This window comes from Alosa pseudoharengus, unplaced genomic scaffold (assembly GCF_046254945.1).
Source record: "Alosa pseudoharengus isolate Yale_2024_CS ecotype anadromous, Long Island Sound unplaced genomic scaffold, YU_APseudo_1.1 YU_APseudo_1.1_scf_11, whole genome shotgun sequence".
In the NCBI taxonomy this organism is placed as follows: domain Eukaryota; kingdom Metazoa; phylum Chordata; class Actinopteri; order Clupeiformes; family Clupeidae; genus Alosa; species Alosa pseudoharengus.
The window spans coordinates 26,262,343-26,535,064 of NW_027468576.1; the positions used below are offsets into that span (position 1 = coordinate 26,262,343).

At 42.4% G+C, this 272,722-nt stretch overlaps 7 protein-coding genes across 12 annotated transcripts in view; 2 read left to right on the forward strand and 5 right to left on the reverse strand.

Annotated features, from left to right (window-relative positions):
* The window catches only part of ddr2a (discoidin domain receptor tyrosine kinase 2a), a 47,596-nt gene extending 29,824 nt beyond the window's left edge, over positions 1 to 17,772 (reverse strand). For 2 of the 4 annotated variants that reach the window (XM_076278620.1, XM_076278618.1), the window contains exon 1: positions 9,051 to 10,940. The gene's annotated coding sequence lies outside the window, so the exon portion shown is untranslated. Of the gene's footprint in view, positions 1 to 9,050; positions 10,943 to 17,654 lie in introns of those variants that run through there. The other 2 variants (XM_076278619.1, XM_076278621.1) reach the window with 2 other exon arrangements.
* Positions 17,773 to 21,040: 3,268 nt separating this feature from the next.
* uap1 (UDP-N-acetylglucosamine pyrophosphorylase 1) lies at positions 21,041 to 36,089 on the reverse strand. 2 transcript variants are annotated; one of them, XM_076278622.1, is made up of 11 exons: positions 35,939 to 36,089; positions 34,918 to 35,220; positions 33,352 to 33,556; positions 32,186 to 32,361; positions 30,547 to 30,719; positions 27,252 to 27,445; positions 26,281 to 26,421; positions 25,134 to 25,322; positions 23,155 to 23,196; positions 22,253 to 22,319; positions 21,041 to 22,159 (listed from the first exon to the last, which is right to left on the reverse strand). In XM_076278622.1, exons 2-11 carry the CDS (start codon positions 35,186 to 35,188, stop codon positions 22,067 to 22,069), a joined length of 1,551 nt encoding a protein of 516 aa, XP_076134737.1. In that variant the 5' UTR covers positions 35,189 to 35,220; positions 35,939 to 36,089; the 3' UTR covers positions 21,041 to 22,066. The 2 variants fall into 2 exon arrangements, with proteins under 2 accessions (XP_076134737.1, XP_076134738.1); XM_076278623.1 differs by lacking the exon at positions 23,155 to 23,196.
* A 343-nt stretch (positions 36,090 to 36,432) lies between these two features.
* uhmk1 (U2AF homology motif (UHM) kinase 1) lies at positions 36,433 to 50,824 on the forward strand. The gene is made up of 8 exons (XM_076278624.1): positions 36,433 to 37,321; positions 38,124 to 38,416; positions 38,701 to 38,892; positions 39,437 to 39,531; positions 39,703 to 39,779; positions 42,501 to 42,599; positions 44,146 to 44,234; positions 44,336 to 50,824. The coding sequence occupies exons 1-8, from the start codon at positions 37,018 to 37,020 to the stop codon at positions 44,480 to 44,482; spliced, it is 1,296 nt and encodes a 431-aa protein (XP_076134739.1). The 5' UTR covers positions 36,433 to 37,017; the 3' UTR covers positions 44,483 to 50,824.
* Positions 50,825 to 56,842: 6,018 nt separating this feature from the next.
* nos1apa (nitric oxide synthase 1 (neuronal) adaptor protein a) lies at positions 56,843 to 160,965 on the reverse strand. Of its 2 annotated transcripts, XM_076278625.1 has the most exons (13): positions 160,453 to 160,965; positions 160,081 to 160,152; positions 127,500 to 127,592; positions 126,960 to 126,983; positions 125,866 to 125,924; positions 109,354 to 109,462; positions 103,539 to 103,680; positions 101,858 to 102,015; positions 88,114 to 88,275; positions 79,023 to 79,188; positions 77,718 to 77,867; positions 65,533 to 65,842; positions 56,843 to 62,745 (listed from the first exon to the last, which is right to left on the reverse strand). In XM_076278625.1, the coding sequence occupies exons 1-13, from the start codon at positions 160,555 to 160,557 to the stop codon at positions 62,094 to 62,096; spliced, it is 2,202 nt and encodes a 733-aa protein (XP_076134740.1). In that variant the 5' UTR covers positions 160,558 to 160,965; the 3' UTR covers positions 56,843 to 62,093. The 2 variants fall into 2 exon arrangements, with proteins under 2 accessions (XP_076134740.1, XP_076134741.1); XM_076278626.1 differs by lacking the exon at positions 126,960 to 126,983.
* A 55,197-nt stretch (positions 160,966 to 216,162) lies between these two features.
* rgs4 (regulator of G protein signaling 4) lies at positions 216,163 to 220,204 on the forward strand. Its single transcript, XM_076278627.1, has 5 exons — positions 216,163 to 216,278; positions 216,735 to 216,833; positions 217,317 to 217,378; positions 218,393 to 218,556; positions 218,736 to 220,204. The coding sequence occupies exons 1-5, from the start codon at positions 216,235 to 216,237 to the stop codon at positions 218,982 to 218,984; spliced, it is 618 nt and encodes a 205-aa protein (XP_076134742.1). The 5' UTR covers positions 216,163 to 216,234; the 3' UTR covers positions 218,985 to 220,204.
* A 3,512-nt stretch (positions 220,205 to 223,716) lies between these two features.
* On the reverse strand, positions 223,717 to 230,583 carry rgs5a (regulator of G protein signaling 5a). The gene is made up of 5 exons (XM_076278628.1): positions 230,446 to 230,583; positions 228,836 to 228,949; positions 227,976 to 228,037; positions 226,454 to 226,620; positions 223,717 to 225,804 (listed from the first exon to the last, which is right to left on the reverse strand). The coding sequence occupies exons 1-5, from the start codon at positions 230,487 to 230,489 to the stop codon at positions 225,643 to 225,645; spliced, it is 549 nt and encodes a 182-aa protein (XP_076134743.1). The 5' UTR covers positions 230,490 to 230,583; the 3' UTR covers positions 223,717 to 225,642.
* Positions 230,584 to 264,825: 34,242 nt separating this feature from the next.
* On the reverse strand, positions 264,826 to 266,803 carry rgs16 (regulator of G protein signaling 16). Its single transcript, XM_076278630.1, has 5 exons — positions 266,715 to 266,803; positions 266,393 to 266,482; positions 266,213 to 266,274; positions 265,772 to 265,938; positions 264,826 to 265,616 (listed from the first exon to the last, which is right to left on the reverse strand). Exons 1-5 carry the CDS (start codon positions 266,756 to 266,758, stop codon positions 265,410 to 265,412), a joined length of 570 nt encoding a protein of 189 aa, XP_076134745.1. The 5' UTR covers positions 266,759 to 266,803; the 3' UTR covers positions 264,826 to 265,409.
* Positions 266,804 to 272,722: the final 5,919 nt, after the last annotated feature.

Here is a 272,722-nt window from a genome sequence, read left to right on the forward strand (position 1 = left end):
CCACATGAGGTTCGGTTCGCCAGGCAAAATGTAAAAAAAAAAGTTTATTTTGGTGCCCTGATGACAGTCAGGATAATATCTAACTAGCTAGCTAGTATTGTCCAATTCATGTCTGGCTTTACTGATGAATGGATAAATGTCACCGAAAATTATTAAGGTAAGATATCATAAACTTGGGTTGCAGACTACGGCATAACTTTAGCAAGCTAGTTACAACTATGTCCGTTGAACGTAGCCTACCAGTTGAGTTATTCATTGCTAACATTAGCTATTGATAGGCCTACAGTAGGTGCATTAATAACTATAGCTAACATCGTTAAATTAATTGTCACTGCCGTGTTTCATCCGTCAAACTTGTCAAAGTTAGTTATAGGCCTACTCAGATTTGTAATGCGTCATTCACTATCTGATTTTATCAACAATATGTGCACACAGCTTGCTATTATTTTGGACAGTCCCGTATTGACCAACATCTGCATCCTCAGAAAAGCAAGCACAAATTAGCAAACAAACAATCTCCGTGGTTGATACTAAAGGGACAAAACTTAAGGTGCTTTGTGCAAACGGCCCTAAGGAGATAGCAATAAATGAAATGCATAGTAGCCTAGGCTAGCCTACTATAGCCTAATGTGTAAATGAACCTCATCCTGCCATTGAGTGGTTATTTTAGTGACTGTTGCTGTTTGACTTACAATCTGTTAGATGGTATTTCCCTGCTATCTAAATAAAAAGGCTATGATCGGGTTTTTGTTGCTCGGATCGGATACAGATGTAAGAAGTGGCTACTCCGCCACCAGGCAGTCTTGCCATCTCTGTAGCATTACTTTTGACGACGTCCACTAGCATTAAACTTCACCCACAGGTTCCGCTGGATTTTTTTTTCTTTCTGAAGGACATCGATAAAAACCCTACACTTTTTGCTGTATATCTGGCGGCACAACCCCAAACACAACACGTTTTCGTTATTGTTTCAACTTTGATCAACAACAATGTTTTAACTATGTAAGGTCAGTGGAAGCCGCTTGCGTTCTGCCACCCGGAAGGATCTTGGAGCCTATTGTTTACAAACATTCTGAAATGCCGTATAATGCTAACATCTACGTGAAATAGTAGTGGAATGTCACTTACCTGAAAAACTGGAGCGAAGTCTTCTTAAAGTGTCGGTTAGTAGGCTTCAGTTAATAGCAACCCATTTTATGTCTGATATTTGAATAAACATTTTCAGAAAGGATGTGGTGTGTAGGATCACAGCCAAGACATAATTTCGGAGTTTCCTCCACTCAGCTAGTGACGTCGTCTGCTGCCTCGACACCAGCCGTCAATCAAGTTGACCACGCCCTTAATTATTCATACATTTAATATCTAAATGCGATCTAAACTAACGAGTTAGGAAAAAATTCACCCCCCTCACAGTTGTCAGGCACTCGGGAACTACCAACAAATACAATAAAAGTCCATGGGACCAACCTGTAAAAGCATGAATTTATGCTGTGAAAACGGACATTTTAACATGGGGGTCTATGGACATTTGCTCCCTTTTGGGACCTGCCCCTAGCGGATTTTCGATGTATTGCAATTTTTCGCATTTCCGGGTAGGCTTCATTGTTCAAATTAGAATGTTGCCGCTTGGTAATACCCCACTCCCTAGAAATTCTCTGCCGCAGCCTATGTTGACATTTTTCTAATTTAAACCAAAAGTGATTAATGCTGGCATTGTTATTGCCATCAGCAAAAACCTAAACCAATTGCAAGCATATAAAACAGTTTACTTAAAGGTGCTCTAAGCGATGCCACACGTTTTTTAGACTAAAACATTTTTTGTCACTTACAGCAAACATCACCTAACCAACCGCTAGCTGTCTGGGTCCTGAATACACTGTAAAAAATTGTGATCTCTGTGGACAGCCCAGGCTCCAAAAACTGCAACAAAAACAACCTGGGCAAACCTAGTCCATAAAAACATAACAAACTGTTCCAGCAAATCACAGATGAGATGCTGGAGGGGGAGGAAGTAGCGAGCTAGCTCTCTGTTTTGTTTGAATGTCAACAGAAGCGACTTACCCATCATCGCTTAGAGCACCTTTAAGCCGACTAATATGTGTCATTATTTGTGTTAAATATCTATGTTAAAAAATATATAGCCTGTACGAATTTCAGGGTATTGCAGGTTTTATTGTCTGTCTCGTGGCTTAACGGCAGTGTTTGGAATAACGCCGTTTAAAAGAACGGCGTTAGGTAACAACGTTATTTTTTCAGTAACGGGGTAATCTAACTAATTACTTTTCCCGTTGTTACAACGCCGTTAACGTTACTGGACGTTAAAGGAAAATTCCGTTTTTTAGCACTTTGAGTCCCTTTTCTGGTTTGTTTTGGATGAACTAGAGTGGTGGACACCGAAATTTTGACGATTGGTCCTGTCTCGACCTTTCTGACTCGTTTTGAATCGCCTTTGACTACTCTGAGTGGTTGCCAACAGGCGTACTGTAGTAGGCTACTCAAACATTTCTTAAAACAACCCTTAACGTCCGTTTTCAAAACTGTGCAACTCACCGAGTGGTTAATGGTGTTTGTTGATGTTCCAAAACAAGTAGCGTAGCGAAATACAGTTTCTGTCGTGTTTTATTTGGCATTTTGTAAAATCCCATTGATTTCTGTTGGAAGACTCATTGCACGTTGATATTACTGCGCCACCATATATGCTTCAGGTTCAAATATTGAGCGGAAGTTTATATGCGGTTGTGAGGTGTCTGAATAAATAGTTCCACAATAGGCCTAGCAAATAAGACGGCTGGAAATCATACATTACGCCGATATTTTGCTTTTAATAATCAAGGAACACCAATAACCACTCAGTGAGTTGCACAGTTTTGAAAATGAACATTAAGAGTTGTTTTAGGACATGTTTGAGTAGCCTACTACAGTATGCCTGTTGGCAACCAGAGTAGTGAAAGGCGATTCAAAACGAGTCAGAAAGGTCGAGACATGACCAATCGTCAAAATGTCGGTGTCCACCACTCTAGTTCATCCAAAACAAACCAGAAAAGGGACTCAAAGTGCTAAAAACCGGAATTGTCCTTTAAATGCGGTGCGTTACTATGCATTGATTGAATAAACTGTGTGATCCGAACGCACCCCTAGCTCACAGCTAGTGAGGAGGTGGGTTAATAACGACGTAAGCGATTATGATTGGCTAAGGCAGAGTCATGTTTCATGGTAGCCAATCAGAGCCAATGTTTTTACACACTTGCCAGCACACGCGCCACAAACACAACAGCTAAAGTAGAGATTCGACGAAACAGCAGAGGTCTGGAGCAATCCGATGAAAAGTTGGCATTTTCAAGGTGGCGTGTCATCAGATCTGGACATCGCCATATTGGAGATACTCGCCTTATTAGAAAGCATTAGGCACTGAAGTAAATCCCTAACATCGTCAAGGAAAATGGTTAATTATTGCCGTGTTTTAGGTTGTACCAATAGGTTAGACTGAGAAAAACATCTGGTGTAGGTGTCGACTTCCAAAAGTTATTAAAAAAAACAGGGAGAAGGGACAATAATGCCAGAAGTTATCAGAGGAAGGGGGGCGCTTGTGGTTGAACTTGGTACTTCGTCTCGCTCACCCAACTCATATGGATCTGCGCTGCCAATAATCTGTAATTTTTCGAAATATCGCACCTTTTCTTGTGGTCCAAGTCCTGCCCTATATGCCTTTGCATCTTAGACGCATTTTGATGAGCTTTTCTGTTGTTTAGACACGGCTACAATCACGTAAGATATCCAAAGTGCATAATACTCCATTGTACTTCATTCAATGAGTACCGCCAATATGGCATGCTGGGTTACCATAGTTACCGGCCAGAACGTGACGTTGGTGCAAACCCCTAATAAGCACTAGTAGGAATTTCACGGCGGCCATGGCCGTTGCCCCTTGCGTTGGCCGTGATGCCCCTTTGAAAATCAGAGGTTTACAGCGGTGGCCTTGGTGCCCCCTTCCTTCTTTCAATATTCTGCTTTGTGTCCTACTAATAGCGATTTTTATTTAGCTTATGGCCTGTCAAAATAATCCATCTCCCTATTCATCTCGTGGAATACTTCACGAACATTTCGTTTAACACATGACAAACCATATATCAGAATAAACAGCAGACCCTACCGAACACAAAGGTGTAAAACAGTCCCCTGTACAGTTAGCCGTTCCAGAGTAATCCAGTTTTGAATTTGCAGTAAATGTCGACATGCATGCATGGGTGTCTCCAAATTTGGGCTTTAAGTTTTCCAATGTGTTTAAATTGTTCCACATGATTTCATAACGGGCCAAATACAAAATAAATGTTACAAATATCGCCTAGATATCGGTAAATCAGAGGTCAGTTGACTAAGAGTTTGTGAAAGTAGCCTTAATGATCACAAAATGCTAAGCATGCATCTACGCTATTTGAGTTTCTTAAAGCAACACCAAAGAGTTTTTTGCACCTTAAAATAATGTTTCCAAAATCGTTTCAGTGGTTCATCAACCCGTAACAGGGTGAACGGCACTTCTGCATTCGCTTCGCGGCCCTCTATCGGCTATAACCGCACTATGTAAGTTTGCCAGATCGGGTAGCGGATCTGTAGTTCGATGGAATGAGACATAACAAACTACAAATTTGACTTGCATCTGAAGTCGCAATACATCGTACTTTCATAAAAGCAACATATTCTACCTTGTCTGTGGACATTGTTATTTGCAAAGCCGCTGCTGGATAAACAAATAGTGCGTTTGAGAGAGGAAAATTTCTTTGGTGTTGCTGAGCTGTGCTTAAATTGTTCAATACATGATTTTATAACAGGCCAAATATAAAACAAATGTTAAATATAGCCTAGATATCTATAAATATTAGATGATCAGATGATTTACAGTTATGTATATGTCATGTTTCATGTTTTTGTAATGTTTCATACAGTGATGCAGGTCTACTGCAGTGAATAGGCTAAATACAACTTTGATCATTTTTATAGCCTACTACTGTATAGTTAACTTTGGCCCTTGTGCCCACCAAATATGCCCAACTGAAGGCCAAGTGGCCTTGCCCCCAGAATGGTGAAATTCCGAGCCTGAGCACTACTTCAAATTCATTGTGGTCAAAGGCAAGAACGTGCATGTAATGTGTACATTATCCAGGAGCGAAGACTTTGTCGACATCCGTTGTAAGCAACTCTAATTTAATGAAGCATCTCACACACGCATCTAAAGCTAGTGGCCAAAAACACCGATACCTCCACCACAGATGATAGCTCGCCATCCACTAGCAAAGAAGGACTTGGAGCAAAGTCCTCTCCAAGCAGCAAAAGCTAGATCTTTCTGCCTCACAACAAAAATCTATGACACAGGCTGAAGTCAACCGTAGGTCTGTCGATGTGCAATATCTTAAATTTCCCCTTGGGGATCAATAAATCTATCTATCTATCTATGTAATAAATATTGAAAGTTATGTAGCCTACAAACACCTTTCTGTTCTACTCATTTCAACTGGCTGCTCAAAACTGCTCAAAAAATCCAAATTCTTTGACATATAGCAACTTTTTTTTTTTAACAGTAACGCAAATAGTTACTTTCCCTGGTAACGAGTTACTCTGATCATAGAGTAATTCAGTTAACTCAGTCACTTTTTGGAACAAGTAGTGAGTAACTATAACTAATTACTTTTTTAAAGTAACGTTCCCAACACTGCTTAACGGCAGCGCGTCGGTACTCTGCACGCTCAACAGAGTTTGCATCCTCTCTCTCCTATTCACTTCTGAGTAAGAATAGCCTAGGGCTACGAGACACAACAATAGGTTTTGGCCCTTAATATGTATGCATTTAGTTACTCTACTTGAGAGACCATTAGGAACATGACATCAGTCAAAAACAATTGTTTCAAATATAATTGCATTATTTTATTTGGTTTTTCCGTCATGTCACTAGTTCACCTGCACGTATGAAGCAAGAGGACAACTCACTTCATAAGAGAATCAAACCTACAACGTTCGGACAACAAGTCACCTGCTTTGGCCACTGCACCATTAATCACTGTACTGTCCTAAATAGTCTGTGAGTGCTAGTGAGATTATAACACTAGCATATCAAAAGGCAAGTCAATATTTGAAACATAAATGGCAAGAATAAGCCCAGTAGGGGAGTCAGTATCTTAATGAAAATTAAGCTACAGCATAGATCAATCATTGAGTCACGAGATAAACAACCACCTCGTAATTTTTGGTTAGGCGGTTGTGATTTTTGGTTAGGCACTCCGGACACCAACTGGAACTACCAAGGAACAACACAAGTGCGACTGCCCAGGGGCAGTAGTTCAAACCACCAAACTTTTGCGATTGAGAGTTCGAGCTACCCTTTCTAGAAACACCAAATCCAACAAATCCACGAGTTCAAATAATAGGCGAGTGCAGATGCATGTAGGTAGGCTATACTATGCTAGTCACAAACATGTTTTAGTTAGGCAAGGTTTTCTTTAAATACGCCGCTGACTGTCAAATTACCGATGCTGTTTGAAGTTGCGCTGCTTGCTGTTAAAGGGAATGGCAGATGTCACTCTCATTAGTTTAAAGGATGTTACACCCAAAAATACACCCATGATGAAGAGTCAGAAGAACAACCCTTTTGAAAAATGCGTCTGATCACAAAATCATGCTGGGACAGGACATGCCCTAAATGTTTTTAAGCTTTGCACCTCTGACCATCCGTTTCTGATCGCCAAAATAGGGCCCTTAAAGGCAAGTGTGGGATTGCATGCTTTTAAATGACACTTTACAGTGTAACAAATGGTGAGACACAGGAGTAGAGGCTCTGAATTATCCAGTGGAAAAGTGAGACTTGAGTTTACATGGACACTTCTATTCTGATTAGAATCGGAAAATAATGGCTCAATTGGAATAGAAATTACACATATAAACACCTTGATACGAATAAAACTGCCGATCTGTTCAGAATTTTAATCGGAATGAAAGAGGTGGTGTATTCCATTCCTATTCCGATTGAACAGCCATATATAGGGTCAATCAGATGGCCTGCTGTGCCTATCTTCATATTGTTTTTCAATTGTTTAATCGGAATGACAAAAAAACTATCCATATAAACCCACCTAGTGTGGATCAATATAAAGTCTATGAATATTTTTGTATTTATTGTTCAATTTACAATATTTCAACTTCAGATGTGTTTCAGTAATGTGTCTGGTGAAATGTGATGTCAAAACTTACCTGTTCTTCCCCCTGTCTCACAGACCACATTGTGAATTGCCTGGGAGCTAATGTTAGCAGCAGGTGTGTTATCTTTCCTTCACTTGTGCATGTGCCAGAATTACCATGTAACAAAATATCTATCGATCTATCTATCTATCTATCTATCTATGGGCAACATGTAGTGCACACACCATTTTTTTCTGTTCATGAGTCATTATTTTATCATTGTGAAAATGTTACGACATTGTCTAACATGACAAGACACAACAAAGCTTACATTGCAGTGCCTACGAGCTGTCAGACACAAGAATAACATGAGCGATGAATTAATAATGCTCACTTACTGTAAATGCATTTAGCAAGATTACTTTAGTCTTTCAGGGCTAAAATATGACAGGAACTATTCCATTGATACCAAGCCAAGTGGTCAAAGATGGAGTCTGCAATTCTACTCCAATACACCTTTTGTCAAATTCAGTGGTCCTCGTGGTCCTCTGGCTGTGTGTTCAGTGTGTGCATAAAAAAAACCCTCAGTGTACAGTACTGGCACTGTATATCAAAGTGGCTCAGACCACACAATAAACAATTCCACCATGGAAGGGAAGAGGTGCCATCTGATTGGCTCTTGAGTTCAAATGTCAACAGCCTTAGAATCAGTTAACCTGATAGAATGAAGCCTTTGCCTGCCTTTTGCTCTGAAGATCAAATGGACAGTGGGCTCATACACCACTCAGGGTACAGCCAATATGCTACCGATTGATGGATCATGATGTGAATGGACATCTGTCTATGTTTAACTTCAGCAATGAATGTGGCTTTGTACCTTATTCCAGTCCTTATTTGTTATTAATAAGTCTATATCACAATGACAGAGATAGTAATGAATGTGAGAGAAGCAGCCCCATGCAGGCAGTGTGTCAGGTATTCCTGGTCTGAACTACTGATACACGGTACAGGTAGACCTGCTTCTGTCGACCCTGCATGGTAAACACATTCCAGACCAAGTGTGAAAAGGAATAAAGTATCTAGGTCAATCTGCCAGAGACATAGGAGGCCTCAGAACATGGGGATATTGGACCAGAGGCCTATTCCTGCCTTTGTTATATACTGTACACACAAACCATTGCATCTCAAAATCTCTGCATACAAGTGAGAAAGCAACTGTGGATTATGGAACTGGTTCCAGCCAGTGTCAGATGTGCTCAAATCTTCCCCTGATTGGCAGAAATCTGAGTGATTTAAGAGGAAAAAGACAAGTGTGCGCGCGCGTGTATGTGTGTGTGTGTGTGTGTGTGTAACTAACTGGAAAACACGTCATCACATTATGACTATGCCATATTTCACAGTTTCAGAACAAGGGACTTTCATAAAATCTTGGTTGGTTGTTTGGTGTCACAGGTTTACTTAGAGAACGGAATTGATGAGCACAGCCAAACTTGATGCAAAATGAAACTGGTAAGTTAGTTGGAAACACAAATGTAATGTTTGACATCGTAAAATGGTCTTTTGCTCCCAGAGTCTCATCAGCTGCTGATTTGGCTTTATGTGGAAAGGCTTAGTTCACAGTTTGATGCACAAATTGCACGAACAAAAAAGCACAATGTCACGTTACATTTCACTTCGGTGTACAGGCAATTTACAGTGTCATATTAGAGTTTAAATAGTTACCACAACAGCAACAAATAATCAGTTAACCAAAGCACCATCTGGTAATTTTGAAACAAAGCTTATCACTGCTGATGAGGCATTGTAATCTCAAACACTCCACATTTGAATGCAATGACAGTTAATTCCATAAAGCACCATGGCAGATAACAAAGCCCAGCTGTTACCTTCACGCAACTGGCTGATGTCCCCTCTCTGTTTATTGACGTTCCTCAAAAGCAGAGAAAAAGCAACAATCTGCCCCTCCAGTGGCCCCTCTGGGCGGCCCCTCCTCAAGAGAGCATCCAAAGTCAACAGACTTCGCGCGGGTCCGAGGAGCCTCTCTCTGCGTCCCCTCAGGTGTGAGAGACAGCAGCACCAGGGTTCTGGCCACTCTGGCCAGGGAGAGAGAGGGAGAGAGGGAGAGAGAGAGAGAGAGAGAGAGAGAGAGAGAGAGAGAGAGAGAGAACTGGGGCTTGTGTGCTCAAAACACACACTGCAGCACACACGGAGCCCTCCAAGCCTCGGCACGGCTACCTCCAGAAGCACTGCTTATAAGCGTGAGAAGGCAGGGGCGTGTTGCCATTTCAGCTGTGGCCTTTTCAAATATATCTCATGCCCAGATCTGTTTTCTCTTGGCTCAATGGAGGGCATATCGACACAGTGTCCAAGTGTGTATTATTTCAGTAATGTTTTTTTGTTACTCCCAGAGGGATGAAACCAACAGTATTTCACTGAAGCAACAAATCATAGAGTTAGTTGGTCTGAATAGATTGTATAATTGTAACTTTAATTTAAATCTGACACAAATTATACTCTGTACCCATCAAACTTGCACCAAATGTTATGTCAACAGAACCTTCTCTCAACATGAACTTTTAACCCCAGTTATTCATGGTCACATTATAGAAATGAGGTATAATTCAATAGCTATAATGTTTAATGTTTCACAAGCCAGGTGAAATTAATGGAGGTCGACTGTTATTCCTATCGGTTCTGGGCAAAACAAGCAGACATCATAAGGAGGATAGTTTCCACTGCATCACAAAAAAGATGGAAAAGAATGTCATGAGACATACAGAGCAGAAGAAAATCAAACAATGATCACACAAGTAACATGTTTGACGTTTTGAGTTTAAATAATGTGGGTCATTTCTTTATATTCTTACAAGAACACATCAGATTACGTTGTACCAACAATACTACAGAAGGCAGACAAAATAAAAGTATTAGGTTTTAGTAATGTCTGGACCGGAGAAAGATCTATGAAACTGTATTCAGTGGAATGGGTTGAGGACATTTTTGAAACTGAAAGAAAACACTGTGCTTTTCTAAGCAAAGAAAAATACACAGTGCAGTGAGCAATATATCAGAACAACATTTTTCTGGTTCTATAGGCAGCTACCTAACAGCTGGTATACAAAAAGCAAAGAGTAAACCTAATTAATGCAGATAATTAGTAACTGGTAATTGATAACTGGTGTCCAGGTACACTTTATGGAGAGTAAATAGTTGATGAGTTAATCCATACACACCATAATAACTGCCGGAACAGCAAATATCGTACCACATGTGTCACATTCAATCGCAGAATGAACTAGTCTGACCTTGTTGACTCTTTGGTTGTAAAATCTTGCCTTCTGTCTGAAAAGCCAGGATGGCTATTGACAGGGTGCTTAAATTCAGGAATGAACTTTTCAAAGAAATCATGTTTCTGTACAGCCAGAGACAGGAAAGAGTGGAGACCAGATACTTCCATAGCAAAACCACAGTGTGGGGGCACAATTTCAGCACTTTCAGTTAGGCAGATAACACTGGCCATATACACCATCCTGCCTCGGATTGCATTGTTGACTCTACTGTACTTCCTCCCCACGAATAAGGGTCATCAAAGCCATCGTGTTGTTTACTTTTCTCCCCACAAATGGTAATACAAAAGGTTTTCAGTGGGTTGGTTTGGCCAGCATTTACCACTCACAAATGCTCAATGGCAATCTCTTAACAGATATTATGAATTATTCAATCTGCATTACAGATTATGTGGGGATCCGCAGTATCCCTTTCTTGTGGCGAAGCTCTCGTCCAACCCAAACGCTGAGAGCACAATCAGACATCAACAAAGATTTCAGGACATCCTCTCATTTATCGAAACCTTGGTCCGCTTGGACACCCCAACCAACGTCGTCTCAATTTTTCCCTTTGGCAACACAGCAGCCTTTAAGGTGTGGTTCACCGGAGGTACATTTCCTCCTCCTCTCCTTCTCTTGGTTTTCACACCTAATGATGGCTTGATTGATCCAGCTGTGCTGCAGCTGTTTCCTCAGTTTCAGTTTAGGTGCAAAAACAATGATTTTCACACATTCCATTCATTCCAATAAAATTACACTAAACCAGGTGGTACCGGTGTCCACCCTCTTTGCACCCACTCAATCAAGACTCAAGAGACATAAAAAAGTAGCTGTGAGGTTAGGTGTGTTTGTTTTTGACTCACCCAACATCATCATTAAGAAGAAAAGTCACAGCTATGAATAAGTAATTTTTGATTGTCATTAATTGTGAATCAATGTTAGCCTGGAAACTAAACAAAGCTTAGAGAGCAAATGGCGTTGCTCTGGCAGATCCATCTGGCCACCTTCCCATTTATGCCGATTTCTGATTTCACCGAAAACCCAAGAATCAATCACAACTGCTCAACAGGCATGGGTCGGGCTTTATACGATGACAGACACTAGGAGAACATTTGGCACCGCTTTATACACAACCAGTGGCTGTGCTGATGATGGTATAATCTCAGCAGGGCTTGCTTCAAACACAGACCTTCTGTTATGAATCCCAAACACTCTCGTGTTAAAAAAGCAAATAGGAAGCCTTTTATTTTTGTGTTTTCAAAAAATGTTTTGCTCCAACAATGATCTTCTCTTAGACAGGATTCCTTTCCAAAACTGACCACACAGAGGGTCCATAGTACATGGCCTGCCTCTGCTGCAGGAGAAAAGATAATATCAATAGAGCACAACTGAGCTGAGTTTATGCCACCCTAATGCCACATCAGTGTGGCCCAAAGGTCTGTGCAAGCAGACACTTCACTCTTTTACGGCTCCCTCTTAATGCACAATATTTCTTTCGTGCAAAGGAGGATGAATATTTGAAGCTCTGTGTTAAGTCAACACTACTTCTCACAATGATATTAATGTCTTGGCCGATACTGTACAATGACATACATTGAAAAGTACCCAAAATGTTTCTGAAACGTGCAGATCTAGTGAAAAGAGGAAGTCAGTTTTAAATTAAATGCTGTTAATACTGTACTGCCTTATGTTAAAACAATGGACCACTTTATTTTTTAATGCATTTTTAAAACTGTTGTGCTGCTTCCCTGAAACTAAAGATATATGTGTGACTAGAGAGCGTTTGACTTAATATTATCAAGAAAGGACTCACTGACTTATAGTTTCTACTCAACATAAAAGCGGTTCTTTGTTCAACCCCAATGTACTTTTTGAACTCAAGCCATAGCCTCTTTTACATGGCCATGTGTGATGTAAGATATGATAAAGGAATTGATATCATATTGATATCATGAACTCCTCTTTCATTGATCTGTAATGAAATACGCCGCACAGAGGGGCTCTACAGAGGCATCACAAATGCAATATTATTCTCTGTTCAAACAGTCTGATTGGACCCCAAAAAAGATTATAGGTGCATTTTAACTAGTTTGGACAGAACACGAGGGAGACATTATATGAAGGTGGCAATTATGTCTCCCGGCAATGCTCAGCGTCAGAATCTGTTAGCAATTAGTGGCCCTGAGGCTGAATGGTTTCCTTGCACTGTGATGGTAATAATTGACCTGAAAATGACAGTGATGGGGCTCCGCAGTGTCCACAAGCTGCCCTCAGACTCCATGTGCTGAGCGACTGCCGTTTAATCATGGCTGCTACAGATGACTTAAGACTCATTCATCAAACACTCGCAGGGCTTTAAAGTTGGAGAGGTAGCGGCATGTCAGAGATATATGGCTGCTGTTTTCTGTGAGGTGAAGATGTGCTGTGGGCTTACAGGCCTAAGACGTGCATCTCGCAATATAAATTCAAGAAGAGAGGCAGACATATATAAATGCGAAGACATTTAGAGACAATGAAGTATGAGGAGAAAGTTCCTGGCAGCCGGGGAAGCAAGGGCTAATGTTGATGAAAAATATTATTGTCATAAAACTTTGAGGATTAAAAATTCCCTTTACTCTGTTGTGTGACCAAATTTCAGTCAAAATTTCCCTTTCACCACTGAGACAAAGGCGGCAGAATGGGCACAGTTTGTGAGAGTGTGTGTATGTGTGTGCACGCGCACATGTGTGTGTGTGTGCATATGTTGGGGTGGGGGGGATCTACGAGAGAACAATGTGCCTTGAGATAATAGCCCATTAAAATGGCTGCTTGAATTAGTGCAGTGCTAAACAATGCAGTGTTACGTTTTATAGGGCGTGTGTCTCTGAGTTTGATACCCACACACACACACACACGCTTTGCTGTGAGGGCACACATGCTTCTCGTTTCAGTCTCCTTCACAACCACCCCCGCCCCCCCCCCCCCCCCCCCCCCCCCCACCCCCCCACCCGGCACTGATATGGCATCGCAAGTATTTCATTATTTTCATGGGAACGCCTTTCATGGGAACAGATCCAGGTGATGTGCATGTAAATTATTGCCAATAAAAGTATCAGGCACAAATTACAAATTAATGATGACCCATTACCATCTGAGTTTATGTGCACGTACCAAGCGATGAGGGGTGAGAGAATGCCTGAAAACAAGCCCCCATTATTCTGGGCACTGAGACACACCTGGTGTGTTTCATAATGGAAAGCGGACATTTGCGGTTGCAGGTGTCACATGTTGCAGGGATATTACAGGCCTACCACAGGGGCACGGCCCTGCACAGTACAGGACAGTAGCACTGGCTGCACTTTTACTAGCCATTGTCCCACAGGCATGAGATTTTCACTTGTAGTGTATTTTGCATTGATATTACCACACGCCAATATGATAAAAAGGATTCAATGCATTTTATCAACAAATGTATTTTTTATATTTTTAAATGTTCTTATTTATCTTAGAAAATGTGTATTTAGGTTTAGTTTATTTATATCCAGCTATATGTTTGGATTATGTGATCTACATGTATATGGATATTGTATATACATTATTATTCATGTTAATAACATTTATTTGCTTTAGAAGTTTTTTTTTTTTGGACAAAAAATGAAGCTGTCCCCTGATCACTCCATTGGGCTACAGTCAGACCTGAGACCAATGGGAATGCCGTCTGGTCAAAGGTTGGGGTAAAACTATTTGTACCGCATTGTGCCCAAATGAGTCCCAGATGCCCCCAAAGCCGTGAAGACGCAGTGAAAGCTGCGGTTCTGCCTCTGCACCTGTGTAGACCAGGGCCTTAGTTCGACGGCCTCTCCCTGGAGCTTTTGGAGTTAAATTAAGCCCAGCAACTTTGCCCCTTGGAAAAAATGTCTCTTGCCAAGAAATCCTTTTCCATTTCCTTCCTTAAAAGCAGCACTCAGTTCACACCCTGGTGCTTAAATCATGTGCGACTGAGACCTGCTGAAATCTGTCAATGACTTCTAATTCCAGCTTCACTCAAGACTAGTTTCAGATCTCACACGTGTGTTATGGACACTGAGTGCTTTATTAACCTGCTGGCACTTTATAGAACATATGAAGTGACACACAGCATTCTCATGTATATTTCAATTGTATTTCCCTCCTAATAAATATCAAAATGAAAAAAAATGTGATTACATTTTTTTAGATAAAAGCTGATCAAATTTACATTAATAGCAGTTAATAACAGAGTTGGTATTGGCTTGTATTGATTCACGTTTTTTTATTATTATTTTGCCATTAGGATGTCGGTCTGAAAGTTTTATTGACCCTTGCTTTAATTTTCCTCTTATTTTATCCCCCCCCCCTCTTTCTCTCACATTGACATGTAAAGATAGTCACATGTACACAGTGCTAGAGAGAAGAAAGAAATCCTTTGCAGCCACTATCCAGGATCTCGATGACCTTATTAAAGACAATGAATACGTCTGTATGCAATAGATGTGCAACTTCGTGGAAGTACAGTCAGTTGAGCCACTACAACACACTACAACCAGTTTCTTGTCATGTTAATCAATAAGACCTGTAAATCTGATCAATGTCAAAAAGTATTTCATACAGTGTTTTTACTTTAGTGTCATACAATTATACATTCCACGACCCCTGTCTAAAACGAGTAGCCGTTGATTCAATGCTATATAATCTCTGATCTTCTAGTAAAACCAGACACCAACAATTTATTTACTGATACAATAAATTATATAATAACTTCAGTAAAATTGAACAAATAATCTAGACTTTAAGCGACATGTACCTAATAACCTCAAAAGCATAGGTAAAAAAAAAAAAATCAATGTTGGCTACAGTATCACTTGCATCAGTTCAATCTCACTGGCTACTGGGCATGTGAGTCAGTACAATAAAGGATTGTCTTGCTCATAAATATACACCATCCAAAGTACACATTTCACAAGCCAAGGTAGTCAACACAAACATATCTTTTCTGGATATATTGGTATTGACAGTTTTGGTGAAAGGAAACAGCAGCAGTTTCAGAAATTACTGCGATCTGCGATATAATATGTTGCACACAACGGCTTTTGTAGGGAGTCAGATACAGTATGACGAGGTCCATAGGCTGTGTGGTAGAAACAAACCTTACTGGCATTCACTGCCATTTTACAAAGGACTATCTACCATCTGTCATTTATTTTCCGGTGTATTTCAGATCAAGGCATTGTGTGCAAATAGAAATCCCAACGATGAAATATACAAGAATGTATCATTCTATTTTAGCCAGAGGGGGATGACAGTGGCTACCAATATGGCAAAAATCGCGAAACACCATCATCTGGCCCTAAATGCGTTAAAGATGGCAGGCGAGACAGAATAAGCACAAGTTGCCAAGCATAAGTAACAACTTTGATGCAGAATTTATTTACCTTGACATTATCGGAAACCCAGTCTCTCTGCTTGGTGTTTTTAAAAGAGAGGCGTTTCGGTTTGGGCTGGGTTGGAGTTCAAGAACATGTGTGGGATGTAAAACCTGGTATTTTGTGTGATGTCTTTGGGACAGTACTATTTATACCTCAATGCATACGGCTGCTAAGTAAAGAGCCATCCCACTGCTCTCCCGATCCAGCAGGATTGATCTAAAAAGCAGTGGAATGTCATAAAATGGAGAGTAATGGCACAGCATTGGGGGAGAGGCAACGTCTGCTGTTTTTGAAGCACAAGTCAAAATTACACACCACTATTACAGTGTATCATTATGGCCGTTATCTGTGAATGGCTGTCAATCCTGCACTAGTCTAAAGGGTTGGATAGCTAATTCAAGTGACATGTGTCTAAGATGTGGTGATAACATAGCTCACTGCATTTCCCCTGTCCCTTGCCCCAGTACCTAAAAATGCACCATTATGATATTATAAACACAGTCTAATATTTACTGCTGCTAAATGTCCATCAGAAGAGTCATCTGTCACATCCAATCATCCTACGCAACTACATAATTATGCAGATGAGAAACCAGGACAAAAAGGTAGGCTGTTATATTCAATCCAGAGGTCATCTTTTCTAAGTTAGTCAGGGTCTATAGGGTGGTGGTGGTGGTGGGGTTGGTGTGCAATAGAACCTGCTGCACATATTTCTGATAACTTGAAGCACATGTTGAGGCCTTGGAGAGTTCATCCCTGAATATTCCCAGCAGTGAGGTCATGAACCATGTCCAATACAAACGAGGCTGCTCGGAATAGGATGCAGGTCACATAACGGAGCACCTTGACCTTGCAGCATTTAGGTTGTCACTCAATGCCCTGTCGCCACAAACACCTTTGAGCACAGCATGTTAACTGAGTGCTGCCAAGGCAACTTCAGTCACAAGTGGCTGCAATACATTTATGAAGAAATGTGCACCGACTGTTCCTAGACAAATTCCAGTTACTATAAAATTGGCACAGTAACTGTTGAGTGACCATGGAGCATACTACACACAGGCACATTGAAATAATTAACATGTAACATTTAGAAGTGCCGTATGTCATTTGCTTTTGATGGTCAGTATGGAGTCCACATTCAACACTTTTTGAACAATTTGAGCAGTGTCATACTTCAGGCAAGAAATAAGTAAACATTATTTTTGGAATATAATATGGATTGTGACCTATGTGTTTTATCAAAATTTTTGATCTGATATAAAATCCACATAGTAACAACTCAACAAACACTTCAATAACCTTAGTTTAAAAGGAAAGGCAATAAGTGAGGAGGGAAAATATTCCCACAGCTTATACAAAATTAAGTTGTAAATGGCAAGTTTCTGAACACTAGAGTTGCACATAGCCACCACACGAGCCTTTCTCCAAAACAGCTGGTTTGCACCAGTTCTTCTTTCACAGTGGAGCGCGGAGTGCTAGCTACTCTGCAATCTGCTATTTTGGTCTGCCATGCAAACAGCAACTAATACAGAGAAAGTGGACCAAAAATCACTAAAACCAGTCACCAAAACCCTTGAAGATTGACTTTCTGAACTTAATTTAGTTCAGAATAAACATCTAGTCCGACTGCCAACGATGAACTTTAAGTCAGAACTGTATAATTGTTGCAATATGAAAAGAATAACAAACTTGTGCCTCCATCAAAAAAAGGAGCTGTTTTGTAGACACTATTAAGACTTACTTCTGAAGATCTTCTCTCAACCTCTCTCAAACCATTTGTCCCAAGAAGTTCGTAATCCAGTTGAGCCAGTGTAGGAGAGTGGGTGCTAGAATCCTTTCTCTCAAGCTTCTCTCTCAGGGCGAACTCTCAGGACTGTGAGCTGATGTAAGACACCCCTGGAAAAAAAGAAAAAAAAGAGGAGGAGGGGGGAGACACAGCAAGAGCTAGACCTAGAGGGAGAGAGGGAGACCAGGAGAGAAGGAGAGAGGGAAAGAAACTTTACATTCTGAGGATTCTTGGGAGCATGCCAAAGTCCCAGAATTCCACATGCCATACATAAGGTTTCAATTAAGTCTGACTCTGGTGACCAATCAGCAGAGTTTTTTTTCTCCATCTTTTTGTTTTGACAATTTAAGGCAATAGTGAAAAAGATCCCAACTCACAGCAGTGACAGTTCATGGAAAAAAAAATCTGTTTTTTTTTTGTTTGATGTGAATCTCACATTGCACATGAACACTGCAGAGTCCAACATCATTGTCATCATGGATGACTTCCACATTTTATTTGAATTTCTTTGATTTGTATGGAGGCTTTAAATACAGAACAAAGCATTCCAGCAATTTTGAGAGTGCATTAAAGAATGACAATGTATACATTCTTTCTGACTTGAAGAATCAAAAATGTCAAAAGAAAAAAAACAAAAAAACAAACAATAACATCGGCAAGATATCTATTGCAGCTATAGCAGTATCGCTCTATAGCTCTTCTTTAAAAGTACACTTTTAATGTGCAGTCAGCCACTCCATCGCTACACAAACCTTTTCTTTTCTTTTTTTGGACAAATATTTAGTTTTATGGGGATGACATCATCTCCTTTAGCAGTCTGAGGAGCAGGAACATCTCTTTAAAGGGTTGATTTCTCCCCCCTCTGCACTGAGCAGGAGCAGGAGGAGGAGGAGGAGAACACTGCACTATAATGAGGAAAGCAGGACTATTTCTCCATACCTCTGGTTCTGAAACACACTCAGAGCTTTATCCAAGAAGAATGTGTAATTTTCAGTATGGTCTGGAAAGTAGATAAGAGCTGTTTTAGGAAATGGTGACCTCTTTTCACCAGGGGCTGCATGAAGATGCTTCAGGTCAGATTACCATGAAGCAATCATTTGGAGTCAATTTAATATCAGCTGATCTAGAAGAATGCCTTCAGCTACTGTTGAGACAAATATGTGTAAGAACTTTGAATGTGTATCTTTAAGATAAATAAAAAGTAGTTCATGAATATGACTATGATACAAGAAGATAGTTGATGAGTCGATATAGTTATATAAATATAGTTATAGTTAAACTTTGGTCTTCATGTATTCAGACACAAATATGTGCACTCCAGAGGAAAAGGATCCGGCAGAACACATAATTCACAAATAGATGCATCATTGCAACAAGTTTCATATTCTGAATCTCAACAGCCTTTAAAATAAATATCATGCCAAAGATTTAACCTTTAACAAAGTCGGCCTATTCTGTGACAGCTTCCATTCTCTTGCTCTAAAGCTAAGCAATTACAAAAGCAGCTGCTTCCACCAGACACATCTGTTTCAAAATGATTAGCTTGCACTGCCTACAGCTCTTCCTTGTACAGTATCTAAGGATGTGAGTGAGTCATGCAACAACACATTGCATAGTGCTTTATCAAGGTACCGTTGATAAAGAGGACACCCTTGATATTTGGGGAACCACAGACCAACATAGCAACCACCTGGGTAGACCTACAGGTCTAGATGGTCTACTGTGTCATTAACGGTGGGCAGATCACTGATTTTGCATATGATTGCTATACTATTTCTATATGTGTCTACCGTAATTACCCAACTATTAGCCACGGCTTATACATTCATTTTGCTAAATTTCTTCAGCTATGAGGTTAATACACTGGGGCAGTTAATATGGTATTAATATGGTTTTGTTTCTTTTAACTTGCATAAAACACTGTCCTGCGGCTTATACACATAATGCACAAGAAATTACTGTACAGACCATTGGCTCCTGTCCCAGAGTTGCCAGCTAAATTATTCAGCACATTTCTCATAAACTACCCAATGTGTAGGAAGGCCAACAGTCATCATATGCAATCATATGTCGCTAACCAGCTTTAACTGATCTGACCTTTCAACTATTATTCCCATTCCCACATATGGTGACTGCTCCCCGAGCGCCACTGTAGCAAGGCAGCTCACTGCTCCAGGTTAGTAGTGTGTGCTTCACCTCACTGTGTGTTCACTGTGTGCTCTGTGTGTTCACTAATTCAATGACGGGATAAATGCAGAGACCAAATTCCTTGTATACGCAAGTATACTTGGCCTATAAACCTCATGTGTGTGAAGGCATTCAGAATTCTGAAACCAACCCAAGCTTGAGTGTGAAAATCTTTGCCTACGTGTGCATGGAAATGTTAGATTATGGTAAAAGCATTGTTATAGCATGTCAACAAAGACAACTTGGTTACTGATGAGTTGACACATCCAAGCCTCCCATGAAAGTAGCAGATATCAGTAGCATGTATTGCACACTATTTCACATATGCTGCACAGGGTCGACTTCTAGTGATAGCAAGGCTGTAATCATAACATACTTTGAGGGGGACATGCCCCCCTCCCCCCAATATCAAGACAAAACCGGTAGGCTACAGTATATCACTCATTGTTGTACAAAATAAGCACTTGTTACAAACTAGGAAATTATATGCTAAATGGTTAAACATCTGACAGAGAAAAACACATTATTGTGAAACTCTGCCAGGAAAAACATATTATTGTGCAACTCTGACTCGACTTGCACAATAATCCTCTCTTGACCCATTGCTTACTGTATGTTAAAGTTGCATAATACCATGGAATTATCAAATACAAATTGAAAAAAAAAGCGGATGTACAAATTGGTCATTATTTCTGATGACCTGTTGACCCCATGGCTACAGCCTTGAATGGAAGTGTTTGAGTACTGTTAAGACCTCATCCGGAATAGCCCTGCTGATTGAAAAGCCCTCTCTGAGGAGCACAGGTTTTTCCTCTCATGGAACATCACCACTTTTTCAACTGACAGGGAGGATTCAAATTTGTAATCAGGTTTGTCTGATAGCTACACTAATCTTATTTCTTGAGGGTATCCCACGAGTGGGGATAAGTAACAAGCCTATCTAAATCAACCCAAGTGGTAAACGTCCTAATGGCACAGTCCCATAGCTTCATTCTCTCTGCAAAACAAAGCTAATTATTAGCAGGTTTATCATTTACTCTGGGTTAATTTATCCAGGCTTTTCACTAATCCATGTTCTTGTATTACCCAGGTATTGACATGTTTTAGGACACCGTCTTTGCACGGCGGGTGAGACACATACAAATGACAAGAAGTTACTTTTGTATCGGTTTATTTAGAGTGAAGACAGACAAAATCCTTCAAGTATACCATCTGAATATTTTGGTATGCCAACTGTGGTGACAATGTAAACAGAAAGAGAGAAAAAAAGGTTCTTCCCATTAGGTCTGTAGAATTCAAGAGAAACGAGGGGAAAATGAGAGGGGAGTGGGGGGGTGAGAGAGCAGACAGAACTGCAGAGGTGCATCATGGGCAACAGTGAAAGAGAGACAACGGCAGAGACGAGGAACCCGAAGAGGAGAGGAAGGAACGTGAGCAGCAGGAGAGGACAAACAGAGATGGAGAGGGAGGGAGAGAGAGAGAGAGAGATGGGGGAGTTGGCCGCGAGGAGCCACAGAGCACATTTCCTGAATGGCTGCGGCGGTCTAGCAGGCTCCGGCCCATCTGAAACCTCCCTCATAAACCATGCGCTGGAAATTCTGATTCAACGAGCCTGGATCTCTAATGCAAAAAACACACCCATCAAAACACACACACACACACACTCTCGCCAGGGGGAACTCAACCGTGCGTTTAATCAAAGTCCTGTCAGTCTTACCTCGAATGGGAGACACTCACAGACACTCTCGTCGAAAAAGAAAAGTTTTCATCAGAGTACAGTAGAGCAGACAGACATTGAGCCACTTTGGCAGGAGACAAACAGTTTGACAAATGTCACATGTGGGATATTTCATAAACCCTCCCTACGTACCTTTTGTACAACAATAATCGTAATAACATTTGATCTTATTTATTGTTCTGTGCTGGAAATCTACTGTATGTACAATTTAAGGGATAAATGCAATTATTATTGGCCATACCCGGTGACAAGGTGCAAATAAAAAAATAAGTCTTCGCAAAATAAATATAGCTCAATCTTTTAAAACGGTTTTCGTGCAGTTGGCTGCAAGACGCTTCCTTCCTTCATTTTATTGCACAATAACTTCACAGTTTCCCCAGTTCGAGAGGCAAACAGATGAAGGAATTTCCATTTGGTTCTTCGACTGCCGCCATCTTGTTCCTCACAGTCCGTTCTTCACCAGTTCATGGAGTCCGTGTTTGTCAATGACCAGTGTGGGACGGAACTCACGGCCCTTCACCAATCCTTCCAATCCCTGTAACGACAGAATTAGTTAAGGACTCTGATGCTAATGCTTAACTTGGCAACAGTTTGAACGCATAAGAAACTGCAGAGGCTGGCTTCATACCTCTCCCCCATAGGAGACAAGTGGTGAGATCTCACATTTGATTGGTAGGTCTGTGCCATCCTTCAAGCTGTGGATATGGATTACACAGACAAACTGAGTTAACCACTCTGTAGATGCAAACACGGCTAGAGAAGAGGTCACATTAACATGTAGCAGGTGCTTGTAGCAGTCCTTTAACTAAGATCCTGGCCATACAAATACTGAAGGGTTTGTTTATGTGACAATGGCCAGTGTACTAACGTAACAATGCAAATCAACTATCTTCTTCTGTGAACGTCTATCCAACTATACAAACCCAGGACTATTTTACAACTTATTTCATAATCTATAAGAAACTTTTGTCTTAAACAAGGCCTGCAGTAAAGCTATCTACACTTGTGCTAAAAAACAGCTACATAATTACAGAAATCATTTCATAATTTATACTTAGATAGACAGTACAGTACGTTTAAAACTATCCTCTATTTTTCAAAGAATGATTATTTTATTGCAAGGTTTTAAAATAATACATTCTTCCCTTGGACGTTAATCACAGGTTTAAGAGAAGAGGAGAGAGGAACACAGAAATGGAGAAAACGGACGTTTGATTCAGAGGCGCACCATAACCATGAATTTGCGTAAATGAGCATCATCTCCCTGATTGTTTGGCATGCCTAATAACCCCACATGCAGAGCAGTCTGTCTGTTAGTTAGCGACAGGGGACCAGTCCCAGCGAGAACCAGCTGGCATTCGGGCCATGGATACCTCCCACCACCACCCTGGCCAGGTCAAGGGACCTTTCCCATGGCCTCTGGGCCTTGTTCTGTGATGGCTAGGTTAGCTGCAGGGTCTGTGAGGGGGGGGAAAGCGGAAGCCCCACCACCATGCACTATATAAAAAAATAAACACTGGGAATAGTTACTTCTGGGTGACACCGGGTGAAACACTCCCTGCAGGTCCGTGTCTAGAAATATTACACAGGAGATAACATGAGTACAAAAAAAGATGGTGTACAGAATGTGGCCTAACAAACCTCTTTGGTGTTTTACATGACACTGGTTGTGGAAGTGACATCAAAATCAAAACAAAACATAAACAGCATTGGGATGCTCTTAATTCTGGGCAACCCAACTTGGGTGACTGAGTGCCCAAACAGAGTACCTTGATTCACAACACCACAGTTGATTCATTTAATACATGGCAAGTTCAAGAAAATGTATACTTGGGAGGTTGGCCTAAATAAAAAGGTGCAATATCTGCATACAGTGTGCGTGAGCATGTTTGAATACTTCATCCTGTCCAATACTTTGATTCAATAGCGGAGTGGTAATTGGGAGAGTTGGGAGAATTCAGTAGAAATGTTTTGAGGTCGGGCTGATTACTGTGAGCTTAAAAATAGGCACGATATCGTTCTTGATAAAGCTGATAAAGTACTTTGCTGCGCCCTCCAGCAGCCTTGGCTGTGCAATCTCACTCCCCATGGCCCTGGTAACCACGTAGTAACAGCTATGATGAACTGTCGTGCAAGTTCCAGACTCTTACTAAATATTTTAGATGGCCGCTGCAGTATGGTTTTAGTAGCCCCGGATTTCCCCCCTAAAATAGAAGTAGGCTTTAGCACTGTAAAATAGTGTTTTATTTTAAAAATAAAATAAGAATAAAAAGCTTCATATGTTAAACTTCATTCTAATAATGCATTAAAGCCTCCAAAAGCAAAGGGGAATATCCAATGAATGTGCAAAGCCTACTTGGGAAAATACACACACTGATGCTGGCTTGTCATTGTTGGCATTTGGTAGCAGGCAGCTAGCTACAAGACACTTTTAAAAGGGATCATGAAGGCAACAAAGGGTATGAGGCACTAGAGGAGGTGAGTCTTCAAGCCATCATTTGTGTCTCCTGAAGCTTATGTAGCATATGATGAATCCTATTTGCAGATTAGGGCTATTTCAGAGTCTACCTAGATGGATAGCTAGCTAGGTAGCTACCAGGCTACCGTAGTTCACGTTTAACAGTAAAGAAAAAACATCAAGCTAGCCAATAGGTACATGCTTCCATTGCCAGCAACAGGTTGATTATTACTATATCTATTGTTTTACCCTATTATAATATCATTGTAGCGGTGGGGAGGCTAGAGTAACATCCTGCAAAGGATTTGGTTAAGAGCAAAGTGGGAGTGGTGAGAACTGTTAAGACTCATTACACTCATATGTTACCCATGTGTATTTTGGGGACACTTTTATCTAAGTTAACTTGCCATACGTTGGGTCACACCCACTCTCCCCCTCTTTAGGAGGAGGCCATTTGTGCTTGAAATCTCATGGTGATATTTTGTGTCCGACTCATCCCCTGACTTGATAAGCGCACAAGACATAAAATATATGTGCTGTATGAGTGTTTCCCTTCATGGGAATTTAGTATGCATTCACATTCACTCACACGTCTTTGTATGTATGTGTATGTCTGTGTGTGTGTGTGTATGTATATGTGTGTGTGTGTGTGTGTGTGTATATGTGTGTGTGTGTGTGTGTGTGTATGTGTGTGTGTGTGGGTGTGTGTGTGTATGTATATGTGTGTATGTATGTATGTATGTATGTATGTATGTATGTATGTATGTATGTGTGTGTGTGTGTGTGTGTGTGTGTATGTATATGTGTGTGTGTGTGTGTATGTATATGTGTGTGTGTGTATGTGTATGTATATGTGTGTGTGTGTGTGTATGTATATGTGTGTGTGTGTATGTATGTATGTATGTGTGTGTGTGTGTATGTATGTATGTATGTATGTATGTATGTATGTATGTATGTATGTATGTGTATGTATGTATGTATGTATGTATGTATGTATGTGTGTGTGTGTGTGTGTGTGTGTGTGTGTGTGTGTGTGTGTGTGTGTCTGCACCTGGGGATTGCGGGGACTCGCGTGCCATTCTCGTCGATGAAATGCCCGCCGGCGTTGAGCACCCATCGGTGATGGAGCGACATGAGGGCGTGGCGCGCCGTGGTGGGGTTGTCCTTCCCGTCCTGGCTGTCGGCGTTCTTCAGGGGCGAGAACTCGTCCTCTCGCAAGACCTCGTACACCACAAACGTCCTGTGAAGGCATACCAGACGGTCAGTGAAGAAGTATTCGAACAGTCCACTTCCTACAAAATACCACTGCTAGCATGTGGCCGGTCACTCTCGGCAGTAACTCACAGCAGGCCCAGACTTAATGGTCAAAATGTTCCTGAACCAAATGTGCAAAGCCTACAGTTACGGCCCTAAATGAAAGGCCCTACATTTCAGACAAATCTGTCTGCTCTCATGTTTACTACACAAGTCTAGAGACACCATGTGTTCTGTGGTCAGTGCTTTTGTGCTTCATTGTAAGCATGCAAGACCTCCAGCATGCTCGATCAGTCTAACTCTACAGTTAACGGAACATCTGAGTGGCTGATGTTGGTCTGCTCTTTGAACTTGAAATGCCGTTGAGTTTCAATACTGATTGATCAATATCTGATTGCGCTTTGAATGAAATGGCTACAAAAAAATAATTGAATTCTTGACGTCAGTGTGGAGCAACTGGAGGAGGAATCTGTCTGCAAGACGCCTTTGAGTTCTATGAAGGCTTCCCAATAGCGGCATGACTCCAGCCTGACGTAATGGCTCCCAGTGGTAACGGAATTTCTATGAGCCCCTTAAGTAGAGCCAGGGCACTGAAGGGCAGTGAGCCGCAATGGCTGTTACGCTGAACTCTTTTGGGCTCAGCCTCACCATACGACAGGAGAAGAGGGCTGGTTGGGCCCGTCAGAAAGGAAGTGTGTGTGTGTGTGTGCGTGTGTGCGTGTGTGTGGACATGAGCGGTCTCCATGAACAGTGAGTACATGTGCTTCAGTATGTTTGTATATGACAGTGTAAGGGTGTATAGAGGGTTGGGACTAGCATTGTGGACCTGCTGTTTTGACAGTTTTGTGTGTTCTGTGGTGTTGTGTGTGTGTGTGTGTGTGTGTGTGTGTAAGCAGCACATATGTTAAAAACAGGGCTGGAAAAAAAATCATTGCTTCACTCACTTGGCAAACTGGAAGATGTCAAAGACAAATTTTTCCATTTTAATCCCGTTGGGTTTGTCGGGTTTGATTAGCTGCCCTTGTGTATCCACATAGGGGATTTTCTTCTGGGCCACATGGTGCTGAAGCTGAGGCTCATGGATACTGGGGAAGATGGACAGAAGAAAAGGGAGAAGAAGGAACCAGACAGACAGGAGGAGGCAGACAGACAGACAGATACAGGAAAAGACAGGATATAAAAATGGAACATGTACTTTTTCATGTTGCTGTCATAAAACTTAGAATGAGAAAGGAGAGAGAGAGAGAGGCAAAGGAGAGACTGGCAAAGCCATCACACATTTTAAATACCAATGTCCAGACATACACAAAATACAGATATTCTTTTTTTTTTTTTTACTTCACCTTATATTCTGGGTAAGTCATTTCTACCTTTCTGACAATTCCCAACATAGCATGGCTCCTTAGATATGGAAATCTCCACTGTTTGGAGGTACAGTGCCTAGCAACCATTTACCAAATACCTGTTCCAGGATTCAATCTGGATTCAATGTACTGTACCCAGAAGGCCATCTTTGGGGGGTGGGCGATAAAATCATACTAAGAATAGCCCACATGGAGCTGTCATAAGAATAAAGCCTTGTTTCAGTCCTGACTGACTGATCTTTTTTACATGGCATTATACAGTACAGGGGCCATTTCTGTCCATTACAAGTTTGCAATTGTGCTTTCCTGGCTCTCTCTTTTAGAGACATTTTTGGGCTCTTACGATGCATTAAATTTTCCAGCATGCATTTTGAAATACTAATATTAGACAGCAGTTATGACAGCATTCACTTTGAATCACTTTGAATTACTGCTCATTTATTTGACCCTTCAGTTTATGAGCGGGTGAGCGAGTGAGTAAGGGTGAGACGGCCCTGACTGATGTCGTGCATGAGTCAGTCTCTGTCTCTCGGAGGGGGGGTCTGACTCACTTGACGATGTCTCTCAGGAACGTCAGGCTGAAGAAGTGATTGGCCACGTTGCCGGCGTTGAACATCAGCCGCCCGTCGGCGCTCCGCCGTTCCGCTGTTGCCAGGGTGATCTCGCTGTATTCCACCACCTGGTAGCGGCCGTCCACTTTGCAGACCACGCCCACGGCCTCTGTTGGATTGGTCTTCTCCACAACCTGCGAGTGATGTCACAAGACGAGAGGCCATTGGGGTCTCGTAAAAATAAATAGAAGTCCGTCTACATCGGGTTATTTATAAACAGGCCACAACTCCAGCCGGGGCCTTGATGTCAATGTCAGAGATGGTTTTGGCAAAATCTGGATGTCATTCCATTTCATGAGCACTGCAACATTTTCGTTCTCAAAATTCCACAATTGGTTAAGATGTGGGACACAGCTTATTTGCACCAATCAGTAATGGTCATGCCATGTAAAAGGAAAACATGGTGCCCCACGCTCCATCTCCCATGTTAATTTAAAACAGGAACAGGCATTACACGGACAGAGAGGGGGAAAAGGGCCCAGCATCCATCTGTGAGTTACAAATTACAAAGTTCACTGTTGATGGTGGGTTTGTGTAGGGGAGGAGGCTTCGCGCTGGAAGCCACATTAGCTGTATACTTTACAATTTACAATGGGGAGGGTGGGTCTGGCCTTTCATCCTGTTAGCCTCTCTCTACCACAGATTCCCCAGAGTCACGAAGGAATTGTTTCCCTACCATTTTGCGCCAAACTCAATGGCAGAGTCTGACTGAGAAGTGTCCAGACATGATTTTGGAAAGGTATTTCTCTTGATTGCACAGACCAAAGCCTGAGTGTCTTGAACGCTGGACTGACTTGGTGCATACGGGAGCAGGGCTGCCGTTATTTCCTGGGTATTTGTGGATTAGTCATTGGTTGGGCGCCATACGGGAATGACGAATGCTTTCAAGGCCACATCACAAGATTCTTGGGAAAGTGCCCAAACACTTTTTAAAATAAATTTATTCCCCCTGTCAGGTCTTTCCCTCAGCACTGTACTTTTAAGAAAAAGGGAGTTCTATATAGCATATCTATATATAAACTAAATCATAACACTCATACATATACATATATAACCTAAATATAACATACCTATATTCTTGGCAGGCGATTCTGTGGCATTTCCTTAACATCTGACAGGGCAAAGCCTATTGCCAAGAAAATAAATGACTTTGACAGCTTTAAATCAGGGGAGAAGTTTTCCTGGTCTTATTTTACATTTGCTATAAAGTTGATGGGCAAAAATGACCAAAAAATACTTGGCACCAATCAGGTGGAACCAGAACACTAAAATATGTGTTTCATAGGCCAAAGTAGTGCTGCTGAACATCTTTGTCTCGTTTTGGAGCTCTTGAGCGCGCAGTTGCAAACCTGCTCTGCGGACCGGGGTTCGGGGGAAAGGCGAGTAATTACCAACTGGGACGGACGGCGCGTGAAGGAATGTCCACAGATGTGAAGAACATGTAGACTAATGACATCTAATTGAAGCTTATACCCCAAGCCTCATCGCAGCCACTGGACTGAATCACACGCGTCCCAGAGACGGGGGCGAGCAGTTCCGCTGTCTCCATGGAGCCCGGAGAAGGTCTTCTAGCGGACATAACAGTTGTGTGTACTGGGCTGCATGACTAGAGGCTTACTAAGGCTATACTTGTAGGCCATACTTGTAGGACATATCGGTTCGCAAGGCCCTGATATGAAACCGTGTGCATTCTAAGAAATTTAAAGGAAGCTGATCGAATGGAGGACAGTTTTATCAGTTTGTTTGGCATGCACTTCTATACTTCAAAGTTCTCTCTCTCCCCACTTTCTCAAAACTGTAAGGACAAAGTAACCCTGCTGATTTGATGCCAAAGGGATATTAAGGCCTTGACCACTAATAAGTGCATGGTGACATGGAAAATACTGCATGTTTTTACTCTCTGCAGTATGTTGCAACCCTAAAAAAATAAACATACTACAACTTTGTTAGTATGGAATTATTCACAAATCTGAGAAAAGCACTTGTGTACTCTGCAGTCTGATAGCATTACAGGTTCATGTTGAACCACTCCCAGTAAAACCTATATGGTCACCCTTTGAACCTTGAACCCTTTCTCCTGGTGAAGTCTATTATGGTCACCCTTTTCAGAATAATGCTCCATAAAGAAAACTCATTGTGTTCAAATGGAAGCAAACGTTTCCCACATTGCACGTCATACTGTACTGTGCTGCTTGCTGATAAATGACATTGGTTAGAAAACCCTGGCATGTTTTTACAATTAAATGGGCAATAGAACTACTGTACACTCTGTCAAATGTGTCCACTTTCATGCCCAAAAACCTAAGATGCAGTGTTATTATTAGAAAAGATGGTGGAATATGCTGTAAAGAACATAATGTTCACCTTCTTCTCTTCCTAACTCTGCCTGGACTACCCATTAGTTACCCATTCAAAAGCCATAGCACCACCAAGTGGTGAGCTATAGTAAGTGCAGGTTTAACAATGGTGTTGAGGTTCACTCTGTTCTGTTAATCAGCTCCCTAAAAGCACTTTATACGAGAACGATTGCGAAGGAAGACGACAAAATATTTTATCATAAGTGCCTTTCGTTTACACACAATATTGATAATTTAAAAGTAAAAATCACATAGGCCTATTATTTAGGAGGACTGCCCTCGCAAAAAAGGGGTGAGGGCCTGTTTGTTTGAAATGAGTAGCCCTCCATATGATTTCGGGTCTTCGGGTAGCCCTCATTCCCAAAAAGGTTGGAGACCCCTGATCTAAACTGTCAAATTAGAATGTCTGCGAGTGACGTACCGGGGTTCTATCACTCCACCACCCAGCGGTCTGGAATGCATATCCAATCGAATATCACATACTCTTGCGTCTTCATATAAACAAAGATTTCCCCCTGAGAATGCTCGTCTAAACGCGAATAAAAAAATGAAGACGAGACGCCACTTCTGCGTCTTCTCTTTTCATTGTCACCGTATAAACGTAGCCTTAACCTAGAATTAGCCTTCACATAAAAACCACATCAGAAGGTAATCAATAATGAACTTTGTACTGCTTTATGGTTAAATAAGAAGACCGTATAATTTACTCTGGATGGTTAACAATTAAATTTACACATCTGAATGGATGGTGTCAAAAACTGACATGAAGTATGACATAATAATGGTATAGTATACCCTATCCATTCCTTCTCTTAAACTCAAAGTCAAAAAGCGTGTTAAAACCCAGAAGCCCGCAGTAAAAGGTAACCCACACTAACCTTTGCTCCACAGTCAGCTCCCTTTAGTGCACAAAAGCCAACAAAGGCTGGGTCAGCCACCTTCACCAAGATGTTGTCTACGCAGTATACGTGGATACAGCTGATACCTCTCCTCTCCATGTCCACTATGATCTTCTGTGTGCCCAGGGCCCTGTACAGACCTCCGTTGCCATCTAGAAACAGAGAGAAATATTTTATTCCAGGGAAACTATAGACCTGAAATACAAGGGATACAGTGCCCTGATTACAAGGACACACCCAAGGAGCAGGCTTCCTCTATGTCTGATTGAGTGCAGACGTGAAGAAGATTAAGGTAGTAAAAAAATGACAGACCTACCATAAAGCTACTAAAAAATGCAGGGCTCCCTGCCCTTGTCATGTTATCATTGCCAAGGCAATGTGTAAAAAAACAACCACCAGTTCATATATTTTCAATTAACTGAGACAATCTAAGAAGCCAATAATGTATTCTTTGATGCAAACTGGGCCAGTCCCTTTTAGTGCCTTCTACCCCAAAGACTTGGAAAGAGACACGCTAATTGGGTGCGTTCCAAACACGCTCTAAGGCTTGGATGTGGGCCGGTGGTAGCTTGTGGGACGGTGGTAGCGTAGTGGCTTAGGAGCTGGGCTAGCATGCAGTAGCCTGAAAAGTTGTGTGTTCAAGTCCCAGCTTCCACCATTGTGCCCTTGAGGAAGGCACTTAACCCAGAGTTGCTCTAATATAGCTTTGGATAAAAGCGTCTGTTGAATGAATAAATGTACATTTCTAAAACGGATTGCTCCGCTCCTTAATTATGATTGGCTGAATCACGTTCGATGCAGTTGTATAATCCAACTCAACCCCACACGTTGACCGAATTTCGTTACGAATTTTCGAACTTGATACAAAAGTTGGCAACCATTCTGATAGAGGAAATATATATTTCTTGGTGGAAGAATTATTATATATAAATAAATTGTTACATTTCTTGTTGCTGTGCCTTTATTATATGAAATCTTGCCAAATATATGTAGTAACATTTTAGATCATATTTAATTGAGATATAGTAAGATTAATCTGACAATGTAAAGCACTATACAGATTGTACATGAAAAATGTTGTCATATATGGATTCCCAAGAGTTCAAGCTTTTAAATGGTGTATAATATTATACTATAATACTACATAGCAATATGGTGCATACAATTGATTTAGAATGTTGGGGAGAGGTGGGGGGCACTGCAATTGTCCCGCCTGTGGGACACCCGTAGTGTAAACAGATAAGCCACTTGAGTCCGTAGGTTATACTGATTATTAGGCAGTTGTTAGGCATGGCACGCAAGCGTATGCCGTCGTGCAGTACAACACCCTTAAGGAGCGTTGTTAGGCACGATGCGCATCATACATGCCATAGGTTACACTGATTATAGAACAGCTAAGAGGCGCATCTTGCCAAACAACGGCCCTTAGCTGTTCTAAATGGATTTCTATGCAAGATCACAAAAAACATGTGTGTGCAACTATGGGGCAGAAAGCACCATAAAACAGCATGGAACAATGCTCTCCACGTAAATATCTAGTTTTGTTGGTTAACGGGAAACGTGTCTATAATCAGTGCAACCTACGGCCTTTCGGGGTAGTAAAGGATGCCATGTTTACCTGGAGCCATGGAGAGTTTCCCCTTACTCTCCAGGATAATTTTCCCGCTGTAATCCATAGCGGGAAGCATGCCTTGCTGGAAGAATACAACATCATCTTGGCTTAGGCCAAAGTAGTTGTGTTTTGAGAAGTACTCTTTGGTTGACTCCATTGTTCTCCCACTGGTCATAATGTACCTAAAGTGTAATTATTGATTAATAATGTGTAATTTATTGATTAGCATTGTATGACCATAATAGTCTTACAAGTTATAACTGTTAAAGCCTGTCTTCAACATGTTGTTGTTCAAACTGAATAGATCCTATACAGGTCCGACATTAATTAAAAAGACAGCATTTAAAGGCATGTTGTCAAATGTTCCTGACCTACAAAGCAATGCTTATATACTAGCTACTCAGTTACATATTCTACCTTTTGTGTACATTTCATTCAAGCATCTTGGTCAACATCCCACAAACAAAGAATGGTTTGGCCCAAGGTACATAAGTAAAAAAGGGTTTGTCATTCATTTTCTGCTTCTGCAAAGAGCAGCTAATGACATGGTAATGAAACCTTGAACATCATCCAGCAATAGGACCAGCAATTGACCAAGAGAAAATTGACTGAAATGAGTAAACTAAATGAGGTTAATCGCCAACCTGGCACAGAAAACATGGTTTAGTATTTATGCCAGTGTTCCCTGTGCAGCTCTCTCAAGGAGAAAATGCATGTTGATTATGCAAGTATGCAAATAATTAATTTCCGAGAAACTATGGCACGAAATTTCCTTGTGAGCTGTTGTCATGCAAAGGAATGAGTGTAGGCAACAGAGGCATGTGGCCTTGATGCTCTCTCTGAGATAAAGGCCTTAGTCAAGTTGATTTAATGACATGCAATTCCTTTGTAATGTTATGGAAGAATACTTTGAACTCTGAGAAAATAAAAACAAAACTTCCTGGATGGGACTAGGCTTCAACAGGGACAACCTAATGGCCCAATAGAACAAGATGAGCCATCATAAAAAATATCATTCAGCAATTACACAGTTAGTTTATACAGGCACAGCTATTAAGTGCAACAGTGTCTGGCAAGGGTTATCTAAGCTTATACAACCTTGCTTGGACACTACTTTATGGACTGGGTAAGAGGGCTCACTGGGCCAGACAGTCAGTGTAGCGGCAGCTTACCAGGGGATGCAGCACTTAGCGTTGTGCTGCTGCTCAGCAAGCTGCTGGAGCTTCAGGATGCGCTCGGCCTGGATCTGAAAGAGGGTTTTGTGTGAGGGCAGGCCGACATCGTACATGCCTTTGGGGTATGAGACGCCCAGCCGGGTCCCCTGCCCGCCAGCCAGCAGAAGAACAGCAACTTTGTTCTGGGCAATGCAGCGGAGTCCTGGAGAGAGAGAGAGAGAGAGAGAGAGAGAGAGAGAGAGAGAGAGAGAGAGAGAGAGACCGAGAGAGAGACCGAGAGAGAGAGAAGGGGGAGGGGATAGATATATAGATGGAGAGAAAGAGAGAGCCAGAGCAGGAACAAGCAGAAATACATTAAAAGAGAGAAAAAAACAGAATCACACATAGAAAACAAATGGAGATAAACAAATTGTCAGCAGAGAGTGTGAAAGTAATTCCAAATATAGCCGCAAGCAGCGATGACGGGTCTGACGGGCCGTGCATGACCCCCCTCATAATAGAATCACGACACCTATGAGTTCATCTACACCAAACCTCTAGGAAATGTAAGACCAAGACCAGTGAATAGGTACAGCCTGCAAATCCAGTGCTCGGGCCCTAACTTCACAGGTCAGCGCCTTTAGCCACTTAACAGTAAATGAAAGCAGAGGGTTCATTATCCCAATTATCTCTACTTTGACAGAGCTGCCCTGTTGGAGGCCAAAAACAGGATACTTTTTAAATGTATTTTATTTTTAAATTGGTGTGAACATCAATGAGACATGGGCCATGTGTGAAGCATGTCACAAAACCTCAGATAATCTCATGAACATGGATCAAACCTAGTCCTAGACTCAAAGAAAACTACACTGAAAAAAAGACCTTTTAGTCTAGAACTCTGTTTACTCGGAACCCGGCCAAAAATGTCCAGTGCTACTTCACATACTGTCAACATATTAAACTAAAAAAACAAAGCTTCCACACTTCCATAATTAAAACCACTACTGAACATTACAACAGCAAAACTGTAGCTAGGCGTTGCCTTTCACTGTCTGTATATGAAAACTGAAACAGGCATGACACAATGCTGTATGACCTCATAACCAAGGGTGTAATAGACCAGTTTTGCGTCAAGGGGCTAGTTAAAACCAGATGGTTCTACACCCCCCCCCCCCCCCCCCCCAAAAAAAAAAAAAGTCCTTCTCTGCTTTGGCCTTCTAACTGGACCTCCAGGGCTTCAAGCCAATAAGAGGACCCCACAAACTGGTTTTAACATAGCAAAGCCCTCATACTGTATTACTTGCTCAAGGCAGGATCTGATATAATGCTGGTTTTCATTCTGTTTTTATGGAAGCCAGCGACAACTAAGCTGTGTTATCTGTGTCACACTGGCAACTTTGCTAAGTATGAGGACGGAGGATATTGCAGTAACACTACCTTGCAAGTGTGTTGCATAACATTTAGAGAAAGTTTATGTCCTTATGAGTGGGTAGAAAAAGAGGGTCATAACTACTTCCTGAACACTTGCTTTCCTCATTGCCAGTAAAGAAGCAATAAAATTTGATTTCTTGATTTGACGCTTACCCTCTTTCTCCCAATCTTTGAGAGATTCTCGATCACGAGTCACGCTCCCAAGGACTTCCCTGGGCACTGGTTCCATTCGACTGTCAACTTTCTCTTGTTTTGTTTGGCAGGACGTCTCCATGGCACTCTTAAAGAAGCCATTGATCTCCTTGAAGTTCATGCCGTCCAGATCCTTGCTCATCTCAGCCTGGTCCTCAGGACTGAGCTCATTCCAGAACTGCAAGAGGTGGGACTGCCCAGCCTCAGTCAGTCGTTCTCTCAATCTGTCCATTCTTATTATGTTCAGACAAACACTCTCAAATGCTGGAGGGAGAAAAGAAACAGGTGAAAGTAGGTTACCCCATGAACACCTGGTTTACTGCTGGCTTAGGCTAAACCATTACATTCTACCCTGTCATTACAGCTAATTCGGGGTTGTCTTTGTCCATATTATATCTAAAACAACATCAGCTCTTTCCCTAGGACATGATCACTGGACTGACCAGCAATCCTACATTACAAGACAATTACTCACAACTTCACTACTATTTCTGCAATGACGTGTGTTAGATCTAGAATGCATAAGCACGTCTGTAGCTTTCGGATTTAAAAATGTTTGTTATTGCTGTTAATTGTGAACCTCTCTGATCACCATCTCTGTTATGAATGACTGGAAATGAGTATGGAGCTGGCTGGCACGGATACAACAGGGTTTGTTAGTCTAACTACAAGCTAAACCACTGTACATTTATGAATGACAGCCTGTCCATGCAGCCAAATATTTCCACTAGAAATACATTACATGTTGACTGTCTACTGAACAGCAGCATTTCCACCACAAATACAGTACAGCATGTTTCCAGTAAACGTGAGTGTGAAGTTATGAGCTTAGCAAAGACGCAAGCAGTTCAATACAGCATGTTTTGCATTAACAAGAAACCGGACGGTCATCTAGCTAGCCCGTTAGCAAGCAACGACATGCTCTTTCAAACGAGTACTTTGTCTGGAGTTGTATGTTAATATGATTCTGACATATTCTTACCTTACAAGTCTTGATGCCTCTGTTGCTCTGCCACTCTGGCCGGACACATTCGTAGTGATAAGTGCACCGCCCATAGGTCCACCTCTTACCTCCGTCACTTTGACGTGGCACTAAAGTAATTTAAACCGGGAACACCCTTCAAGAAAACTACACCCCAACATATAACTATAGGCCTAATCAAAACATTACAGATACAGACTGATGACGACTTACGTTAAAATGATAACACAATGCAAACACAGGATAACCAGCTAACCGACCTGATAATCGTTTAGTAAAATCAACTAATTTGCAGCACATACATGGCCCCCCCCCCCCCTTCGCGCTCCTTCAGCCTGACAGACACACACAACCTTCTAAAATGCTCTCATAAATGACAGCGTTTGACATGACACAACTGTCTCACTGCATGCGTCCAGAGCCCGTCTACCCTTATTATACATTCTCTGATGCGTATTATAATTTATTGGGGAAATAACCATAGACAGTAAAAGAAACTCGAGCAGGACCCGGAAGTAGTTATTAGTTCACGCTATTTTGATGCGTTACTTCCGGTAAAATGGTGGGCTAAACAAATGCTAAATGCACTCGATCTCTAATCGAGTAGTTTTTTAAAAAGTATTATGTACAAGAAAACACAATGGCAGAAAGCGCACTGTCATCGTTAAAGATCTGTGATCGGTCGGGGGCGGAACATACCGCATTAAGCTCCAATATGCTTTATATCTTGAGGTGGAATTCCTCAATCTAAATTACTAAATTTAGCCGGCGAACAGGCTAACAGAGCTGATTTACGTAGCAAGATTGTGTAGCCAAGCGCAAAGTGTTTTTAAACTATCTTGTTTGTAGTTGTGAGGTTAGGCAGGTATAACAGAAGGGTAACCATGGCGCTATCAATGGTTATTTGGCATCGGATGTCAGAAATATCAGAAGCTGCTGAAAGGAACTCCAGTGTGTAAAAAACTTTACGTCGCTCGTTAACTGGATAGTATTAGTGGTGACATTAGCTAGCAAGCAGGTGTACTCGTCTCGTCTAGGCAGTTTATATATCTTGCTACCAGGCAAAGGTATTTGACCTCATGGCTTGCAGTTCTGAGTCGAGTGGGAAACAGTCCTCGGATGTCGGTACGGCAGCAATAATGGCACCTTCACCGGCAGCGGTGGAGCAGACCATGACGCCGGTGTTGTTCGAAATATTTGGAGAGATGTGGAATGTGCAGGCTCTGCTAGGTCAGGGTGTGTCAGCCTCTGTTTACCGCGTGAGCTCTGGTCGATCGAGCACAGCTGCTGTCAAGGAGTTCCAGGCGGACGCACAGGGTGGGGATTACGGGTACCACAAAGAAAGATCCGTGCTTGAAGACATTCAGGGACATAAGAATATAGGTACGATATGCCTTTGCCATAATGGTAATTGCGATGACGTGATATGCTAACACATAACCATAGTGTCTATAACTATGGATCATGCTAATACACTTGGATTCTTGGTCAACGTTGCAGTATCTATACGTTCAAGCAAAATCGCTGATCAAATTGGAAGTACAGAGTAGGCCTACACACTGAAATACTATATCAACCAGTTACGCCCTATGACGGGAGCATAACTGTAGTGATCACGTCTTGAGACAGTCAAGAGCCAGTATGTTTGACTCAGCACATACTGGGCATGCAATACATTTAGTTTGTACATGTGTCTCGAATAGGGACACGTCCATCTACACTGGATTTCGCTAGGACCCATGAATAGGTTAACCAGGTCCTTTGGTGCAGAGATTATGTGTTTTCCATGATAGATAGATAGATGGATAGATAGATAGATGGTTAGATAGATAGGGCAATAGAGACATTGATAGATAGATACTTTATTTATCCCAAGGGAATTTTAGGTAGAACAGGGTCAATATCTGAGGAAATAAATCAAGTAGAAATGCATGAATTGATTGAACCATTATTTCATTATATACAGGGGTTTCCCTTGCATTGCCATAACTTTTCACATTCAACTTTTCAATTTCATACATGTTTTGCATGCATAGATGACAGTGCTACAAGCCCTTTTAAAACACTTTAAAGGTGTGGTCAATTGAGCTCAGCTCATTATATTATATCTTATTCTCTTAAGTGTTTATACCTGTTGATATTTGCACAATTTAAACAATTTAAACCAACGGTTTCTCCTCTACAGTGACCCTGTATGGGGTGTTCACCAATCACAGCGCGGTGGGCGTGCCCACACGCTGCCTGCTGCTGGAGCTGCTGGACGTGAGCGTGTCTGAGCTGCTACTGCGTGCCTCCAACCAGGGTCACTCCATGTGGCTCATCCAGCACTGCGCCCGCAACATGCTCGAGGCCCTGGCGTTCCTGCACCGCGAGGGCTATGTGCATGCCGATCTCAAGCCCCGCAACGTGCTCTGGAGTGCCGAGGATGAGTGCTTCAAGCTCATCGACTTTGGGCTCAGCTACAAAGAGGGACATCAGGTGAGCTTAAGTGTGTGGGTTTTAATGCCGGTTTGATGATGCTCAAGTGCCTAATGCCAAATGTGTTAAGATGTTTTTAAAATGGTATTTTACTGGAGGTTTTTACATATTTCCCTTTACTGCACATTTGGCCCTGATTAGCTCAATATGGTGCTTTACTCCTTTTCCCCAAGATGATGAATGAGTTTGTATTCTGCTGGGAAATTAATTACAATAACTGATTTGGAACTTCTTATCAGTCTTCCAGCTTTTATCTTACACTGCTCTCTGTACTCACCACACAGGATGTGAAGTACGTCCAGACGGATGGTTACCGGGCCCCTGAGGCGGAGCAGCAGAACTCTCTGGCCCAGGCCGGGCTGGAGGGTGACAGTGGGTGCACGGCCGCCATCGACCTGTGGAGCCTGGGGATCATCCTCCTGGAGCTGTACTCTGGCATCAAGCTGAAGGAGACGGTCCGATCTCAGGAATGGAAGGTCAGTAGGAGGACTGGCGACAGCCATCGATTTTGAGTTAGATAGATGGATAGATAGATACTTTATTGATCCCCAAGGGGAAATTCAGTTTCAGTAGCTTACAGATATCACACACAACATGCACTTACAGCAGAAAAAGTAATATACATATAAAAAAAACTCCACTGTACAATAGAGACAGTAGAAGATAAACATGATACTAAAATACTAAATATACTATATAAACTAAATCAAATATCAACATAGTGTGCTTAAAAGGATTGAGCTTAAGAGTTTGGTCTCAAGGATTGGTCTAAGGATTGAGTTTAAGAGTTTGGTCTCAAGGATTGGTCTAAGGATTAAGCTTAAGAGTTTGGTCTCAAGGATTGGTCTAAGGATTAAGCTTAAGAGTTTGGTCTCAAGACACACCCAGTGAGTTATACAAGGAGGGCTGCACCAGCATGTATGGTTATAAGTTATATCTTGCTGGTTCAGATAAGTTCAACATTCATTGATTCTAATTTTATAGTTCACTTATGAGTCAAATTATCTGTTGTCTTTTTAGGATAACAACGCTGCAATAGTCGATCATATCTTCACCAGTAATAGTACGGTCTACCCTGCCATCCCAGTATATCATCTCAGAGATCTTATTAAGAGGTATGTTATCAAAGTGGAAACATGAGATGCTTTATGTGATAATATATTATATGTATAGTATTGTGTTCTCAAGATTTGACATGTTGACATTTTCTTGTGCATGTATTTTGGAGACAGATACAGCTCTTGTATTTTTTTCTAAATCATGATGTTTCACCTGGTCTTTCCCAGCATGCTCCACACTGACCCAAAACTCCGAAGCACAGCTGAGGCTGCCCTCACCAGCCCCTTCTTCAGCATTCCCTTTGGTTTGTATGAAACAGTACATGCTCTAGTGTATATGCATGCTACATGTGTAAGACTTGTACATAACTTTTCTAGCTGTTTTAAATTATCTGTTTTTCCCATTTGAATTTGCGCTGCATGCTGTTAAAGGGAATAACAGATGTCATTTTCGTTGGTTAAAGGATGTTGTGCCCAAAACACACCCATGACTGATTAGTATAGTATAGTATATAAGTATATATACTCTTTTGATCCCGTGAGGGAAATTTGGTCTCTGCATTTATCCCAATCTGTGAATTAGTGAAACACACTCAGCACACAGTGAACATAGTGAGGTGAAGCACATACTAATCCTGGCGCAGTGAGCTGCCTGCAACAACAGCGGCGCTCGGGGAGCAGTGAGGGGTTAGGTGCCTTGTTCAAGGGCCTTTCAGATAGATAGGTAGATAGGTAGATAGATACTTTATTGATCCCCAGGGGAAATTCAAGGTCTCAGTAGCATACAGACAACACACACACACACACAGCAGAAAAAGTAATTAAAAGTATATAATATAAAAAACACAACTAAGCAATAAGGACAGTAGAAGATAAAGAATATACTAAATATAGTAAAATACAAATTATACTAACTAACACTTAATCTAAATCAATTCTAAAAACAGTATCCACATAGTGGGTGATTAATCAATCAAGAGGCGCTTGCAATGACTGAGGCAGGGACTGAGCCTGTGATTCTCTGTGCATAAGGTAAGGTGCTCTGTGTGAGTGAGTGTCATGGTGATAGTGCAAATGAGATGAGTAAGTCCAACAGTGCAGCAGTGCAAGAATAAAGTCTATATATCTATATATATATAACTATATTAAGAAAAGGTATAAGTGTGGCCACAGTTCGGCTGTGGCATGGAGGGAGGTGTTATGCATATGTGCTAATATAGCACGCAAACAGTGAGGCAGAAAGACAGTGGTAAAAAGTGGCTAGTGGACAGACAGTATCCAAACATGGAGGGGGTGAAGAGGCAGACAGACTATGCAGAGAAGTCTATCTCTCCTCTTCCCTTAAGTGAAGCATTGAACAGTTCAATGGCCCTGGGGACAAATGACTTCCTCAGTCTGACTGCAATGCAGTGCGAAGTCTCCAGCTGATCAGGCTTTTCTGCTTAACAATAGTGCTGTGGAGTGGGTGACACTCATTGTCCAAGATGTTGATCAGTTTGTTCAGGGTCCTTTTGTCAGATATTTAAGTGATGCACTCCAGTTCAGCTCCCACTACAGAGCCAGCTTTCCTTACCAGCCTGTCAATTCGCCTCGCATCTTTCTTCTTTGTGCTTCCTTCCCATACCACTGCATAGAAGAGGACGCTGGCAACAACAGACTGGTAGAACATCCTGAGGAGCTTGCTGCACACATTGAAGGACCGCAGCCTCCTCAGGAAGTACAGCCTGCTCTGCTCTTTCTTGTAGAGTGCGTCATTGTTGGCTGACCAGTCCAGTTTATTGTCCAGGTGGAGACCCAGATACTTGTAGGTGCTTACCACCTCCACATTGACCCCATCAATGGGGACTGGTAGCAGAGTGCGCTTAGACCTGCGGAAATCCACCACCATCTCCTTGGTCTTTGAAGTGTTGAGTTGAAGATGATTGAGTTTGCACCATTGCACAAAGTCCTCCACCAGGCTCCTGTACTCCTCCTCCTGCTCGTTTCTGATACACCCCACAATTGCAGTAGCGTCATGTGCCATGACTCGGTAGCAGAAGTCAGATGTGTACAGGGTAAACAGAGCACAGTTCCCTGTGGCGCTCCGGTGCTGCTGATCACAGTGTCAGAGAGACAGATCTTCAGTCTGACGAACTGTGGTCGCTCGGTCAGCTAATCTGTAATCCAGGTTACCAGGTGAGCGTCCACACAAGAGCTTGTCTCCCAGTCTGAGGGGTCAAAGAACATGATTCTCACAGCACTTTTCCCCTTGTCTAGGTGAGAATGTGTCCTGTGTAGAAGATAAGTGATGGCATCGTCCACACCCACTTTCTCCTGGTATGCAAACTGTAACAGGTCTAGTGCATGGCGTACCTGGGGTCTGAGCATACCTAAGACCAGTCGCTCCATTGTCTTCATCACATATGATGAAAGAGCGACAGGTCTGTAGTCATTAAGCTCACTAGGGTGTGAGACATGATGTCTTCCACAGTGTTGGAACTTGTCCAAGGCGTAGACTCAAATTGAAGCACAGGCCTTGAGTAGCCTTGGACACAGTCAGGCCCCGCTGCCTTATTGGTGTGCAGTTTCTTTAGTTGAGCTTTCACTTGTTGTGATGACTGTTGTGATGATGGGGGGTGTAAGGGGAGGGGAGGGGGAGGGGTGCATCTGGGATCTGTGTGATGGGATCTGATGACTGTTGACTGAGGTCGTTGTCACGTCATTGTTCGTGATCGCCATGTGGGGGAGGGGTGCAATATCCAGTGATGATGGGGGTACGATAGCCTGTGATGATGGAGGTGAGTGTTGCACTCCGAAGCGCTAACCAGTAAGGCCACGGCTGAACCATAAGAACCGCCTTTTTACGCCACGTGCCTGACGTTTGATAACGCTTGATAACAAAACCATCCCTAATGTGGACTGGACAAACCCCTAAGCTATTTGCCAGTGACCATGCGTTTTAGATCGCCAAGATAGGGGTCAAAATATTGAATTTTGCATACTTTGGGGCAGATGAGTTAGTTAATGCCCATGTGCTCTCCCTGCAGCTCCTCACATAGAGGATTTGGTTCTGCTGCCCACTCCTGTCCTGAGGCTTCTCAATGTGATTGATGACAGTCACCTGTACAACGAGGACGAGTATGAAGGTGAGGGCGTATTTTCCTTCTGAGTAATTTCAAAGGGTAACAATCACGGTAAACACTTGAGATTACACACATTTGAGGTCTGTGTGTACCTCAGAATTGTTGTATTTTTATTAATGACTAGAATTAGAAGCACCTATACAATTGGGGGAAAAAGTGTAAAAATGTCACACGTGTCACACATTTTTCAGACTTTGCTACACCAGTTCAACATGGCGTATTTGCAAAACTTTACCACATTTACCACATCTGGACATTATGTAATATATTTCAAATGCGATGAGAGATATTACAGCATAATTAGAATGGAATTCATAATTCGATCGGAAATAGCATGTATTGGAATTATAGGCCAAATATCAAACATACATTTATGAAGATAGCTGAACTGGTTGGTCCTATTTAGCAGAGGAAATACCCAGATATGCATCAAACTTGGCCTAAGCCTACCAAAAGAATTACTGTATACAAGGGTTTTTGCATTCCAAGGTCTTGTTTTGCTGAATTTATTTTATTTTCATTTGTGCAACAGAAGTTACAACAAATGTTTAAGCCACATGGCTTTTCTCAGTGTCTACTGTCTCTCAACATCCTAATAACTAATAGTATAAATAGGAATAACCACTAATGTTTTCGGTCAAATAGTCTTTGTACACACACAACATAAATATTCCAACAATGCGCATTCAGCGATCATACAAGCATGTAGCATTTTTTTGGCACACTCAGTAATCATCTCCTTACAACCCACTAGCTGCCCTATCTGTGAGTACAGTGTAAAAAAAAAAAAACTCTGTAGGCACCCCAGGCTCTAAAAACTGGAAAAAATCAAAGTGGGAATACCCTGTCCTCCAAACAAATATGAAACCCTGTGTGGAGTTTCTCTGGGAATACTGAAGGGAGGGGTGAGTGACCTCTCTGGTGTGCTTCGTTTCATGCTTGGTTAAAGTATACTGTAGGTTGTTTTGGAAAAAAGCATCTGCTAATAAATTTAAATATGAACATAAACAAACGCAACTTCCTGCACAATCACTGCATCTATGATTAGCTTGATTTAGATGATCTTTACACAAAGAACAACAATAAACCCTACAAACAAGTATTTTACTTTGCTGAAAAACTTAATTTGTGTCAGATGTCCACTCCAACACATTTCCTGTATTGGAGATATACATGTTTCAGAATGGTCAATGACAATTTCTAGGAGCCAAGTTTTTTATTCTTAAATAGATGTATATTAAATAAAAAAAGACATAAACAACAACATTTCAAGGTTTCCATTTGAGCCTTTTGAAACAAAATACTTGCCTTTGGAAACCCTCTGATGGAAATAGGGTAACTGTCTATTTTCAAACCTCAAAGATACATGACTTTAATGTTTTGGGAGGGTGGCGTATGCATCAAGTCAGTGTTACTCATGTTGCGTTTTATTATCATAAAAATGGGCTTCAAAGAAGCTTCTTTTTATTTAAAAATTCAGAATTTCTGTATGTCAGTCTTTTGTATGTAAAGTGTCACTGAAATACGTTCACACATTTGCTTTTATCAGACATTATAGAGGACATGAAAGAGGAATGCCAGAAGTATGGGTCTGTCGTCTCACTGTTAATTCCAAAAGAAAACCCAGGCAAAGGCCAGGTAAGGCATAGCCTCTTTTGAAGTCATTCCAGAAACTTCAGGTTTTCATCTGAATTGTAAATAGTGTGAAATCGTGCTTGTTTTTTTGTTTTGTTATTCAGGTGTTTGTCGAGTATGCAAATGCTGGAGACTCCAAAGAGGCCCAGAGGCTGCTGACGGGCAGGACGTTCGACGGAAAGTTTGTGGTGGCCACTTTCTACCCTCTGAGTGCCTACAAGAGAGGCTATCTGTACCAGACCGTCCAATAAGGTCACCGACACCATCACGCCAGGTCTCTCCCCAGAATAATCATAATGTCATAGCCCAGATGTACTAGTACAGCCAAATCCATAACACTCCTTAAATGCTGATTACACTGGGGAGTGTCCAAACCGGCGCTGTCCAACAATGTGAAGTGAAACAACAGTGGCTTATAATTATATTCGTGGTTCACAAATGTGCATACTCATTGTTAACATAGTGTGGTTTATACGTCATGGTTTTACTAAACATACCATGAGCAGGAAGTGCTTACAAATAATATTAACCTACATTTGTGTGTAGAGAGAATAGGAAAAAGGCCTACATTATCTTGTTGTGGGTGTATAGACTATGCATACTGGTTGAGAGAGCTTGCTTAGATAATTTTTGGTTTAAAACCACTAAAAATCTCGTCTTCACACTGGATGGCCCAGAAATATGTAGGTTTAAGTATGCCATGCGTCACTTACTGGCCCTGTGTTTAGGCTGGTCTAAGTGAAGCATAGGCCTGCTTTGCACTGTGTTTTGCCAGTGGCCTTTGTCTGTGTGGCGATCAAACTTACATGTAGGCCACAATGGACAAGATTGCCAATGTTATTGTATTCAGTACCAAGAGCACAAACACTGATAATCACAGCCTGGAGTCTGGAGGAAATAACTATTTGTCATGTTAGGCTGAATCGTTCAGGAAAAGTGTGGCAGGTCATGAGGGAGTTTCATATATAAAAAGCCACAACAGATACGTCTAGAAATCCAAACAGGAAATATTATGTTACCAAATAATTCCCATCATTTTGAAAGACAAAAAATGATTCCAAAGGTACCATTTCAAAACTGACCAAATTCAGTAATATTATTTTCCCCTAAATGCTTTCTGTTACACAAACTATGGCATCATTGTTACTTTATGGTACATAATTTTGTTCTTTTGTACTCTATCTGTTGAACCCAATATATTCCTTTCTTGAAAAGAGGGAGTATTCAATTTGTTTCCCATCTATCATTTCATTCTTGCTCAGCTTTTTGAGATGACTGTGAAATGTTACCTCAGTGTTCTATGATTCTGGATAATTCTCTCATTTGCCTGTATGCAGCAATGAGTGTTTTTTTTTCCTTTCCTAAATCAAATTATCAGTAATGATGTGAATAGTTAAAAAAATAAACAAAAAAAATCACTAGTTTGAGGTACACTATATCAGGCGTACACAGACGAAAACAAAGGGCTTGGCAGCGTTTTGCATTTAGGTAAAGGCCAGAACATGTTTTCTTTGGCCAGATACCTTAGTTGTTGTTTCTGATGACTAACTGCTTTCAGTTGTGTTAAAACATTTTCAGGGTTGATGTTGTTAATTTTGTGCATACACATGTGTATTGAAGTGCTATTAGGTAGTGACATGTGTTGTGTTTATTTTCAAAGTCTGAAAAGCATTAAGGCTGCATCACACAGGCTGCAGGCTTGCCTTGATTGAACCAGAGAACACAGAGCTTTGTTGAACTGGAGTGTGTGTTTGTGCATGTTTTACAGATGTCAACTCGACTTGCGGGTCAGTCTAAACATCTGTATGCCTCAAAACGTAGCCATTATCAGAATTGAAGAAACATGCTTGGAACATCAAATAGGTTGTTAGTTGATTTTGATGCCTTGTGGTGACACTAGGCCTGTGATGATTGTGCACAAACAGTGTGTAGCCATGGGGCTGGGGGATATGGAGGGGAATAATCTAGCCTGTCTCTCTCTCAGTTACTTATGCTCTGCACTGACTCGGTAGTGGCCACTCTGGAGCTGAAGTGCCCTTGGCCTTTTCTGCGTGTGCTCTGGTGTGTCTGTGGTGTTCAGTGTGTTCTCATCGTATTCAAAGGTAGCGGATTTCTAATTATGCATTATTGGAGAACAGACTGAGAGTGTTGTTGTTTGCTTGAAGAGCTACTGATCAAAGCGCATCTTCATAAGCAAACCGATTAGCGCTCGTTGCGTAAGGGTCTACACTATTATAATGTTGCTGTGTTCATCAGTGGAATATTTGGTTCAATCCCAGGGTACTTTATGAACATCTAGTTTAGCTACACTACCAGTCAACATAGACACACTGGTTGATATAACACACTGTTGCGAGTTGCAATGCAAGGTTGACCTGGGTCTAGTGTAGTATTAAAAGTTAGTATTTTCATTGCATTAAGTATATAGGCTTATGGAAATGTGTTTTAATACTTGTATGAGGCTATATAGCCAAACCATGTAGGTGTGGGAATCTCAGATGTGCAGTGTTGTCTTTACCTCTGATAGCAAGTGTGACCGGAGAGTTCACAAAGTTATATTAACAGAATAAGACAAGATAGACCGGAAGATGTTGTTTAGCAAAGCTTCCACATTCTTTTGCTGAATGCATCTGAACTGACAGGTTTTGTTGTATTCTATTCTTCTAAGTAGTAGTTTCAAAAGGGCGTCACTCCTTGATCATTAGAAGAAGTGTTTACTCAAATATATTGATATGTCTTTTTGGAGAACAGTCCCCTGGAAGCCCAAAGAAGACTATTATATCCCCCCCTGTATTTTCCTGCCTTATCATCCCTGTGAAACTTTGGGGAACAGAAGCATCAAAGCATCTCATGCGGCAGTATAGTATATTATTTCACCGTGGAGTTCACGGTGAACTCTAGTTCCCCGTCTTTGTTTTCAGATCACTGAAGTGCTCAACAAAAACTAACACTGACAGCTGTCGCCGCAGAACAACAATCAGGGATTTAAGTTGTGCTTTGTTTACATCCATTCTTTATTACTGCACTGACTTCCTTAATGGGAACCTAGACTTTGAATGCAGGCTAGAATTAAGGCGAAGAGGTGTGCACCTTCTGCATTATCATTAACTAGGCTGCATAAGGTGGCCCGCGTCTTTGTTCGGTGTACTTTCAGCCGGAACAAGCGATGCAAAAACCCCTGGCGTGAACCAGGAACTACAAGGGCAGGGCAAAGTGTGTTCGGTGGAAGGAATGCAATGGCGGTTCACACCAAAGTTGCCAAACCTGCTCTTCTGTGTTCTGCAATGCTGTGCGTTGAGGCAGAGCCAGTTCTGCAGCACTGCTCCACTATGCTATGTGGACAATCAGCCATGGCAGGAGGATCCACACTAAATATAATTAGAATGGAGTGTGTGAGTGGGAGGGAAAAGAGAGGCATAATATTTGGTTCCTTGAATGACATGTGACTTGTTGGCATGGCATTTACGGTGTGTTCGTGTGATGGCTATGGAATCTTTTTGCAAGCAAGAAATTCAGTGACCTACACCTTTGCCTGGACAAGGGCGCCCCCTGTATGTCATGGCATGGACAGGTCCATTGGATAGATTGGACAGAAGTCCCTCCTTTGAGTTAACTAATCCTGTGAAGTGGGTGAAAGATGGTCCACTAGACTAAACTGCACATACCATTAAAACAAACTGTGAATTGATATAGAAACACCCACTGTAACAGTGAGCTGCTATTTAAAATGGGCAATAATAAACACTTGTATGCCTGTCATGAACACCACATAGATCTGCCACACTGTGCCCGCAGCACTCCCGAGGCAGTACACTGGTAGCCGGAGAGAGAGCATTTGAATCTGATTTCCTCCTCAGATTTCTTCCGAACCCCCACTGCGTATGTCAGTCTGATTTTTCTGCCTTGCCCTGAGGCATCTCGGATGTCTCTCTCTATTCGCATATTTCCTCAAGGTTGAAGAAGCACAAAACTCTGCTCTTTAGTCTTACACAGCACTGAAGCCCAGACCATCTCAGCCCAGCTTGGGGCCCTGGGCTAGCTGGCATTGATGGACTCTTTTCTTCTGAACTCTTTCTCTCTCTCTCTCTCTCTCTCTCTCTCTCTCTCTCTCTCTCTCTCTCTCTCTCTCTCTCTCTCTCTCTCTCTCTCTCTCTCTCTCTCTCTCTCTCTCTATATATATATACTGTATATCTGTCTCCCTCCCTTCCTGGGCTGTGTTTCTTCAGCACTGCCCAGTGGAATCTCCTTGATGATAAACCCACTGCCTTCACTTAGTGCCAAGATCTCAATTGGCTTGTGTCCCAAGCTAAGATGCCCTGGCTAACCCCCTTGGATCCAGCCCCTGGGGCAGTTGGCTCTGATCGCTGTGCAGCATTCCTTCCTTCCCAGTTACCTGTCATGGTATTATTTATGGCAAGCCCACGGGTGAGTGTGGGTCCTGGAGCTATTGTTTGATGTGAAGCAGGCCTGTAACCTTTGGACGCGGGCCTTTTGAAGTGGCGACTTAAAAAAAATAGCCACTGTTGTTTGCCGACATCCTGAATATTATCAGCGGGTGCCTAGCCCGCGCTTGTCCCACAGGAAAAGGGCTGGGTGTGGTGGGCTCTCCGCCTATGCTAATATGCTGCCGCTCCGCAGATTTCTCACGCTTCAGTCAGTGCTCAGACGAAAGAGACACCAAGTGCATTTTATTGCAAGGAGTTTCTTTGATATTGCAGAATGCACATATATGCACACCATCACTTACAGGGAATCTTCAAGTTATGAAATGCGTGCAGTGATGTACAGGCACGTACACATGTTAAGCCACCGTTGTTGGAAGTTATAGCAGTGACTTGGCGAGAGATTTAAAGGGCGATGGCGACCGTCCGCTTTATTAGCTAAACATTATTCTTTCCGGAGGAGATTAGGATCAGAACGAGGCCTTGGCTGCCTTTGGAAGGCCTGCAAATAAACAGAGACTGGAGTGTGTCAAAGAGCCCAGAGCTGTGCCTGGGAACTGGAGGACTTAGAGCCCGACATCCCTCTTCTCTACGGGCTTCGGTGGTCAATTCTCAAGTCCACTCTCATACGTGCGGATCTCATCACACGTGGCCTCTGAAGCCCATTGTCATGCACACTTCAGTGAGCTGGGTCCTATCTGGGGGAATATATATATATATATATAAAATCCATCCTCATAAATAAAACTCAGGCACATAATGTGTATGAAAATGAGATGGCTGGCAGAGACCTTCCTCTCGGCGGAAGGACTTACATGCTGAGTAATGTGAACCGCGGGGCAGCTCCTTAATGAATACACACAGATTAACAGTGAGAGGAATGCTGGGAGTTAACCCGTTCTTAGAATACCCTTCCACTTTGACACTGTCATAATTTCAGCCAGAATGGCTGTAGATGTTCCTTCCCTCACCTGTTATTGTGGGCCCCCTGGAGCTGTTTCTGAGTTTTGGAAGTTGAAGCAGTCAGACAGACAGTGGATTAGGTTTCCCCTGTCTGATGGTGTGTTTACCCCTCTTTCATCAAGAGGTTGATTGAGGTTTGGATGTCAGTAGTGGTGGGAATGCTTGTGTGAAAAGTGGGGACTTGATTGCTTGTGTTTGCTGAGCGAAAGTAGCTGTGGCTGTAGCAATCAGGCTGGTGAGGGTTCTCTGTTCGAGGGTTTGTGCCTGCGAGTGATTAGATGATGTGCGTTTCATGTGGAGTGGCCACTGATGGCCGGCTGCCAGACTGTAATGGACGTGGGTTTTACATTAGCAGGGGCCTGTGCGGGGTTTCAGAGCCGCCTGCTCTGAAAGCCACTCCATCTCGTCCCGACAGATACCTTCCCCTCTCTCTCTTGCGCTCTTTCTGGTTTTTTTTTGTTTGTTTTTTTTGCATTGAGCCGACAGCACAGATCATCATACTGAACCCAGGTGCAGTATTCACAAGTGTCTGTATCTGTGAGAGTCGTCTCAGTGAAAAACATATGGTCTGAACGATTGAAATATGATGATTTAGTGAAAGTGATGCTCCCCTGTTGCATATATCAAAGACAATCAGGATTCTACCCGTTGTCTTGCCTGTGCACAATAACGGATCCCCGTTTTAGACAGTGCACTTAAAAAAGGATGAAACGTGCTTAGAAGCTTAGCTTATTTGTGGTTCATGTGCTTGAGAAAAGCAACAGATGAAAGTGAATTGGAAGGTGGTTACAAGAGATGCTCAGGAGATGCTCATGAAGGCGGTGGGTGTGACGCAGAATCTTTGTTCTTGCTCAGTCAAGTCGAAAAGACCAGTGTCTGATTATGACTCATTCTGCATTACACTCAGTGTCTTCAGAAAGCCTCCTTCCAGAATAATCAGTAGTATGTCTTAATGTGGACAGGAATTAACTAAGTACAATATGCTTATGTGAAATAGGCAAAACATTTGAAATGATGATGAATAAGGTGAAATATAGAATGTGCAAACTTGAATGTAAAGGTGATCTCAAGAGTGGGCTGTAGGGGGTACTTATGGCACATAAACACACATAAGACAATGCTGTTTTTGTTAGTGCTTGGATGAGTGTGGTGTTGGTTACATATTGCACAATAAAATATCAACGTCTACATGACTGTTTCTTAGTCTTTCTTTATTCATCTTTAATATAACCTTGTGTATTAAATGTGTACATGTTTGCCATTTGTGAAGTTAAAAGTATCTTTGGGTCATGTGTTAAAAGTGGTGTACATTTTAGACATTGTGTAACCAATTTTCCTCATGACTGACCTTCATAAATCAAGTTAAATCAAGTTTTTGGATCACAATAGTCTATTTTCAAATACCAAAATGTGAGTGCATTACTGATCTTTCTGTGTATGTGACTTTGTTAACCTGTAGGGGGCAGCAGTAGCACATGTCTTTTTTCCACTTGTATACTTTGATTTCCTTGACAAGGCTGCACTGTTTTTCTAGGCATGCCAGGCCAAATAATGTTAATGTTACTGTTCTGAGAACAATTGTCCAGACCACTCAGTCCCAATTAAGTTAAGAAATGGTGTGCAATGGTGCTAGTAAAACCAAAAAATAACTCAAACATACTGAATGACCCTTACACAGAGTAATAACATTTTATTTGTTCCTCATTGTCAAAAGATTGTCTGTCAAAACTGATTGGATCTTAAGTTTTAGAAAATATCAACCTAATTCTTTTAGGAATTTTAAATACTCTTTGTAATTTGTGTAAAAGCTTGCGTCTGTGAAACATGATTATTCAGGTGACCAACCGCTTCAACTTCAACTTCAGCAACTCTCGTGTCCCCTGTGGTGTGTTATATAGAGACCTTCAGTGTGCTGCATTTGGGGCCATTGTGTTTACTGTAGGGAAGCTCACGTCATTTGTTCCCTCCATTCCTCCACTCGAGCTCCTGTCTGCAGCGCTGACTTCCTGTGTTCCCCCCTGTGCCTCCACATCCGTGCCAGTTTATGGGCACTCCAATTTACTGCCTGCCATATAAAAGACCCCTTCTGCAATCAACAGGCCCTGTGTGTCTGTGTGTGTGTGTGCACAGACAGACGGCTGCAATATGTGTCGTCGGCACTGAGTACCAGACAAAAGAGATGGCGTATCCTGGAGCAGGGCTCATTGAGTCGGGGGCATTCTTAAAAGGGCTCGCTCAAGCGTGAAGAAAAAGGTGCTAATTATGGATTACAAATGGGGATTTTGCAAGCCCTACACCTGGCAACTTTCCCCTATTTGTGTACTCATTCTTTCACACTCCACTCCTCCCCTCTCCCTCCCCACTTCCGGGTCTATCTGAATGAGACTGCACAGGCCTGTCTGGGATCACTCCCACGCGAGGTGAGACAGGGGAGGAAGTCTGCTCTTAATCCGGGAGCACTGCGCTGGGATTCCGTAATGTTGGAATGCAGTGACAGGAGAATGCCGGATGTGTCTCACACTCCAGACTCCACACACCTCCACACCAGGCAGCGAGCTCGTCCTCTTTGGATTCCAGGGCCGCCGAGCTCAAGTGCAGTGCTGTCTCTGTGCCCTGGAGGGGGGACAGACTGATTGATTTGGAGGGGAGTGGGGGAGGGGAGCGTGCTCTCAACACACATTCCAAAAGCAGCCTTTTAGAGGCTCTTGCACACAGACACACACATACACACTCTCACTCAGAGAGAGAGAGAGAGACATGCAGCTGACTCTCTCTCTCTCTCTCTCTCTCTCTCTCTCTCTCTCTCTCTCTCTCTCTCTCTCTCTCTCTCTCTCTCTCTCTCTCTCTCTCTCTCTCTCTCTCTCTCTCTCTCTCTCTCTCTCTCTCTCTCTCTCTCTCTCTCTCTCTCTCTCTCTGTCTCTCTCTCTCTCTGTGTGTGTGTGGACAGCCAATATCAGAACTGATTGCCAGAGGGAAGCTGCTCAGAACTCTCTGCCAAGTGCAGATGTGTGGCGCAGGATCAGTGGACCCTAGTGTGGTCAGTAATCTGCAGGCAAAATTCAGATTCAAGACAAGTGCCCACAGCGTGGATCGGTACTGGTTAATTTCCTTTCAGCTTAGCAAATAATGCATTGTGCAGACGCTCCACATTAGATATTTTTCACCATTATAAATTCTGCACATGAATTTGAGTCCTGTTCATGCACACATATATTAAATAATAAAAAAAAAAGGTCAGACAAATTTGAATACAGGTATTCCCTAGATTGACTTAATTTACCTGAGGATAACCCTGACTGCCCTCAGTAGTCCATATGGTTTCTCTCAGTTTGCTGTACGCTTGTGCACTTACCACAACACATCAGGCCTGTATTACACATTTACTCCTCACCTCTTTCATCTCTTCTCTCTTTCTCTCCCTCTCTTTCACCCACACACATGCACAGATGTAGGATGTCAACTACTGCACAAACACACTCCGTGTCTGCAACGGGTTCTCAGATGCATACAGCCACACACAAACTCCGGCACGCCAGGATCGTTTTGGGTGGAAACTGTATTGTTTGGGAGCAGGGGGCATGTCTAAATGCATGGCATGTTCTTTGCCAGTGTGCTCCACATAAGACTACAGGTGAAAATCGAGCTGGGGCTTGCTTGGATACACGGGGGACAATCATACAGTATCAGTGGCTCTCAACACCCCCCACCCACTCACCCCACCCCCCCGAGCAGCACGCAACCTCCCTCTGCCGCGGTCAGAGAGGCCCTCAGAGAAAGGGCTTACGAAAGAACGAGGACCAGCCAGCATTAAAATGAGTCATTAGCATACAACATAACACAACTTATTTTAAGGTTAGTCATTCCGAGGGCAGTGCCCTACTGAAATATGGCAGAGTGAGGGTTATTATTGAACCCGTGGTTTGTCTTCTTGTGGGCAAATTTTATGAGCTTATGGGGTCCTTAATGGATTTGGGCACCTGTGGTCACTTACGCACCCACCCTATCTGATCGATCAGGCTCATAGAATATGGCTTATTTCCCTGCTCCTGCCAGCTCATCTGTTCTCATAGTGAAACGGGTCATAGTCTAACTGATGAGGATCTGGGTGAAACAGTACAGTTGATTATAGACATGGACAATAAGAAAAGGCTGTCTGCCTGGGCCAGTCTTGTAACACCAAGTCAGGGAACATCACTTTTAGAATTCTAATGAAATGGTGTTGAGACAGAAAAAGTTCCCCTTTCGTTCAGTCTGTGTGGGACAGCTACTTTGTCCATATTGAGCAAGAAGTAGGATGTTTATAAATCTCAGAGCACCGTCATGCAGAGGTAATGAACCATACCATTCCTCTCCACTCTATCAGTGCATCATATTTCACTCCATGAAATGAGTCAGAGATGCATATCTGTCCCTTCCTCTCCCTCTCAAGATGCTATTCATGTCTTTACTTATAGACTACCACCTTCCCAGCCTGTTACCTACTGTGTGCTACATGTCCATAAGATTACTCACTGTGTCCTCACATGTCCTGTCTCAGCAGCTATCAACATGATGACCATTACAAAAGTAATCAGAGGTTAAATCATACAATTGAGCGTTTAGTACATTTTTTTTTAACATTATGTTTATTGGATTTTTCAAAATGTACACATCATAACCTCACATACATAACCTGCCATACACATAACTCTTATCAGGATCTACATATATGCATGTGCACAAGTACATACATATATACACATACACACGTCCATGTCAAGAAAAAGAAAAGAAAAGAAAAAAAACCTGCTTTTTACTTGAAACAATACTGTAGCATGAATCAGTTACTCAGTAGACTTCTAAGTAGAAGATTTTCGAGGTATTCAGTAAATTGACCCCATAGTTTGTAAAAGCTCTGAATTTTCCCTTTGTTGGCATATGCTAGCTTTTCCATGGCTAATGCAGTTGGAAAGGTTCTTAAACCATAATCCCACTGAAGGTGTCTCAGTGTTTAGTACATTTTTTGAAATGTATATTTTCTACTAAAGGACTAAATGTAAACTTAAACTCAGTGACATTTCTGCAATGCTATGCAATACCAACCTATCTACACATCACAGGAACATAATTTCCCCATCACAACAGATACAATCATTCTGTGGAATTCAGTACTGACAAGCTTTTTTTCCGATTTCGACACCTACTATTCCCCCTCCAAATCACAGACCAGTCACAGATTTTCCACTATAGTGGAAACACTTTTAGCTGAATTTCATCTATGCATCCATCCAGTCTTCGCTGTCTCAGCTGTGTGTGTGTGTGTGTGTGTGTGTGTGTGTAATGGATGCTGCCGCTGCTGCTGCGCCAGATATTCCGTGAGCGGCCCGGAGGGCTTTTCTTGAGCACACACACTGGTGTGGTGGTTAACCACGGAGACAGGCTGGAGTGGCGGAATGGAAAGCCTGGCCCGCTCGGCGCATATTCATGGATCTCTGGGTGGTGCCTGACGGCGAGAAACCCAATTATGCTGGGCTGGTCCCGCAGAACCAGACCCTGAATTATGAATGTGTTCACGATGTTTCAATCACACACACACACGTGTGGGCACGCAAAGCCCACTCGACGTAAATCCACCCAACTCCAGGATTGTGGATAAAGATGCAGAGATAGTGGGAGATCATGTGTGCACATACGGAAGGGCGAAGAGTGCAAAGAGTCAAATGCATGGGTTGTGTAATCTGCAAAGCACACACGTGGAAGGCATGTCACAGACACCACACCATGCATGGAGCCGACATGCTAGATGACATCTATACCCTATACACAAACCTTGACAGCCTAACAATGTGTGCTGCTGACATGACTTCAAATAACCAGTTCAGTGGAATTCTTGTTTCACATCTGAGGAGGTGAAAAGAAGAATATTGAACAGTGCTTTTAACTTGCAGTTTGCCAGTTGGGCCTTGACAAATTGATCCTTCCTATGAAACACACATTTTATATGTGCCTTTCAGTGAATGTGATTAAATACCATAAGTTATTGTTTTCTCCCATAAAGTGGATGGAATGTGGGTAATGGGTGCCATGTTTTGAGTAGCCAGACCCAGCAATATACAGTAGCTCCATTAGTGAATGGATGGAGGAATATGGGGAGCAACTGATGTGACTTTTTGAGGACAGAGATCATACTGATGATGACATATTATCAATACCGCTCCATTTACAAGAAAAAAAAAAGGAATTAAATATAGATCATACGCCATCTTCCACATCTCACGTGAGTTCAACTCAATTGCCGTCTCAGGTCATTAAATGTCACACTGATCTAAATCATGCTGGTCTTAAAACAGAATGGTAAATGAGTTTCCTCCATCTCCAGCTTACTTTATTGCTAATATGACAGTGACAAATATGACTTTCATGTCTCTCTGACATCCATGTTCCTTCAGGGTTTCAAATGTGAATGCCCTCATTAGGTGAGTGTAAGTATTAAATCCTTTAAGACAAGCTTCCCAGCACATTTATAATTCAAATAAAAGGAGAGTATCCATGCTGCTAACTCTTTCTACTTGATCATCCATCTATGCATTAAGTATGATTCCATGGTTGAGAGAAGAGAACATTTCCTGAATAAAACATACATTCACACAAAATCATACTGATGTTAGAAATCATGATAGCAATCTGAAGAAGATACATGATGATTAGGTAGATATGGAATACTCCATCTGATCTTTTTTCTTCAATTGTGACTGTTCACAATAGTGATATCCTGTACTGATTTGTTGGAAATTAAGTGAATTGATTAAAGTGAGCAACTGCCTCGGTGCAAGAAAACAAGAGGCCTAATTGATCTGTGAATCAAAAAGGAGCGCAAACAGGAAGCAATTAGTTGTCGACAATTGTACCAGCTATGTCTTTTGCAAAAAAGTACTTGCAAACAAGTACAACTTTGTGTACCTACATGGCAGCTCTTCTGATTGACCTAAATAAAAAATACAAATGGCTGCAAGCCCCCGCACAATCTAGTTATTGCAGACACATCAATACACACCCACACTCTCGCTCCGAGATCAGAACTGTCAAAAATGTCACGCCAACAATTCTTCTTGCCAAGCGGTTCTACATGACATTGGCATTACTTCTGGTGTGCTATATCCCGCCAGATCCCACCAACATGATAAAGCTGCTGACACTGTATTCTCAGTGAAATGAAAAACAAAACAGGCTTGTCATGTTGCCTTTATTAAATCACAGATTCCCTTGTACAGATACATTTACAGTACGACTTGAACCCTCTTTTCTGCCCATTTGTTTGTTCATCTTTACCATGGCATCCTCATTCATTCATCACCAGACTGAGTTGAAAAGAATCATGAAAACATTGCACTGATAAAAATGGCTTGTGCATCAGAGGCATCTACTGATTTTGGTCACAATATTTCCAGGGACAGCACAAAACTGTTAATGAAGTGTCACCTACATGTTACATGAAAAGCACGTCATGAGAAAAAGTTAAAACAAGGAAACCTCTCTTCTCTTCAAAACAGGACATACCGACTATCATCACAATACATTTCATCCTTTTACGGGAGAGGAGGGCCTTTTCTAGGTAAGTAAATGCTAATGTAAGTTGACATTGAGGCATGTTTGTGTTGGAGGGCATCATAGCACAAAGAGCTTCCATCTTCAGCAGGCTGGCAACACTATATTTGCGATGCATTCCATTCATATGCTCATGAAATGAATGACCCCACTCAGTGCTCTCTGGGTTCAGCGTAAAACATGAACAAAATGACGGACATTTTCTGCTGGGCTATGCCTGCCACGAGTACAAATACCCAAGTCTTGTTTGTTGTGACAGAGGTGGCTGGCAGACAATGCCACAAGCTGTCACTCAGTCCTCTGTAGATCTCTCAGACTCAACAGGGACCTGGATGCCCATCCAAACAAGCACCAGCTAAACAGGAAGCATCTCCGACACTAATCAGACAGACACTAGTTGCCATGGTTATTTGTGTGGGAGAAAAAAGTAATGAAACACAGGCTATGCCCAAACTAAACAGGAAAATAATCAAATCATTGAAGAGCCTAGAGCTGAAGTTCCAGTTAAAGTAGCAAACAATTCTAGCCTGGGTGAATCCAGATGAACCAGTTAGCAAATTTGAATTTGTTCTGCAGGTCCATTTGGAGACCTTCCCATTGAAGCCGATTTCCAAATCACAAAAAACCTGGGAACCCATCATATTCACTTATCTGGCATGGGGCGGGGTTTATATGAAGACAGACAGGTGTACAGTTAGCCGTGCTGTTCAACACAACCAATGGCTGCGTTGGTTGTGTCAGTGTTAAAACTATATGGATGTGTATATTATTTGGAATTGCTGTTTTCTGTACTTTGGCAAGAGTTCAATGTCCCAATTTCAGTTTAATTTCACTGCTGGTTACGCCCCTTGGATCTTGGAGATGAATGAAAGGTCCCCAGACCCATTTTCAATCTCAATTGAGATTTGAGAAGAGGTCTGGTGCTAGCCAGGCTAATCCATTCCTCTACAATGCCATAACTCATAAAACTGTTGTAACGTCTACACATGTGCCATATGTTATCTTGACAATGAAGGCTGTCTGTGTCTTCATAAGACTATCTGTCTCGCTTTCCTCAAACTGGCTCCGCTCCTCCTCTGTAATCTCATACACCTCATTCACACCAACTTTATCAGACTTCATCACGTGGCTTGACACACATTCCAGTCTTCCAGTGGAAGCAGCAATTATTCAAAACCCGCACAACTCGGCTGAATGAACCACAGCGAATCCAGCCAGCAAAAAAGCCCTCAGGGGTTTTCAGACCAACTTACAGTTAAGTAGCATATTCCATTTTTGCTATCGCTACAATTTTTCCAGTTTTTCTGCTTGAGATCTGCACTTGACTGACTACACTGCTGAGGAGAGAGGCCTTTGGGAGAGGAGAGAATCTTAAGGAGGAAATTGATGAGTTTCACCAAATTTCTCTCTTCATACCTCCACTTCAGCCCAAGAAGTGAGCTGGCATGCTCAAATATAGATGTCAAATATGACTTAAAAATCTTTGGTCTAGGTAAACTAGACACCATGCTTTGTGTATATACAGTGACAACATTACTGAGACATTTCTCCTCCACTTCAGCGCTTAGGTAGCAAGTAGATTTAGACTAGAGTGGCATCCTACTATTTACACACATTATTTCATCTAAATGTCAAATGCAAGTCTTGTTTTGGGCCATTCCTGAAATAAACCATCTTTGTCACAACTTCCACATGGCAATTGAAAGGCACACAGAAGGTTGTTTTCAAGGAAGTGGGAGGATTATCAACTAACAGTTAACTAAGGAATAGAAACATGTTCGCCATTACATTCAAATTCTAATGAACATAGGTTTAAGATGGACATTTTGTAGACTAAAGGCCTACACACACGGCCGGCGACGCAACAACAATTTATGGCAGGCGACCAGCAAAATGGAATAGAATCTATTGAAGTGAATCTGGAACGACCGTCGTCGTCGCTCGACCCTTTTCTATTTTTCAGGGCGATTTTGATACATCATAAAACAGTTGTCTGGTCACTGAATCGATGGGTGATCGCGTCGCCATCGCATTGCGTTTGTTGTATCGCCCGCCGTATGCGGTGGGCTTAATGCAGCATTATGATGGTTCAGCCTCCCTCATACAATAGAATGGCAGTGCACAGATCAGCCTGAGGGGGAAAATGAGACTAACACTGACTTCTCTTCAAAGCCTTCACAAGTACATCACAGTGCCTAAACTCATTTCTTTCCTTCATTGAACCATGGCATTGAAATTCATCAGACCATAGATAATTAACAATTTACAAGTCATTACACATATATAACTCAATCATGATAAGACAACAAAAAATTACAGTCTATAATCTATAAAGATTTCTTTTTTCCCTAAAACATTCTCTAAAAGTACTAATATATCTCAATGTTTTGATAAAATGAATTATAAACCCATCCCCCCCAAATATACAGAGTAGTATTTCTTTTGAAAGGCATCAGCATTCAGTAAAAGTACTTTACTTTACATTTTATGACCCAATACCAACTGAGTGGTCATTACTAATGAAGTAATACATCACTTTTGTGAAAACGTCTTCAGACCTCCCCACCTTCCATTAGTGTTCCTCTTAAAGTACTGATGAAAACATCCATCATATTTCAACATACAGAAATGTTTTCCGACCACATAAACCAAACCAATTACACACCATTAAGAAACAGCCGGTTTACAGAATTAATTACTTGATTATTGCTTTTCATAGTTAGGCATTAGTATAGAATAATCTATGTCAATCAAGTGGTAATTAAAATATAAATCTGAATACATTAAAATGTTCATTTCCACATTCCATGTTCCACATTCCCAGTCTTGGTAACTGATTATTTTATGCACCACTGGTCCATTCCATTATTCCTTCATGTCAGCTGGATCAGCAATATGGTGCAGAGTTCAGACATCATTATCGGTGCAATGTGCAGCCACAGTTAAAAAGCCTACATGTAGCTAGGACTAAAATACTCATAGCAGGTCTAAGGGCGGCCTTTTCTTTATCAGTCATTTCATAAGTGGTTATCCTCTTCAAGTAGTGTTTAGACTTTGAGCTCATATTGTTGGTTTAGTGTAAGTTAATTCTATTCTTTGAACACAATGGAGCACAGAAACAGCTCTGAAGTGTGTCTAAGGAGAAGTGTTAGAGTGGACAGCTGAGGCATCCAAAAAGCATCTGTATTTTAGACTGTTCCACTGATACTTTTCTGACATAAGGCAGGTCCCAAGTTATGCTCACAAGGCATTATGCCATGAGGGGGGAGTTATGTAGGTTTGTACATCATGACAGCACACCACACAACCTCTGTGACTTTTCTAAGGCAGTCAGTCTCCCTCAGTGGGTTTACTGCAGAGCAGGAGTTCCCACAGCGCAGCAGCAGCACCGGGCCACAGTCATATGAGCAGAAGGGAGACTTTGCACAAACAACAGGATGGCGGCTGGATTAGTGGAAAGTTAGAACATTCCGGGGATTTTTCCCCCTCCAAGGCCGTGCTCATACCTCGGCGCTGACGGACACCTTGTTATAAGGCTGCTCCAAGGAGCCTCTGGCCCGACCTTGACGTGACAAAACCTTCCGCCACTGTGCAAACCCTGCACCTAATGCACTGGCTAACTCTAACTCCGGAGTGAGTGCCCTGAACATCCATATTCATATGCAAAAGGCCATTAAGGCGCAGTGGTGCCGGCGCTTCTAATTGAGTCAGAGGGGCCCATTTCAATCTGCTCCGTAAATCTCCACGGCAGCCAAAGTGGGGTGGTAATACGCTCACTTCATCACCTGGAGTTCCAGCCATCGCTCAGTAATTAAAGACGCAAGGCAACATGGCCACAGTCACCATTAGCAGGCTGGTGGAATGGGAGCTGTGTCCCTGAACCTCAAAGACAAAGAAGCCTTTCTCTGCACTCGCAGCAGGCTGACATTTTTCTCATTCTCAGACCTGCTGGGAGAAGAGTCGCATCAGTGGTTCGAGTCCTTCGGGTGCATTAAGGATGCTCAGAGATCTGTGTTTATATTAGCACTGCAGCCATGACAGATATGACCCCATTTTAGTGTTCCAGTGACTGCATTTCTATGATACAATGTGTCTATTCTGTTAAGGTCATAAAGGTTGCTTTCTGAGAGATAAGAGGTACATTTGTGTCTGTGGTGAATGGAAGACCAGTAGACATGATTGACTGACAAGGACAAACAAACAAACATCAAACAGTATCAAAATGTAAAAATTATTAACACTTAGGTATTAAAATATATTACGACCATGGAACACAGTTTTAACTTTGGTTTGTCTGTCAGTTAAAATAAACAATTTTTCTATTTTTTAAAAAGTCTACTTTCTTAGCTAAAAAATTCTAAGGGCATTTACCCAAATTTGTGTACATAATTTTACACAAACACTAACAAATCCAGTTTCCTTCAGTACTGTGAAACAGTTCATCATGATTAAAACTCTGTACTAAAACTCAATGGAAAGAATATTCTGGAGACGCCGACATGCTAACATTGGGATGCCACGGTCTGCCACTTTGGTACAGTCCCCTTAGGAAGTCATCAAGTCCCTGAACAGAGACCTGCTGCTTCGGTGACATTTACAAGGAAGTGTATAAATGCCAAGCGCAACCCTGCTTCTCACCTGGGTCAACTACAAATCCCCAATACATCATGTTCAAACAGCTTAGATATGGTATTTTTAAATGTCGTGACTACATCCATTCTTAGTTGAGTGCTACAATGTCTTTAGGATTATCTGTTTCAGCATGTTCAGGTTAGATGACTGGCCCCGACAGTGCCCCTTCCCCAGTTGAGCCAAAGGTGTGTGTGTGTGTGTGTGTGTGTGTGTGTGTGTGTGTGTGTGTGTGTGTGTGTGTCTACTCGAAAGAGAGCAGGTCAGGGTGTGGCTCCTCGTTCTCCATGCTGGGCGATCTCTTCCTTGGCGTGCCGTAGTCCACCGAGCCATTCTCCAGCAGCTCCTCGCCGACGCTGATCCGGTAGTTGCCTTTGCCAGGGCAGGGCGTGGAGGCCAGCCGCGTCTCCGAGCCGGCCAGCTTCTGCTTGGGCTCCAGGGTGTCCTTGTGGATGAGGTCCGGGACGGAGAGCTGGATCTGGGACTGGTCCTCGTCCTCCCCATCCTCCGCTTTCTTCACCTCCTCCATCCCTTCTTCTGCCATCAGTGCATCCAGGTCGGTGACTCGGCTAGATCTTCTCTCCTCGGTCTGCTGCTCCCCACGTTTCATCTCCCCATCCAGAGCGTAGGAGAGCCCCAGGGACATTTTCTCCGACTCGCTCCCCGAGTCATCCTGGGTGTCTCCTGATGGCCGCTCGGGTCCCTCCTTCCCTTTGCCGATGAGAGGCGTCTTTTCCGGGGAGGACAAGAAGGACGAGTCGGAGGCCTCGGGAGAGGCCACCACGGGGTCAGAGGAGATCATCATGTCCTGAGTGGTTTTCAGGGCCCGCGGCACACGCTTCTTCCCCGTGGGCGGAGGAGGGTCCAGCCGAGGAAAGCCATCAAAGGAAGCGTGACTGCCAGAGAGACAGAGACAGAGAGCGCTTCAGATCTACCAGATGTCACACTTTTAATAGATACACTTGGCATCATCCAGTGTTTACTCTGGGAGCCATCATCAACTTCAGCAAAGTTTCATAGGCAAGCCTGTGGTTAATGATTCCTGATTATTAATCAGATGTGCAGATGAAATATAATACATATTAATCTGACTTAAAGGCATCTAAACTATTGTATTCAATTTTGTAACAAGTGTCTGTAATGGACAATGGCAACCCAAACTCGGCCTTTGCATTGTTATACATCATAAAAGAGACCTCTGTGACTTTCTGTGGAAGCACAGACGAGAGCAATAAAGCAAAGAGAAAAAAAATACACCCGTGCATTATTCCTCCCACACCCTTAAAGGTGTAGGTTTTTGAACGTTCTAAGTTCCGCAACAATTGAAGGTTCTAAAATTCTATGTTGAATTCAATGAACCCAGATATTCTTTAGAACGTTCATTTCTCAACATTCCCGTCACACTGGTGTGACGGTACTCCTTTAAGGGTTAATGAAGAAAATGCATCAGGCGATCTCTCCTGAAATATCCAGGCCAAACATTTAATGAAATGTTTTTCTTTAGTGGTGGAAACTAAAGGCATGTAGGAGAGAGAGAGAGATAGAGAGAGAAGGAGACCAGAAGGGTGAAGTGAAGGGATTGGATTGTTGGTGGACGTCAGTGGGGTTGTGTATGGGCTGTATGATAAGTGTTGTCAGAGACAGCCGGGGCTGCTGGCACACTCCATCACCTTCAGAGCTGAAGGAGAACCAGGATGAGCTGCTGGCAGCCCCATGGCCCCTGATGAGAGTGCACTTCAGATGCGGCTCAGGGTGCAGTTCTATACGGGAAATGACAGACAGGGGGGCTCGGGCACGGGAGGTCTCTGGCACTCTCCTATAAAGAGTAACCCGAGGGCCAGGGGTTGCCAGGAAGGGGTTAATTAACTGCACTGCCAGAGCCTCAGGTGATTATTTCAGAGTGCATTCAGTACATTTGAAAGTATATTTGAAATCCTCTGGAGACTAAAGAGATAGGCCCAGTTTATAACTGGGCAATATGTCTATAATAACATGTTAAAGTGCTGCTGGTTGATGTAAATGTTCTAAGTAAGGGCAATATACTAGTAGAGTATGTGCAGTGTGAACTAACTATGAACTGACTAAATCTCCAGCCTGTTTGAAATGACAGTTGACAAGCGACGCAAAGATGACAGGATGACAAACATGACTGATGGCTAGGCAACTAGAAAGAACACCATGTTTGTACTCAGCCAACGTGTGGGGGGGGGGGGGGGGGGGGGGGGCAAAGAGTCTCTGATGGGCTTAGGAGGAGTGTAACCTCTAATAAACCAGTAAAACTCCAGTTTATTTCCCAAAAGGTCAGCTCGTCCTTGTGGCTGTTGGAATGTCTGGGCGGCACGGCAGTCTGTTTTGAGAGCGCCCAGCTTTCCCACGCGATACACGTCTTCAAGTCTCCATGGCAATGACAAACACTCTCTCTCGGTGATGAATAGAGATCCATGACTACAATGTGTGCCATTTACAGCTGGGTTTTAAAAATATCCTGACTGTCTGATTGATTTCTCTGATGATCATAAACTACATTTCGTCTGGCAACCTCCGCCGCTCATATTTCAGGTGTGTGGGGAGGAATTAAGTCTGTAATGGGCCAAGTGTCAGCCATCACATTCTTCATCTACCAAAATATGTCCTGCAAATCATTAAAGCTAGCTATTGTTTATTGTGGACGTGTAGATTTGAGAAGCGCATATATCCACACCATTACAAAAGTCAGTGACTATTGAACGGCACTGAAGCAGGGGGAACATGTTAAAAGCTCCAATTGCTGTCATTTCTAGCCATTGACTTTGAAATTGTGACCAAGAAAGGTTCTCATCTTTCCAACTGTGGGTTAGCAGATTGGGGGAAAATGGTGGTTTCTAAATACAGTGCATACTGCGCATGCTACAATAGTATACATGCATGTGGAATATCCATAAATCCTATTGAAATAAAATCTATGTGGAATGAGCAGGAATGTGAACTGCCTTTCCTCATAAACTTATTTGTGGTGAGCAATTTGAATGTATTCCACAATAGTGAATTCCAATAGCCATGCCGGTGGCTTATCCACAAACTGGTTTGTCACTCATAATCAAGTCATGTGTAAGCGCCAGTCATGGCATTCTGAAAAGCAGAGCAGAGGAGAGAGATGCGATTTTCTAATGGAGATAAGGCAGTTTGGGCTAAACACCAAACACACAGACAGGGCAGACGGAGCACTGTTTACACAAAGATGGATTGCTGCTCGTTATCAGAACGCACTGGAGAATGTTGCTGCTACTATGGTTACGACAGAGAAAAAGGAGAATGTTGTGTTTGGCAGAGATTGCAATGAATTCAATTAAATGTAGGGGCAACATGTTTGTAAAAGTAGGAGAGGTTGCCATTTTTAGTGCATCTATGAGCTTTTATTTATGTTTTTATATTATTATTATTTTGTGTGTCATTTATTCTATCTTTTGTTTTGTGTTTCCCACATATTTGACTGTCCTCTCTCAAACCGTGTTTGAAAGATATGTGTGAAAGATAACCTATACTCCACTGGTTGTTGACAAGACGAACAGGATCCTGTTGGACAGCCTTATAACAAACTATTTCTCCAGTTTATTTACATCACTGTCGAATAGTTAGAAATATGTAAAATGTGTTTTGATATCAACCACCACAACAAAAATAACTTCTTGTCTTGGTTAGTTTACCTGTTGCTAACGCCGCTATGAGACCACACCACTCCCACGTTCTTGTTCACCTCTGTCACCCCAACGTCTCCAAGGCTGTTGGGGTCCTTGCGTCGCAGGAGGTCGTTGACCTTCGCCCCCACGGCCTTGCCCAGATTGAGGGCATTCTTCAGATGCTGGCTGCTGCCAGTCCTCTGCCCTGCGAGCCCAGAGCCATCGCCCAGGGCGCTGGATGGGCTGGACATACTGCCCACTGAGCGGCGGCCAGAGGACCTGGAGCTTGGAGGCTTCTGCTGGGCCACCGTGGAGTTCTCAAACATGCTTTGGTCAACTGTATAGGGACAGAGAGGATCAATCAGATGATGTGAGAACAAGTGAGAAACCACAAGTACTCCTCCAGAGAACAAATCCTCTTTAAATTATCTGAAAGCTGGGAGCTCTACAATACATCAAAACATTATCTTGGGGGATCCAATTAAGGAAACTTAGCAGTCAGATTTACAGAAGGTATTAGTGACCGTAAATCTATCAAGGTCAAAACCCTTGGGGTAAATCTGGCTCTAGGCTTTCCAGTTTTGAGAGAGAGAGAAGAGAGAGAGAGAAGAGAAAGAGAGAGAGAGAGCGCAACACATACAGTACTGCAGAGGCACAATGCTGCACTACACATCGAAATGCAAGCGATGGACATGACACATGCAAATAAACGCACGAGCACAATGGCAATGAGGCTGCTGGGGTATATACATCACACACTCTCAAGCAGAAAGGGGGTGGCTGGTGCACTCGAGCATCTTACCTCATGGAGAATATTATTGCTCGGCAGGCGTATAAGTGAGACATAAAGAGCAAGTCTTATGCAGGTGCACATTTGCATACAGAATATAGGCTCAAAACACTTAGGATGGGTTGCAAATCATCAGTGGGGGGGGGGGGCTGTGTATGGTAGACATAATTGTCTATGCGTGTTTCACTGAGGTTTTCCCAGATTAGGTTGATTGTTTACATATGGAATGGACCCCTTTACCTTCACCATCACACATTCCTGGATACCTTATCAGTAGTCGGAGTGTAATTTTCTAGAAACCACGTATTGTATGCCCCCGTGAGGAGCCCTGACTGTGAACATGCAAGGTGCATCTCTACAGAAGAGCCCAGACATCCACACAGACTGGGGAAGGTTAAATATCTGTGCGCGAAGGAGCCTCGACTTTATGGATGTAACCTGACTGCAGACGCCTTCTGAAACAACCTGTCGGATCAAGACGCGTCTGCTCGGTGCGTCGGCGTGACAGGGAGAGCAGAGTCGGCATGAGAACAGGCACCTTCATTAGCCCGTCACCATCCTGCGCGAAGGCAGCGATGACACTTTAAACCCCTGCCGTTTGCTTATCTGAAATGTAGGGCTCCTCATATATATATATATACAGCGGAGAAAATAAGTATTGAACACGTCAACATTTTTTCCAGTAAGTATACTTCCAGAGAGGCTATTCGCATGAAATTTTCTACAGACATTAGTATTAACTTAGGTAATCCACACATATTAAAAAATCCAAACATTAATGTCCCTAAGTAGAGTTATGAGTAAAAACGTGGAATGGCACAGGGAAAAAGTATTGAACACACTAAGAAAAAACTGTACACAAAGGCAAGGAATGGCAAGGAAAGAGCTGGAATCTATACATAGAGAGTAATTATCCCTCCTATCTGTGCAAATTAATGGAAGCTGGGTTAGTACATCATCAAGAGCTATAAAAAGGTTTTTCGTTACCAAGTTGTCACACAAGAAACATGTCATGATGGGTAAAAGCAAAGAGCTCTTCCAAGACCTTTGCAACATTATTGTTGCAAAACATATCAATGGAACTGGTTACAGATGCATTTCAAAACTTCAGAATCATCAAGTAAGCAGTATTGGAGCCATTATCTGCAAGTGGAAGGAACATCACTGCATCATCAATCGGCCATGCACAGGATCTCCTCACATGATTTCTGACCAGGAAGTCAGAAGGATAGTCAGAAGTGTAGCCTAAGAGCCAAGGACCACTCCAGAAAGACTTGGAGGCAGCAGGTTCAGTTGTTACAGAGAAAATCATAGGTAATGCACTCCACTGCCATGGCCTCTATGCACGCTCACCCCACATGACTCTATTACTGAAGAAAAAGATGTCGAAGCTCATTGAAAGTTTGCTACACAACATTTGGACAAGCCTATGAAATACTAAGAGAATGTATTCTGGTCAGGTGAGAGCAAAATTTAACTCTTTGGATGTCATACTACACACCATATTTGGAGAAGAAATGGCACTGTGCATCACCCTAAAAATACCATACCAACAGTGAAGTTTGGAGGTGGAGGCATCACGGTGTGGGGCTGTTTTTCATCTCATGGTACTGGCAGACTTCATACAGTTGAAGAAATGATGAATGGAGCCATTTTTTCTGGGAGAATCTTGCCATCCACCAGAACAATGAGGATGAGACATGGCTAGACCTTCCAGCAGGACAATGATCCAAAGCATTCAGCAAAGGAAACTCTCAATTGGTTTCAGAGAAAGGAAATTCAGGCCCTGACTTAAATCCAATTGAAAAGTTTTGGAAGTTACCTAAAGATCAGGATTTACAAGAGGGACCCCTGGAATCTTCAATATTAAAAAACTATCTGTTTAAAAGAATTTGCCAAAATCACACCTGAATACTGCGACTGATTAGTTTCGTCATAGAGGAAATGCCTTGAAGCTCTCATTACAAATAAAGGGTTTTCCACAAAGTATTTAAGAAATTTCAGTAGGCGTGTTCAATACTTTTTTCCTGTGGCATTCCACTTTTTTACTCATAACTCTACTTATGAACATTAATGTTTGGATTTTTTATATGTGTGGATTACCTAAGTTAATACTAATGTCTGGTGAAAATTTCATGCAAATAGCCTCACTGGAAGTATACTTACTGAAAAAAATGTTGACGTGTTCAATATTTATTTTCCCCGCTGTATATATATATATAATATTTGATTGGGAGAGGCCTGTAAAAAGATTCCTCTGGCTGTCAGATCTGTGGGCTGTTGCTAGGAGAGAGGGTGATGGAGCGAAGAGGGTTTATGCGCTAAAGTGTCTCTCCGCCTCTTTAATTAATACACAATTTGAAAACACTTCCCCCTCCACCCAGTCCCTTAGAGGGCAGAGGGCTATATCAAGGACTTCGCTAATGTTCTGTGGGAATGCCTGCTAATGACCGAGGGCTTTTTCCATGTAATGAGGAGGTGGGGACTAATAATCGTTAGCTCTCTGGAGGCCACTGTGCACCCAGGAGACTAGCTGAGCAAACAAAGAGATACTGCATCTGTTAGTGAATGCCTGCCCCAGTAGTTCAGTTCATTTAGTGTTGATTTCACTCTGAGAGAAAATGATCACTCTATTGGTATTGAGGATGTGAGAGGAAAAACAAATACTTCATAAATAATGAAGATCCTAAACTACAGATCCCAACATCTGAACAAAAAATTACAGTCTGGTCCACCACACAGACATGGTGTCTCTTTCTTACTAAGTCAGTCTCATGGCTTATCACGATTGTATACACATACATACAAATTGACAACTAATTGACCAACCACAGACTCCCAAAGGTCTGTCTCAAAGGTCTGTCCCTGCGACTGAAGCTTGCTTCGAGTTAGTCACTGACACTGTGAGTAAGCTGTGCAGTCTTCCACTTAACAGAGCAGACAGATCCGCGTGTTTATTCTTGAAGTGAATAATGCATCACTACAGCATTTGCAAACAATAAACAAAAGACCAGTTTTTCCTCTCCACTTCACAGATGTTTCCTACACTGGCCACGGGAGGAAACGGGACTTGGGCCGTCATTGAAATAGTCCAGCTTCTGGTGATTAATTTGTTTTCTTCCCCCCCCCCTTTCTGTTGGCAGTCTATACTGACTACCAGTGCCAGGCCATTTTGAGCCTTCCTGTCGTGTTGGGTGGACGGCCGCACACAACAAAATACTCGGCTTTGATTTTCCGGAGAGTGTGTGTGTGTGTCTGTGTGTGTCTGTTCCTAAATACCTGCACCTCAATAATCTGGGCCAGGCAGCTGGTGTGTGTACAACAGGAGAGCTATTCTGGGGTAATTTATGAGCTGCCACTCCCCACGTCTGACAGCACAAAGGGGAAGACGTCGGGGAGCACAAGGAGTTTAGTCTGGGCCGGCCGCGCTCCCAGACTTCCAGTGTTTACGTTCAAGACGAGTTGTGTGGCCCGATTCCAAGCCAGGGGCACTGGGAGGGGTTAACTACAGAGGGCAAACCCCAGGAAAGCACACTGTGGAGTGTCGTTCAGGGCAATTTAACTTCAAATACAGTTAAGTTATTATAGGAGGAGGAAATGACACGTTATGGTAAAGCATCAGAGATCTAAAGCCCAGCGAGAGTAGAGGGAGAAAGCAAAAGGAAGAGGGCACACGTCAAAGAGTTAGGAACAGGGAATGGGAGAAGTAAAGGGGAGAAGAAAGAACAGAGAGAGTGAAGGCGTAAGAAAGGAAATGTTTATTGAGCCAAAGCAAGATCAGTGACAAGGTACAGAATAAGTGCACTTCCACTTCAGCTTAGACACGGTCATTTATCCCATAAACACAGTAGCGTGTCGAACAGATTTGGGGAACACAATGCGTAGTGGGACTCGCTGCACCTGGATGTTTGGAGAGGGTACGGATGTGAACAGAGCCGGGTTTTTTAGGGGAGGGTTAGAAAACAAACAAACACGGTGGGACATCTTGTTAGCCAAAAAAAAAAACTCCCGCTGCGCTCGCGAGCATATTCAGCCACGGTCCACCGAATGCCGTCAGCTCCGCTCAGGAGTCAGAAAGCCAGAGAAAGCAGGTCTTCCGTGCCTAGTATGTGCTGTGCAGGGTTGCTCAGTGGGCCTAATTTTTATCCCCCTCCCACTAACCCCCTGCCGGAGCAACACCGCTTTCCAACCCCCTTCCAACCCCCACGCCCCGATTTACATGATTTCACCCAGACGCTCTCAACAGGCGCACATCAACACCAAACAGAGTACAATCAAAATCTCCTCCAACTCCACACAGGTAGGCAGACAGGCTCTTAAAAGTCTACAGCACTGCGTGGTGGCCACCTCTCTTCCACCGCCTGCAGCCTAGTCTGCATAATGGCATCTCCACAGATATTTCAATTACTGAGAAACAATTAAAAATCCTCTCTTGATGGCAAAGCTGCCAAGCGGTAGACTGTGTGTTTTGATGTAAAGCAACAAGGGAAAAAAGCAGCCAAGAGAGAAAAAAAAAGTAAAAAAAAAAAAAAAAAAAAGAGTCATGAAATGATCCTTTCATCCCGATGCATTAGGCTTGCTCAACGATGTCTTCTGCATGAATGGAGGCCAAATCATGTACCATTGCCTTTGACATATTAAGTGCAGGGAGGCTTGGAAAAAATTACTGCACTGCTGATTGCTTAATTATAGCTTTCCATGAGAAACAAAAGTGAAATAATTGCAACTGGCCTGTCTGAATAATCACCCTTGTTTAAATATGAGACTAAACGCTCTTGCTTTACAGCAATATTGCCAGGTTATTTAAGAACTAGTGGACTGGGGTACTTTAAAGATCTTCTTTGTGGGACCTACATACCATGGTCAAAGATCGGACAGACCACTGAATGGTATAGGGAGATATTCACATTTTAAATCTGAAAAGAAAATGGCATCAGCTATGTATGCATACAAGGGGACAAAAACTTGATGAGGATAGAAATCCATAACCCACTTTCTCCCTCCTCTGTGGGGCAGGCCGCTAAAGCTGGCCAGTACACGCACAGGTCGATTAGAAGCTGGGTCAAATATACATATTTCATCAGGTCTCCTTCAACATGAATCATTAACAAACTACAGTGCGCGGGGTGGGGTTGGGATGAGTTGGGGGTACGGCTGGGGGTCTCTAAGCACCTCCCCTGACATTCGGAGGAGGGGGGTGTTCTCCTTTAGGGCTGCTTTACACTGAGGGGTCACGGGGTTGGGTCAGCGGCGCCGGCCTCATCGACAGGCCGTAATGGGATTAGAGTCACTCTTCCCTTTATCAATCCTGCCCTGACAAAAATGCATGCCGACGTCTGCCCGCGTGCCCCCCGCCCACACACATTAGCCATGCACAAGTGCCCATCCTTGAACCACCACCATGAAGTGCTTCTCAATGACAGAGACTGTGGGGCCTGCCTGCGGAGAGGGGGGGAAGAGAGGCGGGGGGGGGGGGGGGGGGGACGACGACGACACAGGCGCTAGTTACGACTCCAAACCAACCCCAAAGAGGATGTCTCACTCTCTCTCTCTCTCCCTCACTTCTCTCCTCCTCTGCTGAGTGTGAGCGTGAGATGTGACACGTCTGTGGAAGGCTTGGCGGCCTGGAGAGGATCTCTATCCTGGCACTGATTTATCAGCCGTGGAAAAAGGCCAAAGCCCAAGAAAAGAAGCCAGGGGAAAAAAAGAGAGATGGGGAGATATATTTAGGAAGACAAAAAAAAGAGAGGGAGTCAGTCAGAGACGGGGGAAGAAAGAGAGGATGCACAGGAAGTCTAGAGAAAGAGAGCAAAAGAGAGAGAATCACATTTGGCATGAGTGAATGTGACTCAAGGTTTTTAGTAGAGGTACAGATGCCCCTCAGCACATCACCTTAATTATGTATGGCCGCTTGTAATGGCGTGTCTTTTCAGTGAAGACTAGGGGCATTTTTAAGTGGGTGACAGCCACAGGGGCACCTCAAAAAAATGCCACTTAAAGAGAACAACCATGCTATTTTGATGCACTTCATATGTTTTCAATCAACACTTGATCAATAAACACTTGATAAATAAACAATAAAAAATGTGGATCAATTCAAATATCTGGGTGTCACCCTTGATCCAACTCTCAGCTTTAAAAAACATATTAGCTTTAGATGGGGTGGGATAGGGGGACAATAATGTCTGTAACGATTTTTATAACTGTGAATCTGTACTGTATACTGTAAATACTTTGTCTGTATTTTATTGCTCCATAAATAGCAATTTGCTACAACCTGGCACAAGACATCTAATAATGTTTTTTGTGCACTATCCCCATTCAGATAAATACATTACAATTACATGAAATAACAAAATGTCCTACTCCAAGTGCAGGTCTTTCTGGCGTGCCAGACATATTTAACTTTAACGAAATAGTATTACCATGTCTTTGCTACTCAGATGATTTCAATTTTTAACTTGATGAACAGCTTGTTCTTGTAAAGGGCACTGGATTATGCGAGTGGACAGCAGTGGATAGAAGTCATGGGAATGATAACTGTTGTTTACTGTTGTCCTTCAGATTCTAAAGCACTTAAGAACATTTGAGTCTGACATGCCTTCTGGACAGCGTTTGGTCACACTGTGAGGCTACAAAGTGACAAAAGATCAATAGCACACCGCTGCTAAAATCTTTGATGCTATCGCTCCTTCTGCAGCGGATTAACTGCTGGACATGCATCATTAAGTCATTGATCCATTCTGATTGGACTGGAAGTGGATCTTAGGTACAGCCATCACCTCCCTGTACAACGTATTGATTCAGAATTTCAGATTTCCTCAAATTTCATGCTAGCATTCCCTGCTTAAGTTCTCGGAGGCTTGGATCGATAGACCTTTTTCCAAGGTCAGGCAGCATGTCTGCATGCATCACTCTGGTCTTGGCACAGTCACCCAGGGTCTTAGGTTATGGGTGGGACAGGCTTCGATGCAGGGCGCTGGTCTGGCCTTTAACAGAATCCAAGACCTGCCAATGGACCTCACGTCTCCCCTGTGCTCAGTCAGGATAGAATACCCCTTCATGTGGTGAACAGCCTAGCGTTAAATCATGCGGTGAATAGCAGTGCCGTAGGATAAACTCATTAATCTGTGACCTGTAAAGTGAGGAAGGGGAAGGGGAAGCACGATCTACAGGGTCTCACTGGAAAAGCCGCGGGCCACAGGGAGGGTGTGGCGGCCCTGTGGTGGCCATGTGGTGCTTATCTGTGGAAAGTGCCTGTGGGAGGTGGCTGTGTTCCTTTTTCCTGCTCCGTATTAGATGGTTTTCTGTGGTGTGTGTGTGTTTGTGTGTGTGTGTGTGTGTGTGTGTGTGTGTGTGTGTGTGTGTGTGTGTGTGTGTGTGTGTGTGTGTGTGGGTGTGTGTGTGTGTGTGTGGGGTGGGGGGCTTCTCAGTAGGGTTTGAATGGTGCTGCTTGCCTACACTTATCAGGCGGAAAGGGCAGTTGCACGGAGACAGGGTGTGAGCCTGAGAAGATTCCAATTAAGATCCAGAGGAATGAAAGGAGCCACTGGCGGTCTCCAGGCCCTGTGGCTCCTGTGTTTTCATCCAGATTAACCTGAAGAAGGTCTACATGGACCTGAACGCCAACCCACATGGATGCTGACAGAGGTTCTGCTCATTAGCTGCAGAGTCAGAACACACATATTTGGGGTTTTTTCAACAAGCAGTGGTGGGAGTACAGCCATTTACAGTGCTATTACTGGGGATGGAGCCGATATGAAAGGACAACAGCTGCTAAGGGCGCTCATTCTCTCGCTTAAGGTCAACCACAAAAATAACAAAGGTTCATTGCTAATGGTTGACAGAGGTAAGCGTTGAATGTTACTGTGTCATAACAAAGAGGGCATAAACAAATGCAGACTAATTAAAATGTATCTCCGATCTGCATGAAGCAGAACTGAAGAGAGCTACCAGAGGGGAAGATGAATAGCGAGTGGGATAGGGGGAGATGCAGACAGAGGGAGAGAGAGAGATGGAGAGAGAGGCAGAGAGGAAGAGAGAGAGAGAGAGGGAAAGAGGGAGGGAGGGAGATGAGGGAGAGAGATGCAGAGAGGGAGGGAGAGAGAGAGAGGGGGAAAGAGGGAGGAAGATGAGGGAGATGGGGAAAGGGAGAGAGTGAGGAAAAGAGACAGAAGGAGAGAGAGAGGGAGAGAGATGGGGTGTCATAACAAGCTTGAGCAGAGGCTCCCTGTGCAGAGGCAGTGGTGACAAACAGATGGCACAGCCACCCTCCTCCACACCCCTTTGACCACCAATAAACACTCACAGCTGTCTGTGCCTGCCAGGACTACTGCACTGCACTGCACTGCCTGCTTCACCGTGGCACACTAGTCCTTCCTGCTGGAGCATCTCTAGGCTCCTCTCTGCAGTAAAGGAGCAGGGTCAGATCTGCACAGCGGCACCTGGCTTATCTGCCAAATCAGTGATCATGGTTTTGGATTTAGCTTTGGGGGATGTAGCCAAAGATCTTATAAAATTACACTGGGCTAATCATTTGGCCATAAAACTATAACAAGATCCCTGCGGCTGGTTTTATTGCGATAATGGATGTAAATTATTCCCAAAAAACAACTTAAAATACAGTGCATCAATGTTTCTGATCTGATTATGTGAGCGTAATGAAGTTTTGAAATGAGTATGAATGTCTTACCATTCATTATTTTTGAAAAGGGAGAGAGCTTCCACTTTCAACTGGAATCAAAACACCAAATCAAAGTGACACTGGATAATGGGACACTATTGGAAGCCATGCTTACCAAAAATAAAAAAAAACCTTGATCTTGCAGTTCAAAGCCTTGCCTGCCAAAGCAAAACTCTAGATGTGTCCCCTATTGCTCCACGTTGGTGTCTCACAGGACCCCAATCAACTGTGCTGTCACAGATTGCCAGAGAGAGAACAAACCAACTCACTGTAGAGGATGGGGGGTGTACACAGCAGGCCATGTGATTCATCTCCTTCAGCTGGTATGGATTTTAGTTTGATTAATATGCCCGTCTATGAGCAGGAGACGAAAGGTAAGTCTAGGTAGTGCGTAAAAGTCCTAAATTAGCAGGTAACTAATTGGGCAGACAGGTCACCGTTCTGGGCTGTGGAGGACATTCGAAGAAATTGATTTTGTTCCTTGTAGTGAGTCCTTCATAGAATAAAAAGACAAATTCACCTTGCCCTTCAAAGGTTGTAATAAGAAAAGCTCAGGCAAGCTTACTGAGGCTTACAGCTGAGAGAAGACCAGAGAGAAGCTCTGTCATCAGATCGCCACAGCTGATCTTCAGAGCAAGAGATGGAGGAGGTGGAGAAAAGGAGAGAAAAAAAAGAATGAAAAAAGAAAGACAAATCAAGATTCAGTCAGGTACAGCGCCTGGGTCCTGAGAGAGTTAGACAAGCGGCCACGGCAGAGGGGAAATGAAAAAGAAGAAAAAGAAAGATAAGGGGCTGGCAAATGGAGAAGAGATGGGGGGGGGGGGGGAAAGGACAACTGAAAGTGACGAAGTGATTGCAATGCTGCGGGCCATCCTCCCTCAGCCCCGTCAGCACTCGCTGCCCCGGTCCCTGGACACAGTCGACCACTCCTGGGCCATTTAGACTGTCTCTGCATCCCTGACAAACCACATGAGCCTGGACAACAGGCAACCGGCCCCTAACCTCTTACAGTCAAGATGGCGGTGCCTCCCAATGGGAGAGGATGGAGAGAAAAAGACAGAGAGAGAGATTTAAGTGGTTGGACATGATCCCCAGGGCAGCACAGGCCTCCACCCAGGCCCTACTTGCCAAATTGGGTCCACCTAAAATGAGAAACCATGATAACTGCTTGCTCTATAGGATGTTTGAGTGACATGCCCCACAGAAAACTGTGCTGAGCAAAAGGAGCCAGAAAAAGCCTTTAAAATACCCAGTCCACCAAGAGTCACTGCAGGACACTGCACTAATTCCTGTTTTAAATACTGTCTGGTAAGCAGTTAATTACAGTCCAGATTAATTATACAATTCCCAATTAATCCCAACCGTAATCCCTTTTCCCAGCAGTGGGAAATCCGTATTGCATAACTAGGACTAGACGCAACATCCTCCGAACACTGTATGCACAGCGAGGATGCTGCAATGGAGCGTCTAATCAATCAGTGCTGTCAACCACACTTGATCAAGAGGATCGATAGTCGCAGACGACATTTCACAGCGGCCTCGTTCGATTTGCTGGTGGCTCCTTAATGCACGACTACAGTCACTGGGAAAAAGGTTCTGAGCTGCGTTTCAGAGACATGCACAGTGTATTGGCTAAAGAGCACAGCACAACCTCAGAGGTCTCAGTCAAAGGTAACAATCTAAGCAAACAGCACCACTTGGCTCTAAACATTACCGGAATTGTACAAGAACTAAACAGCAAGAACCAAGACTGGCTGCAGAACTGTGTATGGTACATGCTTGCACAAATAAATCTGACATATTACCTGGAAACAAAAACACTTGAATCATTAGAAGACATACTGTTTACATAGACACATTCACAAGACCAAGTATAAAATATTTGTATTTTTCTTTGCTGTTTTTTTTGTTTTCTTTTTAACCTTTACACACACATTTGTATAGGTATAGATGCCATGTTTTGCTAAAAATATTCTCTTCTTTAAAATACTCCTGGCTCCCGAGAGTTTACAAGTGCTTTACAATAGGACAATCGGGACAGGATGCTCATGGTTTTGGGTTGCGCTAACTTCCTGTCAAAACCCTGCAGGAATGTGTGTTAGCAACCCAACAACCCATTCTTCTCGACCCATTTACTCCGTCTTTTGGTGCTGCTGGTAGACTAGACAGCACACACGATGGACGCCCTAACTCAGGCGTGCACAAAAGGAAAGGTGCAGATTTAAAATGACTCTTGGCCCAGCATTACATCTTTTTCACAAAGACCAAGCATGTGACTGATTGTGTTGGGTTTTGAGGCTAGGAAACAGAGGGCTGATACAGTGATTTGAACCACTAGGCTAGGCTATATTAAGCTAGGCTTGGCTAAGCTAGGCTACACAGCGATCTCGTCGTCCAGCAGGCAGTCGGGGGGGCCGTGCTTGTTGAGCACGTTGAGCAGGCGCAGCGTGCTCTCGTCCTGTCCCCCCCAGCTGTCCCGGTCGTCGCTGTCGTCTGTGTTGGTCGACTCGTACTCTGAGACGATGCCCGACTCGCGGAACTTGAGGAACTCCAGACTGCCGAGCAGCAGCTCGTCCTGAGTCTCGGGCGAGATGCTGGCTGGTGTGGAGGGCGTCTGCGGCGGGCGGTGGAGGCCCGCGGCCGCGCCGGACGCCGACACCAGCACCAGGCCCTGCTCCTGCTGCGGGGGCCCCGACAGGAAGCGGAAACACTCGAGCTTGACCAAACAGTCGTCCCTACCTAAGGGGCTGGCCAGCGGCTGGGAGAGCTGGGTGCCGTCACTCAGCGGGGGGAGGCTCATGTCCTCAGGTCGCGGGGTCGTGGCGTCGCACAGCACCGGCGGGACATTGGCGCGGAAGGTGATCTCCAGAAGACTGTCCTGGGAGCCCACTGAAAAGGAGAGAGAGGGAGGAAGAGGAGAGAGAGGGAGGAAGAGGAGAGGGAGGAAGAGGAGAGGGAGAGAGGGAAGAGAAAGGGGTTACTTGTCTTCACAATGGCAGACAGAGGGTATGTGTTATGCATTTCATTTACATGAAAATACTGTACGTCTGTACACCGTCCAAAGGAAATTGAAGTGAAAGTTACAGAGCATGACAGAAAGCGCTAAAGTGCAAAAGAAAAAAAAAAAGACAGGTAACAAATGAGAAAGAAAGAAAGTATTGTGTCCGTATTCAGGAAGCCATGAGGGAGAAGAGAGAGTTTCCTTAGAGTCTCCTTGAGGGTAATCACAACTGCAGGAAGAGTGTGGAGCCATTTCTGCTCCCTCTTACAGGAGATCTGTAAATGCCTCCTCTACACTGAGGTACTGTAGCATAGGAGCCTGCTACAATGAGCTGCTTTGTTATGTAAAACAGCCTATCTGGGAGAACTGGCAGGTTTGCTAAAGGGGACAGGGTCCAATAACAAAAGGCAGGAGTCACTGTAAGTGCTGGATGAAGAAAAATCCAAGAAAGAAAGAGTGAGAGACTGGGGTAGAGAGAAGGAGATGAACATTTTGGATAATAATAAGTAAAGATGGAAGAAGGGCAAAGGTAAGGGATATGTGATGCCTTTGAGACCACAATGGAAACTGTGTGTGTGTGTGTGTGTGTGTGTGTGTGTGTGTGTGTGTGCGAGTGTAGCAGAAAACAAGTAGACAAGGAGTAGAACACATTGCAGACTGAGGAAAAAGACAATTTTTGCTTGTGTAATTGAAGTTCTCACACAGTTTGTTGACATTTGGGTGGGGGTGTGTGCGTGCACAGAAACAAGATATAGCTTTGGAGTGCATGACGCAGCCTTTGGGGATGAATTAATACTGACTAGACAGAAACATGGTGTAAGAGAAACAAGAAAAGGAAATTGTTTGTGTGTTGTGTGTGTGTGTGTGTGTGTGTGTTAGTTGTAGGTTGCAGACCGGAGGAAGCACTGAAAATACAAACACCACCAAACACAGCAAACAACACCAATCCCAACACCAAGAGATGCATGCTGACTGTGTGTACAAGTTTGTGTGTGACAGTGAGCAAGACAGACAGACATGAAACATGTGCAGTGTTCGCATACTTGATCCATGTTTGGCCAGTTTGAGCTCCAGCTCCTGGACCTGCTTGACCAACAGGGAGATGTGCTGCAGCAGGTCTTTGTTCTGCAGCAGCAGCTGGTGCACCCTCGCCTGGGCCTCAATACGAGCTGTCGCCTCGGCTGAGAGCTGGTCTTTCAGCAGGTGAACCTACACACAAACAGTTAAAAAACAAAGCAGTTTTTGAAAGGACAGAAAATCTTCAGAGAAAAAGTCATTACTGAGCCATACACTCCCTTCAGTTTTTTATGGACAGATGCATAAACATGTACAGTGTGGACACAGATAAACACACACACATAGATGACTGGTGGGAAACTCTTGGGTGATGCAACTGATGACTGTGGTTACTGTGGTTGCTGAGATTCACACGAGAGAGCTGCCCTCACAAGCCTCTTCACTGCCCCAATACACGACTCCAGAGCCCAGAGGACTCCCAGCTAGCTCAAGTGGCAAAAAATAATCAAATGATGAAATAATTATAAAATATCAGCACCAACCATTCTGCAAATCAATCTAGCGTGCGAGCAAATCCACTTCCACATAAATAATTACTTGGCAAACAAACTATGAAATATGATTAAGCTCTAGCTTGGTTAATCAAGTGGGACATCAAACATCAAACCTTTTTTTCATGTCAGACAACTCATGTTTCTGCTGTTAAACCCCTGTACTTTGAAGTGCAGCATAATCTGCAGTCCATGGAGCCATGCATGACTAGCATGTCATATGAGAACCCACCTCCAGGTTAGATTTTAAAGTTTTCCCCAACAGCGAAAAGCAAAAGTTTCCATTTGCACCCAAACCTTAGACCCATTAGACAATCAATCATTTACCACACACATCCAGAGCTGAGAGAAGAGGCATCAAAATTTGCCTGATCCTCAATAAAAGTGTCAAGAGAGCACTGCAATGTTATGAGCGCTGGGGCACAGCACTCTGAGGCATATTTCATTGTCTTTTTCAATAACTCAGGCTGGGAGCCGACAGAGTGACTGAGTTTGAAAGATAGCTCACAAAAAGCCCGACAGAGAGAGAGGAAGAAATGAAGAGAGTGGCAGAGAGCTGTGATAGAGTGAGGTTATGTGTCAATTCTCAAAATATGACATGCGAGGGAGGGTTATATTGACTATAAATTCCATCGAAACATATCAATGCTCAAATGAAACTGAACAGAGTGTATTCGAGGAGGGAGAGAGGGAGCGAGAGAGAAGATGACCAGGGGTGACTCAAAAGTGCGGCTTCAAATGTCATTACATTTACTTTCTTGAAGGACTTGAAGCCAATGCACCTGTAATGGAAGTGAATGCACTATGCTGCAGCAGCACTCACACTAGGACAGTGTGCTTCTCCAGTTGAAGACCCCTCTCTAATGTTAAAAGCCCTGCGCCCCATTTCAAAGGAATTGGAGTCGGGCGAGAGAAAGAATTGTGCAGTCATAGGTGATGCAATTACAATGAACCGACTGCTGAGGTACCAGCAGAGAGGGAACTGGGAGGATTGCAAATCACCCAACCCAGCTTTAGGACATGGACAACAAGAGGACAGGGATGAAAATCTGGTCTAATTGGCCAATTTTCTCATGTCCAGCAAGACACACCGAGAAAACATGTATTTGCAAGGAAGTCTGTGACACTAATACTGCTGCTCCAAAAAAAACACACAATTTATTTTAAACTATGAGCTCTTTTAAACTATGAGCTGCACTCGTTCAAGGAAATGGAGATTTAAATGAGTTTTTTGGCACACAGTGTTGGTTATAGACACGTTTAGAATCAGCAAATGTAAAGAAGTCAAACCAACAGTAAAACAATATAGTAGAGTAATGTGACGGAGCTGGCATAAAACATTCCTTTGCGGTGCACACTAGCTCACCTGCCTAGACCCATTCAAATGATAGAGTAGCCCATCACACAGGAGCCATATTGTGGCAGGTGAGAAGGAGTATGTGTGGGAAATAATACACGTTTGTATATTCATCTGCCTACACATGCTTAAATGATGTCTCTCTCCGTCTCTCTCCCTCTTTCTGTGTGTGTGTGTTTCGGGGGGTTGAACGAGTGACCAAGCTGATTAGAATGCATTGCAGTGTCCTCCAGGCGTCCTCAGCTACATCCCGATAAGCACTTGCATTTTTCACCCCCCCCCCCCCCCCCCCCCCACCCACCCACACACAAAACACTCAGCTGCTTCTCATCTCCCAGCATCCCAGCTCACTTAGTGTTTCCACCCCCTGCCTCCAACGCCATAGGAAGGGAAGGTGATGTACTGTATAGCGAAGCTTGGAGGCACCACCATCTCCCAACTGGAACCCACAGAGCAATTTGTTCCCCAACACAAAGGCAATGAGACTGCTGACCGTCACATGCAGCACATCCTTTCTGCTCGCTTCATCCTTTTTTAATCAGGAAGATAAAATCTGAGGCCCCAGTGTGTTCCAAATGGGTTTGTGTGTATGTGTGGTCAGTCAAAAGAGGGAAGGAGCAAGAGCTACAGAGGGGCAGGATGGATGTGAGAATAATGGTGAAAATAATAAAAGGATCACTTTCATCTTGACCTCAGAAAATGAGATTTAGTGTGAATCTCCTCTTACCAGTGGTGATGGTTGGAAAGAGAGAGAAAGGGAAGAGAGAGAGAGAGAGAAAAAAAAAGAAGAAGAGATGAAGGCCAGTGTTCATGGCAACCTGTCCAACTGTGGATTGCAGTGTGGCTTTGTGAAGGTCCTTATGCAGATGCTTCGGACTGTCCTCACCCTGACAACAACTCCCTCCCCACACACACACACACACACACACACACACACACACACACACACACACACACACACACGCGCACACGCGCACACGCGCACACGTGCACACGCGCACGCGCACACGCACACGCACACGCACACGCACACACAGGCAGTGAAGTAAAGCATTTCCCCTCCAGACAGGGATGGGAGAGAAAGACAGTTCTCTCCAGCTTGTCACTGTCCAACCAATCAACCACACTCTCTCAGCCTCACTGACAGAGATTCTTCTGGACGTTCAAATGGCCCACGTCTCGCAACCAACTCAATGACAGATGGAGCGACGGCAGATAAAAAAAGACAGCACGGTTTTCATTAGCGAAGCTCTTGGGTTAGAGACAAAAGGTCATTTGGATGTTAAATGGCTTGTGTGCAGTGATAAAGCTACACGGACCTAAATTAGCAGTGATATGTACCGTATCACATGCTAAAGTCTTTTCCCTCCTAGGGGCCATGAAGGCACTGACCTGCAGAAAGACAGAGAGAATGGGAAGAAAGGGAGAGATAGAGAGAGAGAGAGAGAAAGAGAGAGAAAGAGAGGGAGAGAGAGAGAGGGCAAGGGAGAAAGGGCACGTGTGTTAAACTCATCAAAAGGAGTCATGCTCACCCCAGTGATTTCACCGAGACTGATGGGTTATTCCAAGTGTGGGTGTGATTTGAAATTTCACCACTTTGCCGCGTTATGTTACTCAACACCTACCTCGACTACATGATTATGCACATACAGCAGCAAAGCACATGCAGATCACACATAAGTCTCCCACCCAGGTATGATTATAACGGCCCTTACCATTCCATTACCGGTACATGAAATTATGATCTTATTACTTATGCTTCCAGCCTGGTTATGATCAAATTTTAACAGATGATAAATCACTGTGGCACCACATGCTTTATCAAAGCCAAGCAGCTGTGATATATTGAGCTTGTGTGGGTCACAGGTGTTATAAAATAGGCTGCTTGTGCATGGGTGAAATGGAGTATAAAAATGCCTGAGGGATCATTTGGTAACAGCAGAGCAAATTGAAAGAGGAGGTAGGGACATCAATGCACTTTCATTATTTACACAGACACGGGTTGTGTGGGATTTTTTTTTTTTTGCTTTCAAATTCAAATTGTGGTGCGAGAAACATTCAGTTCTTTTCTCATACGCATGCCTTCCATCCTTGTGACGGACGGGGCTTTTCAATATCAACAAAGCATTAGTGTTGCAGATAACAGCGAGAGAGAAACAGAACACCAGGACTGATAACTATGCTTTCGACCTGTGGACAGGGAAAAGACTGAAGACTGAGCTCTCCCTGAGCAGACACAAGTCTGAGGACCCAGGATAGAATCTTTACCTCTTCTTTGGTGTTTTTTATTTTACTGGGCAGGTCAGATAAATATTGCCAAAGATTATTTCCTTCATCCACTCACCAAGGGTTTGAGTTTACCCCGAGTATTCAATAACTGACTTCAGGTTGCAGGGCATCTAAGTATAGTATATAGTATATATACTCTTTTGATCCCGTGAGGGAAATTTGGTATCTGCATTTATCCCAATCCGTGAATTTATGAAACACACTCAGCACACAGTGAACACACAGTGAGGTGAAGCACACACTAATCCCGACGCAGTGAGCTGCCTGCTACAGCGGCGCTCGGGGAGCAGTGAGGGGTTAGGTGCCTTGCTCAAGGGCACTTCAGCCGTTCCTACTGGTCGGGGTTCGAACCGGCAACCCTCAGGTTACAAGTCCGAAGCCCTAACCAGTAGGCCACGGCTGCCTCATCTCCTCAGATCCTTTAAAAGTTGTCCAGAATGCACAGAGCTCACCAAATATAGTTCTTCCTGACACTAGCAGTAGCACACAAAGGCTGTGAAAATGTCCTCCCCTTCAGCGCTGTCCTTGAAAAGAACTCAATAACTGTTGTCGAGAATGAACTCCTCGTTGTTTTGAGGACAGCCACTTTGAAGTAGTAATGTGAGCAGTGTCTGTTTGTCTCTCTTTTGCTTGGGCAATGACGGGGTCGAAAGTCAAGAATGTGATAATGACAAGGGTCTTGATTTGAGGCACTGCTATGCTGCTCCCAACAAGGTTTTAAAATCTCATCCCAGTTTCTGCCAGTGAAATGTTCCACTGGGAGCCCATTAAATGATGAGTCATCGTCATAAAGGCAACCCCCTCTGTATACATGGACTCCCACAATGCTCAAAAGTCCAGCTGGTCTTTGGAAAGTGTGTGAGGATCTGAATATGTATTCTCTCCTGAGATGCATTCTGTGTTTATGCTTGTGTGCGTGTGTGTGTGTGTGCGTGCGTGTGTGTCTGCAATATATGTACACTAAAGTTCAAACGTTTTTGGTCACTTTGATATTTCCCTGTTTTCAAATGAAAAACACATTTGTTGGCCATTAAAATTATACCTATTGTTAATGTAAATGACTATTAAAAGGCTAATTGATCATTATAAAACCCTTTTGCAATTATGTTTGCATTACATTTACATTTATTCATTCAGCAGATGCTTTTATCCAAAATCACTTACATATGTCAATTTGCACAGCTGAAATATACTGCCCTGATGAAAGAAGCAATACTGGCCTTCTTTAGATGAGTTTGAGTTTCTGGAGCATCATCTATTGTGAGTTTGATTAAAGACACAAAATTACCAGAAACAAAGAACTTTTTACTGAAACACGTCAATCTATTCTTGTTCTGAGAAATGCACGCTGTTCCACATGAGAATTAGTCAAGAAACAGAAAATCTCATAAAAAGCTGTGTGCTACTCCCTCTACAAAAGAGCGCAAACTGGCTCTAACCCGACTAGAAAAAAGGATTGAAAGGCACCAGTGCACAACTGAGCAAGAAAACAAATACATTAGCCTGTGTAGTTCGAGAGACACACCCTTCACAGGTCCTCAACTGCCTGCTCTGTTAAATAGAACCGGCAAAAGACCAGTGTCAATATCAATAGAAGATGCTGGCCCTCTAGACACAGTTGTAAAGAAAAAAGCTATTTGCCAGACTGACCAATAAAAATTAAGATGGGCACGAGAACACAGACATTCGACAGAGTAAGACTTACATCACAGACCAATCTCAGGTGTTCTGATTGTGAGACACCAAACAAAAGCTGAAGGACTGTTTGGCTCCATCGATCAAGCATGGTGGAGGGAATGTGATGATCTGCGGGTGCTTTTTGTGGTAGTAAAGTGGGGAAATTGCTCAAGATAAAGGGAATCTTGCAGGAGGAAGGCCATCACTGCAGTTTGCAGCGTCATGACACACTCTGTGGACAACGTTTGATTGGAGCGAAGAAGCAGCAGTCAGCTGGTAGTCTGTCCCTAAGCGAACTTAAACTTTTGACCAGCAGTGTATGTCGTATGCAGTTTATGTGTGTGTGTGTGTGTGTGTGTGTGTGTGTGTGTGTGTGTGTGTGTGTGTGTGTGTGTGTGTGTGTAAGTATGCGATTGAGAGTAAGCAGGCACAAGCATGTGTTGGCTATAGTGCATTAGTGTGTACATTTGTTTTTTTCTCTGGGCTTGTCAGCACTTTCTTAGCCCTGCAGTTTTAGAAGTTTCCTGGCCTGCCACTTCACAGAGACGGCCAAACCATGTGCTTGACCCACCTTGACTTGGTTGGCCAAGTGGAAGAGCTATTTCTCTTGGTTGAATGAAGTCCGTGAAAGAAAACCTTTTCTCTGATCCTCAGATGCATGGAATACGGTTTTGTTCTCTGACAGACACATTCTGGGAGACTTATCTTACGCTGCAGTTAAGGTCATTAGCATATATACTAGTCGACATATGAAATATTTACTGGAATATTTGCTAAAATGGTTTAGAGAAAAAGACACGGTAAGCTGTTATCATAACAAGGACTTGGGAAACAGATGGTGTTGCAGATCACTTCATGAAAATGATGTTTCATTGCCACATCACAAATGCACCCACACACACAGAACTGGTTTCATGTCATGCCTAGATGCCCTTGGTGTAAAAGATGGTAGGCACTGTCGTGTTTAAATACAAAGACACTAAAGCTGAAGTTTTAATTTGAGTCGGCAGGGTATGAATTGTGGGTGGTTACAAGCCACCATACTTACTTACATTAAATCTCTGACAACCCTAAATAAATATTCAAAAATCTTCAGTTTACCCTCAGAAAATAGGCTACTTCCTAATTTTAAATGAGTGTTCTTATCCCTAAAGTCCTAATACTTCTGAGGGGTGAAAAAATACAAGGCATCAGATTAAAGCTGGCATGTTCTAGCTTGATAAACGCAGACTGCAAGCCAACCCCCTCAGGCCTCATTATGATGGAGCGGTGCTCAAACTCACCGGAGAGGCAGCAAACATGAATGAAGTCTTTACACAACATCAGAGGCGCTGCCTAATCTTAACATTCTGCTACGAAACACTAGCATAAGGGGGGGTACGGGAGATTAAACCAGCTACTCTTCCTCCCGCTCTCCCTGCTTAAGAGCTGTGGCATGTGCTAGTGAGAGAGAGAGAGAGAGAGAGAGAGAGAGAGAGAGAGGCTTTCAACTTCCAAAGAGAAGCGCATGAATGTTGTTTCATCTGCCTACCCCCCCCCCCACCCCAAGGGATAAGCGATGGTGCCAAACAAACGGATAAATAAATGAACGAGGCCGTGATCGGCGTCGCTCGACAGGCGCTTTGATATGACACTTCAAAGGGGCCACCCCACTTCGTCTTCACTGAAGTGGGACATCAGAGGCCAGACAACGACTACCGCAATGATGATAGAGTGACACTGTGTTTGCTTAGGCTCGGGAGAGCAAGTGCTGGACGAGGTCCAGGCTGGAGAGAGAGCGAGAGAGAGAGAGAGCCTCACAAGGGTGTGAGGGGGGAGGACTGCAGGGGAACTGTGTGTCGTGTTGGTAAAGGGGGGGGGGGGGGGTCAGGAGAGGACACCACCGCCTGCTTTTTACATGTGGACAATGCCGCAGAGATGTAACTCTCTTGATCTCTATACAGCACACTCCCTCTCTGACTATTTCTCCCCCTCCCTCGCTCTCTGCGAGGGGGTATCTCTCTCCTTTAAAATCTCTCTCCTTGAACGTCAATCTCTCCCTCTCTCTCTATCCATCCGTCTCTTTTTCTCTCCCACTCTCTTTATCTCGGTCCTCTCTCGGACACACTGTCTCTCTCTCTCTCTCTCTCTCTGGGCCAGAAGAGAATGCCATCACATCCCGCTGTCTTTTCCATCCAGGCACACGCTGGCCCCGCTCACCCCTGTGGGAGGACTGCGGTCTGGCCAGCTTGCCCGCTCGCCAGCTGCCGTTCAGGCAAAACCTCGCCGCTGGCTGGGAGATTACTTCGACTGTGCTCCCCTCACTCCCCCTCGCGCCTTCCAGGCCTGGGGCGTTTCGGGAGCCTTGACCGTGGCCAAATAATCCTTCGCCGCGGGGTGCTAGCCAGGGCAGATAAATAAGACTCCCCGCCACGCCGTAATGGAACCACATTAACGCTAAACAGCCGAGGACACTTCTGGGTCAGCACGCATCAGTGGACGGGACGAGAGGGGAGGTCTGCACTGACGACAACACACAAGGAGATGGAAGCGCTGGTGAAAATCATGACCTGCAACCCTCCAATTGAGACGCTTAAGGAGCGGAGAAAGGGGGGGACTTTGTGGGGAAGTCGCCACGGAGCTCTGGCCAGGAACGCTTTGAGGCTTAGAGAGGAGAATGGAGGGGATGAGAGAGGAGAGGTAATGACACACAAGTCCATTTGTAGTGGACATGGGACATACTATTCACACCAGCAGACAGATGCTGCTTTCCTCCACAGCTCGCTCGGCCATTAACGTCAGAGCGGCGGAGAGAGTTGACAGGCGGGAAGGGGGGTGTGGGTTTATGGGTATGCCTTAATTAGAATGGACTTTAATGCTCATCGAATCAAGAGTTATGAGGCAAACATATATACCTGACTAACAATGAAGGGGTTTTTACGTAATGTGAAACACAAACACAGACACACACACATCAACACTGGCGCTCTTAAAAGCAGATCAAATACTATTTGCTTTTAAATTATCCCAAGGACCCTGTTACACAATAGCTGCCTCTACATCAGCCTGGCCCCCACGAGCACCTCAATTTAACCAACCAAACAACAAAAGTGCCAGGGAAAAATAAATAAATAACACATTCCCTGTGCACTGAGCCATTCAGCTAAATTAAACTAATAAATAACCACTTGCTCTTGCTGGTGCTTGTATGTGATGCCAAAGCCAAGAGTTCCAGAGTCCTAGGGATCAGAGCAGGGGTCTTACCTGAGCCACTGACACCTGGGTCTGCTGCTGCTGCTGCTGGAGCTGCTGCTGGAGGAGTTGGATCTGGTGGTGCATCGATAGGGGCGCTCCGGCCGGCAGCTGGCTGGACGAGGGCAGCAGCATCTTGGGGGTGGCCAGCAGGATACAGGCCTCCTCAGACACCTGCAAAGGCAGACAGGGAGACAGAAGGTTTTGGTTATAACTGGGTAGTGTAAAACCCTGGAATGTGTGCTATTTCACTATATAAATGCAGCCTGTAGAGCAGTCTAGGTGTAGAGCAGTCTATAGCAATTAGAAAGAAGTAGTGCAGTCTCACTTTAGCCTGGGCTAGAACAAAGGGAATTTTTCATCATGTACAGCTCTCATCAGGCGGATGGTAAGCTGAACATGAACGTCATGTCTTAGTTCTGTATCACATTCCATATATTACTCTGCCAACTTCTACCTCTGAGGTAGCCAGTGATGCCAGTGGAAATTATATATCCTTTGTGTTGCGGCTGACTACTAGTTGCGTACAGTAGTAGAGAAAAGAAGCAACAGGCAAATTTCATGGCTATCAGAATAGGCCTTTTTGATCTCCGCCTTCAATCCTGACACAGATGGCGTGCCATGGCAGAGACGTCTGATACTTCTTGGAAATAACTCCGACTGACAATGGAAGCAGAGGGGCTGCTTTCAAAATCAGAGGAAACGTGGAGAAAAGAAAATAAGCCTAAAAAGGGAGAAAGTCTCATGCCATTTATTGATTATTTAGCAAGGCAGTGGTAGAACCATTAAACCATTATATTTCCTTTCTCTCCCTCTCTCTACAGTAGTCTCTCCCCTGTTAAATAATGCAGTACAGTACGTCGACATCCCATAAGAAGAGCATGACTACACACACACTAAAAAACTGTAGCCGTCTGGCGGAAGCCAACAGGGATTCGCTGGATGCCTCTCAAAGATAAACCTCAAATTGGTTTTGCATCAGACAAAGATATAATTGCGCTGGCAAGATCAAGCCACCTTAAAAGCCTGCAGTACATGACTGGAACCACAGCTTAGGCATGCGTAGGTGCACTCTTGCTAATAAGAACAATCACTCTGGGAAACGTAGGCCTACGAGCCGGGATGATTAGCATTACACACTTAGCACTAGCGCTAACAGAAAACTGTGTGACTGACAGTAAAGGGGGGGGCTGTAGCGATGCAAAGCCTGCTGCCGGTGTGAGATGGCAAGCCACAGCCACAGTGGCAGTGACAAATTGGTCATATTTCCCGGCATGCCTGGGTTATTTATTTTCCTGCGGCTCCCAGATGAAAATATGGTAATGCCGGCGCAGGCCAGGGATTGACCTCCAGTGTGCTGTGGGGAGCGTGGCGGTGGAGCAGCCAGCAGAGGGAATAATTTCATGGTGTCAGATCTGCTTATCCCGGCCTAAGTGTGACACGCAGAGGATGCCCTTTTACTGGTTGCCCAGGCACTCAGCGACACAGTGGGGACGTAGAACTGAAAAATGAGCTGGTGGTGGTAACTAGAGAGACTCACAGTAAAGTACAGAGGAGTCATATACCCTAGCAACCCCAATGTCAAAGCCCCAAATGTATGTATGTGTGTGTGTGTGTGTGTGTGTGTGTGTGTGTGTACAAAAAAAGATCACAAGCACCCAAAGGACTGTGGATTGATCCGTTGCATACACAAACCATGCAGCACTACTGCTGCAAGCTTGCAAGAAAAGCCTGCTTTTTGTTTTTTCCCCCGTTCTAAATCTTCCTTATTATCCATTCATAGACAGCAGGAGGTGTCACATGGACTATCAGGTGAGCAGGATATCTAGTTCACCATGGCGTCTGCAAGATGTACACAAAGAAGGAGTTTCTATCGCATTTCCAATGCAATTTGCGTGCAGGGGACACAGCAGGCCTAGGGTGTGTTGGAAAAGAGGGTGGGGGTGGGTGGTGGTCATACTGCATGCTGATGAAGTGGGTGTTTGGTGTTTGTGTGCGCGCGCTCGCCTGCGACTGGCAGCTGTGTGTTCGGGCTAGCACTGCAGAACAGCGCCCCGTAAACAACACCAGCTGCTCCTGCGCACAGGACTGACGGAAGGGGGCGACACCACTTCCTCCACGCCGCTCCAGCACAAACAAACAAACACGCGTGATGAGCACAAACGTCACGCAAACAGTGCACACACAGTCCAGACACTAGACATCTGCAGGCACAGGCTCAGGCACACAGGTGCGTGCGCGCGCGCACACACACACACACACAAATGCACATGGACATATTCTCTATACATGGCTGCAGGCAAACAGATGGACAAACCTGCAAACTAGAGTGCAACGCCCCCCGCCCCCAATCTGCATAAATAATATATCATCCCTTACATGTGCGCCTGTACACTCAATAGCATACCAGATATGACTAGAACACCTTCTACACCTAAGACCTTCCAGATATGACTAGAATACACCAGGCTTTTCTACACTGCACAGAAACAAATTTATTAGCCGCCATTTCCTGCTTATCCACTATTGGCCAACAGCACAAAGTTCATCCATCAGTCGAGGGGGAACTGCCCTTTCTGCCCAGTGCTCTATAAATCTCATGTTAAAGTGTCATAAAAGCAAGATATGACCGCAGTTAGCTTCTGTATCTGAAGCCAAGTCCTGACAAGCCGTCATGACCGATGACATGGTATGGTGAAATTGTGGAACTTTTCCGCGTGGACTCCTAATGTGAGCTGTGCCAACTGTTATAAACCCCAATATCTACGGCATTGTTTTCACTCGACGCAGCTCAACTGTTATAAACCCCAATATCTACGGCATCGTTTTCACTCGACGCAGCTCAAACTTTTATAAACCCCAATATCTATGGCATTGTTTGCACTCGACGCAGCTCAACAGTTATAAACCCCAATATCTATGGCATCGTTTGCATTCGACGGAGCTCAACTGTTATAAACCCCAATATCTATGGCATCGTTTGCACTCGACGCAGCTCAACTGTTATAAACCCCAATATCTATGGCATCGTTTGCACTCGACGCAGCTCAACTGTTATAAACCCCAATATCTATGGCATCGTTTGCACTCAACGCAGCTCAACTGTTATAAACCCCAATATCTATGGCATCGTTTGCACTCGACGCAGCTCAAACTTTTAACTGTATCTAATCAGTACAGAGGCCATGACACAAATGCAACAGATTAATGTGGTAAGCCATCCCTGACTGATGCGCTTTGAGTGGCTGTCAGGCCCAGCGTATCCATTCCCTGCGCTCCTTACCACTGATGCTTTTGTCATTCCGCCTCTCGATTTGAGACAGATGTGACAAGGGTACCCCTGACAGTGAGATCTGCCCATTATATGCCAGCCTTCAACACCACTGGGGCTGCTCCGGAGAGATAGATGAGCGGCGAGATACGGAGAGGGATGCGGGCACTTGCCAACGCGTCAGCCGGGGTGGCACCGCGCCAGGGGAGCGGAGCGGCCACAGTCTGCTGCCACTCGCACAACCAGACGAGCGAGAGAGAGCGAGAGAGAGAGAGAGAGAGAGAGAGAAAGAGAAAGAGAGAGAGAGCTTGAGGGTGAGAGTGCTGACGTGGAGAGTAATAAAGGCCCCAGTTATCATCTGAGCACCACGGCCAGAGCAGTCTCCTATCAGTCACACAGCCCGGCTCGGCTCGGAGGGACAGACAGGAGACTGTCTGAGGAGTGCAGGGGTTCAGACGATGGACTGTCTGATCCTTGGACAGGGCAGCATTCTGTCTGCACGTCTATTTGGCCTGTCGCTGAGACGGCACTACTGTTATTGCACAGTGCCTTGTAATCCGTTCCAAGGGAGCACAGATGGACTGGATGGCATTCAACAAGCACTCGTCTGGCTTTGAGTGGAGTGCCTGTTTTATTCTCTACTATTCCATGCATCGTGCAATGTAGGCCATATGTCATAAGCCATCCAAAAATGTGTGTCCAGCCATCCATCCATCCCTGGGTCAATATCAACCTCATCAGCTTGTAAGTAGTACACACTCTACACTGTAACAAAATTGGAATAGCTCTTCATTTGCTTGGGTTTAGGGTCGTTACAAGCTTGTCTCAGAGGAGTTGTAGGCAGCGAGTCCCAGAGGGAGGAGAAAGAGCCGGAATGAAAGATGGTCTTGTCAGCACAGGTTAGAGGGTAATTTGCTGTGCTTTCCCTCCCTTCCTCACTACTTCCCTCAGCCTTTTATTCTCTCACGTCTTTATTCCCTCCCTCACTCATTCACTCAAACCCTCCTTTACTCACTCCTTCACTCCACCAACCCTTCCTTTACTCCCTGCCTCACTCCTGCCTCCTTTCCTCACTCTCATTACCTTTCCCCCTTCCTCCTTCTCTCACTCATTCACTTCCTCTTTCCCTCACTCATTTGCTCTCTCCTTTCCTCACTCATTCATTCATTCTCTCACTTCTTCACACTCTCCCTCACTTTAAACCCTTCTTGACTCACTACCCTCTCCCTCACTCCACCAACCATTAATTTACTCCCTGCCTCACTCCTTCCCTCCCTCCTTTCCTCACCCTCTCACTACCTTTCCCACTCCCTCTTTCCTTCCCTCATTCACTCCCTCATTTCCTCACCCTCACTACCTTAGCCGCTCCCTCCTTTCCTCACCCTCTCACTACCTTTCCCACTCCCTCTTAACTTCCCTCATTCACTCCCTCATTTCCTCACCCTCACTACCTTACCCGCTCCCTCCTTTCCTCACCCTCTCACTATCTTACCCACTCCCTCTTTCCTTCCCTCATTCACTCCCTCATTTCCTCACCCTCACTACCTTAGCCGCTCCCTCCTTTCCTCACCCTCTCACTACCTTTCCCACTCCCTCTTAACTTCCCTCATTCACTCCCTCATTTCCTCACCCTCTCACTACCTTACCCGCTCCCTCCTTTCCTCACCCTCTCACTATCTTACCCACTCCCTCCTTCCCTCATTCAGTCCCTCCCTCCCTTTCCTCTCTCCTACCCTTCCTTCCTCCTACTCTCACAGCTGGCAATGGGACTTTGTATTAGTCATTCTGCCAGCCATATGCGACAACTTCAAAATGTGTCACTATTTTCTCTAGTGCCAGCTCACTTTGCCTTTGTGTGTTTGCTCTCATATGAAAGCAAAATGACAAAGAGGCACCCGGTGGTGTGTGCTACATTTCCTCTCTGTGCAGAAGTATCAAAGACAAACAACACAGGTGCTTTGTGCCAGCTGCATGGAGTATCACAGGATGGTACAAATTAAAAAGAAAGAAAAAAAAAAAAACCCTCCAAAAAAACAGACGCGAACGAGACACAGAGGGAAAAATATCTGAATCGTGGGACAGACTTTATGCATAACTGCACTCTTTGACTGTAAGATTGTAGCCCGTTATCCAGCTACTATTGCATTCTCCATCAGATTGCTTTGGGGCCACATTAAAATTGCATGAAGCTGAGTTGCTGATTGAACGGTCAGTATTGGAAATAGCAGGTGCACAGAGTTGACAAAGCTGCTCTGAGACCCAACACAGGAATCATCCAGGCGGGTAAGAGGTCTGGGTTTGGCTAGCCTCGTTCAATCACTCCATCTTCTCTGAGTCCTATCTTGGATTAAAAAAACGCAGCCACATAGGCTTTCAAAACCACTAAAAGTGCCTTGGCTACCGATTCCATCCAAGCTACTCTGCCACACAGCATAAATGCAGCCATCTATAAAGGCACAGGTTTTTAAAATACTTGCCAAGGTGATATTGAATATCAATACTTAACCTTCCTTCACTTTGAGTGTCCAGACATGATCCCTCTTTATTATTCTGGGCTCACATGTTAGACAGACTTAGCTGAGCCTACATGTGCTGTTTGAATATTTAAACAATTTCTCTATTTTTAGGAATTAGAGCTTGGTTCCATCGTTCTGCAGAGTTGTGGAGCTTCACTCATTGGGACATCAAGCAAAGATTACATGATATTTATACCAAAAGGGAAAACAAACAAACAAACAAACAAACAAACACAGACTTTGGTATGTGTTGTGAGGGAAAAGTACTTTACTTTAAAACAGATGTGTCCATCACTGGGAACTGACAAACACAATCTGGAGGACATTCATCTCTGTCTGAGGCTATCGCATCTGAACAGTCACAAAGCAGCTAAACGATTCCATGAGAAGGTGCCATACTTTTGCAGTCTGCAAAGTGGATATCTCCGGCAATAGACTGCCAATGAGATGTGTGTCCTTCAGGGCATGGCCGGAAGCTGGCTCTCCACGCTGCACGCAGCCATGAGATTAAGACCGCGGCGGGGGGGACAGCTGAGGTAGCCCTCGCCTAAGTCCCATACCCTGCATCAGCCCAGCAGGCAGCAGCCATCTTAAAAAGAGTGCCCTTATTTATTCCGGAGTCTTTTAAATGTCCTTGCCAGCCCTAATCAGGCCAATCCATCTCAACAGCAGAGACATCCACATGCGTCAGGGTGAGACAGACACGTGAGGGTGGGGTGGTGGGAGGTGAGGGAGACAGATGAACTATGCTGATAGAGAACAGGCTCGCTCTTTTGCAACCTGTGACTCGAGTCTTGCTCTTGTCATCCATCAGCAGCTGCAATGGCAGACGATCCATTGTCTTCTGACATGCTGCTTTGCCTACCGTTTCCATTGATGTGAACTAGTGTAACACACACACACACACACACACACACACACACACACACACACACACACACACACACACACACACACACACACACACACACACACACACACACACACACACACACACACACACACACACACACACACACACACACACACACACACACACACACACACACACACACACACACACACACACACACACACACACACACACACACACACACACGTGAGGGGTGTCGATCGTGGTGAGAGGCCAGAGTAACACTATGCTGGCAATGCTAACCATGCAGGTCTCTTTATTTTTTGTGGCCTGGAAATTCTCCCAGAGACCTTGGCCAATGGACCAAGGTCTCTGGGAGAATGCTTGTGAAGTTTAAGCTATCAGAGGTGAACTAGTAGATGAGTAGAACTGAACAAGAATCTCTAAATTCAATTCTGGCATTAATGCCAAAAAGAACCTTCCCCTGAAAGAGAACATTAGGCTCTGGGTGAACTTAACCGTGTCATCACCAGATACAAGGACTCACACCCCCAGAGTCTCTGTTTATTATTTCAGGTAATTTCAACCAAGCAAGTGTTTACCTGCTCTATGAGCGGTTTGAGGCCAACACCCTTGATCATGGTTACAACATGATGCTGCTGCTTCCTGCTTCCAAAGGCACAGAAGTGCATGGAGCTGATGACGTGAGCAGTAAAACTGCAGGACCGCTTTCACTCTGTGAGTCATAAGATCTGGGATGGCATTCAAGCATTTCAGTCCACAGACAATGCTGCATACCAACAAGAAATGCAAGTAGGATGCCCCAAAAACCATCACCTGTGTGAGCCTTGAGCACAGCGGTGGAATGGAATCACAGTTCTGCAGTGCACAAGATACAGCCAATGTGACAGAGAATCCACTCTCTAATGGAACTGAATGCATTTTATGCATAGGGCAGTCTTCTGAGCGTGTTCCTGTACTACCTGTTGTTCACATGTGTCTAACGTCAGACACAGTATACTTTTTTTTCATAGCATTTTATTATCATTTTGCACTTCTTTAAAGCTTATTGTCTAGCCTGTGGAAGGGCACTCAAATAAGAATGTCATACTTAGTACACTGTGCTTTTTAAGATAATGTGAATATAATTTTGACACCTTGAATCCTTGAAACATCCATGATGGTTTAACTCTTGGTTTTGGCATCAGCTGAACCACTCACCAAATCACACTGCTGGCAGCACTAGGCTACAACTGCCCTTCATGGACATCATTAGGACACTACATCTTATCTGGTGTGTCAAATGTGTATCCTAGCAACCCTCAACAGGCAAGAACGAACATTATGGTTCCAAGAACTGCTCATGTATGGCAGGCCTTTCTGTTTTTTTTCTGTTTCTGTTTGGTCGGCACAGTGGGAACTGTTGCCAGGTGAAAGTCCCACAGGGGAGCCCCATCTTTTCCAAAGAGCCTCCCAGGGAGCCAGGCCATTTTGTCACTCAGCTGTTAAATAAATGCAGGCACAAGCTAGAGATAAAAACTCAATAAATACAAAGAGGAAAGCTCACCTCTTACCTCACCTGCCCTTCTGCCTTCACACTCAGTCTTTGGACTATACTGGCAATGTGCTACAGGCTTACAGTAATAAAATAAATGGAAAATTGACAACTAGAGTAAATTGTGATGCATAAACAATGACATTAAGGCGCAAAAACAAGATTAAAGTAGTTTTCCAAACAGTGAAATCTACAGCCTTTCTCTTTTGGATATAGAGAAATCCAATTGGTATGGATATACCGCTGCCTCTGAAGATCCTAATGACACAATCTGTTCTTCAAAATAAGAATGATGATGAGAGATTTCGTAGACTTTTTGACGTCAAAATAATGCGAAATGTCACTGAGACATATTAACATGGTCAATGAGCTAATGTGCTGACCTGACACAGACTGGAATGATGCATTCATCACAAATGTCAACCAGCAAAGGTGGCACAATTAAACAGACAAAAGAAAAGCGGAGTGAAATGCCGTGCTTCTTATCAGATCGTTTTTCTAACCAGCTATCTGGTAACTCACAGAGGCCTTACAAAAGTGAATTGCAATAAACAAATCTTTCATATTATACCTCCCTATTAGTCCTTTGCTATATACCGATACCCTGAACTCATCTTGGGTTAGTCAGTTAGAAACTATACAAGTTAGACAAATACAAGAACACTTTTCCTAATTGCTAACAGACTTTGGGGAGGCGGCAGAGAGAATATAACATTCCACCATCTCTTTTCATCAGAATATGGACTCAGAAATCACCACCACCAGAGGCAAATACATTCACTTAAAAATCTGATTTTGTGTGAACCAACCAACCAATATCCAACTGTGCAAGGATCAACACTGCCCACAACACAATATCTTCCATCGATATCATGATTGCGTCATCTAGATAAATGTGCTATTAAAGAGTCCAATTTATGTAATGCCTGATTCACTGGCACTCTGCTACAACGTAGAAAACATAATGTGGCTCAGCGTGACTCAGGTTCCATCAAGTCCTCTTACAAATTGTTGAAATGGAGTGCTCCTGGGATGATGGTCAATACAAAATAGATGACTCACCTGAGTAGAGTGGGTTTAGATCAGTGTGGGATGATGGCCCTGTGCTATGAGTTGATGCTAATTGCTTTGAATCAAAACTTCAGGAGGAAAATGTCACCATGGAATGTGACTGACATTTGGTTGAATATGGCCCAGAGGAATGTGTAGATGGCAAAAATAACAGAATAGATATGCTGATGACTAATCAATGTTCAATTACTATCTTTACAAAAAGTGAGATCAAAAGGGTGGCTAGTTTCAGTGCTATTTCAATTAGTGAAACAATATCAAAGGGCATCTTTACTCGCATATCACTGCACTTCACAAACTCCTGTGACAATCATCCATCCCCCCTATTCTTTTGTGTTTTGTGTTGTCTGTACTGTCCACCTTTTTGCTTATTTGGTGTTGAGGAGGGAGGGAAACTTGGGAGAGGGGGGTATGGGGTTTGTTATATGTTATATGGTATAGGGTGTGTTATGTTATATGTTATATGTATGAGGCTGTGGATATCCTGCATGGAATATAATAAGAATGATATGTGTAAAAAATAATATCCTTATAGGACAATAAAGACTCTAAAAGAAAGAATATAAATCAAACTTAATCTAACACATTCTGACTGATAATACTGACAGATGTGCTCTCTGTGTTGGTAAACTCTGTGATCCAAGAGAGCTGCAGTAGCCTATTTCTGACCTGACAGTATAGGACAGCAGACTTCTTTAATATGAGCTCAGTCAGTGAAAATGATCATACCCATTCTGCACTCAAAACCCCAAACAACTGCACTCACGCAGTCTCTTCTCTATTAATACAAACATAAAATTGTTTTGTCCGTGGTGTGTTTTATGAGGAGGGTTTGAGAGCAGCCTTTAGCAGGCATGGCTGTGGCGTGTAACTGACCTCCTCCATCAGGTCTTACTGCTAAAACTCTCTCACACACACGCACACACACACACGGTGAGAACTACATAAATTCCACTCCTCATAAATAAACTACACTTGAGGCTATTGAATGACAGCCCAAATATTGCACAGCTAGGTCAATTACTCCCTTAGAGCTCGAGGTAAGAGACAAAAAGGAGCAATATCACCCAAACAACAGTTTTTCACTCGGGTGTGTGTGCCACCCACTGAACTAATGCATCTTTCTCAGACATGCCACTGGGCACATCGTAAAAAAGTCCCATTTCCAAATTGAAGTGGACAGTGCTGAAACAGGATGCCCTATAATGGTCCAGTCTGCCCAGTGATTCAGCACAGACCTGCAGGGGGGGGTAAATCTCATCAGCTGGCACAGGCGGTTTCGTGTCCTTGGAGAAGCCAGTGCCCCAGGACTAAGAAGGGCAGAATTCTGGCACACTGTTGGCATTGTTCAATACAGATAGGTTGGACAGTGGCACGCCATGGCCATCAGAGTGGCACTTACTGATAATCTATAACGGGCTACAGCACGGTCTGACACAGAAACCTAAATTGCAGCTTTTCAATATTCAAAGCAGGGACATCGAACATAACTGTATCAATTTCATGTGAAATTGTTGGGTAAAAACCTAACTAACATTTTGTTTCCCTGCAAATGGAGCTGGGGCAAGGTTTAAATGATGAGGTTGAGGGAATACCTGGTAGGCACAGCAGACGTAAAGCTCTGGCCCGGGGAGGACTGATTGAAGGCCATTACTAATTCAGAGGCTTTGTGTGAAGTGCTCGACCGCAGACACACTCAAACTACTCCTGAAGTGGAAACAATCTTTTGATTTGAAAAAGTCCCTCCTTTTAATTATTTAACAAAGAGCTGGAGGGTTGCCTGCATGCTTTTTTTTCTTTGAAGGCAAGAGCCTCTACGAGAGGGGTGCACTGTTGTAAAAAGTGATTTACTTTTATAAACAGCAACAGCAGGAACCTGCACCACAAACAAGGGGGCAACTATCTTTCAGCTATTCATTCAAAAAAAAAAAAAACAGAAGACAGCTGAGGATGGCTGGGAAAAAGGACCACACACGCACGCACGCACGCGCACGCACACACACACACACACACACACACACACACACACCTTCATTTGCAACACAAATGATGTTAGCTTACACAGGTAGTACACGATTGATTGATTCAAAATGCCAAAGACTGATTATTAACACACATAATATAACCTTAAAGAGTAATAGGAAAACAGTAATTATGTGGTGAAGCATCATGTGGTTGTTTGTGTATGAACTGACTGAAAATGAAGACCCTGGCCTTGTCTGCATGCGTGTTGTTCTTTTATGAGGCTTCTGATGACAACAAGGGAAGAGCTTAATAGGTCATATCCGAAGCACCACCTTTTCACACGGTGAGTGAAGCCTGCATCTTGATTCATGGACTGGTAATCCATCACGCTCACACAGTCCCCAGGAGGACAGGAAAACAGAGACCCCTCACACCAGCACTCATGTTTTTAAGTGTTTCACAGTTTGTTGCTTTCAATCAAACATCCACATAAATACCATCCTCTACAATCCCACTGACAAAGACTGCCCCGGGGCCTCAATTTATGGCCCGAGCACGATCTCTGCGCCCCGGCTGTACTGTGTAATGTTAGTGCAGGGAACCAACCTTAAACCCACAGAAGAGAGTGAAAGCCCTTTATGATGTCCATTTTTATGGCAAAATAATATCAGGTTGGGACATACATGCATGCATGTATCCATCCATCTATAGTGTAGATGTCTTATAGGGATATCATATTTCACACATCAACAACAATCTTTTAACAATCTCAAGATGGGTGGGATCAAGGGTGGCGCATCTGCTGTGAAGCATGTACTAATAAAAAAGGATATTTTTTCATGACATTATACGTAATAAAACACTGAACTCAGGGCTTAAAGGAGAAATCTGAGTTTTCACATAGATCTCCGTTTCTCGAGGTCACCGAGAAAACCCAGAAAACAATCGGTTTTACCTAGCTCGAGTTACTACAGCCAGCAGTTAAAGCAACCAGGCAGCTACAGTGCTACACTCTGGGGGCATGTTTGTGAGCCCCCATGTTCATGCCCCCAAAGTGTAGTGCTGTAGCTGCCTGGGTAGTAGATGAAGCGGACCTATATGGTCATAATATGTAACTTAAAGCTGCAGTTTTTGATCATATTCACTGAAACCGACACTATGCTCCAATAGAACAACATAAATCAGCCGGTTTTAGAAAAAAACTGCACTTCTACCTCCACTTAGAGCCTATTATTTGTTTTGCAAAAATCCACAGCTCCCGGTTCCTCTGGTCCAATCAGAGCAGGGCTGTGTGAGACCTGACTGTTAATCACAGTCTGGTGCAGTCTGGTCTGCACTGACGAGCACAAACTCGATGAGAGGGTGCTCGGTGGTAGTGGGGGAGGGGCTTGGGAGTTGTAAACATTCAACATTTTGGCTAAGTCCCCTCAATCTGTCAGACTTGCCAACTGCAGCTTTATGTGCCTGGTAGGACTGACTGCATTCGTATGGATAATTTATGGTCTCATAACCTGGCTGGCCTAGTGTTTTTTTGTCTTCTTTTATTCCCAAATAGGATTCACCTGCCGTATACAGTACAAAAAAGTTCAACCGCCACACTCACCCCAAACAAAACAAAGGAACTAAAGTGTGAAACAAAAATCACTTGTAGGGAGAAATTACAATGCACTGCCTGTGAGGGCTTTTATTCAAATTGATATTGAACAGCCTTGCAACGGGGCAATGAAGAAAGCGGCATTCTCCATTTGAATGCAAAGGGCCTTCCCCTTGAATTCAAAACATGCTTAAATAACACACACACACACACGCGCGCGCGCACACACACACACACACACACACACACACACACACACACACACACACACACACACACACACACACACACACACACACACACACACACACACACACACACACACACACACACACACACACACACACACACACACACACACACACACACACACACACACACACACACACACACACACACACACACACACACGAGGCAGACGGCAGCCTTGAACCTGCCAAGGGCACAAACACGTAGAAATGAATTAGGAGCAAACCAATACCAGAGGATAAGGGAGGCAGGAGCGTGCTGCATTCCAAACGGTGCCCAGGTTTACCTAGCTTTCTAATTAGGGCTCTCCGCGGAGCGTGCTTCAGAAAATGCAGAAAACAGACTCTCCCATCAGTGGAATAACAATGTCTCCGCTTATCATTCACGGGCATGAAAACTCGCCGTCATTACCAGAGACGTGCCAATCCGTCACATCAGCTCAACACAAGCGCCATGAATATTTAAGGCCATATGTAGCCTACACTGGAATTCTCAGAGCATTTGTGTGTGATGTGAAATGTGTTTTGACAAATAGAGCTACAATGACAGCGAATTAACTCCCACATGTATTGCCAAGAACTCACACTGTGACATTCAATGTCATCCATAAAGTTACACTGCATTCTATAAAGGGTTGAACGTCATAAAGTTCTGCAGCAGATTGCTGGAGAGTGGGTGGTACCTTTTTATCCTTGGGGATCTCGTCGTCCTTCTTCGCCTCGTCGAGGTCGGTGACCCCTCGATTGAACTCGTCCACCGTGCTGTCTGGGACGGGCAGTTCTACGGCGTCAATGTCAGTCTCCTCGGCCAGCGTTTTCTCCGCACCAGTCAACTCCCGATCTGGAAGGGAGCCAGTGCTTACTTAGTGAGGCGAAAAATCCTCGAGCGCCCCCAACAGCACTCAACAAGTTTAATTTAAAAAAATGAAAGATGGGGCAGGGAGAGGCAGGGAGATAAGAGTTCAGATGTGCACAGGACAAACACTTCAAGCAGAGAGGAAGTCGATAAAGGAAGAGGAGGATGAAGCAGCCATTCAATTGGTCCTGAAGCATTCATGCAGCGCTTCAAACAAACACACAGAAACACACACACACTCACTCTCAACAACGGTGCTGCACAATGACACTTGAATGTGGCAGCCCACCACGACTCATCTCTCTGTGCGGGGGGCTAGGAGCAATTAGCTCCTGAAACACCATCTCTCTCGCTCTCCGTCTCTCTCTGTCTCTCACTTTCTCTCTCGCGCTCTCTTTCTCTCGAAAGAGGAGGAGGACTGTGTGCACGGCCCTCATCTGAGCTGGCCGGGGTGGGATGAGCAACAGCGGCAGCATGACATCATGCGTCAGTGTGGAGAGTGACGCGGGGGAACCTCGTACTGCTGCCAAGTGCCAGGACGTGCATGTGTGTGCGCATGTGCGCGCGTGTGTGTGTGTGGGTGGGTGATTGCGCTCGGTCTCATCTGCATGTGAAAGGAGGCGGCTCTGCGAGCAGACTCGGAGTGTGGAGGCTGGCGGAGACAATTGGCCCTGCCGGGGCCCCGGAAGTGTGAACAGAGAGAGATGGCCGCCCACTCACTCTCCCCTTGCTCTCTCTCTCTCTCTCTCTGCTGCCACTCTGATACCCCTAAGCGAGGCAGAGCTCGTCACAGGTATAAGGCACATGCACAGATGTTCTAGGGCGTGTGTGAAATCATGGCCCGAAACTCGAGCATGCACTCATTCAACGAGCCAACTCAGACTCTCATCCTCTATCAAACCTCTCACAGACCTCTCACTCACACCAACACACAGACTGCTTCTATTTCTTACAAATGCTACCACATACATCAGCCTTAACACTCACACACATACCTACATACGTACCTGCATGAAGCATCTTCCTCTTTAGCAAACCCAATTAAGACCCTCCATCACATACAGACACGTACATGCATGCACACACACACGCGCACGCACGCACGCACACACACACGCACGCACGCACGCACACACACACGCACGCACACACACACGCGCGCACGCACGGCATCTAATTTCGTTGCTCTCAACAGGCGTACTCTGGTCTGGGTTCACCAGGAATTGCTCGCAGCTTGCATTAACTGCACCACAGGAGCTCTTTTAACATTCATTCATCCCTATTACCACAGATTAAAAAGAGCATTCACACACACTATCTCTATCGGTCTCTTATTCTCTCCCACACACACTTTTTCAAAGAAGCCTAGAGTGCCAAATTGGCTGCTTAGCAGGTGCCGCGCTGAGAGGAGCAGGAGGAAGAAGGAAAGGGCGGAGGAGGGGGGGGGGGGGAGGACAGAACAGAAGAGCGACCTCAAGTGAAGTGTGAAGAGTCAAGATGGTGTGTACCTGCGACCTCGGAGCCCGAGCAGGTCTTGTCGCTATCGCCGTCCTCCTGGCCGTCTGCGTTCTGCTGAGTGTGTTGCAGGCTCAGCTTGTGGCACACCTCGAACGCCTGGCCCACCGTCCGCACTATCCGCATGGCCTGGCTCTGGACACCGGTGGGAGAGAACAGGGAAAGAGCTCATCCAACACTCAGTATTCGCTTGATTGGTAGAGCACTGCTAATGCCAAAAGTCATAGGTCCAATACAATAGACACACAGGTACTGCCAGAAAAAAACCCTATTTATTCTGCTTTAAGCCACTTTTGTATTTGCAGTCTGGGTTCAGTGACCGGGCTGCTTCTGGTTGCTTTCATCAATAGGGTGCCGCTGGGAGAGGGGAAATTAAAGCCAAATTGCCCAGCTCTTAACTGGAAGCCTCATCATTAGTGGAGTTCACCTCCAGGATGAGGTGCTGGTGTTCTAATAGCTTTTTCTTCCCTGAGAGCTGGCCCTGAATCTCCCTTCCCTGACCCGGCTCTCTAAAACAGCCTGGCTGCCAAGAGCAAGCATCTGCAGATTCCCCCTCTCACGAGAGGGATGGAGATGGAGTCATTATCCCATCCTGGCAGAGGGGCGCTCGGTGGAGGCCAGGTGCAAACACCATAAAATTTGGAGGTCTGCTCAACAGCGCAGATGGTGGTGGGACCGTGGGTTATATATTTTTTTTCTTTTTGAGAAGATGACGCCAAGATGTATGGGATGCACCATATGCCTTTACAGATGGAGCATCTGGCTGTATCTAGAGGCCTAAGTTTGTCACTGTTAACCTTCAGTCTTCCAGTTCTGTTTGTGGAGGATGTGACCATCAATGAAAAACATAACTGTACACAAACTCCATAAACAAAAATGTAATCCATGCAAAACACATCACTAACATTATATAAGACATATGTGATATACTAATCAGACCTTTCCCATCTACACCCTTTTGAATGGTGGCTATCATCTATTCTTGCTTCCTATCAGACACAGATAGCATTGGCTTGACCCTCATCATAAGAGTACCTTTCTTATGTGCAGGGTGAGAGGCTGACATCAAAGGACAACTCTCGTCTAAGAACAATCTAGGGTCTATTTTTGGATGATAATGTGTGTAAACCTTCGTTGGGGATCAAAATGACAGTCCAGTCCAGTCGGTACAGTACAGAATAAGACTGGAATAACTCAAAACTACTCAGATTAACATAATTTAACATAATGACACTAATCATCTTGTTGTTCTTAGACCAGAGTCATCCTTTAATGGTGAATTTGTGTTTGCATCAATAGGCGACTATGCATTCCTTTATTGAATCTATTTGACAGTTATTTTTCACATAAACTGACAAGCAAAATCAATTTAATTGCAACCTCCAAGTCAAGATATGGAGGTTTCCTTGAAAGCAGCCCCCGTTCCAGGTAAACTAAATGAGGTAGTGCACACTCCACCACATTGGACATCCCTTACGGAAAAATGGTCATGTTCACGCCCAAATTATAGTGTGGACCTATAGAGTGTGCGCAGATCTGTACACTTTGATAAACTGATTTGACAAGTTAGGCACGTTCATACGTCCCTGTTCCTGCCATTGTTTAGAGAATAATTAATTTCTTATTGGATCCTGAGAATTTCATGTGAATTTCAAGCAGCTCAGAATTTCCTATTAAAACGGTCAAAACTCGTATTAAAGAGTTGGATGGGGACCCAGCTAATGTCCGATCTGATTGATATTGGTGATTAGGCTGGGATGATAGTTGGCTGAGATGCCTTGCCCCCCGACATACATCCCAAATGCCGTCCATGTCCAGCATTACTAATACTATGACTTTTCCTGTAGAATTGGCCCTTTATCTATGCAGCTGGGTTTGTCACGAGGGGCTTGGGTAGCAATAGAGAACAATTATGGCAGCAGATAGCAGAGTGCTTCAGCAGTGGTCCTACAGCACAAGGTGTCAGGAAGAATCCCATGCGTTCTTCATCATCTTCCCCTCAGAGCCCCAGGGATTCCCCCACTGCTACAGTATTAAATATCCCGCTCCAGATAATACATCTTGTTTATGAAACCTTGTCACCGCAGTGGACATACAGACATTGACATCATTTCAATTTTTCATTGATGTGAGATAATGGCATCACTAAATGCAAGGCCATGTATTAAGACCGACAGGTTGAGAACAAAAAAATAATTCAAATCATTTAATCTAACAAATGCTTTTGTAATAGCAGATGATGTCTGGGGGTAAAACAAAATGAGACATTATCAATCCACATTTAGATGTGGACTATCAGAACGAAATGAGAAGAGCTGATGGGTAATTACTTGAATGGCTCTTGATGGCCGGCTGGTAATGAACACTGACACTGGAGAGTGAAATGAGGCAGGCAAAGACCCGCAGTCTGAAGAGCAATTACCTTCAGCAGGTCCTGCCTGGAACTACAAGGACATCTCAGGCTACACTGACAATGGCAGATACATACTGTAGGTCTAGCAACTCTGGCAACTCAGCCATCATTCCATGTACAGCTGCAAGAAACGATTATTTAGTCGATTCATTTGTTAATTGTTTTCTCGAATAATCGATTAATTGTTGAGTATATAAAATGTCAGGATATTCCCGAAACCCAAGATGACATTAAATATTCAAATAGAAGAAACTCAAACCAGAGAGTTTTTACATTTTCTTTAACATATTAGCCAACGATCAATTACATAGTTGACAACTAATTGAATAGTTGTTGCAGCTTTAATTCTATGGAAGCCAAATCAATGGAGGGAAAAAACACCAGGTGTCCAATATGTAACAGGGCCTTGGCATCAAAAACTAAGGAACGCGGAGGGGTCATTGCAAGATATTTTTTGGTATATATCCAGAAAACGTGTGCTCATTTTACTACATTGTGTGCACAATTTACTAAATCGTGTGCACGTTTTACTAAATTGTGCTCTCAATTTCATAAATCGTGCGCACGATTTAGTAAAATGTGCATACGATTTAGTAAATTGTGTGCACGCTTTACTAAATAGTGCACTCATTTTACTAAATTTCAATTTAATTGTTGTAAATTGAGAGCACAATTTAGTAAAATGAGCGCAGTATTTAGTAAAGCGCGCGCACATTTTACTAAATCGTCCGCACGTTTTACTAAATTGAGAGCACAATTTAGTAAAACGTGTGCACGATTTAGTAAAATTAGCGCACATTCTCTCAATATACAAAAATATCTTGCAATGACACGTCCTGGGCTCCGTAAAAAACAGACAACAGTGACATATACTGCAGTTCTAATGATGGGCTCTTAATGCTTACCCACATAGCTTTTGAATGGCAAATTCATCATTATCGAATTGGCACACTAGTATTCGTGAATTAATGGAATTAAATAACACCAGTTTGACTAGCCATTAATCTTTCTACGTGGACCTATATCTTTTTAGAGGAGCATGACATGGACAAAAAAAGTGTCAGCCAGCATTTAAAGTTTTGTCTATGCAGCTGCTCAACTCACGGGTGTGTCAGCCACAAATGAGAGCTTTCTACATTGAAACACGGTAACTTTGAAGGCTTGCCAGGTTGCACAAATAGCAGTTTCTATTCCACTTGGGCCTCGTAGTTATATTTAAACCTATCGACGTGACTGATTTGACAGACTGTGCCTTAGAGCGACACTCTGTAATTTCTCCCTGCTGTGGATGGGGAGGCAGGTAGCGGCGATCTGTAATTGAATCTGGAAGTAGCACACCTGTCCCTGAGAAACGCTCATTTGTTGGCTGGCTTAATCACCGGCTGATTAACTTACGCTGGCAAGAAAACGCCAGCCCTGCCTCTCTGTCTGGACACTGGGAAGCAAACCGCCCTCATGAATATTGAGCCTTTGTAGATGCAGACTGGAAGAGGAAGATATCTTTTCTTGTGAGCAGGTGGAAAACAAGACAGCCCCTTTCACAGCATGCTTAGAGTTCTGTTGTTTTCCCAATTTACAAAAAACATCTTTTGATGAGGGGCTGTTCGTGATACCAAAACAGGTATAAAAACAACATCACACAGTTTCGCTGGGAGTGGTTTACACATGGGAAATTGGATGGTGGGAAAGACGAGCCTTAAAAGCTTGTGTTCTGGCACCTCACCTCCTAATAGCTTCTCTTCAAGTCATTCTCAAATACATTACATTACAAGTCTAATTAACATCATTTAAAAAACACACTCCTATCTCAATCCAGATCTTTTTTATCTTGACCCACTTTAATCTTTATCAATCTTTATCAGCGGGGAGAACCGCAGATGGATGTAGTGCCAGTCTAAGTGCTTTGTTAGGACAGCCATTTCCCTCGGCCTCGTGGGTGATGGGTGGCAAGATGAACAGCCCTCTGGCACCAGGCTGGCAGGAGAAAATCCTGGTTGTCAGATCTGAGGCTCCGGCTCCGTCTCTCAGTCGATCGCGTCGCCGAGCCCCCTACAGGGAGCCACTCAGGTGGCATTAAGATGCCATGCAGCACTTCTTCTCCGCAAGCTGCCTGATCGCTCTAATTGATTCCCCAGAGGGTGCTACTGTCATTTAGTAGTCTCTGATAATGACAGGGCAATTAGGGCTCCTTTTATACCTGTCTCAACGCAAAATGAGGATTTCCCTGGGCAGACCTTTGAAGTCACAGCTAATCATGGTGGCTCTGAGCCCTGGCCCTCTTAAAAACAAAACTTTGGAGCAAAGGTTTACCGAGCAAGACAAGCATGAGAAACACATTCTTCTCAAATCACCAGTTCAAATCGCCTCCCCGTCTTCTAAACATAGATAGGTGTCCCCACCCGCCCGAGACATAAGATCACTCATACTTCACTAAGCATAGCATGAATGCTACAGACCATAAACAAGGATGTGTGTTCCTCAGGCATTTTCAGTGGCACATAAAGCAACATTGATCTAATGTTAACTTGGAGACAAACAAAAATCATTTTGTAGAGCATTAGGCTATGGTCCAGTTCATTTTTATTTCAAAGTATCTGTGTTGGTTTGGAATGTTTCAACTGGAAACCCTCTAGGAACAGACTGAAAGGGTCTATATAACAAAATAATGTGTCAGCTGTACAATAACAACACACCTGTTTCTTTCCTTATATGATTGGTTTCTATGGTTTCTTTCCATATATGATTATCAATACGAGCCCAGTTATGCTATTTAATGTGTGGAAGACCAGTAAGTGACTCACTCAGGTCACAGCTGAAACTCATGTGAGAATAAAAGAGTATCTAGATGGACCCTCTTGGCATTTGTGTTGTTGAGTGAGTTAGCAGGGTGGGTGTGCGTCATCGTGCATGCTAACTGTGGGCCTCTCTGTTTGGTAGACCACTGCAGTGGAGGACATGCTGAGTGTTGTGGGCATGCTTCACTGCTCCTGCTTTGTGTATTGCTTTCTGCCTGAGTGAGTGGAGAGAATAACACAGTCGCTTCTGAACAGCGCATACTGTTCAACTACACTGCCCAGGGAACCGGTACCGCCCCTGTGGAACTGTGCTGAAGCCACCACAAAATCGTTCTTTCTTTCCTGTATGTGTGTGTGTGTGTGTGCTTATGTGTGTGTATGGTGGCATGTGAATAGGTCTCTCCAAAAGATTGAATTTACCATTTATGTCTTTATGAAGTAGAATATTGCTTTATCACGTAAAGGAGATGTGATTTTCCATCATATCTACTGGTCATCCTCACCTACTGACAAACACAGTCAAAATGAAGGACTCAAGTTGGTCTTAGAAATATGTGATCCCTACATGAATAGAATGATTTATATTTGACGAGGACTCACCTTTTTCTTTGACTTGAAGACATTGCACCGAAACACATTGCTTTGCCCATCTCTAGCAATGTAACTGAAGATCTTCAAATCCTGTGAGTCGTGGGAAACGTAAAATATCCTGAAACACATAAAGGTTTCCATAATTAGTATTTCCAATTTCTATTTTCTACAGACAGCAAATTCAGCAAAGTTGACTAGTATTTTACCTATTGACTATTTTTGTTTAATAACAAAGTTGCCTTCTGCTACAAGGAATGGTTTGAGCAAAATTCAATTATTATACCGCTCATTTAAACAGCGTTGAAGGTCAACAAGCCTAGAGAACAGTGAATAGATGAATGACTAGCAAAGCATCTAAAATTGGAGACCAGAAGATAAAAAATGAAGCCTTTTAAACTTGCATTTTGGAAATGCAGAGAGCTGAAGAAGACACAAGCATAATGACAGGCAAAGGAGATGGTATCTCAATAACCTTTATGTGGATCCTATTACTGCTACTTTCAATGACCATTATAGATACCCTTTTGTGTTGTCACGGGAAACCAACTGGAATGATTTATTGCAAGGCAAAAGAAAGCCATTCACTGCATGTCATTTCTATGCATTTGCACAAAGACAAAGCCTATAGTAGTAAATGAAAGGAGAGGAAAGTAAGTAAGTATCTGTAGCTTGGCGCCAACCTCCAGGTCCACAGCCGAACTGACCGACAGGAAAGCCTATCTAAAGAGGACCATCTCGCCAGTAAAAGAGTGGAAAAGCAATCGTTTTGGTCAGGGAATCTGATAAACATTAATTTCCCCTCTTCTCCTTCAATCAGGCTGATACAGATCAATTCCCTACTTTGGAAAGCGGCCTCTGAACTGAAACACTGTGTTGAAACACAGTGGGTGAAACACTGGGTTTCCCCTCCATGGCCTTATCAATTGACAAATGGCCTGGCTGCCACGGGATATCAAAGGGGTAGCTGGGCTGAAAATAAAAGGAAGAAAATCCCTAAGGCTCCAGAGAAGTGACAACTGAAACAACTTCAATACATCTGAATCAACCACTAAAGTGCCCTGCAATGGTGGTCTTTTCACAAAGCAGGGGAACAAAATGCATCTTTTTAAATTACATTTCTAGCTTCTGTTGTGAGTAAGAATGCTGCAACATTCTCACATTTTTCAGTGCATTTTTATTCCTTGCATTTATTTCTTTTCCCAGAGTAGCATATCATGCATTTGTTGATGGGTCCAACAGAGGCACCTTTGTGCCATCATGAATTATCAAGTGACAGGACAGTCAAATGAAAGTCACTAATAGGACAGCTATCATTTGTGCTCCCTCATATTTACCTCATGTCTTAACTTAAATCAATATTTGTTTTGCATCTCTGTTGGGTGGTTGGAAAAATAAATATTTATTTATTTTATAGTATCAATAGTTTAGCTAAACAAATCTTTATGGCAAAGCACAAAGACACATATATAATTGATATGACCTTCAGAGCATAATGATAAACATATCTGCATATTTGCTCACTACAGGGCCTGGCAGTTAAAACAAACATACATCAATGATAAATAAGCATCCCTGTTTCATGTTAAACAAACATCACTGTTTCATCGCTGTTTCCTATTAAACTCATGTAGCTCAGAGAACAGGTCTATATATCATCCAGAGATTCTTGCCCAGTTCAGTGAAATGGGGTCAAGTGTGTACTGCATGTGTGTCTGGCTTTATGAACATGCCCTTCCGTGCCCAAGGGGAGGTGTGAGGTGAGAAGTGGACGTGTCAAAGGAGCATAAGGCATCAGGAGGGCATTTCTGATTCGCTTAAAAGAAGAAGAAAAAAAAAACCTCATGGTAGCGTGAGACGTGACAACTGGCAGGTTCAACGCTGCATCTTGTCGGCAAGCGCTCAGGTGGGCAATTTTCAAATGAACGTGCTAAGACCTCACAGTGGCGGCGTGAAACAACGGTCGGGCGAAAATACGGCTTCTCATTAATTTGATTCTCCTGCCTGCTGTTGACAGCCCAAGCTGCATGTCGACTCAGCGCTTTCGAAGGAAGACACATGCTGTTTAGGGAGTCTTTCCCGAGCCTCTGCATTCATCAACGCCGAGAGAAGCAGCAGCTGCCAAAACATCTATCCCGCTCTCGTGGTCCTGACACCACTTTTAATATCATAATAAAGGCCAGGGGACTGGAATTACGCTTTAACAATTAAGCCAGAGTTGCTTTAGGAGGCACGGACCATCATCAATCATCAACAACCTTTCGTAAAACATCGGACACAAGACAAATCTAGCTCTGAAACTCCACTCTAATTCTGTTTTGAATACATGCTCATGTTTTGACTAGTTTGGATTATTAAGAGAAAATCACATTACTGTTCCCCGAGTGAATGGGATAATTTGCTCATGCCGTCAGTTTAGTTTCTGTCTGATGTTTTTGTATTCTGAGAAATGCTCTATCATTACAAACACGAAATGGTGAGAAAGTATGCTGATGAAGCTTTCAGAGCTATAAGATGCACTAATACTGCAATGTTATTTACCACCAATTGTCATTTTTTATCGTTGTGTAATCAGTGAAATACTCTTACTCAAACACAAGGACATTAACTCACCATATGTTTTCTAATAAACATTAAATAAACAATAAACATTTCATAAGTTGCTGAAGCAGCAGAGTAACTGCTTGAAGAGTGTTGCCAAGTCCCTCATGGAAGAGTGCATATATTCCTCTCCACATTACTTCAGCTCACTTCAGAGAAACCCAACATAGCAAAAGCACTCGCATCACATGCATATTGATGAAGTACTTGCAAATGCATTATATTGATAAAGAATCCCTCACTGTTGATTTCTGTTCTCAAGTCTTTCATTACAGTGGTGTTGAGTTAAACCAATGCAACTCACACGTGTTACAGATGCAGGGGGACACTTTTCCACTCATCAACATGCTCCAGGCTTACTGAATTATTGACGCCTTTTAATGCGTCTTAGTTCGCACTGGGCCTGTGGCTGCAGCCTACTGTGTCTTTTGCAGGCCCCTGTATGCAAACAAAAGCCCTGAAATGTCATCAGTAGTTTTAAGAGAAAGAGGGAGAGGGAGAAAGTGTCATGAGACTCCAAACCCTACCACTGAAACAAAAGGAGACATTTCCAAATGCCAGCCTACCCTTCCTGTGGCCATGTTTACTGCAGGCAATTTTTCTTCACTTAGCTTATCCAATGTCCAGATAAATAATGTCTGTTTCGGTATTATTCTTCCCCAGAATATCAACGGAGGGATTATAAAATGAATAGTTTGGTTCCAAACACTATATCTCCATTTTAAAAACATGAGTCATGCTATTTAATTGTGCATTTCAGGTAATATCAATAAAATTGCAGTTGTGCTGTTCAACAACATCCTTACATGGCCATCGGACCAAAGACCGATCCCCTGTTGGGTGCCATTCCAACATATCATTTGTTGCGTCAGTGTGCCAGACATCTTTGGACGCAGTGCTCGCCAATTCAAACTTGACCAAAAGGACCATGACAAAATTATGCCACTGCTTCCACAATTTCTTGGATAATAGTTAAAGACACTATTTAATTAAATTTTCAATTAAATTGTATTTGGAGAGTGACAGCGGCAAGGAAAAACTCTTACACTATTTAACATTCTTATTATTTAGTTCTTACACTATTTAACATTCTTGTTATTTAGTTCTTACACTATTTAACATTCTTGTTATTTAGTTCTTACACTATTTAACATTCTTGTTATTTAGTTCTTACACTATGTAACATTCTTGTTATTTAGTTCTTACACTATTTAACATTCTTGTTATTTAGTTCTTACACTATTTAACGTTCTTGTTATTTAGTTCTTTAAAAGTTTGATGGCGGGTCTCTTTCATGGGGGATAAGGGGTTAATCCGTGACAGTCTCAGTATTTAATTGTTTGCCATCACTGAGCGTAATACTAAGTTATTACCACTATTTTCATGCTTTATCATCACTAAATTCTCCCTGATTTACATTCCAGACTTCTGGAAACAATGTCCAAAATGGTGCATTATGAAGAATAAAATTAATATTATGGAGCTTCATAGTCAAAAATATTATTTCATTAAAAGAAAGAACAAATATGTATCTTTATCTGGTATAAATCCCATTAGGATCATCAAGTGCCCACATGGTCATTTGGGGGTCCAAATATGGGGTTCCAAAAGAGTCACCTCTGCCGGAGAGGGTTTTTGGACCCCCATAAAACCCCCGCCAGTGGTACCATACCCTTCAAATTCATTTTGGCAAGAGCAAGGTTCCCACATATAACAAATAATCCTGTTTAGAATAAATATGATCATTCCTTGTGGTGCTAAGGCCACCCAAAAAGTGAAAAATCACACATGCCGTCAACATTTTTTAGGACTTTGGTGACCCACCTCTCACCCAAACAGTAAGGAATGTTGAATTGTGTAGTACAGGCTACAATGAACTACCACACCAGTTTCCAGCCTTCTACCACTATTAGAACAGACGTTATGGGCTTCCAAAAATGGCAAAAGATGAAATGTGACATTTCAATGTGTCAATTACGGCCGTGGCACCCGAAATTCAAATGGACGCCACGGGCAAACCGTTTGAGATATTGAGCTGAAACTTCAGATTCCCTCGTTTGGTAACATAAGGCATATTTTCACTGCTTTTCAGCAAAATCTGAGAGGTGTCATGTACATGGGTGGCTGAGTTGGCGTGGAATGACCCAGTTACGTGTCAGTTCAAGACGGCTGGTAAGTGCTAGCATCAGCAAGACTTGTTGTAAGTGGTGCTATGAGAGGAGATGTTCTCTAAAGAGCTGGGTCTTCAGGAGTTTTTTGAAAATGGAGAGGGATGTCCCTGCTCTTGTAGGAACTGGCAGTGTGTTCCACCAACGAGGAACAACAGATGAGAAAAGTTTGGATTGGCCTGAGCGTACCGGTGGTAGAGCTAGACGTTGTTCGTCTGAGGAGTGCAGTGGTCTAGAGATAGCGTATGTCTGTATAAGGGCATTCAAGTAGGCGGGAGCAGAACCGTAGACTACTTTGTAGGCAAGCGTTAGAGCCTTGAATTTGATGCGGGCCGCCATAGGTAGCCAGTGAAGCTGGATGAGCAGCGGGGTAACATGTGCCCTTTTGGGTTGGTTGTAGACCAGGCGTGCCGCCGCGTTCTGGATCATCTGAAGGTTTCACTGCGCAGGCTGGGAGACCTGTCAGGAGGGTCGAGTCATGAGATGACTATTGCCTGAACCAGAAGTTGGGTAGCATCTTGAGTCAAGTAAGTCCTGATTTTCCGTATGTTGTAGAGTGCGAAATGGCATGACCGGGCGACTGAGGCAACATGATTTGAGAAGTTTAGTTGGTTGTCGAGAACAACTCCTAGATTTCTTGCAAGTCAAGTCAAGTCAGTTTTATTTAGTATAGCGCATTTAACATGCACAAAGTGCAACCCAAAGCGAGTCCTGGGGATTATAGAGGATTGCAGTCCTGAGGATTATATAGGATTCAGATCATAGACATAGGATCCACCTATATGTCAGCTCTCTCACATATATAGTATACATGATTCTTTTGAAATGGAAATGTTTTCATGCTTAAAGATGGGCTCAATATTGATCTGAAGACTGATAATGAAAATGGCATATTACAAATGCATGAAAATCCATTTATAGGCCAACTTCAAATGACTGCACTCCTCACCCAAGCAACCATATGATGAGAAGCCATACGAATAGATGGTAAATATTTGAAGAGAAACATGAAAAAGGCTTTCATGGATTTAAACGTGTTTATAGAGATCTGAGCTTCACCTAGTGTCAGACTAGGCTTTCAGAATGTGTCAGAAAGAGACTGCACTCAGACCATACAAATTGGATTCCAGTGGCTCCGACTGTAAAAGGCTGCAGGACGGCACCTGTGTCCCTCTCATCTGACCTTATACGGACTACATACAGCTTCCAACAACCACCCATGTGTACCGATCGACTGTCAGCCATTTCACTTGATAATCTAAAATGGGCAAGGATGAAAGTGAAATGTAGAGGTGCATCTATGCATGCATTTTGTATACTGACAATGAGATGATTGATTTTAGTGTAGATAAATCAGTGAAGAGTTTAGGCAAGTGGTACAGTTCCATGTTGAGTGACTGAGGACAGGTTGAAGATCTTGGAGAATTCATTGTTAGGTTATTCATACCATTGATAGGACCTCCTCTCCAGGTAATGTGAAATCTGACAAAATTATGAATAAGGAAACTAGGAAATGGCTTAGCGTGTCAAAGTAATATAGCATTGTATGTAGAAGCCGTTTCTAGAGTTAACAAAGACCAGCTTGGTGGAGGAGTTTAAATGTGTAAAGGCCACATCAGGAGATGACTATCACAGTCTAAGAACAGTCTAGAACACTTCTCCAACCATTACAGCAGAGTAGTGAAATCCAGATGAAGCAGTTCAACATGCATGAGACACATTACACCATAGGGATATCATTGGCCAGGTACAGAGTGGAAGAGCAGAGGGTTCGGGTCAAGTATACAATTGGAAAGCATGGAGTAAGGCTACACTTCCTGAGAGGAGGGGCATGCTTGTTTGAAAATGAACAGGGTGTGAGTAGAAGTATGAATAAAATTTATTTTGTAAGAGAGGGTCAGAAAAGGGGACACTAGGCACATACAAACAGTCCTGACAAATGGGGCCGGGGGAAGGATTTGAGTTTGCTGGCCGATGTTGGAAAGCATTGCTATGAGACCAGACACAGTGTTCTATTCTGAGCGTGAGTGCACCGTTTCCTTTATTGAGCGAACAATTCTCTTTGAAAATACGATTGAGGAAGCCTTTGAAGGGAAGAAGCAAAAGATATGCGGAAGGTAGCGGAAGTTAGGGAATGAAGTAGGCACAGGCCAGTGCAGACGGGTATATCTAAATCAACCCCAACACTTCTATTGGATTTTGTTTTACAAGAATGGACAGGAGCTTTAAATTGTCTGAGGCTGATGGAAAAAGTGAACTGTGGTTATGGTGGAGGTGCTCACAGACTACTTGGGAACAGGTGAGTTAACCTGTATTCCATAAAGAACTGATGTCACAAGATATTCAGGTGCCTAAAGTGACTAGAGTTAACAGGACAAACATGAGACTGCTGGACAGTGGACTAGGAGTAGTAAAGACAGTTTCATTGTAAATGAACCAGATGAAAGACAGAAAACCATGAGCATAATGCTTAAGACCTATCTAGCAACACTTATTAAAAGTAGCAGATCTGATATGAATATGCCTCCACATTTAGCACTCTGTGAGTACAGAATTTGGGGACAGAGTGTTCTGTTCTGTTGCCCACAGTCTATGGAACAATCTACCTCTCCACGTACGCAGTGCCCCCTCCCTTGGCATGTTCAAAAGACCTTTGGCCTCTAACCCCGCTTCCCTACCCCTCCTTTTTTGCTTTTATAAAGCAACCTTGGGTATCTTGGAAGGCGGCGATAAGTCATTATTTTTATTGTTACTAGAATTATGCAAATCTGGAAAACTGCTCACAAATAAGCCAGAATTAAAATGTATAGATTGAATGTACAAAAACAATGTGACAATTATTACTTATATACCTTGAGACAAATCCACTAGCTTTTCAATTCATGACAATAATCAGTGATAATGATACAGCCGTGTCTACTTGCATTTGCCCAGGCCGTGGACATGAGAGAAATAAACAAGGAAAACAACAGAAAATCGCCTATTCAGCAGCAAAAACACAACCAGCAACACTTAAATGTTGTGACTGGCATTCAAATGAGTAAGCAGCACATCATGCTCTGAGCTCAGAGAGCTGACACAGGCTTTCACATTCTTCATCAGCAAAGCTCAACACGGCCCACAGGCCATAACAACACGCAGTCCCCTCGGGCCTACTTCCTCTATTACAGCATCTATGCAAACATCCAATAGAAAACTATATTGCTATATTACAGCATCTATGCAAACATCCAATAGAAAACGATATTGCTATATTACAGCATCTATGCAAACATCCAATAGAAAACTATATTGCTATTTCTGATGTGCTGCATCAGAGCGCTGTATGGCCTTAACAGTGATACAATTATGTGCATACAGGCATATTACTATTTGCTGCGCCTGTCCCTACCCAAGGAGTCAGTCAAACATCTATCTGTGTTTCTTTGCTCATTACATCTCAGACCACACACACACACACCAGTTAACACCACAGGTTTCATTCCAGTAGAATGATCCTTAAAGAAACCAAAAGTCAACCCAAGCAAGCCTGTACTTCGATAAACCCTCGCCAATGACCACTGGTCTAACCACACATTTTCCTTCCAGCGCAGGGCTACGCTTAATTGACGGTGATTAAGCGGGTTCCTCGTGCGTGGGGAGGCGACAGGGGAGTGCGGGTGCCAAGCAGGATCTCCGTCTCGGAGCGCGGCACTGGCAGCGAGGTCTCTAATTAAGCGGCGAGCGTTCACTCCTCCATGCTTTGCGGACAGGTCTAATGAGACCTAATTTCAGCCCCCTCTCCTCCCACAAGCAGCGCCCGTACGCCATCGCCATCTACAACTTTAACCAGCCTCACGTCGTCTCCAACACCACAGCACACAGTTCAATAGCTAAGATCTGAAGCAGAGAGATATAAAAACTCAGCTACGAATCAGACAAAAAGACAAAAATTCTGTGCTGCTTGAAAAATATGGCATGACCCTATGATGCAAAGTCTGTGCCAAAGCATAGAACACTTGTTTAAGCTGCTAACAACTCTTTGGTATTCGGTGGCTTTGTCTTGCTGATTTACACTGATTCTACAAGCTCAGTTTCGCCTTGGGTAGTAGAATCTCTGTCAGGTAAAAAGTGTTTGTCTTGGTGCAGGGATGAAGGGAAAAAGTCTCCTGTGATGAACAGGGTAAGCCAGAGATATTAGTGGTAAAGCCCTCACACACACAGAATGCCAATGGGTAAAGTTTTTTTTTCCTGTGATGCTGAGAGAGAGAGCTGTAGTGGCAGCCTTGGGGCAAGATGATGATCCTGTTTCCCACCTTCACATTTCCTCCCCTGAGGACCCTAATTTCTTCTGAAATGACGCACAAGGTGTATTTTTTCGCCTGGTCATTTTTTTCCCCACTGGCAATCTTGTTGTCCTGTTCTGTGCACTGGTAATACTGCGGTGCTGAGGTCTACCAGTCTGCAGCCTGCAGTGAACACAGCAGGAAACTGAGAGGAGCATTCACTCCATAACAGAACATAGATATACCGAGACGACCAGTGCTTGGCTACACATTCTGTGAGTCTCCAAGCCACCAGGTCTGTTTACTGTTTTACTAGCCGGTCCAGGATACAGGAGTCTATTTACCTTGGCTACTCCTCTAGTGGATGTCTGTCGGTCTCTCTCTGTCCCTCTCTGTCTCTCTCTCTCTCTATCTGTCTGTTCCTCTCTCTCTCGCCGTCTGTCTGTCTCTCTCTCTGTCTGTCTCTCTCTCTCTCTCTCTCTCTGTCTGTCTCTCTCTCTCTCTCTCTCTCTCTGTCTGTCTGTCTCTCTCTCTCTCTGTCTGTCTCTGTCTGTCTCTCTCTCTCTGTCTCTCTCTCTCTGTCTCTCTCTCTCTGTCTCTCTCTCAATAACATGTGATGATGGTGTGCTGGATAACAAAGCAGGCTCTGTGGCCCTCTGTCTGTGCTCTGCTGCAGGAGCTATGGAACTCCTTTGAGGGATCTAGGCCATATCCCTTATCATGGCATGCAGACATATCCTGGGGGAGGAACGGGGGATAGAGGGAGGGAGGAGGAGGATGACAACGAGGTCTGTAGGGGGAGATGAGTAGCAGTTTCATGGTTTCTGAAGCCCAGTAAAGCGTATTTCAAAGTGAAAGAGGGGAAAGTTCCTGTCCTCAGGTCCTACCCTAGGGACACATCCTTCAAGGCCACACAGCTGATGCGCTGTCGTCACTCGCAGCACTCGGCACGGTAATCACCCACTAGTAGAGGGCCTGCTTTCCCACAATTCATTAGCCATAACCCTGCGCTGGCAGAAATCTCGCGTGGCTAATTTACTGGTGGAGTATGATGGGCTTTTCCGTGTTATTTACTGGCTTGTTATGAACTATTGTGAACTATAGTTCACAACAAAACCGCTATGGGAGGCCATGGCACATGAGGGCAGATGGTTGCAGAGTTTGTTACACAAGACAAGAGAAAAACTGAAGACTAATTAATGATGATGTAAGCAGATATTATCCTACAGGGAAACACACTGGCACATTATGTTCAAAGCAGCGTATTGCAGAGCAGACCTCGTATGTACTATACTGTACGTACACACACATCTACAATCTGGCTTTCAGAGGGAATGTTCTGAGACATATTCAGTATGTCACACTAAATGGAAAATTCTAGAACACCATTTTATAAGGAGAAATGAACAGCACTTATGTTCAGGCTTCAGCAGATCGGAAAAATCTTATTACACTCCACTCTTTTTGAGAGGACGCAGACATACTCTCAAGTCCGGGAGTATTATAAGAAAACACATGCGGTTGCTATTGTTTGCGTATGAACTTGGTCTTGTGTATAGTATCCCCTATCTGTTTCAGCATCAGCCACAATGTCAGCAGTTTCCTTGTTGGCCTTACAGGGCCTACTATGTTGATGAAAATGCCTGCAGAATGTGATCAGTGTTTTTCGGAGGAGGCTCCAAGGTCACCCTGCAGCTCAGATAAACACACACCCACGGCAAACAAGACATAGTCATCTCAATATTAATTATCCTCAAGAGGTGGTTCCTGTTCTAAAAATTTCACAAGACACTAGGTCTTAATCACACTTCTAAAGAAATACTAAACAATAACGTGCTTGTGATTAATTAACCTACAGGACATTGGCTTCTGACTCCCTACTCTGATGTTCATTCACTTTAAAATGTCATCGGACATACCCTGCTTTGGATCGGATGAAACAAATGCCCTTTGCTTGATCGGGAGGGAACTTTTATGCTCTGAAAGTTTGTTGGGCTGAAATGGGAATCAATGAGGAGATGATTAAATGCTCCTCTTATCGCACAGTGGAGTTTTGGATTTCCTCCAGGGCCTTTTATGAGACTAGGGCTGCTGCTATAGACTTTGACTGCTAGTGAACTGTGAAGAATTCCCCACCAGACCATACACGTCTCCCTTCATTTCTTTCATTCTTTTTTTCAAAAGGGAGAGAAATCGGTCCTCCAAAAATTGACAGTACGTTTTTCACAACTTTTTTTGCCAAGCCATGCATTACTGGACAAATCCCTTTGCCATTAGAAAGTGGTCAGAGACAGAGCCTTTGTTTCTGTGTTTGTACGCCTTAGTTTAAAATTCTCACCTTAACTAACATGGAGGTATATAAAACAAATAACTGCAATTAACCACTTAAAAAGGATTAGTTCGCCAGCTAATCTGGATGAAGTGATTAAACTGACGTGAGCATAAGAGACCTGTGCCTTATTCAATCTCTTAATTTGAGGTTTCAGTCAACACCAGCCGTCAACACCACAAATTGAGAGGCTTGGGAAGGGTTAAGTGTACTGGACCTGCCATGCAGAGAAGTATGAAACCATACAATAATTTTCACTTCTTACAATATGTTGTATACCACCAGAATATGCAGCAAAAGTATACATATGTTGTGTAATGTTATATTGTAGAAATGTTCTATTGATAGTTTTCTGTCCTTATCAGTCAATTCAGCTATTTTTAGCCCAGGTTCCAGCAGCTGTGCAGTGGCCCTGCTCGTTTCTGACCTTTTTTTCTTCCTTTTGTCAAGATATTTTCAGATGACAACACGGGCAGACCATGAAGAGCCGGCTGAATCAAACTCTGGAGAGAGAGCGTGGCATGAGCTCAACAAAAAGCGAATACTCTCTGTGATAAAGCGAGAGTTGGCAAATTAAGTCTGGAAGAAGGTGCAAATGGGGGAGCATGTGGGAGACCAGCGGGGATTACAGTACTAAATGATAAAGAATGTATCACACTGGGGGTTGGCTAAGTGTGTGTGTGTGTGTGTGTGTGTGTGTGTGTGTGTGTGTGTGTTGGGGGGAGGTGGTGGCTGGGACAATTATGCTGACAAAAGGTGAGAAATAATTTGCACTGACCCTTCCTTACTAATCTCCTAATAATTACAGCCTTTATACCCAGATCAAAGGCACCACCATCCTGTTCTGGTGTTCCCAGCAATCCTTCATTATGATGACATGGAAAATGGCAGCTAAACTAAGGATGGCAGACAATCTCCCCAGCCAGAGGTAAACACTGGAAGCAAGGCCAGCTAAGTTTTAAGAAAGAACTTTCAAGTTGTTTAAGAAATCAGAGATGTGTTCCAGATTGGAATTGATTTGTCATTACGATTCCATAGTGCCAAACATCACCGTAATTAATTAAGTTGGAATTAGTAATGCGTGTACGCTAGTGTTCCGCATGAGGCTTTCACAATTTCCTTAGCGAATGTCAACATGGTTCGATGCAGAGCCAAAACAGGGAGATGCTTAACAATCCTCTCTGGTGGTCTTCATTGAGCTTCAGCTCTTTGTAAGTAGATAGAACTGTGACGAGACAGAGAGAAAAGACTATGATTCAAGTGTGAATGTTGAGAGAGGTAATCTGAATAAGAGTCTGTTTTCTCTATAGAATAGTGGTGTGGGTGGGCTTATTATAGGATGGAGAAGACCGAGAGGATTAGTGCAGCTTGCTGGTAAAACAATTCACTGGTAGGCAAGAGAAGGGTATTTTTCCCCAAAGGAGTTGAATAGAGTTGATGGGGGGGGGGTCAGAATGAGATGTTTTAAATATCAGTTTTTTTCTGAGAATGTTAAGCCCCTTTTCTCAGAACAGCCAAAATTCATCTCAAGTAATTCATGTAGCCATCTTTTTGTGTGTTTTCTTTTAAATCTTTCAAAAATCTCCCAGTAATATTCACAGGATATTCTCCTGCTTAAATGTGGACCCAGTCAGAGAACTGCACTCCAGCCATCATGACAGAGTAATGAAATTCTAATTAAACCTATTTTCGTTCTAAACTGTTCCAATTCCAGCAGCTCTTTTCTCACTTTTTGACAGCAACAAATATGAATTTGACAGCTGTCCCTTGACAGACAGCAAACTGAAGGCTAGAGGCTTAATACATTCAAATGCCAATCATTAGCCTGTGTTTCATTTATTTGGGACAGCACTATTTCATTTTGTTTTACTTGTATTGTGTATGTGTTGGAAATAAAAAATGTCAGTAATTAGAAACTAATGCATTTCATGTGTGTGTATAATTGAAAATATTAGCCTACATTAGATATAATAGGAGCACACCATCCACAGTCACAGATGGCATTAGTCATCATGAAACACAAGGCACACTGTACTTTAGGGTTGCTTTCAGGACTTCGATCGCCTCTTTGAAAACAGGAGCTTGGAGTTTCAAAGGCACTTGGAGTTCTTAGCACTACAGTTTGACATTGAAACAATCTTCCGTCAATATGTGAGCAATCAAATGCATTCAGATGGTCCCAGAGTTCATTTGCTATTCCCTATCCAGAGTTGCTGCAGCAATACCAAGGCGAGTGATTCATTTCTAAAGCCTGCCTAGGAGGGAACATTACAGAGACATGGAAAGGGTGTGAGTACAGCAACACAATCATCTAACAGACATCATTGATCAAGGCTTCTGGACAAAAAGTAGACACCTGTAATCTATCAGCAGGGGGGATCAGCAGAGCCACTGAGCTGACAGCTGCACACGGTAATGTAATCCTACTCCCACAAACCGCAGCTTTTTTCAGGGGCATCCTCTTGGATGATAAACACAGCGCACCACAGCAAGGTGATGAAGGGTTATTACTCCAACATGACTGACACACACACACACACACACACACACACACACACACACACACACACACACACACACACACACACACACACACACACACACACACACACACACACACACACACACACACACACACACACACACACACACACACACACACACACACACACAGTCTCTACCCTGTTTAAGCTGGGTGGTAGGAGAGTCCATTGAGATGCACAGTACATGGCAGGTCAGTTGTGCCATGCTGATGTTAATGATGGATTACTGCACTTAGACGTTATTCCCCTTACTCCATATCTCCTGAGCGAGTCTGTTTTAATATAATGACTCAGATGATGGCTGGTATGTAATAAACATGCAGCCACTAATAGCCCATAGTCATAAAACACTGCAGATGGTTCAGAAGTACACACTTTCACTAACACCAGCGGACGCACGGACGCACGCACGCACGGACAGTGTGCTCATTTTAATGATTTTGCAGCTTTGAGGTGAAAGCATTCTGGAAGGTATTTCTTACAGTGCTGAGATAGATATTTGGCCTGATGTCTTGGACTTACTCCAGCACTTAAGTCCAGCAATGACATTGACTGAAGGGTACAAGGTGCTGATAAACACAAACAAGTATCAACGTACAGGAATGATACATCAACTTTGAAAAACTACAGTGTACAGCCAATTTCACACACATACTAGCAATAAACCAACACTAAAAATGTAATATTTTACTATAACTTGCAAACAGCATGGAGACACCATATTGATCCATTGGCACTAAAAGCAACTGCAAACACTTTGTTTTTCAGATAAAATAATTTCCAACAGAGATACCTCAGTTGCTACTTGTTCTTTATTACACGACTCTTCATAATGCTGAAGAATGCTCACTTCATTCACTTGAATGGGCCTTCCCAACATTCAGTAGTCTGCTATTTCTCAATAACAGACCGTTGCTAAGTATAACAGACCACTGTCAAGGAAAATGGGTTTTGTGCTTCTAATTCACGTCATTCATATCACTATGCAAGGACTGGAGCTTCATTCAAAAGTGAAAGCAGACGATTGATCAGCTGTGTTCTAAAGAATGTTTGATTCAAGTTCAGCGTGTGCTGTTGCGAACTATTTGTTTCTCACCAAAAGCCACGATGAAACGGTAACAAATAGGCTATAGCCTAGGCTATGTGGGCTAAAGAGTCATATCATGGGGAGTTTATTGTTTCGTTTTGGCAAGTAGCCGTGTAATAATCGGGATGTGCCGGTTCACCCTGTCGGGACCTATTTCCCTATAATGACCGGCATTCTATACATTATCCCTTACATACTACGCAGTCACACTGAGCAAGCACGCAAACATATCAAAAGTAGTATTCCCAGTCAGTTCTACTGCTTTGTGAGAGAGAAAGAGAGAGAGAGAGAGATAGATAAAGAGAGAGAAAAAGAGACTGTTCTGTTTTTCATTCATTCATTCATTCATTCATTCAGTCTATCAGTGGCAACTCAAGGCAGCTCACTCTCAGCTCACTGTGCCGTCTTTCGTGTGGTCCGTCATCTGTTCATTTCTCTTCTAGTTCTCAGAGGGGCAGCCTCATATAGCTCTTGACGATAGATTTGGAGTGATATAAATATTCCATACTGGCTTTTGCCAGGAGATGGCCTGACACTTTTCATAAGTACTGTGTGTGTGTGTGTGTGTGTGTGTGTGTGTATCAGTGTGTGCATGTGCACAGTGATTAATGCTGCAGAAAAAGCTCTGTAGTGTTCCAATTTTTCAACAAATCTGTCAAAGCCTTGAAATCTCCCAACCCAAGTGTGTGTGTGTGTGTGTGTGTGCATACACTGGTAATGGGGGGCCAAAATGAGATTGCTACCTGGCAACGGCTACCTTCTCAGAGTTCACATACAGCCACCTGAAAGACGGGGGAGGGGGGGTCAAACAGCCTATCCACCGGCCTAATCCTGCGATTTGGACTCCCACCACAGCCTCTCATTATCTGCTCTCCGAAAGATGCGATGGACAAATAAAGCACATCGCTCTCCGGCCGAGTGCCCGCAGAGACTCCGGATGTCTCCAAACTTTCCAATTTTCACCCTAGACTGCTGAAGAGGAGGCGTGACACCAGGAGTGTGTGTCACACTTGAGTGTGAGAAAACGTGCAAAAAGGCACCACACTAACAGATGTACATGTAGCTGCATTTCCTACAGGGGATATTTATGTTTTCTCCAATCCCATTGTTTTAACAAAACATGATTTATGAGTTTGAGTTTGAGAAGAGTAACATGCTGAAATAAATAAGGCTTCATTTAATACCGGTCCGTTCATTAGACTCTTCTAGTTAGTGGTTTGCGTTTATTGCAGGTCCGTGTATTGATAGCATTTAGGCTGCTAGGAAAACAGCGCAAATTTAACAGACTCAATCGTTTGTGAAATTAAAGTGGTGTCACAGCCAAGGCCAAAAACTGTGGGAAGTGTGCCACTCTGAATTCAGAGTTCAGTTCAAAGAGACTATGTTTGGATTTGGCCACGAGTCACAATTAAGTTTTTACTCTTCACTGCATTCCATCAGCATAATGTTCAATGACATGCTGAAATCACAAGGGCAAGGCTATCTTAGTATTCTTTTGACCAGTTCAGTGCTGTCTCATCTGGATTCTTACCTGTATATGGGGTCTTGCATCACCATCATCTTGCTTTCATCCCAAGTCCATTCTTTTTTCTGCAAGAGTGCAAAAGTGTAACTCTAATATGAATAAAGCAACAAAAGAAAATAGTAGCATCAACATCCACATACATCTAAAAGTAGTATTAGTAGTATTAGTATTAGCAGTATTAGTATTAGCAGCAGTAGTAGTATTAGCAGCAGTAGTAGTATTAGCAGTAGTAGTAGTATTAGCAGTAGTAGTAGTAGTAGTAGTAGTAGTAGTAGTATTAGCAGTAGTAGTAGTAGTAGTAGTAGTGGTAGTAGTAGTGGTGGTGGTAGTAGTAGTAGTAGTAGTAGTGAACAACTACTGTATGTCATTGTGAGTTCAGTCTACCTTCTAGTATTCTTCCTCTACAGAACGATTAACACAAACTAGACTGAGCCTGTCTGTGGTGTAAGGATTTGTGACCTAATGACCACACATCATCTAGTGTACACCTTTATTCCATACTAATCTCAACATGCTGGAAGGAACCAAAGACTGATTCATACTCTACACTTTGTTGCATCATAGCTGCTCATCTACAAAACAAAGTTATGAAGAGTCAATAGATGTTTCATTGCATGGATGGAAAATCCCAAACAGAAAATCCTAAGTTGTTGTGACTAAGCATAATAATTTAGGTCATTCCCCCATATGCCACTCTCAATTGAAATGACTAATAATTATATTAGTCACAATATGAAATCTATAAACACATGTCTATGAACCTAATGTGACCTATTCTGACCTGAGCTGAAACAAGTTGGTTTGTAGGTTTTGGGTTAGTGGACAGCTTTTCATTTTGAAACATATTTTAGACCATAAAATAAACACAAAGGAGAGTCAAACTCTGCACACATATTCACAAATATAGCACCAGTTAGCTGTTTCCCTCTGGCATCCCTAGGCTTCACAAACTGTATCATGTTAGACTCCACAATCCAAAAACATGAGATGATGGTCCAAAAGGTGGGTAAAGTGATTAATGATGGCCATGTGTGGAGAAAGAGGCCCACAAATGCCACTGACTGATTGGCCATATTAGATGAAAGCCTCGTGGCACTTGCCTGTGCATTGGTGAAAGCCTTTCTCTGAGGAAAACAAAAAGAGTGGGATGAGTGACTCCATTAGGCCTTGATGTCTACCCACATGAAAACAGGTACCCTGCAGCCATCTGACTTCCTGACAAGAGGTGGAGGGACGGACGACTCGATTAGGCACCCTCAAGTGGACTAACCCTAATTGAATCAAGCTTGAAAGACATGTTCAAACTGAATTAGTCTCTGAGGAAAGTCACGAATGATGACAAGTCCCCGAATACTCCATCAAAACCAGGCCCTTTGAAGGCCCCATTGGTGGTCACAGCAAATTGCCGTTTTTCATGTCAAGATTCTGCATAGATTGAATACATTAGCTCTCCTCCCTGTTTCATCAAGTCATATTGATTGCCCTCCACTCCTGACAAACAGACAACAATCTCCTCCAATTAGGCCAGCCATTTTCCCGGAAAAATACTCAGTGACATTTTACCAAAGGCTCTCTGTCAGATTGTAGTCAATTTCAAACAGCAGGTGGCTATCACCTGGAAAATTACCAGAATAACTTACCTTTTTCTTTTTTCGCAGAACCACCTTCACCCCATCTACAGATACCACTATGTTGACTTTCTTTTTCTTGATGTTCTTCACTTTGAATTCATACTATGAAGAGAAAAAAAACATACAGAGAAGAGTTTACATCATTTGGCAGCCATAAAGTCACTAAAATCAAATTAACTTTCCAGACTTAAGAGTGGCAGTGTTAATGCAATGCAATTAAAGAAAGTGGTGTGATTGTTTGAACAAGACCACTTCAGCTGGCAAAACTTTTCCCATGAATGACAAATAGTGAGGTGCAAATGTCAACGTCGAACAACTTTGATGAAATATATACGAGTTGAACCCAAAGTGTGAAATACGGTTTTTATGTCAGAGACCTCTTGAAATCAGTCACAAAAACCAAGATGTTCACCAGATCATTAGCATGTAGGACAACAGTCTTCATGTAATAACATAGGTCTACTACACATAACATTACCATTGTAAATCAACCTAGAGATCCCACACATACTTTCACGCTTAGCGAATAGCATAGTGACAATATCACATTCACATAAGGTGCCATGGGGGATGGTATTTAACACACTGGGGTGCCTGAGAGACTACTGCTCCTGGCAGGTCTGTGAGCAAGACTCTGTGAGCACTCTCACTATACGTATAATTCAAAACACACTTCCCTCTCTGACATATTGGTGGATACACAATGACTTTGAATTGAATTATTTACGTCACCTATGGTACAAATCCAAAGCTCCTTTGACTAAATTATGAAATAAAGGTGACAAGTAAATTACATTGAGTGTCATTCATTGAATGAAAGCTTAAGAAAAAACAGTACATGGAATTTCAGGACACCTTGCTGTGCTCTGGGACCAAACAGTTCATGATGTAATTTGTTTACTGCTGTTCATTCATATCCCTTAAAAAGCACACATTCACTACTGACATCCTCTTTGCCTCAGACATAATTAGATTGCTTGGGCCACTAGTGCTTGGCATGGGCAATTCCAGCTGAAGATGGATAAGCTCAGGTTCAAGTTGAAGCCCAGAACCAATTTACATGCGCTTGATGTACTTAGGCAGTTGTATTTCAAGTAACAATGCTTCCTTGAGTTATATCCACAGTGCATTTATTTCAAAACTACACATCACGTCATGGAGCTTCTGTTCTGCGGGTCAGAATATTCATAGTACTAAACGATTAGTGATGTATGGTCTGCAAACATAGAAGTTAATGGGGTTCATTGTTTATGTACACAATTCAATTTAACAAATCTCAAGGCAAAATAGCTATAATTTAACTGTGGAGATTGAAGACTGATGAATGAAATCCTGAACTGATATACCATGCATTCATATTTAGAAACTGTGCACATCTACAATGAAATGATGCCCCATCTTATTTATTGTCCTTGCTGAGATAATACATTTTTCAGAGAGTTGCCTCCATTAAGGAGTAGCAAGTCATTGTCATTCTGTGGTTCTTGCCTGTCGTAGCAGCCCAACAATATATATATATTTGCCATTCTCTTGTCCTTAACCACACCACACTTGGCAAATCTATTCACTTATTTAACACTTCTAAACATCTTTGTGAAAATCTAGGGGAAATGAAGAACATACATTTGTACAACAAGTGCTTTGAAATTCTTCCAGGAGGGCAATTTAAAAAAAAAAAAACAGCAGTATAAGGTGTTTCGTTTTTTATAGCCTGAGGGAATTAAGTCCATACGTCCTCAAAGTACTATGATTTACTACAGACATGCCAGAAAGCGCTCATCCCATGATGTGTATTCAAATCCCATGTCTTAAGCAAGTCTCTCTTAACATAACATTCATTCAGAGTAAATGTGTGAGATGTTAAAATGAACATTTACAATGTCAAATGCCTCAAACACAGTATACATTCTGACCACAGTGACAGATCACTTACACAATGCGGAATCTTTTTCTAGTCATAGTTTGTTACGGAACAATCTCAAACAATGCTCAGTGTCAACATTAGGTTCACTGCTAATGACATGGGCAATCACAGATTGGTTTCCAATATTTCTGTACTGTACTCAGCACACTCGTCTGATCAAGCTAAGATCTTAATACATAAAAGCCCAATCCAATTAGGGAAAAGAAGAAAAAAATGGCTTGGATTCATATAGCACCTTTAAAGAAACCCAATTACTCTAAAAGACAAAAAGAATCAAAAAGAACCCATGCACTTTGATTTCAGTCCACCCTCGGACATGGAAAAAAAAAGCCACGCAGACCAGTGTGTATAGTGTGAAACAGTATAGGCTGAAGTACTCCACTCTTTTGGAAAGACCAATAAAGATGATAATACTTTTACATTAAAGGTGCTCTAAGCGATGCCACACGTTTTTTAGGCTAAAACATTTTATGTCTGTTACTGCAAACATCACCTAACCAACCACTAGCTGTCGGTGTCCTGAATGCACTGTAAAAAAAACGAGATCTCTGTAGACAGCCCAGGCTCCAAAAACGGCAACAAAATAACCTGGGCAAACCTAGCCCATAAAAACATAACAAACTGTTCCAGCAAATCACAGAAGAGATGCGCGTTTAGGAGAGTTTAAATTGCATGGGAGCAGCATGGGAGGAAGGGGGAGAAAGTAGCAAGCTAGATCTCTATTTTGTTTGAAAGTCAACAGAAGTGATGTTACCCAGCATCGCTTAGAGCACCTTTAAAATTCCTACAACACTTAGCTGTTACTGCCATATGGCTCAAAGACTTTGTCTCATTCCACATGACAAGTGTAACTTAATGAGCCACTTAATTTAACAAATTAGTTGATCTCGGTATGATAAATTTTAAGCTATATTCAATATCAATTGGTGACCATCACAGGGTGCCTACTTATCATTTCAAATTATGCCTTTTCTAATTGGATGTTCAAAAACACATGAAATTGCCGAATAAACCCAATGTAATTACTTCTTACACTAAGATGATTAAAAAAAACTGCAAGCTATTTAATTTCATGATGGCAACAGAATTTCCCTTTATTTTTTTAAAATGAGATGGGCAAAGCAAATCACAATTTCCTCTCCCTCTTTTAGGGCATGCTATTCATTGCTTTAATTCACAGATATCAAAGTTACTGCCCATCTATATAAGCTCAAGATGGGTTATTCATAAAAGGGATACTTTGCTAAATGGTTTGACACATTTCAACTTTCACTGAAACATCTAAAGACTAACTATGCTGCAAAAGAGACTGCAAGACTTATGCACCAAGCACCACTGCACACGAGTCAAATTATCATAATGAACAGTTTGATTGAATTCAACTCCAGTTTACAGTTTACATCTCTAGAGTATTGAACCAATGCCTTAAGGTGCAGAGATCAATCACTTCAATACAGAAGTGATTTAGAGAGTGAGAGAGTGGGAGAATGAAAAATGAGAGCAGGGGTGGTTTGGCCAATGTGTGCAGCATTTAATAAAAACACACCTATACACACACAACTGACAGACTGGAGAAAAATAGAGCCTGCTTACCAGACTCCAGTTATCAAATATAGAGATGGGACCTCTACAACACATTTCTCAAGGCCTCAACTATACCAGAAGTGGCTTCAGAAAGAGGCAGTGCCATCCAATATAGACATTACCACCAGGATAGTGTAAACAACACAGTGTAGCAGGGTGAATGTGCATAAGTGAACAACCAAACCTTAACAGCATAATGGAAATAAATCTGGAGCATAAGTATAATATCTTAATGATAGAAATGAGCAAGTCTGAGAAACAAGCAGCTTTTGATGATGGGCGAGATTACATGCTTGTGTGGCAATTACACACATCTACCAGTTAAATGTAGCCGAGGAAAAAAACACAACAAAGGTAAGAGCAAAGGAAACCAACAAAGGAAAGCAGCTATGATTCATCTAAAATGAAAAATATGAGTGTGTGTCAGCATTCAGACAGAGTGCTCTGGGAATGTACTGTTTTACTTTATACTGCTGACACCTGGAAAGACTTTACTGCAAAGGGAACACATTTGTTCAAGCATCTCTCAGGGAATCTCATCTGTCTGTCAAGTAAATGGCTTTATGGGCAATTCCATTAGTCTAGCTACCATACATTGTCACAAAATATGATGGACTGTTCCCCATTTGTGTAAGAAAGGAGCCAGGTAATGGAACAAAGGCACACTGGCTGAACATATCCTGTAGATTGACAACCCTATATTGGAACATGGATTGTTCACTGAAAGTCTTTGAAATCTTTTGGCTAGACTTCTAATTAATTTGATCATGATCCTGGAGTTTTGAGTAGATCTCCTGATATTACATTAAACACTTAAAATGCTGGGACTTCATACCAATGCTATGGGATAGACTTGCTATCCTTTGTAGCCATTGCGATTTTACCCAATTCACTTAGTCCCTGAGAAGGTTTGTCAACATACTAAACTTTCTTGCCAACCTCCACTTAGGATACAGGCATGGTTGAACAAAAGAAGTGTGCAGGACCTTATCTACTTCAGAAAACAGAGAAGATTGACGGGTTCTAATCACAACAGATAAACCTCATAACCATCCAGGGGAAAAGCACAAAGGATGGGGTTTTAATTTATTTCACTCTGAGAGATTGGTTGTTGGACAGTATGGCTCTAAGAGCTGCAACCTGCCATTCAGCGCAGTGCTGTATCCATGGATACCAAAAAAACACTATAATGAAAGGTGTTTCCATAGCGACTCAAAGACATGTCCCTAAGATGTTTTGTCATGTTGTGTTAAACTGAAATGTTAGGCTATTTCCTGTGTGTGTGTGTGTGTGTGTGGGGGGGGGGGATTGCCTCTGTTGTACTTTAAATGATAAAAACAATCCTTGTTGTTATTTTGCTGATAAGGAGATGACTGGAAGCCATCTGAAAAGTGTAAACTGTCAGAGCAGCTTAAACTTAAAAAGCACTAACATCTTTAAATCTTAAAAAATCCAAACTGTTTTAGTCCTAAAAGCTATGTCCTTAAACCTGCAATGGGAAAAGCAGCCATCCACTATCTTCCTCATTGGGATTTTCTCATCTAAAATCCAATTAGAGACAAAAAATCCCTTTAGCAATAGGCCTAAATAATCAGCCTATTATATGACACCCTGACTGAACATCGCACATGAAAGATTGTGAAAAGAGAAAGAGTGGGTTGTAGCTAGAGGAGGGTTACGATTACTTTTATTTTCTCACTCATCTGCTTTCACTGCCTTCAAAAAACCTTAGAACTGAAATGGAATAGGTGGAGCAGCAATAGCTCTTCCTTCACTTTTCTACATGCCTCTTGGTGCTGCTCATGATTTTGACATTTTGTAAAGCTTTAGGCATCAATCACCCAGTGAGTGGTGGAACAAAGTGGTAGAGGTTACGGCATCACCACATTCTGAAAGGTTTTTATCTGGTTGTAAAGTAAAAATTCATTTCTACAGCTTGATTCATAAAAGACATATAGACATTTTGGACAACATCATATATCAAATATCATTGCACAGCTTTCATTTGTTAGAAAATGTTTTTAACGTTTCAAGATTTGCAACCTTAAGCCACACCTTTGTTGGAAGTTTACCTCAAACCTTAAGTCTTTCTCTGCTCACAGTATCTATCTATAAATTGCAGGAACGTCTGTCTGTCTGTGTGTGTGTCTGTGTGTGTGTGTGTGTATGTGTGTGTGTGTATGTCTGTTATTCGCATATCTCTCGAACTGATGGTCCAATTGATTTCAAACTTGCCAGGTGTCTTTCTATGGGCACGAGTAAGTACAGTGCCAAGTTTGACATTATTTGGAGTATTAATGCAAAAGATATTGTTAAATATGTATTGGTAAAAGAAGCACATGTTGTCTTGTCTTTCTCTGCTCTACCGTAGCCACTCCCCCTCTCACACAGCACAGGACCATCTCACACAGCACAGCTCAGGACCAGAGAGAGAGGATAAGTGGAGTTTTGGCAGCACTGAATCACGGGTTAGATGCAAGATGTTTGGATGATTATCATGTCTGACCTCAACAATAAAGACTCCCTGTATGCAGTTTGCTTACATAAAATGATTCCGCGGTTTTTGCAACAATACGCAAACAAACACAGGCATGTAGTGGCTATTCAAAATTACATAAACAGTATAGATAGATAGTCTTTATTGTCATTGACACTTTTTGCAAAGGTACAACGAGATTTGAAAGTGCTCATGAGGTTTGCATAACAACAATAATATTTTAAAAAAAATGCACATATATAAAAATATAAAAAGAATATAAACATAAATTGCACTGGTTATGAACAGGAATGGTTCTGTACATATTTCACTGGTAAAAAGAGCATTACTCCACCATAGAATTTGCACAGTGGGTTAGGGGCCGAGAACAGACTATTTCAAATTTGAAGAGTTAAGGATTGCCTTCGGATAGAAGCTATTTTTTAAACGGTTTGTCCTGGTTTTCATTGTTCTGTATCTCCTGCCTGAAGGCAAGAGCTGAAAGTGACAGAGACCTGGGTGTGAAGGGTCCTTTGAAATGTCTATTGCCTTCTTACGGCATCTGGAGGCCAAGATCTCTTCCAGCGTGGGGAGGGGGCAGCCTATGGTCTTCTCTGCTGCCCTGACGACCCTGTGAAGCGCCTTCCTCTCTGAGGATGTGCAGCTACCGTACCAAACACACAGTCCATACGTGAGCACACTCTCTAAGGAGCAGTGATAGAAGGCGAGAAGCAGATTCTGGGGTAGACCGCTCTTCCTGAGAGTTCTCAGGAAGTACAGTCTCTGCTGCGCCTTCTTCAGTAGCTCCTTGGTGTTGGCGCACCATGTCAGGTCGTCCTCCAGCTCAATGCCCAGAAACCTGAACACTGGAACCCTTTCCACACAGGCCCCGCCGATGAAGAGTGGTTAAATGTCAGACTTGTTCTTTCTAAAGTCAATGACCAGCTCCTTTGTTTTTGTGGTGTTGAGGAGCAGGTTGTTGACTGAGCACCACTCTGCCAGCCGCTTCACCTCGTCCCTGTATGCTAGCTCAGGGGTTCCCAAACTTTTCCACGACAAGGCCCCCCAAATACCACTAGGTTCTGGCCAAGGACCCCCTTGATGTTTTATTAATTAAACCCATCGACAATACTATGGCAAATGTAAAAATACATTAAGCTAATCTAATAATAATTTTAGGCACAACCACATCGCGATGGAGCATACAGTGTGTAAAAATTTTATTTGGGGCTTTCTGCTATATGAGAGCCATCACTCTATCATAATGGCATTGTATAACAACCCTCATAGTATATTTTAAATGTTTCAAATGTATTTATTTCTTGCTTTTATTTTTCCCTCCAACTTGCTGAGGCCCCCCTGGCACCCCCTCACTGTGCTAGCTCATCCACCTCGGCTGAGATGAGCCCAACTACCGTCGTGTCATCTGCGAACTTTACAATTGTTGCTGATGTGGGTGGGGGCACAGTCATACGTATAGAGAGTGTAGAGGAGCGGGCTAAGCACGCAGCCCTGTGGCGAGCCGGTGCTGAGGCTGAGAGCAGTGGAGATGTTGGAACCCAACCTGACCCTCTGAGAGCGGCCTGTTAAAAAGTCCAATATCCAACTGCAGGTGGGTGCAGTATGTGCAATAAACTGACGCTTCGAATAACCCAGGCTACTTTGGACGTGAGACTGTGAATAAACAAACGACAATTCCGACTGCAAGGTCACAAATTGAAACGAGTGATAGGCTAATGGTCCCGAATTTAATGACGTTTCAGAAGACAGCTACACAACAAGAGCAGACAGAGCGATGTCACTTATGCTACCAAAGACTTTTGAGTCACATCGTTGCATTGCAAATCTAATATGATGATGCATCATTCCACAAAATGGTTTGTCTTCAGTATCAGGAACTTATTCAATAAACTTAACAATAAACATATAGCCTTGACTCAAAACAGCTGTTAGCCTTATGTCATTCTGATCTGTAGAAATCTCACATGCAGCCATGCCTAAATTCTGCTTACTGCACATTAATTATAACTAATATATTATAATATTCAGTATTCATTATTGAATGCTTAGCTGGAATGATTTTTTCCCTATCGTCCTATTTTTAAAGCAGGCATACCTGCGGGCATGTAATTGGGCTACGGGTTTTCTACAGGAATTACATGTTTGAATGGGCACTGCACTAGTTCTCATGGAAATTCAGCATGAACCAGAGTCTTGTTGTTCAGGTCAAACAGATAAAATACTAACACTGCATGAAGACTGCTGTGTTCTGGTTTCCAGATTAAATGTTCAAACTTAGTTTTCCTCATACATAAAAGCTGCCCTTGACTTTCCAAGGTTTTGGCAACACTAACTTTTAATAGAGCAATAAAGTTATTTTTACAATGCCATTGATGGTTGACATAGATTGTGCTACACAGAGTTGCCGTGGGTGGCATACATTCTTTTCTGGACCTAGTTCATCATTAACTTTAAGGTACTTGTATTCCTCACAGGTGTGATTACCCTCTTTGAACTCTGCATCTGGCCGTTTATTACATGAGCTTACACGTCCTGTTATTCAAAATGAAAGTGATCCTGGTGGTTGTGGTAATTTCCATGATGATTTTTTCAAAAATAACTTCAATATCATTACTTTCCTGCAGAAGACAACGGCGGCATTTTGGCAGAGATTGCTTCTTTCTGAAGGATGCCCGTATTCTGGCTCAGGTGGCAGAGCCTCACTACCATGAACTGTGGCAATAGCTCAGACTTGAGATTTCATATTATGAAAGATGATGAAAATATCAACGTCTAAGTTTCAATCCATCCCACTACTGAATGAAAACGTTCCCTTCCAATCTATCTGTTTATGAGAAAAAATATAATTTTTGGTCAGTTTTACAGCATCTGACCGCCTGGCTCCTTGCCAAGGTAAGGGACCCCATTCAAATTTCTTCTTCTTGCTCTTTTTTTTCTTCTTTCCTCCATGTTTACTGTTGTCTGCTATTGTTTCTTCCCTTGTTCCTAACCACTATCAAGGCATTCCATTTAGTTTGGATTTACATTAAGTTTGCCATTGTGGAAAACAGAAAAGGCAAATATTTGCTTACTATTGTGATGGTTTCTTAAATTACATCCATATAACTTTTGTTTAACAAATCATTAACATTCAGGTAAGCTTTTTTTTTTGTTCCTTTCCATCTGGTTGTTAGTTTCATTACACAACCAATACATCATCAGAGATTATATTTCATCTGCAACACCTATTATGCATATCCTCATCAACTCATTCACCCCGCTGGATCTAATCTTCAGGTTACTGTCACCACAGAATTTCATTTGAGTCTTTTTAGGATGCCAGTTGAAACGGGCTTCAAACAAACCATGCAAAGCTGAGCATGCATGGTAAAATTAACAGCATTCTAGAAAGCAAAGATAAAAGTGTGTTCCCTTATTTTTTACAACCCGTCTACAGTTACAACCAGATTTGAATGCCATTATTTTAATGCTCATTACCAATGAACTCTTGCACACAATTTATAAGAACCTAGCTTAGTATGCAATCAATAGTTATTTGTCATACTCTCTTTTTTTGTCCTGATGAGTAGACAACCATTCACCAGTGAAATGAAAATAATGCACACTAGAACAGCAACCATCTGGGCACCTTTACAGATCACACTGAAACTACAAGAAGCACAAAAACACATTTGAAATGTCTCCCAAGGAGAAACAGACCATATTTAGCAAGAAGGATACAATTCAATACCTTTTTTCTCTGTTTATTGATGGCCCTGTCATCTGAAAAGAGACCTCATTCTTAACAACCATACATGGTAGCCTGCCTCCATTTCTCTTTTTTATTCTCTTGGGCAGATAAAATGATATTTGGGAGATGGGGCTTGCAAGGTTCCTTCGGTTATATTTGTTGATTAAATGGACCAATGCAGGTTTGTCACCAAAATGGCTCTCTGAGATTGCCTCCTCTCAGTAGAATAAAACCAGCTCAATCTCAGCTACTCCCTTTCTCGGCCTCTGCTTAACAATTTGTCCAGATCTATCATTTGACTTCAGCCAGGGGAATACTCTTAATTGCCCACCCATTTCTCTGTCAGGTGATTGCGGGCAAACAGAATCACCAATCAGATTTGGGGGGATTAAAATGTCAGATGGTGCAAAACGAAGTTACAATTGAGATCAAAGTCACCCTCACTACAAATTGTAACCTCCGTTGGCCAGGGTAGATACCTGTGGCTAGGACTACACAAACAATGTTTAATCTTCTCTCCATTGTATCGCAGTAAGGGAGGCCGTAAATTCACTGGATAGCTTGTACATACTGCACAATACCTCAAGTCCTCCTCGGCTAAAGTGGCCTTTCTGAGAGAGGAGTCAGCTCTGGAGAGGTGGTGGGGTTTAGTTGGGGGGAGATCATTCCTCCTTTGCCACAAAGACCATATTTTCAGAGTAGTCATTAGTACTATGGAGCCGGGAATAAAAAAAAAAGGCCTCGCACTGGCCTTCTTCCAAAGCCAGCTGGAAGCCAGAGATCTGTACATTTCTACGCTCTAATGAGAAACCACCACTATGAGTACTACGGGTGGCGAACATCACAACCGAAATGATGACCGCAGCATTCCTGTCCCCAAGTGGAATCATGGAAATGGCTTTTTTTATTATCTTGGCTGGCCAAACTGGTGCGTGACGTTATCATCCTGACAACACCGGTCAAGGAATAGGGAGGGCTCACAGGATGTAAGCCACTGGATAAACACAGCGCAACACCCAGCCCTTCTCCCTCATGGGATCCCAAGCCCCGTGGCAAGCCCATAGCCCTTTTATCATCATGGCGGTGTCACAGGGCAGCTAATGTTATTTAGGAAGGCCTGACAGCTGCAGTGCCCTCCCTCCTCCAAGCTTATCTGTTTGGAGAGCCTTCAGTGGGATGGTAGCAGCGGCAGTGGCTGTGCATGGAAAAAGACAACATTCCATGGGCCTGGTGCCTGGCCCGTAGCACCGACAACCGGAGCTGAAGTCAAATGAACGGTAAATCTCTGAGCGAGTCGGTGGGGTGCGGGAGCCATAGCTCCCCACGCAACTGATTAAAGAGAGCTCTCCTCATCCCTGGCTTTGGCTTTAGGAGGGGGGAAGCCTCTGAGCATGAAACCAAAATTGCTCCAGGGTGTATTCTCTGCTCTGCGGCCAACGCTGCACAGTTGGAGAGCGGCGCAGACTGCTCTACATCATGTTAACCACATACTGAGTAAAAAGCCAAAGCAGCCAATGCTCTCTTGCTTTTCACCATTTTGGCAAGGAGAAGCCATACGATAAAATCACAACTCATTATTTTTCCACTTTGATAGGGTTAGGGAAAGCTATCATACAGGCAACAAGGCAGTTCAGTGTTATTGATATTTTTATTAGACACTGGCATCGTAAATTAAGAGAGGCCAATTGTGTTCCCCACTCTCTAGAAAACTATAGGGTGCTTTCACAATAGGGCTTTTGGATGCGGACTGGGGTCTGCTAATTGCTAATCTGCTAATTCTGATTGGTTTTGTTGATGTGAAATTATTTATTAATATACAATCATAGCTCCAAATGTATATCGTATTGCTACCTGTGTCCGCAAAACCCTCCATATTAGCTGCATGCCTCCTTTATGACAGTGAGAAAATGCCCAATTTACTTTTAGAAAGAGGAAGAAAAAACAAATAGAGTGTGGCTATACATTTTCCTCCCTTACTTTGGGCTACTGTCCGTGACAGTGATGATTATGTGTAAATCACATAAATCCGTGGGGGCAGGGAAAGTAATCACATTCGAGTGATTAGTCACAGCCCAAAGCTTGCCAAACAGACACGAGAACAACAGGCTATTTCTCAGCAATGATGTGCAGTCAAACAGCTTTGGATAGGTCAGCTTTGTCATATACCTCCGAACCAAACTTTACTTCGATGAAACAAAGGTGGAAATTCAGCCTAGAGGAGGATTCAATACACTAAATTTTTGTTGCATGATGATAAACAGAATGCCATCGACAGGGAGGTACTATTGATGCAATGTACCTTCCAGTGCACACTTCTCATTTTCTTCTCCACCAACTTTTTATTTACTTTCACAAACCAGGCTATATTTACCAGCAACATCCTCAGAGGGAAAACAGTTACAGAGTGAAATCATGATCATGAAACCTTCAAATGACAAATACTGAGGTTATTCGGATATTACACAAAGTCACTGAGGTGTGCTTCTGTTTATTTGAGAGCTATCCATTAGTATGCAAGTGGTGCACTATTTAGCTTGACACAGAGAAGCTAAGGGTGTATGCTGTAATTGACAGGTGAGGTGAATAGACATGCTTCAGGATTATATCCTTCACGCCTCAATACTTTTCAAACAAACTCACATCTCAAGTTTGAGACAGATGTGTCAACGGTTCAACACAGCACCTCAGTCTTAGGCTATTCAGTGCTCATAGCAAAGGAGCCATAACAGCCGGCCAGTTTTATCAGTCATTTCTGATCAATTATAGCAACAACGAAAACACTGCAGCAGTTCTATTGCTATCACATATTAAGATTAATGAATGAAAAGATAAAAAAAGCATTATTAATACTAACAATTGTCCAACTGCTAAAACCCTTACTGAAAATAAGGATTATAACATTATCTATATTGTTAATATTCAGGCTATCTAAAGACAAGGCTTAGCACATTCAAAGTTAAATTAGTCATCTTAAAAAAAAGTATTTCCATTAGAAGCGATCTGCTTCAACTGGACTCAATTAAATATTTCAGCTTTATTTTAGACTTCTCAATGAAGGTTAACCCGATTAACTGTCCTAATGAAGCTCTATGGAAATGTACCGAAGGTTTTAACTCTGTAGTCATTTGACTTTTGAATATGTAATGCACTTCCCCGTAATCCTTGTCTGAAAGCCTTTGAGGTTATTCACCCCCCCTTCCTTCCTCCATAGTCGCTCTCCTCCCACTTCTCCACAGTAATGTTTCAGGCTTCTAAACTACAGGCTTCAGGAACACTCAAGAAAACAACACAAAGTGAAGAGAGTCAACCCTAACACACAATACTTATTTAGACTCCCAATCTAAAGAGAGGGCTTCAAAACTCACAGTAGAAAACGGCTTTGATCTCATTTGCCTGGTTCAAACACTTCTGCCTTCAAATAAATCAACAGCATTGAAACACTAAAAACAGAATGAAAACAACTGAACTAAGAACTGAAAACCGAGCAAAACAAACACTGAGTGCACAAAATGAAACACAGTCAGTCATCTTCCTGTTGTCAGATCATAGCGGCTTATAAGACTCCACTGGTTGTTATGCTACAAGGGGAACATACTCTAAATAAATAAATAAATATAAATAAATTATATATATATTTTTTTTTTTCCTTTTGGAAACTTAAGACTACTTATTGTTTTCCCAGTAACTCTCATGTGTATTTGACAAATTAAAGTGCAGTGCTTCAGTTTGCACTGCTAATTCCTGTCTAACTGGAGTGTGGAATTGTACTTCTTTTCCATGTGGATATTATACATAATTTTGAAATGAGAAGACTAGATTACATTGTTTAAATTCAAGGCACACAGAGATGATGTGGGTACAGATGTGCTCTATAGATTAGAGAGGACAAGATGCTAACACAAGCTACACATAAACATTTCAAATGTAGTGTAATTGTATGGTGCTGAAGAGGACAGCTATGCTGTTAAGCATACATACTCTGAGAAAATTCAGGGCCTGTCTAGCTTTTAACTCACAAAGTTGTAAATGGTCTGACTTTCTTTCAGAAATCTCTTAACAGCTTTGTTGGAGCCGCGGTGCTCACAAGCACGTCCATTTATTTCAGGTTGGAGTCCCTGTCAGGACCAGGCTTCATTGCCTGGTACCTTCACAGGGCTTTAAGCCCCCTGAGTCAGTACTCCTGTGATTTAAAGGCTGCCGACTTCTGGCATGAATGGCCTGGAACCCTGGAGCCCCTTTGAAAGTCTAGATCTGACAAAAGGCACTCCAAACAGCCATATAATGCTGTAGCCCCAACGCTTGCACACATTCACACATAGCCCTGCCCACACACACCCCCACACATCTGTGTTTTTTTTCCATTCACCCTTGCTCCCCAGTGGATCCCTGACTGCTGGTTTGACACAAGACAGGCAGACAGTGATGTACTTCTCTTTGAAAGAGATCTTTGTAATTGGAGAGCCTTTCAAAGCACGCTTGCTGTGCATGTGCATTGAATCAAAGCTGGAGTGCGCTCTGAATTTCCTGAATTTCCACTGTTTCCAGAAGCGTATAGGAACACCACCGACACATCTGACATTCCGCCAGATTCCCATATGAAAAGCTTGGGACATACAGTACCTCAGGAGACCCGGAGAAGGAAATGAAAGGCTGCGTTTTTGTTGCGTCCACCCACTACTGTACCACATCCCCACAGATGTGTGCAGGTTAATTTCCACATCGTCTTTCTTATCAGTTTCTCATGTCATTCTGCTCGGATTCCTGTATTTGCATACGCAACCAGGAAAAGAAAAGCCTCTTATCAGACGTGGAAAGGTGCCTGAGATATATGTGTGTTCGAGCGGTGTGTGTGTGTTTAAGATGTATGTATGTGTCTGCGAATGTATGCATGTGTGTATCTATTTGGCCTTTAGCACTTACTTGTAAGAATTTACTTGTAACTGTAATTTTTCTCAGTTTAATCCCTTCATTTTAGCTCTGGATGACTTTTTAATAGGCCATTTGGTACACCAGCCGAAGGCCTCATTTCGAGGTTGTCAAGGCAACTTTAAATTTATAACAAATTATAAATGTATAACAATATTATATACATGAAAGACTTTATTTTTCATAATAAAAATACTGCCTTTACTTTGGAGTAAAAAGTTGAATATTCAGTGCATCTAAACTGATCTTTACTTTGAGCATGGTCTGACTGCCTGGCCTCATTTTATGAGTCCAGATACTGAAAACATTCTTCAATTAAAGGGATACCAGGCAAGCCTGATGCTTTTTCTCTACGAAACTCCCCCTCGCTCGGTCTGAAGCTCTTTTCCTTTTCTTTGCGTCTTCCGTCAAGGGTTTTCGATGCTTCTTCGCCGGCTCTGCCATTATACACACGTTTGCAACAATCTCTAGCATTTCGATAGCCTGCGTCTGTGCTGTAAACTGATCCTGCTTCGGTCGGCGGGTAGGATACACCGAACTTGCAAGTGGGATATTCTTCCTACAGGCAGTAGGGGCGGGCGAGAGAGCCTTCATTCGCCCCGTAATGAGTCATTTAACCATATACCGAAGATGATTAATTAACACGAAAATGTTGCCTGGTGTCCCTTTAACAAGCCCATTAGTCATGTGACCTATTCAGAGGTTTGAAGGTATAAAATTACCTGACAGCAATATTTCACTGAAAAGGTTTAAAGTTCAATAAATCACAATCCCTCGAAAATTCCACAGAAAGCATGTTACTCAATGATCCACAGTCGGCCTACAGTATGTGATGCAATAATCTGGTATTACGTATTCCCTCGCTTTCCCCTAGGTTGTTTTTGGCCCCTCGGTGGTTTCTGTCCTTGCATAATTTGGACTGAACTATGATATCTTCACGAATCTCTTTCAACTACCAGATTGTTTCCCTTTGGGGAATAGGTAGGAAGCGTTTTTCATCATTATCTCCAACAGTAATATGGTGATATTATTTCACCTGTTGAAAAACAAACATTACTCCCCAAAAGTTATCTTCATAAACAGGCCTCTCAATTTTCAGAGGAAAGGGGGAAACTGTGGGTCTGTCAGAGAAACATCACAGATAATGGAATAATGAATGCCAGCCCAATAAACTACAATATAATGACACTATTGTCTCAGTAAAAGTGAACTTTTACAGGCTTTAACACAAGCAAATGTGGATGCAAAATGTCTAACCAGTGAGAATGCTTCTTGGGAAGAGAACTCTGGGGCCTATGAAGAAAACTCTTGGCTTTCCTTTGAACAATGCTTTACTAAATGGACTAAGAAGACAGGCTTCCCATAAAACTGATTGACCATGACTACTGACTGAAACACTTGTTCACCCATTTGAGGGTTCAGTAACATTCTACCATAGAATTCAACTTGGGGCAACATTAGCTCTGCACACATTGTGCTATTTTAAATGAGGACAGAGGCACCATCAGTTCAGGTAAATGAACAAACAATATGCTAGGATAAGGATGAGTGGCCTTATGGCTTTCACTGGCTAATTACATTCAGGACCAACAACTGACACAATATTTACTGCACACTGTTCCATAGTGACCGTCCAGAGCCAAGAATCTCCACTATTAAGCAGCAGCATCTTTACAATGAGCCAGTGATGACAGGGGACAGACATGGGCAAGCGCCAAGACATTAATAATACATTAATACTGGGGTATCTGCAAATACTTTGACAGTGATGTAATGGCTAAATAAGTATGGTTTATCATTTAGAATTCATCAACATACAGAGATCCAACTTACACTAGGAAGCCACTTCCATTATTAATGCGACCCCACTGATTCTCCTCCCTTTAATTGCCCCCCTGCTTGGAACATAGACAATGGGTTAGAGGGCTGCTGCAGCTGCTTCACTGCTTAAGAAGCTTCACCCCCTCTTGCTTCTGGTAATCTTCACCCCCATTCTCTGAATGACTGCATGTGTCTCTCCTGAGCATTAAGTGCCAGAGAGGAGAGCCCACTAAACAAGGCAAAGCAAATCCAGCTTGGCGCTAATCAATCCCTTCCACCCAGCTTCTCATGTCTGACGGACTGGGCTAGGAGGATTAAAACCAATCTTAGCATGCCAAGTTCACACCAGTTTCTAGGGGTGTGGCATTGGAAAACGGCAAAGCCACAGGTAATACAGTTAATACAGGGTAGTGTTGCACGGTGTATCGATACTAAAAAGGTATCGCGATGCCTTCACGCAAAAAACGATACGATTTCAGACGTTTTTAGAATCGATACTTTATTAAAATAATAATGTTCTGTGTCTGTGTGAACTGCTGCTCTCACTGCTCCTTGCACGCATGTAGGCAAGTGGGCGTGTCAAGCAGGCAGCTCTGAGTGAGTGAGTGCGCAGCCAACATCAACATAGTTCTTTGCTGACAGTTCTAGGCCTTGTGGATAAAACAAAAGGTGCAGTGAAATCTGCAACTATTTCGGATACATCGCAAATTAAGGCAAGCCATCAGGTACACAAAGTCATTTAAAAGCAGTAGGCTACGCATGGAACTTGGCTAAACACCTTGCAGACATATCCCAACATTATTAAAGAGTTCAAAGAACGACAGGTTAACGAATATGCTATAGAAAACACGACTACATGGTTAGTGCCAAGTTCCTCTCTTATGTTTTAGTCTAGCCTAAGTGAAACGAGTATGGTTCTCTGGGATAAAGCGAACCTTCCTTCATCAATGAATTTTGACGAGACATAACGAGCTGTAATCATAGGGTGCTAACGTGATGAAAGCGCAATGTTCACGCCAGAATAACATTACCATAACTTGTAAACGATCTATTTCATGTTCGGTCAGTAGCCTACTAGTGGTAATATTTGTCATGGCATGTAGACTGCAATTTGTTCAATAATTATTGCCCAGATGTAGGATAGGCTACCCGAAATGCGCTAATTAAAGCCCACAGCATAATACCACCAAAGCGTGTTGAGTCCTAATAATAATAGCGGCGTATTGTTACAGTACGTGCTAGCAAATCATGTTATCAAAGAAATAGACGTAATGTAGGAATGCACACAGATATATTGCAACAGGTAATGGTGTAGGCCTATCTGACGAAGACCTGAGTGGTTGGAACGTCGTACTTGTACAATGGGCGCAAAGAAGACTATCCTCACATTATCCCCTTTGCAACTGTCAAAGAAATCCCATGAACACGGGAAGGCCTAGGGTAGCCTATACTGTACATCAGATGGCCTAAAGATTAGGCCCCTCTGCATAGCATTCAGTGATTTGCATGCAGTAATTTTAACACTGACCTTGATCGATCTAGCCTAGTTTGGCTATTTAAAGCTACTTTATTGCCAAAACACAACACAATGTAAATTAACTATAACAAACAATAAAGGACTTAATCACAGAAAGTAGCCCTACTACTTTACTGACTATAAAAAATAATAATTATGTAGGAAGTTTAGAAATTTAGAACCCAGAATTGACCTACACACAAAAGTGCACCAAATTCAACACAAATGACTCAATACACTTGGAGGAGGTATGAGTCCTTTTTTTCTCCAGATATCTTAGGATTTCGCCGTAGTATCGTTTTAGTATCGAGCATCGTGATATTTATGGCAGGTATCGTATCGAAGTCATAATTTTGGTATCGTGACAACACTAATACAGGGTATGGCAATAAAATGCCAATCAAATAATAAACGATTATTATATAGGTATTAAGATATTGATAGCAGGTATATAGAAGTCAGTTATATCACAACGGAACAGCGTGGAATAAGCTGGTTCTGTGTAAACCACTGATTAACAGAGTTTCCGTGACATGTTTTCTTTTGTTCACACCCCTCTGACTAGACAGCAGACCGCATGGTAAGGTGATTATCCGGGTAAAACTATTATGAAGGCAAACAATGAGTCACCAATCTGAGAGGAACTGTCAGGGACACTAAGACACTAAGACATGAGAAACCAGTTAGTGGTTATCAAGAAACACCTTCAAACAGGGTGGAATTTGTACAATTTTGTGAACGTATCTAATTTGTCTGAGAAAGAGCAGCATCTACAACACATTACATTTCTACATGAACATAAAATTAAGGTGCATAGTTCTGAACATACACTCAGGTTTGAAATAAAATAATCTCTTCTGAGCTAAAATGAATGACCAGCATGACTGTATATAACATTTATTTTCAAGTTAAAACAAGGAGAACGCATAAAGGGAACCATATTTGTTGGAAAAATATGACAATTACGCCCAGATGGTAACAATCATAAAAGTTAACAAGATGAAAAATGATTGGCATGTCATAAACAGAGACTATTCCCAAAGACTGTATAGATGCTCAATTTTTTTGGGTGAGGGTAATTTAGAAAAATCTATTAGCTCACTGGCAGCATAGCAATTAACCACCTTAAAAAATGAAAAAAGGATGCCTCAAAGGCATGTGTAACAGAGATCAATGTCAGTCCAATGAAATTACATGAACTTGTCAACAATTCACTACGGAACCCCTTACTTGTCAGTCTCTCTTACAGCCTTAAGTTGCAACAGTACAATGTCAGTGATCACTCAAAGCAGATAGAACAAGCTCTACAGGTATGCCCCTGACCGAGTCTTTGACAACAAACAACTTCTGGGACGTGTGAGGCATCGAAAGCACAAACCAAGGATAAGGAACTTGGGATTGTATTGAGGAAAGTATAGGGAAATCCTCAAATCCAAACAAATTCCACCATAATAGTCATTTGCATTATCTGAGTATAATTTCCATGTGAGTCCTATAAAAGATAATTTCAGATATGCACAGGAAAGGTGTTAAATCACTTGTGTTATAGATAGGGGGTTTCCCACAGTGTCCCACCAACAACCCACACACGCACACAGCAAGATTCTAGAACCAACGACCATGCAAAATTGGCTTATGCCAGGCGTAAACACATTGCATGTTTTACCCGAGATCTGTACAGGCTACTCTTTAACGGCACAATATTCACAGGGGCCAATCAACAACCAAGCCTATCTAAAACAACACAACAGGACACGTGCAGGATAGGACATTCAAGAATAACACAACAGGACAGTAAACACAGTCCTGCCATTATATCCCAGCCTTATCTACACAACATGTGAGCCATGAACATCATCCACCCCTCCTCCAATATTAGCTTAGTAATACTACTCATGCCTTCAGCTCTGTACCAACTGGGCCACCGCCTGCAACCTAAGGGAAAGACTACAAGTCTACACTGGAGCGTCTGAGGTATTTTTCTTTCCTGAATCCAATCTTATGAGGCCATTCAAGAATACCATGGACGGAAGGGGGAAAAGCTGAGTGCATTGTTTTACAGTGCTAGCTGTTGTTAATCCCTCATTAATGTTGAGCTGGCAAAGTGATAAGGAGTAAAGGGCCCAGCTGTCATTATGAAGTTTTAAAGTACTCCCAGGCGAAGACAAGTCATCAACTAAGAACAATGAGGCTCCACACCTGTTGCTACATGGTTACACTCAGGGTCTCATTAGTCCACTGATTTAAACTTCTGCCCCTCTATCTTGTCTAAAGTGGTCAGTTTCAGCACCACCGACACTAGAATAACCTCACATTACCTCCTCTGCAATGTGGAGCGGAGTATCATAGGAGGTAACAGCAGGTGGCCAGCTTGTCCAGATCAGACATAATATCTACTGGCATTAAAATAATCCCTCATTCTGACTAATTACTAATAATTACTTCCTTTTGAGGGAAATAATCACTTTGACCTCACAGACAGGGCTAACCCAGTATCCAAATCCAATGACTGCTGAGTTATGGACAGAAAACAGCAGAAGGGCATTTCTGAAGACTGCATAGTCCGCTATTGTGATAACAATGAATTCTCCCAAGATGGAAAGAACTCAGCAATCTGTGCCATTTCATTGACAATTAATTCACATTCTTGAATCACTCAAACAAGACATTTAGCATATACAACATAGCTGGCTGATGTGGTCCAAGCATTGGTAATCAATCAGAGAACTAGTTTCAAAGTAGGGGCTAATGTTGGAGCTATGGGTATGTCTTCATACTTTTTCCTTCCTGAGCTGGCCAGATAATTTTATGTTGCACATCCGAGACTGCGGCTCTCTCACTCGCTCTTCCTCTCTCTCTTTCCCTGTGTGTGTGTGTGTGTGTGTGTGTGTGCGTGTTTATGTGTGCCTGTATCTATGCCTTCACCCTGGTAACTGAGTTCCATTATTGTTCTCCCACTTCCTCTCTCGGTAAACCCTTCCTGTAACCAATCCCGTCTGCATGTAGTGGAAAAAACAGCCATCCTCGCAAACTGCCGTACTAACAGATGGGTCAGGGGTTGGGAGTGGGGGGTGTACGAAAGGCTCTGGGAAGGGGATGTTGGTGAGAGTGCCTGCATGTGTTCTGAGCCCTCGACCCCTCTGCTTTAATATCATTTATGCTGTTACATCTTTGATGCTGCTACAAACCATCACCCCCCTGAGTCTAAGAAGCAGGCATTCCATTTTGGCCTTGTGCGGAAACAGCAATCTAACAAGCTAAGTGAGAGAGCTGGAAAAGCGATCAAGTCTGTCTTCTTCTCTTATGGTTTCTTGAGTTAAAGAAACTTGGTACTTTGAGACTTTAATATTTCTGGACATTTTCAGTGCAGTAAGACCTTTTAATGGCTCTTTAGTTACCCTCGTCATGCATCCAGCAGTATATTTCACCAAGTACAGTCACAATGAAACAGAACAAAAATCACTGAAGATTAAAAGGCAAGAGTCAGGGTGTCTCAATACATTATTCAGGGCTACTCATTTATCAAACCAGTATAAGGCCGTTCAGAAACTTCTAATTATACAAGTTGAATTCTAACTCCAAATGATCTGCACAACTTCAAAAGTGCCCGGACAGCAAATACAAAGTACTGTAGCCTTGGTCTGCCTATCTGATGAACATTTGGCAGCATTCTTCACACAGGCACAGTTTTGATTCTGCTTCAGAATGTATGGCTATATAATTTGATTTTAAGTGCATACACTCAGTATACCATGGATGGTCAATCCAATACATTTTCCTATTCACATGGGAAAATAACATATTTTTTTCCAAAAAGGCCACAAGGCTAAAAATCATTAATGTGTGGAGCAATAAACATTGACAAGCCTCTGTTGCAGCTATGGGTGTAGAACAGAACTGTGTAGCGTAATTGGATGTGTCAAAGCATTACATTAAATTAAATGATTCTCAGCAATTTGTGTGCCAAGTGAGAGCTATGCTTATGAGGGATAATTTCTCTAAGGACTACACATGAGCAGGTACACTAAAGGCAACTACAAAATTATATGAGAGCAGAAATGACGTGAAGTTGGATGCAATGCAACATAATCATAATAGAAAGTACAGTGCCAAACCTGAAGGCTAACTTTTTTTGCAGCTGACTTCCAAGTAAATCAACAGAGAGTGAATATTGATTGAATTGAATATAAATATATTTATAGCGAACTTTCCTGCATTTAATGTGCCAATCATTCCAAAAACACCTACACGCATATAGGAACTCCCTTTCAGGCAGAGGGAGAAGACGCATTACTGTGATGATGGATGGCCACCATGCTAATATGGCTGGCCAGAACCATTACAAATTAAAGGCCCCTCTCTCCCATCATGAAACCGAGACAGCATGGGAGGCGATCAATCACCGGACCCGGGCTCCCTCTGACACTGTGAGGTCCTGCCAGCCTGGGAGAGAGATGGGAGCAGAGCGTGAGAGAACCTCAGCGCCGCCTCCTCCACAGCACCAGGCCTGCCAGCACTGGATTTGAAGAGCATGAGAGAGAGAGAGAGAGAGAGAGAGAGAGAGATTCTGTAATGACAGAGATGCATCACGGATATGGTGCTACAGATGCATTTTCTAGTCATGGTGGACAACGGTAAGGTGCAGTGGGTTGTCAACACAATTAAGCTTGCTTTTCTTGCTCCTGGAGGGACATTTTGACCCTGTGTGCTTAAACCCTGCAGGAGGTAAGACTGGGGAAAAAGGTTCAGCAGAGTGCTGACAAGAGGTGTGCAAGGTTATGCACGTACAGCATCTTTTAACTTATATTTTTCTGTTGATGACTTCTGGAAGACTCAGAAGTCTCCCACTACGTGGGCAGCAGACAGAGATGAGGTTAGAGTGTGTAATGGATGTGTCATTAGTGGTGGACAAGTGCGGTTGGGAGAGCGTGAGGTAACTGTTTTTTTTTTTTTAACAGCACCTGCTGCACGGCTTTGATGTTGACCGTGTCAGTGCCTGGGCTGATCCGTGATGACAAGGTGCTCGCTGAACAGGGACTTAATCCTCAGTTATGCTGGTCAGCCATCTACCTCACAAGTCATGCTTTTATGTTCCCGAAGTACAGTATTCAGTGCATGCTCATTCATCAAGCAGAGGGGTGAGTGAGTCATGACCAGTCAGTGGCCTTGAGAGAAAACTGTTGCAAGTTTCAAAGTAACTTTCTGCTGTACAATATTCCATGTACACATATGTCCATTGATTGAAACATGGCACCACCTGTGGCTTATATGAAGGCTCTGTTTAAGTCTCAGAACACATCCAACACATCTCAATCATTAAGAAACTGTCTTATTATTAAAGGCCTGGTATGGACTGACCATGTGATGCAATGACCATGATAAGGTGCTATGGTAGAGTGTGTGCAATGGTGGTAGAGCACAAGTGAACAGTGCCGGGATTGAACAGTGCAATAGCTTGCTTATTATTAAATATTAACTATGACTATGAAAAGATAAGAATGTAAACATAATTGCTTGACAAATAAGAAAGAAATAATATACTTTAGGAACAATATATAACAGGGAATACGTTATAAGATGTTATGACCACAGACCAGATTGTGCAGGAGGGCTAATATAGCCTATAGACAGTCAGGTGTACAGCAGACAAAGTTACATAATGGTAGGGCCTGAGAGAGACAGGCTCATGCTGTAAAGTCCATTTCTCCCCAACCCTTTTGTGTGGTATTAATGAACGTGCTGTGTAGGGGTGGCGGTCATTGTCCATGATCACCAGCATTCTACTCATGGTCCGTTTCTCTGCAGTTGTTGTAGGTGACTCCAGCTCAATGGCAACAACAGAGCCAGCTTTCCTTACCAGCCTGTTCAGTCGCTCAGCATCTCTCTTCTTGATGCTGCTGGGAGCACACCACAGCATAAAAAAGGACACTGGCAATGACTGACTGGTAAAACATCCAGAGGAGCTTACTGCAGACATTGAATGACCACAGCCTCCTCAGGAAGAAAAGCCGACTCTGCCCTTTCCGATGCAGCACATCTGTGTCGGCTGACCAGTCCAGTTTATTGTCCATGTGTACCCCCAGGTACTTATATGTGCCAACCACCTCATTGACCCCTTCAATGGAGACTGGTAGCATATGTAACTTAGATCTCCTGAAGTCCACCACTAACTCCTTGGTCTTTGTGCAATGGTGCAGGCTCAGCCAGATTCTGCAGCTGAATGCCACAAAGTCATACACCACGTTCCTGTATTCGTCCTCCTGTCCATCCCTGATACACCCCACAATTGCAGTGTTGTCCGAAAACTTCTGCATGTGGCATGACTCAGAGCTGTAGCTGAAGTCAGAAGTGTACAGGGTGAACAGGAACAGTGAAAGCACAGTCCCCTGAGGTGCTGCTGATCACAGTATCTGAGAAGCTGTCCTTCAGCCTGATGAACTGTGGTCTCTCCGTCAGGTAGTTTGTTATCCAGAATACCAGGTCAGCACCAACCCCCATCTGCACAAGCTTGTCTCTCAATCTGACAGGCTGAATGGTGTTAAAGGCGCTAGAGAAATCAAAGAACATGATTCTCACAGCACTTGTCCCCTTGTCCAGATCTAGAACGAAAGCTTTCCAAAATAAATGAGAGGTGCTCTCCCATTCCCACCCCCATCATTACACCACATTATATTATAGTGAGAATCAACCCTATAATTCAGAATACCTTTGGAAGAAATGGTCAGACTCAGACATGTCTGGAAATTTTGATAGAGACATAAATCTAAGTCTTACAACCTGAAATATAATATTATGGTCAGGAGAAAGATATCCACGCTCAGCTGTGCTCAGTTTTCCTGGCATACAGTACACTTCACTGCGTTCACTACAGTCGTGGCAGATGGATTTCCTAGAAATAGTGTATATGAAGACTATGGACCGATTTTTTTAATGAAAAACTAGGCTGAAAAGAGAAAAGAAATAAAGAGCATGGGAAATGTATGATGGACAGACCAGGGCAACAAGAGGAGAGCGGCTGAGGAGAACAGCTCCTCCATACAGACCCTTCAGCAGCTTACACAGCCTACTAATAATGTAACACAACACCCTGCAGACCATGCTAATCCAAGGCATCCACCTCCACATTCACTAAGTGCCATTCATGCCAGCAGTTTGGCTTGCCTTTTATGCAATTCTTTTGTTAAGATTTACCTAAGCTGTTAACTATCAAATACAACACCGCCACTATGCTACAGGAACATTACAGACTTTTTAGAACCCATTCTCTCACATCCACTGACCTATGGTGAGAAGCACAGAAGAGTTCTCCCAGAACGGCTGCCATGCCCAAGGTAATACTTATAAATAACACATCTGCTATGTGTTATGGAGATCAATAACCCAATACCATAACAGAGAGGAGAGAGAATGAACTCCGCTGAGGAAAAGAAACATCTTATTCATCATTCAGTGCAAGTGTGACAGAGCCAGTTGCAATCCATGTCTTGCAATTTCACACAACTTCAAAGTTGAATGTATTAAGAAAGGTAAATTCACATTTCTTACTGTCGGGGTGAAACTCTGGCACAGTGACTGAGTCACTGAACTACAGATATGTTTTTCCGGTAACTGAGGGCATAGATTGTTTTATGATGGCAAGCACCCATGCTGAGAGATTGTGATGCATTCTAGGGGGGCTTTTTAATTGCCTTCATTATTTCAAAGTCATGAGGACTACCCCCAAGCTCTGAACTAAACCTGCCTTGATATTTGCTCTGATTAAGAAGTCGTAACAAGCATGGTGGGTGTATAAAGATAGAGCTAATCTTATTAAAGGCCAGCAAAATAAAGATCATTATCACACCAACAAATGACAAACAAATGTGGATGAAAGATGAAAACTCCACAGACTCCTCATAACGCCCCAACTAGATGATTAATGTCACAGGGCCTGGCTCACTTTCTTCATGCCATTTTATTACTTCCCTTTCTACCCACTAGAGACCTGCCAGTTATGCATGCCCATGGGATTTCTCCATTCACTGTAGCCATGCCACCCCATGAAGTGCGTGCCGGCACCAATTTGGGTGATGCCAGCTGTCAGTCTTTCCAACCTGCGGTCTTGATAAGATTCCGATTTTTCACCCAGGGTAAGGTTTCCTAGCAAGAAAACAACCACTGGGCTCTACTGGCGGCCTGGTTTGTCAGCTTCTCCTCAAGATAAGACTTTCTGCTGTCAGTCATTTTCATGTACTGCCATGTCTTAGAAGATAATAAATATGCTGATTACTACGTCAACTTGCACAGTAGCTTTGACTGTACATTCTGTCAGAGGCATGAGACAGAGACATGCAACATTTCTGCTTTTTTGAGTGTTCCGAGTAGTTGAATGCATTCCAATTAAGAAGCCATAGATCTCACCAAGGTTTAAGAGAACATTTGTACCCTTTCATTTATTAAGTGATATCTTGGCTGGAAGGGCATTATTACCCTCTCTCTCCTTACATAAAACTGAATACACCAGAGGCCTGACTTGTGGATATTTATCTTGGGGTTATTTCACACACTCCAGTGAGGAGGAGAACAGAGAATGAGTTATATTTTCACGCTGGAGCAGACGTTAATTAAAAAGCCGGATCAAATTAGGGCAGCATCTCCATTAGTTACAGCTTGGCCTGTCAAAAGGGATGTTTTCTGAGAAATAAAATCCATAAATCAACCACAGCCAGATCAGCCCATTGAGTGGAAAATTACTTGCTTCACCAGGCAAGAGAGCAACGAGACCAAAGAGACCCCAGAGAGAAGGGGCATAGCCCTGGGGTGATGAGAAGATTCCAGTTAATATTGCAAATGGGGGAAGAGGCTGGACTGTGTTTTGGTTCTACTTGCCATGCACTCTGGCAGCGTAGTAGAGAAGGCATGGTTGCAGGCCATGCCCCCCCCCCCCGCGCACACACCATTTACACTACGCAACAAAACCGCTCAGTTTCACCTACAAATGCCTTACTTTTCACCTTAAAATCATGTAAAATAGTGGTACATGTTGTTAATACATTGTTCATATTACATAGCCATATTTATCCTGCAAAGGTATCTGCTAATAGGAACACTGCACATATTTATATTTCATTTATATTACTCTAAACTAAGGCTCTCAAAATTAATGCGTTGCGCTGCGATTCATTTTGAAATACATAATGCGTTAAAAAATATTAACGCAATCAACACATTGTGTTTACCTATTTCCTTTGTTGGGGGCTGATGTCATATAACGAAAGCCGCTAAACCTGAAGCCGCAAGCCTGAGAGTTTATTTTACTGTCTGGAGTTAACTGAAGATGTAGAGGAACCGTGAGTTTGTAGGCGAAAAGGTCCAGTTTAATAAGTTGCCTGATGTTAAAAGCACACTGAGTGTCAAACGCTATATGCTTATAACCAGGCTTGGAATTTCATAATTTTAAGAGCAGGCCACCTGGCCTTCAGTTGAGCATATTTGGTGCTGGGCACAAAGGCCACACGTCAGGGCACCAAGGCCAAAGTTAACTATATAGTAGGCTATAAGCTACATACAAATGATAAAAGTTATATTTAGCCTATTCACAGCAGTAGACCTGCATCAAGGTATGAAACAGAACATGAAACATGACATTACATAGAACTGTAAATCATAGAACTGATTTTAATATTTACAGATATCTAGGCTATATTTAACATTATTTTCTATTTGGCCTGTTATGAAATCATGTAGCCTATTGAACAAAGCAGTTCAGCTTTAAGAACCTCAAATAGTCTACCGGCATGTTTACCATTTTGTGATCATTAAGGCTACTTTGACAAACTCTTAGTGAGCTGATTTTAATATTTACAGATATCTAGGCGATATTTGTAACATTTATTTTGTATTTGGCCTGTTATGAAATCATGTATTGAACTATTTAAACACACTGTGAAACCTGAAGCCCAAAGTTGGAGACATGCATTAAGACATTGCTGCAAATGTAAAACCGGATTACTCTGGAATGGCTAACTATACAGGGGAATGCGTTACACTTTTGTGTTCGGTAAGGTCTGCTGTTTCTTCTGATATATGGTTTGTCGTGTGTCTAGGGAAAAGTTTGTGAAGTATTCCACCGAGATGAATGGGTAGGGAGATGGGCGCCAAATGTAATGATTAAATTAAAGTTACTTTTCTCACAAACCGTTTACCACAACAACTAGTGGCTAACATCGTTTAAAAGCTGAGAAAAAGTTATTTCCTGTGATGTGATACATGGGATATCTGTATGACGAGTAGGCTACTTCAGGAGTAGTTCAGCAAAGAATGGGTGAATTTGGACGCACTTGCTTTCTTGCCGTGCCCTGTCACTTTCTCCACTGTGTAAAAGAGTATTCATAACAGTAATAATATACATTCGGGGCAAATTAAAAAAGTGTGATTGGCAGATTCAATAGCTGTCAAATAAAATTGAGCAATTCGGTGGGGCAGAAGAAATATTTGGGGGGGCATTGCCCCTCCCAGCCCTATTCTAGATCCGGCCATGTTTGGAAGCATTGTGTGAGAAATATTGAGTGAGAAATACATAACATGAGTAAATGTCAAATGGAACAAATGAAGCTAAAGGCTAGGCTGTCTAGTTAAAAGAGATGCGGGTTCAGAAATTCAAGTGGTAACCACAGGCTGTGTTTGGATAAACAGAGCATGTTAAATATTAACCTCTGGCCATTGGCAGGCTGGTTTCACAGACTCCAATATACTGCTAATGAATTTAGGGCTTGATTATGTGGAGAATCCCTACAGAGGTTACAAGTAAAAACGTTAACCTCTAAAGACCAGGCAATGACTCGTGCTGGAATTTTGGGGGAAACGCAATTGCATGAACCCTCAGGATTAATGTCAAAACTAAATTAAAACACTCATACTAATCAGACTAATTGTGTGAAGTTTATTTTCACCATGGGCAGTAAGGTCCTGTGCACACAGCCAAGATGCCAAGCTACTTTGACATTTAATGGAACACGCCAACTTTTTGGGAAATTGACTTATTTGCCATCCTTTTCTTCTCTATGCGTGCAATAACCCAGCGTGACACTGTTAGCCTAGCTTAGCAAGTGGGTTACACCAGCTAGCCTATAGCTCCCTTTTAGAAGCATCATGGAGATGAGAGTATGCTGGGCTGCATAAACGTGTCTAAAAGCCTTAAATGGGGCCACTGAAGGTGTCTGCACAGCTGGCGCTGTATATTCTCCACTCTCTGCAGTGTAGTGCTGTCGTGAGCAAAACAAATGAGGCCTAGGCCACCTTCCTTCTTGGAGACTTGCATGATGCATGCACTACCTCCTCTGGCCCACGTCCAAAGTTGTACCTTGTACATGTCAATCAGACAGGTCAGTATAAACAAGCCAGCTTTAATTGGACTTTGTGATCAAATAAATTGGAGCTGTGCATCACAGCCACCCCAAACAGGCCGACCAACACAGGCTATTAACAAAGTCCAAATGCTGCCTGAATTAATGCACCACGGTTAATTTGCTACAAAAGGATTACAAAAGGCGAACTGGAAAATCCTGGAAGGAAAGCAGGAGCTGAAGCCAGCATTCAAGACACCATAGGGAAGGGGAGGGGGAAGGGGGCTGTGTGGTTGCCCAGGGGACATGACAAGTAGTTTTGTATAGACTGTGAAAGTAATATTTAAGTTACATTGTAAATATTTACAAATAAAAGGTCATCTTAACACTCTGTATCACCCCACCAAATACAGGCTGCCCAAAGGATGACCATCTGACTGACCCATGAAAACAGGCAAAAGGAGGTTTTTTGTAGTTCTTCATTTTTCTCTAATCACCTATAAGCAGAACAGCTCAAGAAGCTAACTGTACAGCAAGTCAGGTATAAGAGGTATATTTTTGACACCGTGAGTATAACCGTGTGCACTTAGAATGCCATTATATGTAATTCCTCTATTCAGAGCATCCTTTCTTCACACGCTCTCTATTTTTTATAGCAGGACTAAAAACATTCTCTTCTCAGACCATTGTGAATCAAATTAGCATCACAAAATTTCACCACTGTACAGAGATTCTGAGTAGGCCTACATCTCCACAATTAAAACAAAGAGCAAGGTGATATCCTCCTGGTGAATAAACAACAATGAAGTTGAATTTCAGTGCTTTGTCATTAGGGCAATGGAACAGTATGAATGGAAATCATGAGCTGAAGATGTGCAACCAGACAGAACGCACGGGAGAGTGACCTGAAACCTACATCAATGACAAAGCATGCCAGCGTAGATTTGGATTAAAACAGCTCCTTATCTTTAAAACAAGACAGATCAGACGATCTTGTGGTTTAGCCTGGCAAAGATGTATAGCTACTTCCCACAAGCAGATATAGAAAGCGCTTAACTAAACATCATGTTCCAATCCCAGCAGACTCAGTGTCATTATGACTCCTACACCGATATCACTGAAATCCTCCTCTGCCCTGTAAAATCTATCTGGCATGAATTCAGAGTGTGAAAAAATGCCAGCGATCGTGGGAGAGGAACCCTAGAGCCTAGGCACTGCCTGAAGCTTCTTGGTAAGATTATGAGGAGCCAAGGCCCTGAATCCAGTCTGCAACTTTTAGCAGAGTGAGAAAACAGGCCCTGCTCCATGTAAGGTTGTCCAATGTCGTACTTGCTTCAGTTTAGTTCTGGCAATTCATATTGAAGTGCTTCAGATGATATACCAGTGTTGTTTTAGAAAACATCAGCGCTGACAGCAGCTGCTCCCAGTAAAGCTTCCTGTATCTTTGAGGGATAGCTCCTTCAAAGTAGTTGCTCCACGAAAGAACATCTCCAATGAGGCTGAGCAGCAGAGGGGTGCACAACAAATGACTGGCTTGTCCTGGTCACTTCAGGAGTAACCACTGATCTCTAAAAGAGTCATTATCAGTATTGTTTTGAAAGTTATGTGCTCTTTTGAGATCAGTAACTTTGGTATTCCTGAAGTTACTCAGATAAGACAGTAACCTCGCTTTGTAGTATGGACCTCGACTCTGGAAGACATATTTGTAAGTCGGAGTCATCTGAGTGTGTGTGTGCTGGCCAATCTCCTCACAGCCCACAGTGCATTGTAAAGAAAAAAAAGAAAAGGAAAGCCCAACCCCACCACACTGAAACAGAGGAGAGAGAGGGCGAGAGTGGCCCTCAGTAGCTATCCGTAAACAAAGAGGATCTACAGGAGCTGTGCCTGCATTACAAAGACACAAGCCGAGGTCTGAGCAAGCTCCTCTGGGTCAAGCATGGGAGGGTGAAGAGTGCCTAATGATCTGAGACCAGAGGTAGCCAAGTATAGCAAATAAATAAAAAATCCAGGTGTTTGTGCCAAAAAATATGGATCACATTTTAATATTTTAATACCTCCATCAGGTAATGCACATCGTATTCTTTCTAAGTGTATTGAAAACATGCATCGGTCACAATATTCAATCTCCAGCCAATTGGACAAGTCATTTAAAAGGGAAGAGCACATGCTCTGCAGCAATACAATAATAATACATTTTGACTTGAAAGCATTGCATCTAAAATGTTTTGTTTTCATGGAACCATAACTTGTATGTCGTTTTGGACAAAAGTGTCTAAATACCATAATCATAACTGACATCTGACTATCACCTACTGCTGAAACACAACAAACATGCAAAATGGTTTCCTCCTTGCCACAAATAACAGCAGCCAAATGTTGGCAGGGGGTCTAGCACATTGAACAGGTTAATAGGATAATTTGTGCCTAATGTGATGCTGTGATAAAAATGCAAAGGTCTGCAGATCTGAGTCTCTCTCTGGGCATTATATGGTTCGGTCAGATTACACATTTTCTAAGATTATGGTTCTGTCAGATTACACATTTTCAAAGATTAGTCACATTTTCACTTTCTGACGTGACCCCTTAAAGAACAATCAAATCAGAAAATACTGACAGGCAAAGTAGTAGGCCTAGCAGCCTAAAATTAACCAACTAGCAGTCCAACATTTGAGAATTATTTGTGAAAAAATAATTCGAAGAGATCGATGGTGTTTCCTGAGCGCATGAATCATAATGATAGAACGCGAACATGTTTGCATAAAAATAGGATACCGAGATGTCGAATTGAAGCACACTCAAATTGAAACTCAAAATGAGCTAGGCCAGCTTTTTGTCAAAACTAAATATCTGGCAATTATGTGGGTCAGTTTAACGAGCACAATTGAATCACCGGAGCCAAAATCCTTCTTAAAGTTAAGACTTATGCAAATTCTGATAGTTTATAGCCTAGGCTACTGTATTGGCTAATTTTAACTATTGTGGTTGAGACCGTTAGCCTACTATACCCTCCGGCCAGACACATTTTGATTTTAAAACAAATGTCCAACTCAGAGTGAAGTGACCACTTTCTTTTTCTCGAAGTGTTATAGCTACAAATCAATCCTCCAAAGCGTTTCACAGATCAATCCTGGCCTCAAGGCAGGACCACCCACATGGAGATGTTCACACCACTTCTGACTTTCTGTATAAGGAACTGGGTCTATGTTGACACAAAACATGTACAGCGAGCACTAGGCTCCGGTAAGAGGGAATATATCATACTACTCACCCGTATTCTCCTCATTGCAGCAACGATCTCCACTCTGCTGTTTGGTCGCGACACATCCAGACTACCGATATACTAATAATAAAAGAAAGCGAAGCGATAGTTAGGCCACGACTTTCTGATCGACATGCATATTTTAACATAGCCTTGTTATCGCCAAAGTATAGCCTACACAAGAGCAATGAAACCAGCCTAGACAAAGCTCCAACTTTTAATTGAATGTTTAAATCCAAACTAAAACTGTTTAAAGACGATGAAGGACTAGATACACACAATGAAAGTTACACTTTACGTTCATGAGATTAAGATAACACTTCTACACCTCGAAATCCACGGTTACATGGGCTACCCTAGCCTAGGTTCTCTGTTACTTACCTTTGCCTCAAAATTGATCCCATGTTGAAAGGCTTCTTCGTTGTGTAAAGGAATCCGCAAATCATGGCCATCATCAACCAAATTATACTTTGTTTTCGCTGGCATGGTCGTATCGAAAGCGCATGAACAAGCTAAACGCAGACACCAATACAGTTACACAGGACAACAAAACGCCAAAACAATCCGCCAAGTGCTCGTTCTAACTCCCGTTGTCCATCCCGCTGCTTCCTCGTAAGGTCACAATTGTAACATCCTGCATGGAGCTAGGAAAAGCAACTTTGTAGCGTTTCCTTTCGCAAGTAGTCACGATCGTTGTGTTAAATCCTTTTTTTTTTCTTTTTCTTTTTAAGCCAGCGCAAAAATAGTCCTTAATCGTTGAACTATCTGTTGGGGCAGAACTCGTCTCTGTGGCTTAAAGAGATTTCTTAGGAAATCACTTACAGAAAGAAAATTCTGTGTTTTTACACTCAGCCGTGTCGATTGTCGAACTTCACAGTAGCGCCATGACTGAGCAAGCATAGCCTACTCCTGAGCACGAACTGGTAGGAAGGGAGCGTCATTGGTCGAATCTGGGAATTCCACCTGTTTTCATTGGAACACAGCGACATCACTGGTTTGTAGAAGGGAAGAAACAATTCTGCATTTGAACCTATGATCTAAAGACATCACCTAGTGGTAGCCTAGGTGTGAAATAGCCCATTTTACATGATGTTTTAGTGTGCCTGTTCCCTAATTTAATGGTTTCCTTGTCGAATCACAGGCTTGTACAGTTTACAGTAGGCATATAGCCTACTTGCTCAAGGGATCAATCTAGAAAACAGTCTATCTAACCAACTTCAGTTTCTATTAGGTTGTAAGTTATACTTCAACATCAGTGCTTTATGTTTTTACTCTCAAATGTGTCCTTTTATCATTCCACTAAAGCAATGAAGACGATTTACGTTCAATGGTGTCATCGAAGCGGGTAGCCTTAGCTACTGTAGATAGGCTAGATATAGGCTACTCCTCAATCAGTCTGATAAATGATAAGTTTAAAATATAGGCCCAATATCACCAACTAGTGGCCATTTATGTGGATATTCCTGAAATTGCACCTATTAACATTTTTAAGTGAAAACAAGCACAATTCCAAATCTCTAGGCCTACAAAATTCAAACTCTGTGTCCACAAAATGCAAACTCTGCCTTGGCATGGCACATAAAACCATAGAGGCACAGGCCAGGTCTACACACATACACACAAACATTAGGTAGGCCTACTGTACTGAACATATAGGCTTACATTGTGCACAGTTGTTCAGAGTCCTATCTGGGTTGACTGAGTGATATCAGGCATATTTCTACATATCACATGCACATTTATAAGCAATTCCAGCTCTTTCCAATCAACAAGTCCCCCATTGATGTATCATCTATTGCATGCTTACAGGCATATGCTTTAACATGAATTACCAACCCATACTGGGCTCTCCCTGCTCTCCAGCAACACCACAAACTCTATTTATTTTGTGAAAACAATGCGACTGTCAGCTTTGTCAGACACTCACAGTAATACCTTACACCAAATGATTTTGAAACGATTTCACTGTCGCAGACAAATTTTCAAAGTTGGAATGAAACCATAAGCGTGCTACTGGGGTTGCACTAGCATGTTACTGACATCGTAAGGCACATTTGGATTTTTTTTTTTATGTGAGGTCATATCAATACATATTTCTGTAGATTATGATATGTTCAATGTACCTCCTAGCCTTTTTTTTTTCAAATGTACCTCATGGTCCCATTTCTCAACAGTCAGTGACCTATCCACAGAGAAAACATTTGTCATAGACTATACTTGTCACAGTTTTAAAAACCTTAATCATTGTCAATGCATCTGCTGACCTAGTCTTCTCAGGTAACTATTGGGGAGCAGGAACCCTGAGCTGTGTGGTGCATGGCCTTCTGTTTTTGGACATGTCCGTGAACTTGTTTGGAACTCAAGTACTGCTGGTCACAGATGGTGTGCCGTGCCCAATGCCACAGATCTATCTATGGATGTCTGATAGATATTGCTAATTATAATTTAACATGTTTTGAATTAAATTACCCTCTGAGAAAATCTTTGGCCTGCACCCCATCTACAGTAAAGTGTGAACCACTGGAGCAATAGCTTATGATGGCAAAAGAAGTGCAACAGGTACCAAAAGAGGTGCCATGTGGGACAGACTCCAAAATCATCAGTATTAACTAGAGGTAATGGAATTCTCATTGAACAAGCTGCTTGTGCAAGGTGGTGTGATGTTGTGTGATGCATGCTCTCTCTTTGAAACTCCACAATTCCTCTGACTTATTGTATGCTAGTCTTTATCCATCCTCAATGTAAAAGAAGCTTCCTCTAACAAATTCTGCTTGATTTGTCAGCTTGGCTATGTTATTCTATGCTCTATGATAATTTTGTTGTGTTAATCGATGGAGAGGCAATATTTAGTCACTGCACTTAAATATTCATGTTGGCCATCTGTACTTCACTGGATTAATTTGCATTTTAAAGCAGGTTATTACTCTACTGTATAATATACTGAAACAAAGCAAAAATATTCACCAACTAGTTCATGTTCTAAACATTTCGTATGAGGTAAATGTTTAGATTGGCTTTGACTGTGTATGACATTGCTGTTTCAGAGGTGGATATATGAGAGGATTGTAATAATGCAGTTAGGAAATGGCTTGGGGTGCCACGTTATGTAAGCCTTCTGGGCTTAATTCCACAAAACACTGATAAAGGAAGGTGCCTGCTTGTTAACCCCAGTGAAATGCTCACTAAGGTTGCTCTATCGGTGATGTTTTTTTTTCTGTGTCTGTTCTTTGGTTTGGCATTCAGGCTACTGGTAGCACATGTTGTGCCGTGAAGAAGAGCCAACCAATTGGACAAGATGTAAATTAGCCTTGTAGCTATAATCTGGCCCAATTATATATTGTGCATTGTCCCTGTCAAATAAACGTAAATTGTGTGTTAATGTTGTATCTTTCATCCCGTAGTGTAATTTTGGATAGGCTTGGTTGTTGACTGGCCTTTGTGGCAGCTCATGTTGTACCTTGAAGGAGGGCCTTCAAGAACCCCGGTATAACATGTGGCGTGTTTGCGACTGCCACAAGCCCACTATACACTGTGCATTGATGTTGAATCTCACGTCATGCTGTGTAACTTGAAATAGGCAGATAGATAGATACTTTATTGATCCCCAAGAGGAAATTCAAGAGATGAGAAGAAATCTCCTACCAGTAGCACAAGGAATTTCCTCCACAACACCTTTCCTCCAAATATCTTTTATGGATGTAATTGGAAATTATAATTTTAATTTGCCTAGTATCTCCGCTGTTGACTAGTGTGTTTGTTTACCTTTAATGCTGATTATGATCTCTGGTGGTTTATGTACCCTCTGAGAAAATCTTTGGCCTGCACCCCATCTACAGTAAAGTGTGAACCACTGGAGCAATAGCTTATGATGGCAAAAGAAGTGCAACAGGTACCAAAAGAGGTGCCATGTGGGACAGACTCCAAAATCATCAGTATTAACTAGAGGTAATGGAATTCTCATTGAACAAGCTGCTTGTGCAAGGTGCTGTGATGTTGTGTGATGCATGCTCTCTCTTTGAAACTCCACAATTCCTCTGACTTACTGTCAGTAGCACAAGGAATTTCCTCCACAACACCTTTCCTCCACATATCTTATATGGATGTAATTGGAAATTATAATTTTAATTTGCCTAGTATCTCCGCTGTTGACTAGTGTGTTTGTTTACCTTTAATGCTGATTATGATCTCTGGTGGTTTATGTACCTTGGTAAGCACATTTGTATGTACACCCAAGTGAATGTTCAGGTGGAGACATCTGATGCTGTCAAACTATCTTCACTTTCATAAAAGCAATTCTCTGCAGGAAATTAGCATTTCTGAGATAATGTTTGCGAAGGCGATTGGTGTGTATCATATTAAAATTCATTTTGAAGCTACATATAGTCATGTGAAGGACAGATAAACACACTCATTGTTATTGCTAGTTGCCCATGCTCTGCACTAGTTCTGTGGTCTGTGCCAGAACTGCCCACGGCAATGCGAAGGATTTTAAAGAATGAAACAGAGAATAAAGAGTGAATTACACTGCAGCCATATACTGCAGCCATTTCGCATGTTGCCGCTTACTACACAGTTCTAACTGTGTTTTCACTGCATTTGCATTTCTTTAAAAGTCTTTCAAAAAGAAAGTGATACTATAGCAGCACTTTCAACATCCATTAATGTAAGACATTAAATCTGGTCTCCTTTTGGGTGTTTGAGTATAATTGCAGAGGGTCAAAGGGCACAATTTTGTCTCTAACTTTGTTGATTATTTTGTTAGTCTGCTATGAATGTGCGACTGTTTTAAGATAAAGGTTCTGTAGTTCAGCTCCACAATTTTAAACTGGTTACAGTTTGTATTATAACAGTTTGTATTATAACAGCACTAGTGTGTGGGGCACCCTGGGATGGAAGAAATTTGGCTGGCGGATGCGTGAGGGACGCCAGTGTGCGTGCAGCACATGGCACGCTTCCCGAAGGGGAGGGCAGTGTGACTGAGTGCCGTCTCTACAGTCGAGTATGCGCTCTGACTGCCATACAAACGAGCCTGGCTCTTTGGGGTTGTGGTCAAACTGCATGTTTGAGGCCGGGTGGGGTGACTTGCTCTCTCCCTTTGCTACATCCATGATACAGCTAATCCTGTGCAGCTATTGTCATTCCTTTATCCTTCTTAAATTTGTCATTATCATTTTCACCAAATGATCATTAATTAACGTTGTGACTCAGTGCACTGTTCACAGAGCCTGGGAACCACCAAAACTTATGTTGTTTTGACATATATATATTTATAATCATCCAACTTGGGCACTTTAAGCCTCAGTGTGTATAATGTTTTCACTCATACAGTATATTCCACATGGTTCTACTGACATTGGATTGATGTACATTTAATGACATTAATTGCACTCTTCAAATTCCCAATTTCGAGCCACATCATGTAGCTCTATTTCCAACATGTCTGCTAATTAACTAGAAAAACACTCAAAGTTTATTCACATTTTTGCCTGTCACTCCAAGTTAAATCAAAAGACACTTAACCACCCCATACCGACATCAGTTCAGGAAAGCGGGAGAGTTTAAATGGAGGGCAGTGGGTCAGCGCTGGGCACTCTGGGGCCGTCCTTAAAAGCCTCATAATAAGCCGTCTTCCAGCAGACAGCTGGCTTAATCTCAATAAGTCATGAAGTTGCTCCATGAATGTGGGGCACACATACAGCAGAGGCAAGATGCTTCCACCCCTAGGGAGAGGGGAAAACACACATAGGGAGGGTGTCGCTATGTTTAACTATGCTTTGAGGCATCGTGGAGGCAACTTTAATGAGTGTAGCATTTCCATTATATTGTTTCATGCAACAACGTCAGGGTAATGGATGATAAAGAAGCTCTTTTAAGTGTCTGCTATGAATAGACAGCAGTAAGTGAATTCCTGAAGTTCCACAGCATGCATTTCTAAACCTATGTACAAACAGATTAAAGTAAAATCAAAAGGATTTCGGGAATATGAGACTTCTGTATGTGTTGACACAGTGCAGATGCTTGTAAAGGCCTATTACAGCAAAAATAGTAAAAAAGGGAACAGGAGAAAAGGATGAATGTTGAAAGCCCTGCATCTCCAGCCCTTGGCCACTAGGTGGTGGGAATGCACATCAGATGCTATCCAGTCCTCACTGTCAGGGACTAAAGTTCCAACATTGCCATCTTCTCATATTGATGCTGACACAAAAGCCATCTGTCACCTCAAATTTACTTTTTATATTGTTAAGTAATTAGTAAGAGCAGAGAGAACCACAAGTGTTGGAGGTGAAGGTTGTGTAATAATCAGTTATGTCTACTGACAAGTCTGTATTCTTTTCTCTTTGGATTTGCAATTTCAGTTGCAACAAGCCTTTATTTCTGGCTGCCACTACAGTCATGGCAAAATAAAGAAGGACATACAATTCAGACTAGATCTGAATTCAGCCAGACCAGCAAAATCTTCCTTTTTCACCAGAATGATGGAAAGCACACACAAGTCCATCTTCTCTGGTCTTCAGCCACCACCACAGGGCTCTCAAACATCCCAGTGCTCATAGTGCCATGATCATCATGCAAAAGACTTGCCACAGAGTGTCATCAGTGCAGCAGTGATGTGAAGGTGACGTAGTGTGAAGGATGGTGCAATGACAGGAAAGCAGCAGCCCCCACTCCAATATTAGAATGTCAGATTATCTGTCTTCACACGGTTGATTAGATGATGGGAGTGTGTATGGGCACAGTCCAAGTGATTAATATGCTTATCAGAAGTCTCTGAATAATACAACCACTTCATCTTATGATGGAAGACTTTCCTTATCTCTACTCCTCTTACTTAGTCTCTGTGTTCACATATAGATTCTGTATTTAATGCATATAACCTAGCCTGGCGGGCCATCCTATATCATTGAAATGTATAGTCTGGAATCGACCCATTCACCTCGCTTAATCCAAGGGGCGGGCAGAGAATTGTATTTCAAACTGCCTAGGCATGCAATAGGCCAGCGCTACGACCAATCAGAACAAAGAGCCGGATGACGTGGCCAGAGTGACGAAAACAGTGAACGGGGAAGTAAACTGAGGAAAGATGATATATCAAACTTTTACCGTATCCGGTCGGCAAAACGGCAAATACATCCTTCTTCGAAAGGAATGACTTAAGTGCATTGTGTTGCTCAACTTTCAAAGCAAAGCACAAGTCCAACTCCTCCAAAGTTGCTGCCAACGCCGATTCAAACAACCGCTCTTCATTCACCATAGCCACCTTCGCAGGACTGTCGTCATCCTGTTAAGCCCGCCTTAAGACTCTCTAACAAAATAGAGCGCTGTGATTGGATGACGTCCACGGCGTCAGCCAATAGAAATCCCTATGGTTTGCTACTAGACGTACAGGCCGAGCAAATTAATTTGCCGCCGCTAGGGTGCGTCTAGATTTCTAGGCTACATATGACCAGGTTTCCCCTGCTGAATTTAAATCAACATTTGCACAGGCTGATGGTATTACATTTGTTGTGTGGAGCTTGATTGTTGGTTATTGACGTGGCCAAGCAAGGGATTTTTTTACACTATGACAAATATCATATTCAAATGGCGTACTTTTGATCCATGATATCAAGAATGTTCTATTCTGAAGGTAGATCATTTTTTGTATGATACAATGCCCTGCACTTGATTATATTCTAGGAATGAGGTAAACTCCCATGCAAACTGAAAAATAGAATACATGTAAATGTAAGGAATTCATTATAGTCTTTTTATGTGCCTTTAACTCACCAGTGATTAATCTGGTCTAGAGTGTGATACCTCTCAATACCACAGAGGGATGCTATAGCTTTGTCTCAACATTACTCTCATGCGTCCTTCTATTCAGTTTTAATAAAAATGAACAAAGTATTTTATTTGTTTATACACTACATAAACTGATGAGTGTAAAAACAACAACAAATGGAAATGCATTTGCTTAAATATGTCTCAGAGGGATTTGTTGTGGAGATTTTGCCAAGCAGCAAAAGGAATGTGGACTGCGGGGCCTGACCTAGTTGGAAAACAGACATTTGCCCTGTGGTGTTGGCTACCCTCATCTCAGAACACTTACTGGCTCCGGTGTGTGGTACAACACTGATGGATGTGTGTGTCCATTTTGGGTGTGTTTGTATGCGAGTGAGAGATAAAAGAAAGATCAAGAGAGAGAGAGAGAGAAAGAAAGGAGGACAGATTGGTAGGAAGCGATGGGAGAAATAGAGAGAGAGAAGGAGAGAGAGAGGGGTGAAGGCTTGATAAGTGATAAATTGAGCATTTTCCAGGTTACTGCACAATGCACCTTGACCTAAATCTTCAAGGAGCTAAATTGTAGTGCCTTCTTTTGTTTATCTGGACAAGTAGTGTTGAATGACTTGTCACCTAACTCAAGACCAATGCAAAGGCTGCCTCTTTGTTCTTTAGATTTGTTCAGGTTAATCATTAAACTCAAATCTAACCAAGACAGCTTTATTGGGAGACAGCTTTGTGTCTGAGCAGTGCTGAAATGACAGAGGGAGAGAGAGAGAGGGAGAGAGAGACCCTGTTAAGATTGGTGGGCTGCATCCTCAATGAATGTTGGGAAATTAAATAACAGATGAATGTAAATCTAACATGTTTACTGCTACCACAATTAAGACTCAGTGATTGCAAAGCTACATCTGCAACACTTGTCATTATAAATAATTATGTTTGAATGATAAAATTGTGCTTAAACACACACAAATGCATACACAAACACAAATGCAGGAGCAATGGCAAAAAAGTAATGTGTCAACAAACATTACTCCATGCCTGCCCTTAAGCTATGCATCCCTAAGTCTTCCATGGCTTCTTTTGCTGAAAAAATGGAATCTAATTGAAGAAAACAGATTGTTTACTGACTCTCACCCACCCACAAACACTCAACCACCCACAGACAACAGTCCCTTGACAAACAAACACATTCTTTCTCTCTCTCTCTCTCACACACTCTCACACGCACGCACACATTTACTGACGTCGCCCTCTTTTGTGACCCCTGCATGTTGTGCTGTTACTGAAACACATGGTGTCACTAAAGCTCTCTGTACTCACTTTCTCTGTCCATTGAGCCTGCGTATGGTGACTCACATTTCCCACACACTTGGTAAGATTTATTATTACATGGGCAGATGGGAACATGTAGATCTCTGTCTCTCTCTCAAACCAATGATATCACACTCCTATTGATTTACACACAGAGTTTCTAATAGCAGGCATCTGTGGAGGGGTCGCCAAGGACAAGATGCCAATTCATTAAGTGGAAGCGTGACTCTTACATGAACCTTTTTAGGTGCCGTTTGGTGTCTCAAGAGCTGCATCATCAGGTCGCATAGGCCTAGTTCTTGATATCATGGAGCCAAATGAGGTTGGGGATGTGGATGTGCTGTATGTGCTCCACGATTTACTTCTTAGCGTCACACATCTTTTCCCACCCAAAGCCTCTCTCTATGCCCTCTCCCTATGTTCTCTCCATGTCTCCCAAGGGCCATGCTATGGGTGGGCTATGGCCCCCGCGGGATATGAAGCGCTCCCTTTCACTGTCAGCTATTTCTGTTCTAGATATGATGTGTACTGTACTGTAAACAAGATGAATGTTATATAAGGATGTTCTTTATTATGACCGCCACACTAGCCAAGTGGCTTAGGAGTTTTTTTCTTCCAGATTTTTTCCCCCAGTACGATTCCCGGGACACAGAAAGACCAGGCTGCATGAAACTTGGTGGGCATGGATGACACGGAACCATTGTTTTTTGTTTTGATCCGTCACTCAGCTACATACATACATATACACACACACACACACAAACAGAGGCACACACGCACACACACACACACACACACTCAAACACACATCAATCAAGGATGGGGGGGGGGTCATGTTAGAGGGGGGCAGAAGATTTCTCCTCCCTGGAAATTTAGAAATTCTGGCTGCTAAACATACCATTTCAATGCAGTTTAAGGGACAGAAATACCTTAACAGAGCAAGCAGCAACCCTCCTCTATCTGAGGACTAAGCTAAAGTATCTGTTTTGTAAGTTAATGTAAAACACATAGGTTGATGAAAGAACTGTAAGGCCATCAGGCCGAAACGTTTGTCAATTAACCCCTGTGCTAAAATGGATTAAAAGCAAGAAAAGACTTTTGGAGTGCGACCATTTGTTATTTTCTACATGGATTAGCTGCCAGATACGTGAAGAGAACAAGAAGTGGAGAAACATCAATGCGATGCCTTGGTAGGCCTAATGTTTTTAGGTTGGATTTTGTAGTTAGGCTACTGCAAATTTACTGTAACACCCTTGTTTCTATGAAACTGGAAACAATTGAACCAGGAGAATTTGTCACAAGACAAAACAGAGCAGAAGTCTGTTAGCCAAATATTTGTAATATTTGTAAGAGTAGCCTACGTTACACTGACACAATGTAGGGTTAAAGCTGCAGTTGGCAAGTCTGACAGATTGAGGGGACTTAGCTATGTTTACAACTCTCATGCCCCTCCCCCACTACCACCGAGCACCCTCTCATTGAGTTTGTGCTCATCAGGGCGCACCAAACTGCACCAGACTGTGATTGACCTTCAGATCTCACACAGCCCTGCTCTGATTGGACCAGAAGAACCGGGAGCTGTGGATTTTTGCAAAACAAATAACAGGCTCTAGGTGGAGGTAGAAGTGCGTTTTTTTTCTAAAACCGGCTGATGTTTTATTACACATCCAGAAGAATACATTTGAGTCGTTATAGGCTCTGGTTTATAATGGAGCACAATAGGAACAAAGTTATGATCAAAAAAATTATCAGGGAGGAAAAATCCAAGGGGGCACGTGCCCCCTTTATTTCAATGGGCATGACGCCACTGCTGTCATAAACAACTAGTGGTGGTTACTCCATACCCTCTATATGAACTGTACAGAAGCTGTTTAAAAGAAATGTGGGAGGACTTATGAACAACATGTTAAACGTCTGTGCCTTTTACCCATGAGGACCATTTTCAGTGTTATAGGTCTTTTGGGAATGTTACAACACATCCTCAGACAACCAGAAACGACGTCAGAAAATGCTTTAGTGTTTCACCAAAGATGGATATCTAATATCTAATCTGAAGTTAAAATTATTTTCATAATATTAACAAAATAACAGACAGTGATAGAGGGGGAAATTACTTTTTGAGATTGATTTTTATGATAAAAATGATTTTTTTATCAAAATCGTGTCTAATCCACTCATTATTGTTGTGGATAATTGTTGCAGAATTACCTGAAATGGCAATATTTTTAGACAGTAAAAGCTCTTATACAGACAGACATAATTATATAAAATGGCTTTTTGAGGATAAACTGTTCTGTCAGTGGAACTGCATACAAATTGGCAGACTTTTAGAAAGGCATTCATTGTGGTATCCTTCACTGACACTGTATGTTCAATTCTCTATTCATTTGTGTTTTATTCAGATAAACTTAATGTTCTAGACAGAAGAATGCTGAGTAGGCTACACCTGATTTTCCACTCTGAAATGTAGCCTTTTATGAAAGTGTAATGACCTGTTTTTGTCAGCAAAATGTTTCTTATGGTTTATCTGAAAGGAGTAGTGATTGCAATAATGATGTTTAAAAGGGGTTTCAACTGTATTGACCGGGCAAACATAAATATAACAAAAATTAGCTATGAAAATCACGATGGATTTAAAGGTTAGGTAGTTTGGGTGACAAAAGTGTCCATTCATGGTTTAGCACATAAAGAGTGTGATTAGACCTTATCTCCAGCATTCCTCATACCTCCTGACTCTTCCCTCACTTGATCGCGCGAGATCATTCTAGTCCTTCTTTATTGACTCTTCTGAGCACGGGCTGTCAGATGATCAGTGAGATTTGTAATAGGTTAAGTTGCTTAAGTTACCGGGCTCACAATTTAGAGGAAAGGGATTGGTCAGTGATGCAACCTGAATAGAGATTAGCCTACATGTGCGTCAATCAGTTACCGGCATACTACAACTAGACTCACTTTCACGGCCGAGCGTGTACATACACACACACACACACAGGGCTGGAGTGGAACACTTCATTTTAGAGTTAGCATATTTTTCCACAAGATAGGAATAGCCTCCCTTGTACCAATAACAAATGTTTGGTAGTCTGGTACCTCCATCTGAGTGGAATCTAGAAACATATTTAATTCATAAACTTCTGGAGAAGAAAACGTATGACGTCAAGAATCAATTCCAACAAAGACTAAATGAGACTAGCCTTTATTTCTGTATTCAAAAGCTTCAACCACACGTCAACAGTGACATGCCACGTAAACGTGCGCTTTCTCTCCTGTGCCTCACCTAAATAAACAAACGCACTGGCTATGACTCCTCACGTGTGGATTATGCCTATTACTGTAATCAGCGTACTCAAACTGTAGGCATGAGTGATATCTCACCCATAGGAATCCATCCCACTCATTTACAAGATCTTAAAGCGATCACTTTAGGCTTGGTAAGTCAGGTTTTGGGAGAGGTATGATTCACCTGTACACAGATAGGCTATTAGCCACTCAACAGCGAGAGCAACACAAGGGTTGTCACAAACACACACGCAACACACAATTAGAGTGACCACACACATTAAAGGTTGTATCAGCGATTTCAGGCCCAAAAATGGCCCAAACATAAATGATCACATTCATCTAATCTTTCATAACGATCCGCGTCTCTGTAGGCAGCCTATCTGTACACTAAAACAATTGCTACCAACAACCACTCAAAGGCAAATAAAGTGTTTCAACCAATGACCAACGTGATGCGCGTTAAAGGAATTATCCGGAGTAAAATGCACTTTAGATCGATTTACGGATGATTGGGGGAACATACGTTGAGTTGACATCAAAATCATGTCATTCGGATGTGTTTTGAGAAAGTTCGATTGTACAGTTTTCAGTCAAAACTCGTAGCCTGGAAGTGAGCAGGGCATATCAATTTCGCTGCTACAAAACGCTATTTTTATACCTCTTCTACAGTTCCAAACAACATAACACTTACGTGGTAGTGAGTAGAGGGTCCCTAAAGCCAAACCAAAGTATCCCGAGGTCTTTATGTGGTCGGATAGAGTCCAGAATGAATTTCATTAAGCCAGTACCTTTCCGGAAATGTTGCCATCTTTGCTGCTATCTTCAGGGGAAAGTCTGTAGGAGTCGATTGCTGAGTGTGTTGTAACACGCTCTGGAAATTCACAATTTCGTCGCCGTTTAAAAAAAAAAAAAAAAAACATAGTCCAGTCCATACAACTTCATTTCAATTTCGAAAGAAATACTGGACTATGTTTTTTTTTTTTTAAAAAACGGCGACGAAATTGTGAATTTCCAGAGCGTGTTACAACCTACGTACAATCGAACTTTCTTAAAACACATCCGAATGACATGATTTTGATGTCAACTCAACGTATCTACCCCCAATCATCCGTAAATTGATCTAAAGTGCATTTTACTCCGGATAATTCCTTTAAGGAGAGTTTTAATTGCACGGGAGGGAGGGAGGGGGAGGGAGTAGCGAGCTAGCTCTCTGTTTTGTTTGAACATCAACAGAAGTGACGTATCCCCGCTATGCTGATACAACCTTTAAGAAGAGGATAAACACATGAGGTACAACCAAAGACAGACAAACAGATAGGCTTACACAACATGGAAAACGATAGGCAAATAGGCTACAACTTCAAAGGCCAACATTAGGCCTACACATAGGCCCCTAATCTAATTCACACTGACACTCGCACAGAATCAAGGTTAGCACTCACTCAGCAACAGACTCTCAAAAGAACCACCGACGCTATAACATTTTATTTTCGAGGGCTTTTACGATCCTAAGTTCTTCGTGGCACGCCCCATACAGTATAAGGGCTGTGCCACCTGAGGAGGGGTCTCTCATTTGCTCGTCTAAATGATTGCAAATAAGACAGACTTGGTTGCATATTTAGAACAGTTTGTGTGTGTGCTAGGCCTACTTTGTTAACAGGATTTGTGAAACATCAAGTGAGGGGCTGCGGCCGAGGCTAAACTGCCGCAAGGGCGCAGCAAATTAACTTCAAAAACTATATATTTACGTTAACAGCTGACCGGGAATAGGTCCAGGCCCAGAGTGGGTAATCGGGAGAATCGGGAGAATTCCCGGTGGGCCGCTTCACTTTTGGACCGGTCAAGGGAAAAATATTAACATTTGCCACGTTAATCTATCTTCTCTTAAAGTTGGCTACACACGTTCGCATCCTATGCCTAACACCGCAGCCTCTGCATGGGTTGTTTTCCCCTCCCAAGAAGAATTAATTGGTTGGGTCCATATAGCCCGTCTTTTCTAAAAAGTTTTCTCAGATACCACTGGGCCGGCCCTACCGTAGTGATAAGTGTCAGGGAGGATGGATGGTAGAAAGAGGCCATGAGGGACTGGAAAGGCCATTACCTGGCCTTTCCAGTCCCTCATGGCCTCTTTCTACCAAAAGACGAAAAGTATTGGAGGAAAATGCTGCCAAATGTGCCAAGCTTCCCAATTTTTTTTTAAGAGGACAAAATAAGTGGCAACTGGTAAATTAGCCATGATTATAGCGCCGTAGCCTAATTATTGGGCTAATACTGGACGTTGTAGCGTTGTCAACCTATTCGCAAGCAACATATTAAATTAATTAAAAGAAAATAGTATTTTTGTATCATCCAATATGGCGATTCATAGACTTTGCAAATATTATGCAAATATTGATAACAAAACTCAAGCTTGATCTGTGTATACAGTAGCCTAGGCCTAAAAATAAAAGTATCTGAGCAGCAGATCAGCCAGTCCCCCGCTGAAAATGATGAGCCTGAAATTAGCTATGACTAGGGACAAGTAGAAAGGATAATAGAGTTAACCATATGAATTAAAATTATTTTATGTAAGAAAGAACAGTAGGCTATATGACCGCAGTAGGCTACATGATCAACCGCCTTGTTTGCTCAGAAGTGGGTGTAGTAAAGGAGCAAATCACCAAACAACAACATGATAGCTGACCCATGCAGAAAAAACATGTAAACAATAGTTCAATATGCCTCTTAGTGGAATTGTGGGATACATTTCAAATGCTTTATTTCTTCCTTCCTGTTTTTGTTAACTTATCAACTTATCCTTGTGGAATAGTGGAATATTGGTAGCCTATAATAAAAACTACAGGATAGTAAGAGCTGAAATGTTGCCTTATTCATCCAATTTCCACCACCACTAAAAAAGTGGGCCTGAAACTCCCGGGCTGAAAAGTGGCCCCACTCCGGCCCTGAATAGGTCTACTCCCGAAACTCCCGATATAGCCTCTCCGACCTTGCGACACACACATACAGTCAATTACCAGTTCCAAACTGAGCACGGTGTTGGATGTATGACCTCGTTATGGGTAGTTTACTCTCTGTCTCACATCCATGTCCATATCCTCCTGTCAGCCCCTCACATGATAGCCTGCAGAGTGAAGGCTGGCCACTTACCACCATCTGGTCTGATGTCTATCTCGCACACCATGCTGACCTGCACGTAGCTCCCCTCCTACAATCATCTGGCCGTCAATGGCTGATCAATGCTCCTTTGAAATACATTCAAAGCCCTTTCTTCACCATACTATCGAAACAAGCAGTGACAATACAATTCTGGCTGATACACTTCTAATAGCATCTGATAGCTTAAATTGTTCTAGATCACTTTAAACCATTTTAAAACAAGAAGTGCACTTGGACAGGGCAGACCACTACCAAATCCATTATCTTGCGATATTAGTGATATCACAGAAGCAGTATCCGGCCCATAATGGGTTCCTACTTGGAGCATACACATTTCAACTAACATTCACTAAAATCAAGCCAGTAGCTTTTCTGTAATCCTACTAAGAGACAAACAGACAGACAGACAAGTAAACTGCCTTGGTAGAGGTAATGTATTGATTCAACTCTGGCCTGCGAATGAAGAAAATAGTAGTATTTCATATCAAAGAGCCTTTAAGCATTTCAGATGGTATTTGATTGTAACATGGGGAAATAATTTGGTTTCAATTAATTTGCATAATATGTTACGGGCCTACCATTTGAACATTGTATAGAACATTGTATATAGCAACCAAATGTAATAGCAGCCTAGATATAATATTTGAGGCTTATTATGGGAAATATGGTACATATGGCAGTAGCACCTGAAGAACATTCATAACTGTACCACTTCCTCTTGTTTAAGATCCACTATTGAACAATAGCTTGTAATAAAGTAGCTGTGAATTTCTAAAAAATGACAGCAAAATATTAGATCATGATGAGAACTTGAGTCTCTGAATGTTGCGCACGCACACAGGCACACACACACACACATGCACACACACACGTGCACACACACACGCACACACACACGCACACATGCACACACACACACACATTATTAAGTCTCTGAATGTAGTGTTGTTTTAACACTGCTACTACCGTCATTTTCCAAGCAAGTGAAACCAACAAAGAGGATGGGGAAACTTTCCCTTGTGATGCTGTGTTATATGCCACTTGAAAATGCTGGGAGGCAAAGTGTAATAAATGTCAGTAGTGTTTGATCAATGGATGATGTATCAGAGTGGGAGAGGCAGTTCACCACGCTCTTCTGTATCACATGATGTTTTATATTGCTTACTTATCTAAATGGTTCTATGAGGCCACAGTAACCCTTCTTGTGACATCCTGTGCTGCTGAACTTTGAACTTGCGAATGCCAGATTTCTCAAGCTTTCTCAAGCTTTGTGTCAGTCTTAGAGTTCACCACTCTCAAAACAATATTTTCTTTATTAGTCTATGAGGAGGAACATTGATGACCTCATGTAGAAGTCACTATGCCAGTGTTAGTAATGTCTCATATTTAAAGGAAAACATTGGGGCACTGTTGATGTTTTTACTCTGATGACATCAGATCAGGGAGCTTAAAATAGAAACACCAAATACTACAGTGCCTATGTGGCTGTTCTTGTATCTGCTAATGTGTTACAGATAATCAACACATTTCAGAAGGAATAATGCGAGACTGTGAGTTGTTCTGGATAGGAGCATCAATGAAATAAACCAATAAGTAAATAAATACATAAATGCAAGCCTGCACACACCTATATGATTCATCCCATTTAATGAATAACACATGCCAACTACTTTGATGAAAAATATGGTGGTTGATAGTATGTCAGTCAGTGGTTTGCTTTGAAGATAACAATTTTCTTCACCGTGCCTGCAGAGGAGTGGTATTTGAAGAACTGACGACACTCCACACTTGAACAAGCCTAATGAACAAGCCTCTCCTACACAGCGACTAATTGACTGCTGAATGCAATGTTTCTTTCTGTCAAAAGGGTGAGATTCTCTTTTCTAGCTGATAAGACTCAGACACTAGATTGCACCTGTTTCCCAATCAGCCTGCAGCTGCTTGTAAAGCTCTGAATTGCTTATACTGAGGAGGGAGGACTGACAGACGAGGCTCACAGGAACAAAAGAATGGAAGCCTCACTGAGGGGCCGTTTATACGAGAATGATTGCGAAGGAAGACGACAAAATATTTTATCATAAGTGCCTTTCGTTTACACGGCGACCCCGCCATCGGGGCTTGAAGACGCAAAAATCTGAAGACTCCTTCCAGAGTGTAGAGTTTTGAAGACGACCCGGGTTGCGTCTCCGTCTAAACGGCTAAACCAAAGATCCTTGATTACCTCTCTGGCTAAACTGTCAAATTAGAATGTCTGCGCGTGATGTACTGGGGTTCTATCACACCACCACCCAGCGTTCTGGAATGCATATCCAATCGAATATCACATACTCTTGCGTCTTCATATAAACAAAGATTTCCCCCTGAGAATGCTCGTCTAAACGTGAATAAAAAAATGCCACTTCTGTGTCTTCTCTTTTCATCGTCACCGTATAAACGTAGCCTGAGAGACAGTTCCCAAGTTCTTATGACTGCAAAGTTCTTTGTAATATACCTTTAACAGCCAACACAAAAAACTTTCTGTGACAGTGGAGTAGGTGTGAGTAATAAAAAGAGAGGAACATCAGATCATTGCTTTGGTTAATTCAAATCATTGAACAATGTGTTTAGGCCCTTGTAGTAAATTCATCAAAATGATGCTAGAATGATGCTAGAAATGGTTAGTTGTCCATTCCTTCAGGCATAAGACTTGTTTACTTATGATATTAAAAGTATCATAGCTTCTAGGGTGCAGTTCTTTTGGTTTGAATATTGTTTACATGATCACATGGAGCCATGCAAATATAGCCACATAAAGGCATACTCGACCAGATATGTAAATGTTGCACACCCAGGTTTTTGGATATTTGGTGAACTTTGGCTACAATATCTGGACTTATTTTCTATACCAATGCACACATTTAATCCACACACACACACCATACCACCCCCAAATCAACCAATGCATTGTCACTCTATGACACATTTCCAATTCTGCCCCCACTTGTGTGTGTGGCAATGACATGGCCTAGCCAGCTACATTAGAGAAATTGAATAGGCCTAACAGTTTCCCAAGAGAAAGTCTGAAGCTGAAGTTCCTTTCAAACCTTTATATAGGATTCACTGTAAAACTAAAAGCAGACCAACAGAGTAGCCTACATCTCAGTTATTTCCTTCTATGTTTTGTTTTAGAGCAATCACGTAGGCTAGCATTCCAAGTTACAGAATAGAAACTAATGCGTTAGCTTATGGCTAATGTATATGAGAAATCCCATAGAGATGCTAACGGTTAGCATAATCGGAAAACGTAGATATTTAGAGCGAACTTCAGTCCATTTACAAAAGAGTTACATGAGAATAGTTATTTGTTTACAACTGACTATTAAAATACTCAAAAGCTAATGTTATCTCTCCATATAATACCGTGTAGGAAAAAACGTGACTGTCTCATCAATGCTACTTGAACAGAAGTAGCCGCATAAAATCCCATGTAGGCTACTCTCGCTGCACAAAATAAACATTAGGCTGCGTGGGACAACGTTGTGACCCACTAGTGATCACGTGACACTTGCTCTGCTGCACTTCTCCTGCATAGCCCAAGTACCATAGACAGTAAAAGAAATAGACTAACAGACGCCGTCGTTTTCAATGGGAGGGTACTGAGTCACCCCTGGCTGCAGCTTGCAGATCGGGGCTGGGCTCAATTGACAGTATCGACATGAACCCTAATCCTAACCCTAACTTGTTATGACACAAACCGAATGTCACTTAAAACAGAAGCGTTATGTCATAAACGTTTATGACTTGTTTATTATGGGGCGCCAAATGTAACATGCCTTATTTCGTGGACAGAATGACTTTCGTGTGACGAAATACTTATATTCATTACGAAACCATGTTACATCTTAACGCTTTTTTTCCACGGAATGCACAAATTGGTTTGCATTGTGTCCACGAAACACTGAAGAGTGTTTCATGGACGAAATTGACTGGTGGCCTTTTCCTTTCGTGGACATAATGCTGAATGCAGTATTCACTGTCGTAGACGAAATGTTTGGTCAAAAGTAATTCTGTCTACGTAAATACGGAATGCACCTACACGCATCATTCTGTGCATCCTATTTCAATTTCGTCCACAGAATTAGGCTATTGTTTTGTGTTACATGTGATGTGATCTATAATCTTGTTATATTGCCAGGGCGCCAGGGGGCAGTAGAGGGGGATCTCAAGAGTTGTACGACAGAGTTACAGTTCATGAATAATAAAGTAAACCATGTGAATCTACCCTGCTGCGTCTTTATTAGTTATCCGGAGAACCCAACACGACATGGTGTCAGAAGTGGTGCTAAACTGAGTGAAAGGATAGTGGGCATTATATGAGAAGAGGAAGAAAGAATAAACTTAGGTGGAGAAGCAAAAGCCAAGCAGACTTAGCCAGCATGTCGCAACGAGGACAGCAAGCTGCCGAGCAACGTGGGCAAGAACAGAACGCCCCTCCACAGCCTCCTGCGAAAGCATCGGCAACGTTCTCAATAAACCCACCAGAATCTTTTGACTTTTCGAAGCCACATGACTGGGAAAAGTGGATAAGACGGTTCGAGCGCTTCAGGGTGGCCAGCGACCTGGATAAGTCATCAGAAGCTAACCAGGTGAACACGCTAATATACTGCATGGGGGACGAGGCAGATGACGTGTTAAAAGGGCTAACATTAACCGCTGAACAGAAACTGGTATACAGCTCCGTCAGAGACAGCTTCACACACTTTTTCGTGCCGAAGAAAAACGTCATTTACAAATGAGCTAAATTTAACCTGAGCTCAAGGGCCGTCCGAATCTGCTGACAGCTTTATAACTGCTTTATATGCACTGGCTGAAGACTGTGAGTATGGGGCACTGCGCGATGACTTGTTGAGAGACAGGATCGTAGTAGGCATTAGAGACAATGTGCTTTCACAGAAAATGCAAATGGAGAGCAGGCTGGATCTGGCAAAAGCCATAAATATGGTCAGACAAGCAGATGACCGATCTGAGAGGAGATGCTACACATGCTACTAAAACTACAGTGGATGCAGTGCACACGAAGAAAGCAAAACAGCAAGCATGGAAAAATAAAAGACAGCCAGCTAAACAGTACAAAGACAAGCACGAAGCAGGAGCAGAGCATAAGTCATGCTCTAAATGTGGTAAGTCACATGCAAAATTCCAGTGCCCAGCAAAGAATGCGGACTGCCACAACTGTGGGAAGAGAGGGCATTATAGTAAAGTGTGCAAGTCAACTAAAAGCGTGAGTGCTGTCATGGAAGATGATGACATATTCCTGGGAACCGTTGATGCAGGAGAACATGCATGGACAGTAGACTTACAAGTAAGGAATGATAATGTGAGGTTCAAGATTGACACAGGGGCCAACGTTACTGTCATACCAGAGCAGGTGTACAGACAGATAAGCAGAGGCACCGGATACAACCTCACCCCAGGTAACAAAGCACTGTTTGGGCCAGGCCGTGAACCTGTAGTGGGAGTAGCCAGAGAAATACTCAAAAGTGGTGACAAACGCACCACAGAGGACATTTATGTAGTGAAGCACCTGAACACAGCTCTGCTGAGTAGACCCGCCTCAGTTAACCTCAGACTGGTAGCCAGAGTAGATAATATTGACTTTGACTCTGTAAAACAACAATACCCTAAGCTGTGTGGTGGGTTAGGTTTAGTACAGCAGCAGTACACAATTAAGCTTAGACCAGATGCCAAGCCTGTGTCTTTGAAAGTGCCCCGCCGTGTCCCACTGCCCTTGATGGGAAAGGTAAAGCAGGAACTCCAGCGCATGGAGCAGCTGGGAGTCATCAGCCGGGTCGAGCATCCGACGGAGTGGTGCTCTGGCATGGTGGTTGCACCAAAGAAATCTAAGGATGAAATAAGGATCTGGGTTGACCTCTCTCCCCTCAATGAAGCAGTGTGCAGGGAAAAGTTTATCCTCCCGTCTGTAGACCAGACGCTAGGCATGCTGTCTGGTGCAAAAATATTCACAAAACTGGATGCCAACATGGGGTTTTGGCAGATCCCATTATCAAAAGACTGTGCCCATTACACTTTTATCACCCCATTCGGGCGCTACTTCTTCAACCGCTTACAATTTGGTATTGCCTCAGCGCCCGAACATTTTCAGAACCGGATGGTGACTGAAGTGACAGAAGGCTTAGAAGGAGTCGTTTGTCACATGGACGATGTCCTTATATAGGGTTCCACACAAGCACAGCACGACACACGGGTGCGTGCAGTTCTGCAAAGGGTACAGGCGGCTGGCATGATCACACTGAACACAGCCAAGTGTCAGTTCAGCAAAACCAAGGTGAAATTTCTTGGATACATCATCTCGGCAGATGGGATAAGCCCAGATCCAGAGAAGACACGTGCCGTACGTGAGATGGATCCGCCACACAACATCAGTGAGCTCAGGAGTTTTTTGGGCATGGTGAATCAACTAGGCAAGTTTGTGCCCAACTTAGCCGAAAAAGATAAAGCTCTCAGAGACCTGCTTTCAAAAAAGAACCTGTGGTATTGGGGGCCTGATCAGCAGAGGGCATTCACCAGCCTCAAACAAGAGTTAGCGTCCACTCCGGTCCTGCAGTTGTACGACCCAAACAAAGAACTTAAAATCTCAGCCGATGCCTCGTCGTATGGGCTAGGCATTGTACTTCTGCAGAAAAGCCAAGAGACCTGGGCGCCGGTTGCATATGCGTCCAGGGCACTCACAAGCACGGAGCAACGCTATGCTCAAGTGGAGAAAGAAGCATTGGCCCTGACCTGGGCATGCGAAAGATTCAGTGACTTCATCATCGGTCTCCATTTTGAGCTGGAGACAGACCACAAACCTCTCGTGAGCCTGCTGGGTGGACAAGCGCTGGATTCCCTCCCACCTAGAATACAAAGATTCAGGATGGGATTCATGAGATACAGGTACACAATAATGCACGTCCCAGGGAAAAGCCTCACTACAGCAGACACACTGTCACAGGCGCCGCTGAAGGATGGCATGACAGATGGAGATGGCTTGATGGAGGAAACAAACATCCGTTGACTCTGTAATTGCAAACTTACCAGCAAGTGAGGCTTACCTGTCCGAACTGCGGAAACAGCTGAGTGCAGACAGCGTGTGTGCTGAAGCGATGAAGTACTGCATCGAGGGATGGCCAGATCGCAGCAGACTGGTTGTGCTACTAAGACCCTACTGGACTGAAAGAGCTGTTCTTACTGTAGCACTCACAATCAGTCCCTCCAGGTATTCGCGATGTTGCGATCGCAACAATTAACGCAAATTCAGCAAATCCTCGTGAATTCTGGGCGACCTCGCAATTTTGTCCAAACACTGCAACTTTTTCGCAAATTTGACCAATCAAAATGGTTTCCCCGTGAAATTTCACCTACCACAACAGTCCCTCGCGCAGAATATTAAGTCAGATGCCACACTCACTTCTGCAGACACCAGAGACTGCCCTATAACTTGTTCACTCCTCTGCAGTTTTGATGACAATAAATGGAAGGCTAACGTTAATGATCTGCTTTACATCTCTCAACCTGGTGTTGCTAACCTGCCTAGGCTATGAAAGTAAGTTAATTAAGGCCTACTTGGTTTACTGACATTTGAGTAGCTACAATATGCAACCCATTGGCAAACGTTTACACCTGGAGATGTCCTTTTAGCTCATGTCATGTTTGCTAGCTTGTGGGCTCAGTTTGTGTAGTGCTACCATAATCATAGAAATTAATAACATTGGAAGAAATTTACCTTTTCTATGATCCAACAATGATTTCATACGAGTTATTTTTTAACATTTATTTTAACTAATGACATAGAAAACATCCCGAATTCCATCCACATATTGTAATGCACTAAGGAAAAAGTTATTTCCAGTCGTAGTCGAACACAGTGAGATGCAAGCGTTCCAATCCACTTAAAAATGTTATTACGCTACTCTCACGTCCTTAAAGTGGCAGGCAGTCAATTAGACTTACACACCACCAATGTAATAACATTAAAGGTGCGATTTGTAGGATTGTTACCGAACGTTCTGTAGGCCAAAATCAAAACACTGGTGAACGTTCTCAAGACTACCAGACGCAAGCCTCTTCTGGGTTGCCAGATGTAATGAAGACTTAGCTAACGTTAGTTGACCTGCAGCTGCTTTAACGTTTCTCCAACCATGACCCAGCTACACATTACGGAAACAGTGAAAACAAAAAATACCTCTCTAACCAACGTAACATATTTAGCTGAAGTTAGCGATGCAGATGAAGTTTAGCCTAGGCTACCTGTTGTGGAGAAATATGGCCAGCTCTGCGTCAGACTTATAAATATTCTTCGTTTGACGAAGACGTCACCATCTCAGGAAGCTCCTCCGATGTCCACTTAATTTGTTTCTTGTTTTAATTTTGGAAATTTGCCTGCCTCTCGTAGGCGTTCATGACTACAACTGACAGCTGTTGACAGTTGGCCTTTGCTAATTTGGCAACCCAAATAGGAGGACACGCTAGCCCATTATTAATACGCTATTCTAGAATTAATCGTTCAAAACATAAACAAAAATTCCAAAAGATTCCGCCCCGTAACTCATTTTTTTTCATGGGTTTTACGGGGTTTTACGGGTTAGAGTAATGTTGTCAAATAAGCCATTACTTCAAGTCATCGTGTTTCCTTACTCTCTGACAACATATGGTGATCATTTTTGGAATGGTTACAGTTTATTTTCCATTATTTCCTACATACTGGACCTTTAACGAAAAGTGTAGTCTATAGTTTAAATCAATATGAAATTACTAGATACTAGATTGGCTGTTAGTAATTATGCAAGTCACAGAATATGAATTATTAAAAAGATATTAACTTAATATGAATTACAACATAATGTATTGAAACATATGACATGATGCCATCTCTTTAGGGGGCTGTCTTTTCTGGACAGTTCTACGAAAGGTTATACTGCTTTGTGAATTACCCCAGTCAAAATTTTTACACAAATAAAGTAGGCCTAGGCTTACTAACCCTAATTACCCTCAATTAAAAAATAATTTAAAAACTAAAGCTAAAAAGCTAAAAACACCACAACTTCCATTGCAATTTTTTGGAAAAGTTGTCGCGAAATCAGGCATTTTAGATTGCAACAATCACAAAAAATCCTCGCGAAATCCTGGAGGGACTGCACAATGGTCTATTATTGGGGGGTACTAGGCTAGTTATCCCTTCAGTAATGAGGAACAGAGTGCTAGAGAAAATTCACGAAGGGCACCAGGGAATAGTGAAATGCCGTGAACGAGCCAAACAGTCTGTGTGGTGGCCTGGGCTAAATAGCCAGATAGGAGAGCTAGTGTTGAAATGCACGGCATGCGTTAAAGAACGTGCCAATGTCACTGAGCCTCTTATGCCTGCCAAGCTAACCATGACAGAAGCTAGGGGCCGATTTGTTTACATTGAAAAACAAAGACTACTTGCTTGTTGTGGACTATTTTTCCAGGTATGTAGAGGTGGCCCAGCTGAGCCCGACAAGAAGTGTGGATGTGGTAAAGCACCTCAAGTCAATTTTTGCCAGGCACGGCATACCGGAGATTCTAGTCACGGACAACGGGCCTCAGTTTGCGTCAGTTTGCAACTGACCCCTACCGTGCACTGCTGGCTTACCGGAGCACTCTTTTGAGCAATGGCTTCAGTCCGGCCCAGCTGCTCATGGGGCGCCGCCTGCGCACCACTGTGCCAGCTTTCCCAGTGGTGTTGGAGCCAGCCATCCCAGACCTTTGGTCGGTGCAGCGTAAAGAAAGGGAGAAGAGATGGATGGACGCAAGCAACTATGACCGCAGACACAGAGTGAGAAATCTCTCTGACCTGTCATCAGGAGATCAAGTGTGGATCACAGATACAAGATCCCCAGGTACTGTGACATCCGCACATGAAACACCTAGATCTTACCTGGTCAGTGGACCACAGGGCACTTTAAGACGGAATCGCCGCCACCTTGTGCCCATGTCGACAGACAACAGCAGTAAAACACAAGAACATGCTGCAGGGGTCGACCTGCAGGATACTTCAGCGGACACTGGTCAGGTGTCTCCAGAAGGGCCTCAGGGCACTCCAGAAACTGTGAGAACCAGGTCTGGCAGGTCTGTCACAAAGCCAGATCGACTGGATCTGTGAGAACTTAGAAAGAAAATGAATGTGAAAAAAAGACAAAATACTAATGTATTGGGGGCATAACAGGGAGGTTTGTTAATGCAAAGTTATAAGGGTTTAATGGGAGGTTAAATCCTGTTGTGTGTTCAGGGCCGCGTTTGTGCATTGGGCAAAGGGGCTGCTGCCCCGGGCCCCGGCCACTAGGGGGCCCCGGCGCGGGACATTTAAAAAAGAAAACAAATGTCTTATCGTCACCTGTCTTTCCCCTTATCAATGCATGCTATCACAGACAACAATGGCTTCGCATGAGACATTTAGGAAATATGAAAGCGGAGCTCGAAAAAAGAGAGCGGCAGCCAGACGTTCTCAGTAAGGCGCGCCAAAACCACAGGCACCCAAGTACGCACTGTGCATATCAGCAGGCTACTCGAGAGAGAATTGCCCGTGTGTGTGTGTGTTCACACCAAATAGGCCTAGGCTACCATAACTTCCCAACTCTGCACAGTATTCCATTAAATGCATGACAGTAGCCTATTTACAATTTTCTGTAAAGTAAGTTTGAAACACGTTATCAAAATCAACTTTAATGCAGAACTATGCACGCGCGCACTTTTTGTTTGAGCAGGAGAGCCTACATACGCATGCTACAGAAGTTGTCGGCTAGCTTGTTGTTTTCTATTACTATCTATGCTGGTTATCAGCACACAATGTTATAAGCTAATTCATTAACTCGAGACTCATCATGGATATAACACGTTTTTTAAACAACGAAAACAGAAAGGATGGAGACAGCAAAGCGAGAGGAGTTATTTCAAATGGGCAAGCCGCAAGCACAAGGTAGGCAAGATTATTGCGCTTGTCAAAATGGCTAGCATTACCGCTGTTTAAAGTCATACGTGAACGTAGCCTTCGCTAGAACAAAACCAAAGGTAACTTTTATAGGGCTATACAAAGTTGTCCAAATAAATAGGTCGTTGTTAGGCGTTGTTGTTGTAAAGATATTGCATGTGGATGTCATTAGCCTATAGACTACTTTTTAACTGACCAATGCAGGAACCTAACCGGGACAATATCAAAGCGTTGAAAGTTAGGTGGGTGTGTGCGTACCATCGCATTCATTCCTGCAGGCGCCTTGTCCACAAACGAGGATCAAAATAGTGATAGTGTTAGTCCACATCCACCCTTGTCCCTGACAACGTTCGGCTCCAACACCCCCCTTGTTTGTATTTGATATGGCTGGGCTGTGTGCGTGCGCTAGACTGCGTGTTTCAATGTATTTGACGTCGTGGCTGGCTAGGGCTGTGTGTTAACAATGTATCATGATGTGGCTGTGTGCGTGCGCGCCAAACTCTAGGCTACAATGTTTCATGAGTTCAGAGTTCGGGAGTTGCAGATTTTAGGCTGACCTGGGTACCACTGGCAGTTTTTTTCAAGCCTTAGTTTAAGTAAGTCATTGATAGTAATAATATTTCATGGTTGATTTTTTGTGTGCATTGTTTATAGGCTACTTGTTTTTTGTATGTTGGTACAATTGTATGTTGGTTAACTGTTCCACTAAATGCAAATTTAATTTTTACATTATCTGTCATAATTTAATTGTCTCTCTCTCTCTCTCTCTCTCTCTCTCTCTCTCTCTCTCTCTGTTGTATGTATACTGATAATAATAATAATAGTAATATATTGTAACGTTTAATGCACACGACACCAACGTTGTTCAATGGCAGCTTTATTGGCTCACGAACGAGGGCAGGGACTCAGACACAGATTACAATACACACAGGGCAGGTCAAGGAAACACACATACTACACCAACAGGGGAGGTCCAGCCCCCCACACGAAAAGGAACACACATGAGGGATAACTAAAAAGGGAAACAGGTTACGATAAAAACACCAACTTTACACTTCTAACTTAGGGGAATAACGACATAAACCCCCCGATTGTTCACCCTCGTGTCCCAGCATGCCCTTCGCTGGAGAACGCTAACACAGTCTTTATGCGCCGACGCTACATAGCTCCCCCAACAAGCCGTTGCCGTCCTCGGCAACGACCACGAGGTAGCCACATGCTAGCGTCGGCGCGCGTCGCCCGCCACTCAGTCCAGTGCGACAGTACCGCCAACTCACGTGGGGTGCACGCGCCGCAGGAGCTCACTCAACGGGGCGCCACGCTGCTAGCAATCCAGTTCGGGTGTGCTAGCAGCCACGTGGCCGACCTGCTCGTCACCAGCTCCCTCTCAGCAGCCGCCCTCAGGCTGCAATTTCCGCGGCGTGTCACCACGGCACTCCTCCTCTCCAGACGGGGCCCTAGGTGGCCTTACAACCGTCGACACTGTACCAAGCACCGGGGTTCGAGGGGGGCCAGATGAAGCTGCGCCAACGCCACTCCGCTCCGTCGAGTCGCCGACCAGGACAGACAGGCACCGACTCCGCAGCAACCGGACCGCGCTGAGCTCTCCCGCTGCAGCTACCGTCTTCGGCGTCCCTCCTCGTGTTGCCATCTCGCAGAGCCGTACTGCTCTGTTCCCGGCCCGTTCCACTCCTTCGCGGCCTCGGCGAAGGCACGACCCCCGAGATGGTCGTGCTATCGAACTCCACACAACGAACTTTTTTTTTTTTTTTAAAAAGGCGCCGGCCAACAGGCCAACTAGAACTAGCACCTAGCACTGCACGGTGCCCCTCACACGCACCCAAAAGTTAAAACACACAAAAACAGTCACACTCTAGAGGGCCTTTCTGACGAAGCTGCCACACCGTCGTGAGTTCGCTGCCCTCAGCGGCTCCGCCAACCGTCCATCGTCTAGGAACCTCTTCCTCGCCGCACTCCCTCGGCTCTGCTCACGCGTCGCGGCTCGCAGTGGAGTAAGCGCCCAGGCCAGCGTTGTCTTCTCCGCGACCACTTCTTCCGGCCAGATGTCCTCCCATGGCAGCAGGCAGGTCCCGGCGACAGCTCCTCTCCTCCGTCGGCTGTAGCGATAGCAGGCCCCGAGCTTTTTAGTAGCCCTTACAAGGGCTCTCCCTGGATCCTCTTGCGTGGGCCTCCACCCAGTGGTATGGTCTTCCGCTCCCCGCTTCTCTCGCTGGGCGGAGGCCATGTTCGAAAGTCGCTTCTGACACCAATGTAACGTTTAATGCACACGACACCAACGTTGTTCAATGGCAGCTTTATTGGCTCACGAACGAGGGCAGGGACTCAGACACAGATTACAATACACACAGGGCAGGTCAAGGAAACACACATACTACACCAACAGGGGAGGTCCAGCCCCCCACACGAAAAGGAACACACATGAGGGATAACTAAAAAGGGAAACAGGTTACGATAAAAACACCAACTTTACACTTCTAACTTAGGGGAATAACGACATAAACCCCCCGATTGTTCACCCTCGTGTCCCAGCATGCCCTTCGCTGGAGAACGCTAACACAGTCTTTATGCGCCGACGCTACAATATATTGAAAAAAAATGGGGGGGGGGGGGGCTCGGGGAGGCCTCTGCCCCGGTCCCCAGATGACCTTAACCTGGCCCTGTGTGTGTTATATGTCTAGGGTGGCTACTGTTCATTCATATCTTAAACAGGCCTCAATGAGTTAATTTTCTTTAGTATAATCTGGTCACATTATAAGTTCAAAGGAAAGAAGAGTGTTAAAGAAGCACTGTAAAGAAATGTGTTATAGTAGACTAAATGTTTCACAGTGATATAAAAGTTAGTTTAAGAGTTTGATACAACCTTGTGATAAATGATGCAGGTCACAGTCTATTGCTTTTCAGAAAGGGAGATGTGGTGTGATCTATAATCTTGTTATATTGCCGGGGCGCCAGGGGGCAGTAGAGGGGGATCTCAAGAGTTGTACAACAGAGTTATAGTTCGTGAATAATAAAGTAAACCATGTGAATCTACCCTGCTGCGTCTTTATTAGTTATCCGGAGAACCCAACACGACATTACAGAAGGCATTCCGTCCACGCAATAGTAACTTAACAACAATGCATTCAGTGACATATGCTTTCATTCTGTGGAAGAAATGCATAAAAGAATCACGAAATCAGTTTTGTGACCTGCTACAATACATTTCGTGAGTCAGCAGTTTACGTAATGAATTATGTGTCAGGATAATTTCATTACATGGACGAAATGCATAAAAGAATCACAAAATCAGTTTTGTGACCTGCTACAATAGGCCTACATTTCGTGAGTCAGCAGTTTACGGAATGAATTATGTGTCAGGATAATTTCATTACGTGGACGAAATGCATAAGAGAATCACGAAAATCAGCTTTGTGACCTGCTACAATTCATTTCGTGAGTCAGCAGTTTACGGAATGAATTATGTGTCACAATAATTTTATTACGTGGACGAAATGCATAAGAGAATCACGAAATCAGTTTTGTAACCTGCTAAAATACATTTCGTGAGTCAGCAGTTTGCGGAATGAATTAGCCAGTGGGTCCCATTTAGAAGTGGCACTCGCGCCTCCCGTTATTTACAGAGCTGCGTGAAATCAGCTGCGTGAAACTTTTCACCACGAGGTGGCAGCTTAAGTCCGCTGTAGCATTGCCGGAACACCGGTAAACGGGACAGCAGGCTGCATTCAGAGGCTTTGCAACGGCAGTGTGATTGGCAGTCCGCGAACCGGTGCCAGGCCGTGCTGGACCTAGCCTAGGTCCGCGAAAAGCAACTGCATAGGCTTTCTCTGAATTATCTATGGTCTATGATCTTCAAACTATGAGCCTCTTCGACGAGTAGATTGCTGGTCCACTGGACCACGAATTTAGGCTAGATTAGGTCTATACCCGGTGCTTCTGTCTGTTAATTTTGCGGCACAACTGCTGGAACCGTGAACCGAAAGAAAAAGAAACTAAATGTTTTTCTGATCAATGCATATGCCTAGGCCTACTTCTTAATTCATCAAAGATAGGCTAATGTTATGCCTCTATGTGGTAGTGGTAGGCTGTGAGTGCTCATTCAAAGTCTATGCGTGTCTGTGCAAGTGAAACTGACAAACTCGTGGGCTAAGCAACAATATTTAAAACAATGAATGAAGTGGATTCCTGTAATGTTCATGAAAACAGTATAGCGATTGGATAGCCTAATAAATTGCGACTTGTTGTAGGGCTAACAGTAGGCCTAGTTTATATCGTCTCGCTGGAGTGCGCGCATAATAGGCCTAATCGCTATGCCTACCCCATATACTTGCCCGTCCAAATAAAGGGCTTTCACGGAGCTCTGACTAACGGGAGGCACGATTGAAGTGGCCACTTCTAAATGGTAGCCTAGGCTACCCACTGGCTAATTCATTCCGCAAACTGCTGACTCACGAAATGTATTTTAGCAGGTCACAAAACTGATTTTGTGATTCTATTATGCATTTCGTCCATGTAATGAAATTATCGTGACACATAATTCATTCCGTAAACTGCTGACTCACGAAATGTAGGCCTATTGTAGCAGGTCACAAAACTGATTTTGTGATTCTTTTATGCATTTCGTCCACGTAATGGAATTATCATGACACATCAGGGCTCTCAAGTTTTGAAGTTTGCAAGGAGTGAGACTTTGTTTCTCAGGGGGGAGGGGGCGTGGTATTGGCACAGTGCCACGCCCCCTCCCCCCTAATCGAAGTACATGAAAGTCCTACGTCTGCTTGAACTACTCGTGGCGCCACGCCCCCTCCCCCCGATACTTGCAATAGGTTTAGGTTTTTGCAGATGACGATGACAATGCCAGCATTAATCACTCGGTTTAAATATGAAAAATGTCAACATAGGTCGTGGCAGAGAATTTCTAGGGGGTGAGGTATTACACGTTGCCACTGTTTCCACCAATGATATGTATCGCTGCATCATCAACAATGTTGTTGGAACTACTGTGTTCGAACGTCGGAGGTAGCGAATTGCGACACAGGTACGATGCTTTCTGGAAACAGGTGTAACAATGTCGTTGTTTGGTCGCAAGTTGTGTCGTACCATGGTGGTTGAGCAACGTTCCTGTGTTACACAAGCGGGTAAGCCAGCTAATAGTGAATTACAATAGTCCAGCTTAGAGATGACCATGGTCTGAACAAGAAGTTGTGGAATCTTGTGTCAGATAAGGTCTGATCTTCCTAATGTTGTAAAGCATAAACCGACATGATTTTGCAATAGAAGCTATATGCTCAGAGAAGTTAAGTCGGTCATCAATTACAACGCCCAAGTTCGTGCCGATCTAGTTGGGGTCAGTGAAGTTGAGTCTATTACTCTACATCGAGAGACCATAGGTACAATACATCAGTCAAAAACAATTGAATCTACGTGTCACACTAGTTCACCTGCAGGTAGCGAGAAGCAAGAGGACAATCTCACATCATAAGAAAATCGAACCTACAACGTTGGGATAAGTCATCTGCCTTAGCCACTACACCATTTAGCACTGCTGATGTAAGGGTCTGTGAAGATTATAATACTAAAAGCAAGGCAATACTTAAATTAACATAAATAGCAAGAATGACCCAAGTAGGGGAGTCAGTGTCTTAATCAAAATTAAGCTACAGGATAGATCAATCATTGAGTCACGAGATAAACATCCACTTCGCAAATTTTAGTTAGGCGGTTGTGATTTTTGGTTAGGCGCTCCGGACACCAACAGGAACTACCAAGGAACGACACAAGTGCGACAGCCTAGGGGCAGTAGTTCAAATGACCGAACTTTGCGTCCTTGTTTGCGATTGAGAGTTCGAACTACCCTTTCTAGAAACACTAAATCCAAGAACGATGGAGCGAACTACCAAGGTTGCGACGCAAGTTAGCAAACAATGCTTTCTAGAAACGACCCCCAGACATGTAAATGTTGCAAACCCAAGTTTTTTAATATTTGGTGGCTTTTGGCCACAATATTTGGACATCTTTACTTAGCATATCTAACTGAGATCAGAGTACATTAAGACTACATTAGCATTTATTATACAGCTCAAACGTGCAAATTTTACTGCAAATGCAAAATCTGTCACAGACGTATTACAGTTTTTTTCCTGAAGCCGTATGGCACTACTGCATGTGGGCTGTTGGACAGTGTTTTGATGAAAGACTGAAAGACTAAATGTGTAATGCTTGCCAGAGACTGACCTCATCCCCCCATCTGGCCTGCCCTTGGCTTTGATCAGCTCACCTGGCTTGGATCAATTATGCTGTAATCCCTGGGAGGGTCTGGTGGGTCACAGTATGTGAATAACTCTTCTCCTCCCCACATAAAAGCACCTCAGATCTGCCTCCATGCCCTCAGCCTTACCTTTGGACTTAATGAGAGATGACTCGGATCCGGATAATTTATTTGCTTTTTACCGGCCACCCCCCCCCCCCCCTTCTCTCTCTCTCTCTCGCTGTTTCTCTCTTTCAGTCATTCACTTCCCCTCTCTGCTTGTTGTTTACATATGGAGTCTAGGGAGATGAGCGCACTCTTAGGGACTTGAGTTGTCACAGTGGTTCAACTGCAGCTAGCCGCATGGTATCGTGGTCAAGCCTCCCCTCTCCTCATTACTGCACACGACTTCACTTCCGAGAGAGCATGCATTTCTCCCGCTGAGACGTGAATGATGGTATCAGCCGGCAATTTTTTGAAATTGGACAGTTCTGAACAGCCTCCTCGACTGGATGCACTTAGTGTAGGTCCAGCCTTAAGTGTCTGCATATGTGAGCTAGAAGTGCATAGAGAGGTATGTGAGCCGGTTTGATTACCCTTCATGCAGATCAAAGACACTGGAGTCCGTCCAGATTTTCCCTTCCGTTGACAATGTTTGAAGAATGTTCCAGCAATTGCAGTGAGATTATGTGGATGTAAAAACAAAAACATGCATATGTTCCACCTCGTCAAGAAATAAATGTTCACTTAATTGCTTGTAATGTGTTTGATTGATTTGTTACATTATAGTTCCAAAACTCCCAAACTTAGACATTTTTTCTTTTGTTTCTGTGGGCTGTAGCCTAAACATGATTGGCCACACTTCATAGGGTTAGGTATAGGTAAAATCACGGAGAATTTCATAGCATGTTAGTTAAAGTCCACCTCCATGTTGCAAACAGTATCATATCATATGATTTAATACCTCTCCATGACAGCAGTGACCAGCAATATTGGCTCTTCTTCTTGGAATGTTCTTTCCAACATTATAAGTATTACTACACTCAGCTTAACCCATGTTCCTATGGGTATCATGGCAATGTCATGCTGATTTATTTTATTTGATCCATCAAGGGAACTGACAATGTATTGGATAGTAACCGCTGGATGGTGAAGTGGCCTTCATCCATCATAGATGGATGTCAGCAAAGATCTCCACAGTTAATCTCATTCATGTTCTCAAGGTTGCTGGTGACTTCAAAGTGTCATCTGGGAAGAGAAAGAGAGCAAAGGAACCATGGTTTTTCAGTCTGTAGGGACCCTTTGGCATAATAAACAATATAATAAGGTTTTCTTATGCAAGAAGACAATAAAGATAAAATGGTTGTTTTTTGAGTTTCTAACAGTACAGGCCCCAGTGGCGCCGCCAGCCGTAATCCAGTACGCACTGTGCTTACAATTCTTCAACGCTTTATTCATGAAATCATAAATATTACAACAATAAAAATAGCTTGTGTACTGTGTAAGAGCCAATTTGAGTTTATTATTTGTTGCAAATTATTATTTGTTTGTTAATTAGAATATTGTATTTACCTACTGTAAATTCTTCATTTAAGTTGTGTATAATTATTATGAATCATATAGGGATTGTCAAAGTTTTTTTTTTTTTTTTTTTTTTCCCCCCGTCATCTACTTCCTGAAATTTTGGTCAACGATACCTGGGGCACCGAAACACCGGGGCACATGAAATTTGGTGGGTATGTAGCCCCACTAGGACTTTTACGGAAAAATTTCGTTTGGTCCCCGGGGGCCACTCCCCCTCCGCGCTGGGCCCCCCGAAACCCAAAAAATGCAGTTTTTCCTAAATAACTACCTGAACCGTGGCACCGAGGATGAAGACATTTTTATGGTATGTTGGTCTCAAGGGCCCACATCAACCTAGCCCATAATCACTCATTTGTGATTTGCACCCCCCCGGTAAAAAATGAAAATGCAATATCATTCTGCTTTAATCGCCCTTCTCTTCAGTTGAGACGTTCAGAACTGCACCAAATTTTATGTGTATGATTAACCTGACATTCTCTGGGGGTATGCCAAGTTTCGTAGAATTTCATCCATGGGGGGGTCTAAAAAATTAAGTTATGTGTACATTTAGTGACTGTACACTCATTGGCCTGTAGATGGTGGTGCACACATATACACACGCACACACACACACACAGGCACGTATACCATCAGTATCGGCAATTAGAACGGCCGATACATAATTACAAATTCTGTAGGATTAAAGGAAACCCAAATATTCATCATAATAATAATTTGGCTGCATTTCCAGTATTGGCGTCACGTAGTCGTTTGTCCACTAGATGGCGCATCGTTGCAGTGAGACGTAATTTTGTTGGAAGTTAATCTAAAGTGGGTTGGAAGGACACTATGCTTCCTACAAGGACAAGACAGTAGGCTACAGTAGTTTACCGCAGAGAACGTCTAAGGGTAGGATGATTTCTGCATGACATGTAATTCCCATTTCCTCTTGAAGCCGAAATAAATCTGAGAATGTTTATAGGACATGCTTGTTTTTTACTGCAGGTAGGCTACGTTAATCCTATCAATAGCAGAATGTAGGTAAAATAATGTTACCATTAGCATGGTTGAGTGATGGATAAACCATAAAGCGTTTATAGGCTACCAAGCAAATTGATAACAGCAGTAATTGTATCTTTCGACTGTCATCTCATTTGCTTATGACCATAGCCTAGGCTACTAACAGGAGCTAAGTGAGTTAGCCACAATACGTTCGCTACGTGATGGTTTTTTTAATGGAAAATATATAGGCTACCTGAAAGATAACCTGTCTATGATGCATCCTAAACACCGGGCTGGGACATTTCTGACATTTTATTGGTCTCAAAAAGCATCTGAGTCAACGTTCATTCCCAAACACCCATATAGGCTACTTCAATCCTCTATTTTCAAAGGTGATTCAAGTAAGGAAGAGCATGGCTCAAAGTAAAATAACTGAAACTACATAAATTCGTCAAAGAGAATAATTTGTGTCAACTCACCGCAATGTAGATTAACGCACCCGTGATGATCTACATCTCCATTTAAACCAGATGTTTTAGAGCGCACGTTGAGATGTATTCAGGGCAGGTCTGTACCTACACATATTTGTTGCACGTGCTACAAAAAATCATTCTTTGCGATGAATGATTTAGTACCAACGTTACACCGGTCAGATACAGTTTTGCTTATGGCTATACCGTGAGACTGAGGCGCTTTTTGTTTGTTCGAAGTGCGTGTTTAGGGTGTGAGAGGGGAGTCGATGTGCTTTGATTCCAGCTTGGTAGTTGTAGTCTATGCCAGGGGTCCCCAACCTTTTATGTACCATGGACCGGTTTGATTCCTATTTTTTTTTCACGGACCGGCGGGGGGGGTTCGGGGGTTCCATGTTCCATATGTGTTGTGCATGGCATTACTTGAAAAGAACTAGCTTTAGTTATGTATGAACAGTGAAGGTAACGATCTCTTGTGAAAAACGTGAACTTGAAGAAGTGAAAATTGAACAATATGAACTATGAATATTGAACAACTTGAAGCTAGGCCTACATCTATAAGTGTGAACATGCTTAACAAAATATGGGAACAAAACATGGGAACTAAACGTGCATTACGAATATAATCAGTGGGAGCCCTGCTTGTTTCCCTACAACAAGAAGCTTCCATCTGGGGGTGATGGAAGACAGTGACACCCTCAGTGTGTTTGAAATGTCCAGTCGATTGCGCAATGTGGTCTTATTTGAAGTCATTGCCGAAAACCCGGCCTCGCATAGATACGTGGTGGGAAACGTTTTCAGCGCTTTTACGGCTATCTCGGGATATTCTGCTTTGGTTTTGATCCAAAAACCCGCAAGAGTGGTTTCCTTATACACACTCTTAAGACCACCGTCATTTGCAATTTCGATCAACTGCTCTTCCTCCTGCGCTGACAAGTTAGGACTATTCGGGATATTGACAAATGGGTTGCGGACCCACTCATTGGTTTGCCGTGGATCTTTGGAGGATGGGAAGTAACGCTCAAACTCATTTGAAAGCGCAACAAGGTGATCGCACACCAGCTGCGAGAGAAAGGGCCCTGCCTCAGTCTCTCCCAAAACCCCCAATACTGTTTGGAACTTATCTTGTCCACTCGTCGTCCCCACAAATCAAGCTTGGCTTTAAACGCAGCGACTTTATCTGCCAGTTTAAAGACAGTCGTCATTCTCCCCTGGAGTGACAGGTTGAGGTCATTAAGCAACCCGAATATGTCACACAGGTAAGCGAGTTTTGACACCCAGTCCTCATCACTAAAATGTGCAGCTAACGGTGACTTTTTTTCTGTAAGAAATCTCTGCAGCGGCTCTCGCAACTCAAACACTCTGGCCAGTGACCTGCTAAAGATGCTTGTTTTTTGTTGCTGTTTTTGTTCGCCAAGAACTGATCAAGTGAAGTGAGCTGACCTGAGGCTGCGCAGCGCTGAAGGCAATATGTAAAAGTGTTGAAGGCGGGACAGACAGACGTAAGAAAATAGACCTTGCAAAATGCAAACATGCGTGCAATCAAACAACTGCATATAGGCCTATGCCATGTAAAAACGTGACATTATTGCGAATTAAATTTAGTTTAGTTTGCATGCATTTTTTTAAAACTCATGTCGTAGGCTACGGCCCGGTTAGGAATGTCCTGCGGCCCGGTGGTTGGGGACCGCTGGTCTATGCGATTAAAAAACACGTGTGTGTGAAGCATCCAAACAATGATAACGCTTTCATTATGGCTGCTTTAGCCACAGACCTTGAGCTACTGTACAGTGGGTTGGGTTCCATTTAGAAGTGTCCACTTCATTCGCCCTTTCGGTGATTCAGCTACTTGAAATGTATTACTACTGATATGCAAAACTATTAACTTTTCGCAAAGAGGTGGCAGCTTGATACTGTAAGGTGTAAGCCATTGGTTCCAAAGGAGATTTTATTTGGGTCGCCAGCATAGCCTAGTGACAATTTGTGTTGTGTAATAGGCCTAGCATAGGGCCTACCTTATATAGCTTATAGTTTGTTAACAGTCACGGTTTTGTCATAACTCCCTCGATGCATTTTTGCATTTACAATAGCTCTGAAACGGGGGGGCGAACACGAGCGCCAGTGCGTGGATATCTCAATCGCAAAATTAAACAATATTTCTATCGGGCGCCTACCATGGACTAGGCTGGGTGAAAATCAAAAGACTGCGTCAAAAGATTGAGCTTGGTCTGGCGAAAGCCAGACTAACCATGGACCTCATAGTTGCAAAATGCAAGGGAACATGAATCAGCATATTATTTGCACAAACAATAACGGACAGTAGCTCTTCAACTTTGCCCGTTAAAATGTGTATGAACAGTCTCGCAACGCATTTCATGAAGGCCCTTTTGGACATGTCAGTTATTTGCACCACTGGGTAAAACGGCATTTTGTTTTAGACTACTGGTATTTAATTTGTGCATTGACAATAAAGCTGAATATCATATGAACTAGATGACTAAACTTATGCATATGTAGAAGAAGAAACATTCACAAAAATCCGTGACATGACCTCTCTTCTTGATAGCTGTTGAAAACTGCATGGAACTGACAGGGATTGTTTTGTTTAATAATAAATAAATAAATACATTATGCTGCTACCTTCTGCTTTTCCCAAATACAATGTAGCCTACAGGTGTACCTTTCATCAGTCTAGTTGCAATGGATGGACTGTGATGAACTGCCCTACTTGTGATTGTTTAGAGATTTTAAAGGTTTTATAACAATGCTGCAAATTTGTTGGCCCAGAAACAAATCTATTCACCTTTGCAGCGCCAGTAGGCTACTTTGTGTGCGGAATGTGTGCACACACACATTCCAAACAAGTATACACAAAAGTTTCAAGAGTGGGGGATGGAGTAGAAGATGGAGACAAATTCATTAATATGATTTATTTTCGCGGAATGGATGTACAGGACTGAGCGGCGGTCATATTTTGTACCGCTATGCGGTACATCTAGTTATTTTATTAAGTGCTTTAATTTTATTCGTAACCCTAACCCTAACCCTAACCCACGCAAAGAGGTTCCAGTATTCAAAGGTGATCCTCTCACCTACAAATCGTTCATTAGAGCATTTGAACATGCTGTAGTTAGCAAAGCTGATACTTACCAAGATATGTTTTATTATCTGGAGCAATATACCAGTGGTGAATCGCAGGAACTGGTCCGTAGCTGTGAGCATATGCTGCCTGAAAGAGGCTATAAAGAAGCTAGAAGGTTATTGCAGAAACACTATGGCAATGAACTAAAGATTGCAAATGCTTACATGGAGAAAGCTTTGAATTGGCCCAACATCAAGATGGAGGATGGCAAAGCTCTTAATGCGTATGCGCTGTTCCTTACTGGCTGCAAGAACACCATGGGTGATTTAGAGTTCATGGAAGAAATGGACAACCCTACTAATATGTGTACTGTTCTTTCCAAGCTTCCTTATAAACTGCGTGAAAAGTGGAGAGTGACTGCTTTTGAAATACAAGAGAAAGGGAAAGGGCGTGCAAGGTTCTCTGAACTGGTCGATTACATCGAGCGACAGGCCAGAATTGTAATGGACCCACTGTTTGGAAGCATGTCAGAGTCTCATGTGATCAAGGAAGGAAAGGACAAGTTTACAAGGGACAAGAAAGCCATGAGAAGTGGCCAAAAGGGAAGCAGCAGCTTTGCTACAGGTGTTATGGCTACACAAGAAGAAAAGGAACAAGATGTGACAATAAAGAAAGCTCCTGCTGTCACTTTACAGAAACCTTGTGCTTACTGTCATAACACACACACTCTCATTGAGTGTAGAAAGATAAAAGAGCTACCTCACAAAGAAAGACTAGATTTCTTAAAATCTAAAGGTCTGTGTTTCGGATGTCTTTCGCCAGGGCACCTCAGTAAGGACTGCAAAAAGAGAGCAAAGTGTCAAACGTGTTCTCAGAGACATCCAGATATTTTGCACTTTGACAGAAAAGGCAGTGTGGAAACATATGCGTTCATAGATCCGGGTAGCACAGCAAGCTTTTGCACTAATGATCTCCTAACAAAGCTGAACTATTGAGCTGAACAATTAGGGGCAGACGAACTCAAATTCTTCTTAACACCATGGGCTGTAATAGGGCAGATGATAGTAAAGCTTTGAAGACATCTGTCCTGACGGATTTAGAAGTCTGTGGTGTGGATGAGGATACCTACATTGACCTGCCCAGAGTATTTACCCATAGCTTCATTCCAGTACAAAAGGAGAACATCCCCAAACAGGAGGACATTGCAATATGGCCTTACCTGAAAGAAGTGTCCTTACCTTGCATCGAAGCTGAAGTTGGGCTGCTTATAGGCACCAATGTCCCAAGGGCAATGGAGCCATGGCAAGTTATACATAGTGAAGGGGATGGACCCTATGCGGTGAGAACTGCCTTAGGCTGGGTGGTAAATGGACCACTAAAACAATGTGACAGCCAGAGCCACACAGTCAACCTTCTTTCAGTCATTGAGATAGAGGAACTGTTACGTCAACAGTACAATGCAGACTTCCCAGAGCGTGACTTTGAAGAAAAGGAAGAAATGTTACAGGAGGACCACAAATTCATGTCTATGCTGGCCAATTCAGCTAAACTGTTGAATGGCCATTACTGCATTGGTTTGCCTTTGAAAGATGAGACAATGAAATTGCCGAACAATCGCTGTATCGCAGAACAGCGAGTCATCAGCCTGAAAAGGAAGTTAAAAAGACATGCAAGCTTCCATGAGGACTATAAGGCATTCATGGATGATGTAATTGAGAAGGGCTATGCAGTCAAGGTCCCTACGGAACAACTATTGCGTGAGGATGGTAGGGTGTGGTACATTCCTCACCATGGAGTGTACCACCCCAAGAAAAGGAAGATTCGCGTAGTGTTTGACTGCACAGCATCATACAGAGGAGTCTCTCTAAATGAGCAGCTGTTGCAGGGTCTGAATCTTACCAACACACTTGTTGGTGTCCTGACAAGATCTTGTGAGAGATCTAAGAGCACTTTGTGCTAAGGGAGGCTTCCAACTGATGGTGGGTTAGTTCGAGTAAGGCTGTTCTGTTGACCATCCCTGAAGAAGATCGAGCCACTGAGGTCAAAGACTTAGACTTAAGTCACAATATTCTTCCCCTAGAACGTGCCCTGGGTGTCCAGTGGTGCACAAACACAGACAGTTTTAAGTTCCAGCTGAATATTCCTGAAAGGCCCATGACAAGGCGTGGGATCCTGTCTGTCGTTAATGCACCGTACGACCCACTTGGATTTTTAGCACCAGCTATTCTGCCTGCAAAGCAAATCCTGAGGGCTCTGTGTGATGAGAAGTATGGCTGGGATCAAGAAATCAGTGACCAACATGCCCGCAGATGGCAAGAATGGTTGTTGGAACTAAAGCTGCTAGAGGGATACACAGTAAGCAGGTGTGTGAAGCCGATGAAATTTGGACCTTTGCATTCAGCACAATTACACAATTTTTCTGATGCATCGGAAAATGGCTACGGCACCGCCACTTACTTACTCCTGACAAATGAAAAAGGAGAGAAGAGTAGCGCTCTGTTGATGGGAAAGGCAAGGGTAGCACCTTTTGAAACATGTAACAATCCCACGGCTGGAGCTAACAGCCGCAGTGGTGGCTGTAAGGATGGACCAGATGTTACAACGCGAGCTGCAGGTGTCATTTCAAGACTCCATCTTTTGGACTGACAGCACCACAGTTTTGAGATATATTGGAAATGAACACAGTCGCTTCAAGACTTTTGTCGCAAACAGAGTCTCAGCGATAAGGGATCACTGTTGTCCTTCCCAATGGCGCTATGTAAAGTCAGCAGAAAATCCGGCGGATCAAGCCTCAAGGGGACTGAAGGTGAGGGAATTCGTGGAAAGCAAGACTTGGTTGCAAGGCCCTAGCTTCCTTCTACAGTCTCAGGAGGATTGGCCCAAATTGCCTTACTTAACAGACATAGCTATAGAGGATACTGAGGTCAAGTCCTGTGCAGTAAGAGTAGAAGAGGTTGCTCAGGAAAAGGCGCCTGCTTTGGATATGCTCATTTCCCACTACTCAGATTGGGCACGGCTGAAAAGGGCAGTGGCTTGGCTTTTGAAGCTGAAAGAAATGCTGCTTCAATTAAGAGAGGAAAGAAAAGTGTTTAAGGACAAAATCAGATTATCAGAAAGCTGCTCTAAACAACATGAGTTGCTGGCAACAGCACACATGAAAAAGTTTAAGATGACTCTGAAACCAGCAGTGCTCACCATAGAAGATCTGGAAGAGGCTGAAATGGAGCTAATACGGTTTAGTCAGCTACAGACTTACCCAGAGGAAATCTTGGCTCTTCAAACAGGTGGAAATGTTCGAAAGACCAGCTCCATCTACAAATTAGATCCATTTCTGAAGGATGGAATTGTTAGGGTTGGTGGGCGACTCTCCAGATTATCCATGCCAGAGGAGACGAAACACCCTGCAATTATTTTCAAGGGGTCAACAGTTGCTGCTCTTATCTTCCAACACATCCATAAAGAAATAGGTCATTGCTGACGCAACTATATGCTATCCAGGCTGCGTATTTGAGTATTGGATAGATTGGAAGTATTGGATACCTCAAGCTAGCTCAGCAATCAGAGGCATAATTTCTAAATGCACAGTCTGCAGAAGACTCAACAGCAGGTTGGGAGAGCAAAAGATGGCTGATCTGCCATTGGACCGCATCATGCCGGATCAGCCTCCTTTTACCAACACAGGAGTTGACTTTTTTGGGCCTTTCGAGGTCAAGAGAGGGCGAGGCCATGTCAAAAGGTATGGAGTGCTTTTTACCTGCCTTAACATAAGAGCCGTCCACATTGAGATTGCCCATAGTCTGGACACTGACTCCTGCATAAATGCACTCCGACGTTTTGCATGCAGAAGAGGACAAGCCAAGATCATGCGCTCAGACAATGGGACAAATTTTGTTGGTGCCGAAAGGGACTGGAAGAACTGAACCAGACAAGAATTGCTAATGCAATGATGGAGAAGGGAGTCAAATGGATCTTCAATGCCCCTGCAGCCTCTCATCACGGCGGTGTATGGGAAAGACAGATCCGTACAGTACGGAAGATCTTGAACTCAATTGTCAGACAGCAGAGGTTGGATGATGAAGGACTGCTAACTGTCATGTGTGAGGTGGAGTCCATCATTAACAACAGGCCTCTCACACCGGCTTCGGACGATCCCAATGATTTGGATGTCCTAACACCCAACCACCTGCTGCTTCTGAAAGCTCAACCAAGCATCCCGCCCGGACTCTTCTCAAAGAATGACCAATATGCTCGACGACGATGGCGGCAGGTGCAGTACATTGCTGACCTGTTTTGGGCCAGGTGGCTCAAAGAGTATCTGCCGTTACTTCAAAATCGGCAGAAGTGGTCAAGACCAAGAAGGAACCTTTAAGTGGGAGACATCGTCTTAATAGCAGACCAGGCTGCTCCACGTAATTCTTGGATAATGGGACGCATCACGAAGACTCTACCAGATGCCAAAGGTGTGGTAAGGCGAGCTATTGTACAAACGAAGACCAACCAACTTGACCGACCTGTGAGTAAGCTTTGCCTGATACAAGAGTCAGGATAAAAGGAACTGGACTAATAGTGATGATGATTAAACTTGTGTGATATGTACAATGTTAGAGTAACTTGAAAGATTATATAGTTTGATGGCTCTTATTGAGTGATAGTTTGGTAATTGTTCTGCCCACTGCATAAACAATTAGGGATATGTAAGAGCCAATTTGAGTTTATTATTTGTTGCAAATTATTATTTGTTTGTTAATTAGAATATTGTATTTACCTACTGTAAATTCTTCATTTAAGTTGTGTATAATTAATCTTTTATTAAGTGCTTTAATTTTATTCGTCAGTTCATCTATCTGGGGAGAGGTGCACTGGGATTTGCTACGTAAGTCATGTGATGCATACGTGTGCTTAGGTTGCATGAGACGGTCAGGCTAAGAAGGCAACACAGTTTTCTGACCGACACTGACAATGAGAAAAAGAGATAGAGCTAATTAGTTTATTCGAACGACATCATTGATGTTTCATTTTGTATATTGACACATTTATTTTTAAGTAAACAGTTGAAAAGGATTTTTGAGTTTGGATGTTTTATTTATGGTCGAGTCACACTAGCTGCCAATCGCCTGCTCCGTTAGTGGCATAGGTTATCCTACAAAAGACAAGAGTGCCACTTACATACTGTCTTAATTGAAACATGCTTCGGGCACAAATGATGTTTAGGGCAAAGAGAATGGACATCTCAACATAAGGATACATTAGAAGATGATTGGTGTAAACTTTGTCACGACATGATAAGCAGTTCTGGCGCTTAAAAACGCAACGTTCCATTCAGTCACAAATCATTCAAGCGTAGTGCTCGTCATGAAAAGAAAACAGCAGCTTAATATTTTTCAGGTGTTTACAGTAATAGGAGCACTGTTCTTAGCAGTTATGCCGAAGGCAGTGAGATTAGGCATTGCATCCTACAGTCACGCTGTTTGGAACATCAGTTCGGGTTTCAAGATTGATAAGATTCAGTTAATGCGTAGAGTATGGATCATCTCAAAGTTTGGGACAACCAAACAGCAGTGTAAGCAAATCATTATTGTTAGGTTACCATAGCTGTCTTTTCTCTAGGCCTAGGCCTATCGCAAATTGCGACATAAGCTCATTGGTTTCTTTTTTCTTTTCTTTCCCTTGTTCGCGTGTTAGTGAAGCAATAGTGGGTAGTGAAGCGATAATGCATTTGAAGCAATGTTCACGTCATGTGAGCCAGAGCCGATATGGCCAGAGCTGCTTGCTCTGTAAAGGTATTAGGTATTTCTGTCCCACCCAAATTGCGTTAAAATGGTGTGTTTAGCAGCCAGAATCTAAAAAAATTCCCGGGGGTGAAATCTCCCTCATCCCATAATTTAAAAAAAGCTTGAAACACCCTCTACATGTAGGGTAGCCACCGTTCTTTCTTTTTTTTGGGGGGGGGGGGGGGGATTAGAGCCCTGGGCCATGGTGCGTACTATGGAATACAACCCTAGCGGCGCCCCTGGGCCCTACTACTTAATAAGAATCATATTGGTATTTTAAAGATACAGTCCAACCATTGAATAACCCCTAAAAACTCTCATTCGTTCCTGAAAGACACCTATTCATATAATTTCCTTTCATGGCAGTATGCATCTCTACTCCCTCTGCCTCATCTCTGATGTGGAAAGCTGATTTTCCCTGCCCCAAACACTGTATACAACTCTGTCGGCTTGACAACTCTGCTTGATGACATTATCAAATGGCTAACAACGTTATGCAGATGGACATCACTGGATTCATAAATTACTGTACAAGAATAGACACAAAATGACTAAATTAATGTTTTGGCTTATGACACTGTGTTTTTTTAAAATAAGGCTCATGAGTCATGATATTACTGTTTATTATAAGAGGAGCCCTTCACCAGGATAGGTGCAAATGTTGAGATATTTTTGACCCCAACTCATTATATCGGAAGTATTATTTCTTCTGCAAGAACAGCAAGCATGAACAACGAGTCTGAAGCCTGAAAAAGAACAGAACCAGCAAAGTCACACAGATCACAACACATTTTTCTGAAATATCCACCCAATTATGACATGCTAAAGGCAGGATCTGCACCCTCCTGGTCCCTCACTCACCACTGGGCATGTTCCGGGTGTTACACAGAGTCAGGCTGGTAGGCTATGGACTCATTTGAACTGTTCTGACTTCTTCCTGGAGGGCTCTGTAATTAGAGCCCTGGATACGAGTGACGTCTGTGGCACGAGTGAAAGAAAGGACAGCCAAATTAGACATGCCATTTTTTGATGTGTCCATGGGGGCACGGGGTTCAGAGTTAAGAAGAAAAAATGACATTTAAGTATGCAGAATGCTTGTTAAAATGCTACAGGAAAGCTTCTGAAAGCATCTAAAATCACAATATATTGCTCAGAGCTCAGTCAGTCATTGAAATAAGTACACCAGGGGTGTGCAAATAATAAGCTTTGCTGAATCAATCCAGTGCAATGCAAATGTGTATTTTTGCTGAAATTAAATTGTGATATAGTAACATTAAAATACATTAACCTAGAGTATGTAATGCCCAACTTATTGTATGAACAATATATTATGATTTACTGTTCAATGATATTGTGTTAAACATTCAGTACTCGACATCTTTAGTGGTAGGCTACTTCAAATTTCAAACTATACAATAACTGAGGGCAGTGCCTGAACAAATCTAATCTTTCACCAAGATCAGACATCAGGAGTCTCTGAAAGGTGTGCTTGCTTTGTTTAAGTGCCTCCACTATGTCCACTGTCAATATTTGCCATGGTGGGCCTCATAACAATGGAGTAAAGTATAAAACTAAATCAATATCCATCTTGGTAATATAAAATACATTGATGATGACCTTGAGAGAGAAAGCTGTGTAGCTTACTAGTTTTGTATTTGTTGTGACGATATCAGTCCTGTTCGAACCTGTTAGAATGTCCACTTTGACCTCTCTGAACTAGTGAAAACATTAGTTGCATGCAAGTTTAGTTTTAAATCCAATCATTCCGATGAAAGATTGCATCTGAACTGTTTACATGAACACTAAATAAAGGGACCTGAATTTGTGTTTTTTATGTCCCAAAGCATTTAATCTGCATTTAGTCTTTTTTGACGTGCAGTGGTGGTTTATCCCGCTATTGCAGTTCCACTGCCTTCTTGTTGTTTTGTTGTTTACCCCTGAGCCTACCGCTTCACTGTGCATTGCTCCCATGTATGGTTCACACAGTAAAAAAAACAAATGTATTCCAACAATTGAGTTACTTGTTTAGCTAGATTTTCAGATTGATCAGATTATCAAAAGGAGTAAGCTACACTACCTCTCTCAATCGGATTGAACATTTAGTTGGATCAGGCTGAATCCAGTCAGTTGAGGTATTTTCATGAGGCATTTTTAATTGGAATAGGCAATCAAACTGAATTAAAGTGGAATTCTAGGGTCCATGTAAACAGGACATTGTGGCCGACTCACAAAGCTGGCAAAGAGCTTGACTTGATCTTCACTCGGAACTGCAGCACAGACACCCTCATGGTGACGGCTCTCCATCTTTCTGACCACTTCTTCATCCAGTTTAACGTCAGCCTGACAGAACAGCCTCCGGCTCCTCAGCCGATGGTCACGTTCCGCCGCAACATCCGGAACCTGTCTCCAACGGACTTTTCCTCTGTGGTTGCCTCCGGTCTACCTCCACTCAACACCTTCTCCTTTCTGGAGGTTAATGAGGCCACAGACTCGCTCTGCTCCACACTGAGCTCGTGTCTAGACGAGCTGTGCCCTCTTACCACAAGGCCAGCTCGATCCAAACACTCTCATCCATGGCTAAATGATACCCTCCGATCGCAGCGCACCAAACTCAGAGCCGCGGAGAGGAAATGGCACAAATCCAAACTACCAGACACTCCTGACCTCCTTCTCAGCCAGCATCACTGCTGCTAAGACGACTTTCTACAATGACAAAATCAACATCGCTACAGACACTCGAAAACTGTTCTCAACCTTCAAATCGCTACTCAACCCTCAGCTGCCTCCTCCTCCATCCAGCCTTACTGTGGATACCCTCGCCTCATTTTTTACAAACAAAGTGGCGGCAATCAGCAGTCAATTCTCTACATGCCTACTCAACGCATCTGACTCAGATACCGCAATCCTACAACCTCTAGGGGCTGCTGGAACATCTTTTTCAGCATTCACGCCTCTCTCTGAGAGTGAATGCTGAAAAGTGAAGTTTCTAGACTCCTGACATGCAGCTGTCCTACCACATGCTCGCTGGACCCTATACCTACGAGCCTATTTCAGTCCATCAGCCCGACCATCGCACCAGCTATAACACATGTGATCAATGCCTCGCTAACCTCCGGCACACTTCCAACAGCGTTCAAAATGGCCCGGGTAACACCGTTACTTAAGAAAGCTTCTCTCAACCCTGCTCAAGTCGAGAACTACCGCCCTGTCTCACTCCTGCCTTTCCTATCCAAAGGCATTGAACGAGCAGTCTCCAAACAGGTCTCTGACTTCCTTTCACAGAACAACCTTCTGGATCCAAATCAGTCTGGGTTCAAAAGCGGCCACTCTACCGAAAAGGCTCTGCTGTCTGTAACAGAAGCCTTAAAAGAAGCCAGGGCGACCGCTCGGTCATCAGTACTTATTCTGCTTGACTTATCGGCTGCCTTTGACACGGTTAATCACCGCATCCTCTCTATACTCGCTAACATGGGAATCTCCGGTTCTGCTCTCTCCTGGTTTGAATCCTACCTCACAGGACGCTCGTTTAACATATCATTACTTGGTCAGCTATCTGCACCTCACCATCTCACCACAGGGGTCCCCCAGGGCTCAGTGCTGGGCCCCCTTCTCTTTGCTATCTACACCACCTCCTTGGGACAGATTATCCGTTCGCATGGCTTCTCATACCACTACTATGCAGACGACACACAGCTCTATCTGTCCTTTCTACCTGATGACCCCTTTGGTTTCAGCACGGATCTCGGATTGCCTCTCAGACATAGCTACATGGATGAAGGCACACCACCTCCAGCTGAACCTCTCAAAGACAACTGCTGGTCCTCCCAGCTAAACCTACCATACACCACGACATCAACATCAAATTTGACTCCCTGTCTGTTTCACCTACCAGGACTGCAAGAAATCTAGGTGTTGTTCTCGACAACCAACTAAACTTCTCAGATCATGTTGCCTCAGTCGCCCGGTCATGCCGTTTCGCACTCTACAACATACGGAAAATCAGGACTTACTTGACTCAAGTACTTACAACAAGTCTTGCTGATCCTAGCACTCACCAGCCGTCTTAAACTGACACGTAACTGTTAAAAACAGCACTCACTGATGCACTTATTCTTACTGTACTCTACCGTTTTTTAAATTGTCCTAAAATTGTTGAGAATTGCTTTAAAACTTAAACTGTTTACCATGTTGTAAGTCGCTTTGGCTAAAAATGCGTCAGCCAAATGTAATGTAATGCAATCACAGCCAGTTGATCAAGCAATAAGACACAAAAAAAACGGCCGATACATAATCACAAATTCAGTAGGATTAAAGGAAAACCAAATATTCATCATAATTTGGCTGCATTTCCAGTATTGGTGTTACTAGTCCTTTGTCCACCAGATGGCGCATCGAGACGTAATTTTGTTGGGTGGGTGTAAAGTGGGTTGGAAAGACAATACGATTCCTACAAGGACAAGACTAGTTTACCGCAGAGAACGTCTAATAAGGGTAGGATGATTTCTGCATGACATGTAATTCCCATTTCTTCTTGAAGCCGAAATAAATCTGAGAATGTTTATAAACCAAGCATGCTTGGTTTTTACTGCAGGTAGGCTACATTAATCTTAAGTTATATCAATAGCCTAGGACGTAGGTAAAATAATGTTACCGTTAGCATTGGTTGAGTGATGGAGGCCAATTTGATTATTGATGTATTTGTAGAAAACCATAAATGCGGTTATAGACTACCAAGCAAATTGATAACAGGACTAATTGTATCTTTCGACTGTCATCTCATTTGCTTATGATAACCTAGGCTACTAACAGGAGCTAAGAGAGTTAGCCACAACACATTCGCTACGTGATGGTTTTCTAATAGAAAATATATAGGCTACCTGAAAGATAACCTGTCTATGATGCATCCTAAACACCGGGCTGGGACATTTCTGCTCAAAGTCTCAAAAAGCATCTGAGTCAACGTTCATTCCCAAACACTCATATAGCAGGGCTCTCAAGTTTTGAGGACAGGCAAGAGTGAGAATATGGGCATTCATAGGGCTGAAATGTGGTCAGTTCAAAGGTGCTTGTTATCCGGTAGAAAAAGAAAAGAATAATCTAGCCTTTGTAACTTTGTGTCAGTACATCACACAGTTATTCTAATTGTTTTCCAACAGTGCCTCAGCTTTCCAAAAGAGAACAGGCATTTGATTATTGGCTAAAGTATGTAGGAGCAATGCCCTCCTAAGTCAAAATGGGGCAAAAGTATAATTTACAATTGCTCAGATTTGCAAAAGAAAATATTTGACAAATGGCACATTTCATTAATGGGCCTTTTCACCACCTCTGAGCATCCACTAACCTGGACCTTTTAGGGGGCTTTCCTCTCAGGGTGAATGAGAGGATGCTTAATTGCTTTTTACCCGACATTTTTGAATACAGATGCAATGATTAATGCATCCATGGCCAGGATATAATTATATAATATGACATGATTTTAAAAGTGACCTATAACAGGCGCGCCTGCAGGTGTACGTCCGTACGCACTGTGCGTACCATCAGGCTACTCAACACCAAGAGAAAATTTCCCGTGTGTGTGTATTCACACCAAATTGGCCCACCATACCTTCCCAACTATGGACAGTATGCCATCAGGCTACAATTTACAAATTTCTATTGAAGTTAGTGAATACCTTATCAAAATTAACGCGCACACATTTTGTTTGAGCAGGAGAGAGAGAATACGCACGCAGGCACGCAACTAGGCTACTTGTTGTTTTCTTTTACTCGGCTATCTATATATGGTTATCAGCACACAATGTTGAGTTAACTTAATTCACTAACTCAATACTCATCATGGATATCACAAGTTTAAACAACGAAAACAGAAAGGATGGATGCAGCAAAGCTAGAGGAGTTATTCCAGATGGGCAAGAACAAGGTAGGCAATTGCTTGTCAGAACGTTAGACTGCATTAGACAGCTGTTTAAAGCCAGACGTCACGGTAAGCTAGAACAAAACTAAAGGTAACTTTAGCCTGTATAGGGCTGTATCAAGTTGTCCAAATGAATAGGTCATTGAAGACGTTGTTGTTGTATTATTGCATGTGAATGTTGCTATGCTACTTTTTTTGCTGACCAATGCACGGACCTAAAACCGGGAAACGGACAAATATTGTCCACACGTGAAATGTTTTTTTTCGGGGGGGGGTGGGTCAGTGATGGGTGTGCGTACCATAGCATTAATTCCTGCAGGCGCCCCTGACCTATAACAATAGGCTATGCAATAAGCTACTATTCAAACAAACACTTAAATTATATTGTTCTTAAACAACGAGTAGGAAAACTATAGTAACTAATGAGAGATTGAAATGAATGAAGTTATTACCTGATTATCCTGTTCTCTTCCACCTCCAGTTGGTTCTCTTCCAACTCCACCTCGTTTACCACCTCCGCTATGCATTCACTGAAGGCCGAGACTGCTCACGAAACTGAAACTCAGAGTTCGCCCTGCAACAGAACAAAAATATTTGCCTGATTGGTTGAGAAATCCTATTTTCTGATTGTCCGATAGGTTAGTAACTGAACAGCAGCTCTCTGAGCTGAATGAGCGCACAGACAGCAACGTTGTGTGACACGTTTGTAAAATATAGCCCTTAGAAATTTCTGTGCGGGCAAGTTAATAATTTCTCGGAGTGAGAAATGCCATGTGTGGCGTGTGAAGTTTAGGCAATGCTTCATCGTCATCTGCTCCCATTAAGTGTGGTGTCCCCCAGGGTTCTATTTTAGGGCCCTTTATTATTTTCTTTATACATGCTTCCCCTGGGCTCCATTTTGAATCAATTCAATATTCGTTACCACTGCTACGCAGATGATACCCAATTGTATATACCGGTGGCCCCTGAAAATTCCTGCTCATTGACAAACCTTTTTCTTTGTCTTAATGACATTAAGAATTGGATGGCTAACAACTTTTTACAGCTAAATGACAGCAAAACAGAAGTAATCATTTTTGGACCACCAAATTCTGTCAACAATGTAAACAAGTCTCTTGGCCCTCTGTCTGTTAACCATCACAGTGTGGTCAAGAACCTAGGTGTTTTCCTAGACTCTTCTCTGACTTTTAATAAGCAAGTCAAAAGCGTTGTCAAGGGAAGTTTTTACCAACTTAGGACAATAGCAAAGCTCAAGTCTTCTCTCTGCTACAATGATTTAGAAATCCTTATACATGCCTTTATTTCGTCTAGGCTTGATTATTGCAACTCACTGTATGTAGGTGTAACTAAATCGACTCTAAACAGACTCCAGCTGGTCCAAAATGCTGCAGCCAGATTACTGACTGGATCTAAGAAACGTGACCACATTTCACCTGTGTTGGCTAAACTGCACTGGCTTACTGTGGAACGAAGAATTAATTTTAAAATTCTTCTGTTTGTTTTCAAAGCTTTACATGGTTTAGCACCTCAGTATTTATGTGATATTTTAATTCCTTACTGTCCTCCTAGACCTCTTCGATCATCTTCCCAGTGTCTTCTTTGTGTTCCTTCTGCCTCTCTTAAATCCAAAGGTGACAGAGCTTTTTCTGTCTATGCTCCCCAGCTTTGGAATAGCCTTCCTGATGTTGTGAAATCCTGCCCCACTATTAGTAGTTTTAAATTCAACCTACCTCTTCTCCCTAGCTTTTAACACTCCCTGACTCCCTCACCTCTCCCTTTTTTTTATATATGTTTATATGTATGTATATGTATTATTGTTATTATTATTAGTTTTATTTTTATTATTATTATTATTTTATGTAAAGCACTTTGGTGCAATGCTATTGCTTTGAAATGTGCTATATAAATAAATTTGACTTGACTTGACTTGACTTGAAGTCATTGAAATGCGTGTGTCTCACGCTCAATGCGTGAGACTTGAGAGCTCTGCATATAGTCTACTTCAATCCTCTATTTTCAAAGGTGATTCAAGTAAGGAAGAGCATGGCTCAAAGTAAAGTAACTAGGACTGAAACTACATAAATTCGTCAAAGTGAATAATTTGTGTCAACTCGCCGCAATGTAGATTTATTAACGCAACCGTGATGATCTACATCTCCATTTAATCCAAATGTTTTAGAGCGCACGTTGAGAGATGTATCCAGGGCAGGGCTGTACACATATTTGTTGCACGCGCTACAAAAATCATTCTTTGCGATGGATGATTTAGTAGCCTACCAACGTTACACCGGTCCGATACAGTTTTGCCTATGGCTATACCGTGAGACTGAGACGCTTTTTGTTTGTTCGAAGTGCGTGTTTAGGGTGTGAGAGGGGAGTCAATGTGCTTTGATTCCAGCTTGGTAGTTGTAGTCTATGCGATTAAATAACACGTGTGTGTAAAGTATCCAAACAATGATAACGCTTTCATTATGGCTGCTTTAGCCACAGACCTTGAGCTACTGTACAGTGGGTTGGGTTCCATTTAGAAGTGTCCACTTCATTCACGCTTTCTGTGATTCACACAGCTGCGTGAAATGTATTAGGCTACTACTGATATGCAAAACTATTAACTTTTCGCCAAGAGGTGGCAGCTTAAGTCCGCTTGATAATGTAAGCCATTGGTTCCCAAAGGAGATTTTATTTGGGTCGCCAGCATAGCCTAGTGACAATTTATGTTGTGTAATAGGCCTAGCATAGGGCATACCTTATATAGCTTATAGTTTGTTAACAGTCACGGTTTTGTCATAACTCCCTCTATGCATTTTTGCATTTAGAATAGCTCTGAAACCGGGGGGCGAACACGTCACAGGGGGGGCGCCAGTGCGTGGATATCTCAATCGCAAAATTAAACAATATATCTATTGGGCGCCTACCATGGACTCGGCTGGGTGAACTCAGCCTGATCTGCCGGCGATTTCTTTTTCGATTTCTTAAAACATTGAGCTTGGTCAAAAGCCAGACTAACCATGGACCTCATAGTTGCAAAATGCAAGGGAACATGAATCAGCCTATTATTTGCACGAACAATAACGGACAGTAGCTCTTCAACTTGGCCCGTTAAAATGTGTATGAACAGTCTAGCAACGCATTTCATGAAGGCCCTTTTGGACAAGTCAGTTTTTTGCACCACTGGGTAAAACTGCATTTTGTAAAGCTGAATATCATATGAACTAGATGACTAAACTTATGCATATGTAGAAGAAGAAACATTCACAAAAATCCATGACATGACCTCTCTTCTTGATAGCTGTTGAAAACTGCATGGAACTGACAGGGATTGTTTTGTTTAATAATAAATAAATAAATAAATACACTATGCTGCTACCTTCTGCTTTTCCCAAATACAATGTAGCCTACAGGTGTACCTTTCATCAGTCCAGTTGCAATGGATGGACTGTGATGAACTGCCCTACTTGTGATTGTTTAGAGATTTTAAAGGTTTTATAACAATGCTACAAATTTTTTGGCAAGTGCTACAAATCTATTCACCTTTGCAGCGCCAGTAGGCTACTTTGTGTGCGGCCTGCAAACACATATTCCAAACAAGCATACACAAAAGTTTCAAGAGTGGGGGATGGAGTAGAAGATGGAGACAAATTCATTAATATGATTTATTTTCGCGGAATGGATGTACAGGACTGAGCAGCGGTCATATTTTGTACCGCTATGCGGTACATCTAGTTGTTATACGTTTTTGTATCTTAAAAGAATTGAGAGAGCCTTTCAGAGCTGTGTTAGCTATGGCAGACTATTATCAAGCCGAAGGCAGACAATGCTTCAAATGATCAGCTAATGATAAATAATAAGATTTAATGTCTGGTCATGTTTTCAACTTCACATTTTGAGTGAGATTAACAGAAGCAGGCACTGCATACATCCAGGACTATTAGTGACACACATATCGTAAAATGAATGAGCACCTTCTTCCGAAAGTGCTCTCTCCGAGCACTTAGCTTCTAAGTGCAGGTGAATTGTTTGACAGGTTGCCGTTATAACTCAAAGGCAAATATAGAGGAGCAACCTTTGGATTTGAAAAACAAAAAGCACATAGAAACAGCAAATATATTCCTTATTTTCATAATGCCTCATGCAGGTGATGACACAAAAAAAAATAGTTAAATTAAACATTTGATTTTGACAATGAGAACAAACAATCGTGACGCATTCAAATGATTCTAGGCTCAGTTGCTGGGTGACCAGGCTGTGAAAAAGTAATTTCATTTCTGGATGACCTTCCTCTACCTCTAAAACAACACAGAAATCAGATTAAACCTGATGCTTGCTAACTCATGATTTGTTGGTGTTGTGATTAATGGCTTAATACTGTATGTATGGGGGAATGAGGCACTGTAGAAAAAACGGAACATAAGACTATAACTGTCAGTTAGTATAAAACTGTCTTTCAAGAAACCCATAAGAAATACTGCTGGGTAGAATACTTCCCCTGATGCATTTGATTAAAAACAAAAAAGCAAAATGACACTGAATATATGAGTATTTTGTCCCCTCCCATTAGGAAGCATCAAGAAGCAGCTTCTGGCATTACATAACATCAAGTCGCACACTTGTGTTACATGTGTTATTAACATAGGGCAACATACATCCACAGTTCTATCGGCGCATTGCCATTTCCAGACCCAAGGAGGAAAAAAACAATTGATAAGGTGTCTCATCTTTTCAAATTTTTTAGCTATATCTAATACTATTTTGAAGTAATGCAGCATGCTTGATTTCACATACTGTGACCCACACAAAGCTGGGCCCACATAATACATGAGTCTACATGCTTTTTCCATTTGCAGGTCTCTACAAAATGAACACTGATAAAACATGTAATTAAAATGAAATCCACATGACACTGCAATACACTCTGCAATGTAAACAATGTCTCAAGATACTGCACAGATGTGATTATGTGTCTCTGTTTTAGCTTGCTCTTTGCTTCATTCTTAAGTGGAACCAAGCTGTTTCCCTCTTGCTATCCTGCACATTCACTGCATGCGCACCTTTGATACAGATTGCATATGCGCACATACAATATATCCTTACATGGCCTATACATATAACTATATATGGCATAAATTATGCTAAATGGCAACTATGCAATGCATGACTCTGAGACTAATCATCATGTCATATCAGTGCTGAATGGAGAGTCCCCTTGTATGTGTATTAATTTATCACAAAAGTATTTGTCTTCACGCTGCTTGTTTTTTATTCGATCCTGAGGACATTTCAAGGATGCTTTGTCATACAGGTGGCTCCGGTGGTGTCCTAAAAAGCACTCACAATACCCCCAGGTGTACTTTTACCATAATAGGGGTTGCGCGCCATTATTATGGTTTCCTTCCTCTCCACACATTCTCTTTTGTACCAAGCCTGTTGACAGCAGATATCCTTGTTCCACAGTGATTGGCCGGTTCCCCTGCTGTCAGGACTCCGGTCATATAAAAGCACAGGCAGAGCGGAAGGCTGCACTGACACTGTATGAGGATTGCACTCTGTGCTGAAGACACACTCTCTCTCTGTCGGATCTGTACTCACCACCGCAACTATGTGTAAAGGTCTTGCGGCTTTGCCCGCAACCTGCTTGAAAAGGTAGGGGCACGATTTTGTCTGTTTTGGTACAGACCTATAGTCAAATGAAAAGATTGTTTGTTATTACTGACGTTTCAGATTATATAGATACTGATTACTTCAAGGAATATGATGATTTGCATTAATAGCATTTATTTATGTTAAGTATCATAATTTAAATAAATACACATAAATATGAAACATATGACACAAAAGAAACAGACCACAAGTCTTCTCATTGAATGTATGCTCATGTATATATATATATATATATATATATATATATATATACAAGATACTTGGTAACAGGAATCCAGTTTATGTAATATTGACATTTCTCTTTTCATAACAACATGGAGATGTAATCGTATTCATAATAATTTTTGTTAATTTGGTTAATATTCATCTGTTTTAAATGATTGCTGACAGAGTAAAATGACAGAGTAAAACATTCCCTCTCTCTCTTCCTTCCTGCAGTGCCAAGGACATAAAACATCGCATTGGGTTCCTTCTTCAAAAACCGGACCCTCCACCTGACCAGAAAGCACTGAAGGAAAAGGCACCAGAGGTGAAATGGTAAGAGAGAAGAGTGAGGCAGGCGACATGCCACAACAGCGCACTTCCTAGGCGAACATGATAATGAATATGCTTTGACTCAATAGTGTCGGTCTTATAGTACATTATGCATTGCTGTAATTGCATTTTAAAAGTCAACGTGATGTAGTTTATAGTTACATTTAGCACATACTGTTGTCCAAGGTGACTTACTATACTTACTATATGTCAACTATATTACATTACATTGTCTCCGGAGCAACTTGGGGTTAAGTGCCTTGCTCAAGGGCTCAACGGTGGGAATTGAAGCCAGGAATTGAGCCCACAACTTTCAGGCTACTGCATGCTAACCCAGGTCCTTAACAACTACACTACCAACCACTCTAGTTAAGCTGCTCTGAATGACCTGGAGAGTTTCTTGCATGGGCTGGGGAGTATTATGATACTGAGCTCACATTGGGGCTATAGAGTAATGCTATAGAGTGATTGTTTTTGTCTCTTCAGTGTCGAATCTGTTGATGTTGAGAAATGGAAGTCATCCTTCAACAATGTGATCAATAATGAAGGTAAGTATTAGGTGTGAGTGTGAAGACAAATTCAATTATCAATTCAAAAAGCACTTCAGTTATGTGAAGTGCTTTTTGGTGTAACAAAAGTCTATCATCCTGAGAGACACGTGACTTCAAAGATGGTCTTTTAATTGATCCAAGAAGAACAATCAATCAGGGCCTTTCAGGTCTGTCTAAGGGTACAAAAAAACAAAACAGATAGCTCCTCCAAAATGGAGTATTTTGTTTTAGTTGTATTGTTTTTGTTTTTAACAAAAACATTTTATTTGGAATGGAGATTATTTACTATTTCGTTTTCCCCAGATGGCACGGAGACTTTTTTTATTTGTCAGACAGTGTGGTAGCCGTGGTCTGCCCTTCGGTTCCCACTAATCTGACTCATGTATGTTGTTTAAAAGCAATCCATTTGTATAGTCTAGAGGCTGACCCCCCCCCCCCCCACACACACACACACACACATACCTCCCACCTCCCCCCACTCTGGCCTGCGTTCTCATGGCCCCCGGACGTGCGCTACGTGTCGTCTGGCTGCTCTGGGTGGCCTTAACAGGGCCAGCTGCTCCGCTTTGGTGGCCCCTTGAGCGTCAGCCGCAAAGGGTATGGAGCTGTGGAGCAATGGCCTTCAGAGAAATCCCCCTGAGACGTGGCTCTGACCACTGTTTAGGCCTTCCTCTAAACTCAGCCCAACCCCGCACACCCCAAACCCCATGTCCCGCGTGTCTAAACACTGGTGCAACCCAGGGAAGGGAACAGTTTGGGGTTGACTTGTAGCTCATCATGTGATGTCTCAGGAATTTCACTCTGTAGAGGCAGCCCAAATGTCATGTGATTGTATGAAATAGAAATGAATTCAGAAGCATGTGTTTGAAAAACTATCCCGTGTTGCAACCTGCGCTTTCATTTCACATACTAGGGCATTAGTTGCACAATAATGTGTAAACTGCCAGTGTGTATGGCTTCATTCTCAAATTTCCCTCCATGTAATAAAATTAAATTATTTACCTTTTTTAGCGGGCCAGGCGGCTTTCACAGCCTTTCTGAAGTCTGAATTCAGCGAGGAGAACATTCAGTTCTGGAGCGCCTGTGAAGACTACAAGAAAACCTCCGCAGACAAAAGGCCTGTAAAAGCCTCACAGATATTTAATCAATATGTGGAGATGGACTCCCCAAATGAGGTAAAGATCATATTGAAAAAGCAGTTCTGGATATGTATTTACCATTAATGACCGTATATTGATGATGTAATACTTAGTTACTACTTATTTCTAAGTTGTAAATATTTGGAAATATGACAAATAGAGTGAACAAAATAAAAAGCCTTTTGAGTGAAATAAATCTCTTAACTGTTTCTCAGGTCAATTTGGACTCAGCAACTCGAGAGAAGACCAGAAGAAACTTGTTGAGTGCTGATGTCACCTGTTTTGATGAGGCCCAGAGTAAAATTATACACCTGATGGAGAAAGACTCATACCGGCGCTTTCTGAAGTCAAAACTGTTCCTGGAACTGTCCCAGAGCCCTGTTGGCAGCACACGCTGTGGCCTGGACAGAGGTGTGAAGAGAAACCTTTCTAACAGTAGCCATCTCCTGCCTTTCTGTGCTTAGTCCTCAGAACTAATAGCTTGACTGATTGGTTATTTCCCGTCTTAGACAGCTACGCGCCCAGAACATAGAGTATTGATGTTGTGTGCACAGTATGTTACTGATAGTGGAGGTCACATTTCTTTCATCGAAACTGAAAGTGAACTAAAAGTGGAGTAAAATGAATAGTGTACTGTAGAATAGGGATTAAATCCTCGGTGAAGTGAGGATTCAAACAAGTGACTTAGCTGCAAAATGTCACCCATCCTTAGTCTAATCTGTATCTGAAGGCTTATATGCTGAATCCGACTTCTTTATCAATTACGAGTTAATGAATTCTGGTCTTTGTCCCCTGACAGGATCCTTTAACATGGCCATGAGAGTTGTGCAAATAGCTGTAGATAATGCCTTATCAAACTTCCACAAAACATGATTAAAATATGTTTTAAAGTCTTTAAGCCATTGACTTTTAACTACCTCACTGATTTAAATTTTCTAAACAGAGATTTGGAAGAGTCAGTTAAAACATTTAGTTTCCAATTTCCCTGCATGCACAGAGGTAGCAACTAAATAACTTGACAAAGTTGTGGTTTACAAGAGAATTACTGTTACATATATTCACTAACATAAAAAAAAAATGCCTGTACTGAATTTGTTAGTGAATGTATTAGACAGAAAATTATATGGTAAATTAGCCTACTGTGAATCTTGATTTTATGATGTCTTCGCATTCTGATATCAATTGTTGTATTGATGTCAGCTACCTATGATGCCATGCCTTTGTAGCTAAGTTATTGAGAAAAAGACATATCTGAGTGCTGATATATACGTGAAAAAATTTGCATTTTTGTGGACATGCATGCCAAATCATGTAATGAAGTAATGATGCTAAATTGTAGTGATTTCAGTTGTGTCACCTAGGCTATATAAATACATTGATGTTATCATATTGAAATTTGTTGAGGGCAAGTCTGAGATCTCAAACACTTTTGATTAATGAATGTTACATCTTATAAAAAAATATCTCTGCCTCAAGTTAATAAATGAATAGTTAAATTATATTTATTGTGTTATATATTATGTGTGTTTAACCAAGATGTGTTCACTTACATTTCTTGTTGTATTTAAAAAAAAAAAAAAATTCCATGTTGGTATAGTTTGTCATTTTGTACTGTACATACATTTACAAGAAAAATCCTCTGGACATTTTCTGATCACACTGAATTAAATTCCAGGTGCGTCAATGGCATATTTCCATTTTATTCGTCAAACATTGTTTATTGGCACTTTGAGTTGGTTGATTCTGCTTTTCTGACCATAAACTTAAGCAGTACGCCCCAAGAAGGTTCTAGTGATTTATACCTGGCCGATTTATGACTGTCAATATTAGGCTGTGAAAAAGAGGGACATTTTCCAGGTCAGTGACAAATGACCTTAAATGCCACCGTACCCATTACCTTATACTACATATCAATAGAATACACACATGGTTGGATGTTAGAGAAAAATCACTTGTCTGGTCTTTTTAATCCATTTTTCCCACCGTGCTCTGTCCATCAAAACTTTACAAAGCTTATGGTGGTTGGTTGCTAACGTGGCTTGCTGTTACAAATGGAATGTCTCACATGCACTGTTATATTGATCATAATTGCAGTGATATAGAATTCAATGACTTCAGCGTGAAGGGCTGCAGAGTGTTTTACAATGACTTTGAATACAATTTAGCCAATCATAATCAAAGACCAGAACTAATCGTTTTAGAGAAAGGTGTGTGGGATGGTAGAGATTAGAGAATCCTGAAATATTCTGAGGGCCCAGGGCTTTATTGGGGCTTTTGTATGCTGTATGGATTTTTGAACATTTTACAAATAAATTCCCTCAACTTACCTTAAAGTAAACCTAGAAGAATCAAGAATAAGCACCAAAACTTTGCTACATGTTTACAGTGTCCACAACACATGTATCATAGACTGTATTTTTTTCTTTTTCTCAGTCTCTTAAACATTAACTAATAGCTTAATTCAGTAAACAGTCGTTAGTAAATCACTATGATGTAAATGAATATGACACACTATGAGAAAGACTACACCTCATGTACCAACTTCATTATTTTATACACACCAAAAAACAAACACTTTTATGTGCGGTGTGCCTCAAGCCTACTAGAGTAGACAATGGGTCTTAGCTGTTGCTTGTCAAACTTGAGTGTTGATTGATGGGTGGATAAAGAGGGGCATTTCAAAAGCACAAGTTGGAACAAGCTATGTGTGGCTTGTTGCTGAATGCTTTTGAATAGACAATATGGTGTAGTAGTACCCCTCAAATATCACTCAGTACATCCACTGAGGCATAAGAAAGGCCATTCATTCTATTTGATATCTTGAAAATCTTATTATCCAGTTTCCATTGTGTTGTTTGAGGGCTACAGGGTCAATTGTGAGGCACTTCGAGTTGCAGATGTGAAGTATTCATAGAAGAGAGATTCTAATCTCTTGTAATGTTCACAAAATATGCATAGAAACCATGACACACTCACCCATACACTTACATGTTGTTGTAGTGTGTGAATGCATAAAAGTGTATTACCTTATTACCTTGTTATATTATTATTCATTTATCACAGATGGAAACATCGAAACATTATCCACACATGGAAACATCGCTGTAAGGTCATTGTAAATATTTAATGTCACAAGGTGTAGGCACTGAATCAAAATGATGGCATTTAGCCATTTCCTCAGCAGTGTGTAGTTGTACAGAGAGAAGGCAAAAGCTAATAATGTATGTGAGTCCATGGCTGACTCAACAGAACAGATAAAAACAGCCCTTCAAATTTGCGGTTAAAATGAAGCTTTGCCAGAACACCCTGTTCTTCCCTCCAATTGGCTAAACACTTTATCTGTGCCTCTGTTCTGCCCATCTCGTTTCATCAGCGCTTTGCTGGGGGAGTTAGGCCTGGTCATTAGACCTCAGCAGAAGGCCTGATGGTATTAAATTCAATCCTGCGGCTTGGCTGTGGGCTGGTTATTATTGTTTGAGGGAGGGAGCCTTTTTAATGTACACATGTGCAGACACACGTGCATACATACACACACATGCTCAAGAATTACAAACATGGTTTTGAATTTGATCAATCAATCGAACATAATATTATGAATTCTAATAATATCAACCTACTGTTTGATCTGTTTTTTATTTCTTTTAATATAAAGCTCTACTGTAATGTTATTTTCCATGCTTTGTAGTGCTTTCATCTCCCAGAACTCCTTTATGTAGTCATGAGAAAATTCCAAACAAGCATTATCAAGCCTGACCTTAGAACCATTGTCAATGAGGGAGAGAATGCACTGAGTCATGTAATCTTTCAAACGGAGCCAAATGAGTACTGAGAGTCCCAGTGCATTAACCCTCCTGACCCTTGCAATATACTGTCCAGCTCCTCTGGCTTTCAAGACCTGGCAAAAAAAAAAGAAGAAATAAATGCTAAAAGATTTTTTTATTATACCTATCAATCTTGGTGATCTTTATTTAGAATGTGAGGAATGAATGCCCTGGTGGTAGTGTTTAAAAAATGTAAATGAGGCAAAGTAGTCTGGAGCGTATGTCCCACAAGACCACACTAACTGCTCATTCAACACAAATGACCGAATGTACTAGGCATGTACGAGTGCTTATCTTCCCACTGCTTGCTGTCTGTGTGTGTTTGTGGTTTCTCGGGAATTATTGGGAAAGATTTTTGTCCTTTAGTCACAGGGAAACTTGATGAGCTGGCTAAGCGCTATCATGCAAACGGTTCCCTCTGGAGCCCAGTGAGAGCATTACTCAACTCAAGTGTAGTTTGCACTGTGACAAATGTTTGGTAAAGTAAGACATGATCCATGGCAAAGTCAAGCAAGACAGAGCTCATTATCTGGGTTATTAAACACAGGTCTAAGAAAAACACACTTCAAAGTGCATGGCTGAATTGCCTCCAGCAGGCAGTGCCTGTCAAAGGAAAAACATGTGGAGACCATTTCTTATTTCAGAGTTACTTTGTCTCAAAGTAGAATTGACCAAAAAAGGGTAAAAGACAAATAGGCTAAACATCAAAACTACATGATTTTTTTCACACACTCATGTTAAAATGCACACTGTACATTCTTATGGGTTCATTTGATGCAGCCAAAAAGAGAACCTCACTGGTCACCTCACACAGACACACAGGTTCTTCACGTCGAAAAAAAAAATGCAGGCATATTGAAATATCTCGCTGGAAAGCCACCGCATGTCTGTTAGCTTCACTCATCCCCTTGGGTCGCCCAGCTTTTTATGGGCTATTCATAGGAAGCAGTAGAGTGCTGCATGTGAGCATGTGAGCCTCAAACAGTGTTTGTGTTGGCAACATCTCCATCGTCCATCTGTTTCTGCTCACTCCTCCGCACACATCCTCATGCATTCATTCTGTCTTTTCTCTCACCCGCTCTCTTCTCTCTTCCCTCTCGCTCATCGCTTGAAAACACCTGAAGCAGTTGTTTGGAAAGACAAAAATAACCTAGGAGAATGTGGAACAGTGCCATCCACTAGGCCTCCGTCACCCTTTTAGGAGCTGTAAGCCACCAACAAAACAAAGAAAGTAAATATAATTTCACGGTCAGTTCTCAGATATGTAAATCCATTACATCGAATATTCTGTTCATCTGCAATGAAACCCCCAAATTGTACATTTTACCAGTAGATATCCAAATGCTTGACACAGAATAAGTGACAAATCAAAATGTATATTATTTTTGCATTTATGACAGTGAAAGAATGACATGATCTTGCCACGTTGTTCTGGGATGGATTCATCCTCAGACAATAGTGAATAAAGCGCTGTATTATTGAATAACTTAGAATTTAATTCCTCAATACCATAGCTATTTACATAGAAAAATAAATACATCCTCAGATATTTAATGTATTGATGCATTTTATATATATATGGTTGGCTACACAAAATACATGCACATTCTACGTCAAATATAAGGTGATTAGCACAAATTAAGTCCTCATTATTTGTTATTTTTTGCCATCTTCATCAAATGAAATAATCAAAATGTTGAAAATTCATTTGATGCAATTTTATGCATTGACTGTAAATATGAAAAAAGTTTATTTTGAGGGAAAGTAACACTTGCATTCATACTTGGAATGGTGAATTCACTCTATATGGTCAAATTAATCAAAATGAATTATCTTTAAAGTGGAAATATCAGTGGGGAGGCATTCCCATGGGCTTGGTACTTCCTTTTTGAAAGGTTTGAAACAGTCCAAATTGTGAACTCGTGGCCAGCAGAGTTCCATTTCAATCAAAAGTGAGTAGGCAAATAATAAGGACTTAAGATAAAGTGTAAAGTGCTAAGGATATATAATATATTGTGAAATACTTTGGATATTGTATAAAGAGACCACATACATATCATCGTAAACATACTGAGCATATAATAGAGTTTTATAATGTTTGATTACGCCCTGATGCATGCTTGAAATCCTCTTAATCAGGAGAATTATTCTGGATTGTGCTAACAGAAAGATTTTAGAATTCAGGCTAAGGCTTTAGTACGTTCCAAAAGAAAAATCAGTTACATATGGTATTGAAGAGTTAAGGGAGAAACAGGAAACGACACCATAGGCACAGTTGATTTAGTATAGTATCAGTAGAAAATAAATAGGACTATGTTGGAATATATGGCCAAATGTTTCCTGAGGACCAAAATGTCAGCCTGTTTTGAAATCTACCCAGTTCTCTGTCAAGATTGGTTCCTACTTGATATTCCCATCTCAGCAACTTGCAGTGCGGCACTAGGTGCTAAACACAAATCTCTCTTCTCTGTTCCCAGAGTGGCTTTTCGAAGGCCAGAGGCTTTCTTCAAGGTTACTTATTACTCATGTTGTTGGTGGTGGTGTGTGTGTGTGTGTGTGTGTGTGCGATGTGCGATGTGTCTGTCTGGTGGTATCTTTATTTACTGTATGGCTCTGTGAATATTAAACTTGCCTTTGAAAAAAGACATTTCCTGCTTCCCACTCTCAATTTAAAGCTTCATGATGAAAGTATAGTAATCTCTTGGGGCTTCTTCTATTTTAAGTGAATCACTTCTCCTGTTTCTGGAGAAAAAGGGCGAATGTGAAATATCTTGTTTTCATTAGTGAATGGTAATGGCTGGTCTGACAACAAAGTAAATGCTACTGTCATATAAGTGATGCAGTGACTTTATGTGAATTTACAGGATATGTATTGAATGCCCCATTTAATCAGGAAAAAATAATAAAATTGGGGTTAAATCATCTAAACACAAATACACCAATTTTATCCAATCTTGTGTTATTTCTGTTCTCCTCTGAATGATTTTTCAAGCTGGTTTTAGTAGGCTGCAGGGAGACAAAAGGTCAATTTCAGAACTGAATTCAGTTTTGCTTAATATTTAAGAGGCATAATTTAATGATCAGACAATGTCCCCACCGGTGTGCTTTCCCAATTGTGAAATCTGTCTGAAGTCAAAATGGTACCAGAACATTTCATTGTCGTTTTGTCTTCCTTTCTTCACAGGAATAGATCAGATTTCTTTTCAAAACCAAACTCTATAAAAGGGCCTTTTTTGGTCGTCAGGTAAGATCTGTTGGGTTTAGTAACCTGACTTGGTCTCCCTGCAGCCCTGCCAGAGCTTTAGATCAGAAGCTCCTGGTACATCTCAGATCTCAGGAACCGGCCAAAGGAATCCTTCTCCATCAGGGTGAAGATGCGGCTCTGGGCAAGCTCAAAGGTGGCAGGGGACAGATCAACGAGGTTCCTCAGGGTCACGTCTTTGGTAACATGATCAATGTTCACCTTAGAGGAAGAACAGAGAGGATTGTAATGACTAAATTATGAAAATCGAACTGCTAATCTTGAAACAAACTGCGATTAAACAACGAGGTATATAAACTTACCATGATTGAGTGGTTAAATCTAGCTAAATATTTATCTTACTGGTTATAAAACCAGTCAATGACTTCACAAAACAGATGCTTACACCCATATTTTTAACAAAATGCCATGACTTATTGTAAGCATTTCGGTGAAAGAACATATCATTCTGGGTTGAGCATAAATAGACTGCAGAGCTGAAATACACACCGTTTGGCAGGTGTTTTACTTGTTTTCTCCAAACTGATGTTTACATAAGTTCTGGGGGTGATGACTCTCCAAAAAATATGGTTAGTATTTCTCAGGACTCCAGAAAAAGTTTAATAGAATGCAGGAAATACGATAGCTCCTAATAATCACTCAGTCATTTATATGAACAATGAGGTCTGTTGGCTGCTTTACAGTGGTGCTGAGCTCATTTTTCTTCCTGCGAAGCATCCTGAGAGAAGCATCAGTGATATCAACCACTCATCCCTGAACCCTCCCATTAAAAAATTAGCTTGGATTCCCGACGGATCAAAATTAAATGTGTGATGCAACATCAAAAATATTTAATTTGCTTTCAACCCACCTCCTTAGGTCCACCAGTCTGAATGAAGTCCTCATAGATCTTTTGGGCCTTGTTTGCCATCTTCATGGGGTTCTTGGTCTTCTTGAAGTCCTCACAAGCAACCCAGAACTCAATGTTCTCCTCACTGAACTCAGACCTCAGGAAGTTCCTGAAAGTGGCCACACCATCTGTAGAGGAAAGTCCACAATACAGTATATGTACAAACTGTGAGCCTCCACGCAGACCAGACAGACCTGCCAGAGTTGGACATTCTGGCACAGGACACATTATTGCATCCGTGAGCCTGGTGCATTATTTATATTTTGTGGCTTGCTTTTAACTCTCTCACAATTTCACAGAGCTAGGGGCTGCGCATTTCCAAATAATGAGAAAAACATCTGCCAAACAGTCAATTTAGCAGGCGAGGCTGTTTGTTTTGAAAGCAAAAGCCTTGTGAACAGTGATTACCTATCAGTGAAGGCTGCCCTTAGACAAAAGAATGAGTTGACCCTTGTTATGTTTTCCTCATGTTATGTGGTTTGTGCTTGTCAAAAATGTGCAGCACATCTATTTGGTAATCGAGGGCTGAAAAAATATCGGCTCTCACATTATGAGCCAGCCTTTTATTTTGTTTTTATATAACCATCCATTGTGGTTAAGCTTACTGAGGCTCTGTTCTCTCGCAGAGCCGCTCGCGACACTGTTGGCAAGTTTGCTGTTATTTACAAAATTCAACACATAAAATGGTAACACTCTCCTGATTATTATCCATCAAATTCCATTATTACAAGAAAACATTTGGTTTGCAAGTATGAATTATTAGAAAATTACTGTAGCTTACTTCACGCATCATGAATTTCTGCAGTATGTTACTGTACTTATGGCTTAATATAACTGAAGGTGATGTATTATTCATAACAACTATAGCATGTTAATCCATAGCCTAAAGTAAACAGTCACCAATATATTATGCTGTGGTAAGGTAGCTAAGTAGGACAGTTGAGTTTAAAGCTCCTGCCTCCATCTGCAAACACTTTGTCCAAGATGAGCAAAACAGTTTACACATACAAATGCATGCTCATCAGTCTACCTGGATCAGTGTTGTAAGTTTTCTGACACGGATATATATTACGCATGGTGGGCTGAGTTTTCTGCCCAGCTAACATAAAGCATGTACGAGACATGAGGGATATTATTGCTGTGAAATATATGCAAAATTTCAGAAAATTCAGGGAAAAGTGACTTTGCCACTCTTCTGACTTGTTACAGTTTTTCCAGCTCCACTATAAATCGTATAACCACATTACTGCACATTACAGTATTTGCAATGTTTAACAGACTTATTGTAATGTACTTTAAGGTCGTACATTAACTGACAATGGCTCAGTGAGAGATGGGTATTAGGTATAAGTCTACCTTATACAGCTCTTAATTTTGGCACAAATAATCAATGAAAGCACAACACATAATTTTCGATTAAATTTGGCTTCATATTTTTTTGTCCTTTTAGATTTTAGAAAACAAAACATTCAGGGAAACTCACAGTCATTGGCCAGAACCTGATCCAGAGATTCACGCCAGTGGGCAGCTTCTTCAGGGGTGGGTCTTGTGGTGAAAATAACATAATTGACCAATCAATCTACTGTAATCAAAAAGTCACTTTTGACCACCATATGCATAGAACTCAACTACACAGCCAATCTTATTATAGCAAGGAAAATCCACTTTTGTATTTTTTTGTTACAAAATCCATCCAATCAATCACCTCTTTGTGCTAAAGGAATTGTCACTGTAATCTCATTTACGATGGCAATGTTCCATGTCATTTCAAGTGCCTCTCCAAGGAAATTCTTTAGATTTAACTGATGTTTATAGTTGGAACACTTCAGAACCATGTCTCTGAGCAAAACTTATGTAAGCCCTTGCGCAAGCCAACTGAGGACCAGCCAGTAAGCAATGCTTTTTCGGTCAATTGGGATGCAATTTACAGTATAAACACTCCCCTCACACTTTTCCATTACAGGCCTTCTCTCCACACAAAGCTCTCTCTCTCTCTCTCTCTCTCTCTCTCTCTCTCTCTCTCGCTCTCTCTCTTTCTCACATGTTGTTGGACACATGCTTTTCATACATTTAAATAGATGGGGAGTCTTTATAGTATAGACCTCTTAATAATAATAATAATGCTTTTCAAGTTCTGTGGGGGCCCCTATCAGTGAAGGGCCCTTGGAATCATCCTAGCCCCAACCACCCCACTGCCTTGCAGCACCCCTGTCTGAAGCCATAACACTCTTCTCTGTTACCACTGTCACAATTGCTATCATATGGTCTTTGTTATTGAATGTCTTCAAAATTACACAGATTTTAGGGTGTGGATTAGGGGATGGATCAACTGTGGTAGCTTACCTCTGAAGCTTCTCTGGCTTCTTCTCTGGTTTCTCAGGATAGGGGATAATCAGGTCAATGGCATTTTCTGGCTTTTGGAGGAGGATTCCTAATTTACTCTTGATCTCCTTAGCCCTTAATCGTGAAGGAGAAATCAAATGTTAAACATGTTGTGTCAAAAACATCATTAAACACCTAAAAGTTCTTACTAATGAAGTCTTGAATTTTCCCATTGGAGATCAATAAAGCATCTATCTATCTATCTATCTATCTATCTATCTATCTATCTATCTATCTATCTATCTATCTAATGAGTAAACAAAACAATATTAAAACAAACCTTACAGCTATGTGCTTTATCAACGCCGAATAACAAAGGCCTGCATGACAGTTGACAAAATATGTAGAACAAAACAGTATAATATAAAAAACAGTTTAATTTAAATTTTAATGTTAATTTAATTTATGACAAATGTTCATTTTTATCCAAAAGTGGGTGAGTAAATACAGCTGCAAAAGGAACAGGTACATATCCAATGGGATCAATATAAATCCAATACAAATAGGCATATTGATATTACTTTTTTGATTGTCATGTACTTGACCTTTTGCCTCCATACACTATCTTCTCGCATAACTTATATTCAGATGTACATCAGTTCTCAGATCATTATGATGGGAAGCTTTCTGAGATGTTTTTATGATCAAGTGTCCTCATCAGACATCCAAAACAGATCACACATTTGTTCTACTAGAGTTATATGAGGTGTAACTGTATTGTCCCATATTTACTTTCCAGGGTCACATGGGTGGCACATAAGCCCTCATGTGTTAAAGCTCAGTACTTATTTGTCTCGGTGAGGTCACTGTAAGCTCTCCTATTTCATGACTGTTTAGAGAACACTGCTGATTCACATTAGCAAATGTCAAAGCATGATACATTTTGAAGTGCGTCATTCTAGATGCATTGGTACAATAACATGCACACAACAGAATACCCCACCACTTTGTGCAGGTTCACGTTACTATTGAGAAATAAAGCCTCATGCTCTAAACATTTAGTAATTTGATCAGGACCAAATAGAATGCACTCTGTCTCAAACAATTATGTTTCTCTGAAATTGTTTAGATGAAAATGATTCAAGGTGACATTATATATGAGAGAAGTTGGTTACGGGTTACCATTGGATCTGTATAACATATAGAGCAATGAGAATCAACACAAGCTGATAGAGAAAATATGGGTCAAAAAAGACAGATGTCTCGGTTACATCAAGTTTTGCTAGATTTTATCATGTTGATATTCCACCCAACAAGGTTCATTGCCAACTTTTGTGTACTTTACTGAAATTTAAAAGAGCAGATAACAGCTTTGATACAGTAACAAAAAACTCTTCTCTTAGTCTTTCTGAACTTCTTTTCTAAAGCCAGTATTCACAATCCAAAAATGCTAGTCCCGCTACATATTTAATAATCTCCCCTCTCTGTTTTGTACAGCAAACTCGATTTTCAACATTTTGGATCAGGGATGTTTGATGTTGGAGGTAAATGCAAAAGACGTCAAGCAAGCAGGAAAAACAGAAAAGGCTTTAAAAATGGTATAAATCAATGTCATCAGATGGAGATCTCACCTCACCAGACATGTCTGGGGCAGGGCAGCTAATCCTTTACACATTTTCCAAGATAAGTTCCGTTCCCCCCGGTCTTTTTGAATTCCTTGCGCAGCTCTGGTTCTCCATGTTTATATAGAGACTGTCCTTTGGCCATGGTCCAGAAACTCTGGACCAATCAAAGGCTGTTCTGCCACACAACAGTGCACTGAATCTACCAGACTGAACAGTGGTGATAAAGCACAGGGAACTTAAAAAGAGTTAACGGTTAAGTTGCCATCTGTACAGTCATCCATTACTATTTATATAAAAGCATGTTGGAAAACATTTAAATAATGTAAAGGGAAAAGAACTTGAAGAACTTGAGAGCTACAGTATGTTTGGACTTCACCTAAAATTTACAACAATAAACAACTCTATAAACCATACAGTACAACTCTTAAAACTCACATCACTTTTTTTACTGTGAACTGTAAGGGCAAATCAAATCTGTGCCACTTTTTGAGAGTACTATCTGCCTATGTATGAACAAAAATGCATGCATATTATGAGCATCTTGATTGAGCAAAATGCACAATAGAGGGTTAATCTCCATTTATGACAGAAATATTGGAGGTTCCTTTTAAAGATAATCACAACGAAATGCAATGCCTTGTAAATGACTATAATGGTGGTCTGGGAAGATCAATAAAAAATGTGGTCAATCAGAAAATGATTGGAACCACTAAATTACCAAACAATTACCATTAAAATGTCATTTAGAACTAATCACTTAATCAATTCACGCCTCAATAAAATCAATTTTAGTTGAAATCCCAATGTGTCAATGTTGGATCTTTTTAAAGCATTAGATCTAGAAAAATATTATTTCAGCATTGGTACAGTGATATTTTACAGTAATGCATAGTATCCATCCATATAGGAACATATAATTTCACAAATGTTGACTACAAAAGGAAATAAAAGCACTTCTTAATATTAAGAGATTAAGTCTGATTCTTCTAATGATCAAACTTTTAATTTGTAAAGGGAGGCTGCAGCTGATCAAATCCATCCATGTGGACTGAAGGCCTTTCTAGTATGGAGGTAGAAGGTGCAATATGAGGGGCTGTGCTTCTATGTCCAAAAATACAGGGTGATAACAGGCTGTTTTCATCTGAGAGTCTTTGTGTTACCATACAACCAGAGGTGTGATCGTCAGGGTGATAACCATTTCACAAGGAAGAGAGACGGGAGAGAGGCCACTTTTAAAAACACAAGGTGATGAGGATGATGAAAGCTCTTGCTCTCGGTTAGAGAAGAGAGAGTACTAGATGTGCAGTGATGGTAGGACAAAGTGCACTTATGGTACAGTTTACCCACCAAACCTTTGTCTAAAGCCATGTTTTATCTACTAGGCACTTCCTGTAGTGCTTGTGGCTGAGAAAAGTGTGAGGTCAGTGTGGGCTTTCCCTAACCCAGACAAGAGTGGGGTGCTGCTAGACATATTCCCTTTCAGGAGGGCCATACGCCTATATTATCAAAACATGCACAATCGTGGATATTACTGTATTTTTTAGATATTTTCAGATTTTCAGATATAAATTCCTAGTGCTATAGGTAGGGGATTTACCACAGCGGCCAATCAACAACCAAGTCTTTTTACCATTTAACACAAAAATCAACATTAAAGCAACCTTTGTGGACATAAACATCAGAACAGCCTTCGAGGGCATTTCACTGGGGTTATCAAGCAGGCACCTTCCTTCATCCGTGTTTCATTGAATTATGCCCAGAAAACCTCCAAAATCTAGATATTAAACCTGACAGGGTAACAACACTGCATATAGTGCACCATACAAAATGTACAATGAATCTCTGTTTCAACTGGATCACACCAGTATCAGTGCCAGACTGGAATTCATATATTGTTCATGACACTAACTCATGATAACATTGTTTTATCCCCTGAGATGTGACAAAGACTGCTGCATTTGTATTTTGACTGGCTTCAGTCATTTCAGTGCAAATAACTCTTTGCTGGAGAAGCACAATACAATCTGAATGAGGAACACTGCCCTATCCTGTTTGGGATATGCTACTGATACAGCTAACAAAATGAATCACCCTCAAGGGAAGTTATACATTAACTGATGTTGGCCATCTGGACCATCAGAGAAAGGTTAACAGTATGGCCACAAGCAATAGCAAACCTCTAAAATAATCACAGCTTCTACCTAAATGCATTATCTACACCATGGATAGTTTTCCCTTCAAAATCTGTCATTCAAACTGCAATATAATGGGTGTATCGCCAGAGGATGTGTGCTTACACTGATAGCCATTCTCTCAACAATAAGCTCTAAGTTTATTCTGTCTTCAGTAAGAAATGCAGAAATGTACATAGCCCAGTTTTTGAACAATAACTTAAACACAATTTGAGTGAAATTGAAATTGTATGTACTCTCCTGTGCATTTTTCAATAATTTTTGAAAAAGGATAATCGAGTGACTGTTTTTTCTATAGTTGGATGGTAACATGGTGGTATAGATAGTCCTTCTGATAAAGTAAAATATAAATATCAAATTAGTTGGCACACTACCATACACACTATTTTTAAATGGTAAATGGGCTGCATTTATAAAACACTTCTCCACTCCTCCCAGCACTGAAAGTACTTTACAATGCCATACAGTACCTCACATTCATACACACCAATGGTTGTCACCAGAGGCTGTCATGCATTTTGGGGTTAAGTGCCTTGCTCAAGGACACTTCGACAGGGTCAGGAGAAGCTGGGCTCGAACCAGCAATCTTCTGGTTGCTGGATGACTCCTCAACTTCCTGAGCCACTGCCGCTCTGTACACTATTTTTCATGCAGTGTTTGATCACTTTTGTAAAACTGCTTGTTGATTGCAATTTTTGAAAATTCTTATCTCCGCTCATCTTCTTTAGGAAGTACAGTATCCCATCGTATCACAACTTTGATAGATGTCTATCATGTCTGATGTATTAAATACAGATTTAAACATAAGAGACCTATATGCTACACTTATGTAGTGGAGGTCAGTGTGCAGGTCTCCTTATGAGATGCCCACATTGCCCAGTGTAAAGGTTCGAGCAGTGTAATCGTTATAATGATGTTATCATTGTAACATAAATGTTCAGTGAGTAATGGCCTTTCCCACAATCAGGTTTTATCCTAAAGCCATGTGGCTCTTGCCAGATCCAGATTAAACAGGAAAGTCAATTTAATCTCATGCTGGTCCTCCAAAGAACACCAATGTTGTCCATCACGCAGGTTTTTGTTGTGACTCCGACTCTTTGTTTAGTTTTGGAGTCAACCTTTTGAGACCCTACTTCCTTCCATGGTAAATGTCAACATTGGTGGAGCTACGATAAACCTGCTCCATTGTGGCAAGTGACATTGCTGGAAGGAAATCTCTGCCATGACACATCTCTGCTTGCACTTGCACAGTTCTGGCAGGGAGGAAGAATGCGGAGTGAAAAAAGGCCCCAAATGACATGCTTCAGGATCCAGGCCCCATCAATCAGGTCACTTTATGAGGAGCTGTGGATTCCTTTTAAGACAATGTCATGTAGTGCAGGCTTCATTAAAGCCATTGGAAAATCCATCTTAACCCAAAAAGAAACCTGAATGGAGTCCAAAAGTTCAAGTGCTCTTGATATATAATCACAGTGCAAAATGTCCCAGCCAGTATCTATTCTTGCGCTGTAAGATTTCACAAGAGTCAAGAGGAAATTAAACAGATTTTTTCCCACAACTCTACTAATTGCTTATATAAAGCCGTTTATTTGCAGAGGCTTTTCCGGAGTGCCTCTCTTTTTAATAAGGAAAGAATGCGTGGTATAATTATTTGCTTTGAATTAGAAGACTGTCTCATTATATAACCTCAGATGAAGCTAAGTAAAGAGCTCAGCAATATAAATAAAGAGCTTCCCCCTGATTGTTTCATCCTTAAAGAGGCAAATGAACTGGACGTCACTTGAAACACTTTCCATGCTGAAATCCATTTACTAATTGTAATATTGTCCATTTGTTTTGGTTAGCTGGCGATACTAATTTTGGTAAAGAGAGGAAGGTGCAATGATCTCTATTATGTTGCATGTATTATGCTATGGTATACATGACTTATGTTTGCTACATAACAAAAAGAGAGGGAAGGGGGATGGGGAATTTGGTGTTTAGACGACCTTAAATAACATTACTATTTGGAGTTTTCCCCATTAGAAATAAGCGGAATCCTGTAAGGAACTGTAATGCGATAAAATGGACAAGTGGACAATAAGTGTGCATGATTCGTTTGGGAGTTCTTCCCTTGTAGGCAGTTATTCATTGGCTAATACTAGCTCATTGATCCGTTTTTGTAAATTGATTTATAACAGATAACCATTCCTATTCCAATCCTGGACGAGCCCCCATCAACAAAATTGGGAAAACAATCAAGAGGTAAGGCAAAGAAGTATAATTATGACCGCCGCTACTTCCTATCTATCTATCTACTTCCTGAAATTTTGGTCAACGATACCTGGGACACTGAAACATCGGGGCACATGAAATTTGGTGGGTATGTAGCCCCACTAGACTTTTACGGAAAATTTTGGTTTGGTCCCCGGGGGCCACATCCCCCCCCTCCGCACTGGGCCCCCCGAAACCCAAAAAATGCAGTTTTTCCTAAATAACTACCTGAACCGTGGCACCGAGGATGAAGACATTTTTATGGTATGTTGGTCTCAAGGGCCCACATCAACCTAGCCCATAATCACTCATTTGTGATTTGCACCCCCTCGGTAAAAAATGAAAATGCAATATCATTCTGCTTTAATCGCCCCTCTCTTCAGTTAACCCTTTAGGCGCCAGAGGTTTTTTTTCGAAACGTTCGATTTTGACATCTTCATTTCAAAAGGCTATATCTTAAAAGTGATAAGAGACTTTCTGTAAATTAGAGAAATATTAAGGATGACCCAAAGTTTATGTAGGGATTAAATGTTTATATCTAATTTGCATATTATGACGTCATATGGTGGCGGCCATCTTGGATTATAGAATCTTCATGAAAAGTCGCATGTTTGAATGATAAAATGCACCACTTCTTTCCCCCCAAAATGTCCTCACCTTCTGTATGCTATATTGCACAATACTGAAAGCTCAGGTAAATACTAAGTAGTAAACAAACTGTGTAAATAATTACTAATAAATGGCAGAAACAAACCAAATGCATAGCGGTAGGCTGGCCTTTTGCTGTAGAGATTTTCCATTTACTACATACAGTAGGCACTCTGATTCCATGTATGGGGCACATATATATTATTCAGATGACACACAAACACAAGTAGACAAGACCTGTTTAGTTCAAAAGCTCACTTGCCACGGCAAGGCACAGATCAGGAGTGAGATGACGAGACAAGACAAGAGACAATGTTAGTATTTGTTTTCTTTTTGTTATTTTTGTTGATGTTTTTTGTTGTTTTTTTCTTAGCTGACAAAGACACACACATCACAAGGACATGAACACACAAAAAAGAACACATATATGTCCTAAATGGTCAGGGAACTAGATAATCAACAGTGTAAATCATTACTAATAAATGGCTGACAATTTTTTTTTTATGTAGCAGGCCTTTTGCTGTAGAGATAATGACTATCCATATCCATATCCTATCCATACAGGGCCGGCATTCCCATCATCTTGTGATAGACTATGCATGGCCTAATGGCTCTCCTGCCCCGTGTCACCACCTCTGCTCCTGTTGCGAGCAGCATGGCCAGATCTGCCTCGCGCTCGCGTCGAGTGGAGAGAATTTGCGCAGCTCGGACTAGGCCTACTGTAATTCTCGTTGCGACTCCCCACATTGCCTCTACGTTCCCCCCTAACTGTCCTATGAGCACTTCGACTTCGTCTAACATACCCAGTGGCATTAGACAAAGGCTCCACCACGTTACTGTCGCCGCGATTGCGGAGAGGCACACGTTCAGAAGACAGAAGCTAGCACTACATGGAACGAGGCTACCTCCAGCCTCGTTCGCCACACCACTAACACCCTGCTAATTTCCCGATGAACACTCCGAACCCGTGAAACATTATTCCCACCAGTGACATTGGGCAAACGATTCAACGTTTGTGCTTGGTGTAAGCTAAACTATAAACTCACTTTGTCCAGCTGCATCATTGCAAGGCACGGACGCATCTGAAGCCTCACTAAACGAATCACCGTCATTTTCTGAAGGCAGATATTCCCCTTCAGAATCAGGGTCCGGAATAGAAGACCCAACACTTCATTTCGGGTAAACTTTTTTGATGCCATTAGACGATAATCTAATGCAAATACTCGCTGACGTTGACAATATCGCTCTGATAAAGTGGCTAACACGCACACTAGCTCCGGTATTGCACGCACTGATTCAATGCGCTGTAGCTGGAAAGTTTTGTTTAAAGCATGACCTTTTTTCGACTCTGGGATGACGTATGACATGTCTGCCATCTAGTGGAGTGGAGGTCGAACGAAATATGACACCCTATTTGACTAAATCGGCCATTTTATTCAGTACCGCATCTTGTCGACCGTGGCGCCTAGAGGGTTAAGATGTTCAGAACTGCACCAAATGTTATGTGTATGATTAACCTGACATTCTCTGGGGGTATGCCAAGTTTTGTAGAATTTCATTCATGGGGGGGGGGGGGGGTGTCTAAAAAATTAAGTTATGTGTACATTTAGTGACTGTACACTCATTGGCCTGTAGATGGTGGTGCACAAATATACACACGCACACACACACACACACACAGGCACGCACATACTATCGGTATCGGCAATTAGAATGGCCGATACATAATTACAAATTCAGTAGGATTAAAGGAAAACCAAATATTCCTCATCATTTGGCAGCATTTCCAGTATAAGTAAGGGACCGTTCGTTATTTATAAACGGGATCACCGGAGGGATTTTGAGTGCCTCGATCAAAAGTTGCATGACCCTCCCCTACCTGCAAAATAATTTTCAATGACCCTCCAGCACCATTTTCAAAAATGACATGACCCTCCCCGGCCAATTGACGACGTGTTCCACCCACGCTCTTACACGCTATGCTATGTTATGTTATGGTAACACATCAACATATGCTACCGTTCTAAAATCAACCTCTGCTTTCTGATCTTACATATCACACTTCACCAAGATGGTGGCCATTTCAGTAGATTTACTCCCTAACATTGTTGTGGAAACACAATAAGCATGGAAACTAAATGCACACTTCTTGCAACTGCATTAGCCTATTAAAAAGTTACTCCTCTAGTAAGTATTCACATGAAATAAAACAATAAAGCATTGAGACCATTCAACAAAGCACACTGGGTAATAACTAATTCAACACATGAACTTGTTGCTATGGACTCGTCTCTAGGCTTCCTCAGTCATTGTAAAGCTGCCGAAGCTGAACATTATCCAAAACTCAATTTCTCAGACGAGCGTCAATTTGGGAGCTTGCTACACTCCTTCCTTCTCAAATGACTTGAAAAGGCCGTTTGCACAATTTCACAAATAATCACAGGGACCGAAAATTACCTAACATGCCAACTTTTTCCGGGTTTATCATTTTAACGTGTCCCTGCTGTCTTGTCGTTTTAATATTTTCCCGTAGAATATCCCATATTACTGTAATACTCATAACATTAGCCCTGCATTCTGGCCTGTCTCTGTGTTGTCCTGTTGTTACCCCTTGCCCTTCCAGTGAAACAGATGTATTCAAATCATCGTTTTGCTTGCTTGAATGCGAACTCAGAGTGATGTTAACCTAGGCCTATTTAAGTTAACGACGTGGTTGTCGTGAGAGCAAGATTCATTAGCGCTTGCGGTGTTCGGCCGTAGGCTATGCCTACGTGCGCACCTGCCAGGCTACTCAGCTAGACAAAGAATTCCCCCTGTATATTCACTCCAAGTTGGCCTACCATAACTTACCAACTACACTGTAGACCATAAACTGGCTATTTATATGACCAAATGTATTTGTTCAACTTTATGAAGCAGAATTACGCACTGCTGGAACGTAGGCCTAACACATTTTTGTTGGCAGGAGAGAGGATGACAGCGATTAACAAATTGCACTTGTTGCTGGTTACCAATAAATACTATATATTTTTTGAAAACAACAAAAACAGAAAGGATGGAGACAGCAAAGCTAGAGATGGGCAGGAACAAGGTCAATTGATGCTTGTCAAAACGTTAGGAGCTGGATGTGTGGATGAATGAAGCACAAGTATGCTGTGTTAAGCATGCACACTGTTTAAAGTTAGGCTACACGGTAAACTACAAGTAAACCAAAGTTAAATGTAGCTTTTTTAGGGCTGGATAAAGTTGACCAAATGGATATAGGCTGTTAGGCGTGAATAAAGTAGGCTACTTTGTTGCTCCAACCCTTCCAACGTTAATGGGGACGAATGTTGACATTTTCCGTATTTTGCGTGAGAAACCGGGGAAATCTCCCTTATTTTCATTGTTCAATGTTGACAGAGCTATGGAACGAAAGAGAACATTATATGGCGACAGAAATCAACAATCAAACAAGCCACTTTGATTTTTTGCTGTTTTCATTAATACAAAAGATGGGTGACCCTCCCTCCTAGACAAAAAAAAGTTAGGTAACCCTCCCCTCAACAAAGAATAAAAAGACATGACCCTCCCCTATTTTCCTCCGGTGACCCCGTTTATAAATAACGAACGGTCCCTAAGTATACTTTTTTGATCCCGTGAGGGAAATTTGGTCTCTACATTTAACCCAATCGGTGAATTAGTGAAACACAAACAGCAAGTGAAGGGAAGCACACACTAATCCCGGCGCAGTGAGCTGCCTGCTACAATGGCGGCGCTCAGGGAGCAGTGAGGGGTTAGGTGCCTTGCTCAAGGGCACTTCAGCCGCGGCCCACTGGTCGGGGCTCGAACCGGCAACCCTCCGGTTACAAGTCCAGAATGCTAACCAGTAGGCCACGGCTGCCCACAAGTAGTCGTTTGTCCACCAGATGGCGCATCGTTGCAGTGAGACGTAATTTTGTTGGAAGTTAAACTAAAGTGGGTTGGAAAGACAAGGACAACACCTTTACTGCAGAGAATGTCTAATAAGGGTAGGATGATTTCTGCATGACATGTAATTACCATTATTTCTTGAAGCCGAAATAAATCTGAGAATGTTTATCGGACATGCTTGGTTTTTACTGCAGGTAGGCTACGTTAATCTTAAGTCAATAGCCTAGGACGTAGGTAAACTTATGTTACTGTTCTGTTTTAATCTGTTTAAATTTATGCAAGAAGGACACCTACTGGTGTACCCTGGTATAGCACCCTAAGTGCCTTTGTTTTGCCTCGCCTCCGAGAATTTAGTTCTAACGTGTTCATAGAGATGTGTACGACAAGCTGTTTCTCACGGTCAGATCCTTGGAGTAGATACGTCCGTAAGTGTTCTAAGCAATTATTGTTCGAGATATTGTATGTAAACACTCATGAAAATGCCTCTGTTATAATTCTAAAAATAAGGAAATATAAAAAGTTTACTTTTGATTAAGAACGCATGCACGACTAGCGTGCTAATTTCTACTCATAGCTTGCTAATGTAGCTCGTGCTTATCGTCGGATATAATTAGCATGTTGCTTGTGATATGAAAAATACACTTAAAACACATGTTGATGAGATAGTAATTTGACATATGGTAATTTGATGTCTTTCTGTTTATTTTTATAGTTTTACGAGAAAAAAGAATGAGCAACAATGTAATGAGTGAAAGAACTGGACAGGCATGTTTTATGGATCAGTAAAATTCATTGAAGAAACGTTCTGGAGCTTTATTCATTCCACATTCTTCAGTTAGCTATCTGTCTGCGCCTTGCAAGGACGCAATTGCTAGGACAGAATAGTAAAAGGACGATACACAGCGGGTGAAGACAACGGAGCAACCTCGTACCACTCAGCTTGTCAGAAATGCACAGCGACAAAATGGCGACTTCTCAAGAAGAAGATCCAGGACATGTTACTTTAGAAACGAGGTCACACATAGGCAGTTTTAGGTCCAGCACATCAACAGCTACCAGTGCTGCCACAAAGGCAAGAGCCAGGGCAGAGGCATCTAAAGTAAAATTTGCATATGCTGAGAAGGAAGCTGCTATGCTAAGGGAGAAAGCTCGCATTGAAGAACAAAAGCAGAAAGTATTAGCCGAAGCAGTACGGCGCGAAGCAGAGGTGGAGGCTGACCTTCACATGCTACAATTAGAGAAGGAGGCAAAAGCAGCGTCCAGAGAAGCAGACGTCTACCAAGCTGCAGCAGAGTGGGAAGACGACCAGCTACTGGATTTGGGAGATGAAGACAGAGCTCAGCGCACCAGGGAGTACGTGCGCAACACTCCAGGGCAACACTCTCCACAGCCATTTCTGGGATCACGGCAGACGCACGAAGAACCAAGTCGTCCTCCACAAACAACCGCTCAGCTGCATTCTCCTCAACCGCACCATCCCACTCGATCGTGCCCTCATGCAGCCAGCCACGCACAGCCAAGAAGAGCCAACTACACAGGCCTACACGACAATCCAGCACCAATCAGGTACCCCCTAAGGCCCCCTTCTCCGGCAACAACGGAAGGCTACACTGACGCGCCACCTACGATGCCTGATTTCGCCACGTATTTGATAAGAAGAGAGATGGTGAGCTCAGGATTGACCCAATTCGATGATTGCCCAGAGAACTATTGGGCATGGAAAACGTCTTTTCAAAGCATCACACAAGATCTCAACCTTACACCCAGAGAGGAACTCGACCTACTCGTCAAATGGCTTGGTCCAGAGTCAGCCACTCAGGCCAAACGAATCAGGTCAGTTCATGTCACAAGTCCAGATAAAGCAGTGCTGATCATATGGCAGCGCCTAGAGGACTGCTACGGATGTCCGGAAGTCATCGAACATGCTCTGCTGAAACGGCTGGAAATTTTTCCTCGCATCTCAAACAAAGACCCTCGCCAACTGAGAGAGCTGGGGGATCTGCTGCAAGAGCTGGAGTCTGCAAAATGGAGTGGCCTAACACCGGGGCTTGCATATCTCGACACGGCTAGGGGTGTGAACCCCATAGTTGAAAAACTCCCATACAGCCTTCAAGAAAGATGGGTAACACAAGGTTCCAGATACAAAGAAGAGCTCAAGGTATCCTTTCCACCTTTCAGTTTTTTTGTGAGATTTATCTGCAATCAAGCAAAGACTCGAAATGACCCAAGTTTTGTCTTCTCCTCATCTAACTGCTCAAACAGCATGAAAACGGACAGAGCAGTCAACGTAAATAGTAAACCGTCCATCTTCGTCAAGAAAACTGAGGTGTCAGCAGCACAAACTCGAAACTTTGCCAGCAACCAATCAGACAAGCAAAGCAATGAGCCAGACAAACATTGTGCCATCCATAACAAGCCCCACACCCTCTTCAAGTGTCGGGCCTTTAGAATTAAGCACCTGGATGACCGGAAGGCCTATCTTAGAGAAAATTCCATTTGTTACCGTTGCTGTGCCTCCACTAAACATATTGCAAAGGACTGTAAACTGTCTGTGAAATGCAGAGAATGTGGCAGTGAAAAGCATGTATCTGCCCTCCATCCTGGACCCGCCCCCTGGTCATCTGAAGAGACCAGAAGTGAACCAGAACAAAATGGACAGCAAATCGACGTCACTTCAAAATGCACAGAAATATGCAGCGCATCTCCTCAGCCCAGGTCGTGCTCCAAAATATGCCTGGTGAACGTTTATCCTTCCAAACATCGTGAAAAAGCCCAGCGCGTGTATGCAGTATTGGATGAACAGAGCAATCGGTCGCTGGCCAAGACAGAGTTCTTCGACCTGTTCTGCATTGAAGGTGACCCCTCTCCCTACACTCTGAGGACGTGCTCAGGCACAGTTGAGACGGCGGGGAGAAAGGCATGCAGCTTCACAGTGGAGTCACTCGATGGGAAATCTGCAGTAGCGCTTCCTCCCCTCATCGAATGCAACACGATGCCAGATGACAAATCAGAAATACCGACGGCAGACATCACACAACACTTTGCTCACCTCTCTCCGGTACGAGACAAGATACCACCTCCAGATCCTGAGGCTCAGATTCTTCTTCTCCTAGGGAGAGACGTCTTGAGTGTGCACAAGGTACGTGAGCAGTACAATGGACCCCACAACACACCGTATGCACAACGCTTAGATTTGGGCTGGGTCATTGTAGGGGAGATCTGCCTTGACGGTGCCCATCAGCCAGCTGAAGTTAACGTCTACAAGACTAACATACTTTCTAATGGCAGAACCTCATTCTTCACACCGTGCACTAGAAGCATCCAAGTCAGAGAGCGATTAGGCCCTCATTCTCTCCTGTGCCTCCCTGACTCACTACATGACGCTCGTCACTCATGCACTGCCCTTATTGACCCAGACCACTTTGGAGACAACGTTTTCGTGAGAAAGACAGACGACGAAAAACTAGCCCTCTCAATTGAAGACAACATCTTCCTAGAGGTGATGGACAAGGGCGTGTATCTAGACAAAGACAACCACTGGGTGGCGCCATTGCCATTCCGCTCACCGAGAACACAGCTGCCGAACAACAAAGAGCAGGCAGTGCAGAGGCTGACTTCGTTACAGCGCACGTTCCAGAAAAAGCCAGGTATGAAAGAACATTTCTTTGAGTTCATGCAGAAGGTGATAGAAAACGGTCAAGCCGAACCCGCTCCGAACATGCAGCCTGGTGAGGAGTCGTGGTACCTGCCAATATTTGGAGTTTACCACCCCCAAAAGCCGGACAAAATTAGAGTAGTGTTTGACTCAAGTGCCCAGTATCGCAACATCTCACTCAACGATGTACTACTCACGGGGCCCGACCTTAACAACACACTGATTGGCGTTCTGCTGCGATACCGCAAAGAAAAGTTTGCCATTACTGCCGACATTGAGCAAATGTTTTACAGCTTCAAGGTAAAAGAAGACCACCGCAACTATCTTCGCTTTCTGTGGCACAAAGACAACTGCGCCAGCAAGGAAATCATTGACTACAGAATGACTGTACATGTGTTCGGGAACAGTCCTTCCCCAGCTGTAGCGATATACGGGCTGCGGCGCACAGCAGAACGCGGCGAAGCGAAATATGGCACAGACGCCAAAGAATTTGTTCTGCGCAACTTTTATGTTGACGATGGGATTACTTCTGTCTCCAGCGAAAACCTGGCTGTTGACCTTGTGAGGAGGACGCAACGAATGCTGGCGGAGGCAAACCTGAGACTCCACAAAGTGGCGTCCAACAGCACCACAGTCATGGAGGCTTTCCCACCTGAAGAGAGAGCAAAGGAACTTAAGGACTTGGATTTGAGTGCCGACACATTACCTCTCCAGCGGAGTCTTGGCATTAGCTGGGATTTAACAACAGACTGCTTCACATTCAGAGTGTCACGAGATGTCAAACCATTCACACGGAGAGGGACGCTCTCAACAGTCAACAGCCTGTATGACCCTCTGGGGCTTGTATCTCCCATCACCGTGCAGGGAAAGGCTCTTGTCAGAGACTTCACCTCTGTGCAGCAAGACTGGGATGAGCCTCTCCCTGCAGAGAAGAGGGCTCAGTGGGAAGCATGGACGACATCCCTTACTGACCTTGAGCATCTGCACATCCCAAGACCTTATGTTCCAGTCTCGCTCTCTCAAGCCCACGACAGAGAGCTGTGCGTCTTTTCAGATGCATCCATTCTGGCCATAGCCGCAGTGGCGTATCTGCGGGTCACAGACTCAAAAGGTCAGTGCCATGTAGGGTTTGTGATGAGCAAGGCTAAGCTAGCCCCATTTCCTGCTCACACTGTCCCACGCTTAGAGCTGTGTGCTTCAGTGCTCGCTGTCGAGCTCATGGAGCTCATAAAAGAAGAATTGGACACAGAACTGTGTGTGAAATTCTACACAGACAGCCGTGTAGTACTTGGCTACATTCACAATACAACAAGGAGATTCCATATGTACGTGGCCAACAGAGTAGCACGTATACGGAAATCCACATCGCCTCATCAGTGGCATTATGTCCGAACTGATGAAAATCCAGCCGACCATGGCACCAGACCTATGCCACCAGCTCACCTGCTCCTCACGAACTGGTTCACCGGACCTGCGTTCCTGCAAAAAACAGAGGCAGTAGAAAACAGTGAGGTGGAGCATTTTCAGCTCATAGGCCCAGATCTGGATGTGGAGATTCGGCCCCAGATAACCACACTTACAACCAAAGTTACAAGTCCGTCGCTAGGCACACACAGATTCCAGCGCTTTTCAAGCTGGAAATCTCTTGTGAGAGCTATTGCCACACTTACCCATGTAGCGAGGTCATTCTCTCAATCCACAGACTCACAGACCTGTAAGAAATGGCATAACTGCACGAAAACTGCCACTGCAGAACTTTCACAAGCCAAGTCTACAATCATCAAAGCTGTACAACGAGAAGCGTACAAGGGTGAGTTTGAAAGCCTAATACAGCATCAAAGTGTGTCACGAGACAGCTCACTCAAGAGACTAGATCCCTTTATCGACAGTGAGGGATTGATGAGAGTGGGTGGTCGATTACAAGCAGCGGACCTCTCTGACCAAGAGAAACATCCTCTGATCATGCCACCAGATCGATCATCACGTAACCAATCTGCTCATTCAGCATTACCACAGTCAAGTAGCACATCAAGGCCGCCACTTTACCATGGGCGCGATACTCAGCGCAGGACTGTGGGTCGTCCAAGGTAAAAAACGCATCTCTAGTTTGATCCACAAATGTGTCATGTGTAGGAAGATGAGGGGAAGGCTTGAAAATCAGAAAATGCCAGATCTGCCAGCAGACAGAGTGTCTGTTGATCCTCCATTCACACACACAGGGCTCGACGTCTTTGGTCCTTGGAGCGTTGTGACACGCCGAACCAGAGGTGGCAGCGCTGAGAACAAAAGATGGGCGGTCATGTTTAGCTGCCTAAGCACCAGAGCTGTTCACCTGGAGGTGATAGAGTCAATGTCAACTTCAAGCTTCATCAATGCCTTCCGTCGCTTCCTAGCTATCAGAGGACCAGTTCAACATCTGCGGTCAGACAGAGGCACAAACTTTATCGGGGCCTGCAAAGAGCTTCAAATCAATACAGAAGACCCAGAGATCAAAAGCTTCTTACAAGATCGAGGCTGCACCTGGTCATTCAACGCACCGCATTCCTCCCACATGGGAGGAGCGTGGGAAAGAATGATTGGAGTCGCACGACGCATTCTTGAAGGGCTTTTGTTAAAAAACAACACCACACGACTCACACACGAAGTGTTGACCACACTTATGGCCGAGGTCATGGCCATCATGAACTCTCGACCTTTGGCCCCCATATTGTCCGACACGGAGGTACCTCAAGTTCTCTCACCTGCGATGCTACTGACCCAGAAAGCAAGCGTCGCCCCTGCTCCTCCAGGTGACTTCAAAATTGATAATCTGCACAAAAGTCAGTGGCGACAGGTCCAGAGCTTGGCGGACTCCTTCTGGAAAAGATGGAAGCAGGAATACTTGACAACACTACAACCAAGAAGGAAATGGACAGAGGACAGGCCGAACCTTCAGGAAGGTGACATCGTCCTACTCAAAGACTGTCAGGTGAAACGCATAGAATGGCCAGTAGGACTTGTCACAAAGGCCATACCAAGCAGTGACAACAGAGTTCGTAAGGTCATGGTCAAGACTGCAAATCAAGGGACTGTGAAAGAATATCTGAGACCCATTAATGATATTGTTTTGCTTTTTTCCAGAGATGATAATTGATTAAAATGTAGTAGGAATGTAGTGGTATAATACGAATTATACCAGACGGGGAGTGTTCTGTTTTAATCTGTTTAAATTTATGCAAGAAGGACACCTACTGGTGTACCCTGGTATAGCACCCTAAGTGCCTTTGTTTTGCCTCGCCTCCGAGAATTTAGTTCTAACGTGTTCATAGAGATGTGTACGACAAGCTGTTTCTCACGGTCAGATCCTTGGAGTAGATACGTCCGTAAGTGTTCTAAGCAATTATTGTTCGAGATATTGTATGTAAACACTCATGAAAATGCCTCTGTTATAATTCTAAAAATAAGGAAATATAAAAAGTTTACTTTTGATTAAGAACGCATGCACGACTAGCGTGCTAATTTCTACTCATAGCTTGCTAATGTAGCTCGTGCTTATCGTCGGATATAATTAGCATGTTGCTTGTGATATGAAAAATACACTTAAAACACATGTTGATGAGATAGTAATTTGACATATGGTAATTTGATGTCTTTCTGTTTATTTTTATAGTTTTACGAGAAAAAAGAATGAGCAACAATGTAATGAGTGAAAGAACTGGACAGGCATGTTTTATGGATCAGTAAAATTCATTGAAGAAACGTTCTGGAGCTTTATTCATTCCACATTCTTCAGTTAGCTATCTGTCTGCGCCTTGCAAGGACGCAATTGCTAGGACAGAATAGTTACCGTTAGCATTGGTTGAGTGATGGAGGCCAATTTGATTATTGATGTATTTGTAGAAAACTACAAATGCGGTTATAGGCTACCAAGCAAATTGATAAGCACTAATCATTTGCTTATGACCATAACCTAGGCTACTAACAGGAGCTAAATTAAGTTAAGCTAAGTGAGTTAGCCACAACATGTTCGCTACGTGATGGTTTTCTAATGGAAAATATATAGGCTACCTGAAAGATGTACCTGTCTATGATGCATCCTAAACACCGGGCTGAGACATTTCTGCTCAAAGTCTCAAAAAGCATCTGAGTCAACGTTCAATCCCAAACACCCATATAGGCTAAGGCTTCAATCCTCTATTTTCAAAGGTGATTCAAGTAAGGAAGAGCATGGCTCAAAGTAAAGTAACTAGGACAGAAACTACATAAATTCGTCAAAGTGAATATCAACTCGCCGCAATGTAGATTTATTAACGCAGGCAGGATGATCTACATCTCCATTTAAACCAAATGTTTTAGAGCGCACGTTGAGAAATGTATCCAGGGCAAGGCTGTACCTACACATATTTGTTGCACGTGCTACAAAAATCATTCTTTGCGATGGATGATTTAGTACCAACATTACACCGGTCCGATACAGTTTTGTGTACCGTGAGACTGAGACGCTTTTTGTTTGTTCGAAGTGCTTGTTTAGGGTGTGAGAGGGGAGTCGATGTGCTTTGATTCCAGCTTGGTAGTTGTAGTCTATGCGATTAAAAAACATGTGTGTGTGTGAAGTATCCAAACAATCATAACGCTTTCATTATGGCTGCTTTAGCTACAGACCTTGAGCTACTGTACAGTGGGTTCCATTTAGAAGTGTCCACTTCATTCGCGCTTTCCGTGATTCACACAGCTGCGTGAAATGTATTACTACTGATATGCAAAACTATTAACTTTTCGCCAAGAGGTGGCAGCTTAAGTCCGCTTGATACTGTAAGCCATTGGTTCCCAAAGGAGATTTTATTTGGGTCGCCAGCATAGCCTAGTGACAATTTATGTTGCGTAATAGGCCTAGCATAGGGCCTACCTTATATAGCTTATAGTTTGTTAACAGTCACGGTTTTGTCATAACTCCCTCTATGCATTTTTGCATTTAGAATAGCTTTGAAACCGGGGGGCGAACACGTCGCAGGGGGTGGGGGGGGGGGGGGGTGCCAGTTTAAACAAATTTAAACAATATTTTTATCGGGCGCCTACCATGGACTAGGCTGGGTGAACTCAGCCTGATCTGCCGGCGATTTCTTTTTCGTTTTCTTAAAAGATTGAGCTTGGTCTAGCGAAAGCCAGACTAACCATGGACCTCATAGTTGCAAAATGCAAGTGAACATGAATCAGCCTATTTGCACGAACGGACAGTAGCTCTTCAACTTGGCCCGTTAAAATGTGTATGAACAGTCTAGCAACGCATTTCATGAAGGCCCTTTTGGACATGTCAGTTAGTTGCACCACTGGGTAAAACTGCATTTTGTTTTAGACTACTGGTATTTAATTTGTGCATTGACAATAAAGCTGAATATCATATGAACTAGATGACTAAACTTATGCATATGTAGAAGAAGAAACATTCACAAAAATCCATGACATGACCTCTCTTCTTGATAGCTGTTGAAAACTGCATGGAACTGACAGGGATTGTTTTGTTTAATAATAAATAAATAAATAAATAAATAAATAAATAAATAGATAGATAAATAGATAGATAGATAGATAGATAGATAGATAGATAATATATATAGATAGATAGATAGATAGATAGACAGATATACTTTATTGATCCCTAGGGGAAACTCAAGGTCACATAGCATACAGATAACACACACACACATTCAATAACAGCAGAAAAAGTAATTAAAAGTATATCTTATAAAAAACACAACTAAGCAATAAGGACTGTAGAAGATAAAGAATATACTAAATATACAAAATACAAATTATATTAAATAAAACTGAATCAAAAACAGTTCAGTTAATAATCAATCAGGTGCGCTTGCAATGACTGAAGCAGGGACTGAGCCTGTGGTTCTCAGTGCATAAGGTAAGGTAAGGTGCTCTGTGTGAATGAGTGTCATGGTGATGGTGCAAATGAGTAAGTCAAACAGTGCAACAGTGCAAGAATAATGTCTATATATCTATATATAAATAACTATATTAAGAAAGGTATGTGGCATGGAGGGAGGGGTTGTGCATATGTGCTAATACAGCACGCAAACAGTGAGGCAGAAGACAAATGTAAAGTGACTAGTGGACAGACAGTTCAAGACATTAGAGGTGGTGAAGAGGCAGACAGACTATGCGGAGAAGTCTATTTCTCCTCTTCCCTTAAGTGATGCATTAAACAGTTCAATGACCCTGGGGATGAATGACTTCCTCAGTCTGTCTGTTGTGCAAGGCAGTGAGCGAAGTCTCCAGCTGATCAGGCTCTTCTGCTTAACAATAGTGCTGTGGAGTGGATGACACTCATTGTCCAAGATGTTAATCCGTTTGTTCAGGGTCCTTTTGTCAGATATTGAAGTGATGCACTCCAGTTCAGCTCCCACTACAGAGCCAGCTTTCCTTACCAGCCTGTCAAGTCGCCCCGCATCCTTCTTCTTTGTGCTTCCTCCCCATACCACTGCATAGAAGAGGACGCTGGCAACAACAGACTGGTAGAACATCCTGAGGAGCTTGCTGCACACATTGAAGGAGCGCAGTCTCCTCAGGAAATACAGCCTGCTCTGCCCTTTCTTGTAGAGTGCGTCAGTGTTGGCTGACCAGTCCAGTTTATTGTCCAGGTGGAGACCCAGGTACTTGTAGGTGCTTACCACCTCGACATTGACTCCATCAATGGAGACTGGTAGCAGAGTGGGCTTAGATCTGCGGAAATCCACCACCATCTCCTTGGTCTTTGAAGTGTTGAGTTGGAGATGATTGAGTTTGCACCATTGCACAAAGTCCTCCACCAGGCTCCTATACTCCTCCTCCTGCCCGTTCCTGATACACCCCACAATTGCAGTGTCGTCAGAAAACTTCTGCATGTGGCATGACTCAGTGTTGTAGCGGAAGTCAGATGTGTACAAGGTGAACAGGACTGGAGAGAGCACAGTTCCCTGTGGCGCTCTGGTGCTGCTGATCACAGTGTCAGAGAGACAGTTCTTCAGTCTGACGAACTGTGGTCGCTCCGTCAGGTAATCTGTGATCCAGGTTACCAGGTGAGCGTCCACACCATCTGCAAGAGCTTGTCTCCCAGTCTGAGGGGTTGGATGGTGTTAAAAGCACTTGAGAAATCAAAGAACATGATTCTCACAGCACTTTTCCCCTTGTCCAGGTGAGAATGTGTCCTGTGTAGAAGATAAGTGATGGCATCGTCCACGCCCACTTTCTCCTGGTATGCAAACTGTAACGGGTCTAGTGCATGGCGTACCTGGGGTCTGAGCATACCTAAGACGAGTCGCTCCATTGTCTTCATCACATGCGATGTTAGAGTGACAGGTCTGTAGTCATTAAGCTCACTAGGATGTGGCTTTTTAGGGACAGGGGTGAGACATGATGTCTTCCACAGTGTTGGAACTTGTCCAAGGCGTAGACTCAGATTAAAGATGTGCTTCAGTGGCTCCCCCAGCTCAGCAGCACAGGCCTTGAGTAGCCTTGGACACAGTCTGTCAGGCCCCGCTGCCTTACCCGTGTGCAGTTTCTTTAGTTTAGCGCTCACTTGAGTTGCTGTGACGATGTAAGGGGAGGGGAGGGGTGCATCTGGGATCTGTGTGTCTGATGGCTGTTGACTGAGGTCGTTGTCGCCTCATTGTTCGTGATCACCGTGTGGGGGAGGGGTGCAATATCCAGTGATGGTGGGGGTGAGTGTTGCACTGGTATTGAGGGGGGGTGGGGGCTGGGGGATGACCACCTCCTTGATGTCCCTGTCAAGGCTGCCAGAGTCGTGGATGCCTCCACAGACGTCAGATGGGGGCAGGCCATGAGGTGATGATGGTTTAGGTTGTTGGGTGTCAACGGGATGTAGAGCTGGAGAGACTGGGAGGCTGGAAGCTGGGGGTAGGGCAGGCAAGCAAACAAGAGCAGTGCCTGAGTCTGCAGGGGGTGGTGGACAGACCACTCCCATTGGAGATGGAGCAGGGCAGTCAAACCTGTTATAGAAGTGGTTCAACTGGTTCGCCCTGTCCAGGTCCCCCTCCACAGAGCTGCTGCTCTTCTTCAGGCCAGTTATAATTTTTTATGCCGTTCCATGCCTCCTTCATGTTGTTTTCCTGCAACTTCTGTTCCACCTTCCTTCTGTAGTCCTCCTTAGCCTCCTTCAGCTTTGAGTTCCACTTGCACGCGCCTCAGCTCTGCCATGTCCCCCTCTCTGTACGCCATCTTTTTTTTTCCTATTAAGAAGGGTCTTGACATTGCTGGTTATCCAAGGCTTGTTATTGGGAAAGCAGCGTAGAGTTCTGGTGGGAACAACAATGTCAATACAGAAATTCAGGTAGTCAGTTGTGCACTGTGTAAATAAATAAATTATGCTGCTACCTTCTGCTTTTCCCAAATACAATGTAGCCTACAGGTGTACCTTTCATCAGTCCAGTTGCAATGGATGGACTGTGATGAACTGCCCTACTTGTGATTGTTTAGAGATTTTAAAGGTTTTATAACAATGCTACAAATCTATTCACCTCTGCAGCGCCACATTGTGTGCGGCCCGCAAACACACATTCCAAACAAGCATACACAAAAGTTTCAAGAGTGGGGGATGGAGTAGAAGATGGAGACAAATTCATTAATATGATTTATTTTTGCGGAATGGATGTACAGGACTGATCGGTGGTCATATTTTGTACCGCTATGCGGTACACCTAGTTTATTTACAAAAAGATAGATCTATGAAAGTAAATTCAAAGATCAAAAAGCCTCTGCCAGACAGAACAGGTACACAGGAAGTGCACAAACTCCAAGACAGCTCCACCTCCACCGCAGAATCACAAACTAAAGCCAGCGGCCCACACACGGTATGCCCAAACAACAACTCATTTGGGCTGAACCCAGTACTTTCCTGAACAGCAACCTCCCTGGCTGCCAACAATAACCACAGCAACCCTTCCTCCCTTAGGGTTAGGGTTCATGTATCATGACAGTGTCATGTCACTCTTATGTAGATACCGTCAAAAAAAAAGTGTTACCCTTTCTAGTGCTCCTTGACTTTGAGCATGATATGCCTTAGCCTGATTATGTAGTCTTTCTAGACAGTTCCAAAACTTATAGTCAGTCTTTGCCAATATCTCAGTTTGGAGTGTAACACAAATGGCAGAAATGAATTCATGAATCATTTCACAATCTAGTGTATTAGTCCTCATGACTTTCCTATTTCTACTACAGTATATTAGACTACTGTCCAGGTGCCTTTCAGCAATATTGGTCTCTGTTTAGCTTGGATAGTAGCATGCTAGCTAATTACTTTAAAATGCCATTAGAATGCTTGCATAACAACAGTAGTACTAGCTGGCTTTTATAGCTATCATCTATTTACAATTAGCTCTTAATGCAACAAAGAACTACTTAGTGATGCACTTCAAAATACTATTCAAAAGCTATCAAACAAGCTGGATTTTTCAGGCCTGCAGGATCCTGTAACACTATCACACTATCAGATATACAGATTGCTTACAAGTAGTCACACACACACACCCACGCGCGTCGCGCGCACACACACACACACACACACACACACACACACACACACACACACACACGACTATCAATCTTGCATGATTTGAAATGATCAGTTAGATGAGTCAAGAGGGTGATCAGATGATAAGATGTTGACTTTCTTCGTGACAATTACGCCATTTCCCTTTGCAGTATCTCAAAGAGTCCCAGGCTCTATCCAATCAGAAAGTAAGACAAGCTCAAAATCAGAGATAGGCCTGGTGCCATGGTGCTGGGCTTTCATATGTTATATCTCATGTGAATCCAGAATTACTGTAATCCACCCCACTAGTAAAATGTGCATTTCAAGTGTTTCCAGTCAGGATTTCTTGTTCAAATAGATAAAATGTGCATTAAAAAGTTGGATGGAAACCTAACTTGCTGCTCTGTGTGGGTGGAGTGAAGAAGATAGGAGACGTCTTCTTCCTCCAAGCTATCTTAGCCATGGGGAGACAGTTAGGATAACCAACAGCTCTTTGGCTCAGGTGAAAAAATCATGAAGAAAATGGCAAACATAAATACAACTAGATGTTAGTGAAGTCAGCAGGAGGCACATTCCAAAGGTACTATATTCAAGTTAAAGTTTATTTGGAGTTGAGAGGCATTTTCCGTCACAGCATATGAACAGTTCATAATCAAGCAAATTTGATGAGCAATATGCCTTTACTCTCATTCAGCGTATTCTTTACAAAAGATGTGTTCATTCAAATACATCCCGAACAGAAAAAGCAAATAAGCTTATATTTCAACATATTAACTTTATAAAATATATATGATAATGGTTTTAGAAAAGCAAAAGGCTCTAGGATAAAAATGCTCCACAACGACTAAGAGGAATTTTAGGGATTTTGCTGCGTCAAGTCCAACAACACCTCTTTCTAAAACCACTGTAACCTACAACCTCCTTGGGCTTATTATACACCTCTAACAGACTTTTTTCATAGACTGACACCAGGGTTTACAATTATTCACTTGCCCCATGCCCTTTTTCAATTATTCACATCTTCCAACACATTTAGCATTTATTGAAAAATGTACTCTAGTTACATTATGTTGTTTTTGATGCCTCTCCACCCTACTGTATCTCCACCCTAGAAAATGTATTTCACTTCCTGGGAGACAACTTTGTCTAAACTTAGACCTGACCAACATGTGGTGAGTTATGGAGCATAGACCGCATGTCAAGGTTTTAATGGACTCTGAGGACTTATGCAATCATAAATCTGGCGAAAACAAGAACTATCAGATTGAGACAGTGCCACAACAGCCCCTCAGTAAAAATGTTGTTGATTAAGTATTTGTTTGTTTAGACACTATAATTATATTCACTATTATTATATCAAAACCGTTTTGAATAATATGAAATTGCGCCTGGTTTAACGTCATGACTTCAGGTTTTAAAGAGTCAGATAGCAGTGAGCCAAGCTAAACGTGATACTGAAATCTGAAATTGAGCCATTATGGAAAATTGTGCATGAATGAGGTGATCATTTGGCAGATCTCACAGAGCCAGACGAAAAACGTTGCCTGTGCAATGGTCCCCATGGTGGGAAACACAAATATCTGTCACACTGAGATTTTTTTTTATCTACACTGCTTGGCATCTTAAAAGTGTGGTTTTGGCAACATGATGCACAACACTAGCATTACATGGATCGGAATAGACATGGCCATTCGAAGTGTCAATACTGTCACAGTAGATTATGTATTTATTAAAGCTGATTACAAAATACTGATGTTAGTTTCAGAAAGAAAATATATGTGAGATGGAAACTATTTTTGGAGAAAAAAGCTGGCAAACTGAAAGGTATAACCTTGATGAAAGTCTTTGATTCATGGAGAAATACAAGGAATTCCTTCAGAAGCAGGAAAGCAGAAAACATAAATTAAAAACAGGTCCCTTGAATACAGGTCTCTCTTTCATACATTTGGAAACACACATGCAGGCACGCACACATGCACAATGGAGAGAGATTTTATCCATCCCTTTGTGTCGCTGAAACTGAAAATAGTTTTTCAGGTATTCTGAAGCCTTTTATAGGAAAGCTGTGAGGTCTATGAGCTTTAAAGAGGCATATGGTCTCTATTAAGAAGTCACATAACAGAATATGTCAAACATTCCTTTCTATTAGAATTCTACAGGATCAAGCCTTATAAGCACCCCATGATGGTGTACCCGGTAACTTCAAAGTCTTTTTTTGAGGAAAGACGAAATTAATAATAAACTCACATTTTGAGAGCAGAATGAATACTCTCATTGATCATTTATGATCTATTTGATTGTTTTGTGATTTATTGATATTGGTGTTCCATTTAACACGGGAAACTTTTGACAATCAGTGCAGTTGGTTGTTTATAAAAAGTAATCAGATGATTAGTACATATATTTAAATTGCTATCTGAATTGTGTATCCTCATAAAACTTTACACATGAAAGTATATTAACATTTCAGTTTGATGGATTATGCAAACAAAACTCAAATCATGTCTGTTATTACACCGTGAGGAATCTGATTTCTGTCATGGTTATTTATTCTAACTCAGTTTCTACAATCTAGTTAAACATACAATGATGATTTCATAAATGGCACAAGAATAAAAATGACAGACAGATGTATACAGTAGCATTCATGAAAATCTAATTTCGATATTAAAAAATGCCAGGCATCCATCCATCCATCCATCAATCTATATCGAATATATATATATATATCTCACAGCTTGAATCTCATCAACCTATATCGAATATATATATATATATATATATATATATATATATATATATATATATATATATATATATATCTCACAGCTTGAATCTTTGCTGAAGATGACATAAGGCATTTGAAAAATGAGACTAACGTTTGGGGAGGCTTCACTGTGAAAGCTTGCAATCCACAGGAGGAAGTTGAAAGCCCCATGGGCCAGGGTCACTGGATAGCACAGTTTTCCCTTTCCACAGGGGGACAGGCTGTCAAACTTTTCCCACGCTGCGAGTGTAAGATGCAGAAGCCTCCAGTGGAGGCCATTCCTGTTTCTATGGACGCAGTGTCATCCCAGCCAGCATCAATTGTTTGAACACATGGGACCCTGGCGGGACCTGCACATACTTGTTATGACAACATACCATGGTGCATATGGTCAAAATATTAAGTCAAACTTTTGGCAGTAGAAGAGCAAAAATGGGATGTATGTTCTTGGCAGCATCACATACGAGGTGACAGAGACTAAAGATAGTGGCTGTTCTTTTGGTCCTTGGGTCAGCCTGAAATGCTCTGCCTCATGTTCAGCCTTTTGGTGACATCAGGGGAACGTCTAATTTTCTCAAACAGTTTGTACTGCGTCTGAGCTCTCCACGTCTCCCCAGCTCTGAGGTCATCTGAGGCAGCTCAGAGCGCAATCTGTGAATCTGAAGCTGTTTGTACTCAGAGGGATAATCCACATGACCACCCATTGAACTTCAACAAGATTTACAAGAACTTTAACTACATGGCCAAAGCTTTTAGCTTTATGCTGTTTGGTGTATAATGTGCATAATGGAATGTCCCTTTAAATTCCATTTAATGAGTGACTCATCCAAAAGCACCTAAACAATATGGTAAACTAGATGTACCGCAGAGCGGTACAAAATATGACCGCCGCCCAGTCCAGCACATTTTTTCCACAAAAATAAATCATGCTGAAAGGCCTATATGATACTAACTGTCTCACTAAATTGCATTATCCACACTCAATTCTCACTGGTATCTGCTAGACAACAAGTACCAAAACATGATTAGTGCATAGATTTCACATGTTAAATTCATTTTATACAACCCCACCTCCATCTTGCCTGTTCATAATTCTGAGAAATTCTTGAATTGTGTGCATGTGTGCATGTACATGTTTATGTTATGTGTGTGGGTGTGGGTGTATGTGTGTGTGTGTGTGTGTGTGTGCGTGTGCGTGCGCTTGTGTGTGTGCCTGCGTATGTGCCTGTGCAAGCGTACTCTACTGTGTGAGTATGTGTCATACGTATGATTACTGTGAATGTATGTGTGTGTGTGTGTATCTGTTTGTGCACATGTGTGTACATGAAATGGGTTAACATGACCCCTGGAGGCAAACATACGGAAAAAAATGGTCATCCTAGTCCCTACAGTTCTCAAGATATTCACAGAGAACTGTGTCTGCCCTACCCTCCTTTCGGGGGTCCAGTCCAGCGGGGGGGCTACAGATCAAAACGAAAAACGACGGTTCCATGCTATCCATGTGGGGTTACATGCCCACCAAGTTTTGTGTACCCCGGTCTTTCAGTGTCCCGGGAATCATTGTTGGTGTACGTCACTAAATGTACACATAAATTATTTTATTGTAAGGCCCCCCATGAACGAAAGTACACAAAACTTGGCATGCATTCGGAGGGTGTCATAATGATCCTACACTTTTAATTTCGTGCAGTTTTGACCTTGTCAGCCAGAGATATTGTGATGAAAACACCTAATTTTTTGCTTTTTAATTTTTAACTAGGTGGCGCTATACATGAAATAAGTGGTAATGGGATGGGTTGACATGCCCCGTTAAGACCAACATACATAAAAAAGGTGGACCTCCTAGGCCCTACGGTTCTCGAGATATTCACAGAAAACTGTCTCCGGCCACCTACAGGCCAGTTGGTGTATAGTAACATAAATTAATTTATTGTGTGGCCCCCCATGAACGGAATTCCACAAAATTTGGCGTGCATACAGAGGGTGTCATAATGATCATACACTTCCAATTTCGTGCAGTTTTGACTATGTTAGGTCACAGATACCTTCAATTACAACACCTCATTTTTACTTTTTTGTGTTTAACTAGGTGGCGCTATACATGAAATGAGTGGTTATGGAATGGGTTGACATGGCCCCTTGAGATCAACATACAAAAAAAAAATGGTCCTCCTAAACCCTACGGTTCTCGAGATATTCACAGAAAACTGTGTCTGCCCTACCCTCCTTTCGGGGGTCCAGTCCAGCGGGGGGGCTACAGATCAAAATGAAAAACGATGGTTCCATGCTATCCATGTGGGGTTACATGCCCACCAAGTTTCGTGTACCCCGGTCTTTCAGTGTCCCGGGACTCATTGACGGAAATTTGGGCATGCGAAAAAAAAAAAAAAAAAAAAAAAATCTGACTAAACCTATATGACCGCCGCTTCGCTGCGCGGCGGTCATAATAAGAGGAAAAGTCGTGCTTTGTATTATCAAGTGAAACCATCAATACAGCCTCCATCTAAACATCATTTTTTACACATAAAGCACTGTGGTGTCAGAAAAAACCCCTAAATATTTGGTTTACTGTTAAGGTATTTAAGCAGATGTGTTTGTCCAATGTGACAAACTAAATACTAGATTAAAAAAAGTAAATGAAAAAAAAATGTCAAAAATAGAATCTAATCTACCGGTAATTTTGACATAAAACTGTAGGCCTACTTATATACATAATGTTAGGATGTCAATGATTTCCCTCACCTATTATTGATTTCCCTCACCTATTATTTAGATACCAGTTACCAGATGTTTTTTACTAATTAAACATGCTTTGTCTTCTTATGCCAATATGTAGTCATTGAAGGTAAAAATGGATAATACATTATTTGTTGTTATTAGAGACACCTAATGGCAAATCATATGACTATGTCAGTCAGAAGAAAGTCTTGCATTCAGAAATGTCTTAGAAAAACCTATAGCATCATCTAGTGGACAATGTCTGCTCTGATTTAACTGTGGCACAGTTTAGGTTTACAGTAATCTACTGTACAGTTCCTAGCTGTTGTTTTAAAGAAAGTAATGAGGGGAATTCCAGCTCTCTTTATCGAGCCAGATCTTTTGGCTCAGCTCACCAATAAGAGCTTGTTTGACTCCCAAAGGCAATAACTTTATTTTTGGTCAAAAATTAGTTATTGTCATTTTTGCCTTTGTGTTACAATGATCTTGTATGGTGTACAGCAATTATTTTGATTACAGCCTTTTGCCCTAGCATGACTAGGGTCAAGGGTCAAGTTTGAGCTCAAGATTTCTCTATGCACATTTTTTCATTAAAAAAGCTGATTGCCAGACAGGAGACAGGAGCCAGCTCTTAAAACCACATAGGTCTCAGTACAAATTTCAAGTTTTTGCCTGAAATTGCACTGTGCCTATTTACAAGGGCATTGTTCCCACCTCTTTTGGGGCCTACTATCAAGTGTTGGACCTCTATAGAAAGCTGAGAACCTAGTTTTCGTAGGAAACAGTCAAAATAACTGTGTGATGTAGTCACACAGAGTTTCAGAGGCTAAAATATAGTTTTTTCTTTCTGCCGGATTACAAGCATCTCTGAACTGACCACATTTCAGCCCTCTGGGTCACTTGATATCCCTTAGAAACACAACTGAGCCCTAGCACCAGGTCTTGTGAGGCTGTGTGCAAATGTAGATCAATATAGAATGAAAATATGAGTGCTTTAAACCATTATTTGCCAAGGTATGTTCATGCGTTTTGTAAAATGCCTATGGAAACTCCTCATAGGACTTTTTGTTATCCAAAATGCATACTGACTCTCAAATGCTTACTGCACATGAACCCCTTTGTGTAGAAGCATAATCCTGGTATCAAATGAAAGGTACCACTTTGAGGTTTCTTGTGGACTATTTAGATTGTATGTCGGGTGTTCTGATATAGACTGACTACACAAAATATGGAATAATTACAAAAAAGTCTCTATTTTTGCATTTACTTTGTTGGTTCAATGAGTGTGTATAAGATAAACTATACATCTGTACAACTAATATTGGATAATACAACATGAAGATTCAATTTCTATGGATTCTTCTGAATATTCCAGTACCCAATATGTTGCATCTACTTATGGTGCTGCAGCTACACTGCAGCCAGAAGTCAGGGTAACACCAAAAGCGGAGGAGGGGGAGGGGGGCATTTTTGATCAAATTTAATTGAGACATAATAAAATGAATCTGAAAATGTAAAGCACTATACAGATTGTACATGAAAAAAAGTTGTCATTTTTGGATTCCCAAGAGCCAAAGCTTTGAAATGGTGTATAACATTACTATGCTACATAGCAATATGGTGCATACAATTGATTTAGAATGTTGGTGGGAGAAGAGGGTAACCGTCCCGCAAGTGGCGGCAACATAACACCCCCATCACCCCGCAAAATGAATGCATAAATAAATAAATAAAATAAATAAATAAATAAATAAATAAATAAATAAATAAATAAATAAATAACTTTTGTAGTCAGGTACTACATACATTTCTGTAAAATATGTCCACTATCCACTGATGTTACTTTTATTTCATTATTAGGCTTGAAAAAATATTTAATTGATAAGATTAATAAGCAGGCAAAATCAGAACTATGATGGTGGGATATTCTATGGCTTAGCAATTTACGAAAACATATGCACTGAAACATATTTTATTGTAAATTGTTTTATTCACTGAAGTCCTCAGGGAAGATTCACAGGGAACCATTGGATGGAAGAATGCAACCTGTGTGCAGATGTCATGTAGATTTAGCCCAAGGCACAGTTGATTTGTTTCGCCAACATTTGAATCATTGATATGGAGAGAAAATTAATTATCTTGCAAAATGGGAGACAATGCAGGAACTAAGTTGCTGATTTCAATACTAGATTCATCGAGTATGCGTAGGCCTACTGTAACTGTACAGATGAACACAATATTGGATTCTGTAGGTTCTATGACAGTGGTTCTCAAACTTTTCACAATGAGTACCACCTCAGAAAACAGTTGGCTCTCCAAATGTACACATTCACATATTGTATTTTATTGCCAATTTCACATATTGTATATACATGCTGTTTTGCGTCGTTTGTTGCTGGCAGGTGCCATGGAAATTTCACATGTGCTGGGCTCCTTGTCACCAACTTTAGTTTCTGCTCCACCACGCTTCTCTTTCTAATACTTCCCGTTTGGAGCCATGATTGCATGAATGTTTTTGGTCCATCATGTTTCCTTCCTTTTCCTTTGCTTGCCATCACTAGCTTGTTAACCATTTGCTAATGCTCCATACAGTGAAGCCCATGGGTGGATTATGAACCTTCGGGCCCCTGGGCCCAGATGTATTAAGGGCCCCCCACTTATTGTCGTATATGTGGGGGTGGGGGTTTGGGGGTCCTCCCCCAGAATTTTTTTAATTTGTTTGCTGTAATTTCCTGTATTCTGGTGCATTTTGGGGATGGCCAATACTAAATTCAATCAGATTCATAGCCTACATCCTGATTTGTTGATATTGAGGCAATGAATCCATGCAAAGGCTTGGGCTTCAGGGCCCCCTGGGCCTGGGCCCGGTAGGCCCGTGCAGTAATCCATCCCTGGTTAAGCCAAGGAGGCTTATTGGCTCCTATTGGCTGATATACAGTAAAAACGAATATTGGCCTACTTTTTTCATGAAAAAATAAGAAATAGTTTAAATTTAACTTCAATGATCACATGGTTAAGGATTTTTCATTATATATATTTTGATATTATTTGAATTTTGATTATGTCATCTTTATAAAAAAAAAAAAAATGTTGGAGACTAGCTCCTAGACTAGCCTATCACTAGAAGGAGTCCACGTAGCCTACGACCATGGTACCCATAGCCTACCACAGTTTCAGAACCACTGTCCTATGAGATTCTGCTGTTTTTGGTATGTGTTGGCTATTTGTCATGTCGTGACTAGTGAGTTAAGAATCTGTGAGCTACTCAACCAAGAGGAATTGGTGTGGTGGACGCGAACTGTATGCAGACTGTGCATTTTTATGTCAATTCAAAGTTTTCTTGCAAGCCGCTTATCATAGCAACTAACTAGCAGCAATGGAATTGCCCCGGACCGGTAGTGTCGTTTCACGAGATATCTGTGCAAATCGATGAGAATCAAAATAGTGGTTGGGAGTGGGACAGTTTTAAGTAGCAATCAGAAAAGTGGTAGGGACATGTCCCTGTTGAAATTATTAGTTACAGTATGTACGGACAAGTCTGAAGATACAACTTTTGGGGAACACCAGTTGACGCCGACTGGAATCAACATGACCATGCGCATTATGCTGCAGGCTATTTTCTGCTGAAGAATTGTGAAATATGAGGGTACACAATCTGTATGAAATGTAACAATTTACCAGCTTTCCAGTGATTACCTTACTGGCGCATAGCTTAGCCAAACAGTGAACCATTCTGTTGTCCGACACAGGTTGTCATCATGGTGATTAGTAGCAGGTCTTGGCGAGTAGCAGATCAGGGTCAGGATGACTGTTGTTATTATAGACGTTGTGTTATTTCCCGTTATGAGATAACTTTGTGTTAGTGTCCAATGTTTCTACACCACTTGTATGCAGCCTTGTTGTGACTACCTCAGTATCCCACTACTTCATATTGTAATGTCTCACTAAATGCCAGTGATAGAACTTCCTCGACAGGTATATATCCCGGGGGGGTCCACCCCCATCAAGTGTTCCTACCCGAACACAGAAAGTTGCTAGGTCGGTAATCGCCGATAGAGGGCCGCTTAGGAACTAGTGACACCAGTGTATCCATGTGTTCATTTCAATATTGTGTATCAGTCTGATTTTATACAGACACAATTTTTCAAGTGATGTATGAAGGGCCTGTAGCCCGACGAGCCAGACCCACATTATGATGTAGGGTCTGGGGACTCACCATTCACAGTGCTCAGTCCGAGGGCGGGATAATCGGTTGTCTTTCAAATTTCCTCTGCACGCAATAGGATAGCGCTACAACTCATGAGTCCCATGCATTTTCCCACCAGCGGAGCTAGTTGGCTAGTTTGCTAGTTGGCTAAACTTTTGCCAACTTAAAAAAGCTTAACTCGTGTCACGCTGTTCACCAACAGCAACATCCACCTTCTTTGTTTTCAAGTAGCAGGGAATTCACGCCGAACCGTTGCCATCAATCATTATCAATAATCATTATTAAGTGTAAGTTCAGTGTAAATTGACCCATAGTCCTGTTGTTCAAGCTCATCGCATGCAGCCCATAGGATAAAGAAAGACAATTTGGGACAACATAGGCCAAGTTATGGACAGGCAGCTCAAAGCAGACCCATGGGGGGAGTTACTTTCAGTTTCAGTTTTGATGCCTCTATATGGGTCTGCTTTAAGCTGCCTGTCCATAACTTGGTCTACGTTGTCCCAAATTGTCTCATTCTTTTTCCGAGGAGCTGCATGTGGTGAGCTTATACAACAGGGCTACAGTATGGGTCAATTTACACTGAACTTACACTTTAAGCCCGTCTACCGACTCTATACACGATGTGATTGGCCTTATCGAAGTTTCATTTTTCCAGCTCGCAAGCCAACAGAGTTGTTAGACTATCTTGGCAGCCGCTAGGGTGCGTCTAGATTTCTAGGCTAAAGGGCCTGTGTGATGATGGTGAAATAATTCACCAATAGGTGGCAGTGTATACCAGTGTGTTGTCTACAGATGCTCCTTTTTGATTTTGATGATGGTGGCCCACTGTTTCATGCTATTGCCTAAACCTCTTTGATGCTGAGCATGAAGTAGTAACAAGGCTAGTTTACACATTACAGATACACAGATATGTCCTTTCTTAGTTAGCTATAGGCATGTACAGTAGAGTGGTGGGAAATACTGTGTTGAGTGAACGGGAGAAAGCTGTTTTATGAACATGCACTGTTCACTGTTATGTACCTGATGTCATTATACATATGCACAGTGATATCTGTGTAAGTGAAGTGAAGTAAAGTGAAAAGAATACAATTTGACAAGATTACACACTTTTTATGTCTCCTGAAATATTTTATTTTACCATGCATTGTTGTTGAAATCATTTTTCAACAGCATTTATGACGTATAAACATAATATGGCTGTACATGTAGCATGCAAGGCATTTCCGGGACTTGCAGAGATTGCACACAGCTTTACATCTTTGTCAACAGACACTGCTCAGATAAATATTTACAGCCACCCATACCTGGCATGTCAAGATACCCTTATTTTGTTGACTTTATTAGAATGGCTGGGTTGTCCTAATCTTGAAAAGAAAACATCCGAAAAGTAAAGGATGTTTAAAAATGTTGATCACAAAAAAAAAAAGTAAAGGATGTTTGCCTCTACACTACTGTCCTACATTTACAGCCTGTCATATACTTTCATTAGTAGTATGTTAGATCTCAGCCATGCATACAAAAGTGCTGATGATAGAGACAGTGGTTATAAAACCTGCTACATAATCACTAGACGGATCAGACTGATGGATGAGTAGTTTCATGCAAATCCACAGCAACGGAAAGTACAAAAGGTGATCTTAATATTTCAATCAGTTCTTGTCTAATGCAGCTGTCTTACTCGTAGATTACTCGTAACTTGTGGATGCAATAGAATGCAATATGAACATCCTATTAGACACTTCTTACAGTAGATCTTACAGTGTTTTTTCTAGGCCTACTGTCTTCCACCACCTTTTAGGTAAACCCCATTGATAATGTACAGCTGGCACATGCATAGGCAAGGCAAACTTTGGTATTGTTATTTTAATGCAATACTTATGATAATTGATTCAGATTTCACCACTGTTTCATAATCATTCTCAACATATACATGTTGGATGTGCCTTAATATGTAATCCTTGTTGTACAACTCAGTTTATCAGCCAATGCTGTGGTATATTGATCATGGCTAGTGCCTTTATAAAAGAGAAAAGGCTCACTGTGTGCTGTGAGCTATGGAGGACAACTCCAAACAGTTGCCGCGGTTACTTTGTAAACCTACCCCATCTGCCCAAGCTTTTCCTGTGCTCGGTGCTCAACAGGGCTTTGTCTAAAGTAGCAAATGCATAAAAAAAGCCTTTGATTTCATATCATGTAGCCAAATTCATGGAGTAGTGCAGTGTTGTATTTTTTTTACATAATGCATAAGTGAACCTCAGTGGACACATATCTCGTAAAAGCTTGCCATGGCATATTTGAGTATTTGTATTTAAACACAGTGTTTCAATGTGTTCAGTAATGTATGTATTTTATGCAGGAACAAAAAAACAATATGTGAGTTTTCTTTTGTAGATGGTGTCAGTCTACTATATATTGTACTGATATGTTTAGTAACAATGTCACAGTTGTAGGCTATGAAATGTGATGCAATTTGAATTTGCTTGTTCGGTCAAAATACAAGGAAATTTAACGATACAATTTACAATTTAAATATTTTATTCTGTTTTCCATTAGAAAGAGAGATGAAAAAGTATTGCACATCTTTTCCTATCTTCAAAGACATTTTAAATCCACGTTCAATGAGCTTTTTTTCCATGACTTTATAAATACATTAATAAATAAATAAATACAATTCTATAAAAAAAATCAAAGTTATGTATATGTGTACTCTAGTCTATATGGAGTGCTTCAAGCCTCCATCTTTCAGAGTCCTCCATTTTAGTCAGCTTAGCAGCTTCTCTGGTTGCATAAGTGCTTTTCCTGTTTCAGAACATTCACTCTGTTTGTGCATGTAGGAGGCAGCAGTCTTCGACTCTGCTCCATCACCGCTACTTCCAGTCTCGGCCGCTCTTCCCCAGGCATGCAGGTGCTGTCTGTCTCCACCTGTCCCATCTTTGGTCAGCCATTGTCCTCGAACCTCCAACTGTCCTCGTAGAACCACCATCCTTATGACGACCAGTGATCCTCTACCATCCTTGTGTTTCACACTTCTTCTCTGTTGCACTCTGCCGACCTCTTTCTCTCTTGTGATTAGAAATGGTGGTTGTGGTCACCTGTTTGGTTCAAGCCTTTTTCTGGCACATCAGACGCTGCTTGTTGAGTGTGGGCTGGTTGACGAGGTCTCGGTATACTGATGACCGCAGGAACCGTGGATAGCAGTCTTTCTCCATCAGGATATAGATCCGGTACTGCGCCATATCAAAGCAGGATGTTGTGGGGTGAAGCAAGTTGGCTTTGGTGATCTCCTGGGTCTCATGGTCAATATTAACCTAGCAAGAAAGGAAAAGAGAGAGAAGGAAGTCTTTAATACAACGTGTCACTTGTCACACACGCACGCACGCACACACACACACACACACACACACACACACCACACCTCTGAAACGGAAGTGTATAATTTATAGATAAAAAGTAGCAAATTTACCTCTCTGGGTGCTTCAGTCCCAATGAACTCATTGTATATTCTCTCTGCTTTGGATGGTAGCCTGGCTACTAATTTGGTCTTTTTGAAGTCTTCACAGGCGAGGTAAAAGGCGATGTTCTCCTCACTGAACTCTGAAGTCAAGAAGGCCCTGAAGGCATACAATCCATCTGAAGAAAAGATAGGATAAGAGGTTTGGTTAAAGGCAGACAGTCACATTTATTTGAGCTTCCTCTTCAGATCTGCAGAGGGATTGCATGAACCTCTGATGGTAAGACACACTGTTCACTTAGACTGAAAATTAAAGTGACTCTCATCTTTACTTTAAAAAGCATCTGTACTGCAGTGATGTATTCTTTATATATGCCGCGTGTGCCTGCTACTGAGGCTGATTTCTTGAGATCTGTACATGTTTGTTTCTACAAATTTAATGTGGTTACTTACGTTTGCTCGACAGAAGCTTTTCAAAAGATTGTTTCCACTGCAAACATTCCTCCAAGGTAGGTCTGTAGATAAAAGAGAATGAACTGGTTATTATGACTATTATTTGCTGCTTTATTTTTCTCCAGAGAATGTTCATGGTAAAAATGTTAAAGTCAGCAGCTTCACAGCATCTATATTTACCTGGGTTTTCCTCCTTTATAGGACAAGCAGGGACGACTCCAGTCTTGCCTCTTGAGAAAGCTCCTAATGCGAGCCTTAAGTTCTTTTACTCTGTGATAAACAAAAGTAAACACATGCTCATTTCAATACTATCATATCATCATGTAAAATTAAGTAAATAAGTAAAGAATCGTTAGTAAACACAACATCTCTGATAATCTATTTACTAGCGTTAATGTGTTCATGTATCCATAGATTTCAATATAAATCATTAACACTTAATAGACCTACTTTACTCTGGACATCTTAATACAGGAAAATGGCACAATGAAGAATTATGTACCTTTCAAAGTATGTGGCAGGCAGCACAGCTAGTCCTTTGCACATTGTGACAGTGGTTATATTCCTTTTAGCTTAGTGTGGCTGGCAAACAGAGCAGTAATGTGCTTTTGAACAGAGCTCTCAGAGCTTATATATGGCAGACAGCAAGCGTCACCAATCTTCAGCCAATGGCTAGTAAGCTCTGCTCTGTGTGCGTGTGTGTGTGTGTTAGAGAGTATGCTTTTGCTTTGTGTGTATGTGTGTGTATAAGAGAAAGAGAGGGGGGGATTACTGAGACCAAAAGATACAGAGTTAATTTTCCCTGATAATTTGTATGTCCCTAGTGACAAAACATTTGTCCTTCATGTTGTTTGTTTTTTCAGGTGAAAAGCTCTCCTTTACCTAGGAAGAAAAACAAAATGCTCTTCCAGTCATAAGGGGATTTCTTTTCAGTGAATGATTCAGTGGATGACTGTGTTGTAACATTGCTGTAATCAAAAAAGAGGATGCCCTTCCAGTGAATTGATTTTGTCCACATGTACAGTTCCAGGCAGCTGAGCTGGAAAAGATAATGGTCAGAAAAGCCACTTACACATACTATCATGCTCTCACTATATTAACCTGAATTGGGTGAAAAGAGCAATCAAAAAAGTTCTAAACTTCTATAAAGATTTAGCATTTTGATCTGACCATAGCTACAACCACTGAAGTAGCCTAATTTGCTATGTGATAGTCTGCATGGAAAGCTAAGGTGTAAATGTAGTATGTCATCATTACAACCCTAGACAACAGTTAGGGATCTATAGTTAGGATTAAACTGGTTTAGTATGCAGGCTCAACAGTCATTGGTGTACAATGTAAACAATGGTAGAGTGGTGACACGCTCAATGGTCCAAATATAGTAATGAGGAACAGTAGTGTTGTATTTACTTTCTGAGATGCCTAGAATTAAGCAGGCCAGAATAGTGATACGTTTTCCATCAACATCATAGCATAGGTGGCTCAACATTCTTAGGGAACTTTCAATCTGTTTCTAGAGGGTTTACTAACTAACAGAGATACTTTGAAATGCTTTAGCATGATGCTCTACAAAATATCGACTTTTAAAACTTGGTTGTTTTTATGTTTGTTTGTCCCAGGTTACCGGCTCTATGTTGTTTTCCATACACAGCCTGTGCTTCAGAAAAATCAGTGGTGGTTTATTTCACATATGGATAGGTTATACACCGTGTGCAGTGACTATGAAAGTAATGGGTGGGTCGGTAATGATTAAACATAAAATAATGGGATTCATGGATAGGCAAATTAAAGAAAATAATACAACACCCTGTGGTATCGGTGGGTCAGTGACACCAATGGTTTCTACTGTCGGATAGTATTTTGTTACTCAAAGGGGAAAAGGACAGGCTTACCTAATTTGCTGTGAGCGTATTCAACACAAAGAACATTTGATTAGGTGTAATTTGATAAATAAAAGTTAGCGCGGTGGTTTCCTGCCACCTAGAATGATATTGATGATATTGTCACCAGACTGAATGACTAGTGCGACTCATGAGCCTTTGGGTGTATTAATCATCATTATGAAGGAGGCCTGAGTGTACAGCTGTACAAGGCTGAATGAAAAGGACAACTACCCAGCCTTGAGGCACCATCCAGTGAGCCATGATGTAAGCTCTGTGCAGTCTCCCCTTTTCCAGGAAATCATTTATCAAAAATAGAGCATAGCAGAGCATGTGAGGTGAGAAAAATAGCCTCTTTGTTTACTCTTTGCCTCTCTTTCTGAACTGAAGACAACATCTTTGCACCCTCACAGAGAGGGGTGAGACCCTTCAGATTAGGAGCCATTGAAGCCTGAGAGAGGCATCTCGGCGGGGTGCGCTTTTTGATATATCTGTTTCAACCCTTGTGTGTGCGGACAGGGGACAGAGTGTCTCGATGCTTCCCCTAGGATCAGGAAACGGGGAGAGGAGATTGTGTTGAGAGAACATCTCACCTGGCACGTCTACCAGGAACCACCTCAGTTGATCCAGTCTGAGGTCACTTGCTCAGAGTTCTCATGTGCCTGTGGTTAGGGTTTCCTCAGAAGCTCCCTGACTAAGCTAATGTCGAATTGTGTGAAGAGTTATCAAAGAGCCACAAGATTTATTTCAATCACTGAACACAGTCAGTTTGCATATATTTCATGTTGAAGACCTGGACTTCGAAATCGTTCTCTTAAAATGTCATTAAGTAGTAAGGAATACCTTACTAAATGTTGACTTTTGTAGGTGTGATTTTCTCCTCACAAGATGGCGGCAACCCAAAGAAGAGGAAAGTAATGTACTGACTGCACAAAGTCTTTTTAAATACCCTGTCTTTAGTACAAAGGTAAAGATACTTCAGTTTGTCTGCAGAGACACTCTCTATAGTAGCATAGACATGTAATAATTTTGTGAGCCTAGTGAATGGCTTAAAAGAGTGATTTATCCCCAGAGGCTATGCTGTATTAGCCTGGAAAAATCCAAACTCATTCACAAAGTGAATAGTTTGGTGACTCATGATTGGGATTCCTTGCATTGGTACCCAAAACAAATTCCACTAATTTTCATCTAAAAATAGACCCTAGGTAGACTGGAGTTTCCTACTGTACCTATGCCTTCACCTGAACATGCAGCTCATAGGCAGGTGAAGAAGAAGAAGGCAGATCAGTGGCCTGAAGTTGTTAAACTGGAGCATTAGCGTGGCTAACCTCAGCATTGCAAGCTGTAGCCTTTAGCCTTTGATCAAACAGATATTATCCCATAATCTACAACAATAAATAAGACACAAGGGCTCAATATTAAATATTTCTGTTGTACTTTTTTTTTCCATGGCACTCTGAAAGGCCAAATATAACAACGGTTGGTCATAGGAAACTATTTACAATATTTTACAAATGTGGACTTATAGATTTAACCCGCTCATAGTTATCATCATGTCACTATGCTCCTGCTAGCCACGTGTGCTGCATATATGATCTATTCACTGCCAATGCAGGAGGGTTGGAGATCACTCAGCTATTAGGTTTATTGTCAGAATGCATGATAATTTTAAATATAAACATAAACAAATGTGACTTCCTGTGCAATTGCCGACTGCATCTTTAACGCAGAGTAAACTCGACTGAATGAGAATCCAAGAATTGGTGTAAATCAATTAGATTCGCAAGTCATCTCTTGCTTAGTGTGTTTTGCCCTGAAGGAGTATTCCAGGAAACTGGTATTGAGTTCCATGAACAGCCGCCACAAAGAAGTCTTTCAGCTATTTATTTATACTTATCCTAAATTGATTCCTGTGATGAAACAGTTGTTAAATAAGTGTAACAGACCATGGTTACAGACCAATATGGTTAGTCACAAGGCTCTCACTTGCTCAAAAGACCTCTCCGGAATCAGTCCCGCCTCCGAAACATCCGGATCCACCCAACTTCCGGGCGTCGAATGTCTATGGGAAATAACATGGCGTTTCGAAATATCTTACCTGTCAAACATCTGTAGGTGGTGAAGTAGAAAAAAATGGTGGGCCAATTGGCATACACACTTCTGCCATCTAGTTTCCACTGGATTTTTTGATTGTCATACTTCAATACCAACTTTACGTCACTTTACGTTCGAAAATCGATTGCACAATCGATTGGACCAAACAACACAAGTTTCGAAAACTAAAATAGGGAATCGATTTTAACCAAATATGTACACTACTAATTTTAAACGAATTAAACAAATAAAAAGGATAGATGTATATATATATATAGAATATAAGAATATAAAAGAATTCCGAAGTGCAGTAAGCGTTAAGCATAAAAAGAAAATTCCCACCAATTTTACGCACCGGAAACAGCTGTTTCAATCAGCTGCTGTGCTGCTCGTGTTTTGCCAAAAAATGGCAAAGGCAGAGGACAACGCGATCAATCTGTGCGACATGAGAGAGACCAGTGATAGGCCCTAATAACTTGAGGAGTTCGATGTGGAAGCACTTCGAATTTTTGGTATATCAAACTATGGAGAAGAACAAAGCGGTAGGCTATGCAAACTGTGCAATCGAGTTCTACGTAGGCAAAATTTGTTTGACATTTCTAATCGTAAACACAGACACAGCTACGTTGAAGCCTGCAGTAATGTTTGTCACTGATGTAATGGCACTCGACTCATTGTTTTTCGAGAATGTTGCACTCCTGTTTGTCATTGTGCACGAAACTTCACGCCAATAAATCATCAGAAATATTGCTGGCTTGCATCTACAAGCGCCCTCTTTATGTTCGTCCTAATGCCTGTTAGTTGTTTGTGGATTGGCCTATATATGGCTTGAAAATGGAAACGTCTTTAGACATGAAAAATCGATTTAACAATCGATTCAATGAACACTTAAGTCTCAATAATCTAACAGGATTTTTTCACAAAAATGACAGCCCTAATACCAACAGTGACTAATGTAGTCCAAAATGATGATCGAATGATCTGAAACTCTGAAAAGGTATGTGTGTGTGTGTGTGTGTGTGTGTGTGTGTGTGTGTGTGTGTGTGTGTGTGTATGTGTGTGTGTGTGTGTGTGTGTCTGTGTGTTGGTAATAAACATTATGAGGTATTCATTCTTTGTAGGTCCTTGCAACAATATAGTGGCAAGGGATGGAATTTTCCAGATCATTCTTTTTTCCGTCTCTCAGTCATTTGAGTTCCCTAGCAACATGAGAAAAGAGCTTAGTGCGAGTGCTGAGCCACACTCCAAGGTTGATGTTGGCTGTTAATACTGTAAATTAGCACCTAGTCAGAGCAACCATGTCCCGGACAAAAACACAGCTAGATGAAGGTGCTTCCTGGCATGACTCAATGCTCTCTTTGTTTTGGAAAAAGCCCTGTAAACATATTTGTCATAGAAGAAAAGCACTCAAAGGATGCTTTCATCCTTTAATATTAGATAATGTTTTTTTTTACTGTAAGTTGTCTGAAATATCCGGTAGGCCCAGTATATCTTTATGATCAGGATATTTTGTGATAGTTATTTTGTGACACTATGTGGTTGCCTCCAGTCTACCGCCACTCAGCACCTTCTCCTCTCTGGAGGTCAATGATGCCACAGACTCGCTCTGCTCCACACTGAGTTCTGTCTGGACTAACTGTGCCCTAATACTACAAGGCCAGCTCGATCCAAACACTCTCATCCATGGCTAAATGATACACTCCGATTGCAGCGCACCAAACTCAGAGCCGCGGAGAGGAAATGGCACAAATCTAAACTAACTGATGACCTCAAAGATGACCAGATACTCCTATCTTCCTTTTCAGCCAGCATCACTGCTGCTAAGACAGCTTTCTACAATGACAAAATCAACACAGCCACAGACACTCAAATTCGAATATTTTCTCAACCTTCAAATCACTACTCAACCCTCAGCCACCTCTTCCTCTGTCCAGCCTTACTGCGGATACCCTTACCTCATTTTTTACAAACAAAGTGGCGGCAATCAGCAATCAATTCTCTACATGCCCACAAGACACAACAGACTCAGATACTGCACTCCTACAACCTCTAGCAGTTGCTGGAACATCTTTTTCAGAATTCGCGCCTTTCTCTGAGAGCGAGGTATCTAGACTCTTGACATGTAGCCGTCCTACCACATGCTCATTGGACCCTATACCTACGAGCCTACTTCAGTCCATCAGCCCGACCATCAAACCAGCAATCACACATGTGATCAATGCTTTGCTAACCTCTGGCACGTTTCCAACAACGTTCAATCCTGCTCAAGTTGAGAACTACCGCCCTGTCTCACTCCTACCTTTCCTATCCAAAGGTATCGAACGAGCAGTCTCCAAACAGGTCTCTGAATTCCTTTCACAGAACAACCTTCTGGATCCAAATCAGTCTGGGTTTAAAAGCGGCCACTCTACCAAAACAGCTCTACTGTCTGTAAAAAAAGCCTTAAAGGAAGCCAGGGCGACCGCTCGGTCATCAGTACTCATTTTTCTTGACTTATCGGCTGCCTTTGACACGGTTAATCACCGTATCCTTCTCT

Coding starts and splice junctions, on each gene's coding strand:
- rgs16 (XM_076278630.1), bottom strand. CDS start 266,758: ATGTGCAAAGGACTAGCTGTGCTGCCTGCCACATACTTTGAAAG. Junction 266,483..266,714: donor CCTGCCACATACTTTGAAAG/GTACATAATTCT, acceptor TGTTTATCACAG/AGTAAAAGAACTTAAGGCTC. Junction 266,275..266,392: donor TATAAAGGAGGAAAACCCAG/GTAAATATAGAT, acceptor TTTTATCTACAG/ACCTACCTTGGAGGAATGTT.
- uap1 (XM_076278622.1), bottom strand. CDS start 35,188: ATGGACAGATTGAGAGAACGACTGACTGAGGCTGGGCAGTCCCACCTC. Junction 33,557..34,917: donor CAAAGATTGGGAGAAAGAGG/GTAAGCGTCAAA, acceptor CTCTCTCTCCAG/GACTCCGCTGCATTGCCCAG. Junction 22,320..23,154: donor TCACCCGGTGTCACCCAGAA/GTAACTATTCCC, acceptor CCATATCCACAG/CTTGAAGGATGGCACAGACC.
- uhmk1 (XM_076278624.1), top strand. CDS start 37,018: ATGGCTTGCAGTTCTGAGTCGAGTGGGAAACAGTCCTCGGATGTCGGT. Junction 37,322..38,123: donor TCAGGGACATAAGAATATAG/GTACGATATGCC, acceptor TCTCCTCTACAG/TGACCCTGTATGGGGTGTTC. Junction 39,780..42,500: donor CTTCTTCAGCATTCCCTTTG/GTTTGTATGAAA, acceptor CTCTCCCTGCAG/CTCCTCACATAGAGGATTTG.
- rgs5a (XM_076278628.1), bottom strand. CDS start 230,489: ATGTGTAAAGGATTAGCTGCCCTGCCCCAGACATGTCTGGTGAG. Junction 226,621..227,975: donor TCAGGTTCTGGCCAATGACT/GTGAGTTTCCCT, acceptor TTTCCTCTACAG/ATGGTGTGGCCACTTTCAGG. Junction 225,805..226,453: donor AGACTGGTGGACCTAAGGAG/GTGGGTTGAAAG, acceptor TCTTCCTCTAAG/GTGAACATTGATCATGTTAC.
- rgs4 (XM_076278627.1), top strand. CDS start 216,235: ATGTGTAAAGGTCTTGCGGCTTTGCCCGCAACCTGCTTGAAAAG. Junction 216,834..217,316: donor AAGGCACCAGAGGTGAAATG/GTAAGAGAGAAG, acceptor TTGTCTCTTCAG/TGTCGAATCTGTTGATGTTG. Junction 217,379..218,392: donor CAATGTGATCAATAATGAAG/GTAAGTATTAGG, acceptor TACCTTTTTTAG/CGGGCCAGGCGGCTTTCACA.
- nos1apa (XM_076278625.1), bottom strand. CDS start 160,557: ATGCCAGCGAAAACAAAGTATAATTTGGTTGATGATGGCCATGATTTG. Junction 125,925..126,959: donor AGGCTTTCACCAATGCACAG/GCAAGTGCCACG, acceptor GCACTCTTGCAG/AAAAAAGAATGGACTTGGGA. Junction 77,868..79,022: donor ACTGGCCAAACATGGATCAA/GTATGCGAACAC, acceptor TCTCCTTTTCAG/TGGGCTCCCAGGACAGTCTT.